General features: G+C 47.0%; 2 protein-coding genes across 2 annotated transcripts in view; one reads left to right on the plus strand and one right to left on the minus strand.

Moving 5' to 3' along the window:
- The window catches only part of PHB2 (prohibitin 2), a gene marked incomplete at both ends in the record, with an annotated part of 19,007 nt that extends 9,611 nt beyond the window's left edge, over positions 1-9,396 (plus strand). Inside the window, 5 exons of the mRNA XM_082268769.1 lie at positions 332-516; positions 2,699-2,828; positions 5,423-5,549; positions 8,702-8,762; positions 9,316-9,396. Coding sequence (XP_082124895.1) covers positions 332-516; positions 2,699-2,828; positions 5,423-5,549; positions 8,702-8,762; positions 9,316-9,396 — 584 coding nt within the window. The remainder of the gene's footprint in view (positions 1-331; positions 517-2,698; positions 2,829-5,422; positions 5,550-8,701; positions 8,763-9,315) is intronic.
- A 25,920-nt stretch (positions 9,397-35,316) lies between these two features.
- Positions 35,317-201,101, minus strand: PTPN6 (protein tyrosine phosphatase non-receptor type 6). The gene is made up of 15 exons (XM_082267377.1): positions 200,605-201,101; positions 147,416-147,538; positions 135,895-136,089; positions 91,854-92,034; positions 74,767-74,880; positions 63,828-63,941; positions 59,063-59,159; positions 56,894-56,973; positions 56,595-56,744; positions 51,407-51,541; positions 45,470-45,624; positions 45,280-45,347; positions 42,238-42,389; positions 35,537-35,616; positions 35,317-35,439 (listed from the first exon to the last, which is right to left on the minus strand). The coding sequence occupies exons 1-15, from the start codon at positions 200,610-200,612 to the stop codon at positions 35,325-35,327; spliced, it is 1,767 nt and encodes a 588-aa protein (XP_082123503.1). The 5' UTR covers positions 200,613-201,101; the 3' UTR covers positions 35,317-35,324.
- Positions 201,102-264,510: the final 63,409 nt, after the last annotated feature.

Consider the following 264,510-nt stretch of genomic DNA (forward strand, 5'->3'; position numbering starts at 1 on the left):
ACTTCCCTAACCCCTCCCCCCCCACCCCCTCCCTTCTCTAAGCTGGAAACTGCGCTGTCCACCGTTAACTATTTCCTGTAAAGACTGGAAGTTCAGGAAAACCGTACCGAGAGAGAAGCCGCCAGCAGCATTAAAAGTTGTAAACTGCAAGTGCAGGAGTGAGAATTTTATCAAGATTACTGGGGAAGGTTTTACTTTTATTTCATTTTATTTATTAATTTATTTGTTTATTTTCATATTTTGTGCTAAAAAAAAAAAAAAGGCTGAGGGTTTTATTACTACTTTACTAAGTATGGTTCAGCAGCGTGTCTCCTATTCATTGCTCTTCCAGATCTGCAGATGGTAAACATCACGCTGCGTGTTCTGTCCCGACCATTGGCCGCCGAGCTTCCCCGTCTGTACCAGAGGCTCGGCCTGGATTACGATGAGAGGGTCCTGCCTTCCATTGTCAACGAAGTTCTGAAGAGTGTGGTGGCCAAATTCAACGCTTCACAGCTCATCACACAGAGAGCTCAGGTAATCCCCGCAGCTCATCACACAGAGAGCTCAGGTAATCCCCGCAGCTCATCACACAGAGAGCTCAGGTAATCCCCGCAGCTCATCACACAGAGAGCTCAGGTAATCCCCGCAGCTCATCGCACAGAGAGCTCAGGTAATCCCCGCAGCTCATCGCACAGAGAGCTCAGGTAATCCCTGCAGCTCATCGCAGAGAGCTCAGGTAATCCCCGCAGCTCATCGCACAGAGAGCTCAGGTAATCCCCCGCAGCTTATCGCACAGAGAGCTCAGGTAATCCCCCGCAGCTTATCGCACAGAGAGCTCAGGTAATCCCCCGCAGCTTATCGCACAGAGAGCTCAGGTAATCCCCCGCAGCTCATCGCACAGAGAGCTCAGGTAATCCCCCGCAGCTCATCGCACAGAGAGCTCAGGTAATCCCCCGCAGCTCATCGCACAGAGAGCTCAGGTAATCCCCCGCAGCTCATCGCACAGAGAGCTCAGGTAATCCCCCGCAGCTCATCGCACAGAGAGCTCAGGTAATCCCCCGCAGCTCATCGCACAGAGAGCTCAGGTAATCCCCCGCAGCTCATCGCACAGAGAGCTCAGGTAATCCCCCGCAGCTCATCGCACAGAGAGCTCAGGTAATCCCCCGCAGCTCATCGCACAGAGAGCTCAGGTAATCCCCCGCAGCTCATCGCACAGAGAGCTCAGGTAATTCCCGCAGGACAGGGAAGGTATTTGTGGGTGCGCAGGGCATTGTTAACCATGCGAAGACCAGGCTTTGTCTGCCACTTTGTAAAGTTAGAAAATTGCTAATAATCCTCAAACATATATATGTGTGTGTGTGTATGTATATATATATATATATATATATATATATATATATATATATATATATATATATATATATATATATATATATATACCACTCATCACCTGGCCAATACCATCCCTACTGTGAAGCATGGTGGTGGCAGCATCATGCTGCGGGGATGTTTTTCAGAGGCAGGAACTAGGAGACTAGTCAGGATGGAAGGAAAGATGAATGCAGCAATGATGAAAACCTTCTCCAGAGCGCTCTGAACCTCAGACTGGGGTGAAGGTTCATCTTCCAACAGGACAACGACCCTAAACACACAGCCAAGATACCAAAGGAGCGGCTATGGGACAACTCTGTGAAGCATGGTGGTGGCTGTGGGGATGTTTTTCAGTGGCAGGAACTGGGAGACTAGTCAGGATGGAGGGAAAGCTGAATGCAGCAATGTACAGAGACATCCTTGATGAAAACCTTCTCCAGAGCGCTCTGGACCTCAGACTGGGGTGAAGGTTCATCTTCCAACAGGACAACAACCCTAAACACACAGCCAAGATAACAAAGGAGTGGCTACGGGACAACTCTGTGAATGTCCTTGAGTGGCCCAGACTTGAACCCGATTGAACATCTCTGGAGAGATCTGAAAATGGCTGTACACCGACCCTCCCCCATCCAACCTGATGGAGCTTGAGAGGTCCTGCAAAGAAGAATGGGAGAAACTGCCCAAAAATAGGAGTGCCAAGCTTGTAGCATCATACTCAGAAATACTGGAGGCTGTAATTGGTGCCAAAGGGACTTCAAAAAATATCTGGTCTCTGTTTTCCTCTGTGACCAGCTGGCCGCAGCATTGGATTGTTTCTCGGGCGGTAAAAACGGTAAGCCTGAGAAACCCCGGCGAGAGGGGGGAGCGCTGCTTTGTAAAGTGATCCAATGGTTAATGAGCCGCTCGGTCTGCTTTCATGAGAGATCCAGCCGCTGGCTGAAACCAAAAAAATACATACCGGGGTTATGGCTGATCCGTAAACCACTTGCAAACTGCAACATAAATATACATATTGCAGTCGGCATGTGGTTAAAACATCAAACCAGGAAAATGCTACCTTCTCACCATACTTCCAGTCTGCACATGCCCGTAAGTGATGTCACTAGCTCCACCAATGCGTTGCGTCACGTCACTTAATCAAGGTAACTGCAGGAAAATGTCACCGCTCCAGATATACTGCTCTAGTCTGTATTTGTGAGGTTGTAATATGATTATGGGGGTAGAATTCCCATGCTGTTTGTAGATTTTATTGAAGATTATTGTATCTTGTGGTGTTTTGGCTTCCACCCTCCCCGGGCTTACTTCTGATTGGTGACAATGGCTCATCTCCTCCTTTTCTGCACAGGTCTCCCTCCTGATCCGGAGAGAACTAACAGAGAGAGCCAAGGACTTCAACATCATCCTGGATGACGTGGCTATCACTGAACTGAGCTTCAGTAAGGAGTACACCGCAGCTGTGGAGTCCAAGCAAGTCGGTAAGTGCCCCATGTGTGTACTTAACTACTTTACCACCGGAGGATTTTCCTGCTTTACGTCCAGGCCACTTTTTGCAACTTGGCACTGTAAGACTTTAACTTAACAATTGCGCGGTCATGCAACGCCGTACCCAAACGAAATTTACGTCCTTTTTTTCCCCACAAACAGAGCTTCATTTTGGTGGTATTTGATCACCTCTGCGCTTTTCATTTTTGCGATATTAATAAAAAAAGAGCGAAAATTTTGCGAAAAAATTGAAATTTTCTAATTTGACAGTTAAAAAATATCCAATATATTCAATTTTTTGTCATATATTTAGGCCAAAATGTATTTAGCTACATGTCTTTGACAAAGAAAATCCTCCATGAGCGTATTTTTAACCGCTTTAAGACCGGAAGATTTTACCCCCTTCCTGAACAGGCCATATTTTGGCGATTCGGCACTGCGTTAATTTAACGGACAATTGCGCGGTCGTGCGACGCTTTACCCAAATTAAATTTATGTCCTTTTTTTCCCACAAACAGAGCTTTCTTTTGGTGGTATTTGATCCCCTGTGCGATTTTTACTTTTTGCGCTATAAACAAAAAAAGAGCGTCAATTTTGAAAAAATAACAATATTTTTTGCATTTTTTTTATATGAAATTCCCCCCCAAAAAAATGTAAAAATCAAAATTTTTTAACATTTTAGGCCAATTTGTTTTCTGCTACATATTTTTGGTAAAAAAAATTGCAATAAGCGTATTTTCATTGGTTTGCGCAAAAGTTATCGCTGCTGCTAACTACGGGAAAGATTTGTCATTTTTATTTTTTTTTTAACGAGTAACGGTGGCGATCTGCAATTTTTTTTTTTTTTTTTTTTTTTTTTTTGCGTGCCTGCGACATTGCAACGGACGGATCGGACCCTTGACTGACATTTTTGACACTTTTGGGGGTACCAGTGACATTACTACAGTAATCAGTGCTATAAATATGCACTGTTACTGTAAAAATGACACTGGCAGGGAAGGGGTTAACTTGGTGATCAAGGGGTTAAGTGTGTCCCTAGGGGCGTGATTCTAACTGTTAGGGGGCGTGGCTAGGGGCGTAATTCTAACTGTTAGGGGGCGTAATTCTAACTGTTAGGGGGCGTGGCTAGTGAAGTAATCACAGAGACATACGATCCTACATAGCAGGATCGTATGATCTCTGCAGTTACACCAGGGAGAATGACAGAGGGTTGTGTTTACATCATCCGCCTGCCTTTCTCCCTCTCCAGCGGGAGATCGCGAGCGGCCAGTCACGCTGGCTAGGCACGGAACGAGCCCCCTACAGGCTCGTGAGCGAGCGACGTAGTACTACATCACTTTGCCCAGGAGCGGCTGACGGCCGCAGTAAATAGTCGTGCGGCGGTCAGCAAGTGGTTAATGACCAGGCCCTATTTTGCCATTCGGGACTGCGTTACTTTAACTGACAATTGCGCGGTCGTGCGACGCTGTACCCAAATAAAATTGACGTCCTTTTTTCCCCACAAATAGAGCTTTCTTTTGGTGGTATTTGATCACCTCTGCGATTTTTTTTTTTTTTTTTTTTTTTTTTTTTTTTTTTTTTTTTTTTTTTTTGCGGGGCTGCGACATTGCGGCGGACAGATCGGACCCTTGACTGACATTTTTGACACTTTTGGGTGGACCAGTGATATTACTACAGTAATCAGTGCTATACATATGCACTGTCACTGTACTAATGACACTGGCAGGGAAGGGGTTAACACTGTGGGTGATCAAGGGGTAAATGTGTACCTAGGGGCGTGTTTCTGACTGTGGTGGAGGCGGGGCTTCTGAAATGACCATAGAGACATGTGATCCTATATAGAAGGAGCTCTGTGATCATTCCAGGGAGAAGAACGGTCAGCTGTGTTTACAACATCCGACCGTTCTTCTCTCTCAGTGGGGAACGATCGCGGGTGTCAGGCGGCAATCGGAGCCGCCTGCCCCGTGCATCCGAGGCAGCGGGGGCGGGAGCGCGCCACTGGCGGCGTGCGCTCGTCCTCTAGCTGCAGGCGCGCGACCGACGTATAGTTAACGTTGGTTTGCGTAGAAGCGGCTGCCTGCCGCAGCATAACTGCTGCGGGCGGTCGGCAACCGGTTAATGTTTTGTAAATGGTTCCACCCTCTAAATACAACTTATTTTAATGGTACTGGCGGCGCTCAGTGACTTATAGCAGGACTGCGATAGAGCGGCGGACAAATCGGACACTAAGTGACACTCCTTTTTTTTTTTTTTGGGGACCAGTGAAATTGTTACAGTGATCAGGGCTAAAAATATGCTCCATCACTATCCTAATGATATCTGCTGGAAAGGGGTTAACGGACGATCAAAGAGTTAAACGTGTGCCTAAAATGTGCTTCCTAACTGTGGGGGAGGTGCTTCTACTATGGAAAGACAGAGATGCGTGTTCCCTGCTTTGCAGCAACACAGAATCAGTACCTTTCCTACTGGAAAAACCGCAATCTGCCTTGTTTACATCGACTGCCACTCTGATTTTTATTTTATGGTTTGTTTTTTATCATTCTACCGGCTTGCCCCGTCTGACTTTTTCGTCTTCTTACCTTTTTAGCCCACCAGGAGGCGCAGCGAGCTCAGTTTTTGGTGGAGAAAGCCAAGCAAGATCAGAAACAGAAGATCGTTCAGGCAGAAGGAGAAGCGACAGCGGCCAAAATGATATCCTTTACCCCGCCCCCCGCGTGTCAGACGTTCTGGACCGGACTGCGCTGTCCTGTGCGCTCTGTACGTCTTATGCCTCATTTCCACTGAGTGGTTCGGTTCAGTACGGTATGGTTCGGTTCAGTACGGTATGGTTCGGTTCAGTACGGTATGGTACGGTTCAGTACGGTATGGTTCGGTTCAGTACGGTATGGTTCGGTTCAGTACGGTATGGTTCGGTTCAGTACGGTATGGTTCGGTTCAGTACGGTATGGTTCGGTTCAGTACGGTATGGTTTGGTTCAGTACGGTATGGTTTGGTTCAGTACGGTATGGTTTGGTTCAGTACGGTATGGTTTGGTTCAGTACGGTATGGTTTGGTTCAGTACGGTATGGTTTGGTTCAGTACGGTATGGTTTGGTTCAGTAAGGTATGGTTTGGTTCAGTATGGTTTGGTTCAGTATGGTTTGGTTCAGTATGGTATGGTTTGGTTCAGTACGGTATGGTTCGGTTCAGTATGGTTCGGTTCGGTACGGTATGGTTCGGTACGGTATGGTTCGGTACGGTATGGTTCGGTACGGTATGGTTCGGTACGGTATGGTTCGGTACGGTATGGTTCGGTACGGTATGGTTCGGTACGGTATGGTTCGGTACGGTATGGTTCGTTTCAGTACGGTATGGTTCGTTTCGGTACGGTATGGTTCGTTTCGGTACGGTATGGTACGGTTCAGTACGGTATGGTACGGTTCAGTACGGTATGGTTCGGTTCGGTATGGTTCGGTATGGTATGGTACGGTATGGTACGGTTCAGTACGGTACGGTACGGTATGGTATGGTATGGTACGGTTCGGTACGGTATGGTACAGTTCAGTACGGTATGGTACAGTTCAGTACGGTATGGTACGGTTCAGTACGGTATGGTTTGGTTCAGTACGGTATGGTTTGGTTCAGTACGGTATGGTTTGGTTCAGTAAGGTATGGTTTGGTTCAGTACGGTATGGTTTGGTTCAGTATGGTATGGTTTGGTTCAGTATGGTATGGTTTGGTTCAGTATGGTATGGTTTGGTTCAGTATGGTATGGTTTGGTTCAGTACGGTATGGTTCGGTTCAGTACGGTTCGGTTCAGTACGGTATGGTTCGGTACGGTATGGTTCGGTACGGTATGGTTCGGTACGGTATGGTTCGGTACGGTATGGTTCGGTACGGTATGGTTCGGTACGGTATGGTTCGGTACGGTATGGTTCGTTTCAGTACGGTATGGTTCGTTTCAGTACGGTATGGTTCGTTTCAGTACGGTATGGTTCGTTTCGGTACGGTATGGTACGGTTCAGTACGGTATGGTTCGGTTCGGTATGGTATGGTACGGTATGGTACGGTTCAGTACGGTACGGTATGGTATGGTATAGTATGGTACGGTTCGGTACGGTATGGTACAGTTCAGTACGGTATGGTACAGTTCAGTACGGTATGGTACAGTTCAGTACGGTTCGGTACGGTATGGTTCAGTACGGTATGGTACGGTTCGGTACGGTATGGTTCGGTTCGGTACGGTTCAGTACGGTATGGTACAGTTCGGTTCAGGGCGGTACGGTTCGGAACGGTACACCTTGCGTTTCCGCTGCCAATAGTACCCTTTCATGATAGGCGTGGTGTAGCAGGAAAGCTTTGATAGACGATTCTCTGTCAACCAATCAAAGTTCTGCAGAGTGTAGCTCCACCCTCTAGATACGGTACTAATGTGCTTGGTACCCCAACGAAAGGGTCCCAAAAAAGTGGTACGGTTCGGAATTAGGGTACCATTCACAATGGAAACGGCATAAATAGCGTACCGTACCGAACCGTACCACTTTTTTGGGGCCCTTTCGTTGGGGTACCAAGCACATTAGTACCGTATCTAGAGGGTGGAGCTACACTCTGCAGAACTTTGATTGGTTGACAGAGAATCGTCTATCAAAGCTTTCCTGCTACACCACGCCTATCATGAAAGGGTACTATTTGCAGTGGAAACGCAAGGCGTACCGTACCGAACCGTACCGCTCAGTGGAAACGAGCCATTAGACAATCAGTCCACTGAAAAGCCATCAGGTGATATTGGTGAAGTCTGGTTGGCTGGTCCATTCATTGTCGTCTTATAATGATCTTACCACTGAGGTACATAGGAGATATAAGATGACAATGAATGGACCAGCCAACCAGATGTAACTATGTAACATAATATTAAAGGGAGAACAACACAGGTGCTGGAGAGGCTGCACACCCCAAATATACTAGAGGAAGGAAGTACACGAATACAAGGCCCCCAGGGTTTTTTTTAGCAGCAATAACTTCTAAGGATAGAATGTATGAGAATGTAATATTATCTAAAACATTCTTCTTTATTGTCAATAGAAAAGGTAAAAAAAAAACATACATGATAAAATATCCCCGAAGGGGAAAGAAAGGTATATTATGAGCTCTGGTTACAGGAAAATGACATATGTTACAAAGGTAACCATTGCACAAAATATCATCACATTGAGATGCAAGAACCCTGACGCGTTTCGGCCTATATGGTAAGGTCTTCCTCGGGGGGGGGGGTCTGTGATGTCTGGAGAGAACATATTTTACAATTATAGTACATACATATACAATTTGTATAATATCGCACAGGTATATACAATCATGTAAGATAGCTTTACCAGCTGTCAAATCTGGTAAAGCTAGCATACATCAGAGGCACACGGGAGACAGAGAGAGGTCGGAGGCACACGGGAGACAGAGATGGGTACACGGGAGACAGACACCCAGCTATGTATATATTTGAATGCGCAGCACTTTTTAAATAGATTCGGAGTCTGCTGATTCTTAAGACCAGGGGAGGCGGAGACTAGGAGTCCACAGCATCGGTAGGAGGAGTTATGTCGTCCTCTCACCGGTCAACTGCCAAGGCGAGGACGGGTTGGCAGAGACGAGCCTCTCCGCATCTGCACAAGGGAGGGGGGGTGCCGCAGGAGTGGTGCGAGAGGGGCACATGAGATGGCCTGGCGGGCCTTGTGCTCCGACACGTGTTCAAGAACATCAGATTTACTAAAGAGGGTGAAAATAGCAGAGGGGGCGTGTTCATTATAGATACGCAGGCAGAGTCGCTGTCCATGCTCCTTTGCTTTATTCTGTTTTGTTTCCTTATCTGTTTCTTACCTCGGTGATGCCCTCAGCAAGAACCCCGGGTACCTGAAGCTGAGGCGGATTCGGGCAGCGCAGAGCATCGCTAAGACCGTAAGTATTGGACCAAAGTTTTCCAGACCAGCTGGGAACCAGAAGGGAGTCTTCCCGCCTACAAAGCGCAGGCAGGCCATACTTGTGCAATTTTCTTTCCCAGATTTTCCCCCTGAATGGAAGCTTGCAGAGGGAGGTCATGTGTCTGCACAGCAGGGCTCTGCAAAGAAGGGATTTAGCATTATAATTTTAGGAAATCGCACACCCTGCACTGACCAGGGACCTAAAACCGAGAGGATCAAAGTAACTACCCTCTTGGCCCTGGCTGCACGCCAATATGCGGCCACTTGACCGGGTGGGCCTTGGCACTAAGTGGGCGCAGATTGGTGTGCATTAGTGCAAATACAGCTTAGACTGAGAGTGCGCACTCTGCCAGGGATCGGGAGCTTTCCGATCCTGTGACAGCCAATCACGGTGGTCACATGGTCACAATCGCAGTTTGGGCACCAGGACTGTAGAACTTTATCTGAATTCATTTTACCTCCATCGGAGTCATATCCAGTTCTTCCCATCAGGTCTTCTAGCACAATGACGGTTTGTGTTTTGTTTTCAGATCGCTACGTCCCAGAACCGCGTATACCTGAATGCTGACAATCTAGTCCTCAATCTTCAGGATGTGACATTTACCAAGTGAGTACAACAGCAGCTGTGTGTGTGTGCGGAGCTGTGTGTGTGTGCGGAGCTGTGTGTGTGTGCGGAGCTGTGTGTGTGTGCGGAGCTGTGTGTGTGTGCGGAGCTGTGTGTGTGTGCGGAGCTGTGTGTGTGTGCGGAGCTGTGTGTGTGTGCGGAGCTGTGTGTGTGTGCGGAGCTGTGTGTGTGTGCGGAGCTGTGTGTGTGTGCGGAGCTGTGTGTGTGTGCGCGGAGCTGTGTGTGTGTGCGCGGAGCTGTGTGTGTGTGCGCGGAGCTGTGTGTGTGTGCGCGGAGCTGTGTGTGTGTGCGCGGAGCTGTGTGTGTGTGCGCGGAGCTGTGTGTGTGTGCGCGGAGCTGTGTGTGTGTGCGCGGAGCTGTGTGTGTGTGCGCGGAGCTGTGTGTGTGTGCGCGGAGCTGTGTGTGTGTGCGCGGAGCTGTGTGTGTGTGCGGAGCTGTGTGTGTGTGTGTGTGTGCGGAGCTGTGTGTGTGTGTGTGTGTGCGGAGCTGTGTGTGTGTGTGTGTGTGCGGAGCTGTGTGTGTGTGTGTGTGTGCGGAGCTGTGTGTGTGTGTGTGTGTGCGGAGCTGTGTGTGTGTGTGTGTGTGTGTGCGGAGCTGTGTGTGTGTGTGTGTGTGCGGAGCTGTGTGTGTGTGTGTGTGTGTGTGCGGAGCTGTGTGTGTGTGTGTGTGTGTGTGCGGAGCTGTGTGTGTGTGTGCGGAGCTGTGTGTGTGTGTGCGGAGCTGTGTGTGTGTGTGTGGAGCTGTGTGTGTGTGTGTGCGTGTGCGGAGCTGTGTGTGTGTGTAGCTGTGTGTGTGTGCGTGCGGAGGTGTGTGTGTGTGTGTGTGTGTGTGTGCGCGCGGAGCTGTGTGTGTGTAAATAAAGTTATGTTTAAGCTCGTCTTGTATGCATCACTTTTAGTTTTGGATGTGGTTGTGGTGGGGATATGGTATATTGGAGGGGTCCGACAGCGTGTTCGGACCCCTCCAATACAGTAAAACTGCACATTTTAGAGCGGCCTTTTATTGTGGGCAGCCTAAGGCACACCTGTGCAATAATCATGCTGTCCAATCAGCATCTTGATATGTCACACCTGTGAGGTGGACGGATTATCTCGGCAAAGTAGAAGTGATCACTAACACAGATTTACACAGATCTGTGATCAATATTGGAGAGAAATCGGCCTTTTGTGTACATAGAAAAAGTGTTTGGGGGTTATGTAATTTTCTAGGGGTTAAAATATAGGATTTTTGGTAAATCCCCCCCCCCCCCCCAAATAGGGGCACGGCAAAAAAACTTGCGAGGGTCTAACCATTCCCTATGCTATTCAAAACCTAAAATTGAAGAAAAGCCGAAGTCTAACTATTCTTAAAAATGCCGCTGGGCCAATTGCAAAGCGTGCTGCGCTATGCGCATGTGCAGTCCGGGTTCCTTTACCCTGGATGGCGGCGGCGGCAGCACCCAAGAGCTGATATGTAAATTGGCTTTGGGTGCCGACATCGTGGGCTCCCTGGACAGGTAAGTTCTACTATTTAAAAGTCAGCAGCTACAGTATTTGTACAGGATTTGTAGCTGCTGATTTTTTTTATTTTTATTTAAGGGGGGGAGGCGGAACTCCGCTTTAACCACTTACCGCAAAGTGACGTAGGACTACGTCGGCGAACTTTGCGGTAGTATACCGGGATGATGCCTCCCGGTACCGTGGTTTAGAGCCAACGGTCGGCTTTCCGTCGGTAACGACCAATGCGGCTCGGGAGCCGCTCGATCGTTACCCGGGTGAGCGGGAGGGGACGTCCCCACCCCCTCCTCCCGCCGCCTTCCGTGACTTTGCCCGGGCCTCCTGTCCCACCGGGTGACCCAAGCACCCAGCCGGCGCGTCTGCCGGCTGGATGGAGTCCCAATCTAAGCCAGAAGCGGCTTCAATCGGGTCTCCGATGACGTAACCCGGAGGCGGCGTCCATGACATCACTTCCGGGTTACTCTGCTGCAAAAGGCGGCAGATTTAAAAAACGGCTGTATGCAAAAATGCAGTTTTTGGCGTTTTGCATACATGGAAGTGTAGTGGAGGGGGTTGGGGTCTTTTAGACCCTCGATCCCTCCATAAAGAGTACCTGTCACTGCTATTACTGTCACAAGGGATGTTTACATTGCTTGTGACAGCAATAAAAGTGATCCGATTTTTCTTTTTCTTTTAAAAAACCTGTAAAAAAGTTAAAAATAAATAAAAGAAATAGGAAAAAAAAAATATTTTAGCCGCCGCCGTCACCGTCACCGTTAGCTCGCGCACAAAAAAGAAACGTATAAGGAAGTTGAGCTGCAAATGAAATCGCTGTTCAAACCACACATGTGAGGTATCGCCGCGATCGCCAGAGCGTGAGCAATAATTTAAAAAAAAGAGCTACACTCTAACTCTAAACTGGTAACCGTTAAAAAAATTTAAAGCGTCGCCTATTGAGATCTCTATTGACCGTAGTTTGTCGCCATTCCACGGGGGGGGGGGGGGGGGTGCAATTTTTAAACAGTAACATGTTGGGTATCTATTTACTCGGCGTGACATCATCTTTCACAATATACAAAAAAAAAAATGGGCTAACTTTACTGTTTAGTATTTTTTGAATGCAGTGAAATGGGATTTTTCTTAATTTTTCCAAAACAATGGCGTTTTAAAGAACGCTGTGCAAATACCGCGTGACAAAAAATATTGCAATGACCGACATTTTATTCTCCAGAGTCTTTGCTAAAAAAATATATATATAATGTTTGGGGTTTCTAAGTAGTTTTCTAGGAAAACATACTGGTTTTAACTTGTGAACAAAAAGTGTCCGAAATAGGGCTGGGGCTTAAGTGGTTAAGGACCGTACACATGGGCTGATATCCGCCAGTACGGTAGAAACTGACCAACCAGCGGCCTGTTGGCGTCCGATCAGCGCTCTTGGCCAATGGCTTTTGCTTTAAGAAAATAAACAAAGACATTTTTAAAAGGCCTGAGAACCCGGAAGTCATGATGTCGCTCCGGTCCTCCAAGGGCATAGAGATGAGCGGCAGCCATCTTGCCATCCAAATATCTCTATGCCAAGCCACTGCCTGCATCAGATGGGTTCCCGGGGCTCACCGATCGGTAAGTTAAGCCCGGGAAGCTTCTATAAGTGATCTAGTGGCAAATCCGCCATTGGGGATCACTTTTATCTGAAAGTCCGGCATTTGAGAGAAATGCAGCCGTAACCGCGGTATTTAATGTTCATCAAATTATGTATTTTCCCAGTTAGGCGGTCGGCAACTGGTTATTCTATACAATAATAAAACCAAGTTACACATGTGAATTAATTACATATCTATTACGTATCTATTAATTACATATCTAATAATTGCGTATCTATCACGTATCTAATAATTACGTATCTAATAATTACATATCTAATAATTACGTATCTAATAATTACGTATCTAATAATTACGTATCTAATAATTACATATCTAATAATTGCATATCTATTACGTATCTAATAATTACGTATCTAATAATTAACATATCTAATAATTACGTATCTATTACGTATCTAATAATTACATATCTAATAATTACGTATCTAATAATTACGTATCTAATAATTACATATCTAATAATTGCATATCTATTACGTATCTAATAATTACATATCTATTATGTATCTAATAATTAACATATCTAATAATTACGTATCTATTACGTATCTAATAATTACGTATCTATTATGTATCTAATAATTACATATCTATTACGTATCTAATAATTACGTATCTAATAATTACATATCTATTACGTATCTAATAATTACGTATCTAATAATTACGTATCTAATAATTACATATCTATTACGTATCTAATAATTACGTATCTAATAATTACGTATCTAATAATTACGTATCTAATAATTACGTATCTATTACGTATCTAATAATTACATATCTAATAATTGCATATCTATTACGTATCTAATAATTACATATCTATTACGTATCTAATAATTACATATCTAATAATTGCATATCTATTACGTATCTATTACGTATCTATTACGTATCTAATAATTACGTATCTAATAATTAACATATCTAATAATTACGTATCTAATAATTACGTATCTATTATGTATCTAATAATTACATATCTAATAATTACGTATCTATTACGTATCTAATAATTACATATCTAATAATTACGTATCTATTACGTATCTAATAATTAACATATCTAATAATTACGTATCTATTACGTATCTAATAATTACGTATCTAATAATTTCATATCTAATAATTACGTATCTATTACGTATCTAATAATTACGTATCTAATAATTACATATCTATTACGTATCTAATAATTACGTATCTAATAATTTCATATCTAATAATTACGTATCTATTACGTATCTAATAATTACGTATCTAATAATTTCATATCTAATAATTACGTATCTATTATGTATCTAATAATTAACATATCTAATAATTACGTATCTATTACGTATCTAATAATTACGTATCTATTATGTATCTAATAATTACATATCTAATAATTACGTATCTATTATGTATCTAATAATTGCGTATCTATGTGTGTCCTGATACTTTGTTCTAACTATTGTTATTTTGTCTTTTTTTTTTACCTTGCTACCTGAAACTTTGTGAACGCTACAGCGCAAGGTAAGTTCCCTTCTAATCATTGATCCTTGCGGTTTATCTTATTGAGGTTTCCTTAGGGCGCTTTTTTTGTTTTCATTTTTCCCTTGCTTCCTTTTCAAATGCCCTTGATTGGCAGGACCAAAAAACTATTTAGCATTGCCTGAGCATTTTACATCATTATGGGTTGGTGGGGGTAAAAAGTGATGGGGAACCTTGGCACCCCGGATATTTTGGAACTACATCTCCCATGATGTTCATGCACTCTGCAGTGTAATTGAGCATCATGGGAAATGTAGTCCCAAAACATTTGGGGTGCCAAGGTTCGCCATCACTGGTCTAGGGGATTATCGGGAGTAAGGAGATGATCCCACTGTACAAAAAAGTGGCAACTCCCCCGACCTATCACTGGCCTTCGCAGCAAGGTGCGCATGGAACGGCATCGCACATCACAAACAAAAGACTTCCCAGCACACACCGGCCAGCCTGCAAACCAACTAAACTGTCTCAATGTGGGGTACACACTATAAAAATCGGGCGAACGATTGTCCGATTTTTCCTTGTTTTTTTTTTTTTCTTGTTTCACAGCAAATTGGAACCGATGAACGAAAATTCTTAGGAAAATTCGTACGAAAATTCTCGCACGACAAAGGCTTTTTTTTGTTGTTGTTTCTGATAATGCGCAGTCTTTCTTTTCTGATTTTTTTTTCTTGTACAAAAATCGTACGAAAACGGCACACATTAAATAAATATCGTTAATTTTTTCCCTGTACGAGAAAAATTTTGGAGTTTGTCCCTTCGAGAATTTTGGTACGAAAATTCGGAATCGTCTGTAGAAAGTTCTGTACACACTATACGAAAATCGTATGAAAATTCTTTGGATGAAAATGTTTGCCTGATTTTTCTTATAGTGTGTATTAGCCTTAAGTTTACTTTTGTCTAAGAGGGGTTTGTTCGCCTCCCCCCCCCCCCCCTCCCCCTTTAACCACTTACCGACCAGCCCTCGCAGTTATAAGGGTCTGACTGGTGGGAAAAGTACTCTTCTTTCTCAATCCTCCAAGGGTAAAACACCCCGTACTAAGCAGTGGCCTTCCTTTACCGCTCATAGGCGGTTTTTTCGTGCCTCTGGGGCGCAAGAAAAAGACAAGCCATTCAGAGCTTCTGGAGGGACTAAGAAGCACTGGGGCAAGCCCAGTTCAGCCCGGTTCTGTGGACAGTCCTCTTCAGCATGAAGGGGCGCCCTCACCCACTTCTGGGGTGGGGGGGACGTCTGCGCTTCTTTCAGGAACCCTGGACTTCCTTTATTCAAGACAAATGGGTTCACAAACTGATTTGTTCGGGGTACAAGATCGAATTTCAGCCCCAGGCGGTGGACAGGTTTTTTTCAGTGAAATCTTCACCTGTCTCTGGATCGTTTGAAAGAGCTCAGGGAGGCTGTGCAGGATCTCCGGGCTCAAGGAGTAATTGTGCCGATTCCTCTGCAGGAACACTTTCACGGCTTCTATTCCAACCTGTTCAGTGCCCAGAAAAGAGGGCAAGGTGCATCCAATCCTGGATCTCAAGGCTCTGAACCGCTTTGTGCGGGTGCAGAAGTTTTGAATGGAGTCCATTCGGTCGGTGGTGGCGTCCTTGAATCAGGGGGATTTTCTGCCCTCTTCGATATCAAAGATGTGTAACTGCACGTCCCCATCTTCGAGGGACATCAGCGATTCCTCCGCTTTGCGGTGGCAGAGGAATACATTTCAATTTGTGGCGTTACCCTTTGGTTTCGCCTCCGCTCCCAGAGTTTTTACCAAGGTCCTGGCCCCAGTGTTGGCCTTGTTACGTCGGAGATTAATTGCGATTTTGGGATATCTGGACGATCTCCTGTTGCGTGCAGACTCTTTCGGATCTGTTGGGCAACATCTCAATTACAGTTCAGACCCTTCAGGAATTCGGGTGGACAATCTATTTTAAAAAATCTGCTCTGACACTATCCTTACGGGTCCCCTTTCTGGGGCTGACTCTCGACTTTGCCCTGGCAAGGGTCTTTCTCCCCTTGGAAAAGCTTCAGAAATTTCAAAGGGCGATCAGGTTGCTGATGGAAACCGATCGGTCTTCCTTGCGGATTTGCATGAGGGCCTTGAGCCTGATGGTATCAACCATCGAGGCGGTCCCGTTTGCTCAGTCTCACTCGACCAGAAGATTTGAGCCATCTCACGAAGTGGGCTCTATCCTGGTGTCAGCTTTGTGTCAGGGCAAGTCATTCCTGCCCCTGTTCTGGACGGTGGTCACCAGACGCCAGTCTGTCAGGCTGGGGTGGAGTGCTGGGGAAGCTCTGTGCCCAGGGGACTTGGTCGACAGAAGAGTCTTCCTTGCTGATCAATATTCTGGAGCTCAGAACGATCAAGCTTTGCCTGTTCAACTGGACAAGTCAGCTACGCGGGTCCCCAGTTTGTATACAATCGGACAATGGCACAGCCGTGGCTTACCTCAATCATCAAGGGGGCACCAAGAGTGTCCTGGCGGCCACAGGGATGGCTGAGATTCTGGTTTGGGCGTAAGACAATGCTCCGGCTCTTTCGGCAGTCCACATTCTGGGTGTGGAGAATTGGCAGGCGGATTACCTTAGTCGGGTGCTGGATCAAGGGGAATGGTCCCTTCATCCGGAGGTGTTTCACCTCCTGTATGTCCAGTGGGGGATTCCGGAGGTGGATCTGTTTGCCTCTCGCTTCAACAGAAAAGTTTAGCGGTTTGTTGCCAGGTCGCGGGATCCTCTGACCGACGCCACAGACGCCTTGGTGGCTCCTTGGAGCCAGTATAGGCTGATTTATGGCTTCCCTTGGCTGGTACTCCTGCCGAGGTTTCTTTGCCGGGTGGCGGTGGAAGGCATTCCGGGCATTCTGGTGGCACCAGACTGACCTCGGCGGTCTTGGTACGCAGATCTGGTAAAAATGGTCGTAGATCCTCCATGGAGACTTCCTCTACGGGAAGATCTGTTGTCTCAGGAACCGATCTTCCATCCTGCTTTACGGTCGCTGGCTTGGCTTTAACGGCTTGGCTCTTGAAAGCAAGGTGTTGAGGGATAGAGGTCTCTCTGACTCAGTGATTTCTACCATTTTGAAGACTAGGAAATCGACATCCAGAAAGAGCGATCATCGTACGTGGAAATCGTACTTTTCATGGTGTGAATCGCTGCAGCTGCTCACTCGCTTGATTTCTATAGCTAGGTTTTTGGCCTTTTTACAAAAAGGGGTTGAGCAGTGGTTGGCTTTGAGTACTATCAAGGGTCAAGTGTCAGCCTTGGCTATTTACCTCCTACCTCTATTGGCTACCGATAGCGTGATTCGCACTTTTATTCAGGGGGTGCATCATCTGGCTCCTCCGAAGAGATCCCCGTTGCCCCCGTGGGATCTCAATCTGATTTTGTCTGTTCTTCAAAAGCCTCCTTTTGAGAATATTAGGGAGATTTCTCAGCTTTCTTTGTCACAGAAGGTTGCCTTCCTGGTGGCTATTACTTCTGCTCGCAGAGTGTCTGAGTTGGCGGTGCTGTCCTGTCGTCGCCTTAATTGATGGTCCACAGAGATAAAGTGGTACTCCGATCTAATCCATCTTTCCTCCCTAAGGTGATGTCGGATTTTCATCTCAATGAGGATATTGTGTTGCCTTCCTTATGTCCTAAGCCCAAGCATCCCAAGGAAATTGCGTTGCACTCTTTGGATGTGGTTCGGGCGATAAGGGTTTATCTAACAGTAACTAAGTCTTTTAGAAAATGGGACTCTTTGTTCTTACCGAAGGCCCTCAAAGGTTTGGCTGCGTCTGCTGCGACCATATCCAGATGGATCAGGCAGGGTGGTTGTTCAGGCTTATTCACTGAAGGGTCAGGTTCCTCCTTTCCCTGTGAAGGCTCATTCTACGAGAGCGCTTTTCGCCATCAGGCCTCTGTAGTGCAAGTTTGTACGGCAGCGACTTGGTCGTTTGTGCACACTTTTTTGCAAAATCCGACAAGGTGGATTTGTTGGCATCTTCGGATGCTTCTTTTGGCCACAAGGATTTGCAGGCTGTTTCGTAAGAGAATAGTTATTTTTTTTTTCTCCTTAATGGATTTTTTCGCCTGGGTGAGCTCCTGTTTTTGGTTGAGCTTCATGTTCCCAGTTGGCTAAGTTTAGCCTTTGGAGTTTACGTTACTCTCTGGTTGCGTTCTTCCCACCCCTCATACCTACACTGCTTTGGGACGTCCCAATGGCTAATGAAGTATGGAGGCTGCGTCTGTCAATGGACGATAGAGAAAACTGGAGTTTTGTAAGAACTTACCGTAAAATCTGTTTCTCTGAAGTCCATTGACAGACGCAGCATCCGCCTCTCTGATATGGGAATGGTTTTTTGTCTCTTCACTGCTTACAAAGAAACTGGTTTGTTGGAGCAGAGGGTGTGGGTTATGTCTATGTGGACAGACAGCCCCGTGGGCGTGGAGAATTAATTTTTTTCCTGCCTAGAACTACTCCTGCAGGGGGCAGCATAACCCAATGGCTAATAAAGTGTGGAGGCTGCGTCTGTCAATGAACTTCAGAGAAACGGATTTTACAGAAAGTTGTTACAAAAATGTTTTTTTTTTTTTTTGTTTTTTTTTTTTTTTTTTTTTTTGTATGTAGAAATATGTAGCAGAATACAAATTGGCCTAAAATGATGAAAAGAAATTGATTTAAAATTTAATTTTTTTATTATTTATAGCGCAAAAAATAAAAATCGCACAGGTGATCAAATACCACCAAAAGAAAGCTCTTTGTATGAAAATTTGACATTAATTTTATTTGGGTATAGCATCGCACGAACGCGCATTTGTCAGTTAAAGTAACGCAGTGCCAAATCGCAAAAAATGGCCTGGTCATTAAGGGGGTAAAACCTTCCGGTCCAGAAGTGATTAATATAGGTTTTTATTTTATTGAAGTATCTGTTTCAATTTTAAACACTTTCAGGTTATTGGTTCCATTATGATGGAAAAATGTTACGCAGATTTTTGCGATTTTTTTGTACTTATTTGTGGATTGTGTTTTTTGTTTTTCCTCCCCTTTATAACCCTTTTGGAGTGTTTCCCATTTTTTATAATTTCTTCCTTTTTGCCTCGTCTAACCCTTCCTTTACTTTCCTTACAGTGATATCCTGGCTTCTAAACAAACAACAAAGAAATGATGACCAAATCGCACCATTTAACCCCTTCTGACCCACCGTGTCTTCCTGACGGAGCTGGACGTGTCCCGTGTTACCATTAATGTAGATGAATGAAGAGGAGCGTGTCCCTGGCAGAGAATGAGGACACAATAATTCATGTTCTGTTCATTGTTTATATATAAAAAAAAAATCAAACACCTTGATTGGTATCTGGCTTTTCTTCTCTTTTTTTTTTTTTTTTTAATCTTTATTAATGATTATGATATTTAAAAAATACTTCATCCACACAGCGAGCAATAGATGGGAGGAGATTAATTTGAAGGACAAGTTCACCTTTAAACAAAAAAATAATAAATGCATATTTTTTTGTTTCTGAAACCTCTAAAGCCACGGTCTCTAAACTACGGCCCTCCAGTTGTTCAGGAACTACAATTCCCATCATGCCTAGTCATGTCTGTACATGTCAGAGTCTTGCTATGCCTCATGGGACATGTAGTTCCACAACAGCTGGGGCTGCCATTTTCTTGTAGTCTGTTTGCTCAATACACCATGGCCATGTTTGTATAGTCCGGTGGCCATTTTGCGGTGGTTTGCCATTGAAAATAATGGCAGCCATGACAGTGGAGCCCTCTGGGTGGTGATTTCAGCGGTGGGAGCCCCTCCCCATCCCCTGGTGTTGACTCCTGGATCTTTTCATGTCCTGATCGCCGCATGCAGTGGTGTATTTAGGTTTTGTGCTGCCCTAGGCCGGACTAAACTTGTGCACCCCCTAATTTACCTACGACCCACCCCTTACTGTCAAGGCCAAACCCCTTCCTGTTTCAGACCCGCCCTATCATCTATAAACCACACCCCTTCCTCTTTAGGCTCCGCCTCTTCCTCTCTGTACATTAAAAGTGGGTACAAAGTGCCTACTTGTATATTTCGTTGTTTTGTATGGGTACGTTGGCTCGTGAGAGCGCTCCTGGGGGCCCCCACTTGGCAGCAAGGATGCCAATCCACGGGGCCAGCGGCCGCAATTGCAGCCGGGCACCTGCTGAGAGAGAACGACGGCCTGCTGTTGTAAATACAGCTGACCGTTGTTCTCCCTGAAATGATCACAGAGCGCCTGGGATCCTTCTATATAGGAACACAGGTCTCTATGGTCATTTCACAAGCCCCTCCCCCATACAGTTAGAAAACACCACCTAGGCTCACACTTAACCCTTTGATCACCCCCGGGTTAACCCCCTTCCCTCCAAGTGTCATTATTACAGTAACAGGGCATATTTTTAGCACTGATTACTGTAGTAATGTCACTGGTACCCCCAAAAGTGTCAAAAATGTCAGTTAGGGGTCCGATCTGTCTGCCGCAATGTCGCAGTCCCGCTAAAAATCGCAGATTGACGCTATTACTAACTTTTGCACAAACCAATCAAAATACGCTTATTGGGATTTTTTTGACCAAAAATATGTAGCAGAATACAAATTGGCCTAAAAGGATGACAAAATTAGATTTTTAAATTTTTATGGGGGGGAATGTTATATCGCAGAATGTGAAAAACAATATTTCTCTTTTCCGAATTGTTCACTTTTTTGGTTTATAACGCAATAAATAAAAATCACACAGGTGATCAAATACCACCAAAAGAAAGCTCTATTTGTGGGAAAGAAAGGACATTCATTTTTTTAGGGTACAGTTTTGCACGACCGCGCAATTGTCCTTTAAAGTAATGCAGTCCTGAATCGCAAAAATGGCCTGGTCATTAAGGGGGAAAATCTGCCAGGGCTGCGGGCATAGTGCAGGGGCTGCAGACATGGTACAGGAGATGCAGGGGTTGCTGGAATTTGCAGGGGCTGCGGACATGGTACATGAGATGCAGGGATTGTTGGCATGGTGCAGGGGCTGCGGACATGGTACAGGAGATGCAGTAGTTGCAGGCATAGTGCAGGGGCTGCAGACATGGAGATGCGGTGCTGCGGGCATGGTACAGGCATGGTACAGGAGATGCAGGGCTGTGGGCAGCATAGTACAGGAGATGCAGGGCTGTGGTCACTGGGCACTGGCAGCATGGTACAGGAAATGCAGGGCTGTGGGCACTGGCATCATGATACAGGAGATGCAGCAAGGCTGTGGGCACTGGCAGCATGGCACAGGAGATGCTGCAAGGCTGTGGGCACTGGCAGCATGGCACAGGAGATGCAGCAAGGCTGTGGGCACTGGCAGCATGGCACAGGAGATGCAGCAAGGCTGTGGGAACTGGGCACTGGCAGCATGGCACAGGAGATGCAGCAAGGCTGTGGGCACTGGCAGCATGGCACAGGAGATGCAGCAAGGCTGTGGGAACTGGGCACTGGCAGCATGGCACAGGAGATGCAGCAAGGCTGTGGGCACTGGTAGCATGGCACAGGAGATGCAGCAAGGCTGTGGGCACTGGCAGCATGGCACAGGAGATGCAGCAAGGCTGTGGGCACTGGCAGCATGGCACAGGAGATGCAGCAAGGCTGTGGGCACTGGCAGCATGGTACAGGAGATGCAGCAGGGCTGTGGGCACTGTGACTGAGCAGCATAATATAAAAGATGCAGGGCTGTGGGCAGCATAGTACAGCCGATGCAGGTGCTGCGGGCATGGTACAGGAGAATCTCCTGTACCATGCCTGCAGCACCGGCATCTGCTGCGGAGGAGTCCGAGTCTCACTTACCTTGAGGCGCCTTCCATTTAAAAATGGCGCCGCCCGGCGCCATTGCGTCACCGCGCAGGCGCCACCTGCCCGGGAATAGCCGAACATCATGTTCGGGTTTTCCTGAGCGGCGGCGCAGTGCGCATGTCGGGCCGGCCGCGGCCATTTTTTTTTTTCTTTCAGGTTCAGCGGCGGAATCGGGGGGGGTTTTCATGCAGGGGGTCGGCTTTTTTGCCGCCCCCCCCACAAAGTGCCGCCCTAGGCCTTGTCGGCCTAGGCCTAAATACAGCAGTGGCCGCATGTGCTGCGCAGATTCTCCTGGTGGCTGCGGTGGCTGGTTTCTACTGGGTGGTGAGTCTGGAGGGGTCTTCTCCCTCTCTGCTGAGGGTCGATTGGGTGCTCTGTTACTGGCGACTGGGGGTTTGTCCCTTTGCAGTGTTTTTACACTTTTTTGTGGGGTCCCCCAGGTGACTCATATTCCTCTCTCTGGGACTGCGGGGCCCTCTGGGTCCCATCCATCGATGCACTGACTGTGGTCCTGGAGTCCTTTGTGTCCTGGGTGGAAGTTGTTTTTTGGTGACGGGCTGGCGTAAAGCACCCCCGCCTTTCCCAGCCTCATCTGTCTCCTCGGATCCTTAATCTGATTTGGCCGCCGAGAACGTGGGTCACCCCGCTGGGTCTGTGACCACGTGCCCTAAATCCTCAGATAGTGAGGAGGATTCCTCCACTTCTGCAACCGCACACAAAAAGGTGCTGATTGTATCTGTGCTTGAGGTTTGAAGTTGGAGGACGCGGTTGCGACGGAGGCGTCATTTCCCTTTGGCACACACAAGCCATCCAGAGCAGCAAAGGTGTTCCCTTTGCCCTCCTATTTTGACAGAATTGTCACTAAAGAGTGGGGACGACCAAAGCGTCCCCTTGGGGTCCCTAAGCACTTTTCTAGGTGATACCCCTATGAGGAGTCCCTTATTAAGAAGTAGACTGTTCCACCGGTGGTGGACCCTCCGGTTTCCAGATTAAACAAGGCAACCATAATTACAGTTGAAGAGTCCCCGGCCTTTAAGGACCTGGCTGACAGGAAGGCGGAGGCTGTGGCTCGCAATATGTACACCCTGGCTGGTTCGGCACTGGGCCGATATTCACCATTGCCCTGGTGTTGCAGACTCTGAACATATGAGCTAAGCTTTTGCGCTGTGACCTGGAGGGGGAGTAGGCGCTTTCTACTCGGGCACTCGGTGCCTCCTGGGCCTTCTGTCATCCGGCATCAGTGACGCAGGTTTGCAAGGTGGCCAACTGGTCATCAGTGCACACTTTCACAAAGTTCTATAAAGTGGATGTGTTGGCATCTGCGGATGCCTCCTTTGGCCGCAAGGTTTAGCAGGCTGCTCTTTAGAGGACCTGGTTCTCTTTGAGGGTGTATTGTGTTTTTTTTTTTTTCTCAGGTGAGTTCCAATTGTTTTGCTTGAGCTCCTGTTTACCTGGTTGGCTCTAGTTTAGTTTAGCTTTGGTAGTTTCTTTTTCGCTGTTCCCACCCCTCATGTTTAACACTGCTTTGGGACATCCCAATGGTTAAAAACAAATCAGAAGCTGTGTCTGTCAGTGAATGAAAGAGAAAATGGGATTTTTGACTTTTGTAATTCTTCTGACACTGCTTGTAACACAACGGAGTATCTATAGCAGAGAGAGGGAGTATACCCCCTGGGACTGCCCATACGGTGTAGAGTATACCCCATGGGTGTAGCCAGAATTATTTTCTGCCTAGTGTCCTACTCCTGCTGGGGGCAGTATAACCCAATGGTTAAGAAGATCAGGAGCTGTGTCCCTCAATGAACAGGAGAGCAGACAGGGAGGCTGGTGGCCAGAATTGCTCATTTGCAGACTCCAGGTGGGTCTGTTGGTGCTATGCGGGCAGGAGATGGCAGACTGCTTTCTACACCAGAATCTTATCTTGGCTGAACTGGTCTCTTTTTCTTCTTCTACATTATATCAATCTAAACAATCATGCACAACGGCTGAAATCTGGGCCTATCTGGATGGTAGCTGCTTACCGTAACTATCCATTGGAAGCAGGAGAATGCTAGATTCCCCCATCCCTTTGGAGGAATTGCTACAGGGCCGCACTTGCTGCATTCCCTAACTGAAAGGGGGATGACTGTCTGCCGATTGGAGGTTTACAAATTATATGGGGAAAGTATATCGCCATACTTGCTGAAAGTGCTCAATGCTGCTAGGAAGGGGGGGTACCTTGGCATATTCCATGACTGAAGCTAGTATAATCCTGTTGCTTAAACAGTAAAGATCCCAGGGACCCTGGCTCTTACAAGCCAATATCCCTACTGCAAAGTGCCATTAAATTACTGGCAATGTGCTTAAAGCCGTTTCCAGGATTGTACACCCGGATCAATCTGGTTTTATGCCCTAGAAATCCACGGCAGTCAATCTCCGCGGATTGTTCTAGAGCGGATAACATGGGCAACAGGGCACTGCTATCTTTGGATGCGGCCAAGGCCTTTGACAGCGTAGAATGGCCCTGTCTTTGGGCTGTTCTTGCTAAATTTGTCTTTGGCCCCGTCTTTATCTCTTGGGTTAGGCTGCTATACAGCCACCCGTTGGCAGTCATTAGGGAGGCGGGCGGGATCTCACCTGAATTTCCGCTCAGCAGGGGCACTCATCAGGGATGCCCATCATCGCCATTACTTTTCGTAATAGCGATTGAACCACTGGCTGCGTCTTCGTCAAAACCTGGATATAGCGGGCTTTTAATTCGGTGAGGTGCAAGAGAAGGTCATGCTTTAAGCCAATGACACTGTTACTATTGGGTGATACCCTCCGCTCTCTGGAAGCAACAATGGGCACTATTTCTCAGTTCGGCATCTATTCGGGTCTACTCAATAACTGAGACAAATCGGCTTTAATGCTTTTAGATAACCTTCACAGTCTGTCACTCCCTCCTGTCAGGTCCCTGTAACTTCCTCCTTCAAATACCTGAGTATACAGATCACCCCACAACTAGGTGATTTCTGTGGTCTTAATGCTGCTTTACGGACAAAATCAAAGTTTATAGAACAGACTTTGGTTGTCACTACTAGCGGGCAAGGTAAACCTAAAGAAAATGATTTTCACGCCTCAAGTACTATACTTTTTACTCAACACACCTGTAGTGATTCTACTTAGAATTTGCCTTGTGGAAGATACTATTTTTATACAATTATTGTGGCACAATAAGGCACCTAGAGTGAGATTAGAACATCTGCAAAGACCCAAGGAAGGCAGGTGGTTTGGCTATACTTCTTGGCTGCCCAATTGCAACACTTGTGTGGAGGTCTGAGGCCCGACCACTTCTAGGGAGCATCAGCTAGATCCATAATCTTCCATCTTTATTTTGCTGCACGTGACTAAAGCGGTTGATATACCTACTGGATTGGAGGCTTGGGCCTTCGCTATATCTAACTGCCTTATGCCCACTTATACCCTCATACAGATAGTGTGGAACAAGGCTAAACCGCTCCAACGGGTCACTGGTTTTACAGTCCTATATGGCATAATAAGCAGTTTCCTGAGGGGTAGAACACATTACCATCATATTTTTAGGAATGGAGCCCCTATGCTCATTTGAGGAATTAAGTGCGAATTTCGACTTACACAGCTCCATGCTATTTTATTATGTTCAGCTCAAGCATGCCGTTGAGGCGCAAGGTTTTTTTTTTTCAAATTTCTGTATATTAAGATTAGCACACAGAAAAACAAGGCCATAAGGGGGCATACCCCGGCCAACAGGCAAACAACACAAACACAGAAAAACACCCACCCTAAACATCCCTCAACCATACTGCTCAGTACCTTCCATCAAAAATTAGCATTAGAAAAGCAAACAAAGTCCTTGTCAGGAACAGTATTCTCCGTTCTCTCTCCCCATGGCCCTGCCAGAGTTCAGGCTCAGAGGCCCGCTCGTCAACCGTGGATCTGGAATCCACCCAGACCCGCCAGACCTTTTCATATTTCTTAGGGCAATTCCTAGAAATATAAGTTGCCTTGTAAAGCGGTACCACCGCATTGACCAACCCCTTCCAGAGGCCCAAAGTCGGAGGGTGAGGAGATTTCCATTCGAGGACTATGGCCTTCCTAGCATAGAACAGCAGGATTCCAATAAGGGTCCTCGTCGCCCTGGCCGTCGCCAACTGGTCTACCAGGCCAAGGAGACAGACCCCCACTGTCAACGGGACCGGGACAGAGGCCAAGCCGGATACAAATCGAGTCTGAGGCGCAAGGTTTCACTGTAGACTGACAAGTCTCCCACACCGGTGTTCAATGTGATGGCTGAATCAGTTTCCACAAAGATGTTACGCCTTGTTACTTACTGACTGTCTAGCTGCATTCCCCCTAAAGCCTCGTACACACGCATCGATTATTGGCCGGGAATTTTCGGCCAACGTCCGATCGGCTGATTTTCGGCTTGTTAGTATGATATTTCCGACAACCGACTCCGACTTTTCGGCCGAAAAAAATCTGGTGTGCATCCTATAAAATTTTTGTTGGCCGTCAACACAACGGCCGATTTTTCTGTCGGTCAGTACAGATTTCGGCAGACAAAAATCAGATGAGCAAGACTGGGCATGCTCAGAGAAGAAAAAACACACAGAAAGTAAACCAGCACATGACATCACTTCTGAAGTAGATTTTTGTTGGCCGAGAAAATTTGTGTGCAGTCTAGGCTCATTCCAACCAACAAAACACCACTCTGGACAAAAGTCGGCCGATAATCGTTGCGTGTGTACGAGGCATAAGGGTAGTCGAGAGGTGGGAGAGTGACATAGGTCCCTTTTAGCAATGCCCAATGGATAAATTTGAAACAGAGGCTTATGCAGCCGTACCTACTTCTAAGGGTGCATTTCATCCGAGTCAGACTTCACATCATGGACATTCTAGGCTCCCCCATCTGTGGCAAGTGTTTAAGGGGCCATGGGGACCTGATCCATTTACCCTGGAGATGCCCCAAACTGCACATCTATTGGGTGAAAGTACTAAACCCCCCTAACAAGGTGTTTCAGACCTCCGTACCGCTGGAACCAAAGCCCTGTCTGTTAGGCATATTAGATGCCCTACAACTGTCGACTCCTACTCGGGAGGCAGTGGCTAGAGCCCTATTTCAAGCTCATAGGGGGCCTCTTTGGTATTGGAAGTCTTCTGAGCCTCCCTCCTACAAGAAATGGCTACAATGTATGGGGGTAACCCTTAGATTAGAGAAATATCTACCAACACAGGGGTCGCCCTCACACATTTGATGCAATATGGGGTCCCTGGCTGGACACCCCTGGCTTGAGTTCACGATGGACAGAATGCTTATGGAATGAGCCCGTTTCCTTTAACTCGAGTACACGAGCATTAACCTCCTAATGGAAACTTAAGGTGGAGAATGTGTCCCGGTATAGTCAGATTAGGGTGGAAATTGGTTTGGATATATATGTAGACATGGTAGACTACTTTTCTGTGTGTTTATTCATGGTTATGTACTGTACTCTATATGACTTCCTAACATCTCTGTAGAATTGTCTTGGCATTACTTTGTGTATTATTATTATTGGTGTAGTAATAATAATTATTATTATTATTGGTGTAGTTTCTTTGTAATGGGTTTTATTTAATAAAACTCCTTTTGGTTTTAAATAAATAAAAAACAAAAAAGGAAGAAAACTACAGGCCGGCAGTCACAAAGCCTGCTGGATCTTGTAGTTTTTACATTCACAGGACACTGTGAATGAGTAACGTGTTCGGGTGGGGAAAGAAAATCCCCACTAGCTGTCAGATTGGGGAGGTGCGGGGGCCGGTTCATTCATAACCTGTTACATGTTACACCCTGAAATTGGGGGTAACGTTATGAAAGCTGAAATTATCCTTTAAAGTGATTGTAAAGTCTGTTGGTTATTTTTTGGAAAAAACATGTTCTACATACCTCCTCTGTGTGGTTGGTTTTGCACAGAGCAGCCCCCATCATCTTCTCGGGTCCCTCGTTGCTGCTCCTGGCCCCTCCCTCCTGTTGAGTGCCCCCATAGCAAGCAGCCTGCTATGGGGGCACCCGAGCCGAGCTGCAGCTCTGTGTATGCATTCAGACACGGAGCTGCCTTTCCGCTCTGCCCCCTCTCTCTCTCTCTCCTCATTGGCTAACGGATGTTGATTGACATTGGCTCCCGCAGCTGTGTCTCAGCCAATCAGGAGGGAGAGTCCTTGAAAGCAGAGGGATTCCTCGACATTGATGGATAGAGATGGGTCTCAGGTAAGTATTAGGGGGGCTGCATACAGAAGCCTTTTTTTAATCTTAATGCATAGAATGCACCTTCTGCCTTTACAACCACTTTAACCTCTTGGCGACCATGTAACACCTATGTGTGGCGGTGTGGTGAGGAGGGTGTGCACACACAAAAGGCCATGGCGGCTGTTTCTGTGCTGAGTGCGTTCCTTCGCAAGCATGATTGGTGATTGGAAGCTGTCAGGATGGGCTTCTGATCGTGTGACCACTGCGACAGCCAATCCCAGTGGTCACGTGATCGACAAGTCCATCCTGCCCCCCCCCCCCCTTCCTTAACAATGTTAATCCAACTATTTGATTCATGCATGATATAGAGGTTGCCTAAGGGCCCTTTCACACTGATACGTTTTTACCTTGCAAGCCAGAGCAATCAAAACGGTGTAGATCAAAGCCTCATAAGTAGTATCTCTACCTTGGGGTTCTTCCTCAAGTTCTTGTGCTCGCCCCAGGTATATCCTTTTTAGTGACCAAGTTCCCTTGGAGTCATAAAATTATATTATCTTGACTTGAAAAAATGAATTTACATAACCATTATATATAAGCAGGGGCATACTGGTAAGTACTGTACATGTATCCATACAATTTGTTTTTCCAAGAAGAAGAAATGCTATTCACCTCTGTGAACCTGACCGGCCGGGCCCCTACCAAGACATGGCCGTCCACCTAAACTGACCGTCTGGGTCCCTACCAAGACATGGCCGTCCACCTAAACTGACCGGCCGGGCCCCTACCAAGACATGGCCGTCCACCTAAACTGACCGTCTGGGTCCCTACCAAGACATGGCCGTCCACCTAAACTGACCGGCCGTGACCCTACTAAGACATGGCCGTCCACCTAAACTGACCGGTCGGGCCCCTACCAAAACATGGCTGTTCACCTAAACTAACCGGCCGGGTAACCCTACCAAGACATGGCCGTCCACCTAAACTGACCAGCCGGGCAAGGAGAGCATTCATCAGAGAAGCAGCCAAGAGGCCCATGGGAACTCTGGAGGAGCTGCAGAGATCCACAGCTCAGGTGGGAGAATCTGTCCACAGGACAACTATTAGTCGTGCGCTCCACAAATCTGCCCTTTATGGAAGAGTGAGAAGAAGAAAGCCATTGGTGGAAGAAAGCCATAGGAAGTCCTGTTTGCAGTTTGGGAGAAGCCATGTGGGGGAGGAGCAAACATGTGGAAGAAGGAGCTCTGCTCAGAGGAGACCAAAATTCAACTTTATGGCCTAAAAGCAAAACGCTATGTGTGGGGGAAAAAATAACACAGCTCATCACCCTGAACACACCATCCCCACTGTGAAACATGGTGGTGGCAGCATCATGTTGTGGAGATGCTTTTCTTCAGCAGGGACAGGGAGGCTGGTCAGAGTTGATGGGAAGATGGATGGAGCTTGGAAGGGGTTGGGAGTTTGTTTCATGACTCAACTATTTAGAGGTGGAGTGTTGAAATCTTTTCAGGACTTGCAAGGGGAATTTAATGTGCCACGCCAGTACTTTTATAGGTTTCTGCAGCTCAGACATGCCATTACTGCTCAGGCCTGGCTTACACCGTTGCAACTCACTCCCAACAGACTACTGGCAGAGGTCTTTAAAACTAGTGATAAGAAGGGTATGATCTCTGATGTGTATGTTGCCCTTCTAGGCTCTCTCCAGGACCCGGCCGCTCTGCCTGCCCGGGAGGCTTGGGAGGAGGATCTTGGCCCCATTGATGGGGAGCGGTGGGAGCTCTGCCTCTCATCCACCCCCCTGGTTTCGGTCTCAGCCTCACACAAGGTATCCCACCTTATGCTTTTTCACAGAGCATATAGAACGCCTGTTCGACTTCACCGTTGGGGCTGTAGACCCTCCCCCCTGTGTCCGAAATGTGATAGAGACCAAGGCACATTGATACACATGATGTGGAGATGCCCAAAACTCTTTCAATATTGGTCCACGGTTATAGCTACAGTATCCAGAGTGTATAACTTTCAACTGCTTCATGACCCATTGATTTGTCTTCTGGGGGCTCTGGAGGTGGAGACCCTGATTCCCAACGCCCATGTAGCGGTAATTAGACTACTATATATTGCCCGCAAACATCGCCAGACACCGGCAACGACACAAAACATCCGGTCAGAGCTACAATGGAATGGTTTACATCAAAGCATATTCATGTGTTAGAATGGCCCAGTCACAGTCCAGACCTAAATCACATTGAGAATCTGTGGCAAGACTTGTACACCTGTAGCTGCACCCTGTCGCAGTATATGTACTGTGACGGGTCGGCAAGTGGTAATTACCAATGGTATTTGTATTATTATGCAGCATGAGGGGGTTAATGTATTGCCATTGGTCACTGATGCATTAGTGACCGACCGGTGGCAGTTAATTAACCCCTTAGTGCTGCATTAGTGGCACCAGTGTCAGTGTTAATTAACCGCTTTTTGCTGCATTAGTGCAACCAGTGTTAATTAACACTGACAGTGGTGGCACTAATGCAGCAAAAAGGAGTTAATTAACTGCCACTGGTTTATCACTGATGCATCAATGACCAATGGCAATACATAAACCCCCTCATGCTGCATAATACAAATACCTTTGGTAATTAACCTCACCTCAGCCTCCCCCCAATCCAAAAGTTAATTTCATATGCAGATGGCTTGGTTCTTCCTCAGTTCGGCGGCTCCTCTAGGTCACAGCTCCGGCAGGAGAACTCTATGCTCCTCTCCTCTGGGTCCTTTCCAATCCCGCCTCCGGTCGGCCTCTCAGTGACGTCACGCCGGGCCGTGACTACAAAGCCCCGATCAGGCGAGTATCTCTGCTGACAGGGAAAGTGAAGGGCTGAGCTATACTATGTTGTGCAGGAGCGCACATCGTTGCAGCTATTAGGGGCCGCCTGCCCGCCCGGTGTGTTAGTCACACACACTTCACCTGCGCTGCGCCCCCACCTTCTTTCAGTAAATTGTGCCGCCCCCCTCACCAGCCCTGGGTCCAAGAGTATGCGTATGGAGTACTGGCCGTTGGTTTTGGCAGTTAGTGGGATCACTTCCACTGTGGAGACACTCCTAAATTTAGAAGGGTGAGGACTGCATAGGTAATACAGGGTGCTTATGCATGCGTGTGCTAATTAAACTCCTGTTTTAATGCATACTGTTGGATAATTTGGTTGGTAAGCAGACTGGTTGGTGAGTTGAGCTGGGAATTTTCTCTGGTTTTGTTTTTCACTTTGAAGGATCTGTAAACCTAATCACTAGAATCTCAAATAGGCTGTAAAATAACAGTCTTTATAAGTCATGTTTGTTCATTATAACCCCTTGATACTGGCCGCATGCAAATATGCGGCCTCACGGCGCCTAAGCCTTAGCGCCGAGATGTTGTAAATTTGCGTGAATTGAGCTCAATAGCTCTACGCCCTGAGTGCTCCCAGCACAGTAACCAGTATCTAACCCAATGCTCCAGATCGCTGCATGCCATCGGGAGCTTTCGGATCACGTGACAGCCAATCCTGGCGCTTACATGATCTCAAGCCACGCCCCGCCTCCCAGCATCTTAAACCTCTTAAAGAGCTGGGAGGCACTGGTGTAAAGAGGTTAAATGTGCCCCTTTTATTACTGTGTAGCACCCTCCTAGGTAGGTGCTAGTGAGGACATGGCTCGGTTTGGTGGGGGGTGAGTGTAGCACCCTCCTAGGGAGGTGCTAGAGAGGACATGGCTCGGTTTGGTGGGGTGTGAGTGTAGCACCCTCCTAGGTAGGTGCTAGTGAGGACATGGCTCAGTTTGGTGGGGGGTGAGTGTAGCACCCTCCTAGGTAGGTGCTAGTGAGGACATGGCTCGGTTTGGTGGGGTGTGAGTGTAGCACCCTCCTAGGTAGGTGCTAGTGAGGACATGGCTCAGTTTGGTGGGGGGTGAGTGTATCACCCTCCTAGGTAGGTGCTAGTGAGGACATGGCTCGGTTTGGTGGGGTGTGAGTGTAGCACCCTCCTAGGTAGGTGCTAGTGAGGACATGGCTCGGTTTGGTGGGGGGTGAGTGTAGCACCCTCCTAGGTAGGTGCTAGTGAGGACATGGCTCGGTTTGGCGGGGGGTGAGTGTAGCACCCTCCTAGGTAGGTGCTAGTGAGGACATGGCTCGGTTTGGTGGGGGATGAGTGTAGCACCCTCCTAGGTAGGTGCTAGTGAGGACATGGCTCGGTTTGGTGGGGGATGAGTGTAGCACCCTCCTAGGTAGGTGCTAGTGAGGGCATGGCTCGGTTTGGCGGGGGGTAAGTGTAGCACCCTCCTTGGTAGGTGCTAGTGAGGACATGGCTCAGTTTGGTGGGGGCTGAGTATAGCACCCTTCTAGGTAGGTGCTAGTGAGAAAGTATAGTCTTGAGCTCTCTCTGCCTATCATAGGAGCAGCAGGCCAATCTATATTGCTTTCTGCCTACCAGAGAGCAGGATCTGTTAGTTAGGTCTGCTCAGTGTGCTCAGTGTGTGATTCATCTGGTCTAGGGAGTATTTCACACTGGTCCAATAGGGAGGCATGTTGGATAGTGGGAGGAAACCTGACCAATGGGTACACAGTCTTTGATACAGTCCTGGTGATTGGTAGAGACCGGCTGTCTCGGGGAATTCTGGGATACTGTATAAAAGCTAGGAACACATGTGCTGCGAGTCCCGGAGGGAGGGCGGCGGCTGCCTCCTCCTCTGTAGTGTTGGCACGTGGCATCAGGAGGGTCATCCTGAGGGCCAGAGGAACGGAGCTGAACCCAGAGGTCCAGGGGAGCTGACTGAGGGGGAGACCCTGGAAAAACAGTATCGTGAGTACAGGGGATCGTGTCAAGGGGCCTGACCTGAGGGGGGTCACCCTGGAGTGAGATAGTCAGTGGACGGGTGTCAGGATACTTGGAGAGTGTCCTGAAGATAGCTTTAGTTCATCAAATCACCTGGAAAGAGACTTAATCTTAAATCTATCTAGTGGCAGGGTGGCAACAGCCTGGCTGTATCAAGAGATAGATGTCCTCCAAACCTTGTGCATAGTTATTCTGGAGTATCCCACTAATCCCTTCCCCCATCCCTAATTTATACAATAAAAACAACCACATACCCCTGGATTAATTATTGGCCGAGCCAAGAAGTAAAGTGATAGACTGTTAATATCAATTTGCTAACGGTAACCCAGGGGGATCGGAAGGTGTGAAAATCCAGCAGTCCTCAAGGGGACACAGTGCTAAAACTATAAGAACTGGTGATCCTGCCATGAAAGTCCTTGGTTGGGCACTTCCTAATATAGGGTGACAACGCTCTGTCCCTTTCTCCTAATTGTACTCCTGCGTTGTCACCCTCTCCTACAGCTTCTGATGGAGACTACAAGAAACTGTTTTAATACACGTGACTCGGGCACGGTCTATTGTCACCCTCAGGAAACCTATGCTGAGAAATGCCATGCAGCCGTCACTGGAGGACACGTAGACAGAAAGGGGTTGCGCAGAGGCTGCAGGAGATCAGTAAATACCAAAGCAGGCGTACATCGGTGCGCAACACTTTATTAAATTATCTATTTTATATCATGGTTCAAGTAAACATTTTCCAGGTCAGGTTGGTAGGTGACAAAGGAAGAGAGGGGGGGAGGCAGCAAAAAGGTTGAACAGAAGAAACATTTCAGGAGGAACACAAGTGTGAACAGTGCATGGTTCAAGCTGCAGGAATACTGTACTGGTTACGCCCAGGAACTGGTGGCACGCCGGAGATCTGCAGGGGAAAAAAAAAGAAGAAAGCATTTTAAAATCAAAATTTAAAGCAAAATCCCCACAAAAAGAAAAAAATCTGTATCTTGGGTGTACTAGGAAAGGTTTTACCACTTGACGCCAAGTCATGTGACTTCAAGTCGTTGTAGCGGGATGATATGCAGCTGCAGGCGTCACCCCGGTACCGTTTTTTAGAGCCGGCGGTGGGCTCCCTTGTAATAGCAATCGGAGCGGCTTACTAGCCCTCCCGTCCCACTGAGAGACCCGAGCAACCAGCTGGCACATCCGCCGGCTGGCCGGAGACCCACACAAAGTCGGCATTGGGTCTCCACTATGATAACCCTGAAGCGATGACATGACATCACTTCCCGTTTACCTGGCTGTCAACGGCGCCATTGTTTGAAAATTAAAAGTATTCAAAAACGCAGATCTTGGTGTTTTGAATGGTTTCAAGTGCAAACGAGGGATTTGGAGTCTTATTGACCCCTGATCTCTCCATATAGAGTACCTGTCACCTCCCTATTGCTGTCACAATTACCTCCAGTGGACACGGCCGGTGACAGATTGCGCAGCTGCATGGTCCCACATTCTGGGAGGACATCTTCTCGGAACAATAGTGCTCTCACCAGGCTGTCATTTTACTATAGGCTGGGCGGGACAGACCGCTGTTCTGTCTCCACAGGGAGCGATCTCGGCTGCCGTACCCGCTGATTGGCTTCCCTTGTGGCGAATGGGCGTAGCGATCCCGCAAAGCCATACAGTGCTGTATTTTGGCCTAGGCCGACAAGGCCTAGGGCGGCACTTTGCAGGGGGGCGTCAAAATAGCCCCCATCCACCTTAGACTCTATTGCCCACTAGTTGCTAGAGCTGCCTCTCTCAATCCCCCCTCTCACACCTACCCTCTCTCTCTCTCATCCCCCTCTCTCTCATCCCCCGTCTCTCTCCCCCCTCTCTCTCCCTCACATCCCCCTTCTCTCTCATTCCCCATCTCTCTCTCTCTCACCCCCCCTCTCTCTCTCTCACCCCCCTCTCTCTCTTATCCCCCCCCTCTCTCGGTCTCTAATCCCCTCTCTCATCCCCTCTCTCTCTCTCAACCCCTCTCTCTCTCATCCGCCCTCTCCCTCACCCACCCCCTCTAACCCCCCCCTCTCGTGAGATCTCAGGGGTTCATGCTGGGACTTGTAGTCCTTCAATTTTGGAGGGAGTCACATCCATTAAAAAGGAAGGGGTGGGGCACATTTACATAGGAGGGTGAGGGGGGTGCCCAATTTTAGTCTTGCCTAGGGCAGCACAAAACTAAAATACACCACTGAAGCCATATTTAGGTACGTCGTTTCGCGGGACAGAGCCGGCCTCCCGCCATAAAATTACGCCTGCTGGTCGGCTAGCGGTTAATTGTGTATTCAGCTGTTTGGCTGGAATTGGACGCTGAGCGCCCATTAGCGGCTCTTCCATTACTTACCTCGGAGTCACTTTTTCTTTACAGAAGTTCGGGTCTTTTCTGAGGACGTTTTCTTGTTGACTTTTTCTTTTTTATCTTTCTTGGCATTTAAATTCTCATAGAGGGTTCCCTCTTCTTTAGGCCTGCAATATACAGGATGAAAAGACATTGGAGCATGCACATTTGGTGTGGGGGAAGGCATACGCTCAATGCTGGAGTAAGATTGCAGAGAAATATTACTTTGATGGGCTTCGTGATACTTTCATCTTGGACATGGCGGGTGCAAGGTTCCCGTATTCTGACTCTACAGCCTTTGTTCTCTGCAAGAAAAAAAAAAAAAAGATAATTATGAAAGATGTTGACCACTAATTATGCCACATCCATAAATATGTGCAAAGAACAAAAAAAGAAAGAACCCCGTCCTGCATCAGGAGGACTTTACTGGCATAGATGTGAGACTATATCAAACATGTAGAGGTATCAAAAAGTATATTTATTTGAAGATAATAAAAAAATGTATCACATAGCATCTATTTAGCATCGATACATCATAAAAACATGTTAAAAAAAAGCATAACAAAAAACATGATAGAACTATGATCCCAAAAGACCCATTATATCTTCCCCAATAGGGATAGTACCAACTGAAAACCTGAAATGGAGGTGTCTGTGGGTAGATGTCACCTCTGTAGGTCAACGGGTAGAGGTCTGTGGGTAGAGGTCACCTCCGTAGGTCAAGGGGTAGAGGTCTGTGGGTAGAAGGTCACCTCCGTAGATTGACCTACGATAGGGAATAGGGATATTGCCAATTGGAAACCTGAACTGGAGGTGTCTGTGGGTAGAGGTTACCTCCTTAGGTCAATGGGTAGAGGTCTGTGAGTAGAATTTACTTCCGTAGGTTGACCTACGATAGGGAATAGGGATAGTGCCAATTGGAAACCTAAACTGGAGGTGTCTGTGGGTAGAGGTCACCTCCGTGGGTCAATGGGTAGAGGTCTGTGGGTAGAAGTTACTTCCGTAGGTTGACCTACGATAGGGATAGTGCCAATTGGAAACCTGAACTGGAGGTGTCTGTGGGTAGAGGTCACCTCCGTAGGTCAATGGGTAGAGGTCTCTGAGTAGAATTTACTTCCATAGGTTGACCTACGATAGTGAATAGGGATAGTACCAATTGGAAACCTGAACTGGAGGTGTCTGTGGGTAGAGGTCACCTCCGTGGGTCAATGGGTAGAGGTCTGTGGGTAGAAGTTACCTCCGTAGGTTGACCTACGATAGGGATAGTGCCAATTGGAAACCTGAACTGGAGGTGTCTGTGGGTAGAGGTCACCTCCGTGGGTCAATGGGTAGAGGTCTGTGGGTAGAAGTTACTTCCGTAGGTTGACCTACGATAGGGATAGTGCCAATTGGAAACCTGAACTGGAGGTGTCTGTGGGTAGAGGTCACCTCCATGGGTCAATGGGTAGAGGTCTGTGGGTAGAAGTTACTTCCGTAGGTTGACCTACAATAGGGAATAGGGATAGTACCAATTGGAAACCTGAACTGGAGGTGTCTGTGGGTAGAGGTCACCTCCGTGGGTCAATGGGTAGAGGTCTGTGGGTAGAAGTTACCTCCGTAGGTTGACCTACGATAGGGAATAGGGATAGTACCAATTGGAAACCTGAACTGGTAGTGTCTGTGGGTAGAGGTCACCTCCGTAGGTCAAGGGGTAGAGGTTTGTGGGTAGAGGTCACCTCCGTACTACGATAGGGAATAGGGATAGTGCCAATTGGAAACCTGAACTGGAGGTGTCTGTGGGTAAGGTCACCTCCATAGGTCAATGGGTAGAGGTCTGTAGGTAGAAGTTACCACGGTAGGTTGACCTAGGATAGGGAATAGGGATAGTACCAATTGGAAACCTGAACTGGAGGTGTCTGTGGGTAGAGGTCACCTCCGTAGGTTGACCTAGGATAGGGAATAGGGATAGTACCAATTGGAAACCTGAACTGGTGGTGTCTGTGAGTAGAGGTCACCTCCGTAGGTCAAGGGGTAGAGGTCTGTGGGTAGAGGTCACTCCACTCTATGGCCTTGGAGGACCGGAGCAACGTCATATGTCGCTTCTGTCCAACAGCCTTAAAGGGCCTATTTTTTTTTTGGCTGAAAACAAATTACATTTCATATTTATTTTTTTATTGCTTTTTAGTGTAGATGTGAGATGTGCGGTCTTTTTAACATTTTACATTTTTTTCAAATGATTTAAAACAATGTTTAAAAAATTTTTTTTTTTTTTACAGCACAGGGCCATAGGAAGGTGGGTGTCAGACTGACGGGGGCACACGGGGAGGATCAGAAACAGACAGAACTGGGAGGAGGGCTGGAAAACCAACTACAAGAACAATGCCCTGTGTCTGTGTCTCTCCCTGCAGCAACTGAAAGCCAGCGGGGGGGAGAGAAACTGGCTTCCAGCTGCTGCAGAGAGACGCACAAAGCATCCTTCTGTAATTGCACCTCTGCCTGACCGCTCTGATTTCCCCTGCTGTTTGGGCCCCCTATGTGCCCGGGCCCCCTTATACAGTATTGTATAAGGATGTGGACACTGGTGACAGTCCATGTTGGGATGTGGACACTGGTGACAGGCCTGTGTTGGGATGTGGACACTGGTGACAGTCCTGTATTGGGATGTGGAAACTGGTGACAGTACTTTTTTTGGGATGTGGACACTGGTGACAGTACTGTTTTGGAATGTGGACACTGGTGACAGGCCTGTATTGGGATGTGGACACTGGTGACAGTTCTGTATCAGGATGTAGACACTGGTGACAGTCCTGTATTGGGATGTTGACACTGGTGACAGTACTGTATTGGGATGTGGACACTGGTGACAGTCCTGTATTGGGATGTGGACACTGGTGACAGTCCTGTATTGGGATGTGGACACTGGTGACAGTACTGTATTGGGATGTGGACACTGGTGACAGGCCTGTGTTGGGATGTTGACACTGGTGACAGTACTGTATTGGGATGTGGACACTGGTGACAGTCCTGTATTGGGATGTGGACACTGGTGACAGGCCTGTATTGGGATGTTGACACTGGTGACAGTACTGTATTGGGATGTGGACACTGGTGACAGTCCTGTATTGGGATGTGGACACTGGTGACAGGCCTGTATTAGGATGTGGACACTGGTGACAGTCCTGTATTAGGATGTGGACACTGGTGACAGGCCTGTATTGGGATGTGGACATTGGTGACAGTACTGTATAGGGATGTGGACACTGGTGACAGTCCTGTATTGGGATGTTGACACTGGTGACAGTCCTGTATTGGGATGTTGACACTGGTGACAGTCCTGTATTGGGATGTGGACACTGGTGACAGTCCTGTATTGAGATGTGGACACTGGTGACAGGCCTGTATTGGGATGTTGACACTGGTGACAGGCCTGTATTGGGATGTTGACACTGGTGACAGGCCTGTATCGGGATGTGGACACTGGTGACAGTCCTGTATTGGGATGTGGACACTGGTGACAGGCCTGTATCGGGATGTGGACACTGGTGACAGTCCTGTATTGGGACGTGTAAACTGGTGACAGTACTTTTTTGGGATGTGGACACGGGTGACATCCTGTATTGGGATGTGGACACTGGTGACATCCTGTATTGGGATGTGGACACTGGTGACACTCCTGTATTGGGATGTGGACACTGGTGACAGTCCTGTATTGGGATGTTGACACTGGTGACAGTCCTGTATTGGGATGTGGACACTGGTGACAGTCCTGTATTGGGATGTGGACACTGGTGACAGTCCTGTATTGGGATGTGGACACTGGTGACAGGCCTGTATTAGGATGTGGACACTGGTGACAGTCCTGTATTAGGATGTGGACACTGGTGACAGGCCTGTATTGGGATGTGGACATTGGTGACAGTACTGTATAGGGATGTGGACACTGGTGACAGTCCTGTATTGGGATGTTGACACTGGTGACAGTCCTGTATTGGGATGTTGACACTGGTGACAGTCCTGTATTGGGATGTGGACACTGGTGACAGTCCTGTATTGAGATGTGGACACTGGTGACAGGCCTGTATTGGGATGTTGACACTGGTGACAGGCCTGTATTGGGATGTTGACACTGGTGACAGTACTGTATTGGGATGTGGACACTGGTGACAGGCCTGTATCGGGATGTGGACACTGGTGACAGTCCTGTATTGGGATGTGGACACTGGTGACAGGCCTGTATCGGGATGTGGACACTGGTGACAGTCCTGTATTGGGACGTGTAAACTGGTGACAGTACTTTTTTGGGATGTGGACACGGGTGACATCCTGTATTGGGATGTGGACACTGGTGACATCCTGTATTGGGATGTGGACACTGGTGACACTCCTGTATTGGGATGTGGACACTGGTGACACTCCTGTATTGGGATGTTGACACTGGTGACATCCTGTATTGGGATGTTGACACTGGTGACAGTCCTGTATTGGGATGTGGACACTGGTGACAGTCCTGTATTGAGATGTGGACACTGGTGACAGGCCTGTATTGGGATGTGGACACTGGTGACATCCTGTATTGGGATGTGGACACTGGTGACAGTACTGTATGTGGATGTGGACACTGGTGACAGTACTGTATTGGGATGTGGACACTGGTGACAGTCCTGTATTGGGACGTGGAAACTGGTGACAGTACTTTTTTGGGATGTGGACACGGGTGACATCCTGTATTGGGATGTGGACACGGGTGACATCCTGTATTGGGATGTGGACACTGGTGACAGTCCTGTATTGGGATGTGGAGACTGGTGACAGGCCTGTATTGGGATGTGGACACGGGTGACATCCTGTATTGGGATGTGGACACTGGTGACAGGCCTGTATTGGGATGTGGACACTGGTGAGAGTACATTGTGGGGCTGTGGACACTGGTGGGAGTACATTGTGGAGATGTGGACACTGGTGAGAGTACATTGTGGGGATGTGGACACTGGTGGGAGTACATTGTGGGGATGTGGACACTAGTGGGAGTACATTGTGAGGATGTGGACACTGGTGAGAGTACATTGTGGGGATGTGGACACTGGTGAGAGAACATTGTGGGGATGTGGACACTGGTGAGAGTACATTGTGGGGATGTGGACACTGGTGGTAGAACATTGTGGGGATGTGGACACTGGTGGTAGAACATTGTGGGGATGTGGACACTGGTGGGAGTATATTGTGGGGATGTGGACACTGGTGAGAGTACATTGTGGGGATGTGGACACTGGTGGGAGTACATTGTGGGGATGTGGACACTGGTGGTAGAACATTGTGGGGATGTGGACACTGGTGGGAGTACATTGTGGGGATGTGGACACTGGTGAGAGTACATTGTGGGGATGTGGACACTGGTGAGAGTACATTGTGGGGATGTGGACACTGGTGGTAGAACATTGTGGGGATGTGGACACTGGTGGGAGTACATTGTGGGGATGTGGACACTGGTGGTAGAACATTGTGGGGATGTGGACACTGGTGGGAGTACATTGTGGGGATGTGGACATTGGTGAGAGTACATTGTGGGGATGTGGACACTGGTGGGAGTACATTGTGGGGATGTGGACACTGGTGAGAGTACATTGTGGGGATGTGGACACTGGTGGGAGTACATTGTGGGGATGTGGACACTGGTGGTAGAACATTGTGGGGATGTGGACACTGGTGAGAGTACATTGTGGGGATGTGGACACTGGTGAGAGTACATTGTGGGGATGTGGACACTGGTGGTAGAACATTGTGGGGATGTGGACACTGGGTAGAGTACATTGTGGGGATGTGGACACTGGTGAGAGTACATTGTGGGGATGTGGACACTGGTGGTAGAACATTGTGGGGATGTGGACACTGGTGGTAGAACATTGTGGGGATGTGGACACTGGTGAGAGTACATTGTGGGGATGTGGACACTGGTGAGAGTACATTGTGGGGATGTGGACACTGGTGGGAGTACATTGTGGGGATGTGGACACTAGTGGGAGTACATTGTGAGGATGTGGACACTGGTGAGAGTACATTGTGGGGATGTGGACACTGGTGAGAGAACATTGTGGGGATGTGGACACTGGTGAGAGTACATTGTGGGGATGTGGACACTGGTGGTAGAACATTGTGGGGATGTGGACACTGGTGGTAGAACATTGTGGGGATGTGGACATTGGTGAGAGTACATTGTGGGGATGTGGACACTGGTGGTAGAACATTGTGGGGATGTGGACACTGGTGGTAGAACATTGTGGGGATGTGGACACTGGTGGTAGAACATTGTGGGGATGTGGACACTGGTGGTAGAACATTGTGGGGATGTGGACATTGGTGAGAGTACATTGTGGGGATGTGGACACTGGTGAGAGTACATTGGGGGGATGTGGACACTGGTGAGAGTACATTGGGGGGATGTGGACACTGGTGGGAGAACATTGTGGGGATGTGGACATTGGTGAGAGTACATTGTGGGGATGTGGACACTGGTGAGAGTACATTGTGGGGATGTGGACACTGGTGGGAGTACATTGTGGGGATGTGGACACTGGTGAGAGTACATTTGGGGGATGTGGACACTGGTGAGAGTACATTGGGGGGATGTGGACACTGGTGAGAGTACATTGGGGGGATGTGGACACTGGTGAGAGTACATTGGGGGGATGTGGACACTGGTGAGAGTACATTGGGGGGATGTGGACATTGGTGAGAGTACATTGTGGAGTTCTGGAAATTGCTGAGTAGTCATCATCTTTGGTGGGGACACTGACTCTGATAATTGAAATTGGGACCTTCAGACTTCTGGTGCAAAACTCAGGGAGCGCTCAGGTTCCTGATGTTGTAATTCCCCCTTGGCAGCAGACCTGACAACACTAAAAGTGAAATTATCTCTTTTTATTACTACCAGAAATACGAGGTGATGGTACCTCTAGCGCTCGGAGTTTGTGCTTGGCGGAGTCGATGTAATGTGCAATAGAGGAATAGATGAACCTGTATTGAGCCTCTGTCTGGACCATTCCTGAGCGCTGGGATCGTACCATCTGAATGGTCTTCTGAACGTCGATATCACTGTCCAGACCTGAAAAAGACACGTCAGTCAGAAGAGACCAGGCGGGGGGGGTATCATGTGGAAGTAACACCAACAGTAATCTACATTATGGAAGGTACCTTCTGAAAGTGTGGCACATCTAGTAGTCATAGATGGTGTGACCATTGACGGGCAGCAGACAATATAGATTTTAGTACAGATATTTTGCTGGACATGTGCTATGTACAAAGTTTTACTTGGTGGGATGCAATGAAAACAAAAAAAAAATTAATCCATTCCAAAAGCTGCCCACCGGCCTGAAAACTTGCCAAGAGGTGGTGGGAGGGTCCAATGACTCTTAAGAGCCCTTCCTGCGGGGTAAAGTATTACTATCAAAACATTGACTGTCATATATTTGCCCCTGTAGATCAGAAGCTGTCCGCTCTTATGCCTTCGGAGGGAACCTTCACCCTCCATGTAAGGGGGGGGGGGGGGGTTCCCTTTAGGGTGAGCTCACGTCCTTTCTGAGATTATATGCTGCTCCATTGGCCCTCTAACTATATTATTGGGGCAGGAGAGGCTTTCCATGGTCCCGGTCTGTGTGCAGCATGTGCAGTTCTGAAAAGAGTATAGAGCGGGAGCAACAGCCCCAATGAGGGTGTAGGCAGGTGCAGTCTATTTTCTTCACTGCAGGTGGCACCCAACCACAGCAGAAGTGCAGAGGGAGGGAGAGGAAGTCAAGAGGAACATGGTTCCTCTATGGTTTACTGGGGCAGTGATGTGGTTGGATGCTGACAGCCCATGTGACTTTGGCAGCCATCTTGGGTCAGGCAGAGTCTATTTAAGACCGTGGCTCCTGAGTTTGGCACGTATTTAGCATGTGGGTTTGCTAAATGCGTGCCAAACTCAAATGTGTTCACCCGTCTGTCAGGGACAGTTTTAGCAGTAGGGAACAGTTTCAGATGAGCTGGGAAAGATTAGGGATCCGCCACTCTTCTTGGAATCCGCTTGGGCACGGATTGGCCAGGCCGCATTCCGCCCCTTAAGACAGATGCAGTCAGTTCGGCTTAGATCTGCTCTGCTACAATCTTCTGTTCATTCGTGAGTGTTCCCGGTCGGGCCGCCTTCCTGCCAGGCTTGTTGTGAACTGTTACGCTCTGACTACAATGCAAGCTCTTTCTATTGCATCTGGACTGTTTGTGTTACTGCAGCTGCACCACGCTACACCCAGTTACAAGGGAAAGGATGCACTAGACCTAGGGTGACCACGTGTCCTGGATTACCCAGGACAGTTCTGCATTTTTCAGATCTGAGAGACATTTTGGACAATTTCATGCTCCCAACTTTGTGGGAGGAGTTTGGGGATGACCCCTTCCTGTTCCAACATGACTGCGCACCAGTGTACAAAGCAAGGTCCATAAAGACATGGATGAGCGAGTTTGGGGTGGAGGAACTTGACTGGCCTGCACAGAGTCCTGACCTCAACCCGATAGAACACTTTTGGGATGAGACGGCGAGAAAGGCCTTCCTGTCCAACATCAGTGTCTGACCTCACAAATGCGCTTCAGGTACAATGGATAAACATTCCCATAGACACTCCTAAACCTTGTGGACGGCCTTCCCAGAAGAGTTGAAGCTGTTATAGCTGCAAAGAGTGGGCCAACTCAATATTGAACCCTACGGACTAAGACTGGGATGCCATTAACCACTTAACGACCAGCCACGTAGATCTACGTCAGCAGACTTTGAGTGGTTATACCGGGATGATGCATCATCCCGGTACCGTTGTTTGAAGCCGACGGTCGGCTTTCCATCGGTAAAGACCGATGCGGCTCGAAAGCCGCTCGATCGTTACCCGGGGGGGGCGGGAGGGGACATCCCCCCCCCCCTCCCGCCGCCTTCCGTGGCTTTGCTCTGGGCTCCCGTCCCACCGGGAGCCCCGAGCACCCAGCCGGCACATCCGCCGGCTGGATGGAGTCCCGATGAATGCCGGAAACGGCTTCCATCGGGTCTCCGATGACGTAACGCGGAGGCGGCGTCCATGACGTCACTTCCGGGTTACTGTGCTGCAAAAGGCGGCAGATTTGAAAAATGGCTGTATGCAAAAATGCAGTTTTCGGCGTTTTGCATACAGGGAAGTGTAGTGGAGGGGTTTGGGGTCTTTTAGACCCTCGATCCCTCCATAAAGTGTACCTGTCACTACATATTTGTGTCACAAGGGATGTTTACATTGCTTGTGACAGCAATAAAAGTGATCAGATTTTTTTTTTTTTTTAAAAACCTGTAATAAAGTTGAAAAAAAAGAAAAAATAAATAGGAAAAAAAAAAAAAAAAAATTTAGCCGCCCCCGTCACCGTTAGCTTGCGCACAAAAAAAAACGTATACGTAAGTCGAGCCGCGAATGAAATCGCTGTTCAAACCACACATGTGAGGTATCGCCGCGATCGCCAGTGCGTGGGCAATAATTAAAAAAAAAGAGCTACACTCTATCTCTAAACTGGTAACCGTTAAATAAATTTAAAGCGTCGCAGATTGAGATCTCTATTGACCGTAGTTTGTCGCCATCCCACGGGGGGGCGCAATTTTAAACCGTAACATGTTGGGTATCTATTTACTTGGCATGACATCATCTTTCACAATATACAAAAAAAATGGGCTAACTTTACTGTTTAGTATTTTTTAAATACAGTGAAATGTGATTTTTCAAATTTTTTCCAAAAAAATGGCGTTTTAAAGACCGCTGCGCAAATACCGTGTGACAAAAATTTTTGCAATGACCGACATTTTATTCTCCAGAGTCTTTGCTTAAGTGGTTAAAGTTCATGTGCGTGTAAAGGCAGGCGTCCCAATACTTTTGGTGATATATTGTATGTTAAGAACCCATGTTTGAAAGGTAATATATCAATTAACCAATCACTGTTAGTTCTCAAGATCCTTTCACCTTTTGTTTGAATGATGTCCACCAACATGTCAATGACGATGATGGTTCCAGTACGGCCAATCCCAGCACTGTGAATGGAAAAAAAAATGAGAAATGAGAAAACAAAGGTATTGTAAGTAACATCGGGATCGGATTGTGTGACAAAACAGGATTTTACTGGGACAATCTGAGGACTGAAGGATGAGTTTACCTGCAATGTACAATGATAGGCCCAGCTCCTGGTATGCTCTCCTGCATTCGGTTGACCTCTCCAAGGAAGCTCAGGACACCGCCTGGGTCAGATGGAACCCCATGATCGGGCCAGTTCAGGTACTGATAGTGAATAATCTCTCTGGCCTCATCGCGCTGCAGATACAAATGGGAAGAATGTTATGGAAAATTGGAGATTACAGAATCTGGTGTAGCTGTGCATGGGAGCCAATCAGCTTCTAACTGCAGCTTGTTCAATTAGGCTTGACTTCATATCCAAACATAAAATATGCAAATTATTGGTAAGTAACAGCATATCAAAGCTATGGTATTCCCAGTAGTAACCTAGGTCTGTGAAAGTTTAACCATAAGAAAGGCTGAACGCCGGAGAATTGATGCTTTAGAACAGGGGTCCTCAAACTTTTTAAACAGGGGGCCAGTTCACAGTCCCTCAGACACTGTTGGGGGCCGGACACACCAGCGTGCCCCCTTTCAATGCAGAGACCAGCGTGCCCCCTTTCAATGCAGAGAGACCAGCGTGCCCCCTTTCAATGCAGAGACCAGCGTGCCCCCTTTCAATGCAGAGACCAGCGTGCCCCCTTTCAATGCAGAGAGACCAGCGTGCCCCCTTTCAATGCAGAGAGACCAGCGTTCCCCCTTTAATGCAGAGACCAGCGTGCCCCCTTTCAATGCAGAGACCATCGTGCCCCCTTTCAATGCAGAGAGACCAGCGTGCTCCCTTTCAATGCAGAGAGACCAGCATGCCCCCTTTCAATGCAGAGAGACCAGCGTGCCCCCTTTCAATGCAGAGAGACCAGCGTGCCCCCTTTCAATGCAGAGTGACCAGCGTGCCCCCTTTAATGCAGAGACCAGCGTGCCCCCTTTCAATGCAGAGAGACCAGCGTGCCCCTTTCAATGCAGAGACCAGCGTGCCCCCTTTCAATGCAGAGACCAGCGTGCCCCCTTTCAATGCAGAGACCAGCGTGCCCCCTTTCAATGCAGAGAGACCAGCGTGCCCCCTTTTAATGCAGAGACCAGCGTGCTCCCTTCAATGCAGGGACCAGCGTGCCCCTTCAATGCAGAGACCAGCGTGCCCCCTTTCAATGCAGAGACCAGTGTGCCCCCTTTCAATGCAGAGACCAGCGTGCCCCCTTTCAATGCAGAGATCATCGTGCCCCCTTCAATGCAGAGAGACCAGTCAGTGCACTTACCTGCAGCGGCGGCTTCTCCTCAGTCCCCCGGCATCTCCTCAAGTCCTCCCGCCTCCTCCTCGGCCAATGGCATGCGCTCGCCTTTCGGCCAATCAGGAAGAAGGTCCCGGACCCGCTTCCTGATTGGCCAGGAGGAGGATCCATGTGACAATAGCGAATTTCCATTCGCTATTGTCACACAAATGGATGGGCTAGGGCGCAGTGCTCTGCGCCCCGGGTCCACCCTTTTCTGAAGCCTATTAGAGCCTCTGGCTCTAATTAGGTGATTCGTGAAAAAAAAAAAAATTTTAATGATACATTCCGGCCGGCGGGCTAGGTTCAGGACCCCTGCTTTAGAACTTTGGTGTTGGAGAAGACTCTTAAAAGGTCCCTTGGACGGCAAGAAGATCAAACCAGTCAATCTTGAAGGAAATCAACCCTAAATATTCACTGGAAGGACAGATCCTGAAGATTAAACTCAAATACTTTGGCCAAGAGCTTCGGAAGTCAGTGGAGGACAAAAAAGCCTGGCGCGCTATGGTCCATGAGGTCACGAAGAGTCAGACACGACTAAACAACAAAAACAACAGCATGTCAACTATAATTGACAGCATAGACACATATGGGGAGCTACAGCGTGTGCTAGGCAGAAGGAGGAGGCAATTTACCTGGATAAGACTCGGTGTCGGATGAAAATGTCTACTGCTAAATGAAAAATTTATTTCTTTTGGTTTTACGAAGCCTACAGAAATAGAAAAGAGCTCCAACTAAGTATTCTATGTGGGGAAGTTCTAAGTAATAAAATGTGAAGACACTGACTGTGTTGATGGGGGAATCGAGCATTTTATTTCCTTCCACCCATGGAAGGCCATAATCTATGGCCTGCCTAAGGCCCCTATCATATGGGCAGGTCAGTGCAATAAATCCAGGGGCCTTGAGAAGGAGCTGTCAGCTCCGAATGTGTGGCCTCGCTTTCTAGTCTCCACGGGCCCTGTATTCAGGACTCCCCGCCCCGTACCGGTGACGTCACTTCTGCTTCCGCGTTCGCATGCCAACGCACCCAATAGAAGAGAACAGGGCCATGCCACAACCACCATACGATCGTGTCCAGTGGACACCGTTACAGCATGGTGAAGAGCAGGGCTTTTTTTCTCGAAGAATAGGTGCAGGAACTCCCCCTTTCTGACTAACTCCTTTTCTCCGCCCCTAACCCACCTCCGAGGACCGTTCCCTAATTCCACCCCCTGCCCACCTCCCAGGACTGCCCCTTATAGAGAATACAGAACTATTTTTGGTACCAAGTAAGCAGGGGAGGACTGGGCCAGGGGGGCAATTGCCCCCTGGGCCGCTCTGATGTCCTGTAAAAAGGCTGCACCACTTCTGCCACAGACATGCCCAAAGGATTCCTGGTGAAGAGAAGTAAAAAGTCCTCGTCACTGACCTACTGAGTGTGGGTTGAAGACAAGGACAGTGCAGACCTTTAGATAATTTGCTGTCTGAGCAGAGGCCGGTTCTGTGCCCCACTGGAGACTCTCCTCCCCTGGCCAGCCCCAACTTAACTGTCCCAGCTCCCCTCAACCACCCTCGGCTGGCCAGGTTGGGAACTTGGATTCAGGATTTAGTAGAGAGTACCTGGAGCAGGGCTTCAGCCTGGAATAGGGGGGGGTCAGGACTCTCAGGAGGAGGGAGGAGGATGTGAAGAGGGAGAGTGGGAGGGGGAGCGAGATGCTGCACCATGGGCCTTTGGTTTGTACTTTCCCCCTGGGCTGAAAGTTGCCAGTCTGCCCCTGCAAGTAAGTATGGAATTTGTTAATGATTGTTAATGATAACAAGAAAATCAGTAAAATAGATCTCCTGCAGCCAGTAACATCAATACACCCTCTAGCAACAATAGATCCCCCCCCAACAACAATGTACCACCCACAAGAAAAATATCCCACAGTACAACAAAGCCCTGGCAGCAACAACAGATCGCCCCACAGCCTGCATCAATAGACCCCCCTTAACAGTAGATCTCTCCCAGCAACAACTGACCCCCCGGCAACGCAAGACAAACCCCAGCAACAATAGATCCCCCACCAGTAACAATAGACTTCCCCAGCAACAATAGACCTCCCTGCAGTGCAAATATGGATTCCTTCCAGCTACAATACTTCCCCTAGCAGCCAGTATCAGTAGACCCTTCAGCACACCCTAGGCACCCCTTGCATACATTCAGTGCCGGAACTGCGTTCCCCCGTGTTCCTGCTGAAAAAAAGCCCTGGTGAAGAGAGATTTCAGTGTGAAATTCCTCTTCAAACAGGCATGCGGGAGACATATCGCTTCCTGATCACCTGCTAACCCTGGGTCAGTCCCTGTTGACAATTTCGTCAACTTAAGGTCCTGGGACAGCAGCGGAAGTACCAAGGGTCGCACCCCCTGGAAGAAGTTAGGCACAGGGCCTAAAAAAACCTAAGAAATAACACTGTATTAGCACATAGAGAGCGTGATTCAGAGCCAAACTCCGCATGCAGAGAGAGCAGAGCTGTGCAGTAACTCTTTCTCATTCAGCTACAACTGTCTCTATAGAGGTTGTATGCACCAAATAGTGCACAGAAGCTGGGACTGACACCCCCTGAAGCCCGGGGGGTATGACAAAGGTGGGCAGCGGATCTGCTGTGGCTCCTCTAATGAAAAATTTGAAGAAAGAGAAAATTACAGAGCAACACAGCTTTTCACCAAGCTGCGGATGCAGAAGCAGATGGAAAAGAAACAGCTGGGACCAGAGTTCTTCTTTAACCACTTGCTGACCGCCTAGTGTACATTTACTGCGGCAGGTCGGCTCTATTGCACAAAATCGCAAAATAGCCACTAGGGGGTGCGCACGAGCTGCTGGAGGCACGATTGCGCGCTAATTGGGCAGAGGGGGAGCCAATCAGCGGGGTCTGGCGGACCCGATATCTCTGCCTGCCACCAGCGATCGTTCCCAAGAGAGGCAGAACGGCAGTCTGCCTAGGTAAAAAAGGCAAATCGCTGTTCTGACAGGGGAGAAGATAAGAGATCTTGTGTTCCTGATAAGCAGGAACACAGATCTCTGTCTTCCCCCAGTCAGAGCACCTCCCCCACACAGTTAGCAAGCACCCCCTAGGGCAGGGGTGTCAAGCTCAATTTCATTGCGGGCCGCATCAACATTATGGTTTCCCTCAAAGGGCCAGTTATATCTGTAGGATTAGATGTCCAGAGCGCCCTACGCTCCCTTACACCCTTACATGAGATGTCAAGAGCCCCCCCACCATCATAAGCCAAGAGTCACCCACCCTTGCACAGAGAAGCACAGGATTCTGGCAAAGGAGTTCTGTCCTCTCTGCTGCCGACTACTAAGACAAGGTGGGGGCAGAGACAAGGGGGGGTGCCGCAGCTACAGGAGGGGTGTGAGGGCCACAAAAAATGACCTGGCGGGCCGCATTCGGCCCCCGGGCCTTGTGTTTGACACCCGTGCCCTAGGGGCACATTTAACCCTTTGATCACCCCTGATGTTAACCCCTTCCCAGCCAGTGTTATTAGTACAGTGACTGCATATTTTTAGCACTGATCACTGTATTAGTGTCACTGGTCCCAAAAAAAAAAGTGTCAAAAGTGTCAGCTAAGTGTCCGATTTGTCCGCCACAATGTTGCAGCCCTGCTAAAAATCGCTGATCACTGCCATTAATAGTAAAAAATAAATAAAAATGCCATAAAAATATCCCATAGTTTAGACGCTATATTGGAATTTCTTTTCAGGCCAAAGAGTTCAATCTTTGTTTCATCAGAGCAGAGAATTTTGTTTCTCATGGTCTGAGAGTCCTTCAGGTGCCTTTTGGTAAACTCCAGGCGGGCTGTCATGTGACTTTTACTGAGGAGTGGCTTCCATCTGGCCACACCCATACAGGCCTGATTGGTGGAGTGCTGCAGAGATGGACGTTCTTCTGGAAGGTTCTCCTCTCTCCACAGAGAAACGCTGGAGCTCTGTCAGAGTGACCATCGGGTTCTTGGTCACCTCCCTGACTAAGGCCCCCCTCTCCCGATCGCTCAGTTTGGCTGGGTGGCCGCTCTAGGAAGAGTCCTGGTGGTTCCAAACTTCTTCAATTTACGGATGATGGAGGCCACTGTGCTCATTGGGTCCTTCAATGCTGCAGAAATGTTTCTGTACCCTTCCCCCGATCTGTGCCTCCATACAATCCTGTCTCCGAGGTCTACAGACAATTCCTTGGACTTCATGGCTTGGTTTGTGCTCTGACATGTACTGTTACCTGTGGGACCTTCTATAGACAGGTGTGTGCCTTTCCAAATCATGTCCAATCAACTGAATTTACCAAAGGTGGACTCCAGTTAAGTTGTAGAAACATCTCAAGGATGATCAGTGGAAACAGGAGGCACCTGAGCTCAATTCTGAGTGTCATGGCAAAGGGTGTGAATACTTATGTACATGGGATTTTTTCCTTTTAATACATTTGCAAAGATTTCAAACAAACTTTTTTCACGTTGTCATTATGGGGGATTGTTTGTAGAATTTTGAGGAAAATAATGAATTTAATAAATTTTGGAAAAAGTGAAGCGCTATGAGTACTTTCCGGATGCACTGTAAACCTTGCTGTGTGTCATTGCCCTTTACATACCACTCTTTGGGTTATAGACTAAAGGCGACCAATCACACTCTCAGAGAGGACATTTAAGGAAATAATAAAATTGGGGAACAATTGCAATAAACAGAGGCAACCAAAAACACTTACATTTTCTAGAAGCGACACTTGTAATGTGCGAATTTTATACTCCATGGCTTCATGTTCTGACACCAATTCCACCCAGAAACGTCCAAAGTCTTTTCCACCTGTGTCTACATCCGGCCAGTACAGCACGCATTTAGTCTAAGATGAACACAGATGGAGTTAGTGAGAATGCATACTGAACAAAATTATAAACTCAACACTATTTTTTGCCCCCATTTTTCATAATCTGAACTCAAAGATCTAAGAAAACCGGGAATCATTTATGAAGAGAACTCCTCTCCAAAGTGCCATTAACCTGTCTACCTATCCATTAGCTTGCATGTGCTTCCACTGTGAAGACTCTTATAAACTCATTAGAGTTAGGACTGCAGGTAACACAGGGAGCCGTGGAGCGGCCCTGCAGCTTTCACATGCGTTTGCAAATGTGTGCCAACTAAACCCCTGTTTTGACACAAACTGTTAGACAGGTTAATTTGGTTGGTAAGCAGACTGGTTGGCAAATTGAACTGGGAATTTTATTTTTGTTTGTTCCACCTTTTTTTTAAGCCTATTAGAGCCTCTGAATCTAATCACGTGCTTCAAAAAAAAAAAAAAAAATCCCCATTGGAATCCATGCGTCCAGCAGGGGCGTAACTACAGGGGTTGCAGGGGTTGCGGTCGCAACCGGGCCCTATGCTCCAGGGGGCCCTGTGCGGCTCCCCTGTACACCTGGATAGGAGGGGCAGCAGGGGCCGCATGTAGAGAAATCACTGCCCTCCTTTTTCCTCCTGTAGCTGCAGGGGGAAAATGGAGGAGATTGGTTCCTCTGTATGCTGACCCCGCCCCTCCTCCTATCCATCCAGTTCACTTGTGTTCTGCTGTCTCTGGGCCCCTGTGTGCTCCCCTGGTCCCCCCCCCCCCTACTGTGCTCCCCCCCCTACTGAGCTTCCCCCCCCTACTGTGCTCCCTACCCTCTCCTGCCGGCTGCTGCAGGGGATGTGTCACAATAGAGAACCAGGAAGGGGTCGGTAAATAGGTAATTTACCAGCCAGCTCCTTCCTTTTCTCAATGGACAGAGTCATAGTCAGTGACATTGTAAAAAAAATAAAATAAAATGATAAAAAAATAATACAATTAAAATACCAAAAAAATAAAAACAACTGACACCAGTGGGTGAACTTCCAGGATCGTAAAGGTCACACTTGCAACCGGGCCCTGGCATTCCGCCACTGTGGGGAGGCCCGAACATCGCAGGAAGGTGGCCCACTGCAGAACTTGTGAAAGGGTCCCGCAACGAGAGTAAAGGGCCCCAGGATCAGTGGGAAGAGTCCCAGGCTTGAAGGGAAGGGCCCCAGCCAGGGGTCCAGGGGGCCCTTCATGGTTTCCTGCACCGGGGCCCTGAAGGTTCTAGTTACGCCTCTGGCGTCCAGGTGCCCTGCATGTAGATTAGGGGGCTGGGCGCATGGATGGGGGGGGTGGCGCTCCTGCGCCCCCAATGGACGGGCCGCCCCCGGCCTGGAGAGAGAAGAAGATAGGAAGAAGTAGAAAGGCAGCCTGGAGAGAGAAAAAATGAGTAGAAAGGCAGACTGGAAAGAGCAGAGGGGATGACGGAGTAGAATGTCAGACTGGAGAGAGAAAAAGCGAGGAAGGATTAGGAAATTAGATTGGAAAGAAAGGAAGAGAGGAAAGAGTGGGAAGTCAGACTGGGGAGAGAAGAATGAGTAGAAAGGAAGGCTGTAATGATAAAAAGAGAAGAAAGAGTAGGAAGTCAGAGTGGGAAGAGAAGAGGAGAAGAAGGAATAGAGAGGCAGGCTAGAAAGAGAAGAGAGGAAGGAGTAGGAAAGACTAGAGGACAGAAGTAAGCAAGTAGTACGAAGGCAGACTGGAGGAGAGAAGTGAGGAAAGAGTAAGAAGGCAGACTGGAGGAGAGAAAAAGAGAGGAAGCGGTAGGAAATCAGATTAGAAAGAGAAGAAGAAGAAGAAGAGAGGAAGAATTAGGAGGTCAGATTGCAAAGAGAAGAAGAGAACAGGGAATAGGGAGTCAAGGCTGGAGCAAGAAGAAAGTAGGAAGAAGTAGGAAAGCAGACTGGAGAGAGAAAAATGAGTAGAAAGGCAGACTGGAAAGAAGAGAAGAAAAGAAATAGTAGGAAGTCAGACCGGAGAGAAGAAGAAAAGAAAAAGAAGTAGAAAGCCAGACTGAGAAAAGGAGGAAAAATAGGAAGAGTAATACGTGAGAATTGTAAGAGACAAAGACAAGAAGGAGTAGAAATTCAGACTGGAGAGAGAAGAAGAAGGGGAAAAAGTAGGAAGGAAGAGTAGCAAATCAGACTGGAGGCTAGAAGAAGAGAGGAAGCTGTGTTAATGAAGACTGGAGAGAGAAGAAGAGTAGGAAGTCAAATTGAAAATAACCGAGGAAGGGTTAGAAAGTCAGATTGGAAAGAGAAGATGAGAGGAAGGATTAGGAAGACAGAGTGGAAAAAGAAGGAGAGAGGGATGATTAGGAGATCAGAAAATAAGAGAGAAAGGAGTAGGAAGTCAAGCCCGGAGAGAGAAGATAAGAAGAAGTAGAAAGGCAGAATGGAAAGAGCAGAAGAGGGGGCGGAGTAGGAAGTCAAGACTGGAGAGAGAGAGAGAAGAAGAGAGGAAGGATTAGGAAGCTAGATTGGAAAGAAAGGAATGAGTAGGAAATCAAGCCTGGAGAGAGAAGAAGATAGGAAAAAGTAGAAAGTCAGACTGGGGAGAGAAGAATGAGTAGAAAGGCAGGCCGGAAAGATGAAAAGAGAGAAGAAAGAGTAGAAAGTCAGACTGGAGGTAAGAAGAAAAGAAAAGGGAGTAGGAAGTGAGACTAGGGGAAAAGAGGAAAAAAGAGGTGGCGTAATAAATCAGACGAGGGAGAGAAAAACAGGAAGGAGTAGAAATCCAGACTGGAGAGAGAAAAGAGAGGAAAAAGTATAATGGAAGTGAAGGAAGTCAGACTGGAGGAATGAAGAAGAGTGGAAGCATTAATAATGCAGACTGCACAAAGAAGAAGACCGGAAGGAGTAGGAAGTCAAACTGGAGGAGAAAATATGAGAGGAAGAAGTAGAAAGACAGAGTGGGAAGAGAAGAGGAGAAAAAGGAATAGAGAGGCAGACTAGAGAGAAGAGAAGTAAGGAAGTCGTTTCAAAGGCAAACTGGCGGAGAGAAGATGAGTGGAAGGAGTTGGAAGGCAGACTGGCGGAGAGAAGAGTGGAAGGAGTTGGAAGGCAGACTGGCGGACAGAAGAAGAAAGGAAAGAGTTGGAAGGCAGACTGGCAGGGAGAAGAAGAAAGGAAGGAGTTGGAAGGCAGACTGGCGGAGAGAAGAAGAGTGGAAGGAGTTGGAGGGCAGACTGGCGGGGAGAGAAGAGTGGAAGGAGTTGGGAGGCAGACTGGCGGGGAGAAGAAGAGTGGAAGGAGTTGGGAGGCAGACTGACGGAGAGAAGAAGAAAGGAAGGAGATGGAAGACAGACTGGCAGGGAGAAGAAGAAGAAAGGAAGGAGTTGAAGGCAGACTGACAGAGAGAAGAAGAAGGAAGGAGATGGAAGACAGACTGACAGGGAGAAGAAGAAGAAAGGAAGGAGATGGAAGATAGACTGGCAGGGAGAAGAAGAAGAAAGGAAGGAGTTGAAGGCAAACTGACGGAGAAGAAGAAGAATGGAAGGAGTTCAGGGCAGACTGATGGAGAGAAGAAGAAAGGAAGGAGTTGGAAGGCAGACTGGCAGGGAGAAGAAGAAGAATGGAAGGAGTTGAAGGCAGACTGATGGAGAGAAGAAGAATGGAAGGAGTTGGAAGACAGACTGGTGGAGAGAAGCAGAGTGGAAGGAGTTGGAAGGCAGACTGGCGGAGAGAAGAAGAAAGGAAGGAGATGGAAGTCAGACTGGAGGAGAGAAGAAGAGTGGAAGGAGTTGGAAGGCAGACTGGAGGAGAGAAGAAGAGTGGAAGGAGTTAGAAGGCAGACTGGCGGAGAGAAGAAGAGTGGAAGGAGTTGGAAGGCAGACTGGTGGAGAGAAGAAGAGTGGAAGGAGTTGGAAGGCAGACTGATGGAGAGAAGAAGAGTGGAAGGAGTTAGAAGGCAGACTGGCAGAGAGAAGAAGAGTGGAAGGAGTTGGAAGGCAGACTGGCGGAGAGAAGAAGAGTGGAAGGAGTTGGAAGGCAGACTGATGGAGAGAAGAAGAGTGGAAGGAGTTGGAAGGCAGACTGGCGGAGAGAAGAAGAGTGGAAGGAGTTGGAAGGCAGACTGATGGAGAGAAGAAGAGTGGAAGGAGTTGGAAGGCAGACTGATGGAGAGAAGAAGAGTGGAAGGAGTTGGAAGGCAGACTGATGGAGAGAAGAAGAGTGGAAGGAGTTGGAAGGCAGACTGATGGAGAGAAGAAGAGTGGAAGGAGTTGGAAGGCAGACTGATGGAGAGAAGAAGAGTGGAAGGAGTTGGAAGGCAGACTGATGGAGAGAAGAAGAGTGGAAGGAGTTGGAAGGCAGACTGATGGAGAGAAGAAGAGTGGGAGGAGTTGGAAGGCAGACTGGTGGAGAGAAGAAGAGTGGAAGGAGTTGGAAGGCAGACTGGCAGAGAGAAGAAGAGTGGAAGGAGTTGGAAGGCAGACTGGCGGAGAGAAGAAGAGTGGAAGGAGTTGGAAGGCAGACTGGAGGAGAGAAGAAGAAAGGAAGGAGTTGGAAGGTAGACTGGCGGAGAGAAGAAGAGTGGAAGGAGTTGGAAGGCAGACTGGCGGAGAGAAGAAGAGTGGAAGGAGTTGGAAGGCAGACTGGAGGAGAGAAGAAGAAAGGAAGGAGTTGGAAGGCAGACTGGTGGAGAGAAGAAGAAAGGAAGGAGTTGGAAGGCAGACTGACGGAGAATTAAAAAAGGAGTATGAAGTCAGAAAAGAGGAGCGTAGAATGGAGGAAAGAAAGGTAGATTGGCAGACAGAAGAGAAAATGAGAGGAAAAAGAAGAAAGGTAGAAGAAAGAAGAGAGAAGAAAGAAGAAAAGGAATACAAAGGCAAACCGAAGGATAGTGGAGGGAATGCTAGGTGGGAGTAAATACTTGAGATGGCAGAAATAAAGAATGGGTAAGTGAAGTTCAATATGAGATAGCAAGAGGAAGTAATTATTTGAAAGCAAAACAATAAAACTGACAAAATCTTTTAGACCACCTAATAATATGACCACAAAGAATGATAAAAACCAACTGAAACCCTCACCCGGCCCTTCTCAATCTCCTTAGTGGTCATCACAATAATCCGACTGTTCTCCTGCCACATCATCTCCCAGAAGTCTCCTGTAGTTGATTGCAGGCAACCTTGACAAGCAATAAAATGTTTGAGAGGTTCCTCGTCTCCCCAAAGCAGGTTCTGCAGAAATAAAAAACATAGATGGTGGACAGTTCAGGATTGCACCTTGGTTATCACCGTGGATAAACAACTATCGCTGAAGTTTGGAGAGATTGTTTGCTCATTATCAGTGAAACCACTTACTATTTAAACCCACAACAGGCACTCACCGACACGTAGTTGGCATTGATATAATCACTACCAGGAATATTTGGATCTCTGCACCGTAACACAACCCTCGTGTGGTCAACTAAAAACAAGAGAGACAAAGTAGGGGTATGCGTGAGAAGCCTAATCTTCATCCATGATGGCTGGTCAAAAATAACCCAATCCTTGATATGACACTCAGAATCAGATGGATCTTATCCAGTCTTTTTTTTCCACCAATAGCCCTTGTTCTGGTCCATGGAAAGCCAGATCAATGCGGAAAAGTCTCCAGTGATATCCTTCATTGGCCAACTTAAGTTATTAAAGATTCAAGTGCTTGGAAATGGTAAGATCTCTTCCTAGAGCATTATACTTTAAAAAGATTAAACCTAACAGTTCCAGTTACTTGAACCTTTAAATCCCATTTACACGGTTCATAAAGACTTACCCCTGGCTGCGCCAATTCACCACAAACGTAAAAAAACAATCTTTATTCAGGCCCAGTGACGTCACGGGTTATTCCCCTTCTTCTTCTAGTTTGGCACTGGTGACGCATGAGCATCAGTGCAATCAGGGGTGGACTGACAACTCATGGGGCCCCCCGGGCAATCAGAGATCATGGGGCCCCCTGTGTCCACACTCAAGCCACACCTACAAATTTCAGCTCAGCCACATAGAGTGGGCATTTAACCACTTTACCATCGGAGGATTTTGCCGTCTTACGTCCAGGCCACTTTTTGCGATTCGGCGCTGTGCGACTTTAACTGACAATTGCGCGGTCGTGCGACGCCACACCCAAAGGAAATTTACGTCCTATTTTTCCCACAAACAGAGCTTTCTTTTGGTGGTATTTGATCACTTGTGCGATTTTAAAATTTTGCGCTATAAACAAAAAAAGAGCGTTTATTTTGAAAAAATAACAATATTTTTCACATTTTTTTATATGAAATTCCCCCCCAAAAAAATTTAAAAATCTAAATTTTTTTAAATTTTTGGCCAATTTGTTTTCTGCTACCTATGTTTGGTAAAAAAAAATAGCAATAAGCGTATTTTGATTGGTTTGCGCAAAAGTTATTGCGTTTACTAACTAAGGGAAAGATTTCTGTCATTTTTGGTGTTTTTTTTTTTAACGAGTAATGGTGGCGATCTGCGATTTTTTTTTTCGGGACTGCGACATTGCGGCGGACAGATCGGACCCTTGACTGACATTTTTGACACTTTTGGGGGTACCAGTGACATTTCTACAGTAATCAGTGCTATAAATATGCACTGTCACTGTAAAAATGACACTGGCAGGGAAGGGGTTAATTTTATTGTAGAGGGAGGGGTTAATGTATGCCTGGTGCTTACTGACGTGTGTGGGGGGAGGGGACTGAGTGACACAGGGACAGATCGCATGTTCAGCTATGCAATCTGACCCTGTTTTTCACTTAGGAGATCCGCCCGCTTTGTTTACACAAGCGGGCGGATCTCCACACTCGATTCCCCGACGATCGGGGAAGATCGGCGGTGATCACAGCCGCTCCTCCCCTGGCCCGACTCCCGCTGTGACTGAAAACAGCGGGAGCGAGGCTCCGGCGGCGCGCGAGCGCCGCCTGCAAGGGGAGGAGTCCAGCGACGTAGGTCTACGTCGCTGGACGGGAACGAGCCGCTTTGCCGCAGTACAGTCCCAGTGACTGGTCGGCAAGTGGTTAAATATCTACCACAGCATAGCCTGCATGGAAGTTCCTGGCTTCTTTCTGTAGTGTGTAGCCTCTCATGGGGCCCCCTACTGACCCTGGGCCCTCGGGCAGTGCCCTAATCCCCGAATGGTCAGTCCACCCCTGAGTGCAATAGTACTGTGAGCCCAGGCCAGCCTGAAGACTCACCCCCCCCCCCCCCCGAGGGTGTATCCATGACAGGTCCCAATTTCATTGATTTGATTATTTTATATGGTCCAAGAATCTGAATCAGTTACTTATGTACTATTCTAACCAAAATTGCTAATGAATTTTCTGATAGTTGATGGAAAGTTTTCTTTTATCACAAGGTGGGGATCTCCGAAGCTCAAGGTTGGCAGGAGCTCTCAAAAACCCAAAATGTGCCACGACCCAGGAACTATGGACCCCAGCAGCTCACATGACTCCACCTATACCTCAAACTTTTCTTTTTGGGTGGACCGGCTGGCTTTTCAGATCTTTTGGAGAACTCACATGGAAGGATATTCTTGTAGCGATTTTTGCTCTTGTTTTCTGGTCTCTGGCCCTCTTTTCTCTCGTACAATAAGTTTGATTCCTGTTTCTGGAGAGCCTGAAGGAAAATGAGACGTCCATTACTAAGTAAACAGAAGATACAATACGTGCCGCATCCATTTCTGTGTGTCAATGTAAAGCAGTCTATCCCAGCCAAAGTTCTGAGGAACCCCTAGGGTTTGGGGTTTTCCTAGAGATTGCTATTTCTGGCTCTCAGATAAGTTAATACTGACACCAATGATCTTTTAGCCATCTGGGGGGGAATTCCTCCCACTGACCACCAATATAAGAAACATTCTATCCACTGACCACCAATATAAGAAACATTCTATCCACTGATCACCAATGTAAGGAGAAGTCTTCTAACTGACCACCAATGTAAGGAACATTCTTCCCACTGACCACCAATGTAAGGAGCATTCTTCCCACTGACCACCAATGTAAGGAACATTCTTCCCACTGACCACCAATGTAAGGAACATTCTTCCCACTGACCACCAATGTAAGGGACATTCTTCCCACTGATCACCAATGTAAGGGACATTCTTCCTACTGACCACCAATATAAGATACATTCTTCCAACTGACCTCCAATGTAAGGGACATTCTTCCAACTGACCTCCAATGTAAGGGACATTCTTCCCACTGACCACCAATGTAAGGGACATTCTTCCCACTGACCACCAATGTAAGGAACATTCTTCCCACTGACCACCAATGTAAGGGACATTCTTCCCACTGATCACCAATGTAAGGGACATTCTTCCTACTGACCACCAATATAAGATACATTCTTCCAACTGACCTCCAATGTAAGGGACATTCTTCCCACTGACCACCAATGTAAGGGACATTCTTCCAACTGACCTCCAGTGTAAGGGATATTCTTCTCACTGACAACCAATGTAAGGGACATTCTTCCCACTGACCACCAATGTAAGGAGCATTCTTCCCACTGGTCACCAATGTAATGGGAATGTTTCCTCACTGACTCTCCCAATGACCACCAATAAAATGAGATCCTTCTCCCACTCATCACCAATCTAAGAGGGCCCTTCTCCCCTGACTACCAATGGGAAGGAGTATCTCAATGACCACTAATGCAAGGTGGCACCACACTGACCACTAATGTAAATGTAGTTTAATTATTTTATTGTAACCTACTGCTCACACTAATCTACCGTAAGCTAGAGGTACAGTAAGTGTCAGCAGACCTGAAAGTTGATTCAAGGGTTCCTCCATATTTAAAGGTTGATGTAAAGCCATAATTGCCAAGGACAAATATCAACCCATCAAATGCTGACAGCAATAATTCCTCACCTGGACAATTGCTAGGATCAGTGTTGGGGTAGTTACTCAAAAAATGTAACTAGTTACTAGTTACTAGTTACTTCTGTAAATTGTAACGAGATTACTTTACTAGTTACTGCATTTGAAAAGTAACTTCACTACTTATTACTTTACTTTCCTCTTTCTTAACTGACCGTGTAGAAGAAGATACATGACACTCTTTCTGCATAGAGTTTATTGTATAAACACAGGCTTTGGGAAACATGAGAACAAAACCTGAAAAAAGAGAATAAAACATAAAGTGCAACAAAAAGTCATAAACTTCATCCCTCTCTATTCTTCCAAATAACGATTGTATCGCACGGCTTGGGTAACGCAGGAAAGCGCGTTCCTATAGCCTAGTAAAGTAGTGAAGTTACCAATATTAGTATTGTAACTAGTTACTTTACTTAGTTACCAAAAAAAGTAATGAGGTTACTGTAATCAGTTACTTTGTAACTAGTTACCCCCAACACTGGCTAGGATTTACTAGTCCCACCCATGAGAATAATAGGCAGGTAAAGGAAAGGGCAGAAAGTGTGAAAATGTGCATATTAGAGCACCCCAGGGTTTAGGTTTGGTAGATGTGAGGGGTTGGAGGGCAGAATGGAATGTGGAAATCCAGAGCTAAACAAAGCGTCATCCTGACACGAGGAACCATATAGATCAGTGATCCTCAAACTACGGCCCTCCACCTGTTATGGAACTACACATCCCATGAGGCATTGTAACCCTCTGATATTCACAGACATGACTAGGCATGATGGGAATTGTAGTTCCTGAACAAGTTTGAAGACCCCTGATATAGGGTGTGTGGACCACAGGACTCAAAATTTGAAGACAGGTGACACCAAATATGTCCTTTTATCTGCCATTTCTTCCTGGTGTCCCAGATGTCCTCCATCGGGAGGGAAGTATTAGACTTTGTTAGGAGGGGTGATTTCTATCTTCATTGTCTTTGCGCTATTTTTTATTGTACCATGCTTACATTTTCATTGTGAAATCAGTTCTATTTTACCCAGACTAGAAAAAAAGAAGACATTTCCCGCAAATTCATGCTCAGACTCAGGAAAACCATACAAAGTCCTTTTTTCTTTTGATGTGCAATAAAGAGTATGAAAAAAAAAAAAAAAAAAGCAAAAAAACCAAAGTGCTGAGTCCTTTTTTTGATTTGCAATAAAGAGTATAAAAATAAATAAATAAATAAATAAAAAAAAACAAAAAAAAAAAAAAAACAAAGTGTCGAGTCCTTTTTTTGATTTGCAATAAAGAGTATAAAAATAAATAAATAAATAAAAAAAAACAAAAAAAAAACAAAGTGTCGAGTCCTTTTTTTGATTTGCAATAAAGAGTATGAAAAAAAATTAAACAAAAGAAAACAAAAATAAAACAAAAAAAAAAAAAAAAAAACAAAACCAAAGTGCTTAGTCCTTTTTTTGATTTGCAATAAAGAGTATGAAAAAAAATTAAACAAAAGAAAACAAAAACAAAACAAAAAAAAAAAAAAAAAAACAAAACCAAAGTGCTTAGTCCTTTTTTTGATTTGCAATAAAGAGTATGAAAAAAAATTAAACAAAAGAAAACAAAAAGAAAACAAAAAAACAAAACTAAAGTGCTTGGTCCTTTTTTAATTTGCAATAAAGAGTATGAAAAAAAGAATTAAACAAAAGATAACAAAAATAAAACAAAAAAACAAAACCAAAGTGCTTAGTCCTTTTTTTCATTTGCAATAAAGAGTATGAAAAAAAATTAAACAAAAGAAAACAAAAAGAAAACAAAAAAACAAAACTAAAGTGCTTGGTCCTTTTTTAATTTGCAATAAAGAGTATGAAAAAAAGAATTAAACAAAAGAAAACAAAAATAAAACAAAAAAACAAAACCAAAGTGCTTGGTCCTTTTTTGATTTGCAATAAAGAGTATGAAAAAAAAAAGCCAAAAAAAGTAAAAAAACAAAAAAAAAAACAAAAAACTGCTGAGTCTTTTTTTATTATTTGCAATAACAAGTAGGAAAATAAAAATAAAATAAAAAACAAAAAAAAAAACAAAGTGCTGAGTCCTTTTTTTTGATTTGCAATAAAGAGTTTGAAAAAAACAAAACAAAACAAAACCAAAGTGCTTGGTCCTTTTTTGATTTGCAATAAAGAGTATGAAAAAAAAATTAAACAAAAGAAAACAAAAATAAAACAAACAAAAAAAAAAAAAACAAAACCAAAGTGCTTAGTCCTTTTTTTGATTTGCAATAAAGAGTGTGAAAAAAAAAATTAAACAAAAGATAACAAAAATAAAACAAAACTAAAGTGCTTAGTCCTTTTTTGATTTGCAATAAAGAGTATGAAAAAAAATTAAACAAAAGAAAACAAAAAGAAAACAAAAAAACAAAACTAAAGTGCTTGGTCCTTTTTTGATTTGCAATAAAGAGTATGAAAAAAAAGCCAAAAAAGTAAAAAAACAAAAAAAAACTACTGAGTCTTTATTTATTATTTGCAATAAAAAGTAGGAAAATAAAAATAAAATAAAAAACAAAAAAAAAAAAAAACAAAGTGCTGAGTCCTTTTTTTTGATTTGCAATAAAGAGTATGAAAAAAAATTAAACAAAAGAAAACAAAAATAAAACAAAAAAAAAAAAACAAAACCAAAGTGCTGAGTCCTTTTTTGATTTGCAATAAAGAGTATGAAAAAAAGCCAAAAAAAGTAAAAAAACAAAACAAAAAAAAAACTGCTGAGTCTTTTTTTTATTATTTGCAATAAAAAGTAGGAAAATAAAAATAAAATAAAAAACAAAAAAAAAAAAACAAAGTGCTGAGTCCTTTTTTTTGATTTGCAATAAAGAGTATGAAAAAAAAAAGCCAAAAAAAGTAAAAAAACAAAAAAAAAAAAAACTGCTGAGTCTTTTTTTATTATTTGCAATAAAAAGTAGGAAAATAAAAATAAAAAAAAAACAAAAAAAAAAAAAGTGCTTGGTCCTTTTTTGATTTGCAAGAAAGAGTATGAAAAAAAAATGTAACAAAAGAAAGCAAAACAAAAAAAAAAAAAAAAACAACAATAAAAAAAGTGCAGAGTCCTTTTTTTTTTATTTGCAATAAAGAGTATGAAAAGATGAATAAGGGTGCGCTAACCAAAATAATATGCAGCTGCACTAGAAAAGGTGAAATTAACAGTGAAAAAATGAAATAGTTATTAGAAATAATAAAGAGTATGAAAAAAAAAAAACCCCAAAGTGCTGAGTCCTTTTTTTGATTTGCAATAAAGAGTATAAAAAAACAAACAAACAATAAAAAAAACAAAACAAAAAACAAAACAAAAAACAAAGTGCTGAGTTCTGCAGCAAAGAATAACCAATCACAATCCTGTTTACTGGTCTGGCAAGTACGGCACAGCCCGCGTGTGTGAGACTTACATCAAACTCCTCCCAGAATCCTGCCTTGGCCGCCTCCTCTTTTTCGGACTTTTTGTCTAATTGTTTCATGCGGCTCTCTATGTCGGCGGCATTGACTCTCGTAGAATAGTACGGCTGTGTGAGAAACAAAGAGAGGGGTGAGACGGATTCACAAAGACCACTAAGGAGTCAACAAAATGGGGGATATTTACTAAAACTGGAGAGTGCAAAATCTGGCGCAGCTCAGCATAGAAACCAATCAGCTTCCAGTTTTCTTCTTTTGTCAAAGCTTAACTACTTTCTGACCGCCCTATAGCAGTTTTACAGCTACAGGGCGGCTGCTTTGCGCAGGATCATCCTGCACATCCGCATAGGGGGCACCAACGCGCGCCGCCGCCGGCACGCTCCCGCTGTGATTATACACCGAGTGGCGGGTACGGCGGACTTGATGTTCACCGAAACCGGCCAATCATCCTGCAGAGAGGCAGAAAGAAGGCAGACTGTGGTTCTGACAGGAGGGAAGGCATTGATCCTGTGTCTCTGCACAGGGCCGCTGATAGGGGGGACCACCAGCCCTCTTGTAGGGGGCCCCGAGCACACAGGGGGGCCCACACAGAGAAGGACAACAAATACAGAAATCTTCCTCCAGTACCTGAATCTGATCTGTCCCTCTCCCTGCTATCAGCTTTTATCTGCTGAGAAAAAGACAGTCATCCCTCACTAATCCCCCTCCCTGTGTGGGCCCCCTCCCCTCACTAATCCCCCTCCCTTGTGGGCCCCCCTCCCAGCACTTATCTCTGCTCAGGAGTTTATTTGTAACTTTGTTTCTCTCTCTCTGTCTCTCTGATCTCTGAGCTCCAACTGCCCAGCCTGTATATTTTTCTCATCTCATCTTCTTTTTTATTTAACAGGTTTTTTTTTAGACTTAGCAGGAATTAAGCGAGTTATGTTATATTTGTGTCTGATAATAGTGATTTTGTTGTAATTTTAGCTAAATATATCTTTAATATTTTACTTGGGGGGGCCCTGCCAGGTAGTCTGTACGGGGCCCCACGATTTCTAACAGCAGCCCTGTCTCTGCAACATGGATCCATGTCTTCCCCAAGTAAAAGCACCTCCCCCACAGTAAAAAAAACACTGGCTAGGCACACAGTTAACCCTTTAATTGCCCCTGATGTTAACCCCTTCCTAGCCAGTGTCATTAGTACAGTGACAGTGCATATTTTTAGCACTGATTATTGTAATAATGTCACTGGTCCCCCCAAAAGTATCAGTTAACTATTTTAAGACCGGAAGGATTTTCCCCCTTAATGACCAGGCCATATTTTGTGATTCAGCACTGCGTTACTTTACCCAAGTTATTTGGGTACAGCGACGCTGCACCCAAATAAAATTGATGTCCTTTTTTTCCCCCACAAATAGAGATTTCTTTTGGTGGTATTTGATCACCTGTGTTACTTTTATTTTTTGCGCTATAAACAAAAAAAGAGCGACAATTCTGAAAAAAATAATAATATTTTTCACTTTCTTCTATATAACGTTCCCCAAAAAAATGTAAAAATCAAAATTTTTTTAAATTTTAGGCCAATTTGTTTTCTGCTACATATTTTTGGTAAAAAAAAAAAAAACAAAATCGCAAAAAGCGTGTTTTGATTGGTTTGCGCAAAAGTTATCGCATCTACAAACTACGGGAAAGATTTGTCATTTTTATTGTATTTTTTTTTTACTAGTAATGGCGGCGATCAGCGATTTTTAGCGGGACTGCGACATTGCGGCGGACAGATCGGACCCCTAACTGACATTTTTGACACTTTTGGGGGGACCGGTGACATTACTACAGTAATCAGTGCTAAAAATATGCACTATCTCTGTACTAATGACACTGGCAGGGAAGGGGTTAACAGTATAGGTGATCAAGGGGTTAAATGTGACCCTAGGGGAGTGATTCTAACTGTGTGGGGTGTGGCTTGTGAAATGATCATAGAGACATGTGTTCCTATATAGAAGGCACACTATGATCATTCCAGGGAGAAGAACGGTCAGCTGTGATTACAACATCCGACCGTCCTTCTCTCTCAGCGGGCAGCGATCGCGGGTGTCAGGTAGCAATCGGAGTTGCCTTCCCCACTGACGAGCGGTAGCGCGCCCCCTAGCCTCCTGCGCGTGACCGACGTATAGTTATGGCGGTTCGCGCAGGAGCAGCTGCCTGCCGCAATATAACTGCGGTGGGCGGTCATAAAGCGGTTAAAGTCAGTTTTTCCACCACAATATCGCAGTCTCGCTATAAGTCGCTGATCACCGCCATTACTAGTAAAAAAAAAAAAAAATTCTATAAATATATCCCATAGTTTGTAGATGTAGAGTGGTCTCTGCTGTGGAAGCAGTGGTCTCTCTGCAGTGGAAGCAGTGGTCTCTCTGTGCTGTGGAAGCAGCAGTCTCTCTGTGCTGTGGAAGCAGTGGTCTCTGTGCTGTGGAAGCAGTGATCTCTCTGCTGTGGGAGCAGTGGTCTCTCTGCTGTGGAAGCAGTGGTCTCTCTGCTGTAGGAGCAGTGGTCTCTCTACTGTGGGAACAGTGGTCTCTGTGCAGTGGAAGCAGTGGTCTGTCTGCTGTGGGAGCAGTGGTCTCTCTGCTGTGGAAGCTGTGGTCTCTCAGCTGTGGAAGCAGTGGTCTCTCTGCAGTGGAAGCAGCGGTCTCTCTGCAGTGGAAGCAGTGATCTCTGTGCTGTGGAAGCAGTGGTCTCTATGCTGTGCAATCAGTGGTCTCTGTGCAGTGGAAGCAGTGGTCTCTGTGCAGTGGAAGCAGTGGTCTCTCTGCAGTGGAAGCAGCGGGCTCTCTGCAGTGGAAGCAGTGGTCTCTGTGCTGTGGAAGCAGTGGTCTCTATGCTGTGGAATCAGTGGTCTCTGTGCAGTGGAAGCAGTGGTCTCTGTGCAGTGGAAGCAGTGGTCTCTGTGCTGTGGAAGCAGTGGTCTCTATGCTGTGGAATCAGTGGTCTCTGTGCAGTGGAAGCAGTGGTCTCTGTGCTGTGGAAGCAGTGGTCTCTATGCTGTGGAATCAGTGGTCTCTGTGCAGTGGAAGCAGTGGTCTCTGTGCTGTGGAAGCTGTGGTCTCTCAGCTGTGGAAGCAGTGGTCTCTCTGCAGTGGAAGCAGTGGTCTCTCTGCAGTGGAAGCAGTGGTCTCTGTGCTGTGGAATGGAAGCAGTGGTCTCTCTACTGTGGAAGCAGTGGTCTCTCTACTGTGGAAGCAGTGGTCTATCTGTGCTGTGGAAGCAGTGGTCTCTCTGCTGTGTACATCATTTACTTCAATAGCCACTAGATGGCATGACCGCCCCCTGGAGGTGTGATCGCTCCTTGATTGGCTAGCGGGGATGTCAATCATCAATGTCTGCTGGCCACCCGCAATCATCCCCAGGAGAGGCAGAACGGCGGTCTATGTAAACAAGGCAGATCGCCGTTCTGCACGGGGACAAGATAGAGATCTTATGCAGGAACACGGATCTCTATTGTCCCCAATCAGTGCAACCCCCCCACTTAGCAAACCCTTCCTAGGCACACATTTAAACCCTTTGATCCTTCCCTGCCAGTGTCATTAGTACAGTGACAGTGCGTTTTTTTTTAGCACTGATCCCTGTATTAGTGTCACTGGTCCCAAAAAAAAGTGTCAGTTAGATTTCGGATTCGTCCGCCGCAATGTCGCAGTCGCGCTAAAAATCTATGAACGCCGCCATTACTAGTAAAAAAAAATAAAAATAAAAATTCCATAAAAACATCGGATCGTTTGTAGACGCGATAACTTTTGCACAAACCAATCAAAATACGCTTATTGGGATTTTTGTTTACTAAAAATATGTAGCAGAAAACAAATTGGCCTAAAATGATGAAAAACATTTTTTATTGGATGTTTTATATCAGAAAGTAAAATATATTGTTTTTTTTTTTTTTTTTTTTTTCAAAAGTGTCGCTTTTTAATTGTTTATAGCAAAAAAAAAAATAAAAAAATCGCAGAGGTGATCAAATAACGCTAAAAGAAAGTGCTATTTGTGGGAAAAAAGGACGTCAATTTTATTTGAGTGAAGCGTCGCACGACCACGCAGCTGTCAGATAAAGCAACGCAGTGCTGAATCGCAAAAAATGGCCTGGTCGTTAACCACTTAAGGACCAGGCCTATTTCTGACACATGTTATTTACAAGTTAAAATCAGTATTTTGTGCTAGAAAATTACTTAAAACCCTCAAAAAAAAAAAAAAATTAATATTATATATATATATATATATACAAACCAGATTCCAAAAAAGTTGGGACACTGTACAAATTGTGAATAAAAACAGAATGCAATGATGTTGAAGTTTCAAATTTCAATATTTTATTCAGAATACAACATAGATGACATCAAATGTTTAAACTGAGAAAATGTATGATTTTAAGGGAAAAATAAATAGATTTTAAATTTCTTGGCATGAACACATCTCAAAAAAGTTGGGACAAGGCCATGTTTAGCACTGTGTGACCTCCCCTCTTCTTTTTATAACAGTCTGCAAACGTCTGGGGACTGAGGAGAAGTTGCTGAAGTTTAGGAATAGGAATGTTGTCCCATTCTTGTCTAATTCAGGCTTCTAGTTGCTCAACTGTCTTAGGTCTTCCTTGTCACATCTTCCTCTTTATGATGCGCCAAATGTTTTCTATGGGTGAAAGATCTGGACTGCAGGCTGGCCATTTCAGTACCCGGATCCTTCTTCTACGCAGCCATGATGCTGTAATTGATGCAGTATGTGGTCTGGCATTGTCATGTTGGAAAATGCAAGGTCTTCCCTGAAAGAGACGACGTCTGGATGGGAGCATATGTTGTTCTAGAACTTGGATAAACCTTTCAGCATTGATGGTGCCTTTCCAGATGTGTGAGCTGCCCATGCCACACGCACTCATGCAACCCCATGCCATCAGAGATGCCGGCTTCTGAACTGAGCGCTGATAACAACTTGGGTTGTCCTTGTCCTCTTTAGTCCGGATGACATGGCGTCCCAGTTTTCCAAAAAGAACTTAAAATTTTGATTCGTCTGACCACAGAACAGTTTTCCACTTTGCCACGGACCATTGTAAATGAGCCTTGGCCCAGAGAAAACGCCTGCGCTTCTGGATCATGTTTAGATTTGGCTTCTTTTTTGGCCTATAGAGTTTTAGCCGGCAACGGTGAATGGTACGGTGGATTGTGTTCACCGACAATGTTTTCTGGAAGTATTCCTGAGCCCATGTTGTGATTTCCATTACAGTAGCATTCCTGTATGTGATGCAGTGCCGTCTAAGGGCCCGAAGATCACCGCCATCCAGTATGGTTTTCCAGCCTTGACCCTTACACACAGAGATTGTTCCAGATTCTCGGAATCTTTGGATGATATTATGCACTGTAGATGATGAGAACTTCAAACTTTTTGCAATTTTTCTCTGAGAAACTCCTTTCTGATATTGCTCCACTATTTTTCGCCGCAGCATTGGGGGAATTGGTGATCCTCGGCCCATCCTGACTTCTGAGAGACACGGCCACTCTGAGAGACACGCCCACCCAGAGAGACACGCCCACCCAGAGGCACACCCACCCTGAGAGACTCTTTTTATACCCAATCATGTTGCTAATTGACCTAATAAGTTGCAAATTGGTCCTCCAGCTGTTCCTTATATGTACATTTAACTTTTCCGGCCTCTTATTGCTACCTGTCCCAACTTTTTTGGAATGTGGAGCTCTCATGAAATCCAAAATGAGCCAATATTTGCCATGACATTTCAAAATGTCTCAATTTCAATATTTGATATGTTATCTATATTATTTAAATATGGGGGTGTGTGGCGCGCTTCAGAAGTGGAGAAAAAATAAATAAACTATTGATTGTGATTGAAATATATGTGTAGTGTCAAAAAATGTGCTGTTGTTACACTATTCCTTATCCTTGTGATTGTGGATATAATAAACTTCAATCAAACCGAAATTTGAATAATTCAATATAAATCTATAAAGTGTTAAGCCAGGTATTCCAAACTATAAAGTGCTGGGTGCTTTCAATCTTCAATAAATACATATCATATCAACAAAATCTTTAAACTCATTAAATTAATAAAGTGCAGTATTCAGTGAATGTCCGTTTTTTCTTTCCACCACAGAAAAAATCAAAATCCAACTGTGTATCTTCAACTTAAATCACAAAGTGCTTCCGTGCAAGAAAAAGGGGTGCTGTGACTTGTTCCTCCACCAGGTGTCACCTCTAGGTGTTCTAAACTCTCACCTTAATGGAGTATATGAATCGCCTGTATATATATATTTGTCCCCCGGTTGGGTGGTCAAAGGCTTGGATGTCCTGTCTCAAGGGTCCTATTCGTGGTCCCGGGATACCTCTCAGGGTCCGTATCGGGGTGCTTTTGTCCTAAGTGGTCCTTAACTCCTAGCACGACCTCGGGGCTCTTCTCCGGTAGGAAAGTTGCCAACTGAAGAGCCTCTATTCAATTTTTTACATAGGTGGTCCCTATTCCTCAAATGTCCATAAAGAGTACCTGTCACTGCCTATTACTGTCACATTCCCCCCGATCCCTCCATAAAGAGTACCTGTCACTCCTATTACTGTCACATTCCCCCCGATCCCTCCATAAAGAGTACCTGTCACTCCTATTACTGTCACATTCCCCCCGATCCCTCCATAAAGAGTACCTGTCACTGCCTATTACTGTCACATTCCCCCCGATCCCTCCATAAAGAGTACCTGTCACTCCTATTACTGTCACATTCCCCCCGATCCCTCCATAAAGAGTACCTGTCACTCCTATTACTGTCACATTCCCCCCGATCCCTCCATAAAGAGTACCTGTCACTCCTATTACTGTCACATTCCCCCTGATCCCTCCATAAAGTGTACCTGTCACTGCCTATTACTGTCACATTCCCCCCGATCCCTCCATAAAGAGTACCTGTCACTCCTATTACTGTCACATTCCCCCCGATCCCTCCATAAAGAGTACCTGTCACTGCCTATTACTGTCACATTCCCCCCGATCCCTCCATAACTGGTAACTGTTAACATTTTTTAAAGCGTCACCTATAGAAGTGCCATAGTTTGTCGCAATTCCACAAGTGTGCGCAATTTTAAATCATAACGTATTAGGTATCTATTTACTCGGCGTGACATCATCTTTTACAATATACAAAAAATTGGGCTAACTTTACTGTTTCTTTTTTTTAAATGCAGTAAAATGCATTTTTTTTCCCAAAAAAATACGTTTGAAAGACCATTGCGCAAATACAGCGTAACAAAAACTATTGCAACGATCGTCATTTTATTCTCCAGAGTCTTTGCTAAAAAAAAAAAATATATATATACAAACCCAATTCCAAAAAAGTTGTGACACTGTACAAATTGTGAGTAAAAAAGGAATGGACTAATTTACAAATCTCATAAACGTATATTTTATTGACAATATAATATAGATAATTAGGTGTGTGTGGGTGGTTCCTGCGCTATCAGAGGTGATTTAGGTCCCTTCCTACTGCTGCACCACGATACTGGTACCAGAAACCAGTTGATAGAAAATTTAAATATGGGGTCTCCGATGTAGTAACCCGGAAGCAACGTCACGACATCATGACGTCACTTCCGGTTTACTCGGCTGCTCACGGCGCCGAATTGAAAAAAACTGTCATTATTCAAAAATGACGATTTTGGCATTTTAAACACATTGAAGTGCAGTGGAGGGGTTTGGTGTCTTTTAGACCCCCCATCCCTCCATAAAGAGTACCTGTCACTGCCTATTACTGTCACATTCCCCCCGATCCCTCCATAAAGAGTACCTGTCACTGCTATTACTGTCACATTCCCCCCGTGACAGATACTCTTTATGGAGGGATCGGGGGGAAGGTGACAGTAATAGAAGTGACAGGTACTCTTTATGGAGGGATCGGGGGGGAATGTGACAGTAATAGGAGTGACAGGTACTCTTTATGGAGGGATCGGGGGGATGTGACAGTAATAGGAGTGACAGATACTCTTTATGGAGGGATCGGGGGGAATGTGACAGTAATAGGAGTGACAGGTACTCTTTATGGAGGGATCGGGGGGAATGTGACAGTAATAGGCAGTGACAGGTACTCTTTATGGAGGGATCGGGGGGGGGAATGTGACAGTAATAGGAGTGACAGGTACTCTTTATGGAGGGATCGGGAGGAATGTGACAGTAATAGGCAGTGACAGGTACTCTTTATGGAGGGATCGGGGGGAATGTGACAGTAATAGGAGTGACAGGTACTCTTTATGGAGGGATCGGGGGGAATGTGACAGTAATAGGAGTGACAGGTACTCTTTATGGAGGGATCAGGGGGAATGTGACAGTAATAGGAGTGACAGGTACTCTTTATGGAGAGATCGGGGGGGGGGGAATGTGACAGTAATAGGCAGTGACAGGTACTCTTTATGGAGGGATTGGGGGGAATGTGACAGTAATAGGCAGTGACAGGTATTCTTTATGGAGGGATCGGGGGGAATGTGACAGTAATAGGAGTGACAGGTACTCTTTATGGAGGGATCGGGGAGGAATGTGACAGTAATAGGAGTGACAGGTACTCTTTATGGAGGGATCGGGGGGAATGTGACAGTAATAGGCAGTGACAGGTACTCTTTATGGAGGGATCGGGGGGAATGTGACAGTAATAGGCAGTGACAGGTACTCTTTATGGAGGGATCGGGGAGGAATGTGACAGTAATAGGAGTGACAGGTACTCTTTATGGAGGGATCGGGGGGAATGTGACAGTAATAGGCAGTGACAGGTACTCTTTATGGAGGGATCGGGGGGAATGTGACAGTAATAGGCAGTGACAGGTACTCTTTATGGAGGGATCGGGGGAGAATGTGACAGTAATAGGGGTGACAGGTACTCTTTATGGAGGGATCGGGGGGAGTGTGACAGTAATAGGAGTGACAGGTACTCTTTATGGAGGGATCGGGAGGAATGTGACAGTAATAGGAGTGACAGGTACTCTTTATGGAGGGATCGGGGGAGAATGTGACAGTAATAGGCAGTGACAGGTACTCTTTATGGAGGGATCGGGGGGAATGTGACAGTAATAGGCAGTGACAGGTACTCTTTATGGAGGGATTGGGGGGAATGTGACAGTAATAGGCAGTGACAGGTACTCTTTATGGAGGGATGGGGGGTCTAAAAGACACCAAACCCCTCCACTGCACTTCAATGTGTTTAAAATGCCAAAATCGGCATTTTTGAATAATGACAGTTTTTTTCAATTCGGCGCCGTGAGCAGCCGAGTAAACCGGAAGTGACGTCATGATGTCGTGACGTTGCTTCCGGGTTACTACATCGGAGACCCGATGGAAGCCGTATCTGGCTTTGTTCGGGACTCCAACCAGCTGGTGCATGTGTTGGCTCGTTGCTCGGGTCTCCTGGTGGAATGGGAGACCCGGGAAGAGAGGCATGAGGCGGCGGAGGGACGGGGGGATGTCCCCTCCCACTCGCTGGGATATGTCGGGAATGTCCGAGCGGCTGCTGAGTCCCATCGGCTGTTATCTCCTGAAAGCCGACCGCCGACTCTAATAAACGGTACCGGGGTGATGTCAGCAGCTGCATATCATCCCACTACAAACCCTTCCCTGAGCCGACGTACAGGGACAGGGACAGAGAAAGGGACAGGTACAGAGACAAGTACAGGGACAGGGACAGGGACAGAGAAAGGGACAGGTACAGGGACAGGTACAGAGACAAGTACAGGGACAGGTACAGGGACAGGGAAAGAGACAGGGACAGGGACAGGTATAGGGAAAGGGACAGGTATAGGGAAAAGGACAGGTATAGGGAAAGGGACAGGTACAGGGACAGGTATAGGGAAAGGGACAAGTACAGAGAAAGGGACAGGTATAGGGAAAGGGACAGGTATAGGGAAAGGGACCGGTACAGGGACAGAGACAGGTACAGGTATAGGGAAAGGGACAGGTACAGGGACAGGTGTATGGAAAGGTACAGGGAAAGAGACAGGGACAGGTATAGGGAAAGGGACAGGTACAGGGAAAGAGACAGGGACAGGTATAGGGAAAGGGACAGGTACAGGGAGAGGTATAGGGACAGGTATAGGGAAATGGACAGGGACAGGTATAGGGAAAGGGACAGGTACAGGGAAAGGGACAGGGACAAGTACAGGGACAGGTACAGGGACCGAGAAAGGTACAGGGACATGTATAGGGAAAGGGACGGGTACAGGGACAGGTATAGGGAAAGGGACAGGTACAGGAACAGGTACAGGCACAGGGACAGGTATAGGGAAAGGGACAGGCACAGGGACAGGGACAGGTATAGGGAAAGGGACAGGTATAGGGAAAGGGACAGGCACAGGGACAGGGACAGGTATAGGGAAAGGGACAGGTACAGGTATAGGGAAAGGGACAGGGACAGGTATAGGGAAAGGGACAGGTACAGGTATAGGGAAAGGGACAGGTACAGGGACAGGTACAGGCAAAGGGACAGTTATAGAGAAAGGGACAGGCACAGGGACAGGTACAGGTACGTCAGTTTGCGGGAAGTGGTTAAGGGGGTAAAACCTTCCAGGCCAGAAGTGGTTACCATGGGTTCCTATAGAACACGTTCACATCAATGGATTTTTGTGCCTCTGCGTTTTTGGAAAGGGTCAAGGGCTTTTTTAAACGCAAAACGGTGCTTTTTTTTTGTTTTTTTGGTTCAATAGACTTCAATAGAGAAGCTGCAGAAAAGCATGTCGTGCGTTTTTACTGTGATTTTAAATCTGCTCAACAAATTTTCCTCCCAAAAAAAGCATTAAAAAAACGCAAATTGCAGTAAAAAGCACCGCAATAATCACTACAGAACTGCTCAACAGCAGCATGCATAGGTGTGAGTGGAGCCTTAGCTGGGGGTGTGATGGACCACCCATGAGGAGTCAGATCTTCCCCGGTACGCATTGTCCACTCACCTTCTTGAGGTAGACGCGGGCCCCCGATACCTCTTCTATGTGCCTCTTTTTGTACCCCTCAATCAAGTCTGTGAGCGTGTCAAATTTTGTATCTCCCAAAGTATATCTCTCACCCTGTGAAGGAAAAAAAAAATACAAGGACATCATTATTGGACAACGGAGGGGGAGGGGCTGTAGAGGGGTTGTCACAAGACTCTCTGCAGGTCATCTAACCCACAAGCATTTCCTGTCTATTAGTGGCCTCTTTGGACCAATGGGATCTAAGTGGTTGAAGTAGAAGACGCGGTAATATGTGGCCGGTTCTGATTGTAAAGATTAGCGTTCCACTTGTTACATTGTTTGCTGACAAATTATTCCCTAATTCAGTCTCCGCCTTTTACCCTTCAGGTCTCAGGCAACCCTTCCTATAGCCAATTCATTGGAGGTCAGTGGGAAGAATGTCCCTTACATTGGTGGTCAGTGAGAAGAATGCTCCTTACATTGGTGGTCAGTAGGAAGAATGTCCCTTACATTGGTGGTCAGTGGGAAGAATGTTCCTTACATTGGTGGTCAGTGGGAAGAATGTCTCTTACATTGGTGATCAGTGGGAAGAATGCTCCTTACATTGGTGGTCAGTGAGAAGAATGTCCCTTACATTGGTGGTCAGTGGGAAGAATGTCTCTTACATTGGTGATCAGTGGGAAGAATGTTCCTTACATTGGTGATCAGTGAGAAGAATGTCCCTTACATTGGTGGTCAGTGGGAAGAATGTCCCTTACATTGGTGGTCAGTGGGAAGAATGTCCCTTACATTGGAGGTCAGTGGGAAGAATGTTCCTTACATTGGTGATCAGTGAGAAGAGTGTCCCTTACATTGGTGGTCAGTGGGAAGAATGTCCCTTACATTGGTGGTCAGTGGGAAGAATGTCCCTTACATTGGTGATCAGTGAGAAGAGTGTCCCTTACATTGGTGGTCAGTGGGAAGAATGTCCCTTACATTGGTGGTCAGTGGGAAGAATGCCCCTTACATTGGTGGTCAGTGGGAAGAAGGAGGAGGACACACCCAAAGAGCTCTCTCAGAGAACCAGCCCTTTTCAAGCCTGGGCCTTGCTTGCTAGCTTGGCCCAGGAACAATGCCTGATCCTGGGGGAGGCCCTGGGAGGGACCCCCCCTGATGACACGGGGCCTAGTGAGGAGGAGGTGGAGGACCTGTCTGTGGGTCCAGGCCCCGGTGAGAATGCGGATGTCTTCAGCCAGAAGGTTATCAATCGTTTTAGGGCGATTGGAAGAGCTGAAGAAAAGCTTAAAGTTTTGAAGGCTGAACATAAATCCTTCAGAGCCAAATACTGCCAGGCCTGGAGTAAAAATCGCACAGCCATGAAGCCTGAGCTACAGGAATTGGAAGATAAGGTAAAGAAACAATCTTTATTACTGGAAAAGTTGAAAGATAGAAGCGGAGTGTTTAAAGAAAAATTTGATAATGAGAGGAGATTTGCCAGCCAAGCATCAGCATCTGTGGATCAGCAGCCTCAGTTAATGGATGACCAGGCTCCATCTGCCTCTGCACCTCTCCCCCCATGCCAGAACTGGGAATCGCCAGCGGCAACCAGCCAGGGGGTTGAGAGTGGGCATGGATCCCTGACATTTATCCAGGAGATGGAGTCCCCCCTGAGAGCAGATAAGTTTGCATTCACTGATGATCCATCAGAAATCCCTGTGGATGGGCAGAGGAGATACAAACCAGCAAAGCCAGTAATGGTGGAGAAATCCCAGTATACCATGCTGCCATCCAACATGTCTGCCCCACCTGCTGTAGTGGATGGTGTCCCAGGTGAGAAGGAGCTTTGCCTACAGCTACCTATTGGAGATTCTGCTGTGAACACAACCAGTACAGACATGCAGGGAAAATCCCTGACCGTGAAATCCCCGGACCATCAGGTGAATGTGGATGGACCTGCATCTGACACCCCAGACATGGATTTTGCTGGTCTGGCTGAGACCAGTAGTCCCTCTGAAAGCAAAATGGCTGCCAGCTCCAAGGAGTCTGTTTCACTTTCACCAGAGCTTCCCAGTGTTTCAGGGCTGATTGCTGGTGGGGGAGGGGATCAGCATGCTGCTGTTTTTGGAATGGAAGCAGCCATGGAAGTTACCTGCAGTGTTTTACCTGCTGCTGTGCTAGAACAGAATTCCATTTCCACAGCTGAAAACCCCGTCCCAGTGGAAGAGAAGATGACAGCTGAAACTCTTACCAGTGCAGCACCAACTATGGATTCTGCTGTGAAGACAACAAATATCCCAGCAAGTATTAAAAATGACAATAATCATAAAGCAATGAATGTGGTGGGTGGTGGTGAAGGGGATAATATTGCTGGGAAAAATAGAAATGACATTTCTCCCCCTGCTCAGCAGAGGAAAGATTTATCGATTGTGCAGATCAATCCCGGATCTGTACAATCGTTATCTGTTATGTCTGTGTCGGATGTTTCAAAACAAACTGATGGATTTTCTGCTGGGAGGAATGTTGGAAGCTATGCTTCAGCTTTGGGGAGTCGCACCAGGGTGGGTGGTGGGGATTTGGTTAGTAATCGCAATTCAAGGAGGTTTGTTGGGGGGTTGGTTAGTGGGTATAGGAGGAGGAATGTGGTTCAGTTGCGGTGGGAGGGCGATGGAACGCCGCCAGTAAGGGGGAGAGTGGCCGAGTTGGTCTTGGAAATGGGGTTTAAAGCCTGTGACATTTTTGCTTTGATTTGCCCGGTGGGAAGTTATGAATTTGATTTGTCGTTTGTGAAACCTGAGAGTTTGGATCTCTTTTGGGAGAGATTTAGGAGGTGCAAGGGCCTTCAGCAGTGGAGTGGTTTGGTGCCAAAGGTGATTTCAAGACAGCCTCTGATAAAGTCGGTGACCATCTTGGTGCGTAACGAATCCATACCAGAGGCTGATTTATTAGTATGGCTACGCCGATATGGCGAGGTCCTCACTCCACTGCGGAAGGTCCTTGATGAGCATGGGATATGGACAGGGGCCTGGACAGTGTCACTAAAATTGGGGGTGCTGGGCGATGTAGTTCAGCACCTTCCCTGCTCAGCCTTTCTGGGTAGGGATAGGCTGACCATTTTCTACCAAGGTCAGCCTAAGGTATGTAATAAATGTGGTGATAAAGGCCACTTTGCATCGTCCTGCACCCACAAGAAGTGCTCACTGTGCCAGGATTTAGGCCATTTGGCCAGAGAATGCACCCAGATTCGGTGCAATTTGTGCCAGCAGCTGGGTCATCCATATAGCCAGTGCCCAGAGGCACTGCATAACTTGCCAGGATTGGAGACTGAGCTGCAGAGGCTTGATAAAGAAGATGAAGCAGCTGAAGTTAGAGAGGAAATTGTTGTTGCCCCTCCTGTGTCTGTTGTGTCAGATTTTGTTTCCCCTAGTGATGTGGTCCCTGTGTCTGTCCCTCCTGTTGTTCCTACATCTACTGTGCGTAGATCCTCCAGACTAGTGGAAGCTGCTGGGGGGGCGGGTATAGTGGATCTTCCCCCTCGGCCTACTCCACCTCCAGTCCCTGTCTCTCGACACCGCAAACGCGGCCAAGAGGGTGCAGGGGTGCTGGATGGTGGTGGGGTCGATGGGGTTGAGGGAGGGGTGTCCATGTCCCATGTCTCACCCTCTGTTGTGGAGGATTCGGATGATGAGGGGTGGGAGAGGACAAAGAGGAAGAAAAAGAAGAAGAGGAAGACCAGTAAGGCGGTCATTTCTTCCTTACAGTTAGAGCCAGGAGGGGTTCCTCTTGGCAACACATTTTCGGTTTTATCAGGGGAGGAGTTAGTATCCGATTTATCTACTTCTTTATCATCTATGGATGAGGGGGAGTCACATAGTGTAAAGAGAGCTGTTTCGGGTGATGAGAGTGTGGTGGAGGTTAAGAAACGACTACCCCAATCATCCTGATGGCAGTGCCCGCTCTGATAAAGGTGGCGACCATTAATGTCGCCAGCGTGAAATCTGCAAGAGCTCGTGATATTGCCTTATTTTTGCTCAGTGAGTTTGATGCTGAGATTTTATTTTTGCAAGAGACCTGGCTCAATACTTTGGCCGATGTCCATCTAGCAAAAAGGGAGTGGAGATGCGGTCCCTCCTTTTGGTCTCTTGCGGCTGAGCCTTGCAGCGGAGTTGCGGTTCTTTTTAAAACCGATATGGTAACGTGCCGGCGGATAATTGAGGTAGAAATGGGGAGATGCATGGTCTTAGACGTCTCTGTTAGGGGGCAGGACCTGCGCCTCATCAATATCTATGGACCGCAGTCAAAATGGGACAGGAAATGCCTCTTCACAAAGATCAAGCCCTTCCTTTTTACATCCCAGCAGGTTGTCTTTGGAGGTGACTTTAACACCATAATTAGGCCTGAAGACAGGAGGGTCTCCATAGACAGGCTGGGTTATGATAGCGTTTTTCTTAGAGATATGGTTAGACAAGCAGGCCTGGTAGATGTGCACATTAAGCACTGCCCTGGCAGCACAGGATTCACATTTCAGAGAGGGAATAGTCAGAGTAGGATAGATAGGTTTTTTTTAAAGGAGAACTCTGCTTTCTCGGCTCCTGAGTTGAGGGCGGTGGAGTTCTCTGACCACTGTATGCTGTCTGTGACTCTGAATGCCTCGGACACTCCACCCAGGGGAAGGGGTACCTGGAAACTGAATTCGGCTCTCCTGGAAGATGTAGAGGTAAGACAATCCTTTGAGGATTTTTTTCAGGCACAGGTTTCTATTCTGGACTTTTGCAGCAGTAAGTCAGAGTGGTGGGAGCTTGTGAAACAAAGGGCGATTGGACTTTTCAAGGCCATAAGTAAGAAGAAGCAGCTTGGTATGTATATTGCCTACCAGCATTTGCGGAGGAAGCTTGATCGTCTTGTCTCGTATGGAGGAGATCCAGGGGAGATCTCGGAGGTAAAGCTTCTTCTTAGGAAGTGTCAATACGACCGGCATGCCTCCTTGGTTCTGGAGAGAGATTACGGGAAATATCACTCGCCTGATCCTTACCAGAACTGTAAGCAAGGCATAGCAGTTAAGACGGTCATAGGTCTGAGGGATAGTACAGGTTCCCTGGTTAAGTCCAGATCAGGGATCCTGGAGATCTTCAGGTCATATTACGCAGACCTTCTGGGAAGAAAGGACCTTAGTCGGGACAGGATGGAAAGCTTTCTGGATTCTACTCCAGGATTGGGAAATGATACATTGCCTTTGATGGATTTGACAGAACCAATTTCAGCGGATGAGGTAGTTCGTGCTATAGAGAAGCTGGCTACCAAAAAATCGCCTGGGCCAGATGGGTTGACAGCTGAATTTTACAAGTGTTTTAAGTCCATTCTGGCTCCCTTTTTAGCGGAGGTTTATAACAGCTGTTTAGAAGAGGGTTCTCTCCCTCCCTCCATGAGGCAATCCGCTGTGATTCTTCTGTCAAAAGGTAAAGACCCCTCAATAATTGAGAACTGGCGCCCCATCAGTCTTCTCAATGTTGATAGAAAGATCTTGGCGAAGATTCTTTTTTGGCGCTTGTCGTCAGTAGCAGGCGATTTGTTGTCCAATCATCAGCACTGCTCGGTCCAGGGCAGAAGTACTTTTTCAGCAATTTTAGCTGTCCGGGAGGCTTTGGAGCGATGCAGGGCTGCTGGATGGAGAAAGTACTTGCTGGCATTGGATCAGGCGAAGGCTTTTGATCGAGTCAATCATGAGTACCTGTATTTGCTACTTGGTAGATACGGCCTGCAGGGGAGGTTTATTGATTGGCTGAAAACATTATATAAAGGGGCTGAGAGCTTCCCACTTGTTAATGGTTGGGTTGGACGGCCTTTTGAGGTTGGCTCTGGTGTGCGCCAGGGGTGTCCTTTGAGCCCCCTGCTATATGTATTCGCAATCGACCCCTTCATAAGAAGGTTAGAGAGTGGATCGTTGTGTGGGGTGCCTTTGGGCATTGCTGGTGTGCCACCTTTGAAGGTCGTGGCCTATGCTGATGATGTGTCTGTTATTATCTCTGGGATGGAGGAGGCGCAGGAGGTGGTCTCTGTGATAGAGCAGTACACAGAGGCTTCTGGCTCTAAAATCAATCATGAAAAGAGTGAAGTTTTCTGGATGGGTGAGGAGGGTGAAAGCTTCGAACTTCCGGATGCCTTCCCAGAGCCCCAGCAGGAAATTAAAGTGTTGGGCATCAAATTTGGTCCTGGTGACTATGGTCATCGAAATTGGGAAAGCAGGTTGTTGAATGCCAATGCCAAGGTGGCAAGCTGGAAGAAATGGAAACTTTCCTTGAGGGAAAGGGTTGACTTGATTAAAACTTACCTGATCCCAATCTTTTTATATGTCAGCTTTGTCTGTATCTTGCCGGAATCTCTCTATGCAAGGGTGTACAGCTGCTTTTTCCAACTGTTATGGGGAAATAGGCTGAACCTGATCAAACGCAATGTAACTTACCTGTCCAGGCGGGAGGGTGGTCTAGGAATGGTCAACCCTATAGTTTTCTTTTCTCTGCTCTTTTTAAAGTATAATCTTGGTAATATGTTAGCAGAGACCCCGCCGGGATGGGTGGGTATTTTTCAATCTTGGTTTAGGCCTTTTCTGCGATGCTGGGAAGATGGCGGGCCAGTGAAAAGTCTGAGAGTCCGACATGGCAAGCTTCCGGCTTATGTTGCCCCGTGTCTGAAAATACTTAGGCAGTGGCAGGTGACAGTGGGGGATATCAAGTCCCTCCCCAGAAAGCTTCTGGAGAAGAGGATTTTGGGCTCTGCTTTCAGTGTGTCACTGACCTTAAGGGATTGCCCAGGCCCCGTAATGAGGGAGGGGTTGCGTTTAATTAACTTAGGAAGAATCCCTTTGAAGTTTAGGGATCAAGCCTGGCTCGCTTTCCATGGAAGGCTCTATGTGAGAGGGAACCTGAAGCATCGCCCTGTGGATGATCGGGATTGTCCTAGAGCGGAGTGTGTTGGTAAAGTGGAATCTATGGACCACTTTTTGCTCCAGTGTCCCTTTAACATAGAGGTGTATAAAAGGGTGGGGAGGGCTCTAGGCCTCCCCTTTCTCTATCGCATGAGTTATGCGGAGTGGGTGTACGGGGCATTCCCGACTCGCTGGGATTTTGATTTGGATACACTTTTTCTAGTTAGTATAGTTGTCCGTTACTTCACGTGGAATGCACGGTGCCAGATTACCCTGCGGAAGAAAGTCCTCCCTGTTGAGGTGGTGGTGTACGATATTCTGGGTGAGGTTGGGAAGATTCGGGGTCTTGAGAGGGGCAGGGAGCCTCGAGCGGTCTGGATAAGGGCGTGGAGGAATATCAGACCTGCTTTTGGTGAACTGTCCATCTCTGGGTGAGGAGCTCTTTTCCTATGCTATTTCTTTCACGCCCTTAGCTTTTGTTGGTTAATATCTTCTTTTTGAAGAAGGGCTGCATGCATAATGGGGGTGGTTTTGTTTCTTGACCTCGCAGGTTGGATGTCTGGTGTGGTGGTGTGAGTCCTACTAAGATTATTTTCTCCGGTAATGACAGTTTCATGATGTGAGTTTTGTTTTTGCTGTAAAGCCATTCTTTATTTGAGAGCAGAACTTGCTATGTATTTTTTTCCATTTTCATGTAAATATGTATATATTTATTTATGTATATTGATTTTATGATTATTGATTGCAAGACTTTTAATAAACAAAAATTGGGAAGAAGGAGGAGGACACACCCAAAGAGCTCTCTGTGAGAACCAGCCCTTTTCAAGCCTGGGCCTTGCCTGCTAGCTTGGCCCAGGAACAATGCCTGATCCTGGGGGAGGCCCTGGGAGGGATCCCCCTGATGACACGGGGCCTAGTGAGGAGGAGGTGGAGGACCTGTCTGTGGGTCCAGGCCCTGGTGAGAATGCGGATGTCTTCAGCCAGAAGATTATCAATCGTTTTAGGGCGATTGGGAGAGCGGAAGAAAAACTTAAAGTTTTGAAGGCTGAACACAAATCCTTCAAAACCAAGTATTTCCAAGCCTGGAGTAAAAATCGTACAGCCATGAAGCCTGAGTTACAGGAATTGGAAGAAAAGGTAAAGGAACAATCTTTATTATTGGAAAGGCTGAAAGACAGAAGTGGAGCATTTAAAGAAAAGTTTGACAATGAGAGGCGATTTACCAGCCAGACATCAGCAAGTTCTGTGGATCAGCAGCCTCCGTTAATGGATGACCAGGCTCCATCTGCCTCTGCACCTCTCCCCCCATATCAGGACTGGGAATCGCCAGCGGCAACCAGCCAGGGGGTTGAGAGTGGACATGGATCCCTGACATTCATCCAGGAGATGGAGTCACCCCTGAAAGCAGACAAGTTTGTCTTTTCTGATGATCCATCAGAAATCCCTGAAGATGGGCAGAGGAGATACAGGCCAGCAAAGCCAGTACTGGTGGAGAAATCCCAGTACACCATGCTGCCTTCCAGCATGTCTGCCCCACCTGCTGTAGTGGATGGTGTCCCAGGTGAGAAGGAACTGCATATTGCAGTTATTGCTGAGGAGAAATCCGGTGTAGACATGCAGGGTAAATCCCTGACAGAATCACCAGATTGTGAAAGAAAGGTGGATGGACCTGCATCTAACACCCCAGGCATAGATTTTTCTGCTCCTGCTGAGACCAGTAGTCCCTCTACAAGCAAAATGGCTGCAAACTCCAAAGAGTTTGCTTCAGCTGAGTTTCCCAGTGTTCCAGGGCTGATTGACCAGCTGATTGCTGGTGGGGGAGGGGATCAACATGGTGCTGCGAGTGGAATGGAGGTAGCAATGGAAATATCCTGCAATGCTTTACCTGCTGCTATGTTAAAACAGGATTCTGTTTCTACAACTGAAAACCCTGTCCTAGTGGAAGAGAAGATGACCGCTGAAACTCTTACCAGTGCAGCAGCAACTATGGATTCTGCTGTGAAGACAACAGCAATAATAAATATCCCAGCAAGTATAAAAAATGACATTAATGTTAAAGCAATGAATGTGGTGGGTGGTGGTGAAGGGGTTAGTAATGCTGGGAAAAATAAAAATGACATTTCTCCTCCTGCTCAGCAGAGGAAAGATTCGATTGCACAGATCAATCCCGAATCTGTGCAATCGTTATCTGCTAAGTGTGTGTCAGATAATTTAAAAAAAACTGATGGATTTTCTGCTGGGAGGAATGTGGGAAGCTATGCTTCAGCTTTGGGGAGTCACACCAGGGTGGGTGGTGGGAATTCTGTTATTAGTCAAAATTCAGGGAGGTTTGGTGGGTATAGGAGGAGGAATGTGGTACAGTTGAGGTGGGTGGGGGATGGAACTCCACCAGTAAGGGGGAGGGTGGCTGAGTTGATTTTGGAAATGGGGTTTGAAGCCTGTGATATTTTTGCTTTAATTTGCCCGGTGGGGAGTTATGAATTTGATTTGTCGTTTGTAAAACCTGAAAGTTTGGATCTCTTCTGGGAGAGATTTAGGAGGTGCAAGGGCCTTCAGCAGTGGAGTGGTTTGGTGCCAAAGGTAATTTCAAGGCAGCCTCTGATAAAATCAGTGACCATTTTGGTGCGTAACGAATCCATACCAGAGGCTGATTTATTAGTATGGCTACGCCGATATGGCGAGGTCCTCACTCCACTGCGGAAGGTCCTTGATGAGCATGGGATATGGACAGGGGCCTGGACAGTGTCACTAAAATTTGGGGTGCTGGGCGATGTAGTTCAGCACCTTCCCTGCTCAGCCTTTCTGGGTAGGGATAGGCTGACCATTTTCTACCAAGGTCAGCCTAAGGTGTGTAAAGAATGTGGTGATAAAGGTCACTTTGCATCGTCCTGCACCCACAAGAAGTGCTCACTGTGCCAGGATTTAGGCCATTTGGCCAGAGAATGCACCCAGATTCGGTGCAATTTGTGCCAGCAGCTGGGTCATCCATATAGCCAGTGCCCAGAGGCACTGCATAACTTGCCAGGATTGGAGACTGAGCTGCAGAGGCTTGATAAAGAAGATGAAGCAGCTGAAGTTAGAGAGGAAATTGTTGTTGCCCCTCCTGTGTCTGTTGTGTCAGATTCTGTTTCCCCTAGTGAGGTGGTCCCTGAGTCTGTCCTTCCTGTGTCTGTTGTGTCAGATTTTGTTTCCCCTGGTGATGTGGTCCCTGAGTCTGTCCCTCCTGTGGTTGTTCCTACATCTACTGTGCGTAGATCCTCCAGACTAGCGGAAGCTGCTGGGGGGGGCGGGTATAGTGGATCTTCCCCCTCGGCCTACTCCACCTCCAGTCCCTGTCTCTCGACACCGCAAACGCGGCCAAGAGGGTGCAGGGGTGCTGGATGGTGGTGGGGTCGATGGGGTTGAGGGAGGGGTGTCCATGTCCCATGTCTCACCCTCTGTTGTGGAGGATTCGGATGATGAGGGGTGGGAGAGGACAAGGAGGAAGAAAAAGAAAAAGAGGAAAACCAGTAAAGCGGTCGTTTCCTCCTTACAGTTAGAGCCAGGAGGGGTTCCTCTTGGCAACACATTTTCGGTTTTATCAGGGGAGGAGTTGGTGTCGGATTTATCTATTTGTTTATCATCTATGGATGAGGGGGAGTCACATAGTGTAAAGAGAGCTGTTTCGGGTGATGAGAGTGTGGTGGAGGTTAAGAAACGACTACCCCAATCATCCTGATGGCAGTGCCCGCTCTGATAAAGGTGGCAACCATTAATGTCGCCAGCGTGAAATCTGCAAGAGCTCGTGATATTGCCTTATTTTTGCTCAGTGAGTTTGATGCTGAGATTTTATTTTTGCAAGAGACCTGGCTCAATACTTTGGCCGATGTCCATCTAGCAAAAAGGGAGTGGAGATGCGGTCCCTCCTTTTGGTCTCTTGCGGCTGAGCCTTGCAGCGGAGTTGCGGTTCTTTTTAAAACCGATATGGTAACGTGCCGGCGGGTAATTGAGGTAGAAATGGGGAGATGCATGGTCTTAGACGTCTCTGTTAGGGGGCAGGACCTGCGCCTGATCAATATCTATGGACCGCAGTCAAAATGGGACAGGAAATGCCTCTTCACAAAGATCAAGCCCTTCCTTTTTACATCCCAGCAGGTTGTCTTTGGAGGTGACTTTAACACCATAATTAGGCCTGAAGACAGGAGGGTCTCCATAGACAGGCTGGGTTATGATAGCGTTTTTCTTAGAGATATGGTTAGACAAGCAGGCCTGGTAGATGTGCACATTAAGCACTGCCCTGGCAGCACGGGATTCACGTTTCAGAGAGGGAATAGTCAGAGTAGGATAGACAGGTTTTTTTTAAAGGAGAACTCTGCTTTCTCGGCTCCTGAGTTGAGGGCGGTGGAGTTCTCTGACCACTGTATGCTGTCTGTGACTCTGAATGCCTTGGACACTCCACCCAGGGGAAGGGGTACCTGGAAACTGAATTCGGCTCTCCTGGAAGATGTAGAGGTAAGACAATCCTTTGAGGATTTTTTTCAGGCACAGGTTTCTATTCTGGACTTTTGCAGCAGTAAGTCAGAGTGGTGGGAGCTTGTGAAACAAAGGGCGATTGGACTTTTCAAGGCCATAAGTAAGAAGAAGCAGCTTGGTATGTATATTGCCTACCAGCATTTGCGGAGGAAGCTTGATCGTCTTGTCTCGTATGGAGGAGAGGAGATCCAGGGGAGATCTCGGAGGTAAAGCTTCTTCTTAGGAAGTGTCAATACGACCGGCATGCCTCCTTGGTTCTGGAGAGAGATTATGGGAAATATCACTCGCCTGATCCTTACCAGAACTGTAAGCAAGGCATAGCAGTTAAGATGGTCATAGTTCTGAGGGATAGTACGGGTTCCCTGGTGAAGTCCAGATCAGGGATCCTGGAGATCTTCAGGTCATATTACGCAGACCTTCTGGGAAGAAAGGACCTTAGTCGGGACAGGATGGAAAGCTTTCTGGATTCTACTCCAGGATTGGGAAATTATACATTGCCTTTGATGGATTTGACAGAACCAATTTCAGCGGATGAGGTAGTTCGTGCTATAGAGAAGCTGGCTACCAAAAAGTCGCCTGGGCCAGATGGGTTGACAGCTGAATTTTACAAGTGTTTTAAGTCCATTCTGGCTCCCTTTTTAGCGGAGGTTTATAACAGCTGTTTAGAAGAGGGTTCTCTCCCTCCATGAGGCAATCCGCTGTGATTCTTCTGTCAAAAGGTAAAGACCCCTCAATAATTGAGAACTGGCGCCCCATCAGTCTTCTCAATGTTGATAGAAAGATCTTGGCGAAGATTCTTTTTTGGCGCTTGTCGTCAGTAGCAGGCGATTTGTTGTCCAATCATCAGCACTGCTCGGTCCAGGGCAGAAGTACCTTTTCAGCAATTTTAGCTGTCCGGGAGGCTTTGGAGCGATGCAGGGCTGCTGGATGGAGAAAGTACTTGCTGGCATTGGATCAGGCGAAGGCTTTTGATCGAGTCAATCATGAGTACCTGTATTTGCTACTTGGTAGATACGGCCTGCAGGGGAGGTTTATTGATTGGCTGAAAACATTATATAAAGGGGCTGAGAGCTTCCCACTTGTTAATGGTTGGGTTGGACGGCCTTTTGAGGTTGGCTCTGGGGTGCGCCAGGGGTGTCCTTTGAGCCCCCTGCTATATGTATTCGCAATCGACCCCTTCATAAGAAGGTTAGAGAGTGGATCGTTGTGTGGGGTGCCTTTGGGCATTGCTGGTGTGCCGCCTTTGAAGGTCGTGGCCTATGCCGATGATGTGTCTGTTATTATCTCTGGGATGGAGGAGGCGCAGGAGGTGGTTTCTGTGATAGAGCAGTACACTGGGGCTTCTGGCTCTAAAATCAATCATGAAAAGAGTGAAGTTTTCTGGATGGGTGAGGAGGGTGAAAGCTTCGAACTTCCGGACGCCTTCCCAGAGCCCCAGCAGGAAATTAAAGTGTTGGGCATCAAATTTGGTCCTGGTGACTATGGTCATCGAAATTGGGAAAGCAGGTTGTAGAATGCCAATGCCAAGGTGGCAAGCTGGAAGAAATGTAAACTTTCCTTGAGGGAAAGGGTTGACTTGATTAAAACTTACCTGATCCCAATCTTTTTATATGTCAGCTTTGTCTGTATCTTGCCGGAATCTGTCTATGCAAGGGTGTACAGCTGCTTTTTCCAACTGTTATGGGGAAATAGGCTGAACCTGATCAAACGCAATGTAACTTACCTGTCCAGGCGGGAGGGTGGTCTAGGAATGGTCAACCCTATAGTTTTCTTTTCTCTGCTTTTTTTAAAGTATAATCTTGGTAATATGTTAGCAGAGACCCCGCCGGATGGGTGGGTATTTTTCAATCTTGGTTTAGGCCTTTTCTGCGATGCTGGGAAGATGGCGGGCCAGTGAAAAGTCTGAGAGTCCGACATGGCAAGCTTCCGGCTTATGTTGCCCTGTGTCTGAAAATACTTAGGCAGTGGCAGGTGACAGTGGGGGATATCAAGTCCCTCCCCAGAAAGCTTCTGGAGAAGAGGATTTTGGGCTCTGCTTTCAGTGTGTCGCTGACCTTAAGGGATTGCCCAGGCCCCGTAATGAGGGAGGGGTTGCGTTTAATTAACTTAGGAAGAATCCCTTTGAAGTTTAGGGATCAAGCCTGGCTCGCTTTCCATGGAAGGCTCTATGTGAGAGGGAACCTGAAGCATCGCCCTGTGGATGATCGGGATTGTCCTAGAGCGGAGTGTGTTGGTAAAGTTTAGTCTATGGACCACTTTTTGCTCCAGTGTCCCTTTAACATAGAGGTGTATAAAAGGGTGGGGAGGGCTCTAGGCATCCCCTTTCTCTATCGCATGAGTTATGCGGAGTGGGTGTACGGGGCATTCCCGACTCGCTGGGATTTTGATTTGGATACACTTTTTCTAGTTAGTATAGTTGTCCGTTACTTCACGTGGAATGCACGGTGCCAGATTACCCTGCGGAAGAAAGTCCTCCCTGTCGAGGTGGTGGTGTACGATATTCTGGGTGAGGTTGGGAAGATTCGGGGTCTTGAGAAGGGCAGGGAGCCTCGAGCGGTCTGGATAAGGGCGTGGAGGAATATCAGACCTGCTTTTGGTGAACTGTCCATCTCTGGGTGAGGAGCTCTTTTCCTATGCTATTTCTTTCACGCCCTTAGCTTTTGTTGGTTAATATCTTCTTTTTGAAGAAGGGCTGCATGCATAATGGGGGTGGTTTTGTTTCTTGACCTCGCAGGTTGGATGTCTGGTGTGGTGGTGTGAGTCTTACTAAGATTATTTTCTCCGGTAATGACATGATGTGAGTTTTGTTTTTGCTGTAAAGGCAGTCTTTATTTGAGAGCAGAATTTGCTATGTATTTTTTTCCCTTTTCATGTAAATATGTATATATTTATTTATGTATATTGATTTTATGATTATTGATTGCAAGACTTTTAATAAACAAAAATTGGGAAGAATGTCCCTTACATTGGAGGTTAGTGGGAAGAATGTCCCTTACATTGGTGGTCAGAATGGTCTTCTTGAAGTGGTGGTCACTGGCTCTGCCAAGTGGCTTTGACTATGGTGGCACCATCAGATGGGAGGTCAGTCAGCCACAGATGAAGGAACCCCTAGTAACCTCTGAAGAAACTCTGGTTGTGGACGATGGGAAAATGCTTTTGTTGTGGTTTGTCTTCTATGAATTTCATTTTCAAAAGTCACAATAAAAAAATTGATGATTAAAAAAAGTAAAATCCAGGCAGATTATAAAAACACAAAATAATGCAATGTTGTATTTTTTATTAAATGTATTATAAATGCAGTAACTATAGGTGGGCCGTACATCCCCCCGGTTCGGTTCACACCAGAACTCCCGAAGCCAGCATGCACCGGTCGGTGACGTAACAAGGGTACGGTGCCACCAGGTGAGGTCACCAGTTGGCCCCGCCCCTTACCTATATAAGAACTGTCAAATGCAAAATAGGCATTCGGCAGTCATTCTTTTTTACGGACCGAGCGTTTTTTTTCTTTTTTTTTCTGGTCTGGTGGTGGCATCGGGCATCGGATCTACATCAGGGGACATTTGTTTTTTTATTTTTTTTTTTAAAAAAAGCACGGTCAAAAACTGTGTTTATGTTTTTTTTCCTATTGATGCTTTTTTTGGTGAATGAGTAGCTGTATAATGTACCCCATACTCATTCACATAAGGGGGAGCGGGATCTGTGGGCCCCCTTGTTAAAGAAGGCTTCCAGATTCCGATAAGCCCCCTGCCCACCGACCCACACAAACACCGGCCAGGGTTGTGGGGAAGAGGCCCTTGACCCCAAAGCACCTCCCCATGTTGAGGGCATGTGGCCTGGTATGGTTCAGGAGGGGGGGATGCTCGCTCCCCCCCCCCCCTTTTCTGGTCTGCCAGGCTGCATGGGTCTGGTAAGGGTCCGGTATGGTACGCTGTTTTTTCGTTTTTTGTAATTTTGGCGTGGTATCAATTGGGGGGGGGGGGGCCTTGCGTTGTTTTTTTTTATTACCTTTTTATATTGCCGTAAATATTATTATTATTTTTTTATTCAGCTGTCAGCAGGGAAATCTATTGACAGCTGATAAATCATCCGTTGTTAAGGATGCGGCGGCCGCCTTCCTGAGCCCGCTCCTTAACAACCAGGACTTAGAAATAGTGATCGACCGATATCGTTTTTTTATTGCCGATACCGATACCGGGTCTTCAGCGACCGTGCAGGCTGGTTGGCTGGGTCTCCCGGTGGGACGGGAGACCCGGGCGAGCCGCAGAAGACAGCAGGAGGGGGTACATCCCCTCCCACTGCTTGTAATGACAGCCAAGCGGCTTCTCAGCCACATCGATTGTCATTACAAGACAGCCACCCCTCGGCTATGGACGCCGGTACCGGGGTGATGCCTCTAGCTGCAGCCATCACTCCGGTACAGGCACTTTCCCAAAATATCGGCAATATCGGTAACCTCCGGGCCTGATTCCGATATATCAGGGAAAGTGCATATCGACCCTCGATATATTGGCTTTGCCGATAATCGGCCGATCCCTACTTAGGATGCACTGTGCAGGGCGCAACATTCTGCCCAGCTCCCACAAATTCGGGTGATCGCCGAACTACCGAACAGGCAAGGTTAGGGCCGAACTTTTGCTAGCAGTTAATATAAATATGTAATTTTTAAATGATTTTGGCCTCTGACAACACAGCAGAACTTAGGATAGGTGAGGATGGAGCAATACTTGGGACCTGTCCGATGCCCTGTGTGCACAGTGCTGATAGCAAACATTCTGGCAGGAGGATTGAGCAGAAAGATGATCTCATCGAGCAATTGCTGCTCCTTGATTGTCCTTTCATAGGCTTGGGGTGGGGAGGTGACATTAATGTGTTGCCTAAAGTAGAACTTCACCCAAAAGGTTAGGTTCCACTTTTTTACACCCCCCCCCTCCCTCCTCTGCTACATTTGGCACTTTTTTGGGGGGTACCTGGTTTTTGGCAGGTACCTGCTCCTACTTCCAGTCAGATCGCCGCCCCACTTACATTCACCACCAATACAAGGGGGAAATCTTCAACTAAACACCAATATAAGGGGTCTCGTTTATGCTGGTCAGCTTTAGATCTAGCTGATTTCCGATAAGGGCTCAGCGCTCTTCCATAGGAGGTTGTAGAGCAGGGTTTCTCAACCAGGGTTCAGTGGAACCCTAGGGTTCCTCCTGAGGTTGCTAGGGTTTTTTTTCCTGAGGTTGCTAGGGGTTCCTCCTGAGGTTGCTAGGGGTTCCTCCTGAGGATGCTAGGGGTTCCTCCTGAGGTTGCTAGGGGTTCCTCCTTAAGGATGCTAGGGGTTCCTCCTGAGGTTGCTAGAGGTTCCTTGAGCAATGGGCAGTTTCTGCCTCTCAGATAAGTTCCCAATGACACCATTGTTCCTTTTAGCTATCTGTAAGGGGGTAATTCTTCCCAATGATGAGAAGAGTAAGGAGCATTCTTCCCACTGACTGTCACACTAATGTGTCATGAGTTGTAGATTTTTTATTTTTAGCAGGGGTTCCCCGAGACCAGAAATTTATTTCAAGGGTTCCTCTGTGTGGAAAAGGTTGAGAAAGGCTGCCGCTGTTGTAGAGCATCAAACAGCCCTAATTTCTAAGTGGAAACAGTTGACCTCCTTTCGTGAGAACCTCTTTAAGATGGAAAGTCTTACCTCACATAAGATCTTGATATGTGTCACTCGAGGCTTTCCATCCTTCATGTCTGCGGTAAGGACAGAGATGACAAAATCTCCAGGTTTACTGCGGCTCTCTCGGACCAGGAAAGTCCATGGTTCTCCCTTCTCCTGGAGTAGTTTCTCTGCATCCGGCCCCGAGAGATAACCATGGTACCAGCTGTGGGCAGAAAGGACACACATATGGTCATGTTGGTGGTGGGAGGTAGTTACAGGAAACAGCAGTAGGCAGCTAGTAGGGTGCTCGTAGGTTACGTCACGGAAGGTCAGGTACACCATTGACGGTCAATGAATCCACATTTATGCCTGCATGGAATAATAACCCGAGCAAAAAAGTTGTGTTCCATGTACACTGCTCAAAAAATAAATGAAAGGAACACTTTATAATCAGAGTATAGCATCAAGTCATTTTAAACTCCTGGGATATTGATCTGGTCAGTTAAGTAGCAGAGGGGGTTGTTAATGAAATTAAGGGCAACAATGAGACAACCTCCAAAACAGGAATGGTTTTACAAGTGGAGGCCACTGACATTTTTTTCCCTACTCATCTTTTCTGATTGTTTTTCACTAGTTTTGCATTTGGCTGGGGTCAGTATCACTACTGGTAGTATGAGGCCATACCTGGACCCTATAGAGGGGGTCAGTGTCCCTACTGGTAGCATGAGGCCATACCTGGACCCTATAGAGGGGGTCAGTGTCACTACTGGTAGCATGAGGCCATACCTGGACCCTATAGAGGGGGTCAGTGTCACTACTGGTAGCATGAGGCCATACCTGGACCCTATAGAGGGGGTCAGTGTCACTACTGGTAATATGAGGCCATACCTGGACCCTATAGAGGGGGTCGGTGTCACTACTGGTAGCATGAGGCCATACCTGGACCCTATAGAGGGGGTCAGTATCACTACTGGTAGTATGAGGCCATACCTGGACCCTATAGAGGGGGTCAGTGTCACTACTGGTAGCATGAGGCCATACCTGGACCCTATAGAGGGGGTCAGTGTCACTACTGGTAATATGAGGCCATACCTGGACCCTATAGAGGGGGTCGGTGTCACTACTGGTAGCATGAGGCCATACCTGGACCCTATAGAGGGGGTCAGTATCACTACTGGTAGTATGAGGCCATACCTGGACCCTATAGAGGGGGTCAGTGTCACTACTGGTAGTATGAGGCCATACCTGGATCCTATAGAAGGGGTCAGTGTCACTACTGGTAGTATGAGGCCATACCTGGACCCTATAGAGGGGGTCAGTATCACTACTGGTAGTATGAGGCCATACCTGGACCCTATAGAGGGGGTCAGTGTCACTACTGGTAGTATGAGGCCATACCTGGACCCTATAGAAGAGGTCAGTGTCACTACTGGTAGTATGAGGCCATACCTGGACCCTATAGAGGGGGTCGGTGTCACTACTGATAGTATGAGGCCATACCTGGACCCTATAGAAGGGGTCAGTGTCACTACTGGTAGTATGAGGCCATACCTGGACCCTATAGAGGGGGTCAGTGTCACTACTGGTAGCATGAGGCCATACCTGGACCCTATAGAGGGGGTCAGTGTCACTACTGGTAGCATGAGACCATACCTGGACCCTATAGAGGGGGTCAGTGTCACTACTGGTAGCATGAGGCCATACCTGGACCCTATAGAGGGGGTCAGTGTCACTACTGGTAGCATGAGACCATACCTGGACCCTATAGAGGGGGTCAGTGTCACTACTGGTAGCATGAGGCCATACCTGGACCCTATAGAGGGGGTCAGTGTCACTACTGGTAGCATGAGACCATACCTGGACCCTATAGAGGGGGTCAGTGTCACTACTGGTAGTATGAGGCCATACCTGGACCCTATAGAGGTTGCACAGGCAGTCAAACTCCTCCAGGATGGAACATCAATACGTACCATTGGCAGAAGGTTTGCTGTGTCTTCCTGCATAGTCTCAAGAGCATGGAGAAGATTCCAGGAGACAGGCAGTTACTCTAGGAGAGCTGGACAGGGCCATAGACGGTCCCATCAGAAGGACCGGTGAGCACTGCAAGAGCCTTACAAAATGACCTCCAGCAGGCCACTGGTGTGAATGTCTCTGACCAAACAATCATAAACAAACTTCATGAGGGTGGCCTGAGGCAAGTGCTCACTGCCCAGCACCATTATAATTTTCATTTCCATCAAATGATGTGGCATCCTTTCCTTCCTAACACTTTCCCCAGTCCATACGGTATAGATCCTAACACACTACCCAGTCCATACCGGTATAGATCCTAACACACTACCCAGTCCATACCGGTATAGATCCTAACACATTACCCAATCCATACCAGTATAGGTCCTAACGCATTACCCAGTCCATACCAGTATAGATCCTAACACATTACCCAGTCCATACCAGTATAGATCCCAAAACATTACCCAGTCCATACCAGTATAGATCCTAACACATTACCCAGTCCATACCAGTATAGATATCCAGCATGAGATTTTTCCCCATAGAGATCTGATGTGTTCCTCTCATTTTATTGAGCCCTCATACCATGACCTCCTCTGTGTAGCCGTAAAAGCAATTTGTCTAAAAAAAAAAGTGGACCAACAGTTTCCAGTGCCAACATTTTAGGAAGATTTTTAATAAATTCCCCAAGCAGAGTCATAAAACGCAAATTAATTCAGCTCTGCATTTATTAATACATACGGTAATGAAATCTGTTTTTAAAGAAGAACTCCGGCCTTCCCTTTAGTCTTGCAGAGTTGTACAGGCTCCCTCCATTCCTGTATTGAAATCGCTGACTCTGATTTAGACGCGTCATTTGCTTTGTTTCTCAGACAAAATTTTAATTTTCGGAGATCCGAATTTGCATAAAAATGAATAGCAATGAATGCGAAAAAAAAGTTATAAGGAAGGGGAACCCAAAACCAAATTTTTTTTTTACCACATCCCTCCTACATGTAAAAATCTCCTTTTTTTTTTTTTTTTCTTTTTGCTATAAAATTACTAAGAACCCCAAAACATTATATAGATTTTTTTTATCAGAGACCCTATAGAATAAAATGGTGGGTGTTGCAAATGGTTATGTCGCATGGTATTTGCGCAGCGTTTTTTCAAACGCAATTTTTTTTGGGGAAAAAAAACACTATTATGAATTAAAAAAAACAGAACAGTAAAGTTAGCCGAATTTATTTGTATAATGTGAAAGATGATGTTACGCCGAGTAAATAGATACCTAACATGTCATGCTTTAACCACTTCTGGACCGGAAGGATTTCCCCCCTTAATGACCGGGCCATTTTTGGCGATTCGGCACTGCGTTACTTTAACTGACAACTGCGCGGTCGTGCGACGCTGTACCCTGATAAAATTGACGTCCTTTTTTCCCACAAACAGAAATTTCTTTTGGTGGTATTTGATCACCTGTGTGATTTTTATTTTTTGCGCTATAAACAAAAAAAGAGCGACAATTCTGGAAAAAAAATATATATATTTTTTTTTTACTTTCTGCTATATAACATTCCCAATAAAAAAAAAAATTAAAAATCAAATGTTTTCATCATTTTAGGCCAATTTTTAATCTGCTACATATTTCTTAGGGTCATAGTCAGCATTTGTCTTCCTCCAAACACAGTCAGCTGAGGTGATGCCAAAGAGCTCAATTTTGGTTTCATCTTACAACAGCGCTTTCTCCCAATCCTTCTCTGAATCATTTATGCCTTGTTTCCACTGAGTGGTACGGTACGGTTCGGTTCAGTGCGGTACGGTTCGGAACGGTACACCTTGCGTTTCCACTGAGTGGTACGGTACGGTTCGGTTCAGTGCGGTACGGCTCGGAACGGTACACCTTGCATTTCCACTGAGTGGTACGGTGCGGTTAGGTTCAGTGCGATACGGTTCGGAACGGTACACCTTGCGTTTCCACTGAGTGGTACGGTGCGGTTAGGTTCAGTGCGGTACGGTTCGGAGTGGTACACATTGCGTTTCCACTGCCAATAGTACCCTTTCATGATAGGCGTGGTGTAGCCAGAAAGCAGTGATCGACGATTCTCTGTCAACCAATCAAAGTTCTGCAGAGTGTAGCTCCACCCTGTTGGTACGGTACTAATGTGCTTGGTACCCCAACGAAAGGGTCCCAAAAAAGTTGTACGGTACGGTTCAGAATCAGGGTACCATTCACAATGGAAACTGCAAAAATTGCGTACCGTACCGAACCGTACCGCTCAGTGGAAACAAGCTATTAGATGTTCATCGGTATGACTGTACATGTGTCTTTATGAAGAGGGGGACTCGCCGTGTTTGGAGGAAGGTACAGACCGACTTTGCCGCATTGAGAGGCCAATGGACGGGGCCATGTATTGTAAAATCTTGGATGAGAACCTTCTTCCCTCAGCCAGAACACTGAAGATGGGTCATGGATGGGTCTTCCAGAATGACAATGACCCAAAACATACCGCCAAGGCAACAGGAGTGGCTCAAAAAGAAGCATATTAGGGTCCAGGAGTGGCCTAGTCAGTCTCCAGACCCTAATCCTATAGAAAGTTTATGGAGGGAGATAAAACTTCGAGTTGCCAAGAGACAGCCAAGAAACCTTAAGGATTTAGAGAAGATCTGTAAAGAAGAGTGGACCAAAATCCCTCCTGAGATGTGTGGAAACCTGGTCACCAACTACAAGAAACGTCTGACCTCTGTGCTTGCCAACAAGGGTTTCTCCACCAACTACTAAGTCATGTTTTGCTTGAGGATCAAATCCCTCCTGAGATGTGTGCAAACCTGGTAACCAACTACAAGAAACGTCTGACCTCTGTGCTTCCAACAAGGGTTTCTCCACCAACTACTAAGGGGATCAAATACTTATTTTACTCACTGAGCTGCAACTCCATTTATAACATTTGTATCATGTGTGATTTCTGGATTTTTGGTTGATATTCTGTCTCTATCATATAAAATACACCGATGATAAAAATTATACACCCGCCATTTCTTTGTAAGTGGGAAAACTTACACAATCTGCAGGGATCAAATCATTCTTTTCCACATTGTATAAGTGAATCTCAAGTCAGCTGTTAACTTATTCACTTTGCTGTGAATGAAAGGTTAAAGATTAGATTCAAGAGTTTACGTTAAGACTAATGGTTATCATTAGGGGCTAGATTAACGCTCAGTCTTGGCTTTTGGTGTTTTGTTACAGGTTAGCTGTCTTGGGTTAGTTTGAGGCTACGTGTCGTGCCTTGGGGTTAATCTGAGGTCTGTAATCAGGGGTTAGGTTTACGTTAACAGGAAATTGTGGAGTGCGATGCATTGAGTGAGATCATTTGAAGTTCCTGTGTTATCAAGTAGTTTGTCAGGTGTGACATTTCTTGGTGTGCCAAAAATAACCACTGAAAAAAGGTGGTCTGAAATGAGCATCTTTTCTCCTCTCACTTCAAGGCCACTTGCTTGGGTACCTTTAATTTTGTAGCAAAAATTGGTTGAGCACTGAGCATAAACCGTGTTCTTGATGTTCAGACGCACTCCAAAAGCTGCTACCCAGTCTAGAAGAACATTATCTTTCCAGGCACCCCCAACAACGCTCTACCAAAGTCTTTCTCAACCTTTGTATTTATAGAAAGCCTCAGAACAATTTTCAGGTCTTGGGGAACCCCTGCTAAAATAAAATGAATCGGGGTTCAGTGGGAATAATGCCCCTTACATTGGTAATCAGTGGAAAGAATGAAGCCCTTACATTGGTTGTCATTGTGAAGAATGCCCTCCTAAGAGTTGTGGTCAGAATGTCCCCCTTATATTGGTGGTCAGTAGGAGGAATGCCTCCGTTATGATGGTGGTCACAATGTCACCTCTCCAGTGGTGGTCACTAAAAAGAATGCCCCATTTACATTAGTGGTCATTGTGAAGAATGTCTTTTTCCCAGTGGTGGTCAGACTGTCCCCCTTATATTGGTGGTCAGTAGGAGGAATGCCTCCGTTATGATGGTGGTCAAAATGTCACCTCTCCAGTGGTGGTCACTAAAAAGAATGCCCCATTTACATTAGTAAGAAAGGAGAGAGCGGCGCCAGCTTAGTATAGTACAAGTTTATTTAACACTGTTAAAATTGGTGACTCACTGTCCGAGGTTGGGTGAGACCGGTACACAAAGACTGTTAGGGTCATCCATCTTCCTCTTCCAGGATAGTGGTCATAGGAGAAGGTGGTGAGGTTCCAGAGGTATAGCCGAGCCGCTGTGGGGCTGCTAGTTGTCACTGGCCGCGGTGGAGCATGCACAACAGGGCTCCGGCTGCCGACTTCTGATCCCTGATGACATCACTTCCTGGCAGGAGAAAAATAGGGGTTGCCTGACGAAGGAGCACAGATGCTCCGAACGCGTGCAACCCCTATTTTTCTCCTGCCAGGAAGTGATGTCATCAGGGATCAGAAGTCGGCAGCCGGAGCCCTGTTGTGCATGCTCCGCCGCGGCCAGTGACAACTAGCAGCCCCACAGCGGCTCGGCTATACCTCTGGAACCTCACCACCTTCTCCTATGACCACTATCCTGGAAGAGGAAGATGGATGACCCTAACAGTCTTTGTGTACCGGTCTCACCCAACCTTGGAAAGTGAGTCACCAATTTTAACAGTGTTAAATAAACTTGTACTATACTAAGCTGGCGCCGCTCTCTCCTTTCTTGCATCTCTCAGGGCTTCTCCACGCTTCAGCCGGCTGCCGCGGACTATAGCTTCCCTACAGTACCAAACTTTGTTCCCCCCCCCCACGCAGCCCCATAACCCCCCCCCCTCCCATCCACCCACATTCCTTGTACCACCTTGGGATATTAGAAGAGCGCCATGACACCCCCCACTTCCATTTACATTAGTGGTTGTGACGGTATTCACCATCACTGGGATTTAAAGACAGATAAGTAATGGTTTGGATTGCTTCATATTTGCCAGCAATATCTCCATATAGAAATATTAAGATTTATTCCCATTTGCCATGAAATCTGTAATTCCTAAATGCTGTGTATATTACATATCTTTCAATGTCAGACAGGTTTTCCTTTTGTTTGTGTATTGGGAATGTGGATTGCCCTGTCTCATTGTAAGTGCTAATGACCTCCCATTGTTCTGTGTCTGGCTATTGTGTACATTGATTGCCCCCTGGGGGCTTCTGTCTCATTGCACATGGCAGTCCTTCTGGTCAAGCTATCTGACCAATCCCTGCTGACTAATTTTCAAGTCCTCATTTGCATGGCTAAGGAGGACCTGAAGGAGACCACAGGTACTTTACAATTGACCAATAGGAAAGCGGTTGTTGGGGGCGGGATGTTCCAAATTCTGTATATAAGTCTTGTTCAATAAAGTTGTTTTGAGTTCCTTCACCTCAATCTAGAGTTCTGTCTCTCTTATTGGGGGAATCTGCTGCAAGGGATTGCTATGTCCTCCATACTCCCTTGGATAATCACTGACCTCTTGTAAGAGCTTGTGTAAGAGCTTGTTCGTGCTGCACTCTCTGGGGAAAGAGAGGTTCACCCACAGGAACCTGGAGCCTTGTCATAGGTCCAGAGTGGGTAGGAGATTGCGAGACCCTAACCAAGCTGCGGCGGTTCGTGGGGTCTGAAGTGGTTACGGTGTCTGGTGGAGTGCTTGGAGCCTTGGAAAGCACTAGGAGCATCTGTCAACGGAGGTACCCGGTCCGGGGTGCCCTGTTCCGTTACAGTGGTCATTGTGAAGAATGTCTTTTTCACAGTGGTGGTCAGACTGTCCCCCTTATATTGTTGGTCAGCAGAACGAATACCCTCCTTACAGTGGTAGTTGAAATGCCACCCTCACAATGATGGTCAATGGAAAAAAGGCCCTCCTTACATTGGTGGTCATTGTGAAGAATGCCTTCTTTATAATGGTGGTCAAAATGCCAACTTTACTGTGGGTGTCTGTGGAAAGAACACTGTTCTTATAGTGAGGGTCAGTGGAAAGAACACCCTACTTACAGTGGTGGTCATCAGGGGCAGACCGGCAACTTTTGGCCCAGGGGGCAAGTACAAACCAGAGGCCCATGGTGCAATGACTCGGCCTCCTCCCACTCTCCTTTTTTCCGTCCTCCTCCTGACCCCTATTCCAGGCTGAAGCCCTGCTCCAGGTACTCTCTACTCACCGGCTGAATCCGGGTTCCGCACCTGGCCAGCAGGAGGTGGTTTGGGGGAGCTGGGACAGCTCGATCTGGGCAGGCTGGCGGAGGAGAGTCTCTAGTGGGGCATGGAACTGGCCTCTGCTCAGACACAGTTTACACCATCCATGCTAGGGATGGGTAGGCCTGCGCTCTGTCCTTGTCTTCAACCTGCACTCAGTAGGTCAGTGGCGGGGACTTTTTACTTCTCTTCACCAGGAATCCTTTAGGCATGTCTGTGGCAGAAGCAGTGCAGCCTTTTTACAGGGCATCAGAGCAGCCTAGGGGCTGATTGCCCCCCTGTTACCTGGCCCAGTCCTCCCCAGGTGGTCATTGTGAAGAATGCCTTCTTTACAGTGGTGGTCAAAATACCACCTTTATGGTGGGGGTCTGTGGAAATAATGGCCTCCTTACATTGGTGGTCATTGTAAAGAATGCCCTCCTTACAGTGGAGGTCAGTGGAAAGAATGTCCTTCCTAAATTGGTGGTCATTGTAAGAAAGGTCTTCTTTACAGTGGTAGTAAAAATGCAACCTTTACAGCGGGGGGTCAGCAGAAAGCATGCCCTCCTTACGTTGGCGGTCATTGTGAAGAAGCTCTTATTCACACAGTGGTCAGATGGCTCCATTTACAGTATATTCATGGTCAGTAGGAAGAATTACCCCCTTCCAGTAGTGGTCTAAAGGCTACCCTTACAGTGGGGGGTCTGTAGAAAGAGAATGAATTCCTTATATTGGTGGTCATTGTAAAGCCTGTCCTCCTTACAGTAGTGGTCAGTGGGAAGAATGCTATCCCTACAGTGGTGGCCAGAGTTTCACCTTCACAATGGGTGTCAAAAGAAAGAATGTCCTCCTTACATTGGTGGTCATTGTGAAGATTACCTTCTTTACAGTGGAGGTAAAAAAGCCACCTTTACATTGAGTGTCAGTGAAAAGAATGCCCTCCTTACATTGGTGGTCATTGTATAGAACGCCCTCCTTATAGCTGAGGTCAGTGGAAAGAATGCCCTCCTTACGTTGGTGGTCATTGTATAGAACGCCCTCCTTATAGCTGAGGTCAGTGGAAAGAATGCCCTCCTTACGTTGGTGGTCATTGTATAGAAAGCCCTCCTTATAGCTGAGGTCAGTGGAAAGAATGCCCTCCTTACGTTGGTGGTCATTGTATAGAAAGCCCTCCTTATAGCTGAGGTCAGTGGAAAGAATGTCCTCTTTACGTTGGTGATCTTTGTGAAAAATGCCTTATTTACAGTGGTGGTCAGAATACCACCTCTACAGTGGGGGTCTGGGGAAAGAATGTCTTTCTTACAGTGGTCGTCATTGTGAAAAATGCCTTTTTTACAGTGGTGGATAAAATGCAAGTTTTACAGTGGGCGTCAGTGGCAAGAATACCCTCCTTATATTGGTGGTCATTGTGAAGAAGCTCTTCTTTACAGTTGTGGTCAGACTGCTCCATTTATACTATATTTGTGGTCAGTAGGCAGAATGTCACTTACAGTGTGGTCAGAAGGCTACCCTTACAGTGGGGGGTCTGTAGAAAGAATGCTTTCCTTACATTTGTAGTCATTGTAAAGCATGCCCTCCTTACAGTGGTGGTCTGTGGGAAGAATGCTACCCCTACAGTGGTGGCCAGAGTGTCACCCTTAAAGACAACTAAAAAGATCATCAGGGTCATGCTGCTGGCTCTAGCAAGTGGCATTGGACACAAAACTATGTAGGAACCTATCAGAAGGGAGGTCAATCAGGCACAACCCATGGAACCCCTAGCAACCTCTGGAGGAACCCTAGGGTTTTACAGGGATAATGGTTGAGAATGGCTACTCTACCATCACTGTCAGTGGCCTCACTGCTTCCTGTAAAGCAGTCATGTCCAAAGTCCGGCCCGCGGGCCAGTTGCGGCCCGTCCTTTAGTTTTATACAGCCCCCTGAGCTGTATGGGGAATGTAGTGCCTACTGCCGCCGTTCTGCATTGTTCTTCAGAAAAGGGTGGACCCGGGGCGCAGAGCAGTGCGCCCTGAGCCCACCCATTGTGTGACAATAGCGAATGAATATTTGCTATTGTCACACGGATCCTCCTCCTGATCCTCCTTCTGGCCAATCAGGAAGCGGGTCCGAGACCCATTTCCTGATTGGCCGAAAGGCAAACAATTGCCATTGGCCAAGGAGGAGGAGGAGGACTCGGGAGACACGGAGGATTGAGGAGAAGCTGCCGCTGCATCAGGTAAGTGCACGCTGTGGGCACTCTACATTGAAGGTGGCACGCTGTGGGCACTCTGCATTTAAGGGGGCATGCTGTGGGCACTCTGCATTTACGAGGGGCACGCTGTGGGCACTCTGCATTTAGGAGGGACACGCTGTGGGCACTCTGCATTTAGGAGGGACACGCTGTGGGCACTCTGCATTTACGAGGGGCACGCTGTGGGCACTCTGCATTTAAGGGGCACGCTGTGGGCACTCTGCATTTAAGGGGGCACGCTGTGGGCACTCTGCATTGAAAGGGAGCACGCTGTGGGCACTCTGCATTGAAAGGGAGCACGCTGTGGGCACTCTGCATTGAAAGGGGGCACGCTGTGGGCACTCTGTATTGAAAGGGGGCACGCTGTGGTCACACTACATTTAAGTGGGCATGCTGTGGGCACTCTGCAATTAAGGGGGCACGCTGTGGGCACTCTGCATTGAAAGGGGGCATGCTGTGGTCACTCTGGCGAGGGCGTGTTTAGGGGCGGAGTAGGGTAGGGTTTGGGTGGGGCAATAAGTGGCGAGTAACTCTTAAGGCCTCTTAAGAGTAACTGTTAGGCCTGGCTAGTAGCTCATGACTTGAAATTTTGAGCCCTGTATATGTATATACATATATATATACATATATATATATATATATATATATATATATATATATATATATATATATATATATATGTGTGTATGTATATGTATGTATTTAATTTTAATGGTTCAAATTTCAGGCAAAATGGTCGGCCCTCACGCATGTTCACTTCATCAAATCTGGCCCTCTTTGAAAAAAGTTTGGACACCACTGCTAAAGGAAGGTCAAAGGAACCCCTAGCAACCTCTGGAGGAACCCTAGGGTTCTATGGGAATAATGGTTGAGAATGGCTACTCTACCGTCACTGCCAGTGGCCTCACTGCTTCCTAGAAAGGGCCTTCAAACTTTGTAGAACAGAGCGGGTCCTCTTTAACAAGTACTGTGCTCTCTCCATGGCTCACACCAATGCACTCTCTGCTACTCCAACATGATGTAGCACCCTCCTAGGTAGGTGCTAGAAGACAGAGTATCGTTTTTGGGTCTTTCTGCAGAGAGATTGCCAGGTAAATTTATATTGCTCTCTGCCTACTAGAGAGCAGGATCTATTAGTGAGGTCTGCTCATGGTGCTCAGGTGCGGCTCAGTTTGTCTGAAGTGTTTCACACTGGTCCAATAGGGAGGAATATTGGACAGTGGGAGGAAACCTGACAAATGAGTGCACAGGCATTTACTACAGCCCTGGTGATTGGGACAGGAAAGAGCCTCGTTGCACGCTGGGATACTGTATAAATGCCAAGGGCATATGTGCTCGAGGTCTTTCAGCTGTAGAGCGGGGTCCCAGAGGAAGGGGACGGCTACTCCTCCTCTGTAGAAGCTGGGTGGTCGACCTGAGGGCCTGAGAGTTAGAAAGAAGATGAACTCAGAGGTCCTGCAGAGCTGATGGGAAGAGACACTCTGGAAAGGATCGGATTCTGCCTACAGTGAGTACAGATCTGTGTCATAGGGCCTGACCTGAGATGGCCACCCCCTTCTGCTAGAAGAGTCAGTGGACGGGTGTCAGTCAAGGGGATGCTAGAGAGTGTCCTGAAGATAATCTGTTGCATCAAGTCTGCTGCTATAGAGAGCAAGAGGACTTAATTCCTCCATACAAGTGGCAGTATTGTCAAAGCAGTGTGTCTCCTTCCACAAATAACCTGGTGAGGCCAAGTGAGAGTTGTCCTTATCTACAGTGAATAGTTCAAGTTGGAGTATCCCACTATTCCCTTCTTCCATCCAAGTTCTACAATAAATATAAAACCAAAACTCCTGGACTGTTTATTGAGTAACGAGCCACTGGGAGTAAGGAGGGATGAATGAACTGTCCCTTAGGGACTATCTGCAGGTAATCGGAGGAGACCCAAGAAGTCATCACACAGCCGGCCCTATGGGGACAGTGCTACAATACCCAGAATTTTCTATCCTGGATTTACTGCTCCTTCAGCTCAGTTTGAGGCTCTTCCATGGAATCTCTTGCTGCCTTTGGTCACTCTCAAGATCCACAACAGCACAGCTAAACGGGGTTACAGCATCAAATCAGCAGGGAAATTCCACCTCTCCTCCAGTATATCGGGAATGAACTTCATACACAGTCAAAGAGTTTAAAACAAAAATATACAAGTGAAGTTTAATTTTAAAACAAAGTAAAAAATGATTAGAGTCTCCAGCTCTAGCATGCCTGACATGTTTCACCTATTGACTTCATCAGAGGCTCGTGTCCACCAGGTGGCACTCTGTAAGAGCACAATTGGAACCCAGTGGAAATTTGCACCACCAGGAAATCATCTGAAGGTCGATAAGCTGCATGCAAAGCAAGATACATAAACTGCACACAACAGGCAACAGCACAAAAGCTGAAAGCAAATAAAAAAGACTAAATATAGAACGAAGGTATTAAACCCCCGAGGAATGACCGTAAATGACCGTAAATGACCAGCTGTTCCACTACGTGGCTGAAGTGTATGGGAAGAGTCCCACTATTTGTCCTGCCTGGAGACCCTCGTCTCTAGAAGTGAAAGTCATGGGAAATGCAAACTTTTACCAATATCACCAGAACTAGAGGTGAGGGGAAAATGAAGACACTTCCCCGAGTGACAGCTCTAAAGCTCACCACACATGTAAGATCTACCGACAACTCTGTACGGGTCAGACCTATGTATGAGACCTTCTCATTTACTAGTACTGGGCCATAGCATTCCCAATACCTTTACCCCCCAGATCACCCCAATACCTGCACCTTCACCCCCCAGATCACCCCAATTCCTGCACCTTCACCCCCCAGATCACCCCAATTCCTGTACCTTCACCCCCCAGATCACCCCAATTCCTGTACCTTCACCCCCCAGATCACCCCAATTCCTGCACCTTCACCCCCCAGATCACCCCAATTCCTGCACCTTCACCCCCCAGATCACCCCAATTCCTGCACCTTCACCCCCCAGATCACCCCAATTCCTGTACCTTCACCCCCCAGATCACCCCAATTCCTGCACCTTCACCCCCCAGATCACCCCAATTCCTGTACCTTCACCCCCCAGATCACCCCAATTCCTGCACCTTCACCCCCCAGATCACCCCAATTCCTGTACCTTCACCCCCCAGATCACCCCAATAACTGCACCTTCATCCCCCAGATCACCCCAATTTCTGCACCTTCACCCCCCAGATCACCCCAATTCCCGCACCTTTACCCCCCAGATCACCCCAATTCCTGCACCTTCACCCCCCAGATCACCCCAATTCCTGCACCTTCATCCCCCAGATCACCCCAATTCCTGCACCTTCATCCCCCAGATCACCCCAATTTCTGCACCTTCACCCCCCAGATCACCCCAATTCCTGCACCTTCACCCCCCAGATCACCCCAATTCCTGCACCTTCACCCCCCAGATCACCCCAATTCCTGCACCTTCACCCCCCAGATCACCCCAATTCCTGCGCCTTCAGCCCGCAGATCACCCCAATTCCTGCACCTTCACCCCCCAGATCACCTCAATTCCTTTACCCCCCAGATCAACCAATTTTTCCTGCACCTTCACCCCTCAGATCACACCAATTCCTGCACCTTAACTTCCCCGATCACCCTGATTCCTGCACCATAACTTCCCCGATCACCCCAATTTCTGCACCTTCACCCCCCAGATCAACCTATTTTTCCTGTACCTTCACCCCTTAGATCAACCCGCTTCCTGCACCTTCATGCCCCAGATCACCTCAATTTCTGCACCTATACCCCCCAGATCACCCCAATTCCTGCACCTTTACCCCCCAGATCAACCGATTTTTTCCTGCACCTTCACCCCCCAGATAGCCCCAATTCCTGCACCTTCACCCCCTAGATCAACCCAATTCCTGCACCTTAACTTCCCTGATCACCCCAATTCCTGCACCTTCACCCCCAGGTCACCCCAATACCTGAACCTTCACCCCCTAGGTCACCCAATTCCTGAACCTTCACCCCCAGGTCACCCCAATTCCTGCACCTTCACCCCCAGGTCATCCCAATTCCTGCACCTTCACCCCCAGGTCATCCCAATTCCTGAACCTTCACCCCCAGGTCACCCCAATTCCTGCACCTTCACACCTCAGATTCCCAAAAGACAAAGAAGACGGTATATATAATGGTCTTCTTTGTCTTTTTTCCCCCCTCTTTTCATTTATTTATTTTTTTTTTTCACATTTTCATTCACGTTTCTTTCATCACACTTGGGACCACTCCTTTCTCAAATGTACCCCTTTCTATGTGGTTATTTCTCTTTTCCATATATATTCATCTTAGGAGTACTGGACCCTATTTTTGGATCGGCTCCTATTCCTTACCAGCATAGGTTCTTCCACCTAACCACTCGTTAGCCCTGTCCTCTGGATGGACTAGGATTCATATAGATTTATTTTGGGTAATCTTTATGTAGAGCAACAATTCTTTTTTTCAGATCCTCAGAGAGTTCTTTGCCATGAGGTTCCATGTTGAACTCCCAGTGACCAGTATGAGAGAGTGAGAGCGATAACACCAAATTTAACACACCTGCTCCCCATTCACACCTGAGACCTTGTAACACTAACGAGTCACATGACACCGGGGAGGGAAAATGGCTAATTGGGCCCAATTTGGACATTGTCACTTAGGGGTGTACTCACTTTTGTTGCCAGCGGTTTAGACATTAATGGCTGTGTGTTGAGTTGTTTTGAGGGGACAGTAAATTTACACTGTTATACAAGCTGTACACTCACTACTTTACATTGTAGCAAAGTGTCATTTCTTCAGTGTTGTCACATGAAAAGATAGAATAAAATATTTTAAAAAATGTGAGGGGTGTACTTACTTCTGTGAGATACTGTGTATATAAATATACGTTGTATATATTGTCACAAATAATCCCAGTTTCCTATGATTGTCAGCTCCATCTAGTGGCCACAATGCCCTAGTATGTTTTTTTTTTTTTTTTTTTGTAAAAGATGGACTGTCTGTGCCTTCAAAGTTTTTACAGTTGGATTGCACTTTGCACTTTTTTTATTTACTGTACATATTTATGGTTGACCACCTCTTCCACCAATGGCTTTCTTCTTCTCACTCTTCCATAAAGGGCAGATTTGTGGAGCGCACGACTAATAGTTGTCCTGTGGACAGATTCTCCCACCTGAGCTGTGGATCTCTGCAGCTCCTCCAGAGTTCCCATGGGCCTCTTGGCTGCTTCTCTGATAAATGCTCTCCTTGCCCGGCCGGTCAGTTTAGGTGGACGGCCATGTCTTGGTAGGGGCCCGGCCGGTAAGTTTAGGTGGACGGCCATGTCTTGGTAGGGGCCCAGCCGGTCAGTTTAGGTGGACGGCCATGTCTTGGTAGGGGCCCGGCCGGTCAGTTTAGGTGGACGGCCATGTCTTAGTAGGGGCCCGGCCGGTCAGTTTAGGTGGACGGCCATGTCTTGGCAGGGGCCCAGCCGGTCAGTTTAGGTGGACGGCCATGTCTTGGTAGGGGCCCGGCCGGTCAGTTTAGGTGGACGGCCATGTCTTGGCAGGGGCCCAGCCGGTCAGTTTAGGTGGACGGCCATGTCTTGGTAGGGGCCCGGCCGGTCAGTTTAGGTGGACGGCCATGTCTTGGTAGGGGCCCGGCCGGTCAGTTTAGGTGGACGGCCATGTCTTGGTAGGGTTGCCCGGCCGGTCAGTTTAGGTGGACGGCCATGTCTTGGTAGGGTTGCAGTTGTGCCATACTCTTTCCATTTTCCCATGATGGATTGAACAGCGCTCCGTGAGATGGTCAAAGCTTGGGAGATTTTTTATAACCTAACCCTGCTTTACACTTCTCCACAACTTTATCCCTGACCTGTCTGGGGGGTTTCTTGGCCTTCATGATGCTGTTTGTTCACTAAGGTTCTCTAACAAACCTCTGAGGGCTTCACAGAACAGCTGTATTTATACTGAGATTAAATGACACACAGGGGGACTCTATTTACTAATTAGGTGACTTCTGAAGGCAATTGGTTTCATTGGATACTTTGATGTCATAGGGGGACTCTGACATGTAGAGGACCTCTTATGTGATGGGGACCTTTGACATGAAGGGGGGGGGGGCTCTGATGTGATAAGGAGCTCTCACTTTCATGTCATGAGGGGAAATGTAGACATGTAGGGGGACCTCTTATATCATGAGGACCTTCTAGGTCATGGGGGGGCCCTGACTCTGTGATGGAGGAGACTCTGTGGTGATTGGGGGCCTCTGATGTGATGGAGGGACTATGATGTCATGGGAGTACTCTGATGTAAAGGGGGAGCTCTGATGTGAAGGGGGAACCTCTGATGTGACAAGGGGGCTCTCATGTAAAGGGGGAGCCCTGATGTGATAAGGGGGCTCTAATGTTATGGGGGACCTCTGATGTGATAAGGGGGCACTGATGTAAAGGGGGGGAGCCCCGATGTGATAAGGGGGCTTTGATGTGATGGGGGACCTCTAATGCGATAAGGAGGACCTCTAATGTGATAAGGGGCTCTGATGTAAAGGGGGGACCTCTGATGTGATGGGGGGGACCTCTAATGTGATAAGGGGGCTCTGATGTAAAGGGGGAGCTCTGATGTAATAAGGGGGCTCTGATGTGAAGGGGGGGACCTCTGATGTGAGAAGGGGGCTCTGATGTGATATGGGGGCACTGATGTAAAGGGGGGGAGCCCCGATGTGATAAGGGGGCTCTGATGTGATGGGGGACCTCTAATGCGATGGGGGGACTATAATGTCATGGGGATACTCTGATGTAAAGGGAGGGAGCTCTGATGTGATAAGGGTGCTCCGATGTGATAAGGGGGCTCTGATGTGATTATGGGACCTCTGATGTGATGGAGGGACTATGATGTCATGGGAATATACTGTGATGTAAAGGGGGGCTCTGAGGTCATAAGGGGGACCTCTGATGTGAAGGGGGGAACCTCTGATGTTATAAGGGGGCTCTAGTGTGAAGGGGGGTCCTCTGATGTGATAGGAGCCTCCGATGTGATAAGGGGGCTCTGATGTAAAGGGGGAGCTCTAATAAGGGGGCTCTGATGTGATGAGGGGACCTCTGATGTGATGGCGGGACTATGATGTCTTGGGAATACTCTGATGTAAAGGGGGGGGGGGGCTCTAATGTGATGGGGGGACCTCTGATATGAAGGTAAATTTATCAAGGTGCTTGTATGCATCCTCCCAGGCTCAGTTTTCCTGGTGATAAACAACATTTACAATTTTAATATTTCAGACTGGGGTACCTCGAGATTTTGCATACTTTTAAAGGGTGAGACGACTAAAAAAAAAAAAAAAAAGTAAAAGTAGACTAGTATGCGTATGTTCTATAATCATCAGCTCCATCTAGTGGCCATAACATGGTTTTGTCCTGATTGCTATATTTCAGGTAAATACCAAATTATGGCCACAAGATGGAGCTGATGATTATAGGAAATACACATACTAGAAAAATTATGGAGATTATTTCCAACGGCTGTGCAAATGTTGAGGCAGTGAATCCAGCCCAAAAATAATTTTTTTGTTAGTTTTGGAAGAAATGGGGAGGATTAGAACCCCTGTCAGCTTTTTACTCCTATCTGGTGCTCCATTGGAGAGATTTCCCCTCACTTCCTGCCCTGGTGACATTTTACTGTTTACAGAACTAGAAAACCTTTTTTATTTTTTTTGGCCCGGCAGACGCTTTCTATGTGTTTTGTGGATTCGGCCGCTCCCCCTGAATACATAATTATGACAGCGCAGGATTGCAGAGTATTTGTATTGCTGCTCTTTGTATTTCTCAGATGAAATTTTCATTTCCTGGAGTCTGCACTCCTGTATAATAATTAACACCGTTCAGTATTATCACCTGCTGCTAATCTACAGAGTTATCGCTGTTCAAAAGCCTGAACATTGTTTGCAAACTTCATTGAGATATAATATATACACAGTATATACACACAGTATCCTACAAAAGTAAGTACACCCCTCACATTCTATCTTTTCATGTGACAACACTGAAGAAATGAGACTTTGCTACAATGTAAAGTAGTGAGTGTACAGCTTGTATAACAGTGTAAATTTACTGTCCCCTCAAAATAACTCAACACACAGCCATTAATGTCTAAACCGCTGGCAACAAAAGTCAGTACACCCCTAAGTGAAATTGTCCAAATTGGACCCAAAGTGTCAATATTTTGTGTGGCCACCATTATTTTCCAGCACTGCCTTAACCCTCTTGGGCATGGAGTTCACCAGAGCTTCACAGGTTGTCACTGGAGTCCTCTTCCCCTCCCCCATGATGACATCACAGAGCTGGTGGATGTTAGAGACCTTGCGCTCCTCCACCTTCCGTTTGAGGATCCCCACAGATGCTCAATAGGGTTTAGGTCTGGAGACGCTTGGCCACTCCATCACCTTTACCCTCAGCTTCTTTAGCAAGGCAGTGGTCATCTTGGAGGTGTTTGGGGTCGTTATGTTGGAATATTGCCCTGCGGCCCAGTCTCTGAAGGGAGGGGATCATGCTCTGCTTCAGTATGTCACAGTACATGTTGGCATTCATGGTTCCCTCAATGATCTGTAGCTCCCCAGTGCCGGCAGCACTCATGCAGCCCCAGACCATGACACTCCACCACCATGCCTGACTGTAGGACTGTCCATCATCTTTAGAAGAGGCTTCCTTCCGGGATGACAGCCATGCAGACCACATTGATGCAGTGTGCGGCGTATGGTCTGAGCACTGACAGGCTGACCCCCTCCCCCCTTCAACCTCTGCAGCAATGCTGGCAGCACTCATACGTCTATTTCCCAAAGACAACCTCTGGATATGACGCTGAGCACTGCACTCAACTTCTTTGGTGGACCATGGTGAGGCCTGTTCTGAGTGGAACCTGTCCTGTTACACCGCTGTATGGTCTTGGCCACCGTGCTGCAGCTCAGTTTCAGGGTCTTGGCAATCTTCTTATAGCCTAGGCCATCTTTATGTAGAGTAACAATTCTTTTTTTCAGATCCTCAGAGAGTTCTTTGCCATGAGGTGCCATGTTGAACTTCCAGTGACCAGTATGAGAGAGTGAAAGCGATAACACCAAATGTAACACACCTGCCCCCCATTCACACCTGAGACCTTGTAACACTAACGAGTCACATGACACCGGGGAGGGAAAATGGCTAATTGGGCCCAATTTGGAGATTGTCACTTAGGGGTGTACACACTTTTGTTGCCAGCGGTTTAGACATTAATGGCTGTGTGTTGAGTTATTTTGAGGGGACAGTAAATTTACACTGTTATACAAGCTGTACACTCACTACTTTACATTGTAGCAAAGTCTCATTTCTTCAGTGTTGTCACATGAAAAGATAGAATGTGAGGGGTGTACTTACTTTTGTGAGATACTGTGTATGTACTATGTGGGGGAGGAAGCGGTAATGGTTCAGGCTGGTGGTGGTGGTGTAATGGTGTAGGGGAGGAGGGAGGGGGGGTTAATGGTTCAGGCTGGTGGTGTAATAATGGTGTGTGGGGGGGGGGGGGGTGATGGTTCAGGCTGGTGGTGGTGGTGTAATGGTGTGGGGGGATCTTGGTACACTTTGGACCCCTTAGTACTAATTGAGCATGGATTAAACCCCACCCCCTCCCTGAGTATTGTTGCTGACTATGTCCATCCCTTTATGACTACAGAGTCCCCATCTTCTGATGGCCCCTCCCATCTTCTGATGGCTCCTCCCACCATGTCACAAAGCTCCAATCATCTCACCACTGGTTTCTTCACCATGACAATGAGGTCACTGTCCTCCAATGGCCTCCACACTCCCCACATCTCATCCAATAGAGCACCTTTGGGATGTGGTGGAACGGGAGATTGGCATCATGGATGTGCAGCTGACAAATCTGCAGAAACTGTGTGATGCCATCATGTCACTATGGAGGAAAATCTCTGAGGAAAGTTTCCCGCACCTTGTTGTATCTATTCCACCAAGAATGAAGGCAAAAGGGAGTCCAAGTTCAACCCTCTACAAGCAAGGTGTACCTAATTACAGTGGCCGGGGAGTGAATATTCCTGAAAAGTCACAAAGAAAATAAATCTACGTTGTGCACACATAATTCCCTTGCAAACCCAGATATTAGGTTGTAAAGGTTGCAGTGACATTATCCCTGTGCTGTACAGAGGGCAGAACTGTGGGAGGGGCCCGGAAGAAATCTACAGGAGGGGGGGGGGGGGGGGGAGACCAGACCAGCCACCCTGCACAAAGCAGAGAGAGCAGCAGTGGGCGGTCTTTATTACAGGAAGTCTGACACAAGATTACTGCACAGATCTGGAAGATTCAAGAAGAAACCATGTGATCAATAGATTTAGATGAGATTTATCCCCGGAGTTCTGCTTTAAGTTCAATGATGGATTTGAAAATCAAATACAACTGCTGAGCCGATCGATAATAATTTATCACATAATCCAATATTTATTAAATGACTAAATCAAACGGTGAGACACAATGAAAGTATATCAACCACTTCCAGCACACAGCCTGTGATTGACAGCTTCAGCTCTGCTCCTGTGTGCTGTGTAAAGGGGAGGGGGGGGGGGCATCCCTTCCCTCCAATCAGCTCTCACTGAGCTCACGTCACAGTACAATGGGGAATTGCACAACATAAAAATGCAACACGTCTACCAACACCCACATGTGGGGATATCAGAAAATCTGTAAATGTTGCTTTTCAAGTGTAAAAAACATGAAAAAAAAAGAAAACTTTCCCAGGCTTACAGATATCTATAATCATTCCATCAATAAAAGAGAAGATGACGAATGATTACAATGTATCTTCTGTATCCTCATTTCTATGCAATGCACTGCAGCCCAGCTCAGAGTTACATAGTCACATGAATAATGAGGTGTGGGTGTAGGTGGGGTTGGGGGTGTGGGTGTGGGTGGGGTTGGGGGTGTGGGTGTGGGTGTAGGTGGGGTTGGGGGTGTGGGTGGAGCTGTGGGTGTGGGTGTAGGTGGGGTTGTGGGTGTAGGTGTGGGGGTTTATATCATGAGCTTTTCCCATATCCCTGTATATTGCATTCGCTAAGATGCCCATCTAAGAGTTTTCCGACATTTCCCGCTGACATCACTGACTGTGGAAGAGAATTCCACATCCTTACTGCTCTGACAGTAAAGAACCCCCTATGCAGTTTAAGGTTAAACCGCTTCTCCTCCAACTTCAATGAGTGCCCTCGTGTCTTCTTAAGCTTCCTGAAACTGCATAGTTGCTATTCTAGAATCATGAATCACCATTGAGGTATTTGTATATCGCAGTCATATCTCCTCTTGAGCGTCTCTTCTCCAGGGAGAATAAGTTTAATGTTTGTAGTCATTCCTTAAAACTGGGGTCCTCTATTCCCCATAACTGAGGTCCTCCATCCCCCATAACTGAGCTCCCTCAATCCCTGATAACTGAGGTCCTCCATCCCCCATAACTGAGCTCCCTCCATCCCCCATAACTGAGGTCCTCCATCCCCCATAACTGAGCTCCCTCCATCCCCCATAACTGAGCTCCTCCATCCCCCATAACTGAGCTCCTCCATCCTCCATAACTGAGCCTCCTCCATCCCCCATAACTGAGGTCCTCCAACCCCCATAACTGAGCTCCCTCCATCCTCCATAACTGAGCTCCTCCATCCCCCATAACTGAGGTCCTCCAACCCCCATAACTGAGCTCCTCCATCCCCCATAACTGAGCTCCTCCATCCCCCATAACTGAGCTCCTCCATTCCCCATAACTGAGGTCCTCCATCCCCCATAACTGAGGTCCTCCATCCCCCATAACTGAGCTCCTCCATTCCCCATAACTGAGGTCCTCCATCCCCCATAACTGAGGTCCTCCATCCCCCATAACTGAGGTCCTCCAACCCCCATAACTGAGCTCCTCCATCCCCCATAACTGAGGTCCTCCATCCCCCATAACTGAGCTCCTCCATCCCCCATAACTGAGCTCCTCCATCCCCCATAACTGAGCTCCTCCATCCCCCATAACTGAGCTCCTCCATCCCCCATAACTGAGGTCCTCCATCCCCCATAACTGAGCTCCTCCATTCCCCATAACTGAGCTCCTCCATCCCCCATAACTGAGCTCCTCCATCCCCCATAACTGAGCTCCTCCATCCCCCATAACTGAGGTCCTCCATCCCCCATAACTGAGCTCCTCCATCCCCCATAACTGAGGTCCTCCATCCCCCATAACTGAGGTCCTCCAACCCCCATAACTGAGCTCCTCCATCCCCCATAACTGAGGTCCTCCATCCCCCATAACTGAGCTCCTCCATCCCCCATAACTGAGCTCCTCCATCCCCCATAACTGAGGTCCTCCATCCCCCATAACTGAGGTCCTCCAACCCCCATAACTGAGCTCCTCCATTCCCCATAACTGAGGTCCTCCATCTCCCATAACTGAGGTCCTCCATCCCCCATAACTGAGCTCCTCCATTCCCCATAACTGAGCTCCTCCATCCCCCATAACTGAGCTCCTCCATCCCCCATAACTGAGCTCCTCCATCCCCCATAACTGAGGTCCTCCAACCCCCATAACTGAGCTCCTCCATTCCCCATAACTGAGGTCCTCCATCCCCCATAACTGAGGTCCTCCATCCCCCATAACTGAGCTCCTCCATTCCCCATAACTGAGGTCCTCCATCCCCCATAACTGAGGTCCTCCATTCCCCATAACTGAGCTCCTCCATTCCCCATAACTGAGGTCCTCCATCCCCCATAACTGAGTATCCCCCATAACTGAGGTCCTCCATCCCCCATAACTGAGGTCCTCCAACCCCCATAACTGAGGTCCTCCATCCCCCATAACTGAGGTCCTCCATCCCCCATAACTGAGGTCCTCCATCCCCCATAACTGAGGTCCTCCATCCCCCATAACTGAGCTCCTCCATCCTCCATAACTGAGCTCCTCCATCCCCCATAACTGAGGTCCTCCATCCCCCATAACTGAGCTCCTCCATTCCCCATAACTGAGGTCCTCCATCCCCCATAACTGAGGTCCTCCATCCCCCATAACTGAGGTCCTCCATCCTCCATAACTGAGCTCCTCCATTCCCCATAACTGAGCTCCTCCATCCTCCATAACTGAGCTCCTCCATCCCCCATAACTGAGGTCCTCCAACCCCCATAACTGAGGTCCTCCATCCCCCATAACTGAGGTCCTCCATCCCCCATAACTGAGGTCCTCCATCCCCCATAACTGAGGTCCTCCATCCCCCATAACTGAGCTCCTCCATCCTCCATAACTGAGCTCCTCCATCCCCCATAACTGAGGTCCTCCATCCCCCATAACTGAGCTCCTCCATTCCCCATAACTGAGGTCCTCCATCCCCCATAACTGAGGTCCTCCATCCCCCATAACTGAGGTCCTCCATCCCCCATAACTGAGGTCCTCCATCCTCCATAACTGAGCTCCTCCATTCCCCATAACTGAGCTCCTCCATCCTCCATAACTGAGCTCCTCCATCCCCCATAACTGAGGTCCTCCAACCCCCATAACTGAGCTCCTCCATCCCCCCATAACTGAGCTCCTCCATTCCCCATAACTGAGCTCCCTCCATTCCCCATAACTGAGCTCCTCCATTCCCCATAACTGAGCTCCCTCCATCCCCCCATAACTGAGCTCCTCCATCCCCCATAACTGAGCTCCTCCATCCCCCATAACTGAGCTCCTCCATCCCCCATAACTGAGGTCTGCACTTTATAGATTACAAATTTTTATTGTTTTCTAGCAGAAAGAAGGTAGCTGCGCATGCATGGAGTGTTTGCCCTGTCAGTCGTGGGTGGATGGGGGTGGGGACACTTTATAGATAACATACACCTGACCTCTTCACTATGTACATTACACAACCTGAACCCTGAACTCTGTGTGTTACCCACTTCTTACACCTGTACTATGTGTGATACCTTCTCCTGACCCCTGCACTTTATACATTGAACACTCCTGAACTCTACACTATGTACATTACACAACCTGTTTTTTTTGCCCCCTGCTGTTGGTGGTGGTGATGGTAATGGTGCTGGTGATGATGGTGGTGGTGGTGATGGTGATAGTGGTGGTGATGGTAATGGTGGTGGTGGTGCTGGTGGTGGTGCTGGTGATGGTGGTGGTGATGGTGATGGTGGTGGTGATGGTGATGGTGGTGGTGATGATGGTGGTGGTGGTGCTGGTGATGGTGGTGGTGATGGTGATGGTGGTGGTGATGGTGATGGTGGTGGTGCTGGTGATGGTGGTGCTGGTGATGGTGATGGTGGTGGTAATGGTGGTGGTGGTGCTGGTGATGGTGGTGGTGATGATGATGGTGGTGGTGCTGGTGATGGTGGTGGTGATGGTGATGGTGGTGGTGGTGCTGGTGATGGTGGTGGTGATGGTGATGGTGGTGGTGGTGCTGGTGATGGTGATGGTGGTGGTGATGGTGATGGTGGTGGTGCTGGTGATGGTGGTGGTGGTGATGGTGGTGGTAATGGTGGTGGTGATGATGATGGTGGTGGTGCTGGTGATGGTGATGGTGGTGGTGGTGGTGATGGTGGTGGTGATGGTGGTGGTGATGATGATGGTGGTGGTGCTGGTGATGGTGATGGTGATGGTGGTGGTGGTGGTGATGGTGGTGGTAATGGTGGTGGTGGTGCTGGTGATGGTGGTGATGATGGTGGTGGTGCTGGTGATGGTGGTGGTGGTGCTGGTGATGGTGATGGTGGTGGTGATGGTGATGGTGGTGGTGGTGCTGGTGGTGGTGCTGGTGATGGTGATGGTGGTGGTGATGGTGGTGGTGCTGGTGATGGTGGTGGTGCTGGTGGTGGTGCTGGTGATAGTGGTGGTGCTGGTGATGGTGATGGTGGTGCTGGTGATAGCGGTGGTGCTGTTGGTGATGGTGGTGCTGGTAATGGTGGTGGTAGTTGTGGTGGTGGTGATGGTAATGGTGGTGATGGTGGTGGTAATGGTGGTGGTGGTGGTGGTGCTGGTGCTGGTGATGGTGGTGGTGCTGGTGATGGTGGTGGTGCTGGTAATCCATACACCTCCCTTGCAATCCTCACATCTTTCTGACCACGCTGGTCGATCCTCATATGTGTTACCTGCTGCCCAAGACCATACAGGTAATTGGCTATTTTTTTATATATTATGACAGGACACACTGGATTTCATCTACGATGACCCAGATGCCCTGCAAATCCTTTGGAGATCTCTAGTGACTCCTAAACTAACTAACATATTCCCTATATGCTATATTTCTCCCCTTAGTTGGTCCATATTGTCTACTTCTTGGTGTCTCGGCTTTTTGCTTTGGGACTTCAGGTTCCCACACCTGCTAGGAGACAGAAGACCTATAATAAGATCCTTTCCATGATACAGTCCATTATACTGGTCATTTTTTGACCCATGGGATACACAAATATCTAGGACGGTGGACTTACATATGTGGAAGACCAGCTTGTTTTTAATCACCCTACAGGCTTCATGTTCTATCACAAGACTAACCATGTAAGTGTTTGTTTTTCCAACTACATCAACAACTATGCAACCTACTTTTTAATAATATGTGGATTACGAGACATTATATGCATATGAATGATGTACATGTTAATAGAATACCTCTATTATGTTCAATGGCATAATTATAATACTGTTGTTTTTGTTTATTAGAACACTTCTCCGTTTTGAAACCACCCCTGAAGAAGGGAACTAATTTCCCGAAATATATTGGGTACTGGTTAGAGTCATCTCACGGATATGGTTGTATTCTTGATGATCACACATTGCCTGTAATGTTCTTCTTTTTAATGTCTACACCACTTTATTTATCACTTTAATAAATGTTATAATTTTCTGCATTGATCTTTGAATCATTTATAAACTGGTGCCTAAAAAATCCCAAACCTAGGGGAATATTCCTTTGTTATTGTATTTAGGGATGTGGCACACTTTTTTGGTCCACCTACCACGAGCAAACCTCTCTTCGTAATGGTGGTAATGGTGGTGGTGCTGGTGATGGTGGTGGTAATGGTAATGGTGGTGGTGGTGGTGGTAATGGTGGTGATGGTGGTGGTAATGGTGGTGATGGTGGTATTGGTGGTGATGGTGGTGGTGGTAATGGTGGTGGTGGTGCTGGTGATGGCGGTGGTGGTGGTGTTGGTGATGGTGGTAATGGTGGTGTTGGTGATGGTGGTAATGGTGGTGCTGGTGATGGTGGTGCTGGTGGTGTTGGTGATGGGTTGCTTGTCAGCTGTAAAGGACCCCATGATTTGCAATGGCGGCCATTTACTTATGGAGTTACTAAACCTCATTTGGTGGAGGGGGTATTATGGTGTGGGGTTGTTATTCAGGGGTTGGGTTTGGCCCCTTAGTTCCAGTGAAGGGAACTCTTAAGGCGTCAGCATACCAAGACATTTTGGACAATTTCATGCTCCCAACTTTGTGGGAGGAGTTTGGGGATGGCCCCTCCCTGTTCCAACATGACTGCGCACCAGTGCACAAAGCAAGGTCCATAAAGACATGGAGGAGAGAGTTTGGGGTGAAGGAACTTGACTGGCCTGCACAGAGTCCTGACCTCAACCTGATAGAACACCTTTGGGATGAATTAGAGCAGAGACTGTGAGCCAGGCCTTCTCATCCAACATCAGTGCCTGACCTCACAAATGTGCTTCTGGATGAATGGTGAAACATTCCCATAGACACTCCTAAACCTTGTGGACAGCCTTCCCAGAAGAGTTGAAGCTGTTATAGCTGCAAAGGGCGGAACAAACCCAATATTGAACCCTACGGACTAAGACTGGGATGCCATTAAAGTTCATGTGTGTGTAAAGGCCGGCGTCCCAATACTTTTGGTAATATAGTGTATATAGAGAGGCGTCCCAATACTTTTGGTAATATAGTGTATATAGAGAGGCGTCCCAATACTTTTGGTAATATAGTGTATATAGAGAGGCGTCCCAATACTTTTGGTAATATAGTGTATATAGAGAGGCGTCCCAATACTTTTGGTAATATAGTGTATATAGAGATGCGTCCCAATACTTTTGGTGATATAGTGTATATAGAGAGGTGTCCCAATACTTTTGGTAATATAGTATATATAGAGAGGCGTCCCGATACTTTTGGTAATATAGTGTATATAGCGAGGCGTCCCAATACTTTTGGTGATATAGTGTATATAGAGAGGCGTCCCGATACTTTTGGTAATATAGTGTATATAGAGAGGCGTCCCAATACTTTTGGTAATATAGTGTATATAGAGAGGCGTCCCAATACTTTTGGTAATATAGTGTATATAGAGAGGCGTCCCAATACTTTTGGTAATATAGTGTATATAGCGAGGCGTCCCAATACTTTTGGTGATATAGTGTATATAGAGAGGCGTCCCAATACTTTTGGTGATATAGTGTATATAGAGAGGCGTCCCAATACTTTTGGTAATATAGTGTATATAGAGAGGCGTCCCAATACTTTTGGTAATATAGTGTATATAGAGAGGCGTCCCAATACTTTTGGTAATATAGTGTATATAGAGAGGCGTCCCAATACTTTTGGTAATATAGGGAGGTGTCCCAATACTTTTGGTAATATAGTGTATATAGAGAGGTGTCCCAATACTTTTGGTAATATGGTGTTTATAGAGAGGTGTCCCAATACTTTTGGTAATATAGTGTATATAGAGAGGCGTCCCAATACTTTTGGTAATATAGTGTATATAGAGAGGCGTCCCAATACTTTTGGTAATATAGTGTATATAGAGAGGCGTCCCGATACTTTTGGTAATATAGTGTATATAGAGAGGCGTCCCAATACTTTTGGTAATATAGGGAGGTGTCCCAATACTTTTGGTAATATAGTGTATATAGAGAGGTGTCCCAATACTTTTGGTAATATAGTGTATATAGAGAGGCGTCCCAATACTTTTGGTAATATAGTGTATATAGAGAGGCGTCCCAATACTTTTGGTGATATAGTGTATATAGAGAGGCGTCCCAATACTTTTGGTAATATAGGGAGGTGTCCCAATACTTTTGGTAATATAGTGTATATAGAGAGGTGTCCCAATACTTTTGGTAATATGGTGTATATAGAGAGGTGTCCCAATACTTTTGGTAATATAGTGTATATAGAGAGGCGTCCCAATACTTTTGGTAATATAGTGTATATAGAGAGGCGTCCCGATACTTTTGGTAATATAGTGTATATAGAGAGGCGTCCCAATACTTTTGGTGATATAGTGTATATATAGAGAGGCGTCCCAATACTTTTGGTAATATAGTGTATATAGAGAGGCGTCCCAATACTTTTGGTAATATAGTGTATATAGAGAGGCGTCCCAATACTTTTGGTGATATAGTGTATATATAGAGAGGCGTCCCAATACTTTTGGTAATATAGTGTATATAGAGAGGTGTCCCAATACTTTTGGTAATATAGTGTATATAGAGAGGCGTCCCAATACTTTTGGTAATATAGCGTATCTCCAATCACACTCTTTGTAGCGACTTAGGATTTTTAAAGTGATTTTATAAGCCCGGAGTGATGGGAATCGGTTGTTGCACACGCTGGTTCTCTATGGCGCCGTGCCACAAGCAGCGAATGTGTGTGCAACAGCCGCTCTCCGCCTTACACAACAGCACAATCTATGGCTGACTGTTCAGAAGTCACATGATGGAAACTTTAGTGACAAATTATTTCAAAACAGCGCAGAGAATTTTCCAACCGCAAGAAGGAAGCTCGGAGGGACACAGGCGTGTGCAGGGTGGGGGTGGGGGGGCAAGAGAGAGTTGAGGAGTGCAGGAGAGGAACTGAGAACCCGAAGCCTGCGACTACCATGACAGCAAGCAACTGACACAAAGATGCAACGGAACAGGGGGGGGGGGGGACTTATTCAACAAGCGGGTGCAAAGTGACATTTCTGTGCAGAAGGAGCAGTGAATAAGGGGTGGGGGGTAGACGCTGCAAAGTGCGTCACTTCATCATTAACCACTTGCTGACCCGGCCTCCTATGGAACTTTTTGTTTACAGGTTAAAATCCTTTTTTTTTGCTAGAAAATTACTTAGAACCCCCAATTATTTTTCTTTACAGAGGCCCTACAGAATAAAACGGAGGTCGTTGCAATCTTTTATGTCACGCGGTATTTGCTCAGCGGTGTTTCAAAACGCAAATTTTTTGGGAAAAAATACTTTCATGAATTAAAAAAAAAAAAAGTAAAGTTAGCCCAATTGTTTTGGATAATGGGAAAGATAATGTGACGCCAAATAAATAGATACCCAACATGTCATACTTCAAAAGTGCGCACGCTCATGGAATGGCGACTGTGACAAACTCACTCGGGACAGGGGCTTTTGGAGGCAGGGCCACTGATAAGGCAGAACAACCAGTCCTGCTGTACTGGGCTCAGGCCCCATCATCTAAACAGGGGGGCCCAGGCCCCATCAGCTAAACAGGGGGGCCAAGGCCCCATCAGCTAAACAGGGGGGCCCAGGTTCCATCATCTAAACAGGGGGGGCATGCCCCATCGCCTAAACAAGGGGGCCCAGGCCCCATCTAAACAGGGGGGTCCCAGGTCCCATAATCTAAACAGGGGGTCCCAGGTCCCATAATCTAAACAGGGGGGGGCAGGTCCCATCATCTATACAGGGGGGCCCAGGCCCCATCAGCTAAACAGTGGGGCCCAGGTTCCATCATCTAAATGGGGGGGGGCAGGCCCCATCACCTAAACAAGGGGGCCCAGGCCCCATCTAAACAGGGGGGTCCCAGGTCCCATAATCTAAACAGGGGGGTCCCAGGTCCCATACTCTAAACAGGGGGGGCAGGTCCCATCATCTATACAGGGGGGCCCAGGCCCCATCAGCTAAACAGGGGGGCCCAGGTTCCATCATCTAAACAGGGGGGGGCAGGCCCCATCACCTAAACAAGGGGGCCCAGGCCCCATCTAAACAGGGGGGTCCCAGGTCCCATAATCTAAACAGGGGGGCCCAGGTCCCATCATCAAAACAGGGGGGGTAGTAAAAAGTCCCTGCCACTGACCTACTGAGTGCAGGTTGAAGACAAGGACAAAGCGCAGGCCTCCCTCCCGCAGCATAGATGGTGTAAACTGTGTCTGAGCAGAGGCCGGTTCCATGCCCCACTGGAGACTCTCCCCTGACCACCTCCACCCAACCGCCCCATGCTGGCCCGTGATCGCTCCCCGCTAAGAGAGAAGGACGGTCGGATGTTGTAAACACAGCTGACCGTTCTTCTCCCTGGAATGATCACAGAGCGCCTTCTATATAGGATCACATGTCTCTATGGTCATTTCACAAGCCCCTCCCCCATACAGTTAGAAAACACCCTCTAGGCTCACATTTAACCCCTTGATCACCCACAATGTTAACCCCTTCCCTGCCAGTGTCATTAGTACAGTGACAGTGCATATGTATAGCACTATATTACTGTAGTAATGTCACTGGTCCCCCCAAAAGTTTCTAAAATGTCAGTTAGGGGTCCGATCTGTCCGCCGCAATGTCGCAGTCCCGCTAAAAATTGCAGATCGCCGCCATTACTAGTAAAACAAAAAAAACATATAAAAATGACATAAATCTTTCCTGTAGTTAGTAGATGCAATAACTTTTGTAAAGCGCTGTGTAAATTATCAGTGCGATTTACATTTCTGTAAAAAATATTAACATCTAAAGCTAGGGAAACGTTAACCTCTAACCATACACTTAACCCCCAAGCGCTTTGCTAAACCCTAAACCTCAGTCTATTCATGGCCTTGAAAGCTGAACCCATGCTTGTACAAAAACAAGTCATTAAAGTGATACTAATCACACAGAGGGGGAGATTTACTAAACCTGGCGGGTGCAAAATCTGGTGCAGCTCTGCATTAAAACCAATCAGGCTTCCAGGTTTTAGCCCACATTCACATTGGACCGATTTGACATGTCAAATCCAGTGGTGGCTGGTGCTCCATGGGCCGGGGGGGACAGCAGATAGACCATCTGCTGAACCACACCAGCCAGCACACCATACACCCCCCACCCGGTCACCCTGGACATGTGGAGGACAGGCAGCAGTGGCGGCGGCTTCCCCCTCAGTCTCCTGCGTCTCCTCCCTCCTCCTCCTTGGCCAATGGCATGGCCTCTCCTTTTGGCCAAACGGGTCTCAGGGACCCGCTTCCTGATTGGCCAGGAGGAGAATCGGTGTGACAATAGTGAATATTCATTCTCTATTGACATACAACTGGGTGGGCTCAGGGCACAGTGCTCTGCGCCCCGAGCCCACCCTTTTTTTAAGCCTATTAGAGCCTCTGGCTCTAATCATGTGCTTTAAAAGAAAAAAAAAACTCCATTGTAATCCATGCGTTCTGGCACCCTGCATGTACATTAGGGGGGTGGACGCATAGATAGGCGCCCCCAATGGACAGGCCGCCACTGGTCAAATCGGAGGCAATTGCCGGCAATAGCACTGTCCGAATTGGTGCGGCGCTAACTTTGCGGCGCTGCGCCGATTCCCAAAAGTACTTTCTGTACTACTTTTGGCGATTTGGGGAAGCGACTTCCATAGACATCTGTGCAGGAACCCGCCTCCGAAGTCGGACTGAAATGCCGGCTTGAGATTTCAAAACGACCCCAGTGTGAACCTGGGATTATCGCCAAAGCTTAATTGAGCCAGCCGACGCTGAAAGCTGATTGGCTGCCATGCACAGCTGCACCAGATTCTGCACTGTCCAGGTTTAGTAAATCTCCCCCCCCCCCCCCACACTGTCCATTTTATATTCTCCCTTCTATTTCTGTATATGGATGACGGCTCTGTAATTAATATAATGAAAAAAAAAAAACATCTAAGTACGTTTTTCCTAATGGATATCCAGCTGTCACATGACCCGGCTCTCTCCCAGCCTGTCTACAGGGAAACAAAAGCAGGAGGAGCTTCTTGTCCTCTGCTGCTGGTCACATGTTTAAAATAAAAAAATAAATGAAAAAAACAGCCTTTGGGATACAGTAAAAATAAATATCAATAAACTGTTTTAAATTGTCATACAAATATATATTTGAATTAAAATATTATTTTGTGGAAATAACATGGTGTGGGCAGATTTTCTGCCCTGTCCGGCCCCCCCAGCCTGTGTCTTATAATAGTAGGGAGGTGAAGCCCCCATCAATCTACATGTAATATCCAGTGGCGGCCCGTCCATTAGGGGCGCAGGGGCGCCACCCCCCCATCCATGTGTCTGGCCCCCTAATCTACATGCAGGGCGCCAGATGCATGGATTATAATGAGGGGTTTTTTTTTTTTTGAAGCACGTGATTACAGCCAGAGGCTCTAATAGGCTTCAAAAAAGGATGGGCTCAGGGTGCAGAGCACTGCGCCCTGAGCCCACCCAGTTGTGTGACAATAGCAAATGAATAATTGCTATTGCCACACTGATTCTCCTCCCGGCCAATCAGGAAGTGAGTCCTGAGACCTGTTTCCCAATTGGCCAAAGGAAAAGGCATCCTATTGGCGGAGGAAGAGGGAAGAAACGGCCGCCGAGAGGGGAAATGGAGGAGACGGAGGGGAAAGCCATCGCCGACTGTCAGTCTGGAGGAGCAAGGTAAGTGAACTGGTGCCCGTGGGGGGGGATATGGTGTGGACTGGACTTTGGAGTGACAAGGGGGGGGGTGGTCCGTGGCCAGGTCTGTCTGCCGTCCCCTGACCGATGGAGCAACAGCCACCACTGGTAATATCCCACCCCCATTGTGTTTAGCTGATTAGTGGGCATCGAGGAGGAGGGAGGGAGTGGGCCAGTATATGGATAGAGACGCCCCCTATCCATGCGTCCGGCCCCTTAATCTACATGCGGGGCACGGAAAGCATGGAGTTCAATGGGTTTTTTTTTTCTTAATCACCTGATTAGAGCCAGAGGCTCTAATAGGCTTCAGAAAAGGGTGGACCCGGGGCGCAGAGCACTGTGCCCTAGCCCATCCATTTGTGTGACAATAGCGAATGAAAATTCGCTATTGTCACACGGATCCTCCTCCTGGCCAATCAGGAAGCGGGTCCGAGACCCTCTTCCCGATTGGCTGAAAGGCAAACCTATGCCATTGGCCGAGGAGGCGGCAGGAGGACTCGAGGAGACTCGGGGGACTGAGGAGAAGCCGCCGCTGCAGGTAAGTGCACTGGTCTCTCTGCATTGAAAGGGGGCACGCTGGTCACTTTGCATTGAAAGGGGGCACACTGGTCACTCTGCATTGAAAGGGGCACGCTGGTCACTCTGCATTGAAGGGGGCACGCTGGTCACTCTGCATTGAAAGGGGGCACGCTGGTCACTTTGCATTGAAAGGGGGCACACTGGTCACTCTGCATTGAAAGGGGCACGCTGGTCACTCTGCATTGAAGGGGGCACGCTGGTCTCTCTGCATTGAAAGGGGGCACGCTGGTCACTTTGCATTGAAAGGGGGCACACTGGTCACTCTGCATTGAAAGGGGCACGCTGGTCACTCTGCATTGAAGGGGGCACGCTGGTCTCTCTGCATTGAAAGGGGGCACGCTGGTCACTCTGCATTGAAAGGGGGCACGCTGGTCTCTCTGCATTGAAGGGGGCACGCTGGTCACTCTGCATTGAAAGGGGGCACGCTGGTCTCTCTGCATTGAAAGGGGGCACGCTGGTCACTCTGCATTGAAGGGGGCACGCTGGTCTCTCTGCATTGAAAGGGGGCACGCTGGTCACTCTGCATTGAAAGGGGGCATGGCACGCTGGTCACTCTGCATTGAAAGGGGGCACGGCACGCTGTTCACTCTGCATTGAAAGGGGCCCGCTGGTCTCTCTGCATTTAAGGGGGCACGCTGGTCTCTCTGCATTGAAGGGGGCATGCTGGTCACTCTGCATTGAAAGGGGCACGGCACGCTGTTCACTCTGCATTAAAAGGGGGCACGGCACGCTGATCACTATGCAGTGAAAGGGGGAACGGCACGCTGGTCATTCTGCAATGAAAGGGGGCACGGCACGCTGCTCACTCTGCATTGAAAGGGGGCACGGCACGCTGGTCACTCTGCATTGAAAGGGGGCAGGGCACGCTTGTCACTCTGCATTGAAAGGGGGCACTGCACACTGGTCATTCTGCATTGAAAAGGGGCATGGCACGCTGGTCACTCTGCATTGAAAGGGGGCACGCTGGTCACTCTGCATTGAAAGGGGGCACCGCACGCTGGTCACTCTGCATTGAAAGGGGGCACAATGGTCACTCTGCATTGAAGGGGGCACAATGGTCACTCTGCATTGAAGGGGGGCACACTGGTCACTCTGCATTGAAGGGGGGCACGCTGGTCTTTCTGCATTGATGGGGGCACACTATACCTTGATTACTGAAGGCCCCTTTCACACTTTTGTGACCTCAAAGTCACGCAATTTTTTACAGCGTTTTTTGCCGCAAAGCAATGCCTATTACATTTTTCTGTTTGCGCCCCCCCCCCCAAAAATTTTGAGCGCCACTGGAGTAGGCTGTCACTTACCACTGTGTATACGCCCACATGTGTGACTATATAGTCACATGGGCTGCTCAGAGGTGATAGGGAGGAAATGCTCAGCATAGAAACTTACTGAAAACTGAGCATGTGCAGAGCTGCCAACACTGCTCTTCAAAATCCCCAACTGCATTGGGGACATGGACAGAAGGGGGCGATAGAGAGCAGCAGGATCAACCAGAATACAGAAAAGGAATCTCATAGTGACTGAGTGAGTATGAACAGCACAAATCGTTTTTTATGATATGGGTTTAGTGACACTTTAAGGTGACACTTGCCCAATGTATGTCCTCAAAAATGTTTCCTAGTCTTTCTGAAGTTGTTTGTTATCAGTCGGGATGTACATAATACAGTAGTACAGGTTTGTTTCATTGGCGGTGCATGGTTGCACAGATATAAGGTTTAAAAATCAGGTCATTCTTCTGTACTTCTTCGGGCCGATATGAAGACACCTCTACAAGGGTCTCCACACACACCTATGGCATGGGCGTAGGAACCGGGGGGGACACATCCCCCCCAGGAAATAATGCGGGGGGGACGGGTATGCTGAAATCCCCCCCAGTTTAGCCGTGGCGCGTCCGAGCGCAGTACAATTGAATGTACCGCGCTCGGACCGCGCAGCCGCAGACGTGGCGGCCAGGGAGCAGCAGTGCGCCCGACCCGCCCATTCTGTGACAATAGCGAATGAGAATTCGCTATTGTCACACGGATCCTCCTCCCGGCCAATCAGGGAGCGGGTCCTCCCGCTTCCTGATTGGCCGAAAGGCAAACACCGTGCCATTGGACGAGGAGGAGGCGCAGCGGGAGGACTGAAGACTCGGAGATGCATGGAGCCGGGGACTGAAGAGAAGCTGCGAGAGAGGTAAGTGCGGGGGGATCGCTGGCACTCTGCAATTGGGGGCAATGTGTGGCTGGCACTCTGCAATCATTGGGGGCAATGTGTGGCTGGCACTCTGCAATTGGGGGCAATGTGTGTCTGGCACTCTGCAATCATTGGGGGCAATGTGTGGCTGGCACTCTGCAATTGGGGGCAATGTGTGGCTGGCACTCTGCAATCATTGGGGGCAATGTGTGGCTGGCACTCTGCAATTGGGGGCAATGTGTGGCTGGCACTCTGCAATCATTGGGGGCAATGTGTGGCTGGCACTCTGCAATTGGGGGCAATGTGTGGCTGGCACTCTGCAATCATTGGGGGCAATGTGTGGCTGGCACTCTGCAATTGGGGGCAATGTGTGGCTGGCACTCTGCAATCATTGGGGGCAATGCTGTGTTCTGGCACTCTGCAATCATTGGGGGCAATGTGTGGCTGGCACTCTGCAATCATTGGGGGCAATGCTGTGTTCTGGCACTCTGCAATCATTGGGGGCAATGTGTGGCTGGCACTCTGCAATCATTGGGGGCAATGTGTGGCTGGCACTCTGCAATCATTGGGGGCAATGTGTGGCTGGCACTCTGCAATCATTGGGGGCAATGTGTGGCTGGCACTCTGCAATCATTGGGGGCAATGCTGTGGCTGGCACTCTGCAATCATTAGGGGCAATGCTGTGGCTGGCACTCTGCAATCATTGGGGGTCCTTTCCTGTTCCTTGGGGGGTCCTGTCCTGTTCCTTGGGGGGTCCTTTCCTGTTCCTTGGGGGGTCCTGTCCTGTCCTTGGGGGTCCTGTTCCTTTGGGGGGTCCTGTCTTATCCTGAGGGGTCCTTTCCTGTCTTTGGGGGGTCCTGTCTTGCCCTGGGGGGTCCTGTTCTGTCCTACAAACACAGGCTGGCAGGCGGGTGGAGGGGGGCGTGCACAGCGGAGTGGCATCATGCAAGACGTCTCACCAGCATAGGGAGAGTGCGCGGCGCGCACCAAGCACCCAGCCTAGGCGGCCAGACCTAAAGCGCATGCGGGAGTGGCGTCACATGGACCGTACTGACTGACTACCTAGCAGTCTGTCCACTGTGTGTCGGGGACCGGGACCGGACAGTGAGGAGGTTCCGGCGGCAGCGCAAGGCAAGGCACTGGCAGCAAGCATATGCCAGCCCAGCCAGCAAGCCAAGCAGCAGCACCAGCACTAATTTTTATTAATGCCAGGTGGGTTAATTTTTATTAATGCTATGTGGGTTATGTGGGATATAATAAACAAATTCGATGAATTAATTGTATTGCACACACACACACACACACACACACACTCTCTCTCTCGCAGTTTACTGAAAAAGCATATACCTGGCGAGTAAAAATGCTGTCCCCCCCAGATTTGTGTGGGTTCCTACACCCTTGACCTATGGTGCTTGGCCTGCTCATCACACCATGGACTGAGAAGTTGACTGAACATGCGTTCTCAAACCTTCAACGGTCACTGAGCGGGCCTGCACCAAAAACCAAACCTGGTTACTATGTTAAGCACCTCGCTATATATACACACCATAATACCACATCCTTTATTTCAAGAAACAGTCTGAGAGATAAGAGCCTCATCCTGTTCCCGAAATAGCATTTCATCATGTTTCTCAATGTACAGATTACCACCTCCGCGTGAGACCACGCTGCTTAGAAAAGTTGCTGGCACGTGTGATAAAATTAAACCTTTATTGTAAAAAAAAGAGAAGTTTAGATAAAACAAATATAAATTAATACATGAGGTGACAAAAGTGCCCAAAAATAACCGGTTATTCCTGAAACTAGAAGATGTAAAAGAGGAATGTCTACCTGGAGGCGGTCTTAAGCTTGCACAGGTCCTATTGAACTCTTTCTGCTCTCCTGGCTGTCTCCAGTTTTCCCAACCTCCCTTTTTTCTGCAGTTTCCCTGACCTTCTAAACCCAGAATCTTCCATTCTTCTGCTGCCTGACCCCAAACAAGCACCGAGCCCAGGCCTCCAAGTTCTTCTCAGAGTCTGATTACCACATTGCAGCCATTGTAGCTTCCCAGCCTACCCAAAACCCAACAAGCCTTCCCTCTATATCCATACTAGACATACAAGCTTTCATCCCTTGGACTTCTCCTATGACTCTCTTGTCCTGCCCCTGCAGCCCATCTAGCCTAACCCTACAACCTTCCATTTCCCATACCCGTCAACCACCTAGCCCAGGCCACTAAGTTCTACCTAGAGTCTGGTTACCACACTGCAGCCTTTGTGGCTTGCCAGCCTCCCCAAAATCCAACAAGCCTTCGCTCTATATCTATACCAATCTACAAGCCTTCATCCCCTAATCTCCTGTCCTGTCCTTGCAGGACATCTGGCCTAACCTTACAATCTTCTATTTCCTTGCTGCTTGACCCCGTCAACCACATAGCCCAGACCTAAGTTCTCCCCAGAGCCTGGTTACCACACTGCAGCCCTTGTGGCTTGCCAGCCTCCCTTAAAACCCAACAAGCCTTCCTATTATTTCCTTACCAGCCTACAAGCCTTCATCCCTTGGCATTTTCCTTCGACTCTCCTATCTTATCCTTGTAGCCTATCTGGCCTAACCTTATAACCTTCCGTTTCCCTGCTGCCTGACCCCATCAACCACCTATCCCAGGCTTCCAAGTTCTCCCCAGATTCTGGTTAACACAGTGCAGCCTTTGTGGCTAGCCAGCCTCCCCAAAACCCAAAAAGCCTTCCCGTGATATCCATACTGGCTCACAAGCCTTCATCCTTTGGCCCTTTCTATGGCTCTCCCATCCTATCCTTGCAGCCCATCTGGCCTAACCTTTCAACATTACATTTCCCTACTGCTTGACCCCACCAACTACCTAGCCCAGGCCTCTGAGTTCTCCCCAGAGTCTTGTTACCACACTGCAGCCCTTGTGACTTGCCAGCCTCTCCAAAACCAAACAAGCCTTTCCTCTATATCCATATTGGCATACAAGCTTTCATCCCTTGGACTTCTCTTATGGCTCTCCTGTCCTGTCCCTGCAGCCCATCTGGCCTAACCCTACATCCTTCCATTTCCTTACTGCCTGACCCCACCAACCACCTAGCCCAGGCCTCTAAGTTCTACCTAGAGTCTGGTTACCACACTGCAGCCTTTGTGGCTTGCCAGCCTCTCCAAAACCCAACAAGCCTTCGCTCTATATCTATACCAATCTACAAGCCTTCATCCCCTAATCTCCTGTCCTGTCCTTGCAGGACATCTGGCCTAACCTTACAATCTTCTATTTCCTTGCTGCTTGACCCCCATCAACCACCTAGCCCAGACCCAAGTTCTCCCCAGAGCCTGGTTACCACACTGCAGCCCTTGTGGCTTGCCAGCCTCCCCAAAACTCAACAAGCCTTCCCTCTTTATCTGTACCAGATTACAAACCCTTATCCTTTGTCCTTCTTCTATGGCTCTCCTGTCCTGTCCTTGCAGACGATCTGGCCTAATCCTAAAAGCTTCCATTTCCCTGCTTTCTGACCCCACCAACCACTAGAGATCTGCCTGTCCTCTTCTTCTGACAACCCCCTTTTGGTCCTAAAGACTTTCCTCTTAAATGCTTCCCGTTTTGATACCTCTGGCCTCCCTTTCTGCAAGCCGTTGTGTTTTCATTTAATTTCAATTTCTGGCGGTTTGCAAGAGGGTGAGAGAAATAGAAGGGGCTTTTTTTTAAAATTAAGAATACATACTTGAATATCATTTTTTTTTTTTTTTTAGTGTCGCTTAGTTTACAGAGAAATGTCTTCCAAGAAAAGGACATCCAGGGTTTGTTCCTCATTGCCAGCTCAGCATTTACAGAAACATCTCCTTAGTCATATTGTAACCTTTTTTCAGTATTTTTGGAAAGAAGCTTAGTAGAGCCTTCCCCTAAGACCAGAAATATTTGCATATCAGACGTCCATCACAAATACAAAACAATTGGAGGTTCCTTCCTCATTTTGGGTAAAGCCATACAATTCGTTCCTTTATGCTCCTGGACCCTGGATTTATCCAGAAGCTCCGGCTCACAACGCAGACACAGCCTTGTATTGTAGATCTTTTTATGTCAAACTGTATACAGCTCTTTTTTTAAAGCCCCTGGTGTGTGAACACACTCGAACTAACACCAGGTGCATAAAAAAGTGCACACACGCAAACGTGAGAACACAAAAAGTGCACATGGTGTGCAAAAAAGTCCACCTCCGAAGAGGACGGACCCTCACCTTGATCCCCCGGGGCGCAAGACTCCTGACAGGGACTGAGGTACTCACTATGGTCTGCCCGGCTGAAACCAGGCAAACCCCATTCTCTGGGAGGACTGCCGAAACAGCCCACCCCAAGTACTAGGTGGAGCTCCGCCCGAAGGGAGACCCCATGAGAGAGGGCGAACTAAACCAGAAGGCCATATCCATCCCCTCCCAAGACTTTCAAGGTGGGCCCGAGGACCCACACCCTACTCATCGTGAAAAAAGTGAGATAGAAAGTGACGAAACCACAAAGAAAAAAACACACTAACACAAGAGTGGGCAAGTGGAAGTGGAGAAAGTACATGGTGTCAAGGTGCGAAACATTGACAGGCCCTTCGGCCAGAAATATAAAAATTCCTCTGGTCCCGGCCAAAAGGCAGGTGCGAAAAAAGTGTGTGTGGTGCAGTGACCAAGGTGCCGAAAAACTCTAGGTGAGCTCCCCCACCGTGAGAATCAAGGCACCCCTGGGGCACATACACCACGGGCTTCTTTCGGGTCCCACCCCTTGGCCAGACCAGTTCAGCCCCATCCCTACCAGGAGCCATCAGAACTTAGACGGCTTAGGGAGAGCCTGCCTTCAACTGGGGACAAGCCTTTTGCAAGGCCAGATTCAACCCAGGAGGAAAAGGCCCTCCCACCACCATCCCTTACCAATTACATCCGGGAGCAGTACTAACCGGCATGGAACTGAACCAGCTTTCTCGCTCCATTCAAACTGATAAGAACAGATACTACACTTGATCTTAGCCAAAAGGTCAAACTGTTTACAACTGTTTCAGGCTTGGTGGCCATCATCAGGACACAGTCCATGGAAACCATGGCGTTGGGCTTGTGGGGGGGGGGGGGGGGGGCAACAAGAAAGTATAACCCAACAGCAGTGCTTTAAGTGGGCCGGTATGCACTGGTACTCAGTACCGCCACTTCCAAATATGGCTCTTGAGCGTACCGCCACCTCTCTGTGCGCCTTAGCGTACCAGTACGCCCATTTTGGACATCTGCTCCCCCAATTTCCCCCCCCCCCCAAGAATATTTCCCATTCCAGAGCCAGATCAGTCACCACCAGTGAGTCCCCCTGCTCCGGAGTCCCAGGCCAGGCCAGGGGGGGTCCTCTGTGGGGACCCTGATGTGGGGTGGGCGACAAAATTTATAGGCTATAATAGAGTACCGGCACCTCTTTTGGGCCACTTAAAGCACTGCCCAACAGGTTATGGTGAGGGAGGCTGAAACCAACCCAAAAACGAATTGAATAAGAAACAGGGTTTTTGTTTCAGATGCGTATGTAAATGTGATGAACTGAATGAAATTTAACACACATTACGTAATTTCCATTCTCACTTCTATTTCTGTATATGGATGACGGTTCTGTAATTATTTTAATAAAAAAAAAAAAAAAACAATCTAAGTCCCTTTTTCCTAATCTATATCCAGCTGTCACGTGACCCGGCTCTCTCCCAGCCTGTCTGCAGGGAAACATAAGCAGGAGGAGCTTCTAGTCCTCTGCTCCTGATCACGTTAAAAAAAAAAAAAAAACAGCCTTTAAATAATGAATATCAATAACTGTTTTAAATTGTCATACAAATATACATTTGAAATCAAATCTTTATTATTTTTTGCCAAAAACATGGTGTGGGAGGAGTTCTGCCAGTCACAGGCTGTGTCAGGCCCCTCCAGCCTACGTCTTAGAAGAGGGAGGTGAAGCCACCATCAATCTACATGTAATATCCTGCCCCCTATTGTGATTTTAGTGGGCATGGAGGAGGAGGAGGGAGGGTGTGGCCTGTTATTGTGTATACACCCACATGTGTGACTCTATAGTCACATGGGCTGCTCAGATGTGATAAGGAGGAAATGTTTAGCATAGAAACTCACTGAAAACTGAGCATGTGCAGAGTTGCCAACACTGCTCTGAAAAATCCGCATCTGCATTGGAAGCATGGACAGAAGGGGGGGGGGGGATAGAGAGCAGTAGGATCAACCAGGATTTTTGCAGAATACAGACAAGGAATCTCATAGTGATGGAGTGAGTATGGACATGTGGGTTTAGTGATACTTTAAAGATCAACTCCAGGAAAAGTAAAAGTTCTCCCTTGCAGTGGGGCTGTTTTAGCAAAGCAAGGGTTGACTGCTCATTTAGTCTAGAGAAAGGTAAGAGCACTTTTACTTACCTCACCACATGCTTTCCCGGCAAACAGCACTCTCCCCGGCAAACAGCACTCCCCCCAGCAGACAGGGCTCCCCCCAGCAGACAGGGCTCCCCCTGCAGACAGCGCTCTCCCAGCAGACAGTGCTCCCCCAGCAGACAGGGCTCCCTCTGCAGACAGCGCTCTCCCAGCAGACAGGGCTCTCCCAGCAGACAGGGCTCTCCCAGCAGACAGGGCTCCCTCTGCAGACAGCGCTCTCCCAGCAGATAGGGCTCTCCCAGCAGACAGGGCTCCCCCAACAGACAGCACTCCCCCAGCAGACAGGGCTCTCCCAGCAGACAGGGCTCCATCTGCAGACAGCGCTCCCCCTGCAGACAGCGCTCCCCCAGCAGACAGCGCTCCACCAGCAGACAGCGCTACCCCAGCAGACATCGCTCCCCCAGCAGACAGCGCTCTCCCAGCAGACAGTGCTCCCCCAGCAGACAGCGCTCCCCCTGTAGACAGCGCTCCCCCAGCAGACAGCGCTCTCCCAGCAGACAGGGCTCCCCCCAGCAGACAGGGCTCCTCCCAGCAGACAGCGCCCCCCCCTGCAGACAGCGCCCCCCCTGCAGACAGCGCTCCCCCTGCAGACAGCGCTCCCCCTGCAGACAGCGCTCCCCCAGCAGACAGCGCTCCCCCCTGCAGACAGCGCCCCCCCTGCAGACAGCGCCCCCCCTGCAGACAGCGCTCCCCCTGCAGACAGCGCTCCCCCAGCAGACAGCGCTCCACATACCAATACAAACACAAGAAATGAGAATGCCTAAACATTTGTAATTGCAACAATTTTCTGGGTGAAGTGGTGAATTATTTGACAGAAATGCGGGGCAGGGGGTGGTCAATATGACTGGCCATGACTGTAGCAATTCGCCCAGTGTAAGTGTATGTACACTGGTTCTGAGCAAATGTTAGATATCCCTTTAAAATTACTGATTCTACATAATTTGTCCTTCCTAGGCTAGTGATATCCCTGCATTGCTCAGGAAGACCACCGCGACGCATGCCTTTGGTGGATTGCAAATAATGCAGACATGGCAGTCATAATAGTGTAATGCTCCATCGAGACCTTCTGGTCTGCCTGTTGACAAGGACCTTTCTTTCCGTCTGCACAAGCCCATCGCAGCCAGGCCTACCAAGAGGGCCCTTCTGTGGACCTGACTCTAGGCCAGTGATGGAGAACCTTGGCACCCCAGATGTTATGGAACTACATTTCCCATTATGTTCATGCACTCTGCAGTGTAGTTGAACATCATGGGAAATGAAGTTCTAAAACATCTGGGGTGCCAAGGTTCACCATCGCTGGTCTAGGCACAACCTCCCCCTCCCTGTGCTACACCCCAGGGGTGCCTGGACCAGAGGTGTAAAGGAAGCCCTCTCATCATCACAACCTCCAACCAGGCACGTAAAACAGAGGTCACCACGGGTTTGGAGTTCAAGCCCTAAGCAAGCAACATGGAGATGCTAAGTATAAGTAGGCAGGTGGTGGAATATTCTTGAACCTTCTTCAAGAACCTGACAGAGTGACAGAGTCTATCTAAAATAACAAGAGAAAAATGTAGAGTGATGGTTTTATCCAGTATATCCAATGCTGGGATTTCTCTGGAAAAGGATAATGTGGTTGCCAATTAAGTTTGTAGGATCAGGGGGAAGAGGAGAGGAAGAGGAGTTGGTGGAGTAGAAAGGGGTGTTTACGAAGTGCCCCTCGCCATATGAGTTTGACTCTCACAAAGGAAACCCTTCTCTTCGGGAACTCAAGCTAACCTGGACTATTTGTTGCTGGTTGTTGACCACTTTCTTAGACCCTCCAGGGTCAGCCATTCATATCCCCATTAATTTCATATGTTGGCATGGAATGGGAGCACTCACCGCTCACTGGTGGGGTCGGCACAGTTCAGAGGGTATTTCAGCGGGATGAAGGTTCCATCCGTATCCTGTAGACACTCGTGCTGTCCTGTGTAATATTCCACCAGCTCAGACAATGTGGCAAACTGTTCACCGCCATACAAGTCGTAGTAATCGCCCGTGTTTTGTATTCGGATGTGTGTGACGGAGTCTTCCAATCTGGAGGGGGGGAGGGTGAAAACAATTCAGTTAATGTATGTTTGATAGGAGTTATTATTGTATTCCTCATCTTGTGAATTTAGTTGACAAAAATACTTAGGGGCCTATTTATAAAGTGATTGATCAATTTCCTGATTATTTGCTGCCTTTACCCCCAAGTGACCCTTTAGAGCAGGGGTCTTCAAACTGCAGCCCATGGGCCGAATGTGGCCCATGCTTACCTTTATTTGGCCCTCAGGGCACTTTTGCTCCCACTGACACCAAGGGGACACTATTCCTTTCACTGACACCAACAATGAGGCATTTTTCCTTCCACGGACACCAATGATGGGGCACTATTCCTCCCATTGATACAAATGATGGGGCACTATTCCTCCCACTGACACCAATGATGGGGCAGTATTCCTCCCACTGATACCAATGATGGGGCACTATCCCTCCCACTGATACCAATGATGGGGCACTATTCCTCCCACTGATACCAATGATGGGGCACTATCCCTCCCACTGATACCAATGATGGGCCATTATTCCTCCCACTAATACCAATGATGGGGCACCATTCCTCCCACTGACACCAATGATGGGGCAGTATTCCTCCCACTGATACCAATGATGGGGCACTATCCCTCCCACTGACACCAATGATGGGACACTATTCCTCCCACTGACACCAATGATGGGGCACTATTCCCCCCACTGACACCAATGATGGGGCACTATTCCTCCCACTGACACCAATGATGGGGCACTATTCCCCCCACTGACACCAATGATGGGGCACTATTCCTCCCACTGACACCAATGATGGGGCACTATTCCCCCCACTGATACCAATGATGGGCCATTATTCCTCCCACTAATACCAATGATGGGGCACTATTCCTCCCACTGACACCAATGATGGGACACTATTCCTCCCACTGATACCAATAATGGGGCACTATTCCTCCCACTGATACCAATGATGGGACACTATTCCTCCCACTGATACCAATAATGGGGCACTATTCCTCCCACTGATACCAATAATGGGGCACTATTCCTCCCACTGATACCAATGATGGGACACTATTCCTCCCACTGATACCAATAATGGGGCACTATTCCTCCCACTGATACCAATGATGGGGCACTATCCCTCCCACTGATACCAATGATGGGCCATTATTCCTCCCACTAATACCAATGATGGGGCACCATTCCTCCCACTGACACCAATGATGGGGCAGTATTCCTCCCACTGATACCAATGATGGGGCACTATCCCTCCCACTGACACCAATGATGGGACACTATTCCTCCCACTGACACCAATGATGGGGCACTATTCCCCCCACTGACACCAATGATGGGGCACTATTCCTCCCACTGACACCAATGATGGGGCACTATTCCCCCCACTGACACCAATGATGGGGCACTATTCCTCCCACTGACACCAATGATGGGGCACTATTCCCCCCACTGAAACCAATGATGGGCCATTATTCCTCCCACTAATACCAATGATGGGGCACTATTCCTCCCACTGACACCAATGATGGGACACTATTCCTCCCACTGATACCAATAATGGGGCACTATTCCTCCCACTGATACCAATGATGGGACACTATTCCTCCCACTGATACCAATAATGGGGCACTATTCCTCCCACTGATACCAATAATGGGGCACTATTCCTCCCACTGATACCAATAATGGGGCACTAGTCCTCCTTTTACTTACTACAGGCACTAAGTATTTTTTTCCTTCCACTGATGCTGGGGCATTTTCTACTTGCCACTGGCTACTCCGACCCCCCTAAAGTCTGAAGGACAGTAAACTGGCCCTTTGTTTAGAACGTTTGGGGACTCCTGATCTGGAGGCATTGAAAAGACACAGATCAGATTAGTCTACACCAACCTTTCTCAACTTCTATACCCCTGAGGAATACTTAAAAATATTGTCACTCCTCAGGGAACCCCCGCAATAAATAAATACATCTATTAGCCAGATCTAGGGGGTGGGGGAGGGGTGGGCTGTGCCCCACCCCCCTCAGGTCTCTGGGAGTGCATTCACTGATCCATGAGCCAGTCAGATGCTGACAGTTGATGTAAGGAGCCACTCCATGTAAAAGGGGCAATCTGATGTAAGAGGGACTCTGGGGGGACACCTGATGCAAGGGGGGCACTCTGATTGGGACTCCTGATGCAAGGGGGGCACTCTGATTGGGACACCTGATGCAAGGGGGCACTCTGATTGGGATACCTGATGCAAGGGGGCACTCTGATTGGGACACTGGATGCAAGGGGGCACTCTGATTGGGACACCTGATGCAAGGGGGCACTCTGATTGGGACACCTGATGCAAGGGGGCACTCTGATTGGGACACCTGATGCAAGGGGGCACTCTCATTGGGACACCTGATGTAAGGGGGCACTCTGATGAGGACACCTGATATAAGGGGGCACTGTTGATGGAGACACCTGATATACGGGGACACATTTGATGGGGACGTCAGATGTAAGGGGGACTCTGATGGGGACACCCGATGTAAGAGGGACTCTGAGGGGGACACCTAATGCAAGGGGGCACTATGAGGGGGACACCTGATGCAAGGGGGCACTCTGAGAGGGACACATGATGCAAGGGGGCACTCTGAGGGTGACACCTGATGCAAGGGGGCACTCTGATGGGGACACCTGATGTAAGGGGGCACTCTGATGGGGACACCTGATGTAAGGGGGCACTCTGATGGGGACACCTGACGTAAGGGGTCACTCCTAGCGGGGACACCTGATGTAAGGGGCTACCCCTGATGGGGACACCTAATATAAGGGGGAACTCTTGATGGGGACACCTGATATAAGGGGGCACTGTTCATGGGGACACCTGATGTAAGGGGTTACTCTTGATGGGGATGCCTAAAATACAGGGGCACTCTTGATGGGGATGCCAGATGTAAGGGGGGCTCTAAAGGGGACACCTGATATAAAGGGGTCACTCTTGATTTGGAACACCTGATGTAAGGGGGCATTCTGATGGGGACACCTAATATACGGGAGCACTCTGATGGGGGACACCTGATGTAAGGGGGCACTCTGATGGGGACACCTGATATAAGGGGGCTACCCTGGATGGGAACACCTTATATAAGGGGGGACTCTTGATGGGGACACCTGATCCAAGGGGTCACTCTGATGAGTAGTCATGATGTAAATATAGACTTTGATAGGGACATCTGATATACGGGGGGCACAGGTTCTGTTTATTAGTGTTTCCCAGGTCATGACACAGTGTGATAGACTGTCAGTGAGTCACACGCAGTGTTGATTTTATGCCCCCTGACTTTTTTCTGCTCCCCCAGATCAGATAGGTCCGATTCAGCCCTTTCACACATCAGATTAGTCTACAAAATATTGTCACTTGTCAGGGAACCCCCAAACAAAATTGATACATCTACAGCCAGGGCGGGATCTAGGGGGTGTTGGGGTGGGCTGTCCACCTGCCCAGGTATCTAAGAGTGCATCCACTGATCCATGAGCCATTCTGATGCAGATATTAGATGTAAGAAGGGACATTCTGATGGGAATACCGGATATAAGGGGGCACTCTTGATGAGGAAACCTGATTTAAGGGGGCATTCTTGATGAGGAAACCTGATGTAAGGGGGCACTCTTGATGAGGAAAACTGATGTAAGGGGGCACTCTTGATGAGGAAACCTGATTTAAGGGGGCACTCTTGATGGGGACACCTGATTTAAGGGGGCATTCTTGATGAGGAAACCTGATGTAAGGGGGCACTCTTGATGAGGAAAACTGATGTAAGGAGGCACTTATAATGAGGAAACCTGATGTAAGGGGGCACTCTTGATGGGGACACCTGGTGTAAGGAGGCACTCTTGATGAGGAAACCTGATGTAAGGGGGCACTCTTGATGAGAAAACCTGATTTAAGGGGGCACTCTTGATGGGGACACCTGATTTAAGGGGGCATTCTTGATGAGGAAACCTGATGTAAGGGGGCACTCTTGATGAGGAAAACTGATGTAAGGAGGCACTTATAATGAGGAAACCTGATGTAAGGGGGCACTCTTGATGAGGAAACCTGATATAAGGGGGGGCACTCTTGATGAGGAAACCTGATGTAAGGGGGCACTCTTGGTGAGGAAACCTGATGTAAGGGGGCACTCTTGATGAGGAAACCTGATGTAAGGAGGCACTTATAATGAGGAAACCTGATGTAAGGGGGCACTCTTGATGAGGAAACCTGATGTAAGGGGGCACTCTTGATGGGGACACCTGGTGTAAGGGGGCACTCTTGATGAGGAAACCTGATGTAAGGGGGCACTCTTGATGGGGACACCTGGTGTAAGGAGGCACTCTTGATGAGGAAACCTGGTGTAAGGGGGCACTCTTGATGAGAAAACCGAAAACCTGATGTAAGGGGGCACTTTTGATGGGGACACCTGGTGTAAGGAGGCACCCTTGATGAGGAAACCTGATGTAAGGGGGCACTCTTGATGAGGAAACCTGATGTAAGGGGGCACTCTTGATGAGGACACTTGATGTAAGGGGGCACTCTTGATGGGGACACTTGATGTAAGGGGGCACTCTTGATGGGGAAACCTGGTGTAAGGTGGCACTCTTGATGAGGAAACCTGATGTAAGGGGGCACTCTTGATGGGGACACCTGGTGTAAGGGGGCACTCTTGATGAGGAAACCTGATGTAAGGGGGCACTCTTGATGGGGACACCTGGTGTAAGGGGGCACTCTTGATGAGGAAACCTGATGTAAGGGGGCACTCTTGATGGGGACACCTGGTGTAAGGGGGCACTCTTGATGAGGAAACCTGATGTAAGGGGCACTCTTGATGAGGAAACCTGATGTAAGGGGGCATTCTTGATGAGGAAACAAGATGTAAGGGGGCACTTTTGATGAGGAAACCTGATGTAAGGGGGCACTCTTGATGGGGACACCTGGTGTAAGGAGGCACTCTTGATGGGGAAACCTGATGTAAGGGGCACTCTTGATGGGGACACCTAATGTAAAGGGGTACTCTTGATGGGGACACCTGGTGTAAAGGGGCACTCTTGATGGGATCAGGCTAGATTTGGCCCTGTCTACAGCTCACATTAGTGTCATTAGTTGGATGTAGTAGATATAATAAATAAAAGAAACCAAGAACATAGCATTTCTTGAGCATTGAGAGGGTTATATCATTGCCTATACATGACCACACAGTCATATTTAGGCAATGCTGTCAATAGTTGTTAAGGAAGCAGTGGTTGCTGGCAGCCGCCACATCCTTACCAGCCACTGACATCATTCGACAGGGAAAGGAGCCTTGCATCATTGTCTAAATATGGCCACATGGTCACTTTGGTGCAATAACACTGGGCATATGTTATTTCCCAAATCTGGGCAAGGATGTCACCACTACTCCCGCCCCTTCCTTTATTTAGGAAGGGCATTTTTAACTTGACAGATTTGCCTCCCATTTATTTCAATGGGGTTTGAGTTTGGCATTTCATTTGGCACTTTGAAGACGGTGAACCCCTACCGAATCCAGAGCAGTTCGGCTCATCAATTGTGGCCAATATGCAACCTTGATGATACCTATTGAAACGTTTGGATTGTATCGTAATACAACGCATTATACAGGCAGCTAATAGGTGTTGGATGGGGATCAGTATTTCATTAGGATGCTATTTGGGGTGAACAATATTTTTATAGGATAACAATAAAATGATATCATGTAAAGTGTTGGGTCCCTCAGAAGTCTGCTTTGTTTTCCTTCTCCATAAATAAAGATTTAGCCAAAAATCCCCCCGACACCCTCTTGTAATATTCACTTTCATGGCTGATATTTGAGACCCATTTACACCAAAATACAGTGCGCTGCAGTGTGGTGCATAGCGTTGGGCATCCTATTCAAAGTGAATGGGCTGTTACACATCTCAACAGAAGGAAAAATTGTTCTTGTGCACTTTGATGAAACGCGTAGGACAGAGCGACGTCGTGAGGCATACTACACCGGAAGAACGTCATTGTGTCCCCCGAGATAGGATTTTATGGACAACGCTGTATATATAGTTCTCATGTGTTTATTTTAACTTTTTTTGAAAAAAAAATAAATTGATTTATGGATTTACATTATTGGGTTCTTGGCCCTTTCTTTTTTTATTTCAAGAACTTTATTAAGTTTTCAAGGAAATACATAGGTGTATTCAATCTTGACAGTACAATTATGAAGTCATCAGTTGAGCCCTTTTCTTTTTCATTGGTTGCTGGTGTGGTTACTCAATGGATTGGCTGTGAACCTTTGCAGAAGAGCTGCTGGGCTTTCTAGTACAACAAGTGCTTTTTACATCGGGGTGGGGGGTGGGGGTCATTGTATTTTGGGGACTCTTTGATTTGACCGTTATGGTGATGTGGAGAGCACAATAGAAGATTCATCTTCACAGTATCGCACTTGTTTAGATGGTGGACTGGTTACGAGGTCTGTAACGCTTTATACTTATTTTAATGTATTTCACAATGTTTTAGGTACCGTATTTATCGGCGTATAACACACACCTAAATTTCAGCGCATCAGCGCAGTGTCCACGAATGCAGCCTCATCAGCGCAGTGCCCATACATGCAGCCTCACCAGCACAGTGCCCATACATGCAGGCTCGCCAGCGCAGTGCCCATACATGCAGGCTCGCCAGCACAGTGCCCATACATGCAGGCTCGCCAGCGCAGTGCTAATACATGCAGGCTCGCCAGCGCAGTGCCCATACATGCAGGCTCGCCAGCACAGTGCCCATACATGCAGGCTCGCCAGCACAGTGCTCATACATGCAGCCTCGCCAGCACAGTGCCCATACATGCAGCCTCGACAACACAGTGCCCATACATGCAGCCTCGCCAGCGCAGTGCCCATACATACAGCCTCTCCAGCACAGTGCCCATACATACAGCCTCGCCAGCGCAGTGCCCATATATGCAGTCTCGCCAGCACAGTACCCATACATGCAGTCTCGCCAGCGCAGTGCCCATACATGCATTCTCGCCAGCACATTGCCCATACATGCAGCCTCGCCAGCACAGTGCCCATACATGCAGTCTCGCCAGCACAGTACCCATACATGCATTCTCGCCAGCGCAGTGCCCATACATGCAGTCTCGCCAGCGCAGTGCCCATACATGCAGTCTCGCCAGCACAGTGCCCATACATGCATTCTCGCCAGCGCAGTGCCCATACATGCAGTCTCCCCAGCACAGTGCCCATACATGCATTTTCGCCAGCGCAGTGCCCATATATGCAGTCTCGCCAGCACAGTGCCCATACATGCAGTCTTGCCAGCGCAGTGCCCATACATGCAGTCTCACCAGCCTAGTGCCCATACATGCAGTCTCGCCAGCACAGTGTCCATACATGCAGTCTCGTCAGCACAGTGCCCACACATGCAGTCTCGCCAGCACAGTGTCCATACATGCAGTCTCGCCAGCACAGTGTCCATACATGCAGGATCGCCAGCATAGTGCCCATACATGCAGGCTCGCCAGCACAGTGCCCATACATGCAGGCTCGCCAGCGCAGTGCTAATACATGCAGGCTCGCCAGCGCAGTGCCCATACATGCAGGCTCGCCAGCACAGTGCCCATACATGCAGGCTCGCCAGCACAGTGCTCATACATGCAGCCTCGCCAGCACAGTGCCCATACATGCAGCCTCGACAACACAGTGCCCATACATGCAGCCTCGCCAGCGCAGTGCCCATACATACAGCCTCTCCAGCACAGTGCCCATACATACAGCCTCGCCAGCGCAGTGCCCATATATGCAGTCTCGCCAGCACAGTACCCATACATGCAGTCTCGCCAGCGCAGTGCCCATACATGCATTCTCGCCAGCACATTGCCCATACATGCAGCCTCGCCAGCACAGTGCCCATACATGCAGTCTCGCCAGCACAGTACCCATACATGCATTCTCGCCAGCGCAGTGCCCATACATGCAGTCTCGCCAGCGCAGTGCCCATACATGCAGTCTCGCCAGCACAGTGCCCATACATGCATTCTCGCCAGCGCAGTGCCCATACATGCAGTCTCCCCAGCACAGTGCCCATACATGCATTTTCGCCAGCGCAGTGCCCATATATGCAGTCTCGCCAGCACAGTGCCCATACATGCAGTCTTGCCAGCGCAGTGCCCATACATGCAGTCTCACCAGCCTAGTGCCCATACATGCAGTCTCGCCAGCACAGTGTCCATACATGCAGTCTCGTCAGCACAGTGCCCACACATGCAGTCTCGCCAGCACAGTGTCCATACATGCAGTCTCGCCAGCACAGTGTCCATACATGCAGTCTCGCCAGCACAGTGTCCATACATGCAGGATCGCCAGCATAGTGTCCATACATGCAGGATCGCCAGCGCAGTGCCCATAATTGCAGCCTCACCAGGGCAGTGCCCATACTGTACATGCAGCCTCATCAGCACAGTGCCCATAATTGCAGCCTCGCCAGCGCAGTGCCCATACATGCAGCCTCGCCTGCACCATTGACACTATCCGATTCACTTTTTAAAAAGTCCAGGAAGCAGCGCCGAGAGGTAGAAGGGGGAGGGCTATGATGGACGTCGGCATAGGAGGCAGGACTTCAGATGACAGCGCGTCCTTCCTTCTCCTCGGCGCTGCTTCCTGGACTTTATTTTTTATATCGCTGTATAGGAGGAAAAAGTGTGTGTTATACGCCGATAAATACGGTATTCATTTGTTCTAACTTGTGATTAGTACTACACTTTATTTTATTTTGTATATACCAATATGACAGGTTGTCGTAGCCGCTTTTCGTTTCACTAGGCTACCTCGCATGGCATTAACGCGTGTGGTTTAACACTGGTAATTGAAAACATTTTCAGGAAGCTACAGTATCTGACAAAAGTAAGTACACCCCTCACATCTTTGTAAATTCTATCTTTTCATGTGACAACACTGAAGAAATGAGACTTTGCTACAATGTAAAGTAGTGAGTGTACAGCTTGTATAACAGTGTAAATTTACTGTCCCCTCAAAATAACTCAACACACAGCCATTAATGTCTAAACCGCTGGCAACAAAAGTCAGTACACCCCTAAGTGACAATCTCCAAATTGGGCCCAATTAGCCATTTTCCCTCCCCTGTGTCATGTGACTCGTTAGTGTTACAAGGTCTCAGGTGTGAATGGGGAGCAGGTGTGTTACATTTGGTGTTATCGCTCTCACTCTCTCATACTGGTCACTGGAAGTTCAACATGGCACCTCATGGCAAAGAACTCTCTGAGGATCTGAAAAAAAGAATTGTTGCTCTACATAAAGATGGCCTAGGCCAATGATGGAGAAACTTGGCACCCCAGCTGTTTTGGAACTACATTTCCCATAAAGCTAAACTACACTTCAGAGTGCATGAGCATCATGGGAAATGTAGTTCCAAAACATCTGGGGTGCCAAGGTCCGCCATCACTGGCCTAGACTATAAGAAGATTGCCAAGACCCTGAAACTGAGCTGCAGCACGGCGGCCAAGACCATACAGCGGTATAACAGGACAGGTTCCACTCAGAACAGGCCTCACCATGGTCCATCAAAGAAGTTGAGTGCCGTGCTCAGCGTCATATCCAGAGGTTGTCTTTGGGAAATAGACTTATGAGTGCTGCCAGCATTGCTGCAGAGGTTGAAGGGGGGGGGGGGAGGGGTCAGCCTGTCAGTGCTCAGACCATACGCCGCACACTGCATCAAATTGGTCTGCATGGCTGTCATCCCAGAAGGAAGCCTCTTCTAAAGATGATGGACAAGAAAGCCCACAAACAGTTTGCTGAAGACAAGCAGACTAAGGACATGGATTACTGGAACCATCTCCTGTGGTCTGATGAGACCAAGATAAACTTATTTGGTGTCAGATGGTGTCAGGCGTGTGTGGGGGCAACCAGGTGAGGAGTACAAAGACAAGTGTGTCTTCCTACAGTCAAGCATGGTGGTGGGAGTGTCATGGTCTGGGGCTGCATGAGTGCTGCCGGCACTGGGGAGTTACAGATCATTGAGGGAACCATGAATGCCAACATGTACTGTGACATACTGAAGCAGAGCATGATCCCCTCCCTTCAGAGACTGGGGGGCAGGGCAATATTCCAACATAACGACCCCAAACACCTCCAAGATGACCACTGCCTTGCTAAAGAAGCTGAGGGTAAAGGTGATGGACTGGCCAAGCATGTCTCCAGACCTAAACCCTATTGAGCATCTGTGGGGAATCCTCAAACAGAAGGTGGAGGAGCGCAAGGTCTCTAACATCCACCAGCTCTGTGATGTCATCATGGAGGAGGGGAAGAGGACTCCAGTGGCAACCTGTGAAGCTCTGGTGAACTCCATGCCCAAGAGGGTCAAGGCAGTGCTGGAAAATAATGGTGGCCACACAAAATATTCACAATTTGGACATTGTCACTTAGGGGTGTACTGACTTTTGTTGCCAGTGGCTTAGACATTAATGGCTGTGTGTTGAGTTATTTTGAGGGGACAGTAAATTTACACTGTTATACAAGCTGTACACTCACTACTTTACATTGTAGCAAAGTGTCATTTCTTCAGTGTTGTCACATGAAAAGATAGAATAAAATATTTACAAAAATGTGAGGGGTGTACTTACTTTTGTGAGATACTGTATGTACAGCGCCCTTGTGGCCCCTCCCACCAGCCATGATATGCCTGCATTGCATAGAGAAGCACGGAGACACAGTGATTATGTCAAAATAATAAAAAAAAAAGCATCAGTGGCTTCAACTAATTCTTTTTAATGGTCCTTGTAAGGGGGCGTGTCTCTTTTTTTAACCACACACAAATTAAAGACATTCACAGTCCACAAAAAAATGGTACCCTGGAGACCAATTATGAAATATTCTACATGACCCCCCCAGGGCCGTCTTTAACACTGATTGGACCCTGGGCAGAAATTTCCTTGCCCCCCCCCCCACACTCAAAATGAGTTTACTGCAGCAGATCAGGCAGTGATTGCGATTGGCTGTCAGAGGTTACAGCACATCATTACCGCTCACTGATTAGTTGCTAGACATTACTGCACATCATTACCACTCACTGACTGGTTGCTAGAGGTTTCTACAGCGCTTCTGTATTTACAAGTGACAGTAGCGAGCAACCAGCATGTGACCAGCGCCGGAGTTGGCCGAAACTCTTGTTGGCTCAAGGGGCAGCTGCTTTGGGCCCCCCAACAATGACTGGGCTCTGGGCAGCTGCCCCTTTTTGCCCTGCGTTAAAGACAGCCCTGGACCCCGCCCCCTCGCCCCATGGTGGGGACACCAACCTGACAGACAATGAGAAGTCCTCTGGTCGTTTCTTGCTGGGCCGTACCAGAAAACTCCCATGGACGCCTCTCGCTTTCAGTCTGGTTTCGGCCTCCAGGCCGGTTATGTCGCGGTGAAACCACCTGGGGAAATAAGAGACAAAGTAAGGACACGAGACTACGGGAATGACACCCATAAAAACAAAAATGACTTTCCATACAACCCTCCACCCCCCCAGGCTTTCTTCACATCGGCGGCTGCATTTCTGAAACCTCTGAAAAGTGATCTGCAGTGGATTGCATTTCAAAGCCAGTTGACAGACGGCTCGGGAGCAATATAACGATTCCTGGATGACTATTCTATTTTTTGGAGAACATCCCACCGCACCGCCTGCCTTACACATAAATGAACCCCGATTTGGTGCTATTCACCTGACTATAGGGAGTGTTTGGAGGCGGTACCGCCTGCTACAAGCGTTCTGCTGAATAAAGTCTTCCACAACATGAATGCAAAGCTCTGCCTGCGGCATGCATGGCCATCCATACTAATGGCAGCCATACATGCTTCATTAAATAACTGCAGCATATAGACCATTTAGCCTTGTGATATTACCCCCCCCCCCCCCAAGGGGCTCCTAAATAAAAAGTACAAAAACATTGAAAAAAATAAACAAAAACAAAATTGGAAAAAATAAAAAATAAAACTAGTAAAAATAAAAAACTACTGACTCCGCCCACTGCCCTACTGACACCGCCCACTTCCCTACTGACACCGCCCACTGCTCTACTGATACCGCCCACTGCCCTACTGACACCGCCCACTGCTCTACTGAGACCATCCACTGCCCTACTGACACCATCCACTGCTCTACTGACACCGCCCACTTCCCTACTGACACCGCCCACTGCTCTACTGATACCGCCCACTGCTCTACTGACACCGTCCACTGCTCTACTGACACCATCCACTGCCCTACTGACACCGTTCCACTGCTCTACTGACACCGTTCACTGCCCTACTGACACCATCCACTGCTCTACTGACACCGCCCACTGCTCTACTGACACCGTCCACTGCCCTACTGACACCGTCCACTGCTCTACTGACACCGTCCACTGCTCTACTGACACCGTCCACTGCTCTACTGACACCATCCACTGCCCTACTGACACCGTCCACTGCCCTACTGACACCGTCCACTGCTCTACTGACACCGTCCACTGCCCTACTGACACCACCCACTGCTCTACTGACACCGTCCACTGCTCTACTGACACCATCCACTGCTCTACTGACACCATCCACTGCCCTACTGACACCATCCACTGCTCTACTGACACCATCCACTGCTCTACTGACACCATCCACTGCCCTACTGACACCATCCACTGCTCTACTGACACCATCCACTGCCCTACTGACACCATCCACTGCTCTACTGACACCATCCACTGCTCTACTGACACTGTCCACTGCTCTACTGACACCATCCACTGCTCTACTGACACCGTCCACTGCTCTACTGACACCGTCCACTGCTCTACTGACACCGTCCACTGCCCTACTGACACCATCCACTGCTCTACTGACACCATCCACTGCTCTACTGACACCATCCACTGCTCTACTGACACCGTCCACTGCTCTACTGACACCGTCCACTGCTCTACTGACACCGTCCACTGCTCTACTGACACCATCCACTGCTCTACTGACACCATCCACTGCTCTACTGACACCATCCACTGCTCTACTGACACCATCCACTGCCCTACTGACACCGTCCACTGCTCTACTGACACCGTCCACTGCTCTACTGACACCATCCACTGCTCTACTGACACCGTCCACTGCCCTACTGACACCGTCCACTGCTCTACTGACACCGTCCACTGCTTTACTGACACCATGCACTGCTCTACAGACACCGTCCACTGCTCTACTGACACCGTCCACTGCTCTACTGACACCATCCACTGCTCTACTGACACTGTCCACTGCTCTACTGACACCGTCCACTGCTCTACTGACACCATCCACTGCCCTACTGACACCATCCACTGCTCTACTGACACCGTCCACTGCTCTACTGACACCATCCACTGCTCTACTGACACCATCCACTGATCTACAGACACCGTCCACTGCTCTACTGACACCGTCCACTGCTCTACTGACACCATCCACTGCTCTACTGACACCATCCACTGCCCTACTGACACCATCCACTGCTCTACTGACACCGTCTACTGCTCTACTGACACCATCCACTGCTCTACTGACACCATGCACTGCTCTACAGACACCTTCCACTGCTCTACTGACACCGTCCTCTGCTCTACTGACACCATCCACTGCTCTACTGACACCGTCCACTGCCCTACTGACACCGTCCACTGCTCTACTGACACCGCCCACTGCTCTACTGACACCGTCCACTGCTCTACTGACACCGTCCACTGCCCTACTGACACCGTCCACTGCTCTACTGACACCGTCCTCTGCTCTACTGACACCATCCACTGCTCTACTGACACCGCCCACTGCTCTACTGACACCGTCCACTGCTCTACTGACACCGTCCACTGCCCTACTGACACCATCCACTGCTCTACAGACACCTTCCACTGCTTTACTGACACCTTCCACTATATTTGGGTTGGAGAACCCAGAGAGCCAATCAGTGATATAATGTAAAGACAATAATGTATATATGTATATATGAATTAAAGTTATATCCAAAGAACATAAGTGATCCTGATGGCATGGGAAAATGGAAGGTGGTGTATGTCAATGGGGGAAGGGGAAGAAATCACTGGTACCAACAGCCAAATGCTGTCTCATGGGGGTGTCAACCCAAATATAGGTTTATGGACACACATCCCTCCACCACCAGTCCTGCTCTCCCTGTGACCCCTGCTTCTACTGGAGCCCCCCTATGGCTCCCGGGTCAGACTTCCCAATGGACCATCGTTTTCAGTGTCTTCATTTTAAAACTGATTCAGTGAGTATGGAGTCTTGATGATTGCTTTGTCTTTTATTGGACACTCCATATATGCACACGACACGCACATCATTTATAATACTGTTTTTTACTTTGTAGAGATATGATAAACACCCATTTCTGAGGAAGCAAACTACATTTTCACGAAACGCATCGAGGGTGCTACATTTTATCATGCTTTGTAAATGTCTGTATATAATCATTATGCATGTCCATGCTGTTATTTCATACATTTCTTTACTCCACATGTATTGGATGTACTTGATGCCACTGATTAGTCCATTGTGTGGCTTTTCAATGTGCTTACTATTCTTATGTTTATCCAATAAAACATTTTAATTATATGATATACTATATAGATCTTTTATGAGTGTGTAGCCTCATTTAAAGTTCCCTGGGCAATCTCTTTCCTTGTTTGTATGCAATTTTGGGATGGAGGTACACTACTCAGATGGGAGATCCAGATCACACCCCCTGTTTCACATCACTTCATAGCAACAGCCTTAAAGGGCCTATATTTTTTTTTTTTTGTTAAAAAAAAAAAAGTACTTTTTTTTCGTTTAACCACTTCTGGATCAGAAGATTTCCCCCCTTAATGACCAGGTCATATTTTGTGATTCAGCACTGCGTTACTTTAACTGACAATTGCGAGGTCGTGCGACGCTGTACCCAAATAAAATCGATGTCCTTTTTATTCCCCACAAACAGAGCTTTCTTTTGGTGGTATTTGATCACCTGTGCGATTTTTATTTTTTGCGCTATAAACAAAAAAAGAGTGACAATTCTGAAAAAAAAAAATATTTTTCACATTCTGCTATATAACATTCCCAATAAAAATGTATCTGTAACTTAATTTGCATTAAAAATCTTTATTGAGAAAAAAAAAATGCACATTATGTTTTCTGGGCGGTACTACCGGGTACAACGAACAACTAACATACACATATGTGGTATCACTGCGATCGTCCGCGGGAGAATATAATTTGGGTTTTTCTTTGGTGGTAAATTATGGCGATATCTTTGCATCATAGGTACTGTATACAACCAGAAAAAACAATGTAAATAATGTTTTGATTGTTATATTATTATATCAGCACAATGTCACTAATTTATGTATCTTTCACTTTTCACGTTTATAGAGTTTGGTGATTTACCTTGAAAAAGGCAATTGTTTGAATATATGCCGAAACGCGTCGGAACCCAATGTTTTCCACATCGGGAATCACCACACCTGCTCATAAGTAATATCGCATATATGGCACAGTCAGTACTGTTGATGCATAGTACCAATGTTATGAACTGCTTAATTGTTGCATTTCTTCTTCTTCTTTTTTACAATACTACTTTATCAATCCTTCAATAAATTGTTTTTTATTTAAAACCTTGCCTACACAATCCCACCATTCCTTGGCTTGAGGAACCAACCACTTTTTTGCATGTTGTTAGGGATGATGGCAAACATTACCTTCTAAATACAAATTATCGCTCTAAAACCTACTATAGAATTATGGCAGTAGCAGGAAATATACGGCTAAATTTAACAAAAAAAAATTTTTTTTTTTACTGTTTTGGGCCAATTTTTATTTGATAAAAAAAAAAAAAAATCATCAAAAAGCCCAATTTGTCCTGAAAAAAATGCAGTATAATTCACCTGGATGCACAAAGTATTTGTAAAGATATGTACGGTTTTCCTTATTTATCAAAGTTGCACAATTGTGCTTAGGCATTAACATTTGTTTTATCCTTAGGGGAGAAGGGGTTAAGGGCTGGTTCCTGGTTTTGGCCATTGGAAATGCAGTCTGGATGCATTTATGATTCCAACCCATGAACCCATCCCAACCAATCAGAAAGGATCTGTCTGCAGTAAGGTGAGCTGTCATTGGTTGATATGGGATACGGAACTCTCTGTGTGTTAGCTGAGCAGGGATCTCTATATATCCCTCGGCCAGATTCTACTTTTTACCAATCCCAGAGAGATTGGAGAAACCACCAATCACCTTAGAGCTGGCCATACACTAGGAGATGATTTTTGGATGACTGCTTGTATGAACATTGGTACCAAAATTCTCAGTACATTCCATATTGAATGTTCATCAAATGTACTTTGTTTGCTCCCAACATTCAGTTTTGGAACCGATGGACTTTCCTGGACGAAAACCACATTCACTGTTAACTTGGACCCCGGCTTTTTCTTTTTTTTTTTTTTATACCGGATCCAATTAACCTACCAGCATGTCTTTGGAGTGTGGGAGGAAACCGGAGTACCCGGAGGAAACCCACGGAGGCACAGAGAGTGGACTCGGCCTTTTCTGACATCATGCTACAAAATTACCTGGAACCCCCAAACTTTTAGCAGAGATGCCAGAGAAGAAAATGATGATCGTTGCCATTTTTTATGTCACATGGTATTTGAGCAGCGTTTTTCAAATGCAATTTTTGTGGGGAAAAATTTACACTTTAATTACTTTTATTGCAAAAAAAAAAAAAAACACAATATATAACCCAATTTGTTTGTAAAATATAAAAGATAATGTTACGCCGAGTAAATAGATACCTAACATGTCACACTAAAAAATAGCGCACGTTCGTGGAATGGCGACAAGCTACGGTACTTTAAAAATCTCCATAGGGGACACTTTAAATAATTTTGACGGATTACAGTTTAGAGTTACAGAGGAGGTCCAGTGCTAGAATTATTGCTTTCGCTATAATGATTGCGGCGATACCTCACATGTGTGGTGCGAACACTGTTAACATAAGCGTGCGCAACTTAAGTATGCATTCGCTTTTGTGCGCAAGCATGGAGAAATGGGGGCGCCTACATTTTTTTCTTTATATATATATAATGGAAAGAGTATGGCACAACTGCAACCCTACCAAGACATGGCCGTCCACCTAAACTGACCGGCCGGGCCCCCTACCAAGACATGGCCGTCCACCTAAACTGACCGGCCGGGCCCCCTACCAAGACATGGCCGTCCACCTAAACTGACCGGCCGGGCCCCTACCAAGACATGGCTGTCCACCTAAACTGACTGGCCGGGCCCCTACCAAGAAATGGGCGTCCATCTAAACTGACCGGGGCAAGGAGAGCATTCATCAGAGAAGCAGACAAGAGGCCCATGGGAACTCTGGAGGAGCTGCAGAGATCCACAGCTCAGGGGGGAGAATCTGTCCACAGGACAACTATTAGTCCTGCGCTCCACAAATCTGCCTTTTATGGAAGAGTGAGAAGAAGAAAGCCATTGGTGGAAGAAAGACATAAGAAGTCCTGATTGCAGGTTGGGAGAAGCCATGTGGGGGAGGAGCAAACATGTGGGGGGAGGAGCTCTGCTCAGAGGAGACCAAAATTCTACTTTTTGGCCTCAAAGCAAAACGCTATGTGTGGGGGAAAACTAACACTGCACATCACCCTGAAAACACCATCCCCACTGTGAAACATGGTGGTGGCAGCATCATGGTGTGGGGATGCTTTTCTTCAGCAGGGACAGGGAATGGTTAGAGTTGATGGGAAGATGGATGGAGACAAATACAGGACAATCTTAGAAGAAAAGACTTGAGACGGGGGCGGAGGTTCACCTTCCAGCAGGACAACGACCCGAAACATCCAGCCATAGCTACAATGGAATGGTTTCATGTATTAGAATGGCCCAGTCACAGTCCAGACCTAAATCACATTGAGAATCTGTGGCAAGACCTGAAAATTGCTGTTCACAGACGCTCTCCATCCAATCTGACAGAGATGAGATATTCTGCAGAGAAGAATGGGCAGAAATGTCCTCTCTAGATGTGCAAAGCTGGTAGAGACATCCCCAAAAAGACTCCCAGCTGTAATTGCAGGGAAAGGCGGAGCTACAAAGTATTGACTCCGAGGGGTGAATACAAATGCAGCCACACTTTTCACAGATTTATTTCTATCATTTATCATTTTCCTTCCACTTCACAATTATGGCCACTTTGTGTCGGTCTATCACATAAAATCCCAATAAAATACATTTATGTTTTTGGGAAAATGTGGGAATTTCAAGGGGTTTGAATACTTTTCCAAGGCGCTGTAAAAGACACCAAATAGCAAATTTTGAAAGCAAAAAAAAAAAAAAAACGAAAAAACCCCAAAACATAGATTTTTTGCTTAAAAAAATAGTTTACTTCCACCCTAGACAGGAAGTGATGTCATGACGTCACTCTTCCTAGGACATAGAGGTGGGGAGAGACAGTGGGGTCTCTGGTCACCTCTATGGCCGGCCGCACGACCCCTCGGATCGTTTCCCAGGCTCACCAGTAAGGATGGTAAGCCTGAGAACCACTGGTGAGCGGCACGCTGGGGGCACAGCTGGATTGCTTATTAACCACTTCTGGACCGGAAGATTTTCCCCCTTAATAACCGGGCCATCTTTTGCGATTCGGCACTGCGTTACTTTAATAGAAAATTGCGCGGTCGTGCGACGCTGTACCCAAAAAAAATTCATGTCTTTTTTTTTCCCACAAATAGAGATTTCTTTTGGTGGTATTTGACATCAATTTTATTTGGTTACAGCGTCGCACGACCGCGCAATTGTCAGTTTTTATTGGGAATATTGTATAGCAGAAAGTGAAAAATATTATTATTTTTTTTTTTTTTTCAGAATTGTCGCTCTTTTTTATGTTTATAGCGCAAAAAATAAATATCGCAGAGGTGATCAAATACCAACAAAAGAAAGCTCTGTTTGTGGGGAAAAGGAGCATCAATTTTGTTTGGGTACAGCGTCGCACGACCGCGCAATTGTCAGCTTTTATTGGGAATGTTATATAGCAGAAAGTGAAAAAATATATATATTTTTTTTTTTCAGAATTGTCGCTCTTTTTTTGTTTATAGTGCAAAAAATACAAATCGCAGAGGTGATCAAATACCACCAAAGGAAAAACAATGTTTTTCACTTTCTGCTATATAACATTCCCAATAAAAGCTGACAATTGCGCGGTCGTGCGACGCTGTAGCCAAATAAAATTTATGACCTTTTTTCCCCATAAATAGAGATTTCTTTTGGTGGTATTTGATCACCTGTGTGATTTTTATTTTTTGCGCTATAAACAAAAAAAGAGCGACAATTCTGAAAAAAAAAACAATATTTCTAATTTTCTACTATATAACATTCCCCCCCCCCCCCCAAAAAAAAAAGAAAAAGTAAAAATAACTTTTTCATCATTTTAGGATGAAGATTTTCCCCTTAATGACCATGCCATGTTTTGCGATTCGGCACTGCGTTATTTTAACTGACAATTGCGCAGTCGTGCGAAGCTGTACCCAAATAAAATCGATGTCCTTTTTTTCCCACAAATAGAGATTTCTTTTGGTGGTATTTGATCTCTTTTTTTTTTATTTTTTGCACTATAAACTAAAAAAAGAGTAACATTTCTGAAAAAAAAACAAAAAAAAAATAAAATTTTTTTTTTCACTTTCTGCTATATAACATTCCCCCCCCCCCCAAAAAAAAAAAAAATAAAAAATATTTTTTCATCATTTTAGGATGAAGATTTTCCCCCTAACGACCAGGCCATTTTTTGCAATATGCCACTGCGTTATTTTAACCGACAATTGCACGGTTGTGCGACACTGTACCCAAATAAAATTGAGGTCCTTTTTCCCCACAAACAGAGCTTTCTTTTGGTGGTATTTGATCACCTGTGCGATTTTTATTTTTTGCGCTATAAACAAAAAAAGAGTGACAATTCTGAAAAAATATATATTTTTCGCTTTCTGCTATATAACATTCCCAAAAAAAATTTAAAAATTATTTTTTCATCATTTTAGGGTCAATTTGTATTCTGCTACATATTTTGGGTAAAAAATCCCAATAAACGTATTTTGATTGCATACTGTGTTTTTTTTTTTTTTTTTTCGCCCTGACATACATTTTAGGGGAAAAACTAACCATAAAGGGACCACTTTATCACAAAATCATATTATTGGACATTCTGTGAATTATGAGAACTCCTCCTATTGATTAGATGATTTTCATATATCTGAAATTCCCCATAAATATGACTACCAGTATCTCTAGAATTGATTGGTAAAGCGGAGGACTCCATGAATACCAGACCCGCTCCTATGATGGGAACGGCCCAGTGTGCAGAGCTCAGCACGTAGAGGAAATTTGGCAGCCAACCAGTTGGGCGTTTTTTTGAAGAGAAATGATAGAAAATATCTGAAACACCGAAAAACATCTGAGAATATTCTGACCACCTATGACCAGAATGTGAACATGAAGAAAACAAGTCTTTGAAGCGTATTTCCTGTTTCGCTACATCGCCTAAAGTGACGGGTGGAAACATTTCAATAAATGTGATGGCGGTGACCTGAAACTGCTCTGCGTATGATTGAGGATCTGATTGTGAAGGGTGTGATGGCTCTCTATGATAACCTTTTACAACACGAGGGCAGAGAGGTGAGGGCTCAAATTCTATCGGGTCCATGGTTGTCTTTTAACACCCTGGATCTCACCTTTAAATCGGTCGCTTAACTACTTCTGGACAGGAAGATTTTTTAAAATTTTTTGCGGTATGCTACCCTGGTGGATGATGTGGGCTCACCCAAGGTGCAGGGTCTAAGCACTAGCCTGTATTCACCAGAGCTTCTGATGGTGGAGATAGATTTTTCTCTGTGTTAGTACCAGGTCGTGGTCCTCTGGATTGCCCCTACCAGGAGGTGAGCAAGCCAGGGTCCAGTAGCAGATATAGCAGGTAGAGACCAAGTGGATGTGTAGTCAGTAAACAAGCCAAAGGTCGGTAACAAGTGGTTGCAGGTTGGAATCAAGTGGAAGCATAGTCAAGGAACAAGCCAAAGGTTGGTAACGGATGGCTGCAGGTTAGGATCAAGCAGTGGTGGCTGGTGCTCCATCAGTCGGGGGGGGGGGATGGGCGTTCAGCAGAAGGACCCCCCCAAACACTCCAGCACGCACCACCATATCCCACTGTGCCAGTATACTTACCTTGCTCTGCAGGACTGACAGGCAGCGGCGGCGGCAGCTTCTCCCTCATTCTCTCAGCGGCTGTCTCCTCCCTCCTTCTTGGCCAATAGGATGCATTCTCCTTTCAGCCAATTGGGAAACAGGTCTCAGGACCCGCTTCCTGATTGGCCGGGTGGAGAATCAGTGTGGCAATAGCGAATATTAATTCGCTATTGTCACACAAATGGGTGGGCTCAGGGCACAGTACATTGCGGCCTGAGCCCACCCTTTTGTGAAGCCTATTAGAGCCTCTGGCTCTAATCACGTGCTTAAAAAAAAAAAATCCCCCATCAAGCAGAAGCGTAGTCAAAGAGCAAGCCAAAGGATAGTAACAAATGGCTGCAGGTTGGGATCAGGTGGAAGCATAGTGGAGGAACAAGCCAAAGGTTGGTAAAGAATGGCTGCAGGTTGGGATCAGGCGGAAGCATAGTGCAGGAACAAGCCAAAGGTTGTTAATGGATGGTTGCAGGCTAGAATCAAGTGGAAGCATAGTCGAAGAACAAGCCAAAGGATGGTAATGGATGGCTGCAGGTGGGGGTCAAGTGTTAGCGTAGTCAAAGAACAAGCAAAAGGTTGGTACTGAGTGGTTGCAGGTTAGGATCAAGCAGAACCATAGTCGAAGAACAAGCTAAAAGTTGGTAACGAATGGCTGCAGGTTGGGAACAAGCAGAAGCGTATTCAAAGAGCAAGGCAAAGGATGGTAACAAATGGCTGCAGGTTGGGATCAGGCGGAAGCGTAGTGGAGGAACAAGCCAAAGGTTGGTAACGAATGGCTGCAGGTTGGGATCAGGCGGAAGCATAGTGCAGGAACAAGCCAAAAGTTGATAATGGATGGTTGCAGGCTAGAATCAAGTGGAAGTATAGTCGAAGAACAAGCCAAAGGTTGGTAACGGATGGCTGCAGGTGGGGGTCAAGTGGAAGCGTAGTCGAAGAACAAGCCAAAGGTTGGTAACGGATGGCTGCAGGTGGGGGTCAAGTGGAAGCGTAGTCAAAGAACAAGCCAAAGGTTGGTACTGAGTGGTTGCAGGTTAGGATCAAGCAGAAGCATAGTCGAAGAACAAGCTAAAAGTTGGTAACGAATGGCTGCAGGTTGGGAACAAGCAGAAGCGTATTCAAAGAGCAAGCCAAAGGATGGTAACAAATGGCTGCAGGTTGGGATCAGGCGGAAGCGTAGTGGAGGAACGAGCCAAAGGTTGGTAACGTATGGCTGCAGGTTGGGATCAGGCAGAAGCATAGTCGAAGAGCAAGCCGTAAGCTGGTAATGGATGGTTGCAGGCTAGAATCAAGTGGAAGCGTAGTAGAAGAACAAGCCAAAGGATAGTCACAGATGGTTGCAGGTTGGAATCAAGCGGGAGCATAGTTGAAGAACAAGCCAAAAGTTGGTAAAAGAAGGCTGAAGGTTGGGATCAAGGGGAAGTGTAGTTGAAGAACAAGCCAAAGGTTGGTAGCGAGTGGTTGCATGTTGGGTTTAAGCATAGTCAAAGAACAAGCCAAAGGTTGATAACGAGTGGTTGCAGGTTGGGATCAAGGGGAAGCGTAGTCGAAGAACAAGCCAAAGGTTTGTAAAGGATGGCTGCAGGTTGGGATCAAATGGAAGAGTAATCGAAGAACAAGGAACAATCCAAAGCCTGGTAACAGATGGCTGCAAGTGGGAATCAAACAGAAGCGTAGTCGAGGAACAAGCCAAAGGTTGGTAACAGATGGCTGCAGGCTGGAATCAAGCTGAAGTGTAGTCGAGGAACAAGCCAAAGGTTGGTAACGGATGGCTGCAAGTGGGAATCAAACAGAAGCGTAGTCAAAGAACAAGCCAAAGGTTAGTAACGGATGGCTGCAAGTGGGAATGAAACAGAAGCGTATTCAAAGAGCAAGCCAAAGGATGGTAACAAATGGCTGCAGGCTAGAATCAAATGGAAGCATAGTCGAAGAACAAGCCAAAGGTTGGTAACGGATGGCTGCAGGTAGGGGTCAAGTGAAGCGTAGTCGAAGAAGAAGCCAAAGGTTGGTAACGGATGGCTGCAGGTGGGGGTCTAGTGGAAGTGTAGTCGAAGAACAAGCCAAAGGTTGGTACTGAGTGGTTGCAGGTTAGGATCAAGCAGAAGCATAGTCGAAGAACAAGCTAAAAGTTGGTAACGAATGGCTGCAGGTTGGGAACAAGCAGAAGCGTATTCAAAGAGCAAGCCAAAGGATGGTAACAAATGGCTGCAGGTTGGGATCAGGCGGAAGCGTAGTGGAGGAACGAGCCAAAGATTGGTAACGAATGGCTGCAGATTGGGATCAGGCAGAAGCATAGTCGAAGAGCAAGCCGTAAGCTGGTAATGGATGGTTGCAGGCTAGAATCAAGTGGAAGCGTAGTAGAAGAACAAGCCAAAGGATAGTAACAGATGGTTGCAGGTTGGAATCAAGCGGGAGCATAGTTGAAGAACAAGCCAAAAGTTGGTAAAAGAAGGCTGAAGGTTGGGATCAAGGGGAAGCGTAGTTGAAGAACAAGCCAAAGGTTGGTAGCGAGTGGTTGCATGTTGGGTTTAAGCATAAGCATAGTCAAAGAACAAGCCAAAGGTTGATAACGAGTGGTTGCAGGTTGGGATCAAGGGGAAGCGCAGTTGAAGAACAAGCCAAAGGTTTGTAAAGGATGGCTGCAGGTTGGGATCAAATGGAAGAGTAATCGAAGAACAAGGAACAATCAAAAGCCTGGTAACGGATGGCTGCAAGTGGGAATCAAACAGAAGCGTAGTCGAGGAACAAGCCAAAGGTTGGTAACAGATGGCTGCAGGCTGGAATCAAGCTGAAGTGTAGTCGAGGAACAAGCCAAAGGTTGGTAACGGATGGCTGCAAGTGGGAATGAAACAGAAGCGTAGTCAAAGAACAAGCCAAAGGTTAGTAACGGATGGCTGCAAGTGGGAATGAAACAGAAGCGTAGTCAAAGAACAAGCCAAAGGCTAGTAACCGATGGCTGCAAGTGGGAATCAAACAGAAGCGTAGTCAAAGAACAAGCCAAAGGTTAGTAACGGATGGCTGCAAGTGGGAATCAAACAGAAGCATAGTCAAAGAACAAGCCAAAGGTTGGTAACGGAGGGCTGCACATTGGAATCATATGGAAGAGTAATCGAAGAACAAGGAACAAGCCAAAGGTTGGTAATGGGTGGTTGCAAGGGGAACCAAACAGAAGTGTAGTCAAGGAACAAGCCAAAGGTTGGAAACAGATGGCTGCAGGTTGGAATCAAGCTGAAGTGTAGTCGAGGAACAAGCCAATGGTTGGTAACGAGTGGTTGCAGGTTGGGACCAAGCAGAAGTGTAGTCAAAGAACAAGCCAAAGGTTGGTAATGGATGGCTGCAAGTGGGGATCAAACGGAAGTGTAATCAAAGAACAAGGAACAAGCCAAAGGTTGGTAATGGGTCGTTGCAAGTGGGAATCAAACAGAAGCGTAGTCAAGGAACAAGCCAAAGGTTGGTAACAGATGGCTGCAGGTTGGAATCAAGCTGAAGTGTAGTTGAGGAACAAGCCAAGATTGGTAACGTGTTGTAGTGAAGGTAAGGACAGCTGCAGGGACACAAAGAAGGAAGATATCGGCTAAAGAAAGCACAATAATCTGGCAAACAGGAAGTGCAGAGACATGGCTTAAATCAGAAAGTCCATGGGAGGAGCAAAGAGCTCAAGGTTCAGGGGACAAGGCAAGATTGTCCTAAAGCAGAGGTAGGCAACCTTAGCCCTCCAGCTGTGCTGAAACTACAAATCCCATCATGCCTATGCTGCCTTGGGGAGGCATGCCTGTTGCTGTCCGAGTCTTGCAGTGCCTCATGGGACTTGCAGTTCTACAACAGCTGGAATGCCAAGCATGCCTACCTCTGTTCTAAAGGATCAGACAGGGACCTCTCCAGCATCTTAGGTAGGGAACGCAAGAATAGCTACAGCCAGACACAGCAGAGGTCGCAAGTTTAGATCCTGGTCCTGACAACAGAGCATCCTTTACGACTGGCCGATAATGCTGCTAGCAAGGAGACAGCTGTTTTGACAGAAGCCACTTTTCTCCGTCTCTAAACACTTGCCTGGAACCTTTCAGCTGACAGGCCTCTGTATTCCTCACGAGATGCTCGTCTCAGACAAGTACTTGGAGAAGGATAAAAGTGCAGCCTGTCAAAGCAGCCATCTACTGTGTATATATATATATATATATACACACACAGTATCTCACAAAAGTAAGTACACCCCTCACATTTTTGTAAATATTTTATTCTATCTTTTTATGTGACAACACTGAAGAAATGACCCTTTGCTACAATGTAAAGTAGTGAGTGTACAGCTTGTGTAAAGCTTGGTGAGGCCTGTTCTGAGTGGAACCCGTCCCGCTGTATGGTCTTGGCCACCCTGCTGCAGCTCAGTTTCAGGGTCTTGGCAATCTTCTTATAGCCTAGGCCAGTGATGGCGAACCTTGGCACCCCAGATGTTTTGTAACTACATTTCCCATGATGCTCATGCACTCTGCAGTGTAGGTGAGCATCATGGGAAATGTAGTTCCAAAACATCTGGGGTGCCAAGGTTTGCCATCACTGGCCTAGGCCATCTTTATGTAGGGCAACAATTCTTTTTTTCACATCCTCAGAGAGTTCTTTGCCATGAGGTGCCATGTTGAACTTCCAGTGACCAGTATGAGAGAGTGAGAGCGATAACACCAAATGTAACACATCTGCTCCCCCATTCACACCTGAGACCTTGTAACACTAACGAGTCACATGACACCGGGGAGGGAAAATGGCTAATTGGGTCCAATATGGACATTGTCACATAGGGGTGTACTCAATTTTGTTGCCAGCGGTTTAGACATTAATGGCTGTGTGTTGAGTTATATTGAGGGGACAGTAAATTTACACTGTTATAAAAGCTGTACACTCACCACTTTACATTGTAGCAAAGTCTCATTTCTTCAGTGTTGTCACATGAAAAGATAGAATAAAATATTTACATAAATGTGAGGGGTGTACTCACTTTTGTGAGATACTGTATATATATATATATATATATATATATATTTTTTTTTTTTTAAATAAATAAATACTATAATCATATGTACACACAGTGGTAAGATTTGACACCAACTCTTTTAATAATAGCCATACAAAATTCTATTTCCTTCCTACATGATACAAACATTTAAAAGTGTTAACGGGAGTTAAATAAACCCAAAAATATCCCAGAAAATCACTTTATTCATTTAGATTTTGATGATATAAGCTCCACAGCAAATCGAAAATGTGAGTACTGCAGCCTGTGCAGACACGTACTTTAAGGTTTTATTATTGCCTAAAGATCTGTATTTGCTGAACTTGTTATCACATAATACTCTGAGCCCGCCTGCTTCCTGAAGTAAAAAAAAAAAAAAAAAAAAACAGGAAAAAAATAAAATAAAAGAGAATATCTGCACAGTGAGAAAGAAAATGCACGGCGCAAGAGGCTGGGCACAAAGACAGAGGCGGGACCCACTGCGACCAAAAACATGGGTTTAAAGAAAATGTACTTATTCATTTGTTATGATTTTAAATAATAAAAGAAAATAAAAAATCTTTAAAAATATATTTATATTTTGTTAGACACAGAGGCGGGACCCACTGCGACCGAAAACTTGGATTTAAAGAAATTATTAATTTTTTTTTTCCAAAAAGAAATTATTATTATTAATTTATTATGGTTTAAATTAATTAAAGAAAAAAATGAAAAACAAATATTTCTACATTTTGTTATATAGAGAGGCAGGACCCACTGCGACTGAAAACTTGGGTTTAAAGAAAATATAATTATTCATTTATTATGGTTTCAATTAATGAAAGAATAAACATATATCTAAAGAAAGTGTAATTGGTCATTTATTATAATAAAAAATGTAACAAAAATTAAAAATCTTTAAAAATTATTTTACATTTTGTAAGACAGAGGCGGGACCCACTGCGACCAAAAACCTGGGTTTAAAGAAAATGTACTTATTCATTTGTTATGATTTTAAATAATAAAAGAAAATAAAAAATCTTTAAAAATATTTTTATGTTTTGTTAGACATAGAGGCGGGACCCATTGCGACTGAAAACTTGGATTTAAAGAAATTATTATTATTAATTTATTATGGTTTAAATTAATTAAAGAAAAAAATTAAAAACAAATATTTCTACATTTTGTTAGACAGAGAGGCGGGACCCACTGCGACTGAAAACTTGGGTTTAAAGAAAATATAATTATTCATTTATTATGGTTTAAATTAATGAAAGAAAAAACATATATCTAAAGAAAGTGTAAAAAAATTTAACAAAAATTAAAAATCTTTAAAAATTATTTTACATTTTGTAAGACAGAGAGGCAGGACCCACTGCGACCAAAAACCTGGGTTTAAAGAAAATTTAGTTATTCATTTGTTATGATTTTAACTTATAAAAGAAAATTAAAAATATTTAAAAAATATTTTTATGTTTTGTTAGACACGGAGGCGGGACCCACTGCGACCGAAAACTTGGGTTTGAAGAAAATATAATTATTCGTTTAATATGGTTTAAATTAATTAAAGAAAAAAAAATGTAAAACAAAAATATTTCTAAATTTTTTTGAGACAGAGAAGCAGGACCCACTGCAACTGAAAACTTGGGTTGCAAGAAAGTGTAATTATTCATATATTATGATATAAATTATTTAATTAAATGAAAAAAATCTTTAAAAATATTTTTACATTTTGTTAGACAGAGAGGCAGGATCCACTGCGACCGAAAACTTGGGTTTGAAGAAAATATAATTATTCGTTTAATATGGTTTAAATTAATTAAAGAAAAAAAATAAAATATTTCTAAACTTTTTTAGACAGAGAGGCAGGACCCACTGCAACTGAAAACTTGGGTTGAAAGAACGGGTAATTATTAATTTATTATTATGATATAAATTATTTAAAGAAAATGAAAAATCTTTAAAAATATTTTTACATTTTGTTAGACAGAGAGGCAGAAACCACTGCGACCGAAAACTTGGGTTTGTAGAAAATATAATTATTCATTTAATATGGTTTAAATTAATTAAAGAAATCATTTTTTAAAAAAAATATTTCTAAATTTTTTTAAACAGAGAGGCGGGACCCACTGCAACCGAAAACCTGGGTTGAAAGAAAGTGTAATTATTCATTTATTATGGTTTAAATTAATGAAAGAAAAAACATATATCTAAAGAAAGTGTAAATGGTCATTTATTATAATAAAAAATGTAACGAAAATTAAAAATCTTTAAAAATTATTTTACATTTTGTTACACAGAGAGGCAGGACCCACTGCGACCAAAAACATGGGTTTGAAGAAAATATAATTATTCGTTTAATATGGTTTAAATTAATTAAAGAAAAAAAATAAAAAATAAAATATTTCTAAACTTTTTTAGACAGAGAGGCAAGACCCACTGCAACTGAAAACTTGGGTTGAAAGAAAGGGTAATTATTAATTTATTATTATGATATAAATTATTTAAAGAAAATGAAAAATCTTTAAAAATACTTTTACATTTTGTTAGACAGAGAGGCAGAAAACACTGCAACCGAAAACTTGGGTTTGAAGAAAATATAATTATTCGTTTAATATAGTTTAAATTCATTAACGATAAAAAAAAAAAAATATATTTCTAAATCTTTTTAGACAGAGAGGGAGGACCCACTGCAACCAAAAACTTGGGTTTGAAGAAAATATAATTATTTGTTTAATATGGTTTAAATTAATTAAAGAAAAAAAAAAGAAAAAAAAATATTTCCTAATTTTTTTAGACAGAGAGGCAGAACCCACTGCAAACAAAAACTTGGATTGAAAGAAAGTGTAATTATTCATTTATTATGATATAAATTATTTAAAGAAAGTGAAAAAATCTTTAAAAATATGTTTACATTTTGTTAGACAGCCAGGCAGGACCCACTGCGACCGAAAACTTGTGTTTGAAGAAAATATAATTATGTGTTTAATATGGTTTAAATTCATTAAAGATAAAAAAATGTAAAAAAAAAATATTTCTAAATGTTTTTAGAGAGGCAGGACCCACTGCGACTGACAGAAATTATAATTATTCATTTATTATGGTTTAAATTAATGAAAGAAAAACATATATCTAAAGAATGTGTAATTGGTCATTTATTATAATAAAAAATGTAACGATAATTAAAAATCTTTAAAAATAATTTTACATTTTGTTAGACAGAGAGGCGGGACCCACTGCGACTGAAAAGTTGGTTTTAAAGAAAATATAATTATTTGTTTATTATGGTTTAAATTAATTAAAGAAAAAAGAAATATAAAAAAAAAAAAATAGTTCTACATTTTGTTAGACAGAGAGGCGGGACCCACTGTGACCAAAAACTTGGGTTTGATAAAAATATAATTATTTGTTTTATTATGGTTTATATTAATTAAAGAAAAAAAAATGAAACAAAACTATTTCTACATTTTTTTAGACAGAGAGGCGGGACCCACTGCGACTGAAAACCTGGGTTTAAAGAAAATATAATTATTCATTTATTATGGTTTAAATTAATTAAAGAAAAAAACAGATATAATTTTACATTTTGTTAGGTAAATTAAGAACTAAGACATTTCATATTTGTTTCCTGTTTTTTTTTTTTTTTTTTTTAACATATTTTCCGGGCTATTTTTAACTGCTTTGCTAAAAAAAAAAAAAAAAATTGCTATTACAAATTCTACCAGCAGCGATTACTTTCTTTTAGCTTACTAAATTCACTACTGAAGCTCAAAATACACACCGAGCTGGATGAGTCAGAGAAGTGATTTATCCCCCCCAACCTCTTTATATATATATATATATATAAAAAAAAATTAGAAAAAAAATCAACCAAAAAACGTTTTTTTTTTGGGCCTGAAGATGACATAAAACCCCTAAAATAGTCTTTATTATCTGAATTATTATTATTATTTTATTATTATTATTATTTTATTTTATATATTATATTTTTTATTTTATTTTATTTATTTATTTATTTATATTGTTATTATTATTATTATATATTATCTAAAGGTAATGGATTTCCCTCCATTGGATTCTCTCCGGTCACCCTGGCTGGGAAAGTGACACCGGGACCTGGAGGTGACATTTTACGCATCACTTCCGGGTCATTAATGGGAAGAGGAGAAACGCACTGGAACGCTTTAAAAACGCACCAAAAACGCACTGGAACACTCATCCTTATTTCTAGTTAAACAAAACGAGGGAGAACAATGCACTGGACTGCATCGAAAACGCACCAAGGCATCAAAAATGCACATGCAGAAAAGCACCTGGAATGCATCAGGACTGCGTTTCTATGATGTGAACTGACCCTTAATTAAAAGAAAAAAGAGAGGGAAAAACGCACTGGACTGCATCAAAAACGCTTCTAAACGCACCAAAAACGCACTGGAATGCACACGTCCTTATTTAACCACTTAAGCCCCGGATGATTTTACCCCCTTCCTGACCAGGGTTTTTTTTGCGATTTTTTACTGCGTGACTTTAACGGACAATTGCGCGGTCGTGCGACGCTGTACCTAAACAAATTTCACGTCCTTTTTTTCCCATAAACAGAGCTTTCTTTTGGTGGTATTTGATCACCTGTGCGATTTTTTGATCATGCGCTATAAAGCTATAAAAAAAAGAACGTAAATTTTGCAAAAATAACAATATTTTTCACATTTTTTTATATGAAATTCCCCCCAAAAAAAAATGTAAAAATCAAAATTTTTTTAACATTTTCGGCCAATTTGTTTTATGCTACCTATGTTTGGTAAAAAAAAAATCGCAAAAAGCGTATTTTGATTGGTTTGCGCAAAAGTTATCGCGTTTACTAACAAAGGGAAAGATTTTTGTCATTTTTGGTGTTTTTTTTTTTAACGCGTAATGGCGGCGATCTGCGATTTTTTTTGCGGTACTGCGACATTGCGGCGGACAGATCGGACCCTTGACTGACATTTTTGACACTTTTGGGGGTACCAGTGACATTACTACAGTAATAAGTGCTATACATATGCACTGTTACTGTAATAATGACACTGGCAGGGAAGGGGTTAACTGTATTGGACAGGGAGGGGTTAAGTGTGTCCTAGGGGCGTGTTTCTAACTGTGATTGGACATGGCTACTGGTGTAAAAACAGAGATCAACGGTCCTACATAGTAGAACCGTCTGATCTCCATTTTTACACAGGGGAGAATGACAGGCGGCTTTGTTTACATCAGCCGCCCGCCTTTCTCCCGCTCTACCGACGATCGTAGTGTGACCGGCGGACATCGGGTCTGCCGGTCACACGTGCGGACTCCTTCGTGAATGAGCCGGGGCGGGCGCGCGCCTCAGCGGGCGCGTGCTCGCCCGCTATTGGCTCAAAACCCAGTGACAGGCGAGCGACGTAGATCTACGTCACTCTGCCTGGCCGGGGCTGACTGCCGCAGTAAATATACTGTGCGCAGTCGGCAACTGGTTAAGGCCAGTTCACATGACATCCAGTCCAGTGTGGGTTTTTTTTTTTCTGCATCAATAACGCATGAATAATGGGTTATATGGTTTTCAACAGCATAGTTCACTCCAGTGCGTTTCAGTTCCAGATAAAAAAGAGTAGAGCATGCTGCATTTTTCCTGCACTGGAGTGCTGTAAAACACATCAAAAACGCACTGGAACACACATCCTTATTTAAGGTTAGGCAAAAAGAGGGGGGGAATGCACTGGAACGCATCAAAAATGCACGTGCGGAAAAGCACCTGGAATGCATCAGGACTGCATTTCTATGGTGTGAACTGACCCTCAAGTAAAAGAAAAAAGAGAGGGAAAAACGCACTGGAACGCATCAAAAACACACCGGAACGCATCAAAAATGCGTCAAAAGTGCGCATGTGGAAAAGCACCCGGAACGCATCAGGACTGTCTTTCTATGGTGTGAATTGCCTGTTAAGAAAGATAAAAGAGGAGGAAAAAATGCACTGAACTGCATCAAAAACGCTTTTAAACGCACCAAAAATGCACTGGAACGCACCTCCTTATTTCTGGTTAAGCAAGACAAGGGGTAAAAATGCACCGGGCTGCATCAAAAACGCACCAACGCGTCAAAAATGTGCATGCGGAAAAGCATCTGGAACGCATCGGGACTGCCTTTCTATGGTGGGAAACTAGCAGTTAAGTAGTAAAAGGGGGAAAAACACACTGGAATGCATCAAAAACGCATTGGAATGCATCAAAAGGTTTCTAAGCGCACACGGGAAACGCACTGGAAAAAAGAGGGGGAAAATGCACTGGAACGCATCAAAAACGCACAAAAAAACAAATAAACGCACTGGAAAATACCAAAAACTTGTCAAAAACGCACTTGCAGAAAAGCATCCGGACCGCGTTTCTATGGTGTAAACTGGGCCTAAAACCAAAGCAAAGGATAAAATAGACAGTTAGGGGCATTACCCCCCCCCCCCCAGCACTACCCCCCCATGGAAAGCCATCAAGAAGGCAATCCAAGACACACGAAAGAGAAAAGGTTTCTGTCACCGATAATACCACAATAAGTCTAATATGTTTATTTCCTATGATTTTCAGCTCCCTCTAGTGGTCATACTGCAGTATATTGCTGACATATCGCAATCAGGGAAATACAGCATTAAGGCCACCAGATGGCGCTGACAATCATAGGAAATATATATGGGAATTGTTGCTGCGCTTAGGTAAGTATATAAACAATATAGGTAAAATGAAATAGGCGAAAAGCAGCTACCACAGATCCAAATTGTAAAACCAGATCAAAAAGCATATATGGATTAAAGGTGTAGCGCTAATCTGAGGTATACAAGTCCATTAGTAAGGAAAGTCCACAATGTGTTAATGAACACCTCCACAAAAGCGTGTATATAGATTGGAAGAATCCAGATTCCAAGACCACCACCAGGTTGAAAGACACACTGCCTCTTACCGGATAACATGGACCCTCATTACAAAGGCCATGTTCAGCATTCACATAAGTACACAATCAGCACACCTCCGGAGAGGACATTGTGAGGAGGACATTGTGAGGAGGACATTGTGAGGAGGACATTGTGAGGAGGACATTGGGAGGAGGACATTGTGAGGAGGACATTGTGAGGAGGACATTGTTGGGGAGGACATTGTGAGGAGGACATTGTGGGGAGGACATTGTGAGGAGGACATTGTTGGGAGGACATTTTGGGGAGGACATTGTGAGTAGGACATTGTTGGGAGGACATTGAGGGGAGGACATTTTGGGGAGGACATTGTTGGGAGGACATTGTGAGGAGGACATTGTGGGGAGGACATTGTGGGGAGGACATTGTGGGGAGGACATTGTGGGGAGGACATTGTGGGGAGGACATTGGGAGGAGGACATTGTGGGGAGGACATTGTGGGGAGGACATTGTTGGGAGGACATTTTGGGGAGGACATTTTGGGGAGGACATTGTGAGGAGGACATTGTTGGGAGGACATTGAGGGGAGGACATTGTGGGGAGGACATTTTGGGGAGGACATTGTGAGGAGGACATTGTGGGGAGGAAATTGTGGGGAGGACATTGTTGGGAGGACATTGAGGGGAGGACATTTTGGGGAGGACATTGTTGGGAGGACATTGTGAGGAGGACATTGTTGGGAGGACATTGAGGGGAGGACATTGTGGGGAGGACATTGTTGGGAGGACATTGTGGGGAGGACATTGTTGGGAGGACATTGAGGGGAGGACATTGAGGGGAGGACATTTTGGGGAGGACATTGTGGGGAGGACATTGTGGGGAGGACATTGTGGGGAGGACATTGTGAGGAGGACATTGTGGGAGGACATTGTGGGGAGGACATTGTGGGGAGGACATTGTGAGGAGGACATTGTGGGGAGGACATTGTGGGGAGGACATTGTGGGGAGGACATTGTGGGGAGGACATTGTGGGGAGGACATTGTGGGGAGGATATTGTTGGGAGGACATTGTGGGGAGGACATTGTGGGGAGGACATTGTGAGGAGCACATTGAGGGGAGGACATTGAGGGGAGGACTTTGTGAGGAGGACATTGTGGGGAGGACATTTTGGGGAGGACATTGTGGGGAGGACATTGTGGGGAGGACATTGTGGGGAGGAAATTGAGGGGAGGACATTGTGAGGAGGACATTGTGGGGAGGACATTGTGGGGAGGACATTGTGAGGAAGACATTGAGGGGAGGACATTGAGGGGAGGACATTGTGGGGAGGACATTGTTGGGAGGACATTTTGGGGAGGACATTGTTGGGAGGACATTGTTGGGAGGACATTTTGGGAGGACATTGTGGGGAGGACATTGTGGGGAGGACATTTTGGGGAGGACACACCGCGTTTTAGAAGCTCTGTCATCCCAGGAGCCTCCATCTCCTCACAGACAGTCTCTGTCCCTCATGTCTCCTCGTTGCCTCCTCTCCCTTGACAGAACTTTTCCCTGCCATGTCTGAGTAGGGTCCACCGGACCCACTGATTGGCTCCCCCTCTGGCAAATCGGAACGCTGTCTGTTATACGAAGCGACATACAGGTACATCATTTCACGTAGTAGAGCCGACCTGCCGCAGTAAAGCTATGGCGGTTGGTTGGTAAGTGGTGAAGGGTTCCTCTGTGTGGGAAAGGTTGGTATGGATCCAAGGAACGCTGATGAACTTCTAAAACCGGGGCCTTCAAACTATGGCCGTCCAGTTGTTCAGGAACTACAATTCCCATCATAATAAAACAAACCTTATGTAGCAAGGTTTCCAGGCCTGTGGCCTGATGTGGGTCCGCCATCAGTACCGGAATCCTCTCCAGCCCATGTGAGCTGTGACCCCCAGGTGTGACAACTGAAACAGTGACAACTCCGGAATCTTTGTTTGTGGGTTTTATTATAAATGAAGGGGATGGGAGAAGGGAATGAGTCGGATACTCCTCTCAGCTCGAACTAATTACAATTGGGACTTTGATCCTGGAAAAATGCCCATTGGCGCTTCCTTGACGCCAGCCGGCGCCAAACAACGCTCACTGACTCTGAGAACTCTCTGTAATACAGAAGAAGTGCTGAATCCCCGACCTATAGTCCAGTAGATCCAAGACTGAGAACTGTAGAACTCCTGACGCTGCTTCGCTGTGTAAGTCTTTGAATACTTTTCCCCCGCCTGGCACAGCTTAAGGCCGTATTTTGTAGAACTCCAGATAGCTAACACTGTAACTGGCACACGCAATACAATTCAGGGCCCAGACTGCCGGTGCCCCCTTTATGCTCCTTGAACTCTTCAGGGTCCACTGACTATTTACCCCCTTTACACTTCAGGGTCCTCAACCTAGGTACCCCCTTTACCGCTAGCTGACCTTGGATCCCCGAACCTTCTCCGGAGTGGTCCCCTCTGATTCTAGGCAGACCCCCAGGTGCAATCCGCAGTACTCACGACCTGTGTAGGCTTTCCTGGGACTGGACCCCTCTCTCGCTCCGCAGATTCTCGGCACACCGGATCCCCCTCAGCACTCTCTGGACTTTCAGGCGACACCCAGAGACATCCACCTTCCTCAGACAGGAGGAGAGACAGCCGCACTCTCCTTCCTGGGACTCTGCTCCTGCCAAAGACACTGTGCCACGCACTTCCCCCAAACTTATGCCCACTCCCAGAATCCTTTGCAGCCTAATCTGCCTTCTGGGGTAGTTACAAGCTGGGACGTGTCCCCTGATTGGGTTTCCTCCACTGCCCAATGAGAAGCCTCTCACAGGAGCCAATGGGGAGACTTCCCCCTCAGCAGGCACATCTGGAAGCCCTGACACCCTAACTAACCAATCACAGCCCTGCTGTTAGGCAGACAAGGCCCACTATACCTTTACCTAGCACCTACCTGTAGGGTGCTACACCTAGTAAATAATATCATATAAAACAATCAAAAATGAATTAATAACAACAATTGCTAAAACCTCAGTTGTGATAAGAATGTTCTATACTATAGATAAGAGGAGAATTATTGATACTTGTGATATAATCAGAGGCCTCTTTAAAAACATAAAGTCCACAACTATGCAAATTTTATGTAAATATATTGTGATGATCCTTCTTACCACCGTCATCCGTGTTGTGCCGTGCGCTCACTCTTCCTTCTCCTTTCATGCAGGTAAATGAACACATCCAGAATAAAATAGAGATTATTGCGCTAACTTAAAAAATGTAAGCAGCTGACATCAATCACTGAACTAAGGAGGGTGATAAATCAATAAATACAAAAATATGTGCAGCGCTAGAAGAAAAAAATTCCCAACAAAATAAATTGTCCAATCGCAGGAGACATTCCACAAGTAACGTAAACAATTGATGGTGAGAAAAAGTCCAATATATAATGGTGCAAATCATATATAAGTGCAGCAAATCCCGTCACCAGTGAAGGTAGAAATATATTGCGCTCACCAGATGGATGGGACCCCAAAACACCTTATAGTGTAGGAGTCAAACAGGCTTAAAAATGATGGAGTGTCCCCACAGATTTTTCACCGATTCCAACGGCAACCATGCAAATCTCCGGTAGATGGAATAGTTCAGAGATTCCCCTTCCACATGGTGGGTGGTAAAACCGAAAAAAATGGAGGGACATATAGCGTAATATTGCTAAAATCAATTTAATATCAATAAAGCTGATACACTTACAGACATCCGTGAAAGACAGGCATATAAGATGTAAAACAGCTGGGCTGACCAAGTCCTCTTTACATGTTTCGGCATAAATGCCTTTTTCAAAAGATAAAGTCAGCAGGTAGCCAGTGTTCATATATATATAGAGGTAGAATTAATTGGGTACACCTGTAGGAAGTAGGCAGTGGACTGCATGGAAACCGGAAGTAAAACCGGCGTGCGTTCCAAGCCTCACTATGGTATAGCGCCAAAAATGAAATCTATTAAATCATAAGGGGAAACAGGAAGTGATGAAATGCCTGGAGGGGATGGCATTAGCCATCGTACATCCCAAGCCTCTTTCTGAATTGTAAGACAGGAAGTGCTGACATCACATCCGGGAATAGGCGGAAGTGATGTCAGCGTCAAAACATCGAGGGGGGACGGCCTTTAACCATCATCAACCCCAAGCCTCCATCTGAAGTGTAAGACCGGATATGCCGACATCACATCCGGGATTGGGCGGAAGTGATGTCAGCACGGCAAGGCGGACCGCTTTACCGGAAGTTGGAGCATATCAATACACCAGGTCAACAAAACAGAAATGGAGACAGCTCAGATTGGCCGATTCAGCGAGTAGTGAATATCGCCAATAAGAGAACAAAAAAAGGGGGAGAATAAAAAGATGACGTTATAGTTAAACAGCGCCAACAAAAAAGGGGAGAGGAAAAAATCGGTTTAGTTATCTAAACCATAATATATCAACATAGTGGGCTCATTTATTGAGAAACCAGTATATTGAAAAAAACAAAAATGTCAATTGTCCACAGTTGAAGGGACATAATAACAAATTTTGTCTATATACAGTCCATAGTCTATCTCCATATTAGGTGACCCTTAATACAGGATATCTATAACAAAAAATATTTTTATTACATAACTACATGATGTATACAGCCAAAAGACAAATATAATAAAAATATTTTAAAAAATATCGTAAATAAAAATAATAAAATCACATAAAAGAACGAATGAGGATAAAGGGAACATATAAGGCTAAAGATAGCCAGAAAGGCAGATGGGAGTGGGATATTTAGTACGCTAAGCTGTGTTTATAAAGGCGTTTATATCCCGCTCTATATTCAACCCAAAAGGATGGTAGGACTTCAAAGTATAGATCCAGTATGTCTCTCTCCTAGAGACACCACGAATTTTTGAGCCACCCCTCCAGGGCCCATGTGCCCCCACGATGAGTCGATGAGTGCTCCCCCCCCCCTTATAGTCGGGTTCTCACCTCAAATCATGTGACCTCGCACCTAAGCTCAGCAGTGGCGGCTGGTGCATTGGGTGCGCAGGGGTGCCGCCCCCCCTATCCATGCATCCGGCCCCCTAATCTACATGCAGGGCGCCAGACGCATGGATTCCAATGGGGATTAGGGCCAGAGGCTCTAATAGGCTTCAAAAAAGGGTGGGCTCCGGGTGCAGATCACTGTGCCACGAGCCTACCCAGTTGTGTGACATTAGCGAATGAATATTCGCTATTGCCACACTGATTCTCCTCTTGGCCAATCATGAAGCTGGTCCTGAGACCCATTTCCCAATTGGCTGAAAGGAAAAGCCATGCTATTGGCCACTTGAGCGGAGGAGGAGGGAGGAAACTGAGGGCAAAGCTGCTGCCTGCCTAGAGTGAGTGAGTCGGCGACCAGGGCAGTGCAGGCTGGGGCTGGTTGGGGGGCAGTGCGGGCTGGGGCTGGTTGGGGGGCGGTGCGGGCTGGGGCTGGTGGGGGACGGCAACCAGGGGGTGACAGTGCGGACTGGAGCTGGTGGGGGACCGGCAACTGGGGGGGACAGTGCGGGTTGGAGCTGGTGGGGGACAGTGCGGGCTGGAGCTGGGGGGGGGACCAGGGCGGGGGGCAGTGTGGGCTGGTTGGGGGCAGTGCGGGCTGGTGGGGGACCAGCGACCGGGGGAGGGACAGTGCGGGCTGGTGGGGGACCGGCGACCAGGGGGAAGGACAGTGCGGGCTGGAGCTGGTGGGGGACCGGTGACCGGGGGACAGTGTGGGCTGGAGCTGGTGGGGGACCGGTGACGAGGGGGGGGGGGGGACAGTGCGGACTGGAGCTGGTGGGGGACCGGTGACCGGCCCATGGAGCACCAGCCGCCACTGAATCTCAGTCTAATAAAGCCTTTTTGCCTCTCCCCGGCCTGGGGATAAGTATCCGGTTAGCCCCAATATATACTGCTTGTCTTCTCACTCCACTCCTCCTCAGCACCATTGCAATGTAACAGACGAAAAAATAATTCAATAGTGCTTATACCCTTAAAAGGAAATCTTTATTAAAAACAATAGTATGGGTACTCACATTTTGCTGGTGCTTCCAGCGCACCAGACTAAACCAGTGGCGGATCGGGGGGCGACAGGTCATTTGCCCTCCCACCCCTGAAAATATTACCCACTCCAGTCTTAAGTTGCAGTGTCTCTCCCAGGCCAGCAGCGACGCAGAGAGCCTCTGTTATTGTAGAACCACCGCGCCGCTGGCCTATACGTCCCCTGCAGTGCACTGGTTGCTATCGCCGCCTGGCGTTTAACAACCAGTGACGTCACGACGACCTGAGGAGGAGGAGTGTGAGGCCCCAGCATTCAGGGCAGAGCCTTCTTCCTCCTCCACCGTGCGCCTAGTGGAGTTTTAGCTCCACCCACCTCCTCCCTCTAGCTTCTCCAGGCCAGGCCAGCGAGGTGAAAGATGCAAGCAGATATGTGATGCTGGCTCAGCCTGGCTGCCTCCTTAGAGTCTCAATTGCTCTTCCATGGAAGCCACTCCCTACCTATAAGGCCCCATGCACACAGGGTGTTTTTGCAGCTGCTTTTAGAAGCGTCAGAATTTTTTTTTTTTTGCAGCTCAAAAACGCCCCTCCATGTTATCTTATGGCCTCATGCACACACAGGCTTTTAGGAGCTCCAAGTGGCATTGGCAAAAAAAACCCAGATCCCGTGTGTTCTGATGACCAGCGTAAGAGCTGTAAAAACGTCTGACGCTGCTAAAGGCTGTTTAGCAATACTTATACAGCGCTAAGTCACGTTATATGTGTTTTTTTTTATGACATTCAGATGACGATATAAGAGGGCACGTACTCCGGGTTACGTCACCAGGAGGCCACACCCCCCATGGCTATATAAAAAGCTGCAAAGAGCAGAGCCGGCAAAATCACAGGAGACATCGTCAGAGGAGGACCGGAGGAAGAAGACCGGAGAAAGAAGACCAGAGGGAGAAGACCTGAGGGAGAAGACCGGAGAAAGAAGACCTGAGGGAGAAGACCTGAGGGAGAAGGCCTGAGAAAGAAGACCTGAGGGAGAAGACCGGAGGGAGAAGACCTGAGGGAGAAGACCAGAGGGAGAAGACTGGAGGGAGAAGATCAGAGGGAGAAGACCTGAGAGAGAAGACCAGAGGGAGAAGACCTGAGGGAGAAGACCTGAGGGAGAAGACCGGAGGGAGAAGATCAGAGGGAGAAGACCTGAGAGAGAAGACCAGAGGGAGAAGACTGGAGTGAGGGAGAAGACCTGAGGGAGAAGACCAGAGGGCGAAGACCTGAGGGAGAAGACCGGAGGGAGAAGACCTGAGGGAGAAGACCAGAGGGAGAAGACCTGAGAGAGAAGACCAGAGGGAGAAGACCTGAGGGAGAAGACCTGAGGGAGAAGACCTGAGGGAGAAGACCGGAGGGAGAAGATCAGAGGGAGAAGACCTGAGAGAGAAGACCAGAGGGAGAAGACTGGAGTGAGAAGACCTGAGGGAGAAGACCTGAGGGAGAGAACCTGAGGGAGAAGACTGGAGAAAGAAGACCTGAGGGAGAAGACCTGAGGGAGAAGACCTGATGGAGAAGGCCTGAGGGAGAAGACCTGACGGAGAAGACCTGATGGAGAAGGCCTGAGGGAGAAGACCTGAGGGAGAAGACCAGAGGGCGAAGACCTGAGGGAGAAGACCGGAGGGAGAAGACCTGAGGGAGAAGACCAGAGGGAGAAGATCAGAGGGAGAAGACCTAAAGGAGAAGACCAGAGGGAGAAGACTGGAGTGAGAAGACCTGAGGGAGAAGACCAGAGGGAGAAGACCGGAGGGAGAAGATCAGAGGGAGAAGACCTGAGAGAGAAGACCAGAGGGAGAAGACTGGAGTGAGAAGACCTGAGGGAGAAGACCTGAGGCAGAAGACTGGAGAAAGAAGACCTGAGGGAGAAGACCTGAGGGAGAAGACCTGATGGAGAAGGCCTGAGGGAGAAGACCTGAGAGAGAAGACCTGAGGGAGAAGGCCTGAGGGAGAAGACCTGAGGGAGAAGACCAGAGGGCGAAGAACAGAGGGAGAAGACCTGAGGGAGAAGACCTGAGGGAGAAGACCTGCTGGAGAAGACCTGAGGGATAAGACCGGAGGAAGATTTTTAATAAAGGACTTCCTCTTGCCATTATTTACACTACACTGCCTTTTTTGGGGTGAATGAGTAGGGGTACAATGTACCCCATACTCATTCACATAGGGAGGGGGGCCGTGATCTGGGGGGCCCCCTTGTGACAGGGGGCATCTAGATTCCGATAAGCCCCCCACAACCACCGCCCAGGGTTGTCGGGAGGAGGCCCTTGTCCTCATCAACATGGGGACAAGGTGCTTTGAGGTGGGGGGGTGCAGAGTCCCCCCCTGCTCCAAAGCACCCACCCCCCATGTTGAGGGCGTGTGGCCTGGTATGGTCCAGGAGGGGGTGGGGCCGCTCGCTCGTCCCCTCCCCTTTCTTGACCTGCAGGACTGCATGCTCAGATAAGGGTCTGGTATGGATTTTGGGGGGGGGGACCTTCAGAGCTCGTTGCCGGAAAGTGAACTCCCACGTGTATGTAGGTGATGAGCGGTACCTGGTTTCCTCCAGACATGACGCTTGCCATTCAGGCCACAGAGTTCAATCTTTGTTTCATCAGAGCAGAGAATTTTGTTTCTCATGGTCTGAGAGTCCTTCAGGTGTCTTTTGGTAAACTCCAGGCGGGCTGTCATGTGACTTTTACTGAGGAGTAGCTTCTGTCTGTTCACACCCATACAGGTCTGATTGGTGGAGTGCTGCAGAGATGGTTGTTCTTCTGGAAGGTTCTCCTCTCTCCACAGAGAAACGCTGGAGCTCTGTCAGAGTGACCAACGGGTTCTTGGTCACCTCCCTGACTAAGGCCCCCCTCCCCCGATCGCTCCAAACATTATATATTTTTTAAGCAGAGGCCCTTGAGAATGAAATGGTGGATGTTGCATTTTTATTTAAGTCATGCGGCATTTGCGCAGAGGTTTTTAAAATGCAAATTGTTTGTAGAAATTACACTTTAACCACTTGCCAACCGACCGCCACAGATATACTGTGGGAGCAGTGCTGGCGGCCTGCTGCCGCCCCTCCCCCCCCACTAGGCAACAAGGAAGTCAATCCACTGGGCCGGCAGCTACGATTGCCCCCTGACACCCGCGATCGCTCCCCGCTGAGAGAGAAGGACAGACGTATGTTGTAAACACAGCTGACCGTTCATATCCCTGGAATGATCACAGAGCGCCTGTGATCCTTCTATATAGGAACACAGGTCTCTATGGTCATTTCACAAGCCCCTCCCCCATACAGTTAGAAAGCACCCCCTAGGCTCACAATTAACCCTTTGATCACCCCTGGGTTAACCCCTTCCCTGCCAGTGTCATTAGTACAGTGACAGTGCATATTTTTAGCACCGATTACTGTAGTAATGTCACTGGTCCCCCCAAAAGTGTCAAAAATGTCAGTTAGGGGTCCGATCTGTCCGCCACAATGTCGCAGTCCCGCTAAAAATCGCAGATCGCCGCCATTACTAGTAAAAAAAAAAAAAAAAATGGCATAAATCTTTCCCCTAGTTTGTAGATGCGATAACTTTTGCGCAAACCAATCAAAATACGCTTATTGTGATTTTTTTGTTACCAAAAATATGGAGCAGAAAACAAATTGGCCTAAAATGTAAAAAAATGTGATTTTAAATTTTTTTTTTTATTGGGAATGTTATATAGCAGAATGTGAAAAATATTGGTTTTTTTTTTTTTTTCAAAATTGTAATTTTTTTTTTTTTTTTTTTCGCCGCCATTACTAATAAAAACAACAAAAGAAATAAAAAGTCCAAAAATCTATCCCTTTGTTAGTAAACGCAATAACTTTTGTGCAAACCAATCAAAATACGCTTATTGTGATTTTTTTTTACCAAAAATATGTAGCAGAAAACAAATTGGCCTAAAATGATGAAACAATTTGATATTTAATTTTTTTTTATTTTTTATTGGGAATGTTATATAGCATAATGTGAAAAAATTTTTTTTTTTTTTTTTTTCAGAATTGTCGCTTATTTTGTTTATAGATCAAAGAGAAATAAAAATCGCAGAGGTGACCAAATACCACCAAAATAAATCTCTATTTGTGGGGAAAAAAAGGACATTGATTTTATTTGGGTAAATCGTCGCACGACCGCACAATTGTCATTTTTTTATTGGGAATATTATATAGCAGAAAGTGAAAAAATATATATTTCTTTTTTTTTTTTCAGAATTATCAATAAACACTTATTGGGATTTTTTTTTTACCAAAAATATGTAGCAGAATACAAATTGGCCTAAAATGATGAAAAAATTTGATATTTAATTTTTTTTTTTTTATTGGAAATGTTATATAGCAGAAAGTAAAAAATATTGGTTTTTTTTTTTTTTTTTCAAAATTGTCGCTATTTATTTGTTTATAGTGCAAAAAATACAAATCGCAGAGGTGATCAAATACCACCAAAATAAAGCTCTGTTTGTGGGGAAAAATAAGGATTTTATTTGGGTACAGCGTCGCATGACAGCGCAATTGTCAGTTTTGTATTGGGAATATTATATAGCAGAAAGTGAAAAAATATTGTTTTTTTTTTTTTTCAGAATTGTCGCTCTTTTTTTTTTGTTTATAGTGCAAAGAAAAAAAATCACACAGGTGATCAAATACCACCAAAATAAATCTCTATTTGTGGGGAAAAAAAAGGATATCAATTTTATTTGGGTACAGCGTCGCACGACCGCGCAATTGTCAGTTTTTATTGGGAATATTATATAGCAGAAAGTGAAAAATTATTGTTTTTTTTTGTTTGTTTTTTTCAGACTTGTCCCTCTTTTTTTTTTTTGTTTACAGCGCAAAGAAAAAAAATCACACAGGTGATCAAATACCACCAAAAGAAATCTCTCTTTGTGGGGGAAAAATAAGGATATCGATTTTATTTGGGGTACAGCGTCGCACGACCGCGCAATTGTCAGTTAAAATACCGCAGTGCCGAATCGCAAAAAATGGCCTGGTCATTAAGGGGGGAAAATCTTCCGGTCCAGAAGTGGTTAAAGAGATTGTAAACCCCAGAAAATAAATAAAAAAATAAATAAAAAAATTAATAAAAAATAAATAAATAAAAAATAAAAAAATAAATAAATAAATAAATAAATAAATAAATAAAAAATAAATAATAATAAATAAAAAAATAAAAAATAAATAAAAAAATAAATAAATAAAAAATAAATAAATAAATAAATAAAAGTCTGGAAGACAAAGACGTAATGTGCGCGGTGCATCGCATACTGGCTCGTTATGAAATACTTCCCTTAGAACGAAGCCCCCGCAGCGGCGCCCGCTCACCGGTGACACGGGCCGCGACATGTTACTTCCGGGGGTTCCCGTCCTCCGGCTTCTGATTGGCCGGAGCCACGATGACGTCACTCCCGCGCATGCATGCACAGGGCTCCGCAGGCCGTTCCTTCAGAGCGCATGCGCCAGTGATTTCACCTGCTGCATGCAAAGTAAATATATCTCCAAAACGGTGCAATTTACCTATAAGTAAGTCTTATCATAGGATCATCTATAGCAGGGTCTCCAAACTACGGCCCTCCAGCTGTTCAGGAACTACAATTCCCATCATGCCTAGTCATGTCTGTGAATGTCAGAGTTTTACAATGCCTCATGGGACGTGTAGTTCCGCAACAGCTGGAGGGCCGTAGTTTGGAGATCCCCGATCTATAGCATTGTTTTGGAACTACATTTCCCATGATGCTCCTGCACTCTGCAGCATAGCTGAGCATCATGGGAAATGTAGTTTCTAAAACATCTGGGGGTGCCAAGGTTCCCCATCACTGTCCTCTAGGAATAAATTACAGAGGAAGCTTTACTTCCTCTTTCACATTTCATCCAGACCTGCTACTTCAATAGAAACGAAACAGGTTTTATTATAATATAAAAAATATAAGGAATAACCGCGCTAGGTAAAAAAGAAGAAAAAAGGAGCAGCAGCTTCAAGTGTGACAACACCAAAACTGTAAATAAATAATAACAAGCTGCGCTAAAACAATAATGCGTGCTATGATCACACGTGTGTATATAAAGTCCCAATAGTCTCCTGATACAAGTGTATTCCTCAATGTACAATGATCTTCAACTAATATAGGACCTTCTCTGGTAATTCAATCAGCTTACCAGATATTGGTGAATAATAAGCCGATTTCAAAGGTTTACTCCCAATAACACCGGAATGACTCTCTCGTTAAAGGTGATCCGCTGTGTTCCCAATATCTTGGATCATAGGACCTCAACCAGTGTTGAATCATACATGTGGAAAAAGAAAAAGGGTCCCATAGCGTAATACTGCTACAAATATGTATACATAAAAGGGAGCCCAAAGGTGCAAGTGTATATATTACATCACACCCAAAAACTGTGAAAGGACCAAAAGGAATAATGCAGAAAAGTACACCGAATAGCCCACCACCAAGTGTACCAACTGCTTACCAGATATATATGATAATAGGCGAAATATAACGTAAGGTGAGTTCAATGTTGATAACAACCACCAATCGTACGAACTGCTTACCAGAATTAGATTAGCCACTTGCCGACCGCTCACATGGAGCGTATTGCGGCAAAGTGGTTCGTTATCGTCCAGCGATGTACACCTACGTTGCTGGACTCCTCCCCTTGTGGCAACATTTCTTTTCCCATCTTTTCCCATTTTTGTTTTTCATCTGCTGGGAGTAATTTTCTAGCAAGCTGCAAGTCTTATTTTATTCTGGTATTCTACGATGAAAAGTATTTTTAAGTAAGATTGCATCCCCTATTCCTCCAGATACATACTCAACATAGACGCAATACATAGACGACATTCTTGATTGTTACTATCTAATCTAATTTTGTTGTGCGCTGACCTTTGTTTATTAGGTATAAATAGAACCTTTTTATTGCTCGTTTGTCATTATGTGTATTGATGTCAAGGTTTTTAAAAAAATATTACATTTTGACGTATATAAAAACAATTGTAAATGTGTCCTTTGTACTCCATATACTTGTCCATATATAAATCGTCTCCTGACAAATCCTTATAGATCACGCTTCAGTGTTGCAGAAAGTGGGTATATGGCACCAAACAGCTAAAATTACTAATAAAATGTAAACTTTTTCCCACCAAACTCAAAATAAAGCTTATAGTTATCAGCTGCTTCTTATACGTGGTTATCAGCTTCTCAACGTTTTCAAGTATGGAGCATAAAATGTTTCACTGTCAGTCACTTTATCTGTTACTGATTGATAAGGGGCAATTGGTGTGACGCAAATAACGTCCAAAGAGTAACAATGCAATCATGTATGGAGGATGTATGGAGTATATTCTACCAAAGACTTTCTCAACCAGGGTTCTGTGGATCCCTAGGACTCCTCCAGAGGTTGCTAGGGGTCACTATGAGTAATGAGCAATTTCTGCCTCTCAGATAAGTAATAAATGACACCAATAATCTGTTTTTTTTTAGCTATCTGTAAGGGTGCATTCACAGTTGCAAATGTACCCTGTCTGCGATCAGCTGCCAGAACCCTATCAGGGTCCTGGTAGCTAATCGCAGACAGGATGCATTTACAACTGTGAATACACCCTAAGGGTGAATTCTGCCCACTGATCACAAATGGAAGAAGCATTCTTCCCAGCAACCATAAAATGAAGGTACGGTAAGATATCGTTATTGTTAACAAGGGTTCCCTGGGACCTGAAAGTTATTATAAGGGTTCCGCCATGTCAACTGGGATGCCAAAGTCTAGTGCATTAACAGATTTGTTGGCAGAATGTCACCCAACAGGTTTTCCAATGTTCTTCCTGGCGCACACTTTAGTCTTATGATCCTGCATGTTGCAGGTAAGAATTTCTAGTTTTAGTAAAGTTTTATCAAGCAGTGCTTGGCATCAATCGAAAGCAAGTTGGCCATGCCATGCTTTCAGGTCCACCAACCTTCTTCACTAGTAGTTCACACTGTCCATTTTGTAGACTAGACCTTCTAAACCAGGGTTCCATGGAAACACTGGGATTCTTTAGGAGGTTTTTCCGGGATTTCTTGAGAAATGAGGAATGGTAGATTTATCTCCTGCTTACACTGCCCACCCATGTAAGGGGTCACTTCTACATTCACCACCAATGTAAGGGGTCACATCTACACTGCCCACCCATGTAAGGGGTCACTTCTACATTCACCACCAATGTAAGGGGTCACATGTATACTGCCCACCAATGTAAGGAGTCACTTTTACACTGCCACCAATGTAAGGGATCACTTTTAAACTGCCCACCCATGTAAGGGGTCACTTCTACATTCACCACCAATGTAAGGGGTCACTTCTACACTGCCCACCCATGTAAGGGGTCACTTCTACATTCACCACCAATGTAAGGGGTCACATCTACACTGACCACCAATGTAAGGGGTCATTTCTACACTGACCACCAATGTAAGGGGTCACTTTTACACTGCCACCAATATAAGGGATCACTTCTACGCTCACCATCAATTTAACGGGTTACTTCTACACTGCCCACCAATGTAAGGTGTCATTTCTACACTGACCACCAATGTAAGGGGTCACTTTTACACTGCCCACTGTAAGGGAAACCCCAAAACTCATGGGTTTCAGTAACATTTTGACTGTTGAAGCCAGATTGAAAATTATATTTATTTAGACAAACATGTAGATAAAAAGACATGTTTGGAGAGCAAGTCCATCACATTACATTCTGAAGTATGAAATCACTTGCTCTCCAAACATGTATTTTTATCTACATGTTTGTCTAAATCAGGGGTGGGGAACCTATGGCCGGGGGGGCCATATGCGGCCCTCAAAGTAATTTGGTCCGGCCCCCTCGTGCAGCTGAGTCTGTGTCTCTCAGCTGATCTGTCAGAATGGAGCCGATGCTTCCTGTATAGTTTCGACTCCATTCTGACAGTCTAAGTGAGTCACAGGCGGAGTGATATCAAATGCACTCCGCCTGTGACCAATACAGGAAACACCGCCTCTTCCTCCAGCGCGGCACCGCTGCTAACCAGCATTTCGCGCCAGCAGCACACACAGCAGTACCAGCCAGAGCCAGCAGTACTCACAGCAGTACCAGCCAGCTGTACCCACCAGCAGTACCAGCCAGCTATACCCACGAGCAGTACCCACCAGCTGTACCCGCCAGCAGTTCTTTTCAAAACTTACCACCACAAAGAGTCGACTGCGCTACAGACTAACCGACGCAAACCTGGAAAACCAGTTGCGAGTAGCAACATCATCAATACCAGCTAACATCACACACCTCACCAAAGAGAAGCAGTTGCAGCCATCACATTAGGGGTGAGTTAATTAAATGTTTGACCAAATATAAGAGGCACATTTAAGTTGATAATTTTGTACGGCCCCCAAATGATTGTATTTTTACCCAAATGGCCCTTGGCAGAAAAAAGGTTCCCCACCCCTGGTCTAAATAAATATAATTTTCAATCTGGCTTCAACAGTCAAAATGTTACTGAAACCCGTGAGTTTTGGGGTTTTCCTTAAAAATGGTCCTTCGTTAGCCTGAAAGAGACACTCTGTGGACATCGCTAAAGAAACAGAACAGGATAACACAAGCTGGGAATTCACTTCTTCAGTAAAGGTAAGCCAACTTTCTGCTTACTGCGATTTCCCCTTGTGTTGTGCTATTTCTGTAAGTCGATGTAATGGAGAAGTACCCTTCAAAGAACATTGGCTGTTGAAATTAATTTTTTTAAATTTCTTTTTACTTTTCATACTATCTATTACTTATTACTGTCCTTTGCATGAGTGTGTCCTGCTGAATGATTTGCCCTATTTCGGGAGCAATGTGTGGTTAGGTAGGATTTCTGCAGTTCCTTGCGATCGGGAGACGGACCAGGTCAGGAATCGGGTCTTCGGACTCAAGGTATCATTCATAAGGTGTGATGGATAAGGTACTATGTGTGGTGGGGCCCTGGTTTATTGCCGAGGGTGATGGGCTTGAAACCTTAGTACCTTATCTTCTGCGTGATTCTTCATAAAATCACACAGGAGAACTGTCTTCTTCTATTTCACAACAGTGCCTATAAACTTAAGTGGAAGACTTTTTAGGGAAGCATAACTATCAGGTTATATACTCTCTCTCTCACAGATTCTAAAATGTATCCTATTATAATGCACCATTTGTTGGAATATGTTATGCTGTGTGTCCTGCATATGAGTGGTTGATTGCTGAAAAAGGAGTGCTTTTTACATTCTTGAACTATTTTAATCTTACATAGTAGTTGAGGTTGAATAAAGAAAATAGTCCATCCAGTTCAACCTGTGTAGGTGTGTGTGGCCGTAATCATCTCTCATACCCCTGATGTTCTGATCCTTGAGATGTACATCTAAGAGTCTTTTGAAAGCCACCATACTTCCCGCAGAAACCACCTCTTGTGGTAGAGAATTCCACAATCTTGTAGCCCTAACAGTAAAAACCCCCCCCCCATTGCCTGAGGTTAAAACGCTTCTCCTCCAATCGCATTGTATGCCCTCGAGTCCTCGTGCAATCCTTTCGACTGAATAGCTTTTTTTCTATACTGAGATCACCATTGAGGTATTTATAAATTGCTATCATGTCCCCTCTCAGGTGTCTCTTCTCCAGGGAGAATAAATCAAGCGATTGCAGACGCTCCTCATAATTAAGGTCCTCCAATCCCCAAATTAGTTTAGTTGCCCTTCTCTGGACTCTCTCCAGCTCCAACACATCCCTCCTGAGGACTGGTGACCAGAACTGGACAGAATACTCCAGATGTGTACAAAGGAATCGGGGGGCTACACGAACCCCGCTTGTAAGGCCGAACTAAATAATACACCTCAGGAAGTGCCGCCATGGCTAACAGAGGATAGACTTAAAGCTAAACTAGAGAAACTTAACATAAATAAATCCCCGGGACCGGATGGCTTGCACCCAAGGGTTCTTAATGAGCTCAGCCAGGTGATTGCCAGACCATTATTCTTGATCTTTAAGGATAGTTTACAGACGGGTATGGTGCCAGCTGATTGGAAAAAAGCCAACGTCGTACCAATATTTAAAAAGGGGCCGAGATATATCCCAGGTAACTATAGGCCGTTCAGCCTAACATCAGTAGTCTGCAAAATTTTGGAGGGGATGATAAGGGACCACATACAAGACTTTAGTAATGAAAACGGTATTATAAGTAGTAATCAGCATGGATTCATGAAAAATCGTTCATGCCAAACCAATCTATTAACCTTCTACGATGAAGTGAGCTGCCACCTAGATAAGGGAAAGCCTGTAGATGTGGTGTATCTGGACTTTGCAAAGGCCTTTGACACCGTTCCCCACAAACGCTTACTGTACAAACTAAGGAAGGTAGGTATGGACCATAAGGTGAGTACCTGGATAGAGAACTGGCTCCAGGGGAGAGTACAGAGGGTGGTGATTAATGGGGAGTACTCGGATTGGGCGGGTGTGGAAAGTGGGGTCCCCCAGGGTTCTGTCCTGGGACCAATCCTGTTTAATTTATTCATAAATGATCTAGAGGAGGGGATATCTAGTACAATCTCAGTATTTGCAGATGATACTAAACTAGGCATGCCAATATCTTCTATGCAGGATGTGGAAACCTTGCAAGCAGACCTGATCAAAATAACGGGGTGGGCAACTACATGGCAGATGAGGTTTAATGTAGAAAAATGTAAAGTAATGCACTTGGGGGCCAGAAACCAGAAAGCAAGCTACTCACTAGGGGGGGAACCTCTGGGGGAGTCTAGGATGGAAAGGGACCTGGGGGTACTGGTAGACAACAAGCTTGGCAGTGGCATGCAATGCCAAGCCGCCGCAAGCAAAGCCAACAGAATATTGTGATGTATAAAAAAGGGGATTCACTCCAGAAATAAAGAGATTATTCTTCCACTCTACAAGACTCTGGTCCGGCCACATCTGGAGTATGCTGTCCAGTTCTGGGCACCGGTCCTCAGGAAGGATGTGCTGGAACTGGAGAAAGTCCAGAGAAGGGCAACAAAAATAATTAGGGGAATGGAGGACATCAGCTATGAGGAAAGACTACAAGCACTGAACCTTTTCTCTCTGGAGAAAAGACGATTGAGGGGGGATGTGATATCAATGTACAAATACTGTACTGGTGACCCGAGCATAAGGAACAAACTATTCAGAGAAAGGAGATACAATAAGACATGTGGCCACTCACTAAAACTAGAGGAAAGGCGGTTTAACCTTAAAGTGCGTAAGGGGTTCTTCACTGTAAGAGCGGTAAGGATGTGGAATTCTCTTCCACAAGCAGTCGTATCAGCAGGGAGCATTGATAGTTTCAAAAAACTATTGGATGGACACCTTAAAGACCACAACATACAGGGGTATACAATGTACAACATACAGGGGTATACAATGTACAACATACAGGAGTATACAATGTACAACATACAGGGGTATACAATGTACAACATACAGGGGTATACAATGTACAACATACAGGGGGTATACAATATACAACATACAGGGGGTATACAATGTACAACATACAGGGGTATACAATGTACAACATACAGGGGTATACAATGTACAACATACAGGAGTATACAATGTACAACATACAGGAGTATACAATGTACAACATACAGGGGGTATACAATGTACAACATACAGGGGTATACAATGTACAACATACAGGGGTATACAATGTACGGTTAAAAGCAAACACACACACACATCATAGGTTGAACTGGATGGACTGGTGTCTTTTTTCAGCCTCACTAACTATGTAACTATGTAACTATGTGGTCGGAGTTTTATAAAGTGGAGGGATTATAGTTTTATCTCTGGAATACATCCCTTTCTTTATGCATGCTAATATTCTGCTGGCTTTGGCAGCTGCCGCTTGACATTGCATGCTATTGCCTAGTCTATCATCTACCAAGACTCCCAGATCTTTCTCCATTTTTGATTCCCCCAAAGTTTCCCCCCCTAAAATGTATTGTGCCTCATTCATTGTGTGTGCCTGTCAGTCTGTGTGGCTGATTTATGATAGTCTGGTATAGATCCTGGGCAAGGATTGGGGCCAGATATAGAGTTCCTGCTGCTACCTAGGTCGATTGTGTCTGTGTGACTTGGGGACCTTGGTAATAGATTAATCGTTCAGGAAGTCTCATCACTGTGTGAGATGGGGAATCGTACCACCGTGTACACCTCAAATGAGGATCTGTGTGATCTCCACTGCGAACCCTTCCTGGACCGCCAAAGATTTTGATAATTTTGGAGCAGGAACAGTCCATTCCCTGAAGAAATGGAACTAAGGCACACAGGGGTTTTGTACCCCTAGAACCCCAAAGAATGTAGAAAGTACTATAGTATCCAAGTGCTTTAAAAAGAAGAAAAAGCAGGCACTAGATAAATTGATAAATCCAAGTGAATACAGTGCGAAAACATGGTGAAGAGGAGACTGAGGGGAACCAATGAGAAATTTGTATGACTACAGATGAAAAGAACCTAATAATAATAATATTGATTAAATAACTGTAGGCTCATTGTACCCTGAACTACCACCTAGATGACTTATAATGATCTAAGTAGAGGCATAGATTAGACCCGACTGCAGTGCTGTATTTTGGCCTAGGCCAACAAGGCCCAGGCCTAGGGCAGCACTTTGCAGGGGGGCAGCAAAAAAGCCACCCCCCTCCACCTGAGACTCTATTGGCCACTGGTTGCTAGAACCGCCTCTCTCATCCCCCTCTCTCTCATCCCCCCTCTCTCTCTCTCACTTCCCTCTCTCTCTCTCTCTCTCACCTCCTCTCTCTTTCTCTATCATCCTCCTCTCTCTCTCTCTCTCACCCCCCTCTCTCATCCCCCTCTATCACCCCCCTCTATCACCCCCCTCTCTGTCTCATCCCCCCTCTCTCTCATCCCCCCCACTCTCTCATCCCCCCTCTCTCTCCCCCTCTCTCTCTCGCTCTCACCCCCCCTCTCTCTCCCTCATCCCCCCTCTCTCTCATCCCTCCTCTCTCTTTCTCACCCCCCTCTCTCTCTCTCTCATCCCCCCTCTCTCTCTCTCATCCCCCCTCTCTCTCTCATCCCCCTCTCTCTTTCATCCCTCCTCTCTCTCTCCCTCCCTCCCTCCCTCCCCCACAGCTCTCTCTCTCTCTCATACCCCCCTCTCTTTCCCTCCCTCATCCTCCCCTCTCTCTCTCTCTCTCTCTCTCTCGCCCCCTCTCACCCCCCCCCCCCCATGAGATCTCAGGGGTTCATGCTGGGACTTGTAGTCCTTCAGTTTTGGATGGATTTACAAGGAGTGGGGAAAATTTACATGGGGGGGCGCCCAATTTTAGTCTTGCCTAGGGCAGCACAAAACCAAAATACACCACTGCCCGACTGTACACCAGAGAGAGGAAAGATCAGACCTACTGAACTGGAGTAGGTACAGTCCAGAAGTAGAGAAAGTGCAGCTTTATTAGAGAAATTTAATAATATTTTTTGTCTACAGGTCTTAACTAGCTACCGTAATTGTAAGAGTATGTTATGCTGGCCATACATGTTAAATTTTTTGTTGTACAATGTTCTGTTAGATTTACCACAAACAACATAATATGAGGTCAAAGCTGAACACTTTCATTTGTATCCAATTAGGCAGCCCTTTGTACTTACATAGTTGAAGGTAAATTAAAAAAAAAAAAAATTGTACAGAAAATTGTAAGAAAATTGTATCCTGTATGGGCAGCCTTGTCGTGTAAGGTGTCATTTCTACACTGACCACCAATGTAAGGGGTCCCTTCTACACTCACCATCAATGTAAGGGGTCACTTCTACACTGACCACCAATGTAAGGGGTAATTTCTACACTGACCTCCAATATAAGGGGTCACTTCTACACTGACCTCCAATGTAAGGGGTCACTTCTACACTGACCTCCAATGTAAGGGGTCACTTCTACACTGACCTTCAATGTAAGGGGTCACATCTACACTGCCGATCAATGTAAGGTCTCATTTCTAAGCTGCCTACCAATGGAAGAGGTCACTTCTACACCGCCCACCAATGTAAGGGGTCACATCTACACTGACCTCCAATGTAAGGGGTCACTTCTACACTGACCTCCAATGTAAGAGGTCCCTTCTACACAGCCCACCAATGTAAGGGGTCACTTCTACACTGACCACCAATGTAAGGGAACACTTCTTTACTGACCTCCAATGTAAGGGGTCACTTCTACACTCACCATCAATGTAAGGGGTCACTTCTACATTGACCTCCAATGTAAGGGGTCACATCTACACTGGCCTCCAATGTAGGGGGTCACATCTACACTGACCACCAATGTAAGGGGTCACTTCTACACTGACCACCAATGTAAGGGATCACTTCTACACTGACCTCCAATGTAAGGGGTCACATCTACACTGCCGATCAATGTAAGGTCTCACTTCTAAGCTGTCTACCAATGTAAGGGGTCACATCTACACCGACCACCAATGTAAGGGGTCACATCTACACTGACCTCCAATGTAAGGGGTCACTTCTACACAGACCTCCAATATAAGAGGTCCCATCTACACCACCCACCAATGTAAGGGGTCACTTCTACACTGACCTCCAATGTAAGGGGTCACTTCTACACTGACCTCCAATGTAAGGGGTCACTTCTACACTGACCTCCAATGTAAGGGGTCACTTCTACACTCACCATCAATGTAAGGGGTCACATCTACACTGCCGATCAATGTAAGGTCTCATTTCTATGCTGCCTACCAATGGAAGAGGTCACTTCTACACCGCCCACCAATGTAAGGGGTCACTTCTACACTGACCACCAATGTAAGGGAACACTTCTTTACTGACCTCCAATGTAAGGGGTCACTTCTACACTCACCATCAATGTAAGGGGTCACTTCTACACTGACCTCCAATGTAAGGGGTCACATCTACACCGACCACCAATGTAAGGGGTCACTTCTACACTGACCACCAATGTAAGGGGTCACTTCTACACTGACCACCAATGTAAGGGATCACTTCTACACTGACCTCCAATGTAAGGGATCACTTCTACACTGACCTCCAATGTAAGGGGTCACATCTACACTGCCGATCAATGTAAGGTCTCACTTCTAAGCTGTCTACCAATGTAAGGGGTCACATCTACACCGACCACCAATGTAAGGGGTCACTTCTACACTGACCACCAATGTAAGGGGTCACTTCTACACTGACCACCAATGTAAGGGGTCACTTCTACACTGACCACCAATGTAAGGGATCACTTCTACACTGACCACCAATGTAAGGGATCACTTCTACACTGACCTCCAATGTAAGGGGTCACATCTACACTGCCGATCAATGTAAGGTCTCACTTCTAAGCTGTCTACCAATGTAAGGGGTCACATCTACACCGACCACCAATGTAAGGGGTGACGTCTACACCGACCATCAATAAAAGGGGTGACTGCAATGATCACCAATGTAAGGGGTCACATCTGCACTGACCACCAATGTAAGGGATCACTTCTACACTGACCTCCAATGTAAGGGGTCACATCTACACTGCCGATCAATGTAAGGTCTCACTTCTAAGCTGTCTACCAATGTAAGGGGTCACTTCTACACTGACCACCAATATAAGGGGTGACGTCTACACTGACCATCAATAAAAGGGGTGACTGCAATGATCACCAATGTAAGGGGTAATTTCTACCTTACCTTGACCACCAATGTTTGGGGTCATTTTTACAATGACCACCAATGCAGGAATCACTTCTACACTCACCATCAATGTAAGGGGTCAGTTCTTCACTGATCATCAGGGAAAGTGGTCACTTCTACAATGACCATCAATGTAAGGGGTGACTTCAATGACCATCAATGTAAGGGGTCACTTCTGCACCAACCATCATTTAAGAGGTTACTTCTACACTGACCACCAATATAAAGGGTCACTTCTATACTGACCATTAGTGTAAGGGGTAGTTTCTACCAATGTAGAGGGTCACTACAATTTTCACTGGCTATGTTTCTTTTCCGACCATTATAATAATTAATTTTATTTCATGATTATAAGTGAACCCCATTCATTATTCTTTTATATAAAAGTCTCTACAACTTCCCGATCATGCTAACGCGCCACGAGATGAAGGTCTAATAATTTTAGAATGGGGTCCTTGAAACCTGAAAACTATTTTAACTGCTCCTCCAAGGTAAGAGGGTTGTGAATGGCTGCTACAGATGTATATGAATGCTGACTCCAGCTATTCACCAAACAGATGTAGGAACGTATCTTCCTTTTTGGTTTTGCAATGTATGATCTCGTCACCAGGCATAGTAATAAAGTCCTCAGCAATGTTGCAGAAGATTACAACAAATGGAGTTTGTCACCAGCCAGGGCTCAAATGCTTCTAAACATTTTGTGAACTCATTGTAGAAGATATGTTTGTCCCTCTAATGTAGTTGTTTGAAGCACAGTTGGTGGGCAGGGTTGCCAATCGTCAGTAAATTCACGGCCAGTTTGTAAAACAAGTGATTTTTACACTTGTCTGTGAATGACCATTGACGGATTGCACCTAAATGGGGAGGGTGCAGCCGTACTGGGTGCGAGGATGGCCAAAAAGCTAGAGGGGCTTTTAAACTAGGGAATGGGGTGGGGGGTACAGATGTAGAATTAGCCAGTGGAAAGCAAGTTGCAGAGGGCAGAAATGGGGGCATTAGCGGTAGGGTGTACGGAGCTCCTATACCCAGGATGGGTATGGGGAAAAATCAGGAGGGCAACCTAAAAACATCAAATGAGGATATATGTAGCCGCTCAAAATTAAGAGGTTTGTATACCAATGCCAGAAGCCTGGCCAACAAGATGGGAGAGCTGGAGCTGCTGTTGTTGGAGGAGGACTTAGATTTTGTGGGGATAACTGAGACTTGGTTTGACAGCTCTCATGACTGGATGGCGACCATTCAGGGGTATTCCCTTTATCGCAGAGATAGAGAGGGTAAAAAAGGAGGAGGGGTATGTCTGTATATTAAGAACAGCATACAGGTAAATATGAGGGATGATATTAATAATGGAGCTAAGGACGAGGCAGAATCCCTATGGGTAGAGCTTCAAAGGGAAGGCACAGTGGGGAAGGTAATATTGGGCGTATGCTATAGGCCCCCCAACCTGAGGGAGGAGGGGGAGGCGGACCTCATGTTACAGATAGGATTGGCAGCAAGAATGGGAAATATCATTATAATGGGGGACTTTAATTATCCAGATATAGACTGGGCAGATGGAACCGCGCATTCGGCCAAGGCTAGGCAGTTCCTAAATATCTTGCAGGACAATTTCATGGGTCAGATGGTGAATGCACCGACAAGAAACAATGCGGTACTTGACCTACTGATTACCAACAATACAGACCTGCTCACGGATATAGAAATACGGGAGAACTTAGGAAACAGTGACCATAGGTCAATAAGTTTCAGTATTAATAATAGGAAGCAGAGGGGTAATTTAAGGACGCTGAATTTCAAAAGAGCCAATTTCCCAAAACTGCGCTCGCTGCTAGAAAATATCAATTGGGATAGAACCCTGGGAACAAAGAACACGGAGGAAAAATGGGAGTGCTTCAAGAGCATACTTAACAAGGGGATTGACCAGTGCATTCCAAAGGGAAATAAATTTGAAAGAGCAAAATTAAACCCTGGGTGGCTAAACTCCAACATAAAAATGCATATTAGTGCTAAAGGAAAGGCTTTAAAAAAATACAAGGCTGAGGGGTCATTGGCAGCATTTAAGCATTACAAAGAGTGTAATAAGAAATGTAAAGATGAAATCAGGGCGGCTAAAATAGAACACGAGAGACATATAGCGGAGGAGAGTAAAAAGAACCCCAAGAAGTTCTTTAAGTATATAAACAGTAAGAAAGCGAGGCCAGAACACATTGGCCCCATAAAAGATGACAAAGGAAATATGGCCACTGAGGACAGGGAAAAGGAGGAAGTGTTAAATAATTTCTTCTCTTCAGTCTTCACAAAAGAATCGGGGGGCTACACGAACCCAGCTTGTAAGGCCAATCTAAACAACACACCTCAGGAAGTGCCGCCATGGATAACAGAGGATAGACTTAGAACTAAACTTGAGAAACTTAACATAAATAAATCACCGGGACCGGATGGCTTGCACCCGAGGGTTCTTAAAGAGCTCAGCCAGGCGATTGCCAGACCATTATTCTTGATCTTTAAGGATAGTTTACAGACGGGTATGGTGCCAGCTGATTGGAAAAAGGCCAACGTAGTACCAATATTTAAAAAGGGGCCGAGGTGTATCCCGGGTAACTATAGACCTGTCAGCCTAACATCTGTAGTCTGCAAGATTTTGGAGGGGGTGTTAAGGGACCACATACAAGACTTTAGTAATGAAAACAATATAATTAGTAGTAATCAGCATGGATTTATGAAAAATCGTTCTTGCCAAACCAATCTATTAACCTTCTACGATGAAGTGAGCTCCCATCTAGATAAAGGTAAGCCTGTGGATGTGGTGTATCTGGACTTTGCAAAGGCCTTTGACACCGTTCCCCACAAACACTTACTGTACAAACTAAGGAAGGTAGGTATGGACCATAAGGTGAGTACCTGGATAGAGAACTGGCTCCAGGGGAGAGTCCAGAGGGTGGTGATTAATGGGGAGTACTCGGATTGGGCGGGGGTGGAAAGTGGGGTCCCCCAGGGTTCTGTCCTGGGGCCAATCCTGTTTAATTTATTCATAAATGATCTAGAGGAGGGGATATCCAGCACAATCTCAGTATTTGCAGATGATACTAAACTAAGCATGCCAATATCTTCTATACAGGATGTGGAAACCTTACAAGAGGACCTAAACAAAATAACGGGGTGGGAAACTACATGGCAGATGAGGTTTAATGTTGATAAATGTAAAGTAATGTACTTGGGGGCCAGAAACCAGAAAGCAAGCTACTCACTAGGGGGGGAACCTCTGGGGGAGTCTAGGATGGAAAAAGACTTGGGGGTACTGGTAGACAACAGGCTTGGGAGTGGCATGCAATGCCAAGCAGCTGCAAGCAAAGCCAACAGAATATTGGGATGTATAAAAAAGGGGATTCACTCCAGAAATAAAGAGATTATTCTCCCGCTCTACAAGACTCTGGTCCGGCCACATCTGGAGTATGCTGTCCAGTTCTGGGCACCGGTCCTCAGGAAGGATGTGCTGGAATTGGAAAGAGTCCAGAGAAGGGCAACAAAAATAATTAGGGGAATGGAGGACATCAGTTATGAGGAAAGACTACAAGCACTGAACCTATTCTCTCTGGAGAAAAGACGATTGAGGGGGGATATGATATCAATGTACAAATACTGTACTGGTGACCCGAGCATAAGGAACAAACTATTCAGAGAAAGGAAATACAATAAGACACGTGGCCACTCACTAAAACTAGAGGAAAGGCGGTTTAACCTTAAAGTACGTAAGGGGTTCTTCACTGTAAGGGCGGTAAGGATGTGGAATTCTCTTCCACAAGCAGTCGTATCAGCAGGGAGCATTGATAGTTTCAAAAAACTATTAGATGGACACCTTAAAGACCACAACATACAGGGGTATACAATGTACAACATACAGGGGTATACAATGTACAACATACAGGGGTATACAATGTACAACGTATAGGAGGTATACAATGTACAACATACAGGGGTATACAATGTACAACATACAGGGATATACAATGTACAACATACAGGGGGTATACAATGTACAACATACAGGAGGTATACAATGTACAACATACAGGGATATACAATGTACAACATACAGGAGGTATACAATGTACAACATACAGGGGGTATACAATGTACAACATACAGGGGTATACAATGTACGGTTAAAAGCAAACACACACACATCATAGGTTGAACTGGATGGACTGATGTCTTTTTTCAACCTCACTAACTATGTAACCATGTAACTATGTAACCATTACAGACAGACAATCACTGACAGATAAAAAAATTACAGATTACACTCTGTGAGTTTACTGATGGTTGGCAACCCTGTTGGTGGGTCAAAATCCACCTGAAGACACTCCATCGCCTTTTCCTGAACATACTAAGCATTAAATTGTCTTTTAGACCTTTGTATCTGAGATATAAAAGTCCCATAAAAAACATTTAATTTCTCCCTAATCCCTAACAGTTATAATCTTTTGTATCACTTGACTCTCCCTTTGAAGGTTCTAATGAGCGGGGCCCTCTGATTCCTCCTGTATTGTAACTCTACTATCTCCTTGCATTTTGTAAAGGGCTGGGTTAACTATTGGCACAATAAAAATTCAGTATAAATATAATATAATATAATATAAAACAATATACTATAATATAATATACTATAATATAATATAATATAATATAATATAAAACAATATACTATAATATAATATAATATAATATACTATAATATAATATAATATATTATAATATAATATAATATAATATAATATAATATAATATAATATGATATAATATAACATAATATAATATACTGTAATATAATATGATATGATATAACATAATATAATATATTGTAATATAATATAATATGATATGATATTGTATACTATAACATAAGATTATATAACATATTATAATATGATACCATATAATATAATATAATATAACAAAAAAATCCTTTTTTAGATTGATATGGTTGCAACCAATCTATGTTTTGTTTGTTTTTTCTTTTTTTTTTTTTTTTTTTTTTTTTACCAACAATTAAACCAGAATTCCACTGGAGGTCATTAGAGATTCAGTGGGAGATTGCGAATGAAAAAAAAAAAAAAACAGAAATATAAACGCAAGAAAACAATATACTATAATAAAATATAATATAATATAATATAAAACAATATACTATAATATAATATAATATTATATAATATAATATAATATAATATGATATAATATAACATAATATAATATAATATAACAAAAAAATCATTTTTTAGATTTATATGGTTGCAACCAATCTGTCTTTTGTTTGTTTTTTTCTTTTTTTTTTTTAGTTTTTTTTACCAACACTTTAAACCAGAATTCCACTGGAGGTCATTAGAGATTCAATGGGAGATTGCAAATGAAAAAAAAAAAAAAACAATAAAGTTTTTCAAACTTTATCACTACTTACACTGCCAACATGCATCAGAAAAAAATTGGCTAACTCTGTATTACGAATTACTTTTCGTCTTTATGTAGAGCTGTGAATATTTTTTTCAATAAACAGTTATTTGACATAAAAAAAAAAAAGGCTAAACGGTTAACAAAAAAGCCAGATCCAACCAAAAAAAGAATTGTCTGCTCAAAAAAACCCATTGACAAATATTATTGGATTATTATAGCTATTATTCATACTAATGTACTGCTAGCTGTAGGTGTAATCATTTTTATGTTGGGGTTCCCTGAGACCTGATAATGATTTTAAGGGTTCCTCTATGGTAGAAATGTTGGGAAAGGTTCAGCGACTGGTAAGGTAAGCCTGGAGACCACCCCTCCCGCCAATAAAAGGTTCAGCGACTGGTAAGGTAAGCCTGGGAACCACCCCTCCCGCCACTGAAAGGTTCAGCGACTGGTAAGGTAAGCCTGGAGACCACCCCTCCCACCAATAAAAGGTTCAGCGACTGGTAAGGTAAGCCTGGGAACCACCCCTCCCGCCACTGAAAGGTTCAACAACTGGTAAGCCTGGAAACCACCCCTCCCGCCAATAAAAGGTTCAGCGACTGGTAAGGTAAGCCTGGAAACCACCCCTCCCGCCAATAAAAGGTTCAGCGACTGGTAAGGTAAGCCTGGGAACCACCCCTCCCGCCACTGAAAGGTTCAACAACTGGTAAGGTAAGCCTAGAAACCACCCCTCCCGCCGCTGGACAGTTCAGCGACTGGTAAGGTAAGCCTGGGAACCACCCCTCCCGCCGCTGGACAGTTCAGCGACTGGTAAGGTAAGCCTGGGAACCACCCCTCCCGCCACTGGACAGTTCAGCGACTGGTAAGGTAAGCCTGGGAACCACCCCTCCCGCCGCTGGACAGTTCAGCGACTGGTAAGGTAAGCCTGGGAACCACCCCTCCCGCCACTGAAAGGTTCAGCGACTGGTAAGGTAAGCCTGGGAACCACCCCTCCCGCCAATAAAAGGTTCAGCGACTGGTAAGGTAAGCCTGGGAACCACCCCTCCCACCACTGAAAGGTTCAACAACTGGTAAGCCTGGAAACCACCCCTCCCGCCAATAAAAGGTTCAGCGACTGGTAAGGTAAGCCTGGGAACCACCCCTCCCGCCACTGAAAGGTTCAACAACTGGTAAGGTAAGCCTAGAAACCACCCCTCCCGCCGCTGGACAGTTCAGCGACTGGTAAGGTAAGCCTGGGAACCACCCCTCCCGCCGCTGGACAGTTCAGCAACTGGTAAGGTAAGCCTGGGAACCACCCCTCCCGCCGCTGGACAGTTCAGCGACTGGTAAGGTAAGCCTGGGAACCACCCCTCCCGCCACTGGACAGTTCAGCGACTGGTAAGGTAAGCCTGGGAACCACCCCTCCCGCCACTGAAAGGTTCAGCGACTGGTAAGGTAAGCCTGGGAACCACCCCTCCCGCCAATAAAAGGTTCAGCGACTGGTAAGGTAAGCCTGGGAACCACCCCTCCCACCACTGAAAGGTTCAACAACTGGTAAGCCTGGAAACCACCCCTCCCGCCAATAAAAGGTTCAGCGACTGGTAAGGTAAGCCTGGGAACCACCCCTCCCGCCACTGAAAGGTTCAACAACTGGTAAGCCTGGAAACCACCCCTCCCGCCAATAAAAGGTTCAGCGACTGGTAAGGTAAGCCTGGGAACCACCCCTCCGGCCACTGAAAGGTTCAACAACTGGTAAGGTAAGCCTAGAAACCACCCCTCCCGCCACTGAAAGGTTCACCGACTGGTAAGGTAAGCCTAGAAACCACCCCTCCCGCCAATAAAAGGTTCAGCGACTGGTAAGGTAAGCCTGGGAACCACCCCTCCCACCGCTGGACAGTTCAGCGACTGGTAAGGTAAGCCTGGGAACCACCCCTCCCGCTGCTGGACAGTTCAGCGACTGGTAAGGTAAGCCTGGGAACCACCCCTCCCGCCGCTGGACAGTTCAGCGACTGGTAAGGTAAGCCTGAGAACCACCCCTCCCGCCGCTGGACAGTTCAGCGACTGGTAAGGTAAGCCTGGGAACCACCCCTCCCGCTGCTGGACAGTTCAGCGACTGGTAAGGTAAGCCTGGGAACCACCCCTCCCGCCGCTGGACAGTTCAGCGACTGGTAAGGTAAGCCTGAGAACCACCCCTCCCGCCGCTGGACAGTTCAGTGACTGGTAAGGTAAGCCTGGGAACCACCCCTCCCGCCGCTGGACAGTTCAGCAACTGGTAAGGTAAGCCTGGGAACCACCCCTCCCGCCGCTGGACAGTTCAGCGACTGGTAAGGTAAGCCTGAGAACCACCCCTTCCGCCGCTGGACAGTTCAGCGACTGGTAAGGTAAGCCTGGGAACCACCCCTCCCGCCACTGGAAAGTTCAGCGACTGGTAAGGTAAGCCTGGGAACCACCCCTCCCGCCGCTGGACAGTTCAGCGACTGGTAAGGTAAGCCTGGGAACCACCCCTCCCGTCGCTGGACAGTTCAGCGACTGGTAAGGTAAGCCTGAGAACCACCCCTCCCGCCACTGATCCCGCTGCAAATCCACTATGGGGACCACTTTTATCTGAAAGTCTGGCGCTTGAGGGAAAATAAAATGCCGGGGTCATGCATCTAGCTGCTGCCATAACCTCGGTATTTAACGTCAAACAAAGGACGTATTTTCCCAGCTAGTCGGTCAGCAAGTGTTTAAGCAGGGTGATGAAAAGTCCCCCTTACAGCCCGACATCTTCATGTGGATTTGCACCCACCAACTGTCCTATATCTACCTTAGAGGGGCAACTATATCTTCTATGAGTGATAACTGCAGAATCTTTGAATCAGAAATACTCTTGGGGTTCCCATATCTATACTGCTGGTTGAGAACCTTTGAAGTAGCCGGGGATGAATACGGCAGAGTGGGGTGATTTACTAAAACTGGAGAATGCAAAATCTGGTGCAGATGTCCATGGCAGCCAATCAGCATGTTCAGTTAAGTTTTGACAAAAAAAAAAAAAACCTGGAAGCTGATTGGTTTCTATGCACAGCCACACCGGATTTTGCACTCTCCAGTTTTAGTAACTCAACCCACATTGACTACATTCCCAACTTTCGGTTTTTCCTCACCTGACCATCCTTGACGCTCTTCTTTCCTGTCCACCCGGGGCGAAGCGTCAATGTCACACGGACAACGAACTCTTCTGTCTTCTTCCTCTTTCTGTGTTTTTTCTGGTCTCACTCAAGCCAAAAATTTCCCAGGAGATCCTCAGTCCCGGGGCCGGGTGCTAACCTGGAGAGCTTTGCCCGTTTTTCCGCTGTCAATGACCTAACCTGTTGAAGGACCTTTCCGACGTTCTCATGTCACCAGAACGGTCTCATGGTGAGGACTGTTGCAGCTTTTCTCTCTCTCTCTGTCTTTAAACAGGAAGCCTCTGCTTTCACAGCTTCCACTTCTCTTTTTTCGCCTGTTCACCTCAGACACATTGTGTAATCACTCAGCAGCTTAAACAGCTGCACGAAGCACAACAAGCACCACAGTGTCAACCAGAAAAGCACGCTAGAGGCCGGCCGGGAGGGTGCAAAGGTGCACAGAGAGGTTCTAGAGAGAGTGCAAGGTGCAAGAGGAGAAAAACGACCAGGAAATACAAGGGAGAGAGAGACGGGATGGTATCTGGTATCCCAGGTAGAAGGCAATATAACACAGAGGTAGCTAAGGTATGAAATCCTTCTCCGCCCAACTGCGGTGTAGAAGGGGAGGAGGAGAGGACGCCAGGAGCAGAGAGAGGCTCGCCAGGAACATTTAGCAGGACAACAATTGGACTGGAAGAGACGGAAGAGGAAAAAAAAAGGTCACTGCTAAAACCTTTGTTACCATCAACGTTTGCAATAATATAAACCTGTAAAGAATTCTTCTAGTAGATGTAAAGCCCGTTACCAAAATCTCATACAATCTTTACAGCAATTTTTTTTTTTTTCACACATGTTGAAGTTTGCATTTTTTTGGCTGCAAAATTACTTAAAACCCTTAGGCTCCTTTCACACACTCCGTCCGTCAGATGGATTCAGTTTTTCTCAGCGGGGGGATCGATCCGCCGATCCCCCGCTGAGCAGGAGAATGACAGCTATTCTCTGCACTGTGTGCGGAGACACAGCTGTCACAGCCCCATAGATCTCTATGGGGGAAATCGGATGGGAACGGACCGTCGGTTCCGATCCGCTGGACAGATGGAAAATAGGGTTTCCATCCATCCAGATTTGATGGATCGGATCGGGTCGGATGTCAGCGGACATGTCTCCGCTGCCATCCAATGCCCCATAGGAATGCATGGGGGGACCGTTCAGATCCGCCAAAAAAACGGACAGTCGGATCTGAACGGTCCGCCTTAAGGCTCCTTTCACACTATCCGTCCGTCAAACAGACTCCGCTTTTCTAAGTGGGGGATCGAGCCGCCGATCCCCCGCTGAGCAGCAGGAGGACAGCTGTGTCTCCGCTCTGTGTGAGGAGACACAGCTGTCAGTTCCCCATGCATCTCTATGGGGGAAATCGGATGGGAATGGACCGTCGGTCCGTTCTTATCCGATCCCGTCCGATCCGATCCGCTGGACGGATAGAAAATAGGGTTTCCATCCGTCCAGATTTGACGGATCGGATCGGGTGTCAGCGGACATGTCTCTGCTGACATCCGATCCCCCATAGAGATGCATGGGGGGACCGTTCAGATCCGCCAAAAAAACGGACTCCGCTTTTCTCAGCGGGGGATCGAGCCGCCGATCCCCCGCCGAGCAGCAGGAGGACAGCTGTGTCTCCGCTCTGTGTGTGGAGACACAGCTTTCAGTTCCCCATGCATCTCTATGGGGGAAATCGGATGGGAACGGACCGTCGGTTCGGATCCGCTGGACGGATGGAAAATAGTGTTTCCATCCATCCAGATTTGATGGATCGGATCGGGTCGGATGTCAGCGGACATGTCTCCGCTGCCATCCAATGCCCCATAGGAATGCATGGGGGGACCGTTCAGATCCGCCAAAAAAAACGGACAGGCGGATCTGAACGGTCCGCCTGTGTGAAAGGGGCCTTAAGGCCCCTTTCACACATATGGTCCGTTCAGTTCTTCAGTTCAGTCACTTCAAAATGTATCAGTTTTCCATCAGTTTTTCATCCATTTTTCATCCTCTTTTCGTCAGTTGTCATCCGTTTTTCATCCGTTGTCATCCGTTTTTTCGTCCGATCCGTTTTTTTGACGGATGAAAAATAGGGCATTCATCCGTTCAAAAAAACGGACATTGATGGAAGCGGATGAAAACGGATGTTAGCGGATGATCATCCGTTGTCATCCGTTTTTACATAGAGATACATTGATGATCATTTTTCATCCGTCAACGGATGGATGAAAAGTGGACAAACGGACAGCATGTGTGAAAGGGGCCTTAAAGATGAAACATTTTCTGTACGCAGAGGCCCTGAAAAATAAAAAAAAGATGGCAGCTGTAATTTGTTACATCGCATGGCATGTGCGCAACTGGTCATCAAATCTATATTTTCAGTAAAAAATTAACAAAAATACACTAAAATTTATTTTAGTGCACACAAACACAATCGAATCTCCAACAAAAGACGAAGTTGTGTTGAGAAAATATCAAACATGTAAAGCTGCAGAATTCCTGATCTTTGCAGATAGTATTTTTTGATTCAATACATTTTTATTTGGTTTTTAAGCAAACAAAAGCATGAAAATTTCAATGTTGTGCAACATGCACTAATAAAACAAAGATACACAGGATATAATTATCAAATACAATACAGTAACTCCATACAGTCAGAAAATTTATCAGAATCTAATGTTAACCACTTTAGGACCGGAGGATTTTCCTGCTTTACATCCAGGCCACTTTTTGCGATTCGGCACTGTGCGACTTTAACTGACAATTGCGCAGTCATGCAACGCCGTGCCCAAACGAAATTTACGTCCTTTTTTTCCCCACAAACAGAGCTTTCTTTTGGTGGTATTTGATCACCTCTGCGCTTTTCATTTTTTGCGATATGATAAAAAAAGAGCGACAATTTTGAGAAAATAACAATATTTTTCTACTTTGACAGTTAAAAAATATCCAATATATTAAATTTTTGTCATATATTTAGGCCAAAATTTATTTAGCTACATGTCTTTGACAAAAAAATTCTCAATGAGCGTATTTTTAACCACTTTAAGACCGGAAGATTTTATCCCATTCCTAACCAGGCCATATTTTGCGATTCGGCACTGCGTTAATTTAACGAACAATTGCACGGTCGTGCGACGCTGTACCCAAATTAAATTTATGTCCTTTCTTTTCCCACAAATAGAGATTTCTTTTGGTGGTATTTGATCACCTGTGCAATTTTTACTTTTTGCGCTATAAACAAAACAAGAGCCACAATTTTGAAAAAATAATATTTTTCACGTTTTTTTATATGCAATTCCCCCCAAAAAAATGTAAAAATCAATTTTTTTTAACATTTTAGGCCAATTTGTTTTCTGCTACATATGTTTGGTAAAAAAAAGCGTATTTTGATTGGTTTGCGCAAAAGTTATCGCAGCTACTAACTACGGGAAAGATTTATGTCATTTATATCATTTTTATTGTTTTTTTTTTTTAACGAGTAATGGCGGCGATCTGCGATTTTTTTTGCGGGACTGCGACATTGCGGCGGACAGATCAGACCCTTGACTGACATTTTTGACACTTTTGGGGGGACCAGTGACATTTCTACAGTAATCAGTGCTATAGATATGCACTGTTACTGTAATAATGACACTGGCAGGGAAGGGGTTAACTTTATTGGTGATCAAGGGGTTAAATATATGCCTGGTGCCTACAGACGTGTGTGGGGGGAGGGGACTGTGTGACACAGACACAGATCGCAGGTTCAGCTATGCTGAATCCTGTAATCTGTCCCTGCCTGTCACATAGGAGATCGCGGGTTAGGGTTAGGGTCAGGGTTAGGGTTAGGGTTGCCTATTGCCGGTAAAGATGCAGGGGATGGTTTTGAAACAGGAAATGGATCATGGACCCACCCCAGGTCATGGACCCACCCCACTAGTGTTGGACACAGGGAGTGGCGTAGTCTGGAGATTGTGTAAACAAAGCGGGCGGATTTCCTCACTCGATCCCTGACGATCGGGGAAGAGCGGAGGTGATCATTGCCTCTCCTCCCCTGGCCCGACTCCCGCTGTGTCTGAATACAGCGAGAGTGAGCCTCCGGCGGCGCGCGCGTGTCGCCCACAAGGGGAGGAGTCCAGCGACGTAGGTCTACGTCGCTGGACGGAATCGAGCCACTTTGCTGCAGTACGCTCCATGTGAGCGGTCGGCAAGTGGTTAATATGAGGAACATGGTAGAAGAGCCTCTTAGACACAGAAGAAGATAATATTGAAGGGGAAGGCGGTGCACCGGTCATTCCTCTGACGTCCCCTCCTCTCCTGCACCCCCAACGGGTACTAACTGTACAAGAGGGGAGGGAACATCGGCTTCCCGACCAGGCCCCACTGTAACGAAATGCCAACCTCTAGTGGATAGTGAAGTAATCAGTCAGTTGTGTTACCCTCTAAAGTCAGTCCACGTCTTCCATCTGTTATCGAAGGCTACACATGAGCCCTGGTTATTTGCTAGTAGGCGTTCAAACAGGTGATTGCGATTTCCTGCTAATCTTACGTCTGATATCTTAAGTGGGTTTTGAGTGCCCCAATTGACTAGTACTGTGATGGCCAACCTTGGCACCCCAGATGTTTTGGAACTACATTTCCAATGATGCTCATGCACTCTGCAATGTAGTTGAGCATCATGGGAAATGTAGTTCCAAAACATCTGGGGTGCCAAGGTTCACCATCACTGGACTAGTATGTTGTGGCGTGCCGCTAATAATACGTGACATACAACTTGTCTCATAGATAATGGAAACTTATCGATCCCAAGATTGAGTAGGGCCAGACCCATGGAGGGTTTTTGTATAATCCCTGTTAAGGAGGAAATCATTTAGAAGATAAGATTCCAGTATCCCGTTAGACATGGGCATTCCCACATAATATTGGTTAAATTTCCCACCTGTCCGCACTGTCTCCAACATTGGTCAGAATGACGGGGCGAAAATTTGGAGAGTTTGTACAGCGTGTAATGCCATCTGTGAAGCAATTTAAGCATCGTTTCCCAATGTCCGACACATTTAGAAAAGCGATAGTTAGATTGAAACGCCCTCTGCCAGTCTGGCAATGAATATGACGAGTCCAGATCTTTATTCCATTTCTGAATAGCCACTGAAAGTTGGAATTCTGATTTGTATTGGAGAGCATTATAAATAAGAGAGATTCCACCTTTCCTGTGTGTTGGAGCCGTGAGGAAAGCCCAAACAGAAGGAAAGACATATAAAACAGGTAAGGGGTATTTTGACAGATATTGTGAAATGCGAAAGCAAATAAAATATAATTTTGGAGGGAGGGAAAAACGACCCTGCATATCTGACCACTTACGTGGATGGCCATCTGTGTAAAAATCTTGAACATATTTGATCCCGTAACTGAGTAAAGGTTTAGTATATAGAAAGGATATTCTGGGTTCCAAATTTTGTATTGGTATAGGTGGAATATCGATAGGGGGTTCCCTATTGGCACTGGTCATAACATGGCACCATGCCATTACAGAAGCTTCCATGGGTGGAGAAAGGGAGGAGTATTTCCAGGGATTAAATTATCCATATATAGGACTGATGCCAGATCCGGAGCGTTGCAGAGTGACGTCTCCATATCTACCCATCGCGGTCTGTCCGATAACTTGAACCAGTAGCCCAGTTGTTCTAAAATGGCCACTAACCTGTAGTCATGTAGATCCGGGAGCCCCATACCTCCTGTTTTTTTGTGAGCAATAAGATGTTTCCTTGCGCACCTTGGTTTTTTGTGTAACCAAATGAACTGGGTTAACAATTTTGTGAGGGTTGTTATGTACTTTTTTGGAATGGGAATGGAAAGGACTCTAACCACTTAAAGTGGAGTTCCGGGCAGAGAAACGTTTTTTTGTTGAACATACCCCCGGGACAGTCAGGGCTAGCACATTCCACAATGGCTAGCCTCTGATCTGTCCCGGTTCGCACTTACCTTTTAGAAGAAATACTTACTTAGAAATTTTCTTCCACAGCGTTTCCATCTCGGTTGTGGGCAGCTGAAGCCGGCGCGGTCCTCTTCTCTGTCTTCTTCCGCGTCTTCGTGTCCCAGAATGCACTGCACCGGCCCCTCTCGTCACTTCCGGCGCGGCGCATGCCCAGAAGCTGTTTAGCAGGGGAATGCGGCGTCGCCCGGAAATGACGAGTGGGGCCGGTGCGGCGCATTGATTCCTGGGAGCTATGACGTTTAGCTCCCAGGAATCATCGCAAAGCAGGAAGTGACGGGGTGAACAAAAAAAAAAAAAAAAAAATAACTATCCAATTCCTTTTCAGGTGCGGCATACCTAGCGGAGGGGCACAAAAAAAAAAAATCTTTTTTGTGCCCGGAACTCCGCTTTAAGCCCCAGCCCTATTTCGGACACTTTTTGTTCACGCGTTAAAACCAGTATTTTTTCCTAGAAAACTACTTAGAACCCCCAAACATTATATATATTTTTTTAGCAAAGACTCTGGAGAATAAAATGTCGGTCATTGCAATATTTTTTGTCACGCGGTATTTGCGCAGCGGTCTTTAAAGCGCCATTTTTTTGGAAAAATTTTGAAAAATCACATTTCACTGCATTTAAAAAATACTAAACAGTAAAGTTAGCCCATTTTTTTTGTATATTGTGAAAGATGATGTCACGCCGAGTATATAGATACCCAACATGTTACGGTTTAAAATTGCGCCCCCCCGTGGCAAACAACGGTCAATAGAGATCTCAATCTGCGACGCTTTAAATTTATTTAACGGTTACCAGTTTAAAGTTAGAGTGTAGCTCTTTTTTTTTAATTATTGCTCACGCTCTGGCGATCGCGGCGATACCTCACATGTGTGGTTTGAACAGCGATTTCATTTGCGGCTCAACTTCCGTATACGTTTTTTTTTGTGCGCGAGCTAACGGTGACGGGGGCGGCTAAATTTTTTTTCCCATTTATTTTATTTATTTTTTTAACTTTATTAAAGTTTTTTAAAAAAAAAAAATCTGCTCACTTTTATTGCTGTCACAAGCAATGTAAACATCCCTTGTGACACCAATATGTAGTGACAGGTACTCTTATGGAGGGATCGAGGGTCTAAAAGACCCCAAACCCCTCCACTACACTTCTCTGTATGCAAAACGCCGAAAAGTGCATTTTTGCATACAGCCGTTTTTCAAATTTGCCGCCTTTTGCAGCACAGTAACCCTGAAGTGACGTCATGGACGTCGCCTCCAGGTTACGTCATCGGAGACCCGATGGAAGCCGTTTCTGGCATTCATCGGGACTCCATCCAGTCGGCGGACGTGCCGGCTGGGTGCTCGGGGCTCCCGGTGGGACGGGAGCCCCGAGCAAAGCCACGGAAGGCGGCGGGAGGGGGGGACGTCCCCTCCCGCCCCCCGGGTACCGATCGAGCGGCTCCCGAGCCGCATCGGTCGGTACCGACGGAAAGCAGACCGTCGGCTTCAAACCACGGTACCGGGATGATGCCTCTAGCTAGAGGCATCACCCCGGTACACTACCGCAAAGTTTACCGACGTAGATCTACGTTAGTATGCGGTAAGTGGCTAAAGAAGTACAGGATCTGTGGGAGGAAAGTCATTTTATATGCCGCTATTCTACCTACCCATGATATAATAGAGCGTGTCATGTTATTCAGTTGTGAGTGAATATTAATTATCAAAGGTTTGTAGTTCGCGCGGGCCATTAGGTGTAGTTTGGGGGTTAATGTGATCCCCAAATAGGGGATCCTGTTCTGCACCCAAGTGAATGGGTAGAAAGATTGTAGCTTGAGTTTCACTTTGGGGGCCGTTCCCAAGTCAAGAATAAGAGATTTAGAATAATTAATTATATAATAGGCTATGGAACTGAAAACATTGAGTAAATCGGTCACTGCAGGTAGGAACTTTTCTGGTTCGGTCAAAAGGAGGATTACGTCATCAGTGAAAAGACTGACGGCATGATTCTCCTCTCCAATCTGGAAACCAGATATTGAGGGGTGTTGGCAAATGGACTCAATCATGAGATCGAAAATAATGGGTAAATGCGGACACCCTTGGCGGGTACCATTAGAAATTAGGAAGGATTTAGATAGGAGACCAGATGTGTACACTCTAGCTGATGGGCAAGAATACAGGGCTATTATAGCAGACTTAATTTCCCCACAAAACCCAAATCGGGATAACACCATGCCCATGTAATGCCATTCCACCCTATCGAACGCCTTCTCTGCGTCAAGGGATAACAGCAGAGAAGGCATTTGGGAGGTCTCTGCATAATGTATCACATTCAAAATTCTTCGGGTTGCGTCCGAGGGCTGCCTCCCCTTTACAAATCCTTGTTGGTCATTCTTGATTAAAAGTGGAATAATGTCTGATAATCTAAGGGCAAGAATTTTTGCATAGACTTTAACGTCTGAATTTAAGAGTGATATGGGCCTAAAATTAGCCGGCGTAGTTGGCTCTTTCCCTGGTTTGGGAATAGTTACCACGTAGGCTTGCAGCATTTCCTTGGGAAAGGCGGAAGAGGCAGCCGCTCGGGCGAACACAGATCACATATGAGGAGCAAGGATCGTAGAAAAATATTTATAATACTCATGGGGTAGTCCGTCAGGACCAGGGGATTTACCCTGTGGGAGAGAAGCTATAACTCTCCAGATTTCTTGCTCTATAATGGGGTCACTCAGTAGTTGCAATTGATGCGGGGTCAAAGAAGGAAGGTTAAGAGTATTCAAAAAATCAGATATTTGGGATTCATTAGGATGAGACATAGTATTATTGTCTCTTAAGTTGTATAGGGTACCGTAATATTCGGCAAAGTGGTTTGCTATATCTTGGGGATTATTAATTTTTTGTTTAGATCAGGCATGTCCAACCTGCGGCCCGGGGGCCACATGCGGCCCAGAACCCCAGGCAATGCGGCCCACTGCCCCCTGCCAATTTTATTTTTTGCTGGGGAGGAAGGAAGTCAGGTCAGGGAATGGTCACAGCGGCTTCCAACTAACGGTAGGCAGAGGCTGCCTTGGAGGGGAGGGGGGAGGAGGCGACCATGTGCAGTGTTTCTGACTCTTACCACCATGACCACTTCAAATCACTGAAGTGGTCATGATGGTTAGAGTGTTTCTTTAATATCTCTCAGAAGAAGTAAACCTCTGCATACTGATTCCATTTCATTTGATCATCTTCTAGTTGTGTTAAATTAGTGCGGGGGGTGCGGCAGCGTGGGAAGGGCATGGCCGCATTTTATTACTTATATACCTTAACTATAGTATATATTTTATATGCGGCCCGAGAAAATTTCTCTACACTTAATGTGGCCAAAGGTTGGACACCCATGGTTTAGATGAAGGATGTATAAGAAACGCAATCCTGTTTTTAGTCCTAGCGGCTTTCAAGCGATTAGCCAGGTATTTACCAGCTCTATTGGCATTCGCATATGTTGTGAGTTTCAATCGTCTAAGGTGCGTGTCATACTTCTGCGCAAGATGGAGGCGGAGTTCCTCCCTCAGTCGCAGAAGAGTTTGTTCTGTTTTTCTAGGGTAAGAATATCATCTAAAATCGAGTCAAGGCGAGAGTTATAGCATCTCCGTAATCTGGCCCCCTGTTGCAGCAACATGCCCCTAATATAAGCCTTATGGGCGTTCCATAATGTAAAAGCGTCAGAAGTGGAGGGGGCATTAAAACGGAAGTACTCAGTAAGATTAGCAGATCATTTCTTAATACATTCAGGGTTTTGCAATAGTTTGGTATTACATCACCAAACTAGGTTGGAATTACCGCCCTCCAGACCATCAGAAATGGAGATCAGAATGGGTGCATGGTCAGACCAAGTAATATCAAAGATATGTGATCTTGCAATCTTCTGGAGCAGCCATTTGTCCGTTAGGAACAGGTCTATTCGGGAGTACGAGTTGTGTCTGGGAGAAAAGAAGGTGTAGTCTCTCTCGTTGGAATGGTTGCATCTCCAGACGTCAAATAGGTCCTCTCTGTGGAGCAGACTACCAATTTCCTGGTGGCCTTTAGAGGGGCCTTTGGAAGCATCCAGAACTGAATCAGGTACAGCATTGAAATCTCCACAAACAATAATTCCACCGTATTTAAGACGTTGTATTTTTTTGAAAAGCTTATTGAGGAAACGAATCTGGTGGACATTAGGAGTGTGGAGGGCAGTGGCGGCTGGTGCTCAAAATTTTTGGGGGGGCGCAAAAAGAAAAATGTAATAGGTATTGCTTCGCGTCAAAAAACGCAGTAAAAAATTGCGTGACTTTGAAGTCATGGTACAGGCATGGCACAGGTAATGGTATAGGCATGGCACAGGTGATGGTACAGGCATGGCACAGGTGATGGTACAGGCATGGCACAGGTGATGGTACAGGCATGGCACAGGTGATGGTATAGGCATGGCACAGGTGATGGTATAGGCATGGCACAGGTGATGGTATAGGCATGGCATACGTGATGGTACAGGCATGGCACAGGTGATGGTACAGGCATGGCACAGGTGATGGTACAGGCATGGCATACGTGATGGTACAGGCATGGCACAGGTGATGGTACAGGCATGGCACAGGTGATGGTATAGGCATGGCACAGGTGATGGTACAGGCATGGCACAGGTGATGGTATAGGCATGGCACAGGTGATGGTATAGGCATGGCACAGATATGGTATAGGCATGTCACAGGTCATGGTACAGGAGATGGTATATGCCCCCTTTCAATGCAGTGACCAGCGTACATGCCCCCTTTCAATGCAGAGACCAGCGTGCGTGCCCCCTTCAATGCAATGAACATTGTGCTGTGCCCCCTTCAATGCAATAAACACTGTGCTATGCCCCCTTCAATGCAATAAACACTGTGCTGTGCCCCCACAATGCAGAGTTCAGCGTGCATGCCCCCTTCAATGCAACTGTGCTGTGCCCCCTTCAATGCAATGAACAATGTGCTGTGCCCCCTTCAATGCAATAAACACTGTGCTGTGCCCCCTTCAATGCAATAAACACTGTGCTGTGCCCCCACAATGCAGAGTTCAGCGTGCATGCCCCCTTCAATGCAACTGTGCTGTGCCCCCTTCAATGCAATGAACAATGTGCTGTGCCCCCTTCAATGCAATAAACACTGTGCTGTGCCCCCTTCAATGCAATAAACACTGTGCTATGCCCCCTTCAATTCAATGAACACTGTGCTGTGCCCCAACAATGCAGAGTTCAGCGTGCATGCCCCCTTCAATGCAACACTGTGCTGTGCCCCCTTCAATGCAATAAACACTGCGCTGTGCCCCCTTCAATGCAATAAACACTGCTCTGTGCCCCCACAATGCAATGAACACTGTGCTGTGCCCCCTTCAATGCAATAAACACTGTGCTGTGCCCCCTTCAATGCAATAAACACTGTGCCCCCTTCAATGCAATGAACTCTGTGCTGTGCCCCAACAATGCAGAGTTCAGCGTGCATGCCCCCTTCAATGCAACACTGTGCTGTGCCCCCTTCAATGCAATAAACACTGTGCTGTGCCCCCTTCAATGCAATAAACACTGTGCTGTGCCCCCACAATGCAATAAACACTGTGCTGTGCCCCCACAATGCAATGAACACTGTGCTGTGCCCCCTTCAATGCAATAAACACTGTGCTGTGCCCCCTTCAATGCAATAAACACTGTGCCCCCTTCAATGCAATGAACACTGTGCTGTGCCCCAACAATGCAGAGTTCAGCGTGCATGCCCCCTTCAATGCAACTGTGCTGTGCCCCCTTCAATGCAATGAACACTGTGCTGTGCCCCCTTCAATGCAACTGTTCCGTGCCCCCATCAATGCAGAGTTCAGCGTGCGAGCCCCTTTCAATGCAGAGCGCCACAGCATTGTCCCCAATCACTGCAGAGCGCCACAGCATTGTCCCCCAATGATTGCAGAGCGCCACAGCATTGTCCCCCAATGATTGCAGAGCGCCACAGCTTTGTCCCCCAATGATTGCAGAGCGCCACAGCATTGTCCCCCAATGATTGCAGAGCGCCACAGCATTGTCCCCCAATGATTGCAGAGCGCCACAGCATTGTCCCCCAATGATTGCAGAGTGCCAGCATTGTCCCCCAATGATTGCAGAGTGTCAGCGTGCGTGCTCCGTTCAAACTTACCTGGCGGCGGCGCGGCTTAGCTTCTTCCTCCTCTTCTGCGGCGGGTCCTTCTCCCTCGTCGTCTCGGCGGCGGGAACCGGCGGGCGGCCTCTCCTCTTCTCTGAGCGGCGGTGACGGTGAGTGATTGACGCACGCACCGGCACCGCCCCCATTGCGACGTCAGCGATATCCTGGATGATGATTGGTCCAGGCTGTAGACTGGACCAATCACAGCCAGGATATCAGAAAGTGGGGGTGTCCAACCGCAAAGACTTGCGCCCAGGATACCCCCCTACCTCCCCAGAAGGCAGCCAATCGGCGCCTCTTCTGGGAGGTAACCCCACCCCCCCCCAGCCACCAGTTCCTTGGGTTCAGGCCGGCGAACCCAATTTTTTTTTTTTGAACAACTTTATTTGTTCGTTTTGTTTTTTTTTTTTTCCGTTTTTTTTTTCTTTTTTTTTTAGGGGTAGGGGGGGCGGCGCCCTGGCGCCCCCTATGCACGGGCCGCCACTGGTGGAGGGATACAATCGTGTAAGGTTTGGAGTTGATATCACATGACAGTATGATGAATCTTCCATTGGAGTTATGAAGGTGGAAACTGACTGTATCTCGCACTGCAATCAAAACTCCTTTTGTTTTATTGCTCGCACAAGAGAGGAAGACATGGGGGAAGTTGTGATTAGAGCACATAGGACTTTTAGAGGCTTCAAAATGTGTTTCTTGAACACATAAGATGTCCACTTTATGTGTGAGGTATTCTTGCCACATGGAGTGGCGTTTGGCGGGATGGTTTAATCCCTTAGCGTTAAGTGATAGAAAAGATGGATTAAAAGATGTGCAGGAGAAAACGTGGTCTTATTTGGATCCGAGGCATGCAGTGGGAGATTCCTCATCGCTGCTGTCCGGTAGATGAGAAGTTGAACGGCAGGGCCTGGGTCACTTGAGATGGATGTTGAGTGTAAGGAATCCCATGTAGACTGGGTAAGGTATCCTGTGTTAAGACAACGAGCAAAAACAGAAAGAGCACTGAAAAAAGCAAAATCAAAAATAGGAACCAGGAACAGAACCGGGGATATAGTGACTGATATCCTTAAGAACATGGGGTATGGTGGAAGAACCACTAAGAGCCGCTGAGATTAGGTGGAACATTGAGGAGTGGGAGAGGACCCCGCTTCATGTCTCATCCTGTGTGGAGGGCGTCTTTGGGTTACAACTTGCCAGTCATATTGAGATGTACCTCTAGGTTGGATGAGAGTGAAGTTTGGAGAGGGAGACATTTCAGGTATTATGTCCCATTGCCGTAGGAAGGCGAGACCTTCATCCAATGTAGAAATAGGGACAGTAGTACCATTATGTGATCTAAGCAATGTTGCGGGGTATTTCCACTTGTGAGAAATTTGGTGATTTCTCAATGCCTTGGTTATACTAGCCAGTTGTCTCCTACGTTGAAGAGTGTGGCTGGATAAGTCCGGCAAAATCTGGACAGATGTGTACGCTGGGGGTCTCTGGTCTATTTTACGAAATTGCTCCATAATGGCTTCTTCTGTTTTATAATAGTGCACCCGCAGGAGGATGTCTCTGGGGATGTCATCAGCCAGGAAAGAAGGTTTGGGAATTCTGTGTACTCTATCCACAATAAGATCTTGTTCAGAAAGGGAAGGGGCAATCGCACGGAACATTTCCTGGACATACTGAGGAAGTTGGGACTGTAGAACTGTTTCTGGGACTCCCATGAGTTTTAAATTGTTCCTACGGGAACGGTCCTCCAGGTCCGCCAATTTATCCTTTATCCATAGTATGTCTTCCGTTTGGGCATTATGGGCATCAACCAGTGTATTGTACGAAGTGGAATATTCACCCATGGCCTGTTCCATTTGATCAACTCTGTCACCTAATTCATATACCTCCTTGCGACATCTTGCGACTGAAGCTGTAAGGTCATTATGAATTGAGTCCCTAAGGGACATTAACATGTCTTTCAGTACAATGTCTGAGACCGGCTGTCCCGTTGTAGGGAATCCAGCAATAGGGTCAATGATGGTGGTCGTTTGTTGTTGCTGAGGTAAACCACTGCCAACCTCCATGTCAGGGTCCCAAGTGTCACCTGCTGTGGGGTCTAATTTCTGGCAGGACATTGAAGGGCTCCTAGTAGATGGAGTATTGGTCCCTGAATGAGAACTTCCCTCACTGTGTGGGGTGGGAGGTGTATGAGCCCCTAAATTAGCAGTAGATATTTGAGTTACCTCAGGACCCTGTCTGTGCAGGCTGCCACCATTTTGAGGCCTGTGGAGCGGTCCTGTGCCCATGAATGGTGGCAGTTTGTGAGGCTGAGTTAGCCCTGCTTTCCTTCTCTGTGGCATTCTCGGGGTATGTGGGAGGCTCACTGTCTGTTTTTTGCCGGTTTGTAGGTAGGCGGGAGCCCTCTGTGCGGCGGGTATCTCAGCGGTTCGGTGGAGCTCTGTGATTAGGCAGCCATCACAGAGCTCGGAGCCACGTCCCCTCTTTGCAGATAGTATTTTGACAGGAACTGTACCTAGTGACTGGAGGAAAGCTAACGTGATACCAATATTCAAAAAAGGGCAGAGGCATATCCTGGGAAATTATAGGCCTGTCAGCCTGACATCGATAGTATGTAAACTTCTGGAGGGGATGATAAGGGACTATATCGTAGAGTTTGCTAAAGAGAACAACATCATCAGCAGTAATTAGCACGGGTTTACAAATGGGCGTTCTTGTCAAACCAATCTCTTAACATTCTACGAGGAGGTGAGCTGTGAGCTAGATAGGGGCAGACCAGTGGATGTGGTGTACCTGGATTTTACTAAGGCGTTTGATACTGTTCCCCACAAACGCTTAATTTATAAAATAAGGTCTGCAGGCATCGACCACAAGGTTCGCTCTTTGCTCTTGGATACAGAATTGGTTAAAGGGGCGTGTCCAAAGGGTTGTAATAAATAACGCGTACTCAGACTGAACTGGGGTGGTAAGTGGGGTCCTGCAAGGCTCAGTCCTGGGACCAATTTTGTTCAATTTATTCATAAATAGCATTGAGGACGGGATCAGTAGTTCGATATCAGTTTTTGCAGATGACACAAAATTAAGCAGGGCAATAACTTCACATCGTGAGGCAGAAATCTTACAGAATGACCTGAACAAAATAACCGAGTGGGCAACGACATGGCAAATGAGGTTTAATGTGGAGAAGTGTAAGGTTTTGCACTTGGGGACTAAAAACATGAATGCCCAATACACTTTGGGGGGGAACCCCTGGGGGAATCAAAAATGGAGAAAGATCTGGGAGTCTTGGTTGATGATAGACTAGGCAATAGCATGCAATGTCAAGCTGCAGCTGCCAAAGCCGGCAGAATATTAGCATGCATAAAGAAAGGGATGTATTCCAGAGATAAGACTATAATCCTTCCACTTTATAAAACTCTTGTCCGACCGCATCTGGAGTATTCTGTCCAGTTCTGGTCGCCGGTCCTCAGAAAGGATGTGTTGGAGCTGGAGAGAGTCCAGAGGAGAGCAACTAAACTGATTAGGGGATTGGAGGACCTTATTTATGAGGAGCGTTTACAGGCGCTTGATTTATTTTCCCTGGAGAAGAGACGCCTGAGAGGGGACATGATAGCGATTTACAAATACCTCAACGGTGATCAGAGCATAGAAAAAAAAAACGATTCAGTTTCAATGAATGCATGAGGATACGAGGGCATACAATGCGATTAGAGGAGAAGAGATTTAACCTCAGGCAACGCAGGGTTTTTTTTACAGTAAGGGCTACAAGATTGTGGAATTCTCTACCACAAGAGGTGGTTTCTGCGGGAAGTATGGCTACGTTTAAAAGACTCTTGGACGTACATCTCAAGGATCAAAACATTCAGGGGTATGAAAAATGAATACGTCCACACACACCTACACAGGTTGAACTGGATGGACTATTGTTCAACCTCAACTACTATGTAACTATGTAAGAACTGTGTGCACCAGTGAGACAGCTGAAAATTAAAGCATCCAAAATGATCAATTGTAGACATTTTATTTATTTATTTTATTTTTTCATTTTTAATGTAACCACTTGTCAACCGCACTATAGCGGAATGATGGCTACGGCGCGGACGGCTAGCTCTGGGAGGCCATCATATGACGGTCTCCTGTAATAGTGCCCACCCCGCCCATCCGGTGGACACTGCTGATCACAGATTAAGGTAAAGAGCCACTCAGCGGCTCTTTACCACTTGATCAACTGTCTCCAATCACAGCTGATCACGGGTGTAAATAGAAGCCGGTTATCGGTACTCCTCTCCTTTCCTCATGCTAACAGCGTGAGGGGAGAAGAGAGGAGAGCCGATAACTGGCTTCTCTAAAAGTGACATCTACATCTTATCAATGTAGTCCCAACAGTGCCCACCAGTGCTGCCAATCAGTGCCCACCAGTGCTGCCAATAAGTGCCCATTAGTGCCCACCAGTGCTTCCAATCAGTGCCCACCAGTGCTGCCAATCAGTGCCCACCAGTGCTGCCAATAAGTGTCCATCAGTGCTGCCAATCATTGCCCACCAGTGCTGCCCATAAGTGCCCACCAGTGCTGCCAATCAGTGCCCATCAGTGCTGCCAATCGAAGCCCACCAGTGCTGCCAATTAGTGCCTCCTCATCAGTGCCAATCAATCCTGCCTACCAGTTCCCATCAGTGCTGCCAATCAGTGCCCACCAGTGCTGCCGATATGTGCCCATTAGTGCTGCCAATCAGTGCCAACCAGTGCTGCCAATCAATGCCCTTTAGTGCTGCCAATCTGTGCCCACCAGTGCTGCCAATCAGTGCCTCCTCATCAGTGCCAATCAGTCCCGCCTACCATTGCCCATCAGTGCTGCCGAGAAGTGCCCACCGATGCTGTCAATAAGTGCCCATCAGTGCTGCCAATTAGTGCCCACCAGTGCTGCCAATCAGTGCCTCCTCATCAGTGTCACCTATCAGTGCTGCCTAATCAGTGCCCACCAGTGCCTCCTCATCAATTCCCATCATTGCAGCCTATCAGTGCCCATTAGAGTCCCCTCATCAGTGCAGCCTATCAGTACCCATCAATGCCCATCAGAGCCGCCTCATCAGTGCCCATCAGTGCAGCCTATCAATGCCCATCAGTTCCACCTCATCAGTGCCCATCAGTGAAGGAAAAAAATTACCGGTTTTCAAAACTTTATAGCAAACTAGGAAATCTTTTTTTTTTTTTTCAACATTTTTGGTCTTTCTTCGTTTATTTAGCAAAAAATACCCCCCCCCCCCCCAAGCGGTCATTAAATACCACCAATAGAAAGCTCTATTTGTGTGGGGAAAAATAAAAGATAAAAATGTCATATGGGTACAATGACTGCGCAATTGTCATTCAAAATGCGACAGTGCTGAAAGCTGAAAATTGGCCTGGGCAGGAAGGGGGTAAAAGTGCCCCATAGGCAAGTGGGTAAAGTGATACTAAACACACCCGGTGTAATTTATATTCTTCTTTCTATTTCTGTATGTGAATGACGGCACTTTAATTATTTTTAGGAAAAAAAAATCCCAAAAAAATAAAAACAAAACATCTAAGTCCCTTTCTTCTAATGGATATCTAGCTGTCACATGACCCAGCTCTCTACCAGCCTGTCTGCAGGGAAACATCAGCAGGAGGAGTTTCTAGTCCTCTGCTGCTGGTCACATGGTCAAAATAAAAAAAAAATAAAAAAAAAAAAACAGCCTTTGGAATGCAGAGTAAAAATAAATAAAATCAATAAACTGTTTTAAATTGTCATACAAATAAAAATGTAAAATCAAATCTTTATTATTTTTTTGGTGTGGGTGGATTTTTGCCAGTCACAGTCTGTGTCACGCCCCTCCAGCCCGTCTCTTAGTGAAACAGGGAGGTGAAGCCTCCATCAATTTACATGTAATATCCCACTCCCCATTGTGTTTAGCTGATTAGTGGGCATCGAGGGAGTAGCCTGTCATTGTGTATACGCCCACATGTGTGACTCTATATTCACATAGGCTGCTCAGAGGTGATAGGGAGGAAATCCGGAGCACAGAAACTCACTGAGAACTGAGCATGTGCAGAGCTGCCAACACTGCTCTTCAAAATCCTGAGCTGAATTGGGTACATGGACAGAAGGGGGAGATAGAGAGCAGCAGGATCAGCCAGGATTATTGCACAATACAGACAAGGGATTTTATAGTGATGAGTGAGTATGACCAGCATGGAATACATTTTTTTTTTTTTAACAGAAACGTTTTATTGATTTAAAACAAATAATAAAGTAACAGTGCCAACAAGGTATGGATACACAGGAAATGAAAAAGAAACATAATCAATCAAAAGAGAGCAAATGCACATCAGCGATAAATAAAGCAAGTAAACAGACATATGGAATGGCTTTCATCACAATATACAGAAGTAACATCAGGGCCACAATAGCCCACAGTCCCCCCAGACCCCTGGTCCCCTGGGAGGGGGAGGCGCCGAGGGGAGCTCCAGGAGGCCGAACCGCAGGGGAGCAGAGACACATAGGCGCCTCCACAGCACCCCACGGCCCATAACCACATAGCAGCAGCCTCGCCACCAGGGCCCTAAAAGCAATAAACAACATAACGTGGTCAGATCTGCAGAGGTCTAGCTGTGATCCAGGCATCCCACACCTTCCCAAATTTTTAAGGGCATTGACGCCCCATATAGGTCAGCTTGTAGAGGGGCAGAGCAGCATCCACCAACGCCCTCCATTGTGCAACCGTGGGGGGGTCAGCACCCTTCCATTTCATCAATAATGCCTTTCGGGCATAGAAGCAGAGAAAGAATAAGAGGAGCTTAGAGTATTTCGCCTGTGTCACCAGTTCCCCCATCCCCAAGAGGAGGACCCTAGGGTCCAAGGGCACCGGCACCTGCAGCACTGCGCTGAGCTCACATACAACGCCCCTCCAGTAGTCCTGGAGGAGCCGGCATTCCCAGGTAACATGGAGAAAAGTACCTACCGCCTGCTGGCATTTAGTGCATACGTCAGAGTGGGTGCTGTATATTCTAGCCAATCGTTGCGGGGTGTAGTATGCCCTATGCAAAAACTTCAATTGAATAAATCTCTGGCCGAGATTACCGTGGGGATATAATGAGGGATACAATGATCCCAATCATCCTCCACCAGCGCAGGGATATCTTGCCGCCACAGCTGGAGCAGATGAGGGTCTTGTGCCTGCCGACCACACGTAAGTCTAAGATAGATAGAGGACAGTAGTTTGTCAGCATTGCGTGTGGTCAAAAATCGCTCCACCCCATGGGGAGCAAGCGTAGGGGGTGTTGGAAACTGAGCCTGGGCTGCATGGCGAAGTTGCAAAAACCGAAACAACATACGCGACGGGAGGTGAAATTTATCCCGCAGGGCCTGGAAGGTCAGCAGAGAGCCCGAGGGCATTATATGTTGTATCATAGTCACTCCATGCCGCGCCCATACGGCTGGATCAGGAATGGAGCGAAAATGAGGCAACCGAGGCTTACCCCACAGAGGAGTATAAGGCGAGACCGTGCCAGCCTCCCCCGTGGCACCCAGCATCTGCTCCCACACCCGTACCACCGTCCGCATAGGAGTAGTCACCTGAGGGGCAGCCCCCGCCCCCCTGTACACTAGGTTAGTCAACGCCGCATAGGAGCCCAAAATCGCCGCTTCGAGATTGACCGCCGGATTGGACCTGGATTGAGCGAACCACCAGCGGACAGAGACCAACACCGCCGCCCAGTAGTACTTCCGAAAACAAGGCAGGGCCAGTCCCCCGGAGGAGAGGGGCATCTGCAATTTCCGCTGAGAAATACGCGGAGCCGACCCCGCCCAGATGAAGGAGGAGACAACACTGTCCAGGCGACGAAAAAAGGACGCCGGGATGGGTACAGGGGTATTTCTAAAAACATACAAAAATTTGGGGAGAAAGGTCATTTTCAATAAGTTGATACGTCCCACAGGGGTCAAGGGGAGCGACCGCCACACCTGACACTTAGCGACCAGCTGTCGAAACACCGGCTCCAGATTGTCCGCCAGGTAGCAAGAGAGGTCAAGCCTCACGACGACCCCCAAGTAACGGAAATGAGAGACCCATTCCAGCGGAGCCACAGGGGGGAAGGAGGAAGCGCCGCAGCATCAATAGGGAGCAGGCTCGACTTGGACCAGTTGATCCTCACTCCAGAGTAGCCGCCATGGCGATCAATTATACCCAATGCCGCCACCAGAGAATCAGCGGTGTCATTCAAGTATAACAGAGTGTCATCAGCATACAGAGAGATCCGCTCCACCACCGGGCCTACCTCCAAACCCCCCACCTCCTCCGACGTCCGCAGCAAAATTGCGAGCGGCTCAATAGCCAATGCAAAGAGGCCCGGGGAAAGCGGGCAACCCTGCCTGGTGCCCCTGTATAGCCGAAAAGATGGGGAGAGGAGGCCATTTGTGCGGACCCGGGCGACAGGGGCCTCATAGAGAAGGCGAACCCAGGCAATAAAGCGCGGCCCGACGCCAAAGCGGGACAGCACCTGCCACAGGTACTCCCACTCCACAGAATCAAAAGCCTTCTCGGCATCGAGAGAGGCCACTGCCCCCCGGGAACCGCCAGTCACCCCGTGCGCCAGGTTAGTATGTAGGCGGCGAATGTTTATGTCCGTGCCCTTACCCGGCATAAAGCCAGTTTGGTCGCCGTGCACCAAAGACAGTATCACCGAGTTGAGGCGATTGGCCAATATTTTAGTAAGGATTTTTGCATCTACATTCAAAAGTGAAATAGGCCGGTAAGAGGCGCACAACTCGGGATCCTTCCCGGGATTAGGCAGGACAACCACAACAGCCTCCGACATAGAGGGCGGCAGGGCGCCCGCCTCCAGTGTGCTGCGAAACGTCTCGTGAAGATGAGAGGCAACCACCTCCAGGTTAGTTTTGTAAAATTCTGTAGGGAGCCCATCGGGCCCTGGCGTCTTGCGCACTGGGAGAGACTTTATAGCCTTGCGAACCTCCTTCAAAGAGATGGGGGCGTCAAGAAGCTGGACTTTGGCGGGAGAGAGTGAGGGGAAATCTATGTTCTCCAAGTACCCCGACAGCTCAGAGGGGGAGTAGGTGACCCTGGACTCATATAGCTGAGCATAATATTCGGCAAACCGAGCATTGATTAGACCGGGGTCAGACAGCAGGGTTCCGTCCCCCGCTCTGATATTGGCGATACCCGTGGTACCGGAACGCTCCGACGCCAACCACGCCAGCAGCCTGCCCGACCGCTCCCCCTGCTCAAACACCTGCTGGGACTGGGAAAGAAGAAACCTGCGGCAGGACTCCGCGCGAATGAGCGCCACCTCCCTATAGGCCGCCTGCATGTCAGCATAGGTACCACTATCCCGCGAGGCCAGGTAACCCGCCTCGAGGGACGCCGCTGTGGACTCCGCCAAGGAGAGGCGGGCTCGTGAGTCCCTCCGAACCTTGGCAATTGTGTACTGGTAGCATCCCCTTGCATAAGCTTTAAATGCGTCCCACACCATGGCCGGAGCGGCCGTGCCCTCATTGTGACCCCAGTAGGCCAACAGCTCAGAGGCTACTGGCGGCACCACCCGCTCATCCGTGACCCAGAACCTAGACAATCTCCACAAGCCCTGGCCCGCAGCCGTATCCGTCATAAAACTCACCAGCACCGGGGCATGGTCAGATATGCCCCGGGGCAGGATGGTAGCCTCCTCCACCCGCGGCAACAGGGACGAGCCAACATAGACCACATCTATACGTGAAAAAGAGGCATGCGCGGCTGAGTGGCAGGTGTATTGTCGTAGAGTGGGATGCTTCCAGCGCCACGCATCCCCTAACCCCAGGGCCTCCGCCCAACGTGCCAGGGCCGAATCGGCCGCCGGATCACCACCCAGCCTGTCCATACCCGGCTCCGGGGCCATATTAAAGTCGCCCGCAAAGATCACATTTGGGGTAGGATAGCCAGCAACCACACTCTGAAGCCGATGCAGAACGGACATAGGCGGCGGCACATATAAACCAGCGATGACCAATTCAATGCGATCACACATAGCATGTAAAACCACGTACCTGCCCTCAGGGTCAAGATGCAGATCCAGCAGCGTGAAAGGTAGGGAACGATGTATGAGGATACTGACACCCCGGGAGTAGGAGGAGAAGGTGGAATGATAATAAGACCCAACCCACGATTTTTTTAAGGACAGCACCCGGGCCCCCGTAAGATGCGTCTCCTGCAGAATGCAGATGTGCGGGTGATGTTTTTGTAGAAAGGAGAACACAAGGGACCTTTTAAATTTAGAATTCAAGCCCCGCACATTCCAAGTTAGAATTCTTAACGGAGCCATAAGACAAGCAAAGGAAATAAAAACAGGGGGGCAGCTGCTGGATCAACACTCGAGCCCGAGAACACATACCGCCCCCACCATACAGCACCCCCACATGTAAGAAACAAGGCAGGAACAAAGCAAATAATGTGCATAATAGAGACCCAATACCCTGGTGGCAAACCTGGAAAAGAAAAAACGGTTAAACATAAAAATAGAACATTCCCAAATGAACTCCCCCCCCCCTCCCCCCACCCTGCTACACCCCAAAAACTCGGGTGAGCCTGAGACCCTAAAAAGAACACAACCATCGGTCAATGGGGGACCATGCACCAGGAAAGCGTCAACAGTGACTAGTCCTGAGTCCACGAGCCTCCGCAGTATTGCCCGGAAAATAAATAACAAAAACCAGGAGAAACGAAAAATAAGTTCTAGAAAAATAGACCATGACCATAGAAAAAACAGAAAAAAGGGGGGGAATCAAGGCCACTAGCCCCCAGCATAGTCCCCCCACCCCCCCACCCGCCAGGGCTGTAGGGCAAGCAAAAAGAAAAGGGGCAAAAGGGGGCATGGAGCAGTCAACGAATGACAACAGTCAGGGTAAAGAATTCAGGGATCCCTTGTCCATCCGTCTGTCCATCCGTCCGGGAATCGGCCAGCCAGAGGCCCCGCAGAGTCAACAAACCCCCAGGTAGGTAGGGAGGCATCGAGGGAAGACCGGAGCAATCGCTGAAACAAGGGGGAAGTGGCCACTAAGCGGTAGATACCGATCAGCAGAGAACCTCAAGATCGATCCATCCATCCCGCCCAGCCGGACAGCAGTCCTAACGTCTGGGCAACGACTCCAACCAGGAAGAGGCCTCCTCTGGCGAGGTAAAAAACTTGAGGGACTCACCGTCCTGAACCCTGAGGCGAGCCGGGAACAACATGCTGTATTTCATGCCCCGCTGGCGGAGAGCCGCCTTAACCTGGTCGAATGACTTGCGCAGCTTCTGTGTCTCGACCGAGAAGTCCGGGAAGATCATCAGCCTGGACCCTTCATACCGTAGAGACTCCAGCCGCCGGCTCTCCCGGAGCACCAAGTCCCGATCCCTAAAGTTAAGTAGGCGCAGGATAAAAGTACGGGGAGGGGAACCAGGGGGTCCCCGGCGCGCTGGCATCCGATGGGCGCGCTCCACCGCAAAGTAGGGGGAGAAGGCCGCCTGAGGGAGCAGGGTGCGGAGGAGCTTCTCCGTGAAATCTGCAGGATGCGGATCCTCAGCGCCTTCCGGGAGACCAAGGATCCGTAAGTTGTTGCGCCGGTTCCGGTTCTCCGAATCCTCGGCTCGGTACTCCAGGGCCTTAACTTTGACCCGCAGCGTGTGTAGGGAAGCAGAATGGTCTCGCAGCACATCCTCAGTATCGCTCACCCGGCGCTCCACCTCGGTCAGCTTGGTGCGGAATTTGTCCATATGCCGGCGAATCAGGCCGATGTCCATTTGGACCGAATCTATCTTCCCCGTCAGCGTCGTTTGACAGGAGGTGATGGCCTGCATGAGGGCATTAAAGTTGCTGGACTCCCTCAGCGCCGGGTCCTCTCCCTCGGTCTGTGTCGCCATATTGGAGGGAGCACGAGGCCCCGCTTTCACGCCAGCCGGGGTAGCCTGGTCCGTGGGCGGGTTACGGGACACCGAAGACTGTCGGCCTCTGGTCATATCAGTCGGGGGGGACACACTGGCCAACACAGGGCTAGCCAGGGGTCACAGGGCAGCAGAGAAGCAGGATAAATTCGGGCTAGGCAGCGGAGCTCTCCTCAACACGTCCTCTCAAGTCGCCATCTTAGCATGGAATACATTTATTCATTGCTTTTTTATGGTGGGGGTTTAGTGACATTTTAAATGTCTGCAACGGATACTATAAAGTGTAAAATTCACACAACATTCAGTCATATAAAACTTTATAGGCACAACCAATACACAGATATTTACTTTGTAAAATAAAAATAAAGACGATGCAATGCAGATGGCATAGAGATTGTACACACTGGAGGTTTAACCACTTCTGGACCCAAAGGATTTCTGCTGTTCTGTCTCCACGGGGGAGCAATTGCCAGACCCGCAGATCAGCTTCTCCTCTGGCGAATGGGCGCGCACATGCGTCCCCATAAGCGTCCCGCAAAGCGACATACGGGTACGTTGTTTCGCGGGAACCTGTCGCATTATATGTACGGCGGCTGGTTGGCTAGTGCTTAAAAAAGAACCCTCTGGCCAGACTGTGCAGGAACCAACCTTGCATTAGAGGAGAATCCCTCTAACTTCCAGGAGCTGACGTACCGGACACGTCCAAAGAGCTCAAGTAGCTACAGTGTATCTCTAGTGAAAACCTTTTTTTTATAGTTTTGGATGGATTGGGGAAGAGTCAGACTGCAGAACATACACACCACTCAATTTGTACTGTTTACTATTGTCACCAAGACAGAATGTGAGGGGAAATCCAAAATTTTAGAGCTGTCCCTAGAACCAAGCTCGGACGTACCGGACACGTCCAAAGAGTTCAAGTATTTAAAGTGTATCCCTAATCAAAATCTTTTAATAATCTTGGATAAATTGGTGAAGAGTTAGACAACAGAATTTACTCACCATGCTTTTTGCACTAGTGACTACCGTCACCAAAAGAGAACATGAGGAAATGCAGAATTTTGAGGCTGTCCCTAGAACCAAGCTGGGGACATACCCAACACGTCCAAAGAGCTTAAGTAGTTAAAGTGTAGTAAAACTTTTTAGTTTTGGATAGATTAGGGAAGAGTCAGACTGCAGAACATAAACACCACTCAATTTGTCCTGGTTACTATTGTCACCGAGACAAAATGTGAGGGGAAATCCAAAATTTTAAAGCTTTCTCTAGAACCAAGTTCAGGACATACCGGACACATCCAAAGAGCTCAAGTAGTTAAAGTGTATCTATAGTAAAACCATTTTTTCGTTTTGGATAGATTGGGGAAGAGTCAGACTGCAGAACATACACACCACTCAATTTGTACTGGTTACTATTGTCACTGAGACAGAATGTGAGGGAAAATCCAAAATTTTAGAGCTGTCTCTAGAACCAAGCTTGAGATGTACCCAACACATCCAAAGAGCTCAAGTAGTTAAAGTGTATCTCTAGCAAAAAACATTTTTTCATTTTGGATAGTTTGGGGAAGAGGTAGACAGCAAAAATACATACCACTCAATTTGTACTGGTGACTGTTGTCACCAACACCGAATGTGAGGGGAAATACAAAATTTTAGAGCTGACGTACCGGACACGTCCAAAGAGCTCAAGTAGCTAAAGTGTATCTCTAGTGAAAACCTTTTTATAGTTTTGGATGGATTGGGGAAGAGTCAGACTGCAGAACATAGACACCACTTAATTTGTACTGTTTGCTATTGTCACCGAGACAGAATGCGAGGGGAAATCCAAAATTTTAGAGCTGCCCCTTGAACCAAGCTCGGGACGTACCAGACACGTTCAAAGAGTTCAAGTATTTAAAGTGTATCCCTAGTCAAAATCTTTTAATAATCTTGGATAGATTGGTGAAGAGTTAGACAGCAGAACATACTCACCACGCTTTTTGTAATGGTGACTACCGTCACCAAAACAGAACATGGAGAAATCCAAAATTTTAGAGCTGTCCCTAGAACCAAGCTCGGGACATACCCAACACGTCCAAAGAGCTTAAGTAGTTAAAGTGTATCTATAGTAAAACATTTTAGTTTTGGATAGATTAGAAGAGTTAGATAGTGAGAATACACACCACTCAATTTGTACTGATGACTGTTGTCACTAAGACAGAACAGAAGTGTGCTTAAGTACCGGATACGTTCAAAGAGCTCAAGTAGTTTAAGCTTATCTCTAGTCAAAACCTTTTTATAGTTTTGGATAGATTGGGGAAGCATTAGACAGCAGAAACACACACCACTCAATTGGTACTGGTTTCTACTGTCACCAAGACAGAATGTGAGGGGAAATCAAAAATTTTAGAGCTGACGTACCGGACACGTCCAAAAAGCTCAAGTAGCTAAAGTGTATCTCTAGTGAAAACCTTTTTTATAGTTTTAGATAGATTGGGGGAAGAGTCAGACTGCAGAACTTACACACCACTCAATTGGTACTGCTTACTATTGTCACTGAGAGAATGTGAGGGGAAATCCAAAATTTTAGAGCTGTCCCAAGAATCAAGCTCGGGACGTACCGGACACGTCCAAAGAGTTCAATTAGTTAAAGTGTATCTCTAGTAAAACCATTTTTTTTTCATTTTGGATACATTGGGGAAGAGTCAGATAGCAAAAATTCACACCACTCAATTTGTACTGGTGACCGTTGTCACCAAGACAGAACATAGGGGGGAAATCAAAAATTTTAGAGCTGACGTACCGGAAAAGTCCAAAGAGCTCAAGTAGCTAAAGTTTATCTCTAGTGAAAACCTTTTTTATAGTTTTAGATAGATTGGGGGAAGAGTCAGACTGCAGAACTTACACACCACTCAATTTGTACTGGTTACTATTGTCACTGAGAAAATGTGAGGGGAAATCCAAAATTTTAGAGCTGTCCCAAGAACCAAGCTCGGGACGTACCCAACATGTCCAAAGAGCTCAAGTAGTTATAGTGTATCTCTAGTAAAACCATTTTTTTCATTTTGGATAGATTGGGGAAGAGTTAGACAGCAAAAATTCACACCACTCAATTTGTACTGGAGACTACTGTCGCTAAGACAGAACATAAGGGGAAATCCATAATTTTAGAGCTGACGTTCCGGACACGTCCATAGAGCTCAAGTAGTTAAAGTGTATCTATAGTAAAACTTTTTTAGTTTTGGATAGATTGGGGAAGAGTCAGACTGCAGAACATACACAGCATTTAATTTGTACTGGTTACTATTGTCACCGAGACAAAATGTGAAGGGAAATCCAAAATTTTAGAGCTGTCCCTAGAACCAAGCTTACGACGTACTGGACACATCCATATAGTTCAAGTATTCACAGCTAGGAGTTGGCCGTGGATCTCTACGCCTCTCCCAGGGGAGTTGCGGGATCATTCCACTTTGGGATATACGCTCTCTGCTGTCAGAGACACGTTTTTGCACACTACGGTCTCCCCGCTCCCCTCGTCGATGGTTCCTGTGGTTTCCCTCCCGGGCTGGATGGCGGTGGGTTCCGTGGCTTGACTGCCGCGGGCCATGTCCATCTGGTGGACTTTTTGGGCAGTGACGGTGGCCTCTCCGTGGGGGCATTTTTGGGAACCATGGACCCTCCACTAGACTTGGTGGTCTCCAGCTTCGGCATTTCCTCCGGGGAGACCCTCCGCCTCCCCGGTATCTCCTGTCCTCTGACCGCCCTGGAGCGGATCTGCCACAGTCGGGAACCGACACGACACACCCTTTCTGTCGCCTATGCGGCACTGAACAATCCCACCGCTGATTTTTTCCCCTCCTTCTCTTGCCCACTGGGAATCTGACCTCCGTACCACTTTCACAAAATCCCAAAGAGACAAGATCCTTCTCTTTGCACTTAAATCCTCTATCGCCAAAAAGATCCAGGAAACGGGATACAAGGTTCTCACGCGTTGGTATAGGGATGACGTCTTTCTTACACCGGTGTATCCACATCGGATAAATGCTGGTGCTGCAATGACGCCAAGGGGACGATGTTTCATATTTTTTGGGAATGCCTGCTGGTCAAACCGTTTTGGCAAGCGGTGGCCGGCGTTATTAAACAGCTTACTAACGTGGACGTGGCGGATGATCCCGGTTAAGAAATACAAGTCCTCTCTGACTATTCAGCTTTTCAATGCTGCCAAAGCCTGCATACCCCTCTGTTGGAGGTCATCTGATACACTCCTGAGGTCTCTGTGGTTTTCCAAGGTTAAGGAGCTCCGGGACATGGAAGACTTGTCGGCTACCTTGTACAATCAGGAAGAAGCTTTTCGGGAAAAATGGAGACCGTGGGACTACTTCACCTGTACAGACGCTTACCTGCGGGAGCTCTCTGTCTCCGACTAGGGCTCTGGGGATGCGGGGGGTACGGGCCTGGGGACCCAGGTATCGCCGGCCACTTCAGCTTCCCTCCTGTTCCCTTCCTTCTCCCTTTCTTTTAACCCCGCGTTTCCTGCTCCTTTTCTCTTTCTCTTCCATCTGTACCTACTCGCACTTTCTCCCCGAGACTGGGATCTTCTATAGCTTATCCCTGCTACCTGTTCATTCCCTGACTGACTCCATGGTTTGGAGTTACCGTTTCCTGCTCTGTACAGGTGCCCATCCGTTGGTACTACCCTGGTACCCGACACCCATAAGTTTGTTATAAATTGAGGTTGTTTCTTTGTTATCCAATCTGCCATCCTTTGTAACATTTGGCATGTCTGTTCTCTTGCACATCCAGGAGGGGACTGATCCCACCTTTCTGTTCCAGTGGACTATATTCTTTTTACAGCTATGGTAACCTTGGTGAAGAGCTGTTTATGATGCTGTTGTAGGATTGTACTGTTTCATCTTTACCTGCTGTGCCTTCACTCTGTTTGTATTGCAACCTCTTACTAAATAAAGGAATTTATAAAAAAAAAAAAGAGTTCAAGTAGTTCTCTGGTAAGCCTGAGTACAGTGTCCCTGTCCCTGAAGTTGAGGAGCTTTGCAATAAAGGTACGAGGGGGTGCCCCCTGGGGTGGTGGTCTGCCAGAGAGGCGGTGTGCCCTCTCCACCACAAAAGTGGGGGAGAAGGCGTCGTGGCCATAGGTGTCAATCAGCAACTGCTCCAAAAAGTCTGAAGGGTGGGATCCTTCAGCCCCCTCAGGCAGGCCTATCAGCCTAATGTTACATCTCAGCAGCTTATTCTCCATATCATCCTGTTTTTCGACAATAATTGGTTTACTTGTAGCTGGAGGTTGTCTGGGGCATGCTGCAAAGGGGGCAAAGAATCTTCAACCCCACTAATCCTCTGCTCCGCTTCCGTAACTCTCTCCCTCAGTTTTTGGAGGTCCTGGCGGACCAAAGAGATTTCGATCTTCACCTCTATTTTGGAGGCACTGCAATATGGCTTCTAGGACCTTTGCCATCTCAGCCCCCGCCGAGCTTACCTCCGCTCCCGCCACGGCGCCATCTTGGGCCTGGGACTCCTTGTCCAGGTGGCGAAATTTGTCCAGCTTGGTGGTGGTGTCCGCCGATTTCTTGGGCGGCGACATGCTGCAGGATGTCTACAGGGAGTCCGGAGGCAATCCAGGATGTTGAAGTGCAGGATATTAGGATGTAGGAGAATCTGCCGGCGGAGCTCCTCTCACTTGCGTCCTACCGCATGCCGCTCCAGGCCACGCCCCTAGAGTTCAAGTATTTAAAGTGTATCCCTAGTCAAAATCTTTTAATAATCTTGGATAGATTGGTGAAGAGTTAGACACCAGAACATACTCACCATGCTTTTTGTACTGGTGACTACCGTCACCAAAACAGAACATGGAGAAATCCAAAATTTTAGAGCTGTCCCTAGAACCAAGCACAAAATGTACCCAATACATCCAAAGAGCTCAAGTAGTTAAAGCGTATCCCCAGTCAAAACCTTTTTATAGTAAAACTATTTTTTCGCTTTGGATAGATTGGGGAAGAGTTAGACAGCATAACATACACACCACACTTTTTATACTGGTGACTACCGTCACCAAGGCAAAACATAAGGGTAAATCCAACATTTTTTTTTGTTCTTTTTGTTTTTTTTATGAAGGTTTTAACAGAAACGTTTTTATTAATTTTCTGCAGCATACACAAAATCAATCGTCAACAAACAACATTAACAAGCGGAGATGCAGGTTAGAAAAAAATCCAACAGTGTACAATGATAGAAGACAAGGCAATTATCGGTACAAAGTGCTTTAGAGGGAGTAATAGTTCACAAATAGGCACAGTAGATTAGCAGTTGGTGATACAAACCCAAAAAGGGGGCATATCTCCAATGAAAATAGTGCGTTCAGCACAAAGGCCAGGGGGGGCAGCGGGACAGAAAAGGAGGCCAGGAGGCAAATGGAAACAAGAGAGGAGAAGAAACGATAGACAGCAATAGGGGGGCAACAGAAGAGGGCCAGAGAGGAGTGGGGGGGGAGGTAGAAAGAGAGAGAGTGGAAACCCCAAAGCAAAGGGAAAAGAAGAGAGAGTCACAAAGTAAACATCCAGGCAGGTCACATGGTCTCTGAAGTGCCCATCCAGAGGCCCCATACCTTGTCAAACTTCTGAGGGAACCCCCTACTCATGTATGTGAGTCTGTACAGGGGAAGAATCAACCAGCGCCCTCCAAGAGGACACCAGAGGTGGATCGGGAAACTTCCATCCGAGTAGGATAACCTTTCTGGCATAGAAGAGGAGATAAAAACACAAACAGCTGCATATGAACCCTAGGGGAGATCAGCTCGCAGTGACCCAGCAGCAACACACGGGGATCCAGGACCATTGTGGAAACTCCCATGTCCCGTATTTTACCAACCACCTCCCCCCAGAATGTCTGGACCACAGGACAAGACCACACCATATGCATAAAGGTGCCGATCTGACCGCAGCCCCTGTGGCACACCTCCGAGCTACCCAGGTAAATCCTAGCTACCCTCTGGGGGGTATAGTATGCCCTATGAAGGAACTTTAGTTGGAAAAACCTATCCCTAGAGGAGATCATCCTGGATACATAATACCCCAACCCTCCTCCCAAGTATCAGCATCCAACAAGGGGATATCTTCCTTCCAAACAGCCAAGAGTCTGTCACAGCTACCCCCCACCTTAGCGGCTATCCTAAGTTAGACCGAGGATAAAATATGATCAGCATTTTTGGTGATAAGGAAGCGCTCTACTGTATTGGCCAGGAGACAACGGGCATCCCTGCCGAGTCCCACGATGGAAAATTAGGGGAGAGAGCACCATTAGTACAGACCCTAGCTGTCGGGGCCGCATATAGGAGTTGTAACCAGGACACAAATGTGGGACCGAACCCAAACCTAGCAAGGACCTCCCATAAATAGCCCCACTCAACCGAGTCAAAGGCCTTCTCTGCGTCCAGAGAGGCCACAACATCGGCCGAGCCTGTCGCCCCAGCATGAGCAAGGCGCGTGTAGAGCCGGTGGATATTGTTATCCGTGCCCTTGCCCGGCATAAACCCAGTCTGGTCCCCATGTATCAGAGACAGAATGACCAAGTTGAGCCGCCGAGCCAGGACTTTCGCAAATATTTTTGCGTCCACGTCTATCAGGGAAATCGGGCGGTAAGAAGAGCAAAGCTCCAGGTCCTTCCCGGGTTTCGGAAGTACCACTATCACCAACATTTTTAGAGCTGTCCCTAAAACCAAGCTTGGGACATAGCGGACACTTCGAAAGAGCTCAAGTAGTTAAAACATATCTTTAGTCAAAACCTTTATTAAAATTTTGGATAGATTGGGGAAGAGACAGACAGCAGAATATACACACCACGCTTTTTGTACTGGTGACTACTGTCACCAAAACAGAAAATAAAAGGAAATCCAAAATTTTAGAGCTGTCCCTAGAACCAAGCTTGAGACGTACTGGACATGTTCAAAGAGCTCAAGTAGATAAAGTGTATATCTAGTAAAACCGTTTTTTTGTTTTGGATAGATTGGGGAAGAATACACACAACTCAATGTATACTGGTGAATATTGTCAACAAGACAGAATGTAAGGGGAAATCCAAAATTTTGGGGCTGTCCAGAGAACAAAAAGGTGAGAGTAAATCTTCTACCTGTTCCAGTGACAACTATCTAAGAGTGGATTTCCCCTCAGCCTGGGAGATTTCCTCTAATTTCCTGTTGTGTCTCCGGGGCAGGAAGTGAAAGGAAATTTCCCCAATGGTACACAGACTGCCAAAAATAGACTGGCAGGGATTTGAACTAGAGATCGACCTATTACCGGCAACACCAATATATCGGTGGCCGATATGCACTTTCCCTGATATATCAGAATCTGCCTTTGGATTTACCGATATTTCGAGAAAGTGCGGTATCGGAGTGATCCCTGCAGCTAGAGGCATCACCCCGGTATCGGTGTCCATAGCCGACGGTCGGCTGACTTGTAATGACAACCGAAGCCGCTTGGCTGTCATTACAGGGAGCGGGAGGGGACTTACCCCCCCCCTCCCGCCGCCTTTCGAGGCTCGCCCCGGGTCTCCCGTTCCACTGGGAGTCCTGGGCATCCTACCTGCACCGCCGCCATCTGACCGGGTCTCCATTTTTTTTTAATTCGCCGCCGAGTACCCGGAAGCCATCACTTCCGGGTACTGGCGGCGCCAAATTCAAAAAGCTTACAGCATTCTAAACAGCCAAACTTGGCAGAGGAGGGGTTTGGGGTCTTTTAGACCCCCAGATCCCTCCACCACAGTACCAGTAGACATTAAAAAAAAAAAAAAAATGTTTTAATGTCCAAAAATACCGGCCAATATCGGCCCATACCGATATCCAATGACCAAAATATCGGTATCAGCGTTAAAAAAAACGATATCGGTCGATCACTAATTTGAACCTTCTCTACTCTGTACAAAATAAATAAATAAAAATCTTGTGGCTTTACATAGACTTTTACATGTTATTTTGGAATGCATCATTTGTCGGCAGTACACTGCAATGTACATTAGTGTGCAATGCTTGTCTACCAGCAAGGTGCGACGGGGTGCCACTCAGAATCCACCAATGCAAGTGTAGCCGTGTTTTGCAGTAACATGCGCTGTCAAGCCCCTACCAACATGCATGTTCCAGCAACGTCTTGGTGTAAATGGGCTCCAACTCTTCCAGGTCAGTGACGTCCTTCTAAGAAGTACATTCAGGATGTGGATGATGACGCACACTACAATGGCAGCTCTCATATCTCGTCCGTCAAGTTAACTTTAGAATAGAAATTCACACTAAACACACATTTTTGTACTAAAATATTTTAAGGAAGTCGCCAAGACCCTAAAATATCCTTTTTCAGTAAGTGAAAATGCAGTAACTGAAGAAAAAAAAAACAAAACTGTTTCACACCCTCACCACAAATGTTCTCACGTAGCCCCGTCACTAATCCAGGGGGGGGGGATGGAACGAGTGTGTTCCGGCTCCTGTGGAGAGGTGGCCGTGACCTCAGACGCTGCTGGGGGGTTTTGGTGAACTCCATGCCCAAGAGGGTTAAGGCAGTGCTGGAAAATAATGGCGGCCACACAAAATATTGACACTTTGGGTCCTATTTGGACATTGTCACTTAGGGGTGTACTGACTTTTGTTGCCAGCGGTTTAGACATTAATGGCTGTGTGTTGAGTTATTTTGAGAGGACAGTAAATTTACACTGTTATACAAGCTGTACACTCACTACTTTACATTGTAGCAAAGTCTCATTTCTTCAGTGTTGTCACATGAAAAGATAGAATAAAATATTTACAAAAATCTGAGGGGTGTACTTACTTTTATGAGATACTGTGTATGTCCCCATCTTCACAAATGGTAGACGGGACACTCTGTGTTTCCTCCACTCTAGCACACCCCCTCTAGCTACCCTGCTGATTTATAAAACAAACTTTTTGTAAGTATAAGAGCCGATTCACATTAGAGCGATCCGACTTGCCGGGGCGACCTCATAGGTCGCGGTGCGCTGCTCGCACCGCAACCTCGGAGCAGCCGGCACGGACTTCATAACATTGAATTCTATGCAGGTCGCTCCAGCTCGCCCCAAAGAAGCTCCGGACCCTTTTTCTAAGTTGGAGTGACTTGTGTCGCTCCTATTAGAACGGGTCCACAGCTTCTCTATGGCAGGCGACCAGGTCGCCTGACAGGTCGCCCCAGTGTGAACCGGCTCTTAGGGATAGACCGATATGTCTTTTTCAGGACATTTTGGTCACATTGTATCGGTATCGGCCGATATGGGCCGATATTTTGTACATTTAAAGTTTTGAAAAATAAACCCAATTTTTGACACAAATCTGGTACTGAACATGTTCATTTTTGTTTAATGCTTAATGGCTGGCTTGCTGGCACCCTGTGATGGCTGGCTCTCTGGCACCCTGTGATGGGTGGCTCTCTGGCACCCTGTGATGGCTGTCTCTCTGGCACCCTGTGATGGGTGGCTCTCTGGCACCCTGTGATGGGTGGCTCTCTGGCACCCTGTGATGGGTGGCTCTCTGGCACCCTGTGATGGCTGGCTCTCTGGCACCCTGTGATGGCTGGCTCTCTGGCACCCTGTGATGGGTGGCTCTCTGACACCCTGTGATGGCTGGCTCTCTGGCACCCTGTGATGGGTGGCTCTCTGACACCCTGTGATGGGTGGCTCTCTGGCACCCTGTGATGGGTGGCTGGCTTTCTGGCACCCTGTAGTGGGAGGGTGGGTGGCTGTCTGGCACCCTGTGGTGTGTGTCTGGCTGTCTGGCACCCTGTGGTGGATGGCTTGCTCCCTGCGGTGGGTGGCTGGCTGGCTGGCACCCTGTGGTAGGTGGATGGTACAGGGCTTGTGGGTGGCTGGCTGGTACAGGTCTTGTGGGTGGCTAGCTGTCTGGCACCCTGTCTGTGGGTGGCTGTCTGTCTGGCACCCTGTCTGTGGGTAGCTGTCTGTCTGGCACCCTGTGGTGGGTGGCTGGCTCTCTGGCACCCTGTCTGTGGGTAGCTGTCTGTCTGGCACCCTGTCTGTGGGTGGCTGGCTGTCTGCCACCCTGTGGTGGGTTCCTGGCTGGCACCCTGTGGTGGGCTGGCTGGTACAGGGCCTGTGGGTAGCAGGTACAGGGCCTGTGGGTGGCTGGCTGGTACAGTGCCTGTGGGTAGCAGGTACAGGGCCTGTGGGTGGGTGGCTGGCTGGCTGGTACAGGGTCTGTGGATGTGGGTGGCTGGCTGGCACCAGGCTGCTGTGGGTGGGTGTATGGCTGTGATACACTCCCATGAGACTAGTCCTGACTCCAGACGAATCTGTCCAAGGCGAGGGAGGCGGCCTAAGAAGGCAGAATGACGTCACAAAAATATCTGCAATATCGGCCAGTTCCGGGGCCGATACCGATATATCGGGGAAAGTGCATATCGGCCTTGCCAATAATCAAACTATCCCTAGTAAGTATAGCCAGATTTATGGTTGAAAAATACGTTAGTCTCAGTACAAATTTTTGATACATGTATATTGATTCTATCATACTCTTTTCTATGTAGAATTATCTGTATGTACGGTATTAAGCTCCTGAAGAAGCGCGGTCAGCTGAATGTACCCCAACTACTGGACACGGTACCCCATTGTTGGTCACCCACCTCTGTGGGTATTCAGGAATCCTCTGTTAGAGGACCTAGGTTCACAATAGTTTTTGGGCATATGCATCCAACATTGAGGACGTCGGTCCATATTGGAACAAATGTTTTGAGATTAATTTTGTTTTAGTGTAATTGTTTGTTTTTAATGAAATTGTAATAAAATGCATATTTTGGATAAATTCAGCCTTCTGTGAGGTTGTGTTGTGTCACTAAAGTCAATTTTCTATGCACTTTTGATACATAATGTTCTCACGTAGATTGTAGAGCTGAGGAGGAGAGGAGGCGTGCTTGACCAGGTCTGTTGGTCTGTGCTCTGGGCAGCACAGTCACGCTCTACTGCAGTGGCAGAACTACCAGGGTTGCAAAGGTCACACTTGAAACCAGGTCCTGGTATTTCATGGGGGGGGTTTGGGGGCAAGATGGCAGGAAGGGGTCCAGCTGCAGAACATGGGCTCAATTCACACTGCGGCAATGGCAAATTCTTGTGACATGGTAGCCAATCAGCTTCCAACTTCAGCTTCAGCAATTAAAGTGTTAAAGAGGATGGTGTGATGATCTGCCCCCCTAGGACAGGTCCATGAAAGCCTGGGCCCACTAGAAGTAGAATGATTAATGTTGGCAGTCATTTAACCTGGAAGATGAGGACATCTAGTGGTAAAAAGGAATACCTGCAGAGTACAGCTACAGACTTAAGGTTAGTTTTGCAGCAAAAGCTGTTTTTTATTTTTTTTTTTAAACTGCAGGTCAAAACAATTATTTTTTTTTAAATACGCTGGAATTCAACACTAAAATACTGTAACTTGTCATCAGTTCTTTGCTGTGGATGGATATACTCTACATTTCCTCTTGCTAAACAAGCGCAGTGGTGTAAAGAGGACTTCCAGATGTTTGAATCTCATCATTCAAAAATAACAAAAAACCTGACAGGATGTTCGGTGTACAGATGTGAATTTTGTAATAAAGTGAAAGCACACCGAAACAAGAAACCTTCGTCTCATTTCAATCTGGAGGAACAAACTTATTGCATAGTGTCCTTGTCACTTCTTCCACACCACCCTGGTGAGCGTCAGCAGTGTGCACCGCTCATGATTAACCTGATAAAAGTCAGAGCGATGCAGATCAAAATCTGGTAGAAAAATAAGAAACGGTTAAAGGCTTATGAGGATTTAACCACTTAAGCCCCGGAAGATTTTACCCCCTTCCTGACCAGGGTTTTTTTTGCGATTTTTTTACTGCGTGACTTTAACGGACAATTGCGCGGTCGTGCGACGCTGTACCTAAAAGAATTTGATGTCCTTTTTTCCCCACAAACAGAGCTTTCTTTTGGCGGTATTTGATCACCTGTGCGATTTTTTGATCATGCGCTATAAACAAAAAAAAGAGCGTCAATTTTGCAAAAATAACAATATTTTTCACATTTTTTTATATGAAATTCCCCAAAAAAAATGTAAAAATCAAAATTTTTTTACATTTTCGGCCAATTTGTTTTCTGCTACATATGTTCGGTAAAAAAAATCGCAAAAAGCGTATTTTGATTGGTTTGCGCAAAAGTTATCGCGTTTACTAACAAAGGGAAAGATTTTTGTCATTTTTGGTGTTTTTTTTTTTAACGAGTAATGGCGGCGATCTGCGATTTTTTTTTGCGGGACTGCGACATTGCAGCGGACAGATCAGACCCCTGACTGACATTTTTTACACTTTTGGGGTTACCAGTGACATTACTGCAGTAATCAGTGCTAAACATATGCACTGTTACTGCAAAAATGACACTGGCAGGGAAGTGGTTAACTTTATTGGAGAGGGAGGGGTTAAGTGTGTCCTAGGGGCGTGTTTCTAACTGTGATTGGACATGGCTACTACTGTAAAAACAGAGATCAACAGTCCTACATAGTAGAACCGTCTGATCTCCATTTTTACACAGGGGAGAATGACAGGCGGCTTGTTTACATTAGCTGCCTGCCTTTCTCCCTTCCCGGCGAACGATCGCGAGTGACCGGCGGACATCGGGTCCACCGGTCACACGCACTGACTTGTTAGGGAACGAGCCGGGGCGGGCGCGCGGTCGCCTGCTATTGGCTCACAAGCCAGTGACTGGCTAGTGACGTACCGGTACGTCACTTTGCCTGGCCGGGGCTGACCGCCACAGTATATGTACTTGCGGCGGTCGGCAAGTGGTTAAATGCGGGCTTCTACAAATGGGGAATGGTAGGGATGGTGGACCCTCTATGCACCCTGGAAGGTGGTGGGCAGAACACACCTTTGAAGGCTACAGCTGACCTGGTGCAGGGAAGCAGAGAAACAAGGATCTGGGATGGCACGGAATGGCAGCAGTATACTACAGCACTGGGGTACTGGTATTACATGCAGGCAGGGATACTAATAAGAGACACAGTAGACAGGAGGAGTACAGAAGTAACTTACAGCAGTGAGGTGCTGAGTTTACAGGAACACCAGGGTGACTATATGTTTGAGGAACACGGTGGTGCACAGGGATCCTAGGGAATTCCGATACACAGGATACTGTTGGGGTACAGAAGAAGTGTAGAACCTGAAGGATACAGATTGGCACTGTCTGGGGAGAACACAATGAGTCCACATGTACAATGAAGGTGAGGGCCTTTGGAAAGACCAAGATGCAGAGTCTAAGGAATTACTTGGTCCTCCCTAGAGCTTCTGAAGGTAGACAAGGGTTGTGGTTCTCTAATTCACCCAAATAAGCAGTTACTGGGAATCAAGGGCAGGTAAGAATCCCTTGCAGCACTGAGTTGTGGGGATCAGAGGTCAGTAAGGAGTATAGGTAGAAGTACACAGACCCTGGAAATGGGTAGTAGTAGTACAAAGAGGCACACAGATGCACTGGGCGTACACTAGGAATCTTCTCAGGAAGCCAGGGACACAAAGAGGCACTGGTAGTAGACTGGGAATATTCTTCACTAGGAAAAGCTAGGGGTACACTATGAATCTTCCCAGGAAGCCAGGGGCACAAAGAAGCACTGGGGGTACAGGAGAAATCTTCTCGGAAGGTCAGGGACACGAGGAAGCATGGAAAGTAAGCTAGGAATCTTCTTCACTAAGAAGCTCTGGGGGTAAACTAGGAATCTTCTCAGGAAGCCAAGAACACAAGAAAGCCCTGGGGGTACACTAGGAACCTTCTCAGGAAGCCAGGGACACAAGGAAGCCCTGGGGGTACACTAAGAATCTTCCCAGGAAGCCAAGAACACAAGAAAGCCCTGGGGGTACACTAAGAATCTTCTCAGGAAGCCAGGGACACAAGAAAGCCCTGGGGGTACACTAGGAACCTTCTCAGGAAGTTGGGACATGAGGAAGCACTGGGGGTACACTAGGAATCTTCTCGGGAAGCCAGGGACACAAGGAAGCACTGGGGGTACACTAGGAATCTTCTCAGGAAGCCAAGAACACAAGAAAGCCCTGGGGGTACACTAGGAATCTTCTCAGGAAGCCAGGGACACAAGGAAGCACTGGGAGTACACTAGGAATCTTCTCAGGAAGCCAAGAACACAAGAAAGCCCTGGGGGTACACTAGGAATCTTCTCAGGAAGCCAGGGACACAAGGAAGCACTGGGGGTACACTAGGAATCTTCTCAGGAAGTCGGGACATGAGGAAGCACTGGGGGTACACTAGGAATCTTCTCGGGAAGCCAGAGACACGATGAAGCACTGGGGGTACACTAGGAATCTTCTCAGGAAGCCAAGAACACAAGAAAGCCCTGGGGGTACACTAGGAATCTTCTCGGGAAGTCAGAGACACGATGAAGCACTGGGGGTACACTAGGAATCTTCTCAGGAAGCCAGAGACACGATGAAGCACTGGGCGTACACTAGGAATCTTCTCAGGAAGCCAGGGACACAAAGAGGCACTGGTAGTAGACTGGGAATATTCTTCACTAGGAAAAGCTAGGGGTACACTATGAATCTTCCCAGGAAGCCAGGGGCACAAAGAAGCACTGGGGGTACAGGAGAAATCTTCTCGGAAAGTCAGGGACACGAGGAAGCATGGAAAGTAAGCTAGGAATCTTCTTCACTAAGAAGCTCTGGGGGTAAACTAGGAATCTTCTCAGGAAGCCAAGAACACAAGAAAGCCCTGGGGGTACACTAGGAACCTTCTCAGGAAGCCAGGGACACAAGGAAGCCCTGGGGGTACACTAAGAATCTTCCCAGGAAGCCAAGAACACAAGAAAGCCCTGGGGGTACACTAAGAATCTTCTCAGGAAGCCAGGGACACAAGAAAGCCCTGGGGGTACACTAGGAACCTTCTCAGGAAGTTGGGACATGAGGAAGCACTGGGGGTACACTAGGAACCTTCTCAGGAAGCCAGGGACACAAGGAAGCCCTGGGGGTACACTAAGAATCTTCCCAGGAAGCCAAGAACACAAGAAAGCCCTGGGGGTACACTAAGAATCTTCTCAGGAAGCCAGGGACACAAGAAAGCCCTGGGGGTACACTAGGAACCTTCTCAGGAAGTTGGGACATGAGGAAGCACTGGGGGTACACTAGGAATCTTCTCGGGAAGCCAGGGACACAAGGAAGCACTGGGGGTACACTAGGAATCTTCTCAGGAAGCCAAGAACACAAGAAAGCCCTGGGGGTACACTAGGAATCTTCTCAGGAAGCCAGGGACACAAGGAAGCACTGGGAGTACACTAGGAATCTTCTCAGGAAGCCAAGAACACAAGAAAGCCCTGGGGGTACACTAGGAATCTTCTCAGGAAGCCAGGGACACAAGGAAGCACTGGGGGTACACTAGGAATCTTCTCAGGAAGTCGGGACATGAGGAAGCACTGGGGGTACACTAGGAATCTTCTCGGGAAGCCAGAGACACGATGAAGCACTGGGGGTACACTAGGAATCTTCTCAGGAAGCCAAGAACACAAGAAAGCCCTGGGGGTACACTAGGAATCTTCTCGGGAAGTCAGAGACACGATGAAGCACTGGGGGTACACTAGGAATCTTCTCAGGAAGCCAGAGACACGATGAAGCACTGGGCGTACACTAGGAATCTTCTCAGGAAGCCAGGGACACAAAGAGGCACTGGTAGTAGACTGGGAATATTCTTCACTAGGAAAAGCTAGGGGTACACTATGAATCTTCCCAGGAAGCCAGGGGCACAAAGAAGCACTGGGGGTACAGGAGAAATCTTCTCGGAAAGTCAGGGACACGAGGAAGCATGGAAAGTAAGCTAGGAATCTTCTTCACTAAGAAGCTCTGGGGGTAAACTAGGAATCTTCTCAGGAAGCCAAGAACACAAGAAAGCCCTGGGGGTACACTAGGAACCTTCTCAGGAAGCCAGGGACACAAGGAAGCCCTGGGGGTACACTAAGAATCTTCCCAGGAAGCCAAGAACACAAGAAAGCCCTGGGGGTACACTAAGAATCTTCTCAGGAAGCCAGGGACACAAGAAAGCCCTGGGGGTACACTAGGAACCTTCTCAGGAAGTTGGGACATGAGGAAGCACTGGGGGTACACTAGGAACCTTCTCAGGAAGCCAGGGACACAAGGAAGCCCTGGGGGTACACTAAGAATCTTCCCAGGAAGCCAAGAACACAAGAAAGCCCTGGGGGTACACTAAGAATCTTCTCAGGAAGCCAGGGACACAAGAAAGCCCTGGGGGTACACTAGGAACCTTCTCAGGAAGTTGGGACATGAGGAAGCACTGGGGGTACACTAGGAATCTTCTCGGGAAGCCAGGGACACAAGGAAGCACTGGGGGTACACTAGGAATCTTCTCAGGAAGCCAAGAACACAAGAAAGCCCTGGGGGTACACTAGGAATCTTCTCAGGAAGCCAGGGACACAAGGAAGCACTGGGAGTACACTAGGAATCTTCTCAGGAAGTCGGGACATGAGGAAGCACTGGGGGTACACTAGGAATCTTCTCGGGAAGCCAGAGACACGATGAAGCACTGGGGGTCCACTAGGAATCTTCTCAGGAAGCCAAGAACACAAGAAAGCCCTGGGGGTACACTAGGAATCTTCTCAGGAAGCCAGAGACACGATGAAGCACTGGGGGTACACTAGGAATCTTGTTAGTAAGCCAGGGACACAGACAAGCAATGGGAGTAGACTGGGAATCTTCTTCTGTAGGAAGCACTGGAGGTAAACTAGAACTCCTCTCAGGAAGCCAGGGACACATGGAAGCACTGGGGGTAAACTAGGAAGGTGGGCTAGGAATCTTCTTCACTAGGAAGCACTGGGAAGATTCTCAGTAAGCCAGAGACACAAGGAGGCACTGGGGGTACACTAGGAATCTTCTCAGGAAGTCAGTGACACAAGGAAGCACTGGGGGTACACTAGGAATCTTCTCAGGAAGCGGGGGACATGAGGAAGCTCTGGGGGTACACTAGGAATCTTCTCAGGAAGCGGGGGACATGAGGGAGCACTGGAGGTACACTAGGAATCTTCTCAGGAAGCCAGGGTCATATTACAGACAGGGTGTATTAAGAATCTTTTTTGCTAGGAAATACTGGGGGTACACTAGGAATCTTGTCTAAAAGCTAGGAACATGAGGACGCACTGGGGGTACACTAGGAATTTTCTCAGAAAGCCAAGGACACAAGGAAGCATGGAAGGTAGGCTAGGAATCTTCTTCACTAGGAAGCACTGGTGGTACACTAGGAATCTTCTCATAAGCCAATGACATGAGGAAGCACTGGGGGTACACTATGAATCTTCCCAGGAAGCGAAGGACACAAGGAAGCACGGGTACTAGCCTAAAGCCTCATACACACAATTAGAAAATGGGATGAAAAATACTGCTTTCGAATCGATCGTACGATAATCTGATCCTTAGTACAAAGCTTTCGAGAGCCGATCAAGACAATTCATGTATAAAATGATCCGAAGTGACAAAGAAAGCACTGGGGGGGGGGGGGGGGTATTAGGAATCTTTTTTGCTAGGAAGCACTGGGGTACACTAGAAACCTTCTCAGGAAGCCAGGGACACCAGGAGTCTTCTCAGGAAGCCAGGGACACCAGGAATCTTCTCAGGAAGCCAGGGACACCAGGAATCTTCTCAGGAAGCCAGGGACACTGCGGGTAGACTAGGAATCTTCTTTGCTAGGAAGTACTGGATACTCACCTCCCCTTATCAATTTTTGTTCTTTTGTAATTTTTACTTTAATATATATAATTATTATTTCATGTTTTTTTTTTTCCAGTGTGTTGATGAGGCTTTGTTTGGTGAAGTTATTTTTACAGGGTTTCTGTTTTCTGATGTAGAGGCTTTATTCTTTATCATATCAGTGTGAGGCTTGGATTAGTATTCCTTTCGCCTCTATTTCTGTTTTCCCCCTGTTGTTGTTATTCTCCGTTGACTGTGGATTACAGTGCAATGGAGGCTTGGTTTCCCATCATATCAGAGCAAAGCTTGGACTGCAATCCGTTCTGCCTCCAATTCCGTCTTTTTCTTGTTTATTTAGCATGATGACTGGGCTTGGCTTGCACACCCCCCAATGACGTCATTTGTGACAAAACACGTAGGTCAGAGCTACACACATAAATATCAACATTTTTATCCATGTGTGACAGGAGTCACTTTGGTTGGGGGCCCGTGGAACCCAGCTTCCCTTGGAGAGGTTGGGAAACCCTTGTTTCAGTTCCCCATGCCCCTCTCATGTGTAAGTCCCCCTGTGTCTATTAGGGGCACAGGGTGACCGAGAAAATTATGGACAACTACTTAATGGACACTTGGTTTGGATTACTTCAAATGGGACAGTATTATTTATCCACAATATCCCTCAAGAAATGTATGATACATTAATTTCACTGTATCAGAATGATGGAACATTGTGTGAGCTTTGCCTCATAGACTATTGTAGGTCGGAGCCGGACAGTTTGCTACTGGGGTCTCCTGCTATTGTCTGTATAAGAAGGTGTTCTATGGTTATACGTAGGATAATGTGTAATGTACTTTGTTTTAGCTTTGTTGCCGGCCATTCTGGTCACCCAGGCTGGTTTAAGTGTTGAGATAATTTGCATATTATTTTAATTAATGTCAGCTATTAGTTGCTGGTGGGGAAGTAGAATACTGTTTGTGTTGGTTGTTCCTTAGTAATGTTAATTATATTTCTGAATACAATTTCATCTGCATACGATAATGTAATCAGGCTCACCTGACCTGGTGGGGTATATATTCTGTTCAATAAATGTTCCAGTTTTTATACAAGCTATTGTCGGCTAGTCTTGTATATTGTGGCTATAATATCTGATATCTATGTTAAAGACTGGAGGAAGCGGTATACTGAGGGGAAGCACTTAAGCACTGTGTGGGTTGGTTCCATCACACCATGGTTGACCTCTATATCTTACATCCAAGAGCTGGAGACCGGTGCTCTGGCTGGGGCATTTAACTCTCAAAATTGCAAGTAATAATTATCCAAAAGCCGGCAACTCAAAGTGCTCTTGCAAGAAAATCCTTTATTGGCTACATATATAAAAGCACAATACAGTAGATGCTGACGTGTTTCAGCTAGGCAGCCTTCATCAGGAAACTGCCTAGCCAAAACACGTTAGCATCAATTGTATTGTGCTTTTATACATGTAGCCATTAAAGGGTTTCCTTGCAAGAGTACTCCAAGTTTCCGGCTTTCATCTAATTAGTATTTGATGTCATATTCATCGTTTGGGGACTATCGGATATTATAGCCACAATATAAAAGACTAGCTGACAATAGCTTGTATAAAACTGGAACGTTTATTGAACAGAATATATACCCCACCAAGTCAGGTGCCTGATTACATTATCGTATGCAGATGAAATTGTATACAGAAATATAATTAACATAACTAAGGAACAACCAACACAAACAATATTCTACTTCCCCACTAGCAACTAATAGCTGACAGTAATTTAATTAACTCGGCACTTAAACCAGCCTTGCTGACCAGACTGGCCGACAACAAGGCTAAAACAAAGTACATTATTACATTATCCTACAGATAACCCCAGAACGCCATATTGAACAGACAATAGCAGGAGACCCCAGTAGCAGACTGTCCGGCTCCGACCTACAATAGTCTATGAGGCAAAGCTCATACAATGTTCCATCATTCTGATACAGTGGAATTAACGGATCAGTGGATGTTCCTCAGGAAGGCTGCCTAGCCTATATCTTGCATCTAAGAGATGGAGACCGGTGCTCTGGCTGGGGCATTTAACTCCCAAAATGGCAAGTACTAATTATCTGAAAGCCGTCAACTCGAAGTGCTCTTGCAAGAAAATCCCTTATTAGCTACATGTATAAAAGCACAATACAGTAGATGCTAACGTGTTTCGGCTAGGCAGCCTTCATCAGGAAACTGCCTAGCCGAAACACGTTAGCATCTACTGTATTGTGCTTTTATACATGCGGCCAATAAAGGGTTTCCTTGCAAGAGTACTCCGAGTTTCTGGCTTTCATCTAATTAGTATTTGATGTCATATTCATTGTTTGGGGACTATCACTTCCACCTTTCAGACTATTTTTATTAATATTTGTGCACTTGTATAAGATTTATATTTATGTCACTTTAGTGTATTTTGCTTTTAATAGCGCGGCACTTTTTTAGTTACAGTTGTCACACAGTTTATATCGGTTTTTGTGCTTTAAAGCTTTTCAGCGCAATTTTATTTTTTCAGGTTTTAATTGCTGCCTGTGTCCCCGTTAGGGGGAGTCACCCTCTCTGTCACAGAGTAAAAGAAAATCACAAATTTTGGATTGTCATCAGAAAAGGAATAGAGGGGAATTATTCCTATAATATGTCCCTGCTGTTCCTGGGTGAAAGATGCCTCGGCTATATGTGGCTGGGACTGCGATCACATATCAGGTAACACTGCATACGATTGTCACATTTTATTTTTTTCCAGTAATCAGTCATTTGGCTCGGATTATCGTCTCCTCGTATGGAAATGAACGCAGCACAATGATCCATGCAAATACCGGAACACCTTTTTTCCAATATCATTGTGCCCATTAAAGCTGTATTTGTTAAATATGAAAATAGTACGCGATGACGTCACACTAACTATGTTTCTGTGCAGATTGCAAACTGGGGACAGAAAATAGGCTGAAGACCGGCTATAACCAAAAGACACATATTAACCACTTCCTGTTCTGTGTGTTAAAACGTTAAAAAGTGATTAAAGTGTTTGTAAAACTTTTTTTTGTTAAATAAAAATAACAAAGATGTCATACTCACCGGCTCTGTGCAATCGTTTTGCACAGAGCTGCCCTGATCCTCTTCCTCTGGGGTCAGATGTCGAGACTCCAGGCCCCTCCTTTTCATCGGGTGCCCCCCATGGAGAGCCGCTCATATAACGGGTGTGGGGTGATTGGGGTGTCACCAGTACAGTACAGTGACATCATATAACGGGTGTGGGGTGATCGGGATGTCACCAGTACAGTACAGTGACATCATATAACGGGTGTGGGGTGATCGCGGTGTCACCAGTACAGTACAGTGACATCATATAACGGGGGTGTGGGGTGATCAGGGTGTCACCAGTACAGTACAGTGACATCATATAACGGGGGTGGGGTGATCGGGGTGTAACCAGTACAGTACAGTGACATCATATAACGGGTGTAGGGTGATCGGGGTGTCACCAGTACAGTACAGTGACATCATATGATGGGTGTGGGGTGATAAGGGTGTCCCCAGTACAGTACAGTGACATCATATAACGGGTGTGGGGTGATCGGGGTGTCACCAGTACAGTACAGTGACATCATATAACGGGTGTGGGGTGATCGGGGTGTCACCAGTACAGTACAGTGACATCATATGATGAGTGTGGGGTGATCGGGGTGTCACCAGTACAGTACAGTGACATCATATAACGGGTGTGGGGTGATCAGGGTGTCACCAGTACAGTACAGTGTCATCATATAACGGGTGTGGGGTGATCAGGGTGTCACCAGTACAGTACAGTGACATCATATAACGGGTGTGGGGTGATCAGGGTGTCACCAGTACAGTACAGTGACATCATATAACGGGTGTGGGGTGATCGGGGTGTCACCCGTACAGTACAGTGACATCATATAACGGGTGTGGGGTGATCGGGGTGTCACCAGTACAGTACAGTGACATCATATAACGGGGGTGGGGTGATCAGGGTGTCACCAGTACAGTACAGTGTCATCATATAACGGGTGTGGGGTGATCAGGGTGTCACCAGTACAGTACAGTGACATCATATAACGGGTGTGGGGTGATCAGGGTGTCACCAGTACAGTACAGTGACATCATATAACGGGTGTGAGGTGATTGGGGTGTCACCCGTACAGTACAGTGACATCATATAACGGGGGTGGGGTGATCAGGGTGTCACCAGTACAGTACAGTGACATCATATAACGGGTGTGGGGTGATCGGGGTGTCACCAGTACAGTACAGTGACATCATATAACGGGTGTGTGGTGATCGGGGTGTCACCAGTACAGTACAGTGACATCATATAACGGGTGTGGGGTGATCGGGGTGTCACCCGTACAGTACAGTGACATCATATAACGGGTGTGGGGTGACCCCAGTACAGTACAGTGACATCATATAACGGGTGTGGGGTGATCAGGGTGTCACCAGTACAGTACAGTGACATCATATAACGGGTGTGGGGTGATCGCGGTGTCACCAGTACAGTACAGTGATATCATATAACGGGTGTGAGGTGATTGGGGTGTCACCAGTACAGTACAGTGACATCATATAACGGGTGTGGGGTGATCGGGGTGTCACCAGTACAGTACAGTGACATCATATAACGGGTGTGGGGTGATCGCGGTGTCACCAGTACAGTACAGTGACATCATATAACGGGTGTGAGGTGATTGGGGTGTCACCAGTACAGTACAGTGACATCATATAACGGGTGTGGGGTGATCGGTGTGTCACCAGTACAGTACAGTGACATCATATAACGGGTGTGGGGTGATCAGGGTGTCACCAGTACAGTACAGTGACATCATATAACGGGTGTGAGGTGATTGGGGTGTCACCAGTACAGTACAGTGACATCATATAACGGGTGTGGGGTGATCGGGGTGTCACCAGTACAGTACAGTGACATCATATAACGGGTGTGAGGTGATTGGGGTGTCACCAGTACAGTACAGTGACATCATATAACGGGTGTGGGGTGATCGGGGTGTCACCAGTACAGTACAGTGACATCATATAATGGGTGTAGGGTGATCGGGGTGTCACCAGTACAGTACAGTGACATCATATAACGGGTATGGGGTGATCGCGGTGTCACCAGTACAGTACAGTGACATCATATAACGGGTGTGAGGTGATTGGGGTGTCACCAGTACAGTACAGTGACATCATATAACGGGTGTGGGGTGATCGGGGTGTCACCAGTACAGTACAGTGACATCATATAACGGGTGTGGGGTGATCGGTGTGTCACCAGTACAGTACAGTGACATCATATAATGGATGTAGGGTGATCGGGGTGTCACCAGTACAGTACAGTGACATCATATAACAGATGTGGGGTGATCGGGGTGTCACCAGTACAGTACAGTGACATCATATATTGGGTGTGGGGTGATCAGGGTGTCACCAGTACAGTACAGTGACATCATATAACGGGTGTGAGGTGATCGGGGTGTCCCCAGTACAGTACAGTGACATCATATAACGGGTGTGAGGTGATCGGGGTGTCCCCAGTACAGTACAGTGACATCATATAACGGGTGTGGGGTGATCGGGGTGTCACCAGTACAGTACAGTGACATCATATAACGGGGGTGGGGTGATCGGGGTGTCACCAGTACAGTACAGTGACATCATATAACGGGTGTGGGGTGATCGGGGTGTCACCAGTACAGTGACATCATATAACGGGTGTGAGGTGATCGGGGTGTCACCAGTACAGTACAGTGACATCATATAACGGGTGTGGGGTGATCGGGGTGTCACCAGTATAGCACAGTGACATCATATAACGGGTGTGGGGTGATCAGGGTGTCACCAGTACAGTACAGTGACATCATATAATGGGTGTGAGGTGATTGGGGTGTCACCAGTACAGTACAGTGACATCATATAACGGGTGTGAGGTGATCGGGTGTCACCAGTACAGTACAGTGACATCATATAACGGGTGTGAGGTGATCGGGGTGTCACCAGTACAGTACAGTGACATCATATAATGGGTGTGGGGTGATCGGGGTGTCACCAGTACAGTACAGTGACATCATATAACGGGTGTGAGGTGATCGGGGTGTCACCAGTACAGTACAGTGACATCATATAACGGGTGTGGGGTGATCAGGGTGTCACCAGTACAGTACAGTGACATCATATAACGGGTGTGGGGTGATCGGGGTGTCACCAGTACAGTACAGTGACTTCATATAACGGGTGTGGGGTGATCGGGGTGTCACCAGTACAGTACAGTGACGTCATATAACGGGTGTGGGGTGATGGGGGGGGGCACCAGTACAGTGACATCATATAACGGGTGTGGGGTGACCCCAGTACAGTACAGTGACATCATATAACGGGTGTGGGGTGATCAGGGTGTCACCAGTACAGTACAGTGACATCATATAACGGGTGTGGGGTGATCGCGGTGTCACCAGTACAGTACAGTGACATCATATAACGGGTGTGGGGTGATCGCGGTGTCACCAGTACAGTACAGTGACATCATATAACGGGTGTGAGGTGATTGGGGTGTCACCAGTACAGTACAGTGACATCATATAACGGGTGTGGGGTGATCGGTGTGTCACCAGTACAGTACAGTGACATCATATAACGGGTGTGGGGTGATCGCGGTGTCACCAGTACAGTACAGTGACATCATATAACGGGTGTGGGGTGATCGCGGTGTCACCAGTACAGTACAGTGACATCATATAACGGGTGTGAGGTGATTGGGGTGTCACCAGTACAGTACAGTGACATCATATAACGGGTGTGGGGTGATCGGGGTGTCACCAGTACAGTACAGTGACATCATATAACGGGTGTGAGGTGATCGGGGTGTCACCAGTACAGTACAGTGACATCATATAATGGGTGTAGGGTGATCGGGGTGTCACCAGTACAGTACAGTGACATCATATAACGGGTATGGGGTGATCGCGGTGTCACCAGTACAGTACAGTGACATCATATAACGGGTGTGAGGTGATTGGGGTGTCACCAGTACAGTACAGTGACATCATATAACGGGTGTGGGGTGATCGGGGTGTCACCAGTACAGTACAGTGACATCATATAACGGGTGTGGGGTGATCGGTGTGTCACCAGTACAGTACAGTGACATCATATAATGGATGTAGGGTGATCGGGGTGTCACCAGTACAGTACAGTGACATCATATAACAGATGTGGGGTGATCGGGGTGTCACCAGTACAGTACAGTGACATCATATATTGGGTGTGGGGTGATCAGGGTGTCACCAGTACAGTACAGTGACATCATATAACGGGTGTGAGGTGATCGGGGTGTCCCCAGTACAGTACAGTGACATCATATAACGGGTGTGGGGTGATCGGGGTGTCACCAGTACAGTACAGTGACATCATATAACGGGGGTGGGGTGATCGGGGTGTCACCAGTACAGTACAGTGACATCATATAACGGGTGTGGGGTGATCGGGGTGTCACCAGTACAGTGACATCATATAACGGGTGTGAGGTGATCGGGGTGTCACCAGTACAGTACAGTGACATCATATAACGGGTGTGGGGTGATCGTGGTGTCACCAGTATAGCACAGTGACATCATATAACGGGTGTGGGGTGATCAGGGTGTCACCAGTACAGTACAGTGACATCATATAATGGGTGTGAGGTGATTGGGGTGTCACCAGTACAGTACAGTGACATCATATAACGGGTGTGAGGTGATCGGGTGTCACCAGTACAGTACAGTGACATCATATAATGGGTGTGGGGTGATCGGGGTGTCACCAGTACAGTACAGTGACATCATATAACGGGTGTGAGGTGATCGGGGTGTCACCAGTACAGTACAGTGACATCATATAACGGGTGTGGGGTGATCAGGGTGTCACCAGTACAGTACAGTGACATCATATAACGGGTGTGGGGTGATCGGGGTGTCACCAGTACAGTACAGTGACTTCATATAACGGGTGTGGGGTGATCGGGGTGTCACCAGTACAGTACAGTGACGTCATATAACGGGTGTGGGGTGATGGGGGGGGGCACCAGTACAGTGACATCATATAACGGGTGTGGGGTGATTGGGGTGTCACCAGTACAGTACAGTGACATCATATAATGGGTGTGGGGTGATCGGGGTGTCACCAGTACAGTACAGTGACATCATATAAGGGGGGTGGGGTGATCGGGGTGTCACCAGTACAGTACAGTGACATCATATAACGGGTATGGGGTGATCGCGGTGTCACCAGTACAGTACAGTGACATCATATAACGGGTGTGAGGTGATTGGGGTGTCACCAGTACAGTACAGTGACATCATATAACGGGTGTGGGGTGATCGGGGTGTCACCAGTACAGTACAGTGACATCATATAACGGGTGTGGGGTGATCGGTGTGTCACCAGTACAGTACAGTGACATCATATAATGGATGTAGGGTGATCGGGGTGTCACCAGTACAGTACAGTGACATCATATAACAGATGTGGGGTGATCGGGGTGTCACCAGTACAGTACAGTGACATCATATATTGGGTGTGGGGTGATCAGGGTGTCACCAGTACAGTACAGTGACATCATATAACGGGTGTGAGGTGATCGGGGTGTCCCCAGTACAGTACAGTGACATCATATAACGGGTGTGAGGTGATCGGGGTGTCCCCAGTACAGTACAGTGACATCATATAACGGGTGTGGGGTGATCGGGGTGTCACCAGTACAGTACAGTGACATCATATAACGGGGGTGGGGTGATCGGGGTGTCACCAGTACAGTACAGTGACATCATATAACGGGTGTGGGGTGATCGGGGTGTCACCAGTACAGTGACATCATATAACGGGTGTGAGGTGATCGGGGTGTCACCAGTACAGTACAGTGACATCATATAACGGGTGTGGGGTGATCGGGGTGTCACCAGTATAGCACAGTGACATCATATAACGGGTGTGGGGTGATCAGGGTGTCACCAGTACAGTACAGTGACATCATATAATGGGTGTGAGGTGATTGGGGTGTCACCAGTACAGTACAGTGACATCATATAACGGGTGTGAGGTGATCGGGTGTCACCAGTACAGTACAGTGACATCATATAACGGGTGTGAGGTGATCGGGGTGTCACCAGTACAGTACAGTGACATCATATAATGGGTGTGGGGTGATCGGGGTGTCACCAGTACAGTACAGTGACATCATATAACGGGTGTGAGGTGATCGGGGTGTCACCAGTACAGTACAGTGACATCATATAACGGGTGTGGGGTGATCAGGGTGTCACCAGTACAGTACAGTGACATCATATAACGGGTGTGGGGTGATCGGGGTGTCACCAGTACAGTACAGTGACTTCATATAACGGGTGTGGGGTGATCGGGGTGTCACCAGTACAGTACAGTGACATCATATAACGGGTGTGGGGTGATCGGTGTGTCACCAGTACAGTACAGTGACATCATATAACGGGTGTGGGGTGATCAGGGTGTCACCAGTACAGTACAGTGACGTCATATAACGGGTGTGGGGTGATGGGGGGGGGCACCAGTACAGTGACATCATATAACGGGTGTGGGGTGATTGGGGTGTCACCAGTACAGTACAGTGACATCATATAATGGGTGTGGGATGATCGGGGTGTCACCAGTACAGTACAGTGACATCATATAAGGGGGGTGGGGTGATCGGGGTGTCACCAGTACAGTACAGTGACATCATATAACGGGTGTGGGGTGATCGGGGTGTCACCAGTACAGTACAGTGACATCATATAACGGGTGTGAGGTGATCGGGGTGTCACCAGTACAGTACAGTGACATCATATAACGGGTGTGGGGTGATCGGGGTGTCACCAGTACAGTACAGTGACATCATATAACGGGTGTGAGGTGATCGGGGTGTCACCAGTACAGTACAATGACATCATATAACGGGGGTGGGGTGATCGGGGTGTCACCAGTACAGTACAGTGACATCATATAATGGGTGTGGGGTGATCGGGGTGTCACCAGTACAGTACAGTGACATCATATAAGGGGGGTGGGGTGATCGGGGTGTCACCAGTACAGTACAGTGACATCATATAACGGGTATGGGGTGATCGGGTGTCACCAGTACAGTACAGTGACATCATATAACGGGTGTGAGGTGATCGCGGTGTCACCAGTACAGTACAGTGACATCATATAACGGGTGTGAGGTGATTGGGGTGTCACCAGTACAGTACAGTGACATCATATAACGGGTATGGGGTGATCGGGTGTCACCAGTACAGTACAGTGACATCATATAACGGGTGTGAGGTGATCGGGTGTCACCAGTACAGTACAGTGACATCATATAACGGGTGTGAGGTGATCGCGGTGTCACCAGTACAGTACAGTGACATCATATAACGGGTGTGAGGTGATTGGGGTGTCACCAGTACAGTACAGTGACATCATATAACGGGTGTGGGGTGATCGGGGTGTCACCAGTACAGTACAGTGACATCATATAACGGGTGTGGGGTGATCGGTGTGTCACCAGTACAGTACAGTGACATCATATAATGGATGTAGGGTGATCGGGGTGTCACCAGTACAGTACAGTGACATCATATAACAGATGTGGGGTGATCGGGGTGTCACCAGTACAGTACAGTGACATCATATATTGGGTGTGGGGTGATCAGGGTGTCACCAGTACAGTACAGTGACATCATATAACGGGTGTGAGGTGATCGGGGTGTCCCCAGTACAGTACAGTGACATCATATAACGGGTGTGAGGTGATCGGGGTGTCCCCAGTACAGTACAGTGACATCATATAACGGGTGTGGGGTGATCGGGGTGTCACCAGTACAGTACAGTGACATCATATAACGGGGGTGGGGTGATCGGGGTGTCACCAGTACAGTACAGTGACATCATATAACGGGTGTGGGGTGATCGGGGTGTCACCAGTACAGTGACATCATATAACGGGTGTGAGGTGATCGGGGTGTCACCAGTACAGTACAGTGACATCATATAACGGGTGTGGGGTGATCGGGGTGTCACCAGTATAGCACAGTGACATCATATAACGGGTGTGGGGTGATCAGGGTGTCACCAGTACAGTACAGTGACATCATATAATGGGTGTGAGGTGATTGGGGTGTCACCAGTACAGTACAGTGACATCATATAACGGGTGTGAGGTGATCGGGTGTCACCAGTACAGTACAGTGACATCATATAACGGGTGTGAGGTGATCGGGGTGTCACCAGTACAGTACAGTGACATCATATAATGGGTGTGGGGTGATCGGGGTGTCACCAGTACAGTACAGTGACATCATATAACGGGTGTGAGGTGATCGGGGTGTCACCAGTACAGTACAGTGACATCATATAACGGGTGTGGGGTGATCAGGGTGTCACCAGTACAGTACAGTGACATCATATAACGGGTGTGGGGTGATCGGGGTGTCACCAGTACAGTACAGTGACTTCATATAACGGGTGTGGGGTGATCGGGGTGTCACCAGTACAGTACAGTGACATCATATAACGGGTGTGGGGTGATCGGTGTGTCACCAGTACAGTACAGTGACATCATATAACGGGTGTGGGGTGATCAGGGTGTCACCAGTACAGTACAGTGACGTCATATAACGGGTGTGGGGTGATGGGGGGGGGCACCAGTACAGTGACATCATATAACGGGTGTGGGGTGATTGGGGTGTCACCAGTACAGTACAGTGACATCATATAATGGGTGTGGGGTGATCGGGGTGTCACCAGTACAGTACAGTGACATCATATAAGGGGGGTGGGGTGATCGGGGTGTCACCAGTACAGTACAGTGACATCATATAACGGGTGTGGGGTGATCGGGGTGTCACCAGTACAGTACAGTGACATCATATAACGGGTGTGAGGTGATCGGGGTGTCACCAGTACAGTACAGTGACATCATATAACGGGTGTGGGGTGATCGGGGTGTCACCAGTACAGTACAGTGACATCATATAACGGGTGTGAGGTGATCGGGGTGTCACCAGTACAGTACAGTGACATCATATAACGGGGGTGGGGTGATCGGGGTGTCACCAGTACAGTACAGTGACATCATATAATGGGTGTGGGGTGATCGGGGTGTCACCAGTACAGTACAGTGACATCATATAAGGGGGGTGGGGTGATCGGGGTGTCACCAGTACAGTACAGTGACATCATATAACGGGTATGGGGTGATCGCGGTGTCACCAGTACAGTACAGTGACATCATATAACGGGTGTGAGGTGATTGGGGTGTCACCAGTACAGTACAGTGACATCATATAACGGGTGTGGGGTGATCGGGGTGTCACCAGTACAGTACAGTGACATCATATAACGGGTGTGGGGTGATCGGTGTGTCACCAGTACAGTACAGTGACATCATATAATGGATGTAGGGTGATCGGGGTGTCACCAGTACAGTACAGTGACATCATATAACAGATGTGGGGTGATCGGGGTGTCACCAGTACAGTACAGTGACATCATATATTGGGTGTGGGGTGATCAGGGTGTCACCAGTACAGTACAGTGACATCATATAACGGGTGTGAGGTGATCGGGGTGTCCCCAGTACAGTACAGTGACATCATATAACGGGTGTGAGGTGATCGGGGTGTCCCCAGTACAGTACAGTGACATCATATAACGGGTGTGGGGTGATCGGGGTGTCACCAGTACAGTACAGTGACATCATATAACGGGGGTGGGGTGATCGGGGTGTCACCAGTACAGTACAGTGACATCATATAACGGGTGTGGGGTGATCGGGGTGTCACCAGTACAGTGACATCATATAACGGGTGTGAGGTGATCGGGGTGTCACCAGTACAGTACAGTGACATCATATAACGGGTGTGGGGTGATCGGGGTGTCACCAGTATAGCACAGTGACATCATATAACGGGTGTGGGGTGATCAGGGTGTCACCAGTACAGTACAGTGACATCATATAATGGGTGTGAGGTGATTGGGGTGTCACCAGTACAGTACAGTGACATCATATAACGGGTGTGAGGTGATTGGGGTGTCACCCGTACAGTACAGTGACATCATATAACGGGTGTGAGGTGATCGGGTGTCACCAGTACAGTACAGTGACATCATATAACGGGTGTGAGGTGATCGGGGTGTCACCAGTACAGTACAGTGACATCATATAATGGGTGTGGGGTGATTGGGGTGTCACCCGTACAGTACAGTGACATCATATAACGGGTGTGAGGTGATCGGGTGTCACCAGTACAGTACAGTGACATCATATAACGGGTGTGAGGTGATTGGGGTGTCACCCGTACAGTACAGTGACATCATATAACGGGTGTGAGGTGATCGGGTGTCACCAGTACAGTACAGTGACATCATATAACGGGTGTGAGGTGATTGGGGTGTCACCAGTACAGTACAGTGACATCATATAACGGGTGTGAGGTGATCGGGGTGTCACCAGTACAGTACAGTGACATCATATAACGGGTGTGGGGTGATCAGGGTGTCACCAGTACAGTACAGTGACATCATATAACGGGTGTGGGGTGATCGGGGTGTCACCAGTACAGTACAGTGACATAATATAACGGGTGTGAGGTGATCGGGGTGTCACCAGTACAGTACAGTGACATCATATAACGGGTGTGGGGTGATCGGGGTGTCACCAGTACAGTACAGTGACATCATATAACGGGTGTGGGGTGATCGGTGTGTCACCAGTACAGTACAGTGACATCATATAACGGGTGTGGGGTGATCAGGGTGTCACCAGTACAGTACAGTGACGTCATATAACGGGTGTGGGGTGATGGGGGGGGGCACCAGTACAGTGACATCATATAACGGGTGTGGGGTGATTGGGGTGTCACCAGTACAGTACAGTGACATCATATAATGGGTGTGGGGTGATCGGGGTGTCACCAGTACAGTACAGTGACATCATATAAGGGGGGTGGGGTGATCGGGGTGTCACCAGTACAGTACAGTGACATCATATAACGGGTGTGGGGTGATCGGGGTGTCACCAGTACAGTACAGTGACATCATATAACGGGTGTGAGGTGATCGGGGTGTCACCAGTACAGTACAGTGACATCATATAACGGGTGTGGGGTGATCGGGGTGTCACCAGTACAGTACAGTGACATCATATAACGGGTGTGAGGTGATCGGGGTGTCACCAGTACAGTACAGTGACATCATATAACGGGTGTGGGGTGATTGGGGTGTCACCAGTACAGTACAGTGACATCATATAACGGGTGTGGGGTGATCGGGGTGTCACCAGTACAGTACAGTGACATCATAACACGGGTGTGGGGTGATCGGGGTGTCACCAGTACAGTACAGTGACATCATATAACGGGTGTGGGGTGATCGCGGTGTCACCAGTACAGTAACATCATATAACGGGTGTGGGGTGATCGGGGTGTCACCAGTACAGTACAGTGACATCATATAACGGGTGTGGGGTGATCGGGATGTCACCAGTACAGTACAGTGACATCATATAACGGGTGTGGGGTGATCGGGGACACTGACTGAAAAAAAATATGTGATTGCTTTAAAAAAATCCTGGAGTACGGCTTTAATCAGTACACAATGCAAATATTGCCAAAACTGTAGCTGTCCTGCTTATAGGTCACACTGTATGAAAGGCATCCAATAGGAGTGCTTACTGTAATGCTGGGAGCAATGCTGCCACCTGCTGGATACACGGCACAGAAGAGAATAACACTCCAGGTTTTGTAGAACTTCCCGTTGTTTTGTTATTAATATTTTTAGTGATTGGGTTTGCCTTGTTTTTTTTTACTGGCCACTTGCTTATATTATTGGCAAAATAGTATATACAGTATCTCACAAAAGTAAGTACACCCCTCCCATTCTATCTTTTCATGTGACAACACTGAAGAAATGAGACTTTGCTACAATGTAAAGTAGTGAGTGTACAGCTTGTATAACAGTGTAAATTTACTGTCCCCTCAAAATAACTCAACACACAGCCATTAATGTCTAAACCGCTGGCAACAAAAGTCAGTACACCCCTAAGTGACAATCTCCAAATTGGGCCCAAAGGGTCAATATTTTGTGTGGCCGCCATTATTTTCCAGCACTGCCTTAACCCTCTTGGGCATGGAGTTCACCAGAGCTTCACTGGTTGCCACTGGAGTCCTCTTCCCCTCCTCCATGATGACATCACAGAGCTGGTGGATGTTAGAGACCTTCCCCTCCTCCACCTTCTGTTTGAGGATCCCCACAGATGCTCAATAGGGTTTAGGTCTGGAGACATGCTTGGCCAGTCCATCACCTTTACCCTCAGCTTCTTTAGCAAGGCAGTGGTCATCTTGGAGGTTTTTGGGGTCGTTATGTTGGAATACTGCCCTGCCCCCCAGTCTCTGAAGGGAGGGGATCATGCTCTGCTTCAGTATGTCACAGTACATGTTGCCATTCATGGTTCCCTCAATGATCTGTAGCTCCCCAGTGCCGGCAGCACTCATGCAGCCCCAGACCATGACACTCCCACCACCATGGATGACTGTAGGAAGACACACTTGTCTTTGTACTCCTCACCTGGTTGCCCCCACACACGCCTGACACCATCTGACACCAAATAAGTTTATCTTGGTCTCATCAGAGCACAGGAGATGGTTCCAGTAATCCATTTCCTTAGTCTGCTTGTCTTCAGCAAACTGTGGGCTTTCCTGTCCATCATCTTTAGAAGAGGCTTCCTTCTGGGATGACAGCCATGCAGACCAATTTGATGCAGTGTGCGGCGTATGGTCTGAGCACTGACAGGCTGACCCCTCCCCCACCCCTTCAACCTCTGCAGCAATGCTGGCAGCACTCATACGGCTATTTCCCAAAGACAACCTCTGGATATGACGCTGAGCACGGCACTCAACTTCTTTGGTGGACCATGGTGAGGCCTGTTCTAAATGGAACCTGTCCTGTTAAACCGCTGTATGGTCTTGGCCACCGTGCTGCAGCTCAGTTTAAGGGTCTTGGCAATCTTCTTATAGTCTAGGCCATCTTTATGTAGAGCAACAATTCTTTTTTCCAGATCCTCAGAGAGTTCTTTGCCATGAGGTGCCATGTTGAACTTCCAGTGACCAGTATGAGCGAGTGAGAGCGATAACACCAAATTTACCACACCTGCTCCCCATTCACACCTGAGACCTTGTAACACTAACGAGTCACATGACACCGGGGAGGGAAAATGGCTAATTGGGTCCAATTTGGACATTGTCACTTAGGGGTGTACTCACTTTTGTTGCCAGTGGTTTAGACATTAATGGCTGTGTGTTGAGTTATTTTGAGGGGACAGTAAATTTACACTGTTATACAAGCTGTACACTCACTACTTTACATTGTAGCAAAGTCTCATTTCTTCAGTGTTGTCACATGAAAAGATAGAATAAAATATTTACAAAAATGAGAGGGGTGTACTTACTTTTGTGAGATACTGTATATATATATATATATATATATATATATATATATATATATACACACACACAAACCAAACAAAATTATAAATGCAACACTTTTGTTTTTGCTCCCATTTTTCATGAGCTGAACTCAAAGATCAAAGACTTTTTCTCTCCAATATTGATCACAAATCTGTGTTAGTGATCACTTCTCCTTTGCCGAGATAATCCATCCACCTCACAGGTGTGGCAGATCAAGATGCTGATTGGACAGCATGATTATTGCACAGGTGTGCCTTAGGCTGCCCATAATAAAAGGCCGCTCTAAAATGTGCAGTTTTATCGCACAGCACAATGCCACAGATGTGGGAAGTTTTGAGGGAGGGTGCAATTGGCTGACTGCAGGAATGTCCACCAGAGCTGTTGCCCGTGAATTGAATGTTCATTTCTCTACTATAAGCCGTCTCCAAAGGCTTTTCAGAGAATTTGGCAGTGCATCCAACCGGCCTCACAACTGCAGACCACATGTGACCTCACCAGCCCAGGACCCCCACATCCAGCATCTTCACCTCCAAGATGGTCTGAGACCAGCCCAGGACCTCCACATCCAGCATCTTCACCTCCAAGATGGTCTGAGACCAGCCCAGGACTTCCACATCCAGCATCTTCACCTCCAAGATGGTCTGAGACCAGCCCGGGACCTCCACATCCAGCATCTTCACCTCCAAGATGGTCTGAGACCAGCCCAGGACCTCCACATCCAGCATCTTCACCTCCAAGATGGCCTGAGACCAGCCCAGGACCTCCACATCCAGCATCTGCACCTCCAAGATGGTCTGAGACCAGCCCAGGACCTCCACATCCAGCATCTTCACCTCCAAGATGGTCTGAGACCAGCCCAGGACCTCCAAATCCCGGCATCTTCACCTCCAAGATGGTCTGAGACCAGCCCAGGACCTCCAAATCCCGGCATCTTCACCTCCAAGATGGTCTGAGACCAGCCCAGGACCTCCGCATCCAGCATCTTCACCTCCAAGATGGTCTGAGACCAGCCCAGGACCTCCACATCCAGCATCTTCACCTCCAAGATGGTCTGAGATCAGCCCCCCGGACAGCTGCTGCAACAATCGGTTTGCATAACCAAAGAATTTCTGCACAAACTGTCAGAAACCGTCTCAGGGAAGCTCATCTGCATGCTCTTCGTCCTCATCGGGGTCTCCACCTGACTGCAGTTCCTCGTCGTAACCATCTTGAGTGGGCAAATGCTCACATTCAATGGCGTCTGGCACTTTGGAGAGGTGTTCTCTTCATGGATGAATACTGGTTTTCACTGTACAGGGCAGATGGCAGACAGTGTGTATGGTGTCGTGTGGGTGAGCGGTTTGGTGATGTCAACATTGTGGATGGAGTGGCCCATGGTGGCGCTGGGGTTATGGTATGGGTAGGCGTACGTTGTGGATGGAGAGGCCCATGGTGGCGGTGGGGTTATGGTATGGGCAGGCGTACGTTGTGGATGAAGTGGCCCATGGTGGCGGTGGGGTTATGGTATGGGCAGGCGTTCGTTGTGGATGGAGTGGCCCATGGTGGCGGTAGGGTTATGGTATGGGCAGGCGTACGTTGTGGATGGAGTGGCCCATGGTGGCGGTAGGGTTATGGTATGGGCAGGCGTACGTTGTGGATGGAGTGGCCCATGGTGGCGGTGGGGTTATGGAATGGGCAGGCGTACGTTGTGGATGGAGTGGCCCATGGTGGCGGTGGGGTTATGGTATAGGCAGGCGTACGTTGTGGATGGAGTGGGCCATGGTGGCGGTGGGGTTATGGTATAGGCAGGCGTACATTGTGGATGGAGGGGCCCGTGGTGGCGGTGGGGTTATGGTATAGGCAGGCGTACATTGTGGATGGAGTGGGCCATGGTGGTGGTGGGGTTATGGTATGGGCAGGCGTACGTTGTGGATGGAGTGGGCCATGGTGGCGGTGGGGTTATGGTATAGGCAGGCGTACGTTGTGGAGGGAGTGGCCCATGGTGGCGGTGGGGTTATGGTATGGGCAGGCGTACGTTGTGGATGGAGTGGCCCATGGTGGCGGTGGGGTTATGGTATGGGCAGGCGTACGTTGTGGATGGAGTGGCCCATGGTGGCGGTGGGGTTATGGTATGGGCAGGCGTACGTTGTGGATGGAGTGGCCCATGGTGGCGGTGGGGTTATGGTATGGGCAGGCGTATTTTGTGGATGGAGTGGCCCATGGTGGCGGTGGGGTTATGGTATGGGCAGGCGTACGTTGTGGATGGAGTGGCCCATGGTGGCGGTGGGGTTATGGTATGGGCAGGCGTACGTTGTGGATGGAGTGGCCCATGGTGGCGGTGGGGTTATGGTATGGGCAGGCGTATTTTGTGGATGGAGTGGCCCATGGTGGCGGTGGGGTTATGGTATGGGCAGGCATACATTGTGGATGGAGTGGCCCATGGTGGCGGTGGGGTTATGGTATGGGCAGGCGTACGTTGTGGATGGAGTGGCCTATGGTGGCGGTGGGGTTATGGTATGGGCAGGCGTACGTTGTGGATGGAGTGGCCTATGGTGGCGGTGGGGTTATGGTATGGGCAGGCGTACGTTGTGGATGGAGTGGCCCATGGTGGCGGTGGGGTTATGGTATGGGCAGGCGTACGTTGTGGATGGAGTGGCCCATGGTGGCGGTGGGTTATGGTATGGGCAGGCGTATGTTATGGACAATGTTATGGACAGGTGCATTTTATTGATGGCATTTTGAATGCACAGAGATACGGTGAGGAGATCCTGAGGCCCATTGTTGTGCCTTTTTTACATATAGTGAAAATAAGGATTGTGCACTACCGTGGGGTGGTATCACAAGTGCGTATGACATGGTAATCTGTGCCACGTCCCATCACTGAATATTTTTTTCTTCCTTCACTCCTCTTTCTGGAGGATTATTTGTTATAGACTGGTGACTATTATCAGATGTCCCTTCACCTTTTGGCATGCTGGTTTTTATCACCACCAGTAACACAGCGAGTTGTACTCTGTGGGATTTTCACTATGACCTCATACCTTGATATTGTATACCATGTATTTACTATGATTCTGTCCATTTATATAGAATGTTCTGATGAGCTCACGAGGAAGCGACACGACGCGAAACATGTCGAGCCAGAACTTCCTTCCTATTCCCTGACCAACCTTACCCGCAGTGTCAACCATTGGGGGGGGGAACCTTCTTTATTGTAATTTAATTTTTTATTTATTTTTTACACCCTATGGTTGCTTTTTTTACTCATTCGGTGTTTACTATTGTGATTGGCCCTGTCAGTACCATGTGATCCTTATGACCAATCAAAGAGCTCTTCATATACAGCACACAATGAAAAGCGAGTAAAAAAGCTCCTCATTGTGTACAACTCATGTGATCTGCTGTGATTGGCCACAGCGGTCACATGGTACCAGCAGTGGACCAGAACAGTGATCTGTCATCGGCTGTGGCAGGTGGGAATTGCACCTGAGCGTGGCGCGCACGAGGTGTGATCCTCGGAGGACGTCATATGAAGTCCTCTCAGAACAATAGCGTTCCCGTCTGGCTGTCATTTTACAATGGGCCGGGTGGGAAGAGGTTAAACACAACTGTGAACCTGCCAGGAGTCTATATGTAGGGAATGCACATCACCCAATGACCACTAGAGGGAGCATATAGAGATCCAGGAGTCTAACTGCAGGGAATGCACATCCCCCAATGACCACTAGAGGGAGCATATAGAGCTCCAGGAGTCTATATGCAGGGAATGCCAATCCCTCCAATGACCACTAGAGGGAGCATATAGAGATCCAGGAGTCTATATGTAGGGAATGCACATCCCCCAATGACCACTAGAGGGAGCATATAGAGATCCAGGAGTCTATATGTAGGGAATGCACATCCCCCAATGACCACTAGAGGGAGCATATAGAGATCCAGGAGTCTATATGTAGGGAATGCACATCCCCCAATGACGACTAGAGGGAGCATATAGAGATCCAGGAGTCTATATGTAGGGAATGCACATCCCCCAATGACCACTAGAGGGAGCATATAGAGATCCAGGAGTCTAACTTCAGGGAATGCACATCCCCCAATGACCACTAGAGGGAGCATAACTACAAAGTTTTGTTTCGCTTTTAGCTAGAATCAAAAGCTGAAGTTTATTCTGTCTGTTTTTTTGCCTTCTCTCTCCCCACAGCCTCCAGCGGTTCTCTCCCCACAGCCTCCAGCGGCTCTCTCCCCACAGCGGCTCTCTCCACAGCCTCCAGCGGTTCTCTCCCCACAGCCTCCAGCGACTTTCTCCCCACAGCGGCTCTCCCCCCACAGCCTCCAGCAGCTCTCTCTCTCCCCACAGCCTCCAGCAGCTCTCTCTCTCCCCACAGCCTCCAGCAGCTCTCTCTCCCCACAGCCTCCAGCAGCTCTCTCCCCCCACAGCCTCCAGCGGTTCTCTCCTCAAAGCCTCTAGCAGCTCTCTCTCCCCCCATCAGCGGCTCTCTCTCTCCCCCCATCAGCGGCTCTCTCTCTCCCACAGCCTCCAGTGGCTCTCTCTCTCCCACAGTCTCCATCGGCTCTCTCTCTCCCACAGCCTCCAGTGGCTCTCT

Source organism: Pelophylax lessonae (assembly GCF_965119305.1).
Source record: "Pelophylax lessonae genome assembly, chromosome: 9".
NCBI classification, from domain to species: Eukaryota; Metazoa; Chordata; class Amphibia; order Anura; family Ranidae; genus Pelophylax; species Pelophylax lessonae.

Excerpts from the sequence above, each read along its gene's own strand:
- PTPN6 (XM_082267377.1), bottom strand. Across the intron at positions 56,974-59,062 it reads CTACAAGAATATCCTTCCAT|TTGACCACACGAGGGTTGTG; the intron begins GTGAGTTCTCCA and ends TCTTGTTTTTAG. Across the intron at positions 45,348-45,469 it reads CCTATCATTGTACATTGCAG|TGCTGGGATTGGCCGTACTG; the intron begins GTAAACTCATCC and ends TTCCATTCACAG.